Source organism: Salmo salar, chromosome ssa26 (genome assembly GCF_905237065.1).
Source record: "Salmo salar chromosome ssa26, Ssal_v3.1, whole genome shotgun sequence".
Taxonomy (NCBI): domain Eukaryota; kingdom Metazoa; phylum Chordata; class Actinopteri; order Salmoniformes; family Salmonidae; genus Salmo; species Salmo salar.
The window spans coordinates 54122738-54381486 of NC_059467.1; the positions used below are offsets into that span (position 1 = coordinate 54122738).

At 38.8% G+C, this 258749-nt stretch overlaps 5 protein-coding genes across 14 annotated transcripts in view; 2 read left to right on the forward strand and 3 right to left on the reverse strand.

The window, feature by feature from the left end:
- Positions 1-9393: 9393 nt before the first annotated feature.
- On the reverse strand, positions 9394-12270 carry LOC123730782 (uncharacterized). Its single transcript, XM_045708727.1, has 2 exons — positions 12153-12270; positions 9394-10645 (listed from the first exon to the last, which is right to left on the reverse strand). Exon 2 carries the CDS (start codon positions 10620-10622, stop codon positions 9735-9737), a length of 888 nt encoding a protein of 295 aa, XP_045564683.1. The 5' UTR covers positions 10623-10645; positions 12153-12270; the 3' UTR covers positions 9394-9734.
- A 42654-nt stretch (positions 12271-54924) lies between these two features.
- Positions 54925-61264, forward strand: LOC106588119 (transmembrane emp24 domain-containing protein 3). The gene is made up of 3 exons (XM_045708426.1): positions 54925-55224; positions 55558-55803; positions 60423-61264. Exons 1-3 carry the CDS (start codon positions 55081-55083, stop codon positions 60654-60656), a joined length of 624 nt encoding a protein of 207 aa, XP_045564382.1. The 5' UTR covers positions 54925-55080; the 3' UTR covers positions 60657-61264.
- A 3866-nt stretch (positions 61265-65130) lies between these two features.
- LOC106598629 (isocitrate dehydrogenase [NADP], mitochondrial) lies at positions 65131-210727 on the forward strand. Its single transcript, XM_045708425.1, has 11 exons — positions 65131-65446; positions 80170-80261; positions 92100-92265; positions 94508-94668; positions 94776-94919; positions 96411-96547; positions 185430-185581; positions 189455-189567; positions 197194-197291; positions 207645-207737; positions 210449-210727. The coding sequence occupies exons 1-11, from the start codon at positions 65329-65331 to the stop codon at positions 210531-210533; spliced, it is 1359 nt and encodes a 452-aa protein (XP_045564381.1). The 5' UTR covers positions 65131-65328; the 3' UTR covers positions 210534-210727.
- Positions 210728-228010: 17283 nt separating this feature from the next.
- On the reverse strand, positions 228011-230591 carry LOC123730832 (uncharacterized). Of its 8 annotated transcripts, none has more exons than XM_045709092.1 (3): positions 230530-230591; positions 228693-230409; positions 228011-228481 (listed from the first exon to the last, which is right to left on the reverse strand). In XM_045709092.1, the coding sequence occupies exons 1-3, from the start codon at positions 230589-230591 to the stop codon at positions 228110-228112; spliced, it is 2151 nt and encodes a 716-aa protein (XP_045565048.1). In that variant the 3' UTR covers positions 228011-228109. The 8 variants fall into 8 exon arrangements, 7 of the variants coding, with proteins under 7 accessions (XP_045565048.1, XP_045565049.1, XP_045565047.1 ...); XM_045709093.1 differs by having other exon boundaries at positions 228693-230115; positions 230470-230591; XM_045709091.1 differs by having other exon boundaries at positions 228693-229962; positions 230056-230591.
- Positions 230592-231485: 894 nt separating this feature from the next.
- Positions 231486-258749, reverse strand: part of LOC106593375 (zinc finger protein 710) — a 73535-nt gene continuing 46271 nt past the window's right edge. For all 3 annotated transcript variants that reach the window (XM_045709097.1, XM_045709096.1, XM_045709095.1), the window contains 4 exons: positions 254818-256368; positions 252562-252753; positions 236699-236870; positions 231486-231769 (listed from right to left, as the gene is read on the reverse strand). In XM_045709097.1, coding sequence (XP_045565053.1) covers positions 231579-231769; positions 236699-236870; positions 252562-252753; positions 254818-256326 — 2064 coding nt within the window. In that variant the 5' untranslated portion in view covers positions 256327-256368 and the 3' untranslated portion in view covers positions 231486-231578. The remainder of the gene's footprint in view (positions 231770-236698; positions 236871-252561; positions 252754-254817; positions 256369-258749) is intronic.

Sequence of the window (258749 nt, forward strand, 5' to 3'; positions counted from 1 at the left end):
GTACTGTGTATGGGATGGGATGTATAGACATTATTTACATTTACATTTTTACATTTTAGTCATTTAGCAGGCGCTCTTATCCAAAGCGACTTACAGTAGTGATGAACAGAATGTGGATAGTGTATATATAGTATATCTGTAGAATACGCTCTGTGTGTGTATATGTGTGTGTATATGTATATGTGTGTATATATGTATATGTATATATATGTGTGTATATATGTAACAGTGTAGGTTCCGTCCCTCTCTTCGCCCCAACCTGGGCTCCAACCAGGGACCCTCTGCACACATCAACAACTGACACCCCACGAAGCATCGTTACCCATCGCGCCACAAAAGCCGCGGCCCTTTGCAACGCAAGGGGAAACCCTACTTCAAGTCTTAGAGCGAGTGACGTCACTGATTGAAACGCTATTAGCGCGCACCACCGCTAACTAACCAGCCATTTCACATCGGTTACATATATGTATATGTATATATGTGTGTATATGTATATGTGTAAATCTATGTGTGTATGTATGTATATGTATATATATGTGTGTATATGTGTGTATATATATATATATATATATATATATATATATATATATATATATATATATATATGTGTGTGTATGTATATGTATATATATGTATGTATGTATATATGTGTGTATATACTGTATATTTACATTAAGTATATACTGTATATTTACATTAAATATTTAATATGTGGGATTGGAAATGATGCAGACAATTATATTGTAGCCTCCATCAATCTATCTGCAATATTACAGCTGATCTACCCCCCTAACAAAGTAAATAATAATAATAATAAAATGCTTGTTGGGTGTTATCTTTCCAGGCCACTGCTATGTCGGTGGACTGCCTGGGTGGACATGCTGTCCTGTCTGGGTGTGTACCAGTCCTTTTACCACACATTACAGCACCACCACCAGACAGTGAAAACACTCCTCCTCACATTGCCTTGGGGATGTTATAAATCCCTTACCAGCCGAGGCTGTTGATTCACCGTAGCTCTGCCTCAGTCGCTGTAGCTCTGCCTCAGTCACTGTAGCTCTGCCTCAGTCACTGTAGCTCTGCCTCAGTCGCCGTAGCTCTGCCTCAGTCGCCGTAGCTCTGCCTCAGTCGCCGTAGCTCTGCCTCAGTCACTGTAGCTCTGCCTCAGTCACTGTAGCTCTGCCTCAGTCATTAATCAGATTAATCAGATCAGATTGATCTCCTCTCCTTCAGACGGAGGTTTCTGTATGTGGTGAACCTGGAGACTCCGTCTGAAGCCCCCAGGAAGATTGGCAGACCGAGCCAATGGGACGAGGGGACGGTTCAGACCGAGCCAATGGGACGTGGGGACGGTTCAGACCGAGCCAATGGGACGTGGGGACGGTTCAGACCGAGCCAATGGGACGGGGGGACGGTTCAGACCGAGCCAATGGGACGAGGGGACGGTTCAGACCGAGCCAATGGGACGTGGGGACGGTTCAGACCGAGCCAATGGGACGAGGGGACGGTTCAGTGGACCCCTCACAAGGCGGAGTCCCACGTCTTCGCTGCCTCTGTGAGTACTCTGTTAAAAGATCAACAAAAACGTTAACAATTCATCATTCAATTGCGTAAAAGATTTTTCTATTGATTTACATTTACTTTTTATATTTATAAATTAGGCTCTTATCCGGAGAGTCGTTGAGCAGGCTCAAGTCTTATCCGGAGAGTCGTTGAGCAGGCTCAAGTCTTATCCGGAGAGTCGTTGAGCAGGCTCAAGTCTTATCCGGAGAGTCGTTGAGCAGGCTCAAGTCTTATCCGGAGAGTCATTGAGCAGGCTCAAGTCTTATCCGGAGAGTCATTGAGCTGGCTCAAGTCTTATCCGGAGATTCATTGAGCAGGCTCAAGTCTTATCCGGAGAGTCATTGAGCAGGCTCAAGTCTTATCCGGAGAGTCATTGAGCAGGCTCAAGTCTTATCCGGAGAGTCGTTGACAGGCTCAAGTCTTATCCGGAGAGTCGTTGAGCAGGCTCAAGTCTTATCCGGAGAGTCATTGAGCAGGCTCAAGTCTTATCCGGAGAGTCATTGAGCAGGCTCAAGTCTTATCCGGAGAGTCATTGAGCAGGCTCAAGTCTTATCCGGAGAGTCATTGAGCAGGCTCAAGTCTTATCCGGAGAGTCATTGAGCAGGCTCAAGTCTTATCCGGAGAGTCATTGAGCAGGCTCAAGTCTTATCCGGAGAGTCATTGAGCAGGCTCAAGTCTTATCCGGAGAGTCGTTGACAGGCTCAAGTCTTATCCGGAGAGTCATTGAGCAGGCTCAAGTCTTATCCGGAGAGTCATTGAGCAGGCTCAAGTCTTATCCGGAGAGTCATTGAGCAGGCTCAAGTCTTATCCGGAGAGTCATTGAGCAGGCTCAAGTCTTATCCGGAGAGTCATTGAGCAGGCTCAAGTCTTATCCGGAGATTCATTGAGCAGGCTCAAGTCTTATCCGGAGAGTCATTGAGCAGGCTCAAGTCTTATCCGGAGAGTCGTTGAGCAGGCTCAAGTCTTATCCGGAGAGTCGTTGACAGGCTCAAGTCTTATCCGGAGAGTCATTGAGCAGGCTCAAGTCTTATCCGGAGAGACGTTGAGCAGGCTCAAGTCTTATCCGGAGCGACTTAGTCAGTTTCTGATTGGATCCAGACCTTTGTTCAGGTCAAACTGCGTCCTGTGAGAGTTGTGGTCATCACTTCCCACATGGTGGTACCATAACATCCTGGTTACTGAACAGACCCAGTCTCTGCTCTGTGATCTGTCTGACTAGAGGTTTATGTTTCCAGAGTAACCAGCGTGTTGACCTGTACACGTGGCGTGATGGTGGCGGGGAGGTCCACGCATCCCTGCAAGGACACACACGGGTCATCAGGTAACACAGAGGAGATGCTCCCGTACGTCTGGGTCCCCAAATGGCTCCCTATTCCCTACGGGTCAAAAAAAATAGTGCCCTATACAGGGGATATGGTGCGATTTGGGACAAAGCCTGATCTGTGTGGATATGTACTGTAGGTATGTCTATGTCGCCAGGTCCTACAGTGACTTGGACTGGTCCTGGTTTGAACCGGAGTATCTAGTCACGAGCTCTGTAGACACCTACATCTGTATCTGGGACACCAGGTAGGATTTACCTCTATACTATCAATAACCAGGTAGGATTTACCTCTATACTATCAATAACCAGGTAGGATTACCACTATACTATCAATAACCAGGTAGGATTACCACTATACTATCAATAACCAGGTAGGATATCCCTCTATACTATCAATAACCAGGTAGGATTACCACTATACTATCAATAACCAGGTAGGATTTACCTCTATACTATCAATAACCAGGTAGGATTACCACTATACTATCAATAACCAGGTAGGATTACCACTATACTATCAATAACCAGGTAGGATATCCCTCTATACTATCAATAACCAGGTAGGATATACCTCTATACTATCAATAACCAGGTAGGATTTACCTCTGTACTATCAATAACCAGGTAGGATTTACCTCTATACTATCAATAAACAGGTAGGATTTACCTCTATACTATCAATAACCAGGTAGGATTTACCTCTATACTATCAATAAACAGGTAGGATATCCCTCTATACTATCAATAACCAGGTAGTATATACCTCTATACTATCAATAACCAGGTAGGATGTACCACTATACTAACTATTACCAGGTAGGATTTACCTCTATACTATCAATAACCAGGTAGGATTTACCTCTATACTATCAATAACCAGGTAGGATATATCTCTATACTATCAATAACCAGGTAGGATTACCACTATACTATCAATAACCAGGTAGGATTTACCTCTATACTATCAATAACCAGGTAGGATAGGCCACTATACTATCAATAACCAGGTAGTATATACCTCTATACTATCAATAACCAGGTAGGATTACCACTATACTATCAATAACCAGGTAGATTTACCACTATACTATCAATAACCAGGTAGGATTCCCTCTATACTATCAATAACCAGGTAGGATATACCTCTATACTATCAATAACCAGGTAGGATTTACCTCTGTACTATCAATAACCAGGTAGGATTTACCTCTATACTATCAATAACCAGGTAGGATTTACCTCTATACTATCAATAACCAGGTAGGATATTCCTCTATACTATCAATAACCAGGTAGGATAGACCTCTATACTATCAATAACCAGGTAGGATTTACCTCTATACTATCAATAACCAGGTAGGATATCCCACTATACTATCAACAACCAGGTAGGATATCCCACTATACTATCAATAACCAGGTAGGATATCCCTCTATACTATCAATAACCAGGTAGGATATACCTCTATACTATCAATAACCAGGTAGGATAGACCTCTATACTATCAACAACCAGCTAGGATATACCTCTATCAATAACCAGGTAGGATTTACCTCTATACTATCAATAACCAGGTAGGATTTACCTCTATACTATCAATAACCAGGTAGGATTACCACTATACTATCAATAACCAGGTAGGATATCCCTCTATACTATCATAACCAGGTAGTATATACCACTATACTATCAATAACCAGGTAGGATTTACCTCTATACTATCAATAACCAGGTAGGTTTACCACTATACTATCAATAACCAGGTAGGATTTACCTCTATACTATCAATAACCAGGTAGGATTTACCTCTATACTATCAATAACCAGGTAGGATAGACCTCTATACTATCAATAACCAGGTAGGATATCCCACTATACTATCAATAACCAGGTAGGATATACCTCTATACTATCAACAACCAGGTAGGATTTACCTCTATAATATCAATAACCAGGTAGGATTTACCTCTATACTATCAATAACCAGGTAGGATTTACCTCTATACTATCATTAACCAGGTAGGATGGCCCACTATACTATCAACAACCAGGTAGGATTTACCTCTATACTATCAATAACCAGGTAGGATGCCCTTCTATACTATCAATAACCAGGTAGGATATCCCTCTATACTATCAATAACCAGGTAGGATATACCTCTATCCATAACCAGGTAGGATTTACCTCTGTACTATCAATAACCAGGTAGGATTACCACTATACTATCAATAACCAGGTAGGATTTACCTCTATACTATCAATAACCAGGTAGGATTTACCTCTATACTATCAATAACCAGGTAGGATTTACCTCTATACTATCAATAACCAGGTAGGATATCCCACTATACTATCAATAACCAGGTAGGATATCCCTCTATACTATCAATAACCAGGTAGGATATCCCACTATACTATCAATAACCAGGTAGGATATCCCTCTATACTATCAATAACCAGGTAGGATGCCCTTCTATACTATCAATAACCAGGTAGAATATACCTCTATCAATAACCAGGTAGGATTTACCTCTGTACTATCAATAACCAGGTAGGATTACCACTATACTATCAATAACCAGGTAGGATTTACCTCTATAATATCAACAACCAGGTAGGATTTACCTCTATACTATCAATAACCAGGTAGGATATCCCTCTATACTATCAATAACCAGGTAGGATTACCACTATACTATCAATAACCAGGTAGGATATCCCTCTATACTATCAATAACCAGGTAGGATGGCCCACTATACTATCAACAACCAGGTAGGATTTACCTCTATACTATCAATAACCAGGTAAGATAGACCTCTATACTATCAATAACCAGGTAGGATGCCCTTCTATACTATCAATAACCAGGTAGGATATCCCTCTATACTATCAATAACCAGGTAGGATATACCTCTATCAATAACCAGGTAGGATATAATACGCCTCTCTCTTTCCATACTTTAATCTGTTTTCTCTCTCCATGTAGAGGATGTTTTTGGTTCAGGTCTTAATGTATGTCTGGGAAACCAGCCCTGAGATGAAATGATTGATGTTCTGCCTGAACAACACTGTAAACAACACTGTAAACAACACTGTAAACAACACTGTAAAAAACACCTACAGGAATCCTACAGTGGCGTTGTCTGCAGTGGGTGAGTAGGCACTTCAGTCTTTAGATAATCACAGTTTGACCTCTCTAGGTCATCTGTCTTGGATTCACCATCTCTCTCTCTCTCTCTCTCTCTGTCACTCTCTGTCTCTCTCTCTCTCTCTCTCTCTCTCTCTCTCTCTCTCTCTCTCTCTCTCTCTCTCTCTCTCTGCTGGATCCAGCCAACACCATGCAGTTTGATGACTTTAAGAAGTGTTACGGAGAGATCCTCCATCGCTGGGGTCTGAAGGAAAAAAGAGCCGAAGTCCTCAAGTTTACATCCTGTCCTCCTGAACCTCACAAAGGCATCGGTGAGTCTCAAAGATGGATGGTATACCAGGGTTGGGTCAATTCAGGAAGTAAACAGAGGCATTTCTATTCCAATTCTCCTCAACGCTTCCCTATGAGAAAACATTCAACCCCAACTCTGTAATATACCCCTCAGATAGAGAGGAAGGACTCTGACTCTGTAATATACCTCTCAGATAGAGAGGAAGGGCTCCAACTCTGTAATATACCTCTCAGATAGAGAGGAAGGGCTCCCTTCAACCCCAACTCTGTAATATATTCGAAAACATTGGTAAAATATAATATTGTCATTCAAAGAATTATAGATTAACATCTCGTGAATGCAACCGCATTGCCAGATTTAAAAATAACTTTACTGGGAAATCACACTTTGCAATAAACGAGGTGCTATGCTCAGAAAAATAGGCTAGGCAATACAGGTTAGCGCCATCTTGGAGTCATCTAAAATCAAATATACTATTGTAAATATTCACTTACCTTTGATTATCTTCATCAGAAGGCACTTCCAGGAATCCCAGGTCCACAACAAATGTAGTTTTGTTCGAAAAAGTTAATAATTTATGTCCCAATAGCTCCTTCTTGTTAGCGCGTTCCGAAGGCTACTCATAATGTACTGAAGCGCGCGGGACTTGACGTCACGAATGTGCATTTTTTATTTATTTACGTTCGTTCAAACATGTCAAACATTGTATAACATAAATCTTTAGGGCCTTTTTCAATCAGAACTTCAATAATATTCAAGGCGGACGATTGCATTGTCTTACTAAACGTTTCGGAACGAAAGAGTACCAACGGGCACGCGCATCATAGTAGTAGTCCCTCTATGACAAACTTTCCAGGCCTCTCGTTCGGTCAGTTTTTACAGGAGAACACTCAAACCACTTTGTAAAGACTGTTGACATCTAGTGGAAGCCTTAGGGAGTGCTAAATGAATCCTAACTCACGGTGTGTTGAAAGTGGCAAAGTGTTGAAAGTGATTCCACAAATCAGATTTCCACTTCCTGTTAGGATTTGTCTCAGGATTTTGACTGCCATATGAGTTCTGTTATACTCACAGACACCATTCAAACAGTTTTAGAAACTTCAGAGTGTTTTCTATCCAAATCTACTTATTATATGCATATTCTCGTTCCTGGGTAAGAGTACTAACCAGTTTAAATCGGGTAAGTTTTTTTATCCGGCCGTGAAAATACTGCCCCCTATCCCCAACAAGTTAAAGATAAACTTCTCATTAATCTAACCACATTGTCCGATTTCAAAAAGGCTTTACAGCGAAAGCAAAACATTAGATTATGTTAGGAGAGTACATAGACAAAAATAATCACATAGCCATTTTCCAAGCAAGGACATGTGTCAATAAAACCCAAAACACAGCGAAATGAAGCACTAACCTTTGACGATCTTCATCAGATGAAACTCCTAGGACATTATGTTACACAATACATGCATTCTTTTGTTCGATAAAGTTCATATTTATATCCAAAAACAGCATTTTACATTGGCGCGTGATATTCAGAAAATGTATTCCCACCAAAACGTCCGGTGAATGTGCACATCAATTTCCAAAATACTCATCATAAACGTTGACAAAATACATAAATTATTTAAAGAATTATAGATAGACTACTCCTTTATGCAACCGCTGTGTCAGATTTTAAAATAGCTTTACGGAGAAAGCAAATTTTTCAATATTCTGAGTTCATAGCTCAGCCATCACGGCGAGCTATTCAGACAACATTCAAACAGTTTTAGAAACTTCAGAGTGTTTTCTATCCAAATCTACTAATAATATGCATATTCTAGTTTCTGGGCCAGAGTAGTAACCTGTTTAAATTGGGTACGTTTTTCATCCGGCCGTGAAAATACTGTCCCCTAGCCCAGACAGGCTAAGGCACTGCATCGCAGTGATAGCTGTGCCACTAGAGATTCTGGGCGGCAGGGATGTACTTGTCGCATCGCGCACTAGTGTCTCCAGTGGCAGGCCGGGTACAGTGCACGCTGACGCGGTCGCCAGGTGTACGGTGTTTCCTCCGACAACATTGGTGCAGCTGGCTTCCGGGTTAAGTGGACATTGTGTCAAGAAGCAGTGCGGCCTCTCCCGAGTCCGTACGGGAGTTGCAGCAACGAGACAAGACTGTAACTACCAATTGGATACAAGGAAATTGAGGAGAAAAAGGAGTAAAATAAAAAGAAAAAGAGAGAGAATACTGTTATGTTGAAAGAACGAGACCAGCTAAATTCTTTATAAACTGCTGGGGTGTTTATTAGGTACAGCTCTCCTCACATTCATAACAGGAAGCAGATACGGTGGCTCCCATAGGACAGATAATGTGAGTCAAGAGGAACACGCAACAATAATACACAAGGGCTACATAGTGAACATAACAAATGCAACTGTTTATTATTGATTCTCATGACAATACAAATGTTGCTTTACTTTTGTTTGTAAACATTGTAATTGTAAACAAACACTGTACGACCTCAAAACGTGGTTAAAACTAATGTTGATATCATGGATGGTCAGTCCTTACATCCAGAGGTCTATCTATGCATTTGAGTGGTTACATTTCTCCAGCCCCATCCCTCAGCTTTTTACCAAATCAGTGGCAGGATGGCTGCTTCTTTTTCTAACTACGGATTTAACGCACATCGTTAAAAAACATTTGAAATTAAATCACGCTGACAAGATTTTAATGAGATTGTATTTACATTTTTCTTATAATCTGTGCTGTTTTGCTCCACGGAAATATTGCATTGAGAGCCAAAACTAATCATATAGATAGCTAGAAGACTGGATGATCAAGTCCAAGACAAAATATCCTAAAATCTGCAAGGCACCCAAACTTTGTCAAATGTGAGTTCTCAGTGAAACAAAGCTTTAGGTATGTTATTTATCAGATTGTTGCATTATCAACCTTAGTGTGCATTAGTGAGCTTTGTACTCTCCCATTCCTGGTCATTATAATATAAACCGTAATGTACAATATTTGCTATCAGGCCTTTGTGCTAAAGTCAAGCATTTGATGAATTAAAAGGTACAATGTTCTCATTTGCTATGCTTTCTTTATTGATTAACAGAATGCTCAGTGTTACACAGGAATCATTTAAATGGTATTACTTTACTCAGGTTTTTCAAAATAATATCTGACTAACACAACGCAATATAATACCTGTTGCTAAAATATAATTTCTATAATTCAATTGTTAATTGATTGAATACAACATTAAAGAAAACTTTCTAAATGATCTCTGACAGTGACTTTATGACATAAAAGCTAACATTGAGTGTCAGAACAATATAAAAAAAATTAAACACAGATAAATTGCCATGCAAAAGCTAATATCTGGCACAATTTTGGGCTGATTCTGCCTCTCCAACTCAGGTTTTTATTTGCCATACCAGAGGAAGAGGGGCATACCATTGTTGCCAGCATTTAGATTTTTATCGATGAGGATCAAGCCGGCCTCCATATAAGGGCCAGTTACATCAGGGTTGGATGTAACAGTCAAGGCCTTGATTGGGAGAGATCCATCTTTCTTGAACCAGACCATCACTGACTGACCGCTTCTTCCCGCATTGAGGTTAACATTCACCACGGTGAAACCACTCATCTCTAGGCTGGAATCCTGATCATGGTTGACGGATGCATTCATCTCGGTGAGCCCGCCGCCCGTTGCGGTGGATTGACGGTACCAGAGGAAGATAGGGTTTCCTCCAGAATCTCTATTGAGATCTTCATCCAGCCGGATGTAGCCCCCCTTGAAAAGGTTGATGTGTTCTTGGAATGAGGTGGTGGCAGCAACGTCACAGATGTAGGTCTCACTCTTTCGCTTCAACCAGAGGGTGATGAAATCTCCTGAGTTACCGCGGTTCAGATTGCATGGTAGCCTTTCCCAGCCGAGTTTGAACTGATTGGCCTCTTCCTTCTCATTAGTGGTGAGGAAGAGATCTACAATGGGAATGTTATACTTAGGGCTTGCACCACTAGAGTACCACAGATGGATGACGTCTCCGTCTGTTCCAGAGTTGAGGTTTTCTGGGAGCTCAGTGAACCTTGCTTTTTTCAGGTCATCTTTCATTGCATCAGTGAATGAAAACTGGACTCTGGTGATGGGTTTACCATCGCCCTTTTTGTACCACATGAAAACTCTGGTGGCGGATGAAGTGCCTTTACTGAGGATAACATTTATCTTGTCATAGTCTTGGTCATGAAGCTGTTGCTCCCTTTCAGGGCTAGTGGAGATTGCAATTTCTGTGATGTATTTAGAAGCCATCTTGTGTCGTTGGAGACAAGTGTCTGTAAAGTGAGAATAAATAGTGACATTGGTCAACACCTCATGTGTAGCAAGAAACAACACACTAACTACACAAAAGACCAGGACATTTGATAAGTATAAAATATGAAGGAATTAGCGGCCAGCTTTACTAAGTATTTTCTCCAGGTGTTCTAAAGGAGATACATGGCTTGTGAAAATGATGACTTCAAGGATGCACCAAAACACCCTAAACAGATACTAAAACAGACAGTTGGGCTCGGCTGAGTCAAATGATTTATTATAATAATATATCAATGAATTGGTTTACTGAAAAAACAACACTAAAACACATAATCACACATCAGGAGTGGTAACAACGCCCCCTAGAGGACAGCATTAGTCATGTATTTGTTTTCCTCTTACATCAATTATGATCCAAATTGAAGACTCTGATTCTTTGATCATCTGAATCAGGTGTTATGGTGCCAGTGGAACAAGTGAAACCCATGTATCCCACCACCACCCTGCCCTTTATAGTAACACAGACATACTCATATACACATCAGCATGTCTGGCAGACATATCAGTGTGGATGACGGATCACCACCTCAAGCTGAACCTCGGCAAGACGGACCTGCTCTTCCTCCCGGGGAAGGACTGCCCGTTCCATGATCTCGCCATCACGGTTGACAACTCCCTTGTGTCCTCCTCCCAGAGTGCTAAGAGCCTTGGCGTGACCCTGGACAACACCCTGTCGTTCTCCACCAACATCAAGGCGGTGACCCGATCCTGTAGGTTCATGCTCTACAACATTCGCAGAGTACGACCCTGCCTCACACAGGAAGCGGCGCAGGTCCTAATCCAGGCACTTGTCATCTCCCGTCTGGATTATTGCAACTCGCTGTTGGCTGGGCTCCCTGCCTGTGCCATTAAACCCCTACAACTCATCCAGAACGCCGCAGCCCGTCTGGTGTTCAACCTTCCCAAGTTCTCTCACGTCACCCCGCTCCTCCGCTCTCTCCACTGGCTTCCAGTCGAAGCTCGCATCCGCTACAAGACCATGGTGCTGGCCTACGGAGCTGTGAGGGGAACGGCACCTCCATACCTTCAGGCTCTGATCAGGCCCTACACCCAAACAAGGGCACTCCGTTCATCCACCTCTGGCCTGCTCGCCTCCCTACCTCTGAGGAAGCACAGTTCCCGCTCAGCCCAGTCAAAACTGTTCGCTGCTCTGGCACCCCAATGGTGGAACAAGCTCCCTCACGACGCCAGGACAGCGGAGTCAATCACCACCTTCCGGAGACACCTGAAACCCCACCTCTTCAAGGAATACCTGGGATAGGATAAAGTAATCCTTCTAACCCCCCCCTTAAAAGATTTAGATGCACTATTGTAAAGTGGTTGTTCCACTGGATATTATAGGTGAATGCACCAATTTGTAAGTCGCTCTGGATAAGAGCGTCTGCTAAATGACTAAAATGCCCTTTATAGTAACACAGACATACTCATATACACATCAGAACCCTTCATTGGAAGTCATTTCTTTACCAGCGATGTTGTGTTCTTCCTCTGTTTTGGAGTGTCTTCTCTGGGAGAAAGTGTCTTCTCTGGGAGAAAGTGTCTTCTCTGGGAGAAAGTGGGAGAAAGTGTTTTCACATCGAAGAGCTGAGTGTCTCTTTTATACATTTTCTCCAGTTAAGTTGGCAAATGACTCACCATTCAGAGTTCTACACAATACATATTCCTAGGAACTTTATCTTTCCTCCTCCTCAGACTACACCCCTCCTGTCATGTCCTGACCCTGGTATGAGGACATTTTTCCCTAGTAGATTGGTCCGGGTGTGACAGAGGGGGTTTTTCGTCTATGTGTTTTCGGTTTTCTGTTTTCTCGGTGGGTTGTCTAGAGTTTCATTCTATGTTGTCGTTTTCTATGTTGTGGCCAGGTATGGTTTCCAATCGGAGGCAGCTGTCATTCATTGTCTCTGATTGGAAGCCATACTTAGGCAGCCTGTTTTTCATGGGGTTTTGTGGGTGGCTGTTTTCTGTTTAGTGTATTCACCTGACGGAACTGTTGTCGGTCGTTTTCTTGTTAAAGTGTATTCATTAAAAAAGTAAATATGAGCACTATACACGCTGCGCCTTGGTCTCCATTCGACGACCCTTGTGACAGAACCCCCCACCGGGAAAGGACCAAGCAGCGTGAGAGGAGGTACCTGGAGTCGTGGACGTGGGAAGAAATCCTGGATGGGAGGGGACCCTGGAGCCAGGCTGGGGAGTATTGTCGTATTTTGAGGCGCTGTATTCTCCAATAAGGGAGGCTTAGAGACAGCCCCTCCCAAAACAATCTGGGGGGCATACGGGGAGTTTGGCGAGGTCAGGGGGAGCCCTGATCTAACTTCCTGGGCATTTCCGAGAGAGCCATGGAGTAAACTGGAGCCAGTCGGGGAGTCAAGCGCGGAGCACGACGCTAGATTCTGGAGAGAGGTACTGGCGGAAAGGGCACGGCGGAGCAGGCACACAGAGGGGCGAGCAATGCAGTATGGAGTTATGCACACTAGGTCACCCATACGCACTCACAGTCCGGTGCAGTCGATATAAGCTCCTCAACGTTGCCGTGCGTGAGTTGGCCGGCAGCCAGGAAAAAGTGCGCCGGCTCAACGTATCTGGCCTCCAGTGCGGCTCTTCGGCCCAGGATACCCTACGCCTGCTCCACGCACGGTACCCCTCATTCCCCAGCACAGCCCAGTTCGTCCTGTGCCAGCGCTCCGCCCTTTCCGGGCTCGAGTCAGCATCGAGCCAGGACGGGTTGTGCTAGCCGCAAGCGCCAGACCTCCAGTAAATCTCCATGGCCCAGCACGTCCGGTGCCTGCTATGCGCACTCTCCCTCTGGTGCGCACACATAACCCGGTACGGCCGATGCCTGCTGTGAGCACTCAGCCTTTAGTGTGTCTCCCCAGTCCGATGAGACCGACTCCTGCTCCACGTAAAAGGCCTCCAGTGATAATCGATGGTCCGATGCCTGTAACGATTATCCAGGGCACTAAGCCTCTAGTGATGATCCATGGCCAGGAGCCTGTAGGGACATTCTATGGCACGAAGCCTGAAGAGGTAATCCATGGCCCGGAACCTGAGGAAAGAATCCTTGGCAAGAAGCCTGGAGGGATTCTAAATGGTCCGGAGCTTGTAAGGATAAACCATGGCACGATGCCTGTCGGAATAATCCATGGCCCGGCACCTGTAGTGAGAATCCAAGGTAAGAAGCCTCCTGTGATGATCCTTGGTGCGGAACCTATAGAAATGATCCATGGCATGGAGTCAGCAGCAACGGTCATTAGTCTGGAACCGAGTATGACGCCTCCTAGTCCGGAGCCTCCGACGACGCTGTTCCGTCCGGAGCCTTCAGCAACGCTCCCCAGCCCGGGGCCTCCAGCGACGCCTCCCAGTCTGGGGCCGCCAGCGACGCTTTCCAGTCCAAGGCCAAGGCCTTGTGTTTTCTGTTTTCTAAGTGGGTTGTCTAGAGTTTCATTCTATGTTGTCATTTTCTATGTTGTGGCCAGGTATGGTTTCCAATCAGAGGCAGCTGTCATTCATTGTCTCTGATTGGAAGCCATACTTAGGCAGCCTGTTTTTCATGGGGTTTTGTGGGTTCTGTTTTTTGTATTCACCTGACGGAACTGTTGTCGGTCGTTTTCTTGTTTTGTTCTTAAAGTGTATTCATTAAAATGTCTCCCGATGACTTACACTGTACTCTCTGGTATAACAAACACCCAGATCCAGATCCAGTCTATGAGGAAGCATTACTTAAGGCCCCAGAGAGAACTATAGGGTTAAAGTGGTTTCACTATGACAACACTCATGTTGTTGTGGAAGTGGAGCTACTTCCACAGAACCAGACACTGTTCAGAGAAAGGTGGTGTCCCCATGTATGTCAAGTCCTGACCAGTAAAGGGGTCATTTTGTAGTTGGTCAGGACGTGGCAGAGGTGTGTTTGTTTTGTGTGTTTCGGGGTTTTGGTTTATGTTCTGTTTTCTATTTCTATGTGGGTTTTCTAGTTGTTCTATTTCTATGTTCAGGCTTTTGGTTTGGCCTTCAATTGGAGGCAGCTGTTCCTCGTTGCTTCTATTTGGAGGCCATATTTAAGTAGGGTTTTTCAGCTTGTGTTTTGTGGGTGGTTGTCTCCGTGTATTGTCAGTGTACCTTACAGGACTGTTTTCGTCGTTCTTTTGTTCAGTGTTCATTTTCTTTCAACAAAACAAGAAGATGTTTAACTTCTCTAGGGCCAGTGGGACGAAGTCGTCCCACCTACGTAACAGCCAGTGGAATCCTGTGGCGCGTTATTCAAATACCTTAGAAATGCTATTACTTCAATTTCTCAAACATATGACTATTGTACACCATTTTAAAGACAAGACTCTCGTTAATCTAACCACTAGCATACCCCCCGCAAACTTCCGGTGAATTTACTAAATTACTCACGATAAACGTTCACAAAAAAAATAACAATTATTTTAAGAATTATAGATACAGAACTCCTCTATGCACTCGCTATGTCCGATTTTAAAATAGCTCTTCGGTGAAAGCACATTTTGCAATATTCTAAGTAGATAGCCCGGCATCACAGGGCTAGCTATTTAGACACCCACCAAGTTTAGCCCTGACCAAAGTCAGATTTACTATAAGAAAAATGTTATTACCTTTGCTGTTCTTCATCAGAATGCACTCCCAGGACTTCTACTTCAATAACAAATGTTGGTTTTTGCCTGCCATATGAGTTCTGTTATACTCACAGACACCATTCAAACAGTTTTAGAAACTTTAGGGTGTTTTCTATCCAAAGCCAATAATTATATGCATATTCTAGTTTCTGGGCAGTAGTAATAACCCTAACAGTTTAACCTCTATGGGCTCGGTGGGACGCATATGACTATTTTACACCATTTTAAAGACAAGACTCTCGTTAATCTAACCACACTGTCCGATTTCAAAAAGGCTTTACAACGAAAGCAAAACATTAGATTATGTCAGCAGAGTACCCAGCCAGAAATAATCAGACACCCATTTTTCAAGCTAGCATATAATGTCACATAAACCCAAACAACAGCTAAATGTAGCACTAACCTTTGATGATCTTCATCAGATGACAACCCTAGGACATTATGTTATACAATACATGCATGTTTTGTTCAATCAAGTTCATATTGATATCAAAAACCAGCTTTTTACATTAGCATGTGACTAGCATGTGACTAGCATTCCCACCGAACACTGCCGGTGAATTTACTAAATTACTCACGATAAACGTTCACAAAAAGCATAACAATTATTTTAAGAATTATAGATACAGAACTGCACTATGCACTCGATATGTCCGATTTTAAAATAGCTTTTCGGTGAAAGCACATTTTGCAATATTCTCAGTAGCTATTTAGACACCCAGCAAGTTTAGCACTCACCAAAGTCAGATTTACTATAAGAAAAATGTTATTACCTTTGCTGTCTTCGTCAGAATGCACTCCCAGGACTTCTACTTCAATAACAAATGTTGGTTTGGTTCAAAATAATCCATAGTTATATCCAAACAGCGGCGTTTTGTTCGTGCGTTCAAGACACTATCCGAAAGGGTAAATAAGGGTGACGAGCATAGCGCAATTCGTGACCAAAAAATTCTAAATATTCCATTACCGTACTTCGAAGCATGTCAACCGCTGTTTAAAATCAATTTTTATGCCATTTTTCTCAATAAAAAGCGATAATATTCCGACCGGGAATCTGCGTTTAGGTAAACAGACGAAAGAAAATAAAGCACGGGGTCGACTCGGGCACGCGCCTAAGCCCATAGTACTCTGATCGGCCACATGCCAAACGCGATAAAGTGTTTCAGCCAGAGGCTGCCTCGATATCGTTCAGCTTTTTCCCGGGCTCTGAGAGCCTATGGGAGCCGTAGGAAGTGTCACGTTATAGAAAAGATCCTCAGTCTTCAATAAAAAGAGCCAAGATGAAACACAACTTGTCAGACAGGCCACTTCCTGCATGGAATCTTCTCAGGTTTTGGCCTGCCATATGAGTTCTGTTATACTCACAGACACCATTCAAACAGTTTTAGAAACTTTAGGGTGTTTTTTATCCAAAGCCAATAATTATATGCATATTCTAGTTACTGGGCAGGAGTAGTAACCAGATTAAATCGGTACGTTTTTTATCCGGCCGTGTCAATACTGCCCCCTAGCCCTAACAGGTTAAAGGGGTAGTTCCAATACAAGTAGTACCTAAATCCAATCTTAGGCCATATCAGAAGCAATATCCCATGAAACCAGAGGCAATAAAAGGTATTACTCCAATCGTTGAGCAACTAAGGAAAGGAGGGGTAATCATCCCAAGGCGATGAAGCATTTTGTAACTCTCCCCTGTTCCCAGTTAAAAATAGCAGCTCCAAGTACAGATTGGAGGATGGTCATGGATCTACAAGGGGTTAATAAAAGTATCATTCCACGGGCTCCATGTGTACCAGATCCACATACATTGTTGAACCAATTGAAACTCGAAAATGCCTACTTCACAGTGATAGATTTGGCAAATGCTTTCTTTAGCGTTCCAGTACACCCCGATAATCAAGGGTGGTTTGGGTTCACCTTTTTGGGGAGCAAATGGGGAGCAAATGGACGTACTCGAGGACTCCCCAGGGATTTTTTCGGAAAGTCTGATGATTTACAACGAGGCTATTACCTGAAATCTAGGCCAGTTTGACCCTCCACAAGGGAGCCAAATGTTGATATATGTAGATGACATTTTGGTAGCGAAGCCCTCTCAGGGGGGCTGTAAAGCTGACCCTCTAGCTCTGTTAATGTTTTTGGCTGAACAGGGCCATAAGGTCAGCAGGAAAAAGTTGCAGCTGTGGAGGGGGGAGGTTATCTATCTCGGACACACCATAACACAGGAAGGGAGAACACTTAACTTGACTAGAAAAACAGCCATCTTAGAAGCACCTAAACTACTCAATAAGAAACAGATGATGAGTTTTTCTTGGAATGATTAATATGGGCTATGTGGGACCCACCCCTGGTACACCCTATCAACAACAGGTGAAATATCAAGAGCGCCAAATTTGAAAACAATTAAATGCCATAATTCAAATTTCTCAAACATACAACTATCTTACACCCTTTGAAAGATAAACATCTCCTTAATCTAACCACGTTGTCCGATTTCAAAAAGGCTTTACGGCGAAGCATAAAGTTAGATTATGTTAGGACAGTACATTGAAAATAGCTGTGTGTAATATTTTGTCAATGCAAAGACACGCGTCACCAAAAGCAGAAAACTAGCTAAAATTATGCACTAACCTTTGACAATCTCCATCAGATGACACTCCTAGGACATTATGTTAGACAATACATGCATTTTTCGTTCTATCAAGTTCATATTTATATCCAAAAACAGCGTTTTACTATGGCGTTGATGTTGAGGAAATCTTTTCCCTCCAATACCGCCAGTCAAATCAGCACAACAAATTAAATAATTACTATTCGAAAACATTGGTAAAATATTATATTGTCATTCAAAGAATTATAGATTTACATCTCTTGAACGCAACCGGATTGCCAGATTTAAAAATAACCTTACTGTGAAATCACACTTTGCAATAATCTGAGCACTGCGCCCAGAAAAATACGCTTTGCGATACAGACTAACCGCCATGTTGGAGAGATCTAAAATCGAAAATACTATGTAAATAATCCATTACCTTTGATTCTCTTCATCAGATGTCACTTCCAGGAATCCCAGGTCCATAACAAATGTAGTTTGTTCAAAAAAGCTCATAATTTATGTCCAAAAAGCTCCGTGTTGTTAGCACATGATCTATGCCCGCCGGACTTGTCTTCATGAACGAGGGGAAAAAAAATATTTACGTTCGTTCAAACATGTCAAACGTTGTATAGCATAAATCATTAGTGCCTTTTTCAACTAGAACATGAATAATATTCAAGGCGGACGATTGCATTCTCTTTTAAAACGTATTGGAACGAGAGTACCCAACATGAACTCGCGCACCAGAGTCTAATCGGCCACCACCGTTCCAAGGCTCTTGTTCATTCAGTTCTCACAGTAGAAGACTCAAACCACTTTCTAAAGACTGGTGACATCTAGTGGAAGCCATAGGAAGTGCTCAAAGATTAACAAGCCCCTGTGTGTTTCAATGGCATAGGCTTAAATGTAATTCAACACATCAGGTATCCATTTCCTGTCAGAATTTGTCTCAGGGTTTTGACTGCCATATGAGTTCTGTTATACTTACAGACACCATTCAAACAGTTTTAGAAACTTCAGAGTGTTTTCTATCCAAACCTGAACAATAATATGCATATTCTAGCTTCTGAGTTGGTGTAGGACGCAGTTAAAAATGGGCACATATTTTTTTCAAAATTCTCAATACTGCCCCCTAGCCCTTAACTATTGCTGTGCGTGGATACCCCACTTTGCATTACATACTGGAAAGCTCAGTGAGCTAATATATGCTAAAGCTATGGCAGCCAGAGAGAAGATAGCATGGACTATAGAAGCAGAAGGACAGTTTTTAAGCATCTAGCATCTAGACTTCAACTAGTTTGTTGGTCGTTGGTCATATTAGTTTGTTGGTCATATTAGTTTGTTGGTCATATTAGTTTGTAGGTCATATTAGTTTGTAGGTCATATTAGTTTGTTGGTCATATTAGTTTGTTGGTCTTATTAGTTTGTAGGTCATATTAGTTTGTAGGTCATATTAGTTTGTAGGTCGTTGGTCATATTAGTTTGTTGGTCATATTAGTTTGTTTACCAAACCGTTCGGGCACTACAGACGTTTTCATGAGAAGACAGATTTTCAGGACAAACAGCACTCTAGCTCTGCCACTTTTCACTGAAGATTCGCAAGAATTGCGACATAGGCTGATGTGGTGGATTGACACATCCAATGTACCCGATATCTCTAGCCTAAACAGACAGATTTTATGGGGATTATTTGATTATGTTAATTAGATTTCCAAAACATTTTAGGGATAAAAAACAAAATTGGTTAAAGAAAATTGTGATAAGGAAAATATACCACGTTGCAAAATAGTTGGGAGATTTCCAATGTATCAATTCCTTAGCACATGATTTACTGATTCATAAAATTACCCCGGATTCAAAACTTAGAGTATTTAATTTTTAATTATTATACAACATTCTCTCAACCAATAGAATGTTATATATATGGGGGATACAACCATCCCAGCTCTGCAGGTGTTGCTGAGAAGAGTCAGAATCATTAGATCACTTATTTTGGTACTGCCCAGGTTGTTTTTGGTCACAGGTTCAGGAATTGCTGAAGAATTGCTATTTGCAAATAGCACTGCTGGGTGATTTAAAAAGTCATAGTCAATCGATCAATATTATTTTCATACTCTTAGCAAAATGTTTATCTTTAATTTAAAATCTGTAGAAACAATGAGAATAGAAAGTTTCAGAACTTTTGTGAAACATCACAGCAGAGTTGAAAAATATATCGCAAATAAATAACAATCCTAACTGGATGTTCTTTAGAGATAGATGGGAGGAGTTGAGGGGAGCTGAATGGTGGGACAAAATAAAGATAACTAATGTAAAATATACTGTGTCTGTAAAATGTATATAGTATGTATAAGCTGAAAGTAGAAGCTTAATTGATGTCCATTAGTTTACTCTAATTAGGGGAGGGGTGGTAGGGTCAGGAGCAAAATAATACATAAAGAAAATATAATAAAAATATAGGGTGAAAAGGAGACATGAACTGGGTAATAGATACACAGATTGAGACATGACTAGAGGAGGTGTCACAAGGGTCGTTGAATGGAGACCAAGGCGTAGCGTGTATAGTGCTCATATTTACTTTTTTAACTTCTATGGGAAAGGTGGGACGTGAGTGTCCCACTCTATTCAACAGCCAGTGGTAGAGCGTGGCGCGAAATTCAAAACCTCAGAAATTATATAATTTCAATATTTCAAACATACGACTATTTTTACACAATTTAAAAGATAACACTCTCGTTAATCTAACCACATTGTCCGATTTCAAAAAGGCTTTACAGCGAAAGCAAAACATTAGATTATGTTAGGAGAGTACATAGCCAGAAATAACCACACAGCCATTTTTCAAGCAAGTATATATCTCACAAAAACCAAAAACACACCTAAATGCAGCACTAACCTTTGATGATCTTCATCAGATGACACTCCTAGGACATTATGTTATACAATGCATGCATGTTTTGTTCAATCAAGTTCATATTTATATCAAAAAACAACTTTTTACATTAGCATGTGATGTTCAGAACTAGCATACCCACCGAAAACTTCCGGTGAATTTACTAAATTACTCATGATAAACGTTCACAAGATACAAAAATTGTTATGTAAGAATTATAGATACAGAACTCCTTTATGTAATCGCGGTGTCAGATTTTATAATTGCTTTTCGGCGAAAGCACATTTTGTAATATTCTGAGTACATAGCTTGGCCATCAAGGCTAGCTATTCAGACACCCGCCAACGTCGGTGCTCAGTAAACTCAGAATTACTATTAGAAAAATTGGATTACCTTTGCTGTTCTTCGTCAGAATGCACTCCCAGGACTTCTACTTCAACAACAAATGTTGTTTTGGTTCCAAATAATCCATAGTTATATCCAAATACCTCCGTTATGTTCGTGCATTTAGGTCACTATCCAAAGGGTAACGTGCGAGCGCATTTCGTGACAAAAAAATTCAAAATGTTCCTTTACCGTACTTAGAAGCATGTCAAACGCTGTTTAAAATCAATCTTTAAAAGAGCGATAATATTCCAACTGGACAACGTTGTATTCATTCAAAGAGAGAAAGAAAAAAAATTGTGATCTCTCGTGAAGCGCATTTCCATTCCCTTTGTCCTCAGGCAGTCCATTAACAAACAGTGCTCCTATACTTTGCCCAGAGACAGGTGACCCCCCAATCTACTTTCTGGTGGCTTTAGAGAGCCAATGGAAGCCTTAGAAAGAGCAACATAACCCCACGGATACTGTAGTTTCGATAGACAAGCAAAAGCAAAACTACAAAATCGCAGACAGGGCACTTCCTGCTTGAAATCTTCTCAGGTTCTCATCTGCCTGCCATATGAGTTCTGTTATACTCACAGACACCAACAGTTTTAGAAAATTTAGAGTATTTTCCATCCAAATCTACTATATTATGCATATTCCCGTTTCTGGGCAAGAGTAGTAACCAGTTTAAATCGTGTACGTTTTTTTATCCGGCTGTGAAAATACTGCCCTCTAGCCCCAACAGGTTAATGAATACACTTTAACCTGTTAAGGCTAGGGGGCAGTATTTGCACGGCTGGATAAAAAAATGTACCCGATTTAATATGGTTACTAATCCTACCCAGTAACTAGAATATGCATATACTTATTATATATGGATAGAAAACACCCTAAAGTTTCTAAAACTGTTTGAATGGTGTCTGTGAGTATAACAGAACTCATTTGGCAGGCAAAACCCTGAGACATTTTCTGACAGGAAGTGGATACCTGATGTGTTGTATTACCTTTAAACCTATGCCATTGAAAAACACAGGGGCTGAGGAATATTTTGGCACTTCCTATTGCTTCCACTAGATGTCACCAGCCTTTACAAAGTGTTTTGAGTCTTCTGGAGGGAGATCTGACCGAACAAGAGCCATGGAACGATGATGGCCCATTAGACACCTGGCACGCGAGTTCATGTTGGGTACCCTCGTTCCAATACGTTATAAAAGAGAATGCATTCGTCCACCTTGAATATTATTCATGTTCTGGTTAAAAAAGGCCCTAATGATTTATGCTATACAACGTTTGACATGTTTGAACGAACGTAAATATATTTTTTCCCCTCGTTCATGAAGTGAAGTCCGGCGGGCTTAGATCATGTGCTAACAAGACGGAGATTTTTGGACATAAATGATGAGCTTTTTTGAACAAAACTACATTCGTTATGGACCTGTGATACCTGGAAGTGACATCTGATGAAGAGAATCAAAGGTAATGGATTATTTACATAGTATTTTCGATTTTAGATCTCCCCAACATGGCGGCTAGTCTGTATCGCAACGCGTATTTTTCTGGGCGCAGTGCTCAGATTATTGCAAAGTGTGATTTCCCAGTAAGGTTATTTTTAAATCTGGCAAGTTGATTGCGTTCAAGAGATGTAAATCTATAATTCTTTAAATGACAATATAATATTTTACCAATGTTTTCTAATTTTAATTATTTAATTTGTGACGCTGACTTGAATGCCGGTTATTGGAGGGAAACGATTTCCTGAACATCAACGCCACAGTAAAACGCTGTTTTTGGATATAAATATGAACTTGATAGAACTAAAAATGCATGCATTGTCTAACATAATGTCCTAGGAGTGTCATCTGTTAGAGATTGTAAAAGGTTAGTGCATAATTTTAGCTGATTTTATGGTTTTGGTGACGCCTGTCTTTGAATTGGCACAACATTACACACAACTCTTGTAAATGTACTGTCCTAACATACTCTAAATTTATGCTTTCGCCGTAAAACCTTTTTGAAATCGTAAAACGTGGTTAGATTAAGGAGATGTTTATCTTTCAAAGGGTGTAAAATAGTTGTATGTTTGAAAAATTTGAATTTTGACATTTATTTGGATTCAAATTTGCCGCTCTTGAAATGCACCTGCTGTTGATGGAGTGCACCACGGGTGGGACGCTTGCGTCTCACCTAGCCCATAGAGGTTAACAACAAAACAAGAAAACGACCGACAACAGTTCCGTCAGGTGAATACACTAAACAGAAAACAACCACCCACAAAACCCCATGAAAAACAGGCTGCCTAAGTATGGCTTCCAATCAGAGACAATGAATGACAGCTGCCTCCGATTGGAAACCATACCTGGCCACAACATAGAAAATGACAACATAGAATGAAACTAGACAACCCACCTAGAAAACAGAAAACCCAAAACACATAGACGAAACACCCCCTCTGTCACGCCCTGACCAATCTACTAGGGAAAAATGTCCTCATACCAGGGTCAGGACATGACAGGAGGGGTGTAGTCTGAGGAGGAGGAAAGATAAAGTTCCTAGGAATATGTATTGTGTAGAGCTCTGAATGGTGAGTCATTTGCCAATTTAACTGGAGAAAATGTATAAAAGAGACACTCAGCTCTTCGATGTGAAAACACTTTCTACAACTTTCTCCCAGAGAAGACACATTCTCCCAGAGAAGACACTTTCTCCCAGAGAAGACACTTTCTCCCAGAGAAGACACTCCAAAACAGAGGAAGAACACAACATCGCTGGTAAAGAAATGACTTCCAATGAAGGGTTCTGATGTGTACATGAGTATGTCTGTGTTACTATAAAGGGCAGGGTGGTGGTGGGATACATGGGTTTCACTTGTTCCACTGGCACCATAACACCTGATTCAGATGATCAAAGAATCAGAGTCTTCAATTAGGATCATAATTGATGTAAGAGGAAAACAAATACATGACTAATGCTGTCCTCTAGGGGGCGTTGTTACCACTCCTGATGTGTGATTATGTGTTTTAGTGTTGTTTTTTCAGTAAACCAATTCATTGATATATTATTATAATAAATCATTTGACTCAGCCGAGCCCAACTGTCTGTTTTAGTATCTGTTTAGGGTGTTTTGGTGCATCCTTGAAGTCATCATTTTCACAAGCCATGTATCCCCTTTAGAACACCTGGAGAAAATACTTAGTAAAGCTGGCCGCTAATTCCTTCATATTTTATACTTATACTTATATTTTATACTTTATACTTATGTCCTGGTCTTTGGTGTTGTTAGTGTGTTTACATGTGGTTCAGAAAGGGCAATGGTAAACCCATCACCAGAGTCCAGTTTTCATTCACTGATGCAATGAAAGATGGCCTGAAAAAAGCAAGGTTCACTGAGCTCCCAGAAAACCTCAACTCTGGAATATACGGAGACGTCATCCAGCTGTGGTACTCTAGTGGTGCAAGCCCTAAGTATGACATTCCCATTGAAGATCTCTTCCTCAACACTAATGAGAAGGAAGAGGCCAATCAGTTCAAACTCGGCTGGGAAAGGCTACCATGCAATCTGAACCGCGGTAACTCAGGAGATTTCATCACCCTCTGGTTGAAGAGAAGGAGTGAGACCTACATCTGTGACGTTGCTGCCACCACCTCATTCCCTGAACACATCAACCTTTTCAACGAGGGCTACATCCGGCTGGATGAAGATCTCAATAGAGATTCTGGAGGAAACCCTATCTTCCTCTGGTACCGTCAATCCACCGCAACGGGCGGCGGGCTCACCGAGATGAATGCATCCGTCAACCATGATCAGGATTCCAGCCTAGAGATGAGTGGTTTCACCGTGGTGAATGTTAACCTCAATGCGGGAAGAAGCGGTGAGTCAGTGATGGTCTGGTTCAAGAAAGATGGATCTCTCCCAATCAAGGCCTTGACCGTTACATCCAACCCTGATGTAACTGGCCCTTATATGGAGGCCGGCTTGATCCTCATCGATAAAAATCTGAATGCTGGCAACAATGGTATGCCCCTCTTCCTCTGGTATGGCAAATAAAAACCTGAGTTGGAGAGGCAGAATCAGCACAGAATTGTGCCAGATATTAGCTTTTGCATGGCAATTTATCTGTGTTTAATTTTTTTATGTTGTTCTGACACTCAATGTTAGCTTTTATGTCATAAAGTCACTGTCAGAGATAATTTAGAAAGTTTTCTTTAATGTTGTATTCAATCAATGAACAATTGAATTATAGAAATTATATTTTAGCAGCAGGTAGCAGCAGGTATTATATTGTGTTGTGTTAGTCAGAAATTCTTTTGAAAAACCTGAGTAAAGTAATACAAATACCATTTAAATGATTCCTGTGTAACCCTGAGCATTCTGTTAATCAATAAAGAAAGCATAGCAAATGAGAACATTGTACCTTTTAATTAATCAAATGCTTGACTTTAGCACAAAGGCCTGCTAGCAAATATTGCACATTACGATTTATATTATAATGACCAGGAATGGGAGAGTACAAAGCTCACAAATGCACACTAAGGTTGATAATGCAGCAATCTGATAAATAACACACCTAAAGCTTTGTTTCACTGATAACTCACATTTGACAAAGTTTGGGTGCCTTGCAGATTTTAGGATATTTTGTCTTGGCCTTGATCATCCATTCTTCTAGCTATCTATATGATTAGTTTTGTCTCTCAATGCAATATTTCTGTGGTGCAAAACAGCACAGATTATATGTCTCGCTTTATGTCTCTCTCTAATGTCAATATGCCTTGTACACTGTTGTTTAGGGTAGTTGTCATTGTTTTATTGTACTGCGGAGCCCCTAGTCCCACTCAACATGCCTCAGATACCCCCTTTGTCCCACCTCCCACACATGCGGTGACCTCACCCAGCATAACCAGCACGTCCAGAGATGCAACCTCTCTCATCATCACTCAGTGCCTGGGCTTACCTCCACTGTACCTGCACCCTACCATACCCCTGTCTGCACATTATGCCCTGAATCTATTCTACCACGCCCAGAAATCTGCTCCTTTTATTCTCTGTTCCCAACGCACTAGACAACAAGTTCTGATAGCCTTTAGCCGTACCCTTATCCTACTCCTCCTCTGTTCCTCTGGTGATTTAGAGGCCCCTTGTGTCCCCAGGCGCTCTCATTTGTTGACTTCTGTAACCGTAAAAGCCTTGGTTTCATGCATGTTAGCATCAGAAGCCTCCTCCCTAAGTTTGTTTTACTCACTGCTTTAGCACACTCCGCCAACCCTGATGTCCTTGCCGTGTCTGAATCCTGGCTGAGGAAGGCCACCAAAAATTCTGAGATCTCCATCCTCAACTACAACATTTTCCGTCAAGATAGAACGGCCAAAGGGGGATGAGTTGCAATCTACTGCAGAGACAGCCTGCAAAGTGCTGTCATACTTTCCAGGTCTATGCCCAAACAGTTCGAGCTTCTAATTTTTAAAATTAATCTCTCCAGAAATAAGTCTCTCACTGTTGCTGCCTGTTATAGACCCCCCTCAGCTCCCAGCTGTGCCCTGGACACCATTATGTGAATTGAATGACCCCCATCTGTCTTTGAGTTTGTTCTGCTAGGTGACCTAAACTGGGATATGATTAACACCCAGACCGTCCTACAATCTAAGCTAGATGCCCTTAAACAAATCCCTAGGAAAGCAAATAACTTTACAGGGATTGGGTTAGCCAGATTGAAGTACTCAGCCAACCCACCTTGGTTCACTTAAATTCCTGATGAGTACCAGTGTTATAGATACAAGAATGGCACCGAGAACTTAGATGATTTTAATGGCTGAAAGGTAATTGTTAATAACAAACTTGTATGCCATCTGTAAATACAAAAAACAAATGTATTACGAGGCTAGTTGGTTCATCCATGGAAAAAGTCAGCAACCTTCCCGCTATGCAGGATTGGCTGAAATAATGAGTGGGCTGGACATGCTGAGAGATGAGTTCGGATTGGTCCCCATGTAGCACGCCTCTGTCTATAATATGAGCAGGTCCGTATGTGTCAGTAATAATTTCTAACGCTGCTTTTTTGAAAAGACATCATGTAGTAGAGGTGTATAAGTGTTGCTCTCCATTTTCTGGAGAACCGAGTTTTGAAATCAATGGAATTAGAGTATGATAACTGAATCAAAAAGAGAACACACATAAAGCTCCAGATTACATCTTCAAACCATGGCATCCGTGACAGAGAGGGAGAAGAGGGAGAAGCATCCATCCATGTTTACGGGTAAGAGAGTCTAGCTAGCTACATTTTCAGATATTACACGTTTCAAATTTTGTCTGAAGTTGTTTTCATATCAAGTTAAAGTGTACTGTTAGCTAGCTAGATAACGTTAGCTGGCTGGCTAGCTTTCTAACATTACATGTATGATATGTGTAGTATCTCAGAGCCATTTGCATTGCTAGTTTTAACCTCTCTAGGGTAGGGGGCAGTATTTGCACGGCCGGATAAAAAAACGCACCCGATTTAATCTGGTTATTACTACTGCCCATAAACTAGAATATGCATATAATTGTTTGATTTGGATAGAAAACACCCTAAAGTTTCTAAAACTGTTTGAATGGTGCCTGTGAGTATAACACAACTCATATGGCAGGCAAAAACCTGAGAAGATTCCTTACAGGAAGTGCCCTCTCTGACCATTCCTTGGCCTTCTACACTCTCTTTATTGAAAACTGAGGATCTCTGCTGTAACGTGACACTTCCTACAGCTCCCATAGGCTCTCAGAAGGCGGCAGAACATTGAGAGATGACTTTGCAGGCCATGGCTGAAAAACAGTAGCGCATTTCGATAGTGGTCGATCTGAGAACAATGAGACTGGGGGCGCGTGCACGAGACGACTCCATGTTTTTATTTTTTCGTCTTTCAACGAAAACAGGGTTTCCCGGTCGGAATATTATCGCTTTTTTACGAGAAAAATAGCATAAAAATTGATTTTAAACAGCGGTTGACATGCTTCGAAGTACGGTAATGGAATATTTAGATTTTTTTTGTCACGATATGCGCCGGGCGCGTCACCCTTCGTCACCCTTCGGATAGTGTCTTGAACGCACGAACAAAACAGAGGATATTTGAACATAACTATGGATTATTTTGAACCAAACCAACATTTGTTATTGAAGTAGAAGTCCTGGGAGTGCATTCTGACGAAGAACAGCAAAGGTAATACAATTTTTCTTATAGTAAATCTGAATTTGGTGAGTGCCAAACGTGGTGGGTGTCAAAATAGCTAGCCCTGTGATGGCGAGCTATCTACTCAGAATATTGCAAAATGTGCTTTTGCCGAAAAGCTATTTTAAAATCGGACATAGCGATTGCATAAAGGAGTTCTGTATCTATAATTCTTAAAATAATTGTTATGTTTTTTGTGAACGTTTATCGTGAGTAATTTAGTAAATTCACCGGAAGTTTGCGGTGGGTATGCTAGTTCTGAACGTCACATGCTAATGTAAAAAGCTGGTTTTTTATATAAATATGAACTTGATTGAACAAAACATGCATGTATTGTATAACATAATGTCCTAGGAGTGTCATCTGATGAAGATCATCAAAGGTTAGTGCTGCATTTAGCTGTGGTTTGGGTTTATGTGACATTATATGCTAGCTTGAAAAATGGGTGTCTGATTATTTCTGGCTGGGTACTCTGCTGACATAATCTAATGTTTTGCTTTCGTTGTAAAGCCTTTTTGAAATCGGACAGTGTGGTTAGATTAACGAGAGTCTTGTCTTTAAAATGGTGTAAAATAGTCATATGTTTGAGAAATTGAAGTAATAGCATTTCTAAGGTATTTGAATATCGCACCACGGGATTCCACTGGCTGTTGAGTAGGTGGGACGATTTCGTCCCACATACCCTAGAGAGGTTAAACCACCGCCTTTGCCATTAGAAAAGCTGAGAAAGTCACTTGGGTCCACGTTATCCACTGCAAGAAGGTATGTACACATATAAGCACTGCTGTTCACACACAGAGTTAGGAGAAGAACTGAGTACCAACAGGGTCCGGGGGTTACCTCCTTAACGAAGATTTCCTATCCCGATCGTTCATCACTCATCGCTCCTAGAGGTGTGAGTATGGGGTGGTACCTAGCAGATCGACTAAGGGCAGGAGAGAGTTGGCGGTTTTTGGGAAGAGCAGGGACTCTGAGCTGCATTATAGTCTTGGTAATCTTTCTGATACATTCAGATCCACCACCTTCCGGTACTAATCATACAACGCAGATGTCATAGATTAGAAGTAAAAGATAAACGATATAATACACTGATGTGTAATGTACAGAATAACGAATAAAGAAAGATCAAGATGTAGAATTTAAGGTAAACATTAACCTCTCTGGGCTAGGGGGGATGCTTGCGTCCCACCCTCTCAACAGCCAGTTGAATAAGGTGGCGGGTTATTCAAATACCTTAGAAATGCTATTACTTCAATTTCTCAAACATATGACTATTTTACAGCATTTTAAAGACAAGACTCTCGTTAATCTAACCACACTGTCCGATTTCAAAAAGGCTTTGCGTTGAAAACATAGATTATAATAATCTGAGGACAACGTCCCGCAAACAAGCATTAGTAGCATTTTCCAACCAAGCATTAGCGTCACTAAAGTCAGAAATAGCAATAAAATAATCAATTACCTTTGAAGATCTTCTTCTTTTGGTGATACAAAAGGCCCAATCTTCACAATAAATGGTCATTTGTTCTATCAAATCCATTTTTATAGCATAACACGAAACATTTCCTAACCGGCTAGTGTCATGAATTCTGACTCCTTCAACTTTCGACGAAGCATTCGATGTAATTACTCCCGCTAAACACATGTTTATCCAGTCATGGTTGGCTTTGTTGCAATCTCCTGTTTGCTAGTAACACAACCATACTTGATTGTTCTTTTTGCGGGACGTATTGACCGAAAATACCTGATTCGAACACACCTAACAATGACCTCATTGCGCGCCAATGATATGACCAGTGCTTCGTTGATTGACTGTTTTTCGGACCAATCACCACTGATCGTCTTGAAATCTAGCTTGGCAGATAGCCAATGAGCTAAGGTAAACGCAATATGTAATGGTAATACCCGGAATGACCAGCTCTTGAACGAAAGCCGAGCGTAACGTAGCCATTCGCCATTGAAACTTCTACCCGCAGGAGCCACATTTGTTTGCGCGCAGCAGTTTTGAGTCGAGATAATTTCCAGCTATTTTATCGATAAAATTATGGCTAGTAAATCTGTAAAATCAAAGGCTAAGTCCAGGTATACAGATGTACATGACATAATTGATGAAATAGATAGAGATAGTGAGACCGAGTTACTTGAAGAGGAGTCGGATTGTGAGTCAAGTTTGGACTCCGAGTTTGAGGAAATGTTTTTGCATGGAAAGGACGCTGTTTTGGACGGGTGAGTACCTCTCATGCCGTTGTTTGAAATTAATAATATCAAATATTATTCATTTGAGTTGTTTGGAGATATATATATATATTATTTTGTATTTATTTATTTGACATATATATGTAATGAACTGTGTGAAGTACACATGGCTAAACATTATGAGTGCGTGTCTGTGTCTGTATATATTAGATACATGTAAAAAAAATATCTATATGTTTTACATGTATTTTATCTAGACATAGGGTTCCCAACTCTGTATATAATCTGTCTGTATATCTAAAATATTTTTTACATGTATTTTATCTAGACATGGGGTTCCCAACTGTGTATATAATCTGTCTGTATATCTAAAATATTTTTTACATGTATTTTATCTAGACATGGGGTTCCCAACTGTGTATATAATCTGTCTGTATATCTAAAATATTTTTTACATGTATTTTATCTAGACATTGGTTTCACAACTCTATATATAATCTGTGTGTCTGTGTCTTCACAGTCCTTCTGATTCTGACTGGGAGCCCCCACTGCCAAGGTGCCCATCCCCCACAGGAGCTGAATCAACTAGCCGGACCCCTGCTGTCTCCGGCTCCACACCTACCCCCACCCGGCCAGGTGTGAAGTCTGTGACAAAGAAACGGAGATGGGGCAAAGCTAAACCAGCAATCAGAGAGGAGGAGGGTCGTTGGCACTCTGTGACGGTGGAGGATGTGGGCCCACCACCTCCAATATTCAGGCCACCAGGACCTCAGCTGGACATGACCTCCAACTACAGCCCCATGCAACTTTTTCAACTGTTTTTTACATCTTCAGTGATTGATTCCCTTGTCTTGAACACTAATAAATATCCTCTATGGGCTAGGCGGGACGAATTCGTCCCACCTACGTAACAGCCACTTGCAGCCTGTGGCGCGATTTTCAAAACCTTAAAAATCCTATTACTTCAATTTCTCAAACATATGACTATTTTACAGCTATTTAAAGACAAGACTCTCGTTAATCTAACCACACTGTCCGATTTCAAAAAGGCTTTACAACGAAAGCAAAACATTAGATTATGTCAGCAGAGTACCAAGCCAGAAATAATCAGACACCCATTTTTCAAGCTAGCATATAATGTCACCAAAACCCAGAAGACAGCTAAATGCAGCACTCACCTTTGATGATCTTCATCAGATGACAACCCTAGGACATTATGTTATACAATACATGCATGTTTTGTTCAATCAAGTTCATATTTATATCAAAAACCAGCTTTTTACATTAGCATGTGACGTTCAGAACTAGCATACCCCCGCAAACTTCCGGGGAATTCGCTAACATTTTACTAAATTACTCACGATAAACGTTCACAAAAAGCATAACAATTATTTTAAGAATTATAGATACAGAACTCCTCTATGCACTCGATATGTCCGATTTTAAAATAGCTTTTTGGTGAAAGCACATTTTGCAATATTCTAAGTACATAGCCCAGGCATCACGGGCTAGCTATTTAGACACCCGGCAAGTTTAGCACTCACCAATATCAGCTTTACTATTATAAAAGTTTGATTACCTTTTGTTGTCTTCGTCAGAATGCACTCCCAGGACTGCTACTTCAATAACAAATGTTGGTTTGGTCCAAAATAATCCATCGTTATATCCGAATAGCGGCGTTTTGTTCGTGCGTCCCAGACACTATCTGAAATGGTAAATCAGGGTCGCGCGCATGGCGCAATTCGTGACAAAAAAAATCTAAATATTCCATTACCGTACTTCGAAGCATGTCAACCGCTGTTTAAAATCCATTTTTATGCCATTTTTCTCGTAGAAAAGCGATAATATTCCGACCGGGAATGTCCATTTAGCTAAACTGAGGAAAGTAAACAAAGCTTTCGGTCGACGCGGGCACGCGCCTGAGTCTCACAGTACTGTAACCAGCCACTACCCAAACGCGCTACTTTGTTTCAGCCAGAGCCTGCAAAGCCACGATTCAGCTTTTTGCCGCCTTCTGAGACCCTATGGCAGCCGTAGGAAGTGTCACGGGACAGCTAAGATCCTCACTCTTCAATAAACAGAGACAAGAAGAACGACACCTTGTCAGACAGGCCACTTCCTGCCTGAAACCTTGTCAGGTTTTTGCCTGCCAAATGAGTTCTGTTATACTCACAGACACCATTCAAACAGTTTTAGAAACTTTAGGGTGTTTTCTATCCATGTGTAATAAGTATATGCATATTCTAGTTACTGGGTAGGAGTGGTAACCAGATTAAATCGGGTACGTTTTTTATCCAGCCGTGTCAATACTGCCCCCTATCCTAAACAGGATATGGTGCTAAGAAGCAGGCAGGCAAAAAAGAGACATGGAAGCCTATTTCCATGTCAGATATTTTTTGTTATTTATCTATGGTCATATACATGGGTCTAGTGAAGCTGAAAACCCTGAAACAGTATTGGAAAACTGCACCCCTCTATCAACTGCCTTTCCCCTCCACTGTCATGTCGTGCAAAAGGTTTCTGACAATCTCACGGGCGCTTCATATCAGTGACCCAGAAGTTGACGGGGACAACGACAAGAAGCGAGGCACAGCAGGGTATGACAGGCTCTGCAAAATTAAACCTCTCTACCACAGTGTGGTTGAGGCCTGCAAGACCTATTTTCAGCCCGCCCAGAACCTTTCCATTGATGAGAGGATGGTAGCCTCAAAGGCCAGATTCAGCCTCAAACAGTACATGCGTAACAAGCCGACCAAGTGGGGTTACAAACTGTTTGTTTTGGCTGATTCTGCGTGTGCATACACCTGTAATTTTTTTGTTTATGAGGGGAAGAGCAGTTTTGCGACCGGTAAGGGACTCAGCTATGATTCTGTCATGGCATTATTGGATTTTCAACTGCTGGGGAAGGGCTACAAACTGTTTGTGGACAATTTCTACACAAGCCCTACCCTGTTCACAGACCTGAAGAAGCTGGATATGTGGGCTTGTGGCACCATTCGGCCCAACAGAGTGGGCTTTCCAAAAACCAAGGAGAACGACATGCCTAAGCGGGCTGAGCGGGGTACCATGCGGTGGATCCGTGAAGATGGCCTTCTCTTTGTGAAGTGGATGGATACCAGGGAGGTGGTCATGTGCTCCAGTATCCACAAGTCCTTCAGTGGAGATCACGTCGTCAGGCGTGTGAAGGGCGCTACTGGGGCATGGACAGCCAAAAATGTCCCCATTCCTGCAGCTATCAAGGACTATAACAAGAGCATGGGGGGTGTAGACCTGTCAGATGCACTGATAGGCTACTATAATGTGCTCCACAAGACCATGAAATGGCACAATACTTTTTTTTATCATTTCATCGACATTGCTGTTGTGAATTCATTTATCATACAGAAGGAAATGGCCAAGAGCTGTGGAAAGCCCCCCATCTCACAGCTAGCCTTCCGAGAGCTGCTCATCCAGGAGCTTGCTGGCTACAGCAAGTCCCCTCCTACCTTCTGTCCCCTCCTACCTTCTGTCCCCTCCTACCTTCTGTCCCCTCCTACCTTCTGTCCCCTCCTACCTTCTGTCCCCTCCTACCTTCTGTCCCCTCCTACCTTCTGTCCCCTCCTACCTTCTGTCCCCTCCTACCTTCTGTCCCCTCCTACCTTCTGTCCCCTCCTACCTTCTGTCCCCTCTACCTCTGTCCCCTCTACCTCTGTCCCCTCTACCTCTGTCCCCTCTACCTCTGTCCCCTCTACCTCTGTCCCCTCTACCTCTGTCCCCTCTACCTCTGTCCCCTCTACCTCTGTCCCCTCTACCTCTTCTGCTCCTTCAACCAGTGGTGTTCACCTGCCTAAATTCATCTCTGCAGGCATGAATGTGCCTCAGGGCAAAAAGGGCACAGTGGGGAGGCGACGCTGTGCCCTTTGTCACAGGAAATGCCCCATCACCTGCACCACCTGTTCAGTAACCCTCTGCTTTACAGCAGAAAGAGACTGCTATGGGCCATGGCACAAGCAGCACAATTTTGTGTAGAGGACTGAGGGTCCTCACAATACTGTACATTGAATGTATGTAAATAAATTACCCTTGTTATTAAAAATTTTCAACATTTTATATTTGTATTTTTTTTTTACTTTTTTTGAGGGGTGTGTTAGACTATAATTTTTGTATTTTGTATATAGTTTTTACATCAAAATGTATCACTGTACCAATTTGGCCACTTGGGTACATTTGGGTACATTTGTGTGGGACACCTGGGTGACTTCATGCTCAATGTCATGTAGTTCACTCATTCCTGAAGATATGTTTCTGAAACTTTTCTCAGATACTGTTGCCCTCTTACATTCTGCATAGAAATTATCCCCAGCATCCTATCTGAATGTTTGGCTGTTCCTGTTCAGTTGAAAGATGGTGCAACAACAATAGAAACCAGAAAACGTATGTTTGTTTCCTTGTATTTTCTTCTACCAGATCTATTGTGTTATATTCTCCTACATTCAATTCACATTTCCACAAACTTCAGTGTTTCCTTCGATTTGGGTATGTCTTTAGGCGGAAATTAAGAGAAGTGGGGGGGGGTAGCCCTAACAGGTAGAATTTTAGAATAATTATTCATATGGATCCTGACATATTGTTTATATCTCACACGTATACGACCATAAGTTATACTTATTTACCTGTCGTGTCTCGCGACTGTTGACTGATCAATATATCTATCTCACACGCAAATAATGATCTTCTTATTCTATGTGTGTGCTTTTAAATCTCCAATTTAATTTAAAACTTCTATTTGTATCACCATCGCAATAGTAACGTGTGTGTTTTTGTCGTAGGCATGCTCTCAGCCATTTACCTTGATCTTCATAGTGCTGGAGACCAGGGCTGTGATCTCTTTCTGCCTGTGGTCACCGAGACCAGGGAACATGGTGGTACCAGATAGGACATTGTTGGCGTACAGGTCCTTATGGATGTCAATGTCACTTCATGTGGTCTCATGGATGCCAGCGGACACCATACCTGGGAGGGGGAGGGACAGCATCTTTATTTCAATGCCTAACACCACCACCTGTGTGTGTGGTCAAAGAGCTAAATGTTCATGTCTTCTGACCAAAGCACCAGTTCCAATCCAAGTGCCAAAGCTGTTTAGCAAACTCCAGGTGGTTCCCTTTCTTGGATGACAGGAAATTGAGGTCTTTGGCCAGCCACACCAGTATTGAAATAGAGGTCTTTGGCCAGCCACACCAGTATTGAAATAGAGGTCTTTGGCCAGCCACACCAGTATTGAAATAGATGTCTTTGGCCAGCCACACCAGTATTGAAATAGAGGTCTTTGGCCAGCCACACCAGTATTGAAATAGAGGTCTTTGGCCAGCCACACCAGTATTGAAATAGAGGTCTTTGGCCAGCCACACCAGTATTGAAATAGAGGTCTTTGGCCAGCCACACCAGTATTGAAATAGAGGTCTTTGACCAGCCACACCAGTGGTAGGTTTGGTGTTGAAATACAAATGTATAAGCAGAAAACAACCCCATACCTGCTGTAAAGAAAACAACCCCATACCTGCTGTAAAGAAAACAACCCTATACCTACTGTAAAGAAAACAACCCGATACCTACTGTAAAGAAAACAACCCCATACCTACTGTAAAGAAAACAACCCCATACCTGCTGTAAAGAAAACAACCCCATACCTACTGTAAAGAAAACAACCCCATACCTGCTGTAAAGAAAACAACCCCATACCTGCTGTAAAGAAAACAACCCCATACCTACTGTAAAGAAAACAACCCCATACCTGCTGTAAAGAAAACAACCCCATACCTACTGTAAAGAAAACAACCCCATACCTGCTGTAAAGAAAACAACCCCATACCTACTGTAAAGAAAACAACCCCATACCTACTGTAAAGAAAACAACCCCATACCTACTGTAAAGAAAACAACCCCATACCTACTGTAAAGAAAACAACCTCATTACTACTGTAAAGAAAACAACCCCATACCTACTGTAAAGAAAACAACCCCATACCTGCTGTAAAGAAAACAACCCCATACCTACTGTAAAGAAAACAACCCCATACCTACTGTAAAGAAAAGAACCCCATACCTGCTGTAAAGAAAACAACCCCATACCTGCTGTAAAGAAAACAACCCTATACCTACTGTAAAGAAAACAACCCCATACCTACTGTAAAGAAAACAACCTCATTACTACTGTAAATAAAACAACCCCATACCTACTGTAAAGAAAACAACCCCATACCTACTGTAAAGAAAACAACCCCATACCTACTGTAAAGAAAACAACCCCATACCTACTGTAAAGAAAACAACCCCATACCTACTGTAAAGAAAACAACCCCATACCTACTGTAAAGAAAACAACCCCATACCTACTGTAAAGAAAACAACCCCATACCTACTGTAAAGAAAACAACCCCATACCTGCTGTAAAGAAAACAACCCCATACCTACTGTAAAGAAAACAACCCCATACCTGCTGTAAAGAAAACAACCCCATACCTACTGTAAAGAAAACAACCCCATACCTACTGTAAAGAAAACAACCCCATACCTACTGTAAAGAAAACAACCCCATACCTACTGTAAAGAAAACAACCTCATTACTACTGTAAAGAAAAGAACCCCATCAGAAAACTGATGTTAAGGTTTGATTTAGCTTCTACTGGTCCTGGGGCCGTTAAGGTCAATAGCATCATGAACTTCACCCAGTACCAGGACATTTTAGCCCAAAACCTGGTTGCCTCTGCCAGGAGACTGAAACATGGCCGCAATTGGATTTTCCAGCAAGTCAATAAACCCAAGCACACATCAACATCTACAAGCAGGAGCGATGACTTCAGCTCAGTTGGCTAACTACCCTAAATATCATTAAACTACTCCATATTTCCTAGCCTGGTCGCAAATCGGTAAAAAAAAAAGTTTTACATTCATCATTATGACACACCCCTCTCTATTGTCATTGGTTGCACTAATTGCACTGTTTGTCTTCATAACCTGGTTCAAGTATTCATGACATCATCCTGAAGAAGGCACAGTGATGCTGAAACATTGGTAAATACCCAATAAATGACTGGGAGTTTATATATACGGAGTGTGAGACTCTCTTTACTTTGATAGTTTATAGTTAATTCACCGTTAGTCAGCACTTCCACACAAACACATTATTCTGGGTGTGCTTCAGCTCATGGTTTTAATTCAGACTCTAAAGTAACCCATAAGTGGATCAAAAGTACATTTTTAAAAGACACAGATATTTCAAACACAGTTTTTATTTTGATTTCTTTCTTTCTTTTATTGTGTGAGTTTGGTCCCAGTGTGCTTGTGGACATTTTCCCTTGTTGTCACCCATTTGATTATATGTGTAATTCTGGTGGAAGAGAGACAATGTTCACCCAGAAAACTGATCCAATAAAGATAAAACCTTTTGAATTTGAAAACCAACAAAAAACAAAGCATCAGCTGTTTCTTCTCGTTTAGGTGGATATCAAACCCTGTGTGGTTGTTTTGGTAACACCTGGCCTACCCTCTCTTCCAGGTGGTTCTCCCAGAGTATGTAGAGGCCTTCCCTCATCCTGGCTACCCTCTCTTCCAGGTGGTTCTCCCAGAGTATGTAGAGGCCTTCCCTCATCCTGGCTACCCTCAAGGAATCTCCCCCAGACTCCCCTACACTACGCCAGGCCATGGAGCCACCCCCCACCCCGACCACAGCCACATCCTAGATAAACCTACCCGATGTTGGGGAAGCCCAGAGACAGAGTCCCCCTCAACAGTCTCTGGTCCTCCCTGGTCCAGGCCAACCACCAGATGGCAAAGCTGGCCAAGAAGCAGACAGACATGTTTGAGTCCCAGGAGAAATCCCTCCCTCTAGTGGCCTGAAGGTGGAATAGCAGCACTCTCTTTTCTGAACTGTTGTAGCACCAGAGATTAAATTCAGTTGTTTTTATATTTGTATATTAAGATATAAAAGCCTCTCTCTTTCTATTTCTCTCTCTATCTCCCATTGTGGGAAAATAGCCCATCGCTCTGATGTGTTTCACCACCTTTACATTGTACATATGTCATTCCCACATCTGAAGACCTGTAATAATGAAAAATAAGTGTTGGTCTGTCCAGGACAGTAACCTTAGCAACCCAAAGAGGAGTATGTGAGTACAGTGAGTTGAGATCTGCCACCATGTTTAACCTCTCTAGGGTATGTGGGACAAAATCGTCCCACCTACTCAACAGCCAGTGGAATCCCGTGGCGCGATATTCAAATACCTTAGAAATGCTATTACTTCAATTTCTTTTTTACACCATTTTAAAGACAAGACTCTCGTTAATGTAACCACACTGTCCGATTTCAAAAAGGCTTTACAACGAAAGCAAAACATTAGATTATGTCAGCAGAGTACCCAGCCAGAATAATCAGACACCCATTTTTCAAGCCAGCATATAATGTCACATAAACCCAAACCACAGCTAAATGCAGCACTAACCTTTGATGATCTTCATCAGATGACACTCCTAGGACATTATGTTATACAATACATGCATGTTTTGTTCAATCAAATTCATATTTATATCAAAAAACAGCTTTTTACATTAGCATGTGACATTCAGAACTAGCATTCCCACCGAACACTTCCAGTGAATTTACTAAATTACTCACGATAAACGTTCATAAAAAACATAACAATTATTTTAAGAATTATAGATACAGAACTCCTTTATGCAATCGCGGTGTCAGATTTTAAAATAGCTTTTCGGTGAAAGCACATTTTGCAATATTCTGAGTAGATAGCCCGGCCATCATGGCTAGCTATTTTGACACCCACCAAGTTTGGTACTCACCAAACTCAGATTTACTATAAAAAAAATTGGATTACCTTTGCTGTTCTTCGTCAAATAATCCATAGTTATATCCAAATAGCGGCGTTTTGTTCGTGCGTTCAAGACACTATCCGAAGGGTAAAGAAGGGTGATGCGCCCGGCGCGTTTCGTGACAAAAAATGTCAAAATATTCCATTACCGTACTTCGAAGCATGTCAAACGCTGTTTAAAATCAATTTTTATGCTATTTTTCTCGTAAAAAAGCGATAATATTCCGACCGGGAAACCCTGTTTTCGTTCAAAGACGAAAAAATAAAAACATGGAGTCGTCTCGTGCACGCGCCCCCAGTCTCATTGTTCTCTGATCGACCACTATCCAAATGCGCTACTGTTTTTCAGCCATGGCCTGCAAAGTCATCATTCAATGTTTTTCTGCCTTCTGAGAGCCTATGGGAGCCGTAGGAAGTGTCACGTTACAGCAGAGATCCTCAATTTTCAATAAAGAGAGTGTAGAAGGCCAAGAAATGGTCAGAGAGGGCACTTCCTGTAAGGAATCTTCTCAGGTTTTTGCCTGCCATATGGGTTCTGTTATACTCACAGACACCAATCAAACAGTTTTAGAAACTTTAGGGTGTTTTCTATCCAAATCAAACAATTATATGCATATTCTAGTTTCTGGGCAGTAGTAATAACCAGATTAAATCGGGTACGTTTTTTATCCGGCCGTGCAAATACTGCCCCCTACCCTAGAGAGGTTAAAGACACACATAGCCTGCAATGGTATTACCATTATCTCTAGGCTGTACCGAGTTCAGCGAGATGCCCCGCTTGACCGTAGCTCGCTCAGTCTAAGCGCAGCGACGTGAGAAAAAGTAGGCCCAAAATGAAGCCTGGCCCTAAATTTCAAGTGCTTTTGGATGACAGCGAGAGAACCGTTAGGGTTAGAAGCACAATTCGACATCAGGAACGTTCCTGAGGTCCTCCCGATCTGTGCAAGCCTAACCTTGACCTTGTGGCATTAACCCTTAACCTGTTGGGGCTAGGGGGCAGATTTTTGGATATAAATATGAACTTGATAGAACTAAAAATGCATGCATTGTCTAACATAATGTCCTAGGAGTGTCATCTGATGGAGATTGTAAAAGGTTAGTGCATCATTTTAGCTGGTTTTATGGTTTTGGTGACCCTGTCTTTGACTTGACAAAACATTACACACAACTCTTGTAAATGTACTGTCCTAACATACTCTAAATTTATGCTTTCGCCGTAAAACCTTTTTGAAATCGTAAAACGTGGTTAGATTAAGGAGATGTTTATCTTTCAAAGGGTGTGAGATAGTTGTATGTTTGAAAAATTTGAATTTTGACATTTATTTGGTTTCAAATTTGCCGCTCTTGAAATGCACCTGCTGTTGATAGGGTGCACCACGGGTGGCACGCTAGCGTCCCACATAGCCCCAAGAAGTTAACAGTTAACCTCTATGGGCTAGGTGGGACGCTAGCGTGCCACCCGTGGTGCACTCCATCAACAGCAGGTGCATTTCAAGAGCGGCAAATTTGAATCCAAATAAATGTCAAAATTCAAATTTTTCAAAAATACAACTATTTTACACCATTTGAAAGATAAACATCTCCTTAATCTAACCACGTTTTACGATTTCAAAAAGGTTTTACGGCGAAAGCATAAATTTAGAGTATGTTAGGACAGTACATTTACAAGAGTTGTGTGTAATGTTTTGTCAAGTCAAAGACAGGGTCACCAAAACCATAAAACCAGCTAAAATGATGCACTAACCTTTTACAATCTCCATCAGATGACACTCCTAGGACATTATGTTAGACAATGCATGCATTTTTAGTTCTATCAAGTTCATATTTATATCCAAAAACAGCGTTTTACTATGGCATTGATGTTGAGGAAATCGTTTCCCTCCAATAACCGGCAGTCAAGTCAGCGTCACAAATTAAATAATTAAAATTAGAAAACATTGGTAAAATATTATATTGTCATTTAAAGAATTATAGATTTACATCTCTTGAACGCAATCAACTTGCCAGATTTAAAAATAACCTTACTGGGAAATCACACTTTGCAATAATCTGAGCACTGCGCCCAGAAAAATACGCGTTGCGATACAGACTAGACGTCATGTTGGGGAGATCTAAAATCGAAAATACTATGTAAATAATCCATTACCTTTGATTCTCTTCATCAGATGTCACTTCCAGGTATCACAGGTCCATAACGAATGTAGTTTTGTTCAAAAAAGCTCATCATTTATGTCCAAAAATCTCCGTCTTGTTAGCACATGATCTAAGCCCGCCGGACTTCACTTCATGAACGAGGGGAAAAAATATATTTACGTTCGTTCAAACATGTCAAACGTTGTATAGCATAAATCATTAGGGCCTTTTTAACCAGAACATGAATAATATTCAAGGTGGACGAATGCATTCTCTTTTATAACGTATTGGAACGAGGGTACCCAACATGAACTCGCGCGCCAGGTGTCTAATGGGACATCATCGTTCCATTGCTCTTGTTCGGTCAGATCTCCCTCCAGAAGACTCAAAACACTTTGTAAAGGCTGGTGACATCTAGTGGAAGCAATAGGAAGTGCCAAAATATTCCTCAGCCCCTGTGTTTTTCAATGGCATAGGTTTAAAGGTAATACAACACATCAGATATCCACTTCCTGTCAGAATCTGTCTCAGGGTTTTGCCTGCCAAATGAGTTCTGTTATACTCACAGACACCATTCAAACAGTTTTAGAAACTTTAGGGTGTTTTCTATCCATATATAATAAGTATATGCATATTCTAGTTACTGGGTAGGATTAGTAACCAGATTAAATCGGGTACATTTTTTTATCCAGCCGTGCAAATACTGCCCCCTAGCCCTAACAGGTTAAGTGCATGGACAGACTTGAAATGTCGGTCTATCCGCACGATATTCAGCTTGGAACAAAGCCCACAATCACGTCTTAGTCTGCTGTTCATAGCTTCTCTCTCTTCCTGCGTGCGTGTATGTCTCTTTGTTTGCTCCACCAAACAACAACCTAACCCTAACCCTTAACCCTAACCCTAACCCCTAACCCCAACCCCAACCCTAACCCTAACCCAACCCCAACCCTAACCCTACCCTAACCCTAACCCTACCCTAACCCCAACCCCAACCCCAACCTAACCATAACCCTAACCCTTAACCTTTACCATTACCCTAACCAGGGTTCTAAGCCTAACCTCACCCCTAACCTTAACATCTCCCTAAACCCCACGCCTAACCTTAACCTCCCCCCAAACCCCACGCCTAACCTTAACCTCTCCCCAAACCCCACGCCTAACCTTAACCTCTCCCCAAACCCCACGCCTAACCTTAACCTCTCCCCAAACCCCACGCCTAACCTTAATGTTCACCATTACCCTAACCAGGGTTCTCATCCTAACTTAACCCCTATCTCACTCCCTCACCCTAATCCTGACTCCCCTCTGGGGAGTGATCTGCACCAATCACTAAACCGCAACACTTCCTCTGTCTCTTCTCCTTTGTCATCAATACCCAATCAACAGACAATTATCATCCCCCTAGTAACCACATTTTCACATAGAATCAGATCCCTACATCAATCAATCAAACACAATTTCTCTACAGTTCAGCACACTTACATACCACTTAAACCATACAGAATAATTTCAGCATTCAGAAAGAATAAAAATGTAAAGGACCTGCTCACCACAGCTAGATTCAGTAGTAAGCCACCACAAGACCCCAAATCTCACAATTCCCATTTTCGACAGATAAAGTTCATTACAAACACACACAGACATACATCAGCACCAGTACAACAATCTTATTCACTGAACACACATAACGCTATTTATATCATTACATGCACACTCTGCAATAAACAATACATTGGAGAAACCAAACATACCATAGAAACCAGACTCAAACAACACCTGTATAACATCAAAAGGGCACACTTACAAACGACACTAATAACCCACTTCCAGGATCACCCCATCACTCACCTCACCATATCAGGGTTACAGTCATATATAGGCTGGACCTGTGGGCAGCGAAAGAGGGCAGAACGGGAGTGGATCCAGCACCTACAGACAATAACGCCAAATGGCCTGAACGAGAGGTTTTAGAAAATGGGTTTTAACAGACAGGAAAATGGATGCAGAAGAACATGGTTTTATTTATATTCTATATATTTATGTTTTGTTTGGTATCTTCCTTTGTTTAAGGTTTTTCCATTCTTTTAACAGAATAAAACAATAAAACCAATTAAATGCACAATATTGCTTTTATGTTCATATTTAACAACACTGGTTGAATGAATCTCTCACCACATCGGCTCCTGTACTGTCACCCAGAAAAAGGCATTTTAGAACTCATTTTAGTCTATTTATGATCTTAGGAGGACATCTACAGGCAATTTTAAGTACTACACCTAAATATAATAACATCATCAGAAGGAGAGGGATGAACAGGAGATAGGCCTGTGCACCGTAAAACAAGCTAGCTGATATGAAACACAATTATATTCAAAACCTAACCGTAACCCTAAACCCAACCCCAACCCCAACCCTACCCTAACCCTAACCCCTAACCCCTAACCCTACCCCTAACCTCAACCGACTCAAAACTAGAAACCTAACCCTAACCCCTAACCTAACCCTAACCCCTAACCCTAACCCTAACCCTAACCTAACCCTAACCCTAACCCCAACCCTAACTCTACCCTAACCCTAACACCTAACCCCAACCCCAACCATAACTCTACCCTAACCCTAACCCCAACCCCTAACCCTAACCCCAACCCCAACCCCAACCCACCCCTAACCCCTAACCCTAACCCCTAACCCCAACCCCTAACCCTAAACCCTAACCCTACCCCTAACCCCTACCCCTAACCCAACCCCAACCCTAACCCTAACCCCTAACCCTAACCTCTCCCCAAACCCCACTCCTAACCTGAACCTGAACCTCTCCCCAAACCCCACTCCTAACCTATCTCCAAACCCTACTCCTAACCTTAACGTCTCCCCAAACCCCACTCCTAACCTTAACCTCTCTTAACCGTTTAGACATATTGGGTTGTTACGGTTGATACTGCAATAGGTAAAATGTCTCCCCTATTTTCCCCCAATGCTGAACAAGGGTGAGTAGCCAAAAGTATGTGTTCTTTATGGACACATGTATGGTCACGTTAATAACATATACATTAGCTAATGATTAATGACACATTGACAATGGGGTGACAGAAGGGCATATCAAGGGGAGGATTCATGATATGCAAGCATTGCCTATATAGTTTTCACTTGTAATTAACCAATGTGTATAAGCAACAAAATAGGTGCCCTTTTTATTTTCGATTCCAACAGGTCTTGTTTGCGACTGTGTTACGCATTTTCATATATGAGCAAGGGGCCCCTCCTGCGGACAGGCTCATCCCCTCAAGCTCCAGAGGCAAGAGACAGTCCTCTGACATGGGAGTTCAAATTGCAAAGTATTTTCCCCACTTTGGTTTACTTTTTTAACGTTCTTGTTTTTTTAGTTCATTTTTAGGCTCATGTTAAGCAGGCAGTTATGGTGCACAGTTTTTTAAAAAATTTATATCGATGCATCATGGGGAATTTAAGGTCATAAGTCTCAATCTAAACGGACTGGGGAGTGCCATCAAGAGAAGTAAGGTAATAGCAAAGACAAAACTGGAGAGAGTTGACATACTATTCTGGCAGGAAACTCACTTATCCACACCTGAATACAAGAAACTCAAGAAAATGGGATATAGGAATACCTTTTTTTCTTCTTATAAAATAGGTAGAAGGGGAGTTACAATCTTGATCCCAAATTCAGTTCATTTTGAGTTTATATCAGAAATTAAAGACAAGGAGGGTAGATTTATACTTGTTAAATGTAAACTGGATAACAAGGAAGTTACATTATTTAATGTATACGCACCACCAGGGAGTGACATGGTCTTCTACAGGAAGGTGTTTGATTGAATTGCCACAGAAACCTCTGGCATTCTTATCTGTGGAGGGGATTTTAACACGATTTTAAACTCAAAGTCGGACAGCACAAATCAAAATAGGAAAATTAGTCTAGTTGCAAAAAAAGATCACCATGATATTGCAGGATCTAGGATTGCTTGATGTATGGCGTGACATCCACACGACAGATAAGAAATATACTTTTTACTCAGCCCGCCACACTGAATACTCCAGGTTAGATGACATTTTCATGTACAATAGACAGACAGACACAGGCTTAAGGATTGTAGGATCAGGCAGAGCGACTTATCAGATCATAATGGAGTTTACCTTACTCTACACCTTGATAGCAAACCAAGAAATAATCTATGGAGGTTTAATACAAGCATGCTGAATGATCCAGCATTCAAGGAATCAATAAAGACAGAATTGAACGTCTCTATCTGGAGAATAACGATAACGGGGAAGTATCCCCTGCTACATTGTGGGATGCAACTAAGGCGGTTATTAGAGGAAAGATCATAGCCACATCATCTCTCAAGAAAAAGATTAAAGCACAGAAACTGCTGAAATTACAGGAAACACTAAGAAACTTTGAACGATCTCATAGTCATTACAAAGATCCTCTTATATTACAAGAGATTCAAAAGGTAAAACAGGAAATTGACCAGATTTATAGTGAAGAAGTAAAGAAAAAGCTCAGGTTCCTGAAACAACGATATTATAAAGCAGGCTCAAAGGCAAACAAATTACTAGCATGGAGACTTAGGAAACAACAAGCACAGAATACAATTTTCAAAATAAAAGACCCCAAAAAACAAAGAAGATTACATGCAAATTGGATGAAATACAGAATGCATTTTAATCACATTACACAAATCTGTACAAGCAACCAGAGAAGGCAGATGCACAGACAATAGAGCATTCACTTGATCTCCCTTCAGTTGGGATAGAGCAACATGATAGACTTACTTCAGAAATTACCACCGAAGAAATTAAAAATTCAATATCTAATCTAAAAGTAAACAAATCTCCAGACACTGATGGCTTCCCCTTCAGAATAGGTCAAAGCCTTCAGAGAACAACTAACACCTCTACTTAAGGCCTGTTTTAACTGAACTCTGTGGGAGGGGGGGTCTCCCACCATCATGGAGGGAGACGATCATATCTGTAATCCCAAAAGAGGGTAAAGATATGAAGGAATGCAGTTCCTATAGATCTATTGCAGTTCTTAACACGGATTTTGAACTATATGCATCAATAATAGCCAAAAGAACTGAAGACATAATCCCAGAATTGATTGACGGGGATCAAACTGGTTTCATACGAAGTAGGCAGACACAGGAGAACACTACATGTCATGGACCACATTACTCAGAATAAGACAAGTGCAATATTAATCAGTCTAGATGCAGAAAAAGCATTTGATTCAGTGGGTTTGGGATTATCTATTCCAAATTATGGAAAGATTTGGTTTCAACAAAGAAGTGTTAAAGTGCATCAAAACACTGTATTCGTGTCCGACTGTATAATATATAAAGATAAATGGACATCTGTCACAAACGATACAATTAGAGCGAGGGGAAAGACAAGGCTGTAATCTTTCACCCGCGCTCTTTTTATTTACGTTATTTTTATTTTCACCTTTATTTAACCAGGTGGGCTAGTTGAGAACAAGTTCGCATTTACAACTGTGACCTGGCCAAGATAAAGCAAAGCAGTGCAACACAAACAACAACACAGAGTTACACATGGAGTAAACAAAACATGCAGTCAATAATACAATAGAAAAGGTCCATATACAATGTGTGCAAATGAGGTAGGATAAGGGAGGTAAGGCAATAAATAGGCAACAGTGGCGAAATAATTACAATATACCAATTAAACACTGGAGTGATAGATGTGCAGAAGATGAGTGTGCAAGTAGAGATACTGGGGTCCAAAGGAGCAAATATAAATAGCAGCGAACGATTGAAAAGCATGCATTTAGTTTTACTTGCATTTAAGAGCAGTTGGAGGCCGTGGAAGGAGAGTTGTATGGTATTGAAGCTTGTCTGGAGGGTTGTTAACACAGTGTCCAAAGAAGGGCCAGAAGTATACAAAATGGTGTCGTCTGCGTAGAGGTGGATCAGAGAATCACCAGCAGCAAGAGCGACATCATTGATGTATACAGAGAAAAGAGTCGGCCCGAGAATTGAACCCTGTGGCACCCCCATAGAGACTGCCAGAGGTCCGGACAACAGGCCCTCCGATTTGACACACTGAACTCTATCAGAGAAGTAGTTGGTGAACCAGGCGAGGCAGTCATTTGAGAAACCAAGGCTGTTGAGTCTGCCGATAAGAATGCGGTGATTGACAGAGTCGAAAGCCTTGGCCAGGTCGATGAATACAGCTGCACAGTATTGTCCCTTATCGATGGCGGTTATGATATCGTTTAGGACCTTGAGCGTGGCTGAGGTGCACCCATGAGCAACTCGGAAACCAGATTGCATAGTTGAGAAGGTACGGTGGGATTCGAAATGGTCAGTGATCTGTTTTCTTAACTTGGCTTTCGAAGACCTTATAGAAAGACAGGGTAGGATGGATATAGGTCTGTAGCAGTTTGGGTCTAGAGTGTCTCCCCCTTTGAAGAGGGGGATGACCACGGCATCTTTCCAATCTTTGGGGCTCTCAGATGACACGAAAGAGAGGTTGAACAGGCTAGTAACAGGGCTTGCAACAATTATGGCGGATAATTTTAGAAAGAGAGGGTCCAGATTGTCTAGCCCGGCTGATTTGTAGAGGTCCAGATTTTGCAGCTCTTTCAGAACATCAGCTGAATGGATTTGGGAGAAGGAGAAATGGGCGAGGCTTGGGCAAGTTGCTGAGGGGGGGTGCAGGTATGTTGACCGGGGTAGGGGTAGCCAGGTGGAAAGCATGGCCAGATGTAGTAAAATGCTTATTGAAATTCTCAATTACCATGGATTTATCGGTGGTGACAGTGTTTCCTAGCCTCAGTGCAGTGGGCAGCTGGGAGGAGGTGCTCTTATTCTCCATGGACTTTACAGTGTCCCAGAACTTTTTGGAGTTTGTGCTACAGGATGCAAATTTCTGTTTGAAAAAGCTAGCCTTTGCTTTCCTAACTGCCTGTGTATACTGGTTCCTGACTTCCCTGAAAAGTTGCATATCGCGGGGGCTGGTCAATGCTAATGCAGTACGCCACAGGATGTTTTTGTGCTGATCAAGGGCAGTCAGGTCTGGAGTGAACCAAGGGCTATATCTGTTCCTGGTTCTAAATTTTTTGAATGGGGCATGCGTATTTAAGATGGTGAGGAAAGCACTTTTAAAGAATAACCAGGAATCCTCTACTGATGGGATGAGGTCAATATCCTTCCAGGATACCCCAACCAGGTCGATTAGAAAGGCCTGCTCGCTGAAGTGTTTTAGGGAGCGTTTGACAGTGATGAGGGGTGGTCGCTTGACCGCAAACCCATTACGGACGCAGGCAATGAGGCAGTGATCGCTGAGATCCTGGTTGAAGACAGCAGAGGTGTATTTGGGGGGCAGGTTAGTTAGGATGATATCTATAAGGGTGTTTACGGGTTTGGGGTTGTACCTGGTAGGTTCATTGATAATTTGTGTGAGATTGAGGTTATCAAACTTAGATTGTAGGATGGCCTTAAGCATGTCCCAGTTTAGGTCACGTAACAGCACGAGCTCTGAAGATAGATGGGGGGCAATCAATTCACATATGGTGTCCAGGGCACAGCTGGGGCAGAAGGTGGTCTATAGCAAGCAGCAACGGTGAGAGACTTGTTTCTGGAAAGGTGGATTTTTAAAAGTAGAAGCTCAAATTGTTTGGTTACAGACCTGGATAGTAAGACAGAACTCTGCAGACTATCTCTGCAGTAGATTGCAACTCCGCCCCCTTTGGCAGATCTATCTTGTTGGAAAATGTTATAGTTAGGGATGGAAATTTCAGGGGTTTTGGTGGTCTTCCTAAGCCAGGATTCAGACATGGCTAGGACATCCGGGTTGGCAGAGTGTGCTAAAGCAGTGAATAAAACAAACTTAGGGAGGAGGCTTCTAATGTTAACATGCATGAAACCAAGGCTTTTATGGTTACAGAAGTCAACAAATGAGAGCGCCTAGGGAATGGGAGTGGAGCTAGGCACTGCAGGGCCTGGATTAACCTCTACATCACCAGAGGAACAGAGGAGGAGTAGGATAAGGGTACGGCTAAAGGCTATAAGAACTGGTCGTCTAGTATGTTCGGAATAGAGAGTAAAAGGAGCAGGTTTCTGGGCACGGTGAAATAGATTCAAGGCATAACGTACAGACAAAGGTATGGTAGGATGTGAATACAGTGGAGGTAAACCTACGCATTGAGTGACGATGAGAGAGATATTGTCTCGAGAAACATAATTTAAACCAGGTGAGGTCACTGCATGTGTAGGAGGTGGAATTAAAGGGTTAGCTAAGGCGTATTGAGCAGGGCTAGAGGCTCTACAATGAAATAAGCCAATAATTACTAACCAAAACAGCAATAGACAAGGCATATTGACATTAGGGAGAGGCATGCATAGCCGAGTAATAATTGGGTCCAGTGAGTAGCTGGGCAAGCTGGAGACACGGCAATTCAGACAGCTAGCGGGCCGGGGCTAGCAGGCTAACAGAAGGGCCTTAGAGGGACGTTGCAACGGAAGAAGTCTATTGTAGCCCAATCGTGCGGTTACGTCAGCAGACCAGTCGTGATGGATCAGCAGGGGTCCGTGTAGTAAAAGGGTCCGGGCCAATTGGCAAAATATGTATAGTAGCCCAAAAAAAATTGTCTGGACTTCTTCAGCTAACAGTCCGGTGTGCTCTAGACAGCTAGCGGGACATGGCTAGCAGGCTAGCAGATGGGCATTCAGGGGACGTCGCGACGGGGGAGCCAGTTGAAAAACCCCCTCGGGTGGATTACGTCGGTAGTCCAGTTGTGAAGGATCGGCGGGGCTCAGTATCGGCAATAAAAGGGGTCCAGGCCAATTGGCAAAATAGGTATTGTAGCCCAAGGAGTGGCTGATGGACCTCTTCGGCTAGCCGGGAGGTGGGCCTAGCATAGGCTAGCTCCAGGCTAATTGGTGCTTGCTTCGGGACAGAGACATTAGCCAGGAGAAGTCAATCGGATAGCAGCTAGCAAGCTGCGATGATCCAGGTGAAGCGATTCAGAGGTTGCGGTAGGAATCCGGGGATATGGAGAATAAGAAGTCCAGTACGCTCTGGGTTGAATCGCGTTGTGCAGACTGTGCAGGAGTTGTCCGGGATAAAGGTTATAGCGGATGACCGCTAGCAGTGGCTAGCTGACTTCTAGCTAGTAGCTTGTAGGCTGGCTAGCTGACTACTAGCTAGTTAGCTGGCTGGCTAGCTGACTACTAGCTAGTTAGCTGGCTGGCTAGCTGACTACTAGCTAGTTAGCTGGCTGGCTAGCTTCTGTCGGGGGTTCCGGTTCTAAAGTATAGAAAATAGCAGATCCATACCACATTGGGTGAGGCGGGTTGCAGGAGAGTATGTTGAAGTTGGGGCTAAGAAAAATATTAAAAAATATATGCGAAGAAAAAATATGTAAAAAGATATATACACGGGACACGACAAGACGAAGACAAAAGACGCCTGACTGCTACGCCATCTTGGAAACAGATTTGTGTACATCGAGCCATTAGCACAGGCAATAAGACAGGACCCAACTTTAAAGGGAATAACAATAAGAGGCAGTGAACATAAGATATGCATGTATGCTGATGATGTTCTGTTATTCCTTAAAGACCCAGGCTCAAGTGTACCAAGATTGATGGATGTTTTACCCTGAATATGTTACAAATGTTTGTGTGTGCTTAACGTAGTGGTTAGGATTCAGTGCTCTCTCCGCCATAGCCCGGGTTCAATTCCCGGTCAGGCAACACACTTTTGGGCTCCTGAGGGGCGCAGCGGTCTAAGGCACTGCATCTCAGTGCAAGAGGCGTCACTACAGACACCCTGGTTTGAATCCAGGCTGTATCACAACCGGCCGTGATTGGGCGTCCCATAGGGCGGCGCACAAATTGGCCCAGCGTCTTCTGGGTTTGGCCGGTGTAGGCCGTCATTGTAAATAAGAATTTGTTCTTAACTGACTTGCCTAGTTAAATAAAGGAACAATTTAAATATATATATATATATATATATATATATAAAAAAACATACACAAGACCCAAGCCCTAGTATATAATTATACCCCACAGGAAGAGCTGAAGAGTAGGTATAACTTCTACTGGACCTCTTCATCCATTAAATATCTTGGAGTATATCTACCAAAAGATACACCCAAACTTTATGACATGAATTACGATCACATCAACAAGAAAATATATGATGACCTGGACAGGTGGAATTCACTTCCCTTGGATCGCGTTCATCCACCTCTGGCCGGCTCGCCTCCCTACCTCTGAGGAAGCACAGTTCCCGCTCAGCCCAGTCAAAACTGTTCGCTGCTCTGGCACCCCAATGGTGGAACAAGCTCCCTCACGACGCCAGGACAGCGGAGTCAATCACCACCTTCCGGAGACACCTGAAACCCCACCTCTTTAAGGAATACCTGGGATAGGATAAAGTAATCCTTCTAACCCCCCCTTAAAAGATTTAGATGCACTATTGTAAGTGGTTGTTCCACTGGATATTATAAGGTGAATGCACCAATTTGTAAGTCGCTCTGGATAAGAGCGTCCGCTAAATGACTTAAATGTAAATGTAAATCTTAGTAGTAGAATTGAAACATTCAAAATTAACATCCTGCCCGAGGTTACTGTATTTGTTCCAATCACTGCCCATAGAAATCCCGTCTAAACAGTTTGGGAAATGGGATAAACGGATATCAAGGTTTTTCTGGAACAGTAAGAGACCAAGAATTAGATATACAACATTACAATTACCAAAAAACTGTGGGGGTATGGCCTTACCAAACCTAAAAGATTATTATGTGTCAGCCCAATTGAGACCTCTGGTGTGTTGGTGCAATTCAGAATATTAATCCAAATGGAAAGACATTGAGACTACTTGAGACAGAGATACCCATACAGTCAGTTCTGGGAAATAAGGACATGAAATATACAAAAGACAAAATGAGTGGATTAATTTCTCTCTAAAGACATGGTTTAGGGTAGTTAAGCAAAATCATTTAGACAGAGAGATCAAACTGCTGAGATGGTCCGCATACGACCACAGCTTCATCCCTGCAACTCAGGATAGCAGATTTAAACAATGGACGCAGAAAGGCATCACATCATTCAGCACAATTATAAGGAATGGGGACCTAGAGAACTTCCAGGACCTAAGTAAAAAAAACATGGCTTGGATAAACAAGATTTTTTACAGATACCTACAAGTTCGACACTATTTCTTAAGGGAGATAAAAGTGATTGACCCTCGAGCACCTCAAAAATTAATCCAAGTATTCACTAACGCATACAACTTGGGGAGTAACATAAAAACTATTTCAAATCTTTACTTGGGTATTCAACCCTCAAAGAAACAATTTACAAACTATACTAAACAGAAATGGGAGGAGGAAATGAACATGTAAATAACTGATGAAACATGGTTGAACATATAAGAGACTCAACAAAGCTCCACCAACTCAAGGACATGGAGAGAATTCTGTTGGATGAATTTGATACGTTTCTTCATAACACCTAAACTGAAATCAAAACAGACTGGCTCCCTACATCCTTGTTGGAGAGAATGTGGCCTATCGAGGGTGGATCACTCTCATATCTTTTGGTCCTGCCCACAATCAAAACTTACTGGGGAGAAATAAGATCTAACATTGGAAAAATAATGGGATTTCACATACAACAAACATTCATTTTTTTTGTACTCGGGTGAAATACCTGATAACTTACACAATAGAGAAAAGTACTTCTTGAAGGTCCTACTGGCTGCCAGTAAAAAGACTATCACTAGGAAATGGCTACAAAAAGACCCTCCCACAGTGACACAATGGATAGATATTATTAAAGAAATACACCATATTGAGCATATGACCTTTGCATTAAGAACTCAAGAGGAGAGAGGTCAGGAATACTGGGGGAAAATGATTTCGTACTGCCAGATCTTTTTTTGTTGTTATTTTACTTTTATTTGTACTTCTTTGTGTTCCTCAATAAAAACAAAGTAAAAAATATAAAAAAAACGTGGAGGCATCTGTGGCAGCAACAGGGTCACATTACTGATTCAAATAAATAAATACAAAAAATACAAACAATTATTTAACCTTTATTTAACTAGGCAAGTCAGTTAAGAACAAATTATTATTTACAATGACGGCCTACCCCGGCAATTGTGTGCCGCCCTATGGGACTCCCAATCACGGCCGGATGTGATACAGCCTGGATTCAAACCAGGGACTGTAGTGACACCTCTTGCACTGAGATGCAGTGCCTTAGATCGCTGCACCACTCGGGAGCAAATGACAGTAGAATGTGTTTTTCCTCCGAGTAATTTAACATAAAAAGCCTGTAGCCACTGAAATGTCCTAAAGTCGCGTAGACAGTGTTGACAGTGACGTAACATTCTGGCAGATTCAGGTTCCCGGTATCGGTGTTGTTTACCTGGAAGAACTGCCACTACAATGAGTGGATTCCATTAACCTGGCCCTTGCGCCCAAATAGGCGTGTTTTGCCCTGGGTGAAAGTTGATTGCATTCGTTTTGGGAAAGCGGGTTATCTTCCGGGCGTGAGCGAGGTGCCCGGTAAAGCCCACATAGAAGTCGCCTCAAAACAAAAGAGAAGTAATTAAGCACGAGGGGTAATGAGTAGAATTCTGTTTTCACACGTACAAGTGAATGCTTATCTGCCTTCCCAATGAAAACTAGTTATAAAATTCAAACATATGGAAAATAGATGTTGTATCTTTCTGGACGATTCACCATGCTGCCTGTTACATTTCGATTTGAAAACGGTGCTCCTCCCTCACCGTTTTTGCCCGTTCACGTCACGGGCCATAATCCGGTGCCCCGCGGCTCAGCATAATCGACTCCACCCAGTGATACAACGTAATCATCACGTTTAAAAATGTTGCATTACTATAACTAAAATCCGTATAACGGAAAACAAGTGATTTCAAGCTCAACAGTTTCCAAATCGCTGAACATGGTCCAAATTGTATAAAATAAAATAAAATAGTTTGTAAGAAATAATCGTAACCCGGAAGTGTTTCCGTTTGATGCCACGTCGGTTATGGTGGGAGCATAGAGAATGATAGAGGCCTCTAGTAGCCAAAATGTCATTTTGACATAGACAGCGCCATTGATGGCTTCCACCATTTTAACCTAATCTACACACAATACCCCATCATGACAAAGAAAAAGCAGTTTTTTAGAATTTTTTGCAACTTTATTGTCTGATCCCTCCTGATGACCTTATCATGTCCAATAGCGTCATTAGGAGGGATTGGCCAATCTCGAAGAAAAAAATATGCTATTTCAAATTGAGATCGCCTCAATGGTGCTTTCTGTGCCTCTCAGACGCCAAAATAAGAACAATATAGGGATGCTTTCTCTATCATTCTCTATGGGTGGGAGCTTCCCAAACTTTTTTTAATATCACCCTGTCATCACAGAAACATTGATGAAGAAGTGACTGGCTGCGACTTCAACGGTTTGTTGGTGTAGCTTTCATTTATAACCACATTTTCACAGCAATTAGCCTACAGAATGCGTTCCCTTGGACTGTGTAGTTTGATGTTGCATGTGATCGTTGTTTGTTCCACGGAGTTGACGTTTGAATTACCTGATAACGACAAGCAATGTTTCTATGAAGAGCTCCAGAATGGAGTGAAGTTTGACATAGACTTTCAAGTAAGTGATTCAATATGTGGAGTTATGATGCCATTTCCCCATATGGTTGAGTTAGTTAGTGCATTGAACTACTCTTTATCTGATCCCATGCTCTAATTGTCCCTTCACCCTCACTGGAAGAATGCAAAAAAAAAGATTGCAGTTTTGAAACCTCAGTAAAAGTGCAGTAACTGCAGTTACACAGCAAAATTACTGCAGTAAAAAAAAAACGTATTTTGGACGCAGTATTTGCAGCGCACTGCACTCTGACTGCAATCGTTTTTCGTAAGGGCTGAATTACTCTAAATGTGTTTCCATACCATCATCCTAATCCCTCCATGTTGTGTATACCAGGTGATTGCAGGAGGGAACTATGATGTGGACTGCTTTGTAACAGATCCAGTGAACAACGTCCTGTATCAGGAGAGGAAGAAGCAGTATGATAGCTTCTCTCACACCACCACTATGAAAGGAACCTACAAGGTCTGCTTTAGCAACGAGTTCTCTACCTTCTCACACAAGACCGTCTACCTGGACTTCAGGGCCGGAGAGGAGAGACCCCTACTGCCTGACATGAACAGAGACACTGCCCTGACACAGGTAAAACAATGTTATATTACACTTTTTAATTAGATTACATTTGACTGACACAGGTAAAATCAACCCTAACACATGTAAGATCAAAATATAATACTATATACAGTGTATTCTGAAAGTATTCAGACCCCTTGACTTGTTCCACATTTTGTTACAGCCTTATTCTAAAACTGACTAGTTTTTCCCCCCTCAATCTACACACAATACCCCCATCATGACAAAGAAAAAGCTGTTTTTAGAATTTTTTGCAAATTTATTCGAAATAAGAAAAACTATCACTTCTGACCCGATTCAGGAACGAGGCGAGTCACGACTTAACAGGAGGCTGTTAGAAAGTAAAAAATAATTTATCAAAATGTCTATTTTTTTTTTTGTGGCAGAAATGCCTTCTCGAACATGTGAACTTTAATGTGCCTTAATATCAAACTTGTATGTAAATACAAATACAATTGTTAAATTATGAGCCTAGTTGGTTTAGCTCAGAAAAAGTGAGAAACCTTCCCGCTTGCCTTGATTGGCTGAGATAATGAGTGGGCTGGACATGCCGAGAGATGAGTTTTGGATTGGTCTGCCATATAGCACGCGTCTGTCTATTGGAGCTGGTTAGTATGTCTAGGTAATCGTGTCAAACGCAGCTTCATCTTTTTTTGTTAGCTACCTGCAGATTCATGCAGGGTGGTAACATCATGAGTTGTGTTTATGGTCCATTGTCCAGCTAGCCACATGTCTTAACAAAAGACTCCACTCGAATTTTGACAAAGTATTTACATTTCAAGCTATTGTACTGTTAGCTAGGTAACGTTAGCTGGCAGGCATGCTAACTAACATTACGTCATGCGTTGGGATTCATTGTTTACCTAGCTAGCTAGCTAGCCACATTCCTTAACAAAAGACTCTCGTCTTAGTGTGCCACAGCGCAGAATAACTGATGCATTTTTAAACGCTCAACCCCCGTTGAATATGTCCGTTGTCAGTAAACGTCGGCAAAAAAACGTAATTCAATTGTTGCCAGCTGCGCAGTTAGTCACCCAACGCTCTGGATAACACAAACTGCCTAACCAGCTCTGCTAGGGGGAGTAATGTTAAGTGAGATGTTCTCTCTCTCTCTCTTAGATGTCTGGAAGTAGCTTGCAAATTAGTACAGAACGCTCGGATCAACCCTTAAAAGAGATGGGTTGGGCAAGGCTTAAGAGGGTGTGAACAATGCTGAATGGGTGTAGAGAAAGAAGGGCTCTCCAATACTAAGAGCTCTTCACCAGATACCAAAACATTGAAAGATGGTTTTCTCAAAAGGGATGTTACAAGTTGATCGACTTTCAAAGCAGAATTACTTTCCCATTGTTTCCTCTAATGCAGTGTATGATATACCATTTTGTAGCTCTGAGTCTCTACTTCTATCCAATGTAAAAAAAACAGAAATTCAAATGTTGCTACATAAGACGGAATCCATGTGGTGAGTCACATTTACATAAGTATTCAGACCCTTTACTCAGTACTTTGTCGAAGCACCTTTGGCAGCGATTACTGCCTTGAGTCTTCTTGGGTATGATGCTACAAGCTTGGCACACCTGTATTTTGGGAAGTCTCTCCCATTCTTCTCTGAAGATCCTCTCAAGCTCTTGTCAGGTTGGATGGGGAGCATCGCTGCACAGCTATTTTCAGGTCTCGCCAGAGATGTTCGATTGGGTTCAAGTCCGGGTTCTGGCTGGGCCACTCAAGGACATTCAGGGACTTGTCCCAAAGCCACTCCTGTGTTGTCTTGGCTGTGTGCTTAGGGCTGTTGTCCTGTTGGCAGGTGAACCTTCGCCCCAGCCTGAGTTCCTGAGTGCTCTGGAGCAGGTTTTCATCAAGGATCTCTCTGTACTTTGCTCCGTTCATCTTTCCCTCGATCCTGACTAGTCTTCCCAGTCCCTGCCGCTGAAAAACATCCCCACAGCATGATGCTACCACCACCATGTGTCACCGTAGGAATGGTTCCAGGACATGATGCTGCCACCACCATGCTTCGCCATAGGGATGGAGCCAGGTTTCCTCCAGACATGATGCTGCCACCACCATGCTTCGCCATAGGGATGGAGCCAGGTTTCCTCCAGACATGATGCTGCCACCACCATGTGTCACCGTAGGAATGGTTCCAGGACATGACGCTTGGCATTCAGGCCAAAGAGTTGAATCTTGGTTTCATCATACCAGATAATTTTGTTTCTCATGGTCAGTCCTTTAGGTGCCTTTCGGCAAACTCCAAGTGGGCTGTCATGTGCTTTTTACTAAGGAGTGGCTTCCGTCTGGCCACTCTACCATAAAAGCCTGATTGGTGGAGTACTGCAGAGATGGTTGTCCTTCTGGAAGGTTCTCCCATCTCCACAGAGGAACTCTGGCGCTCTGTCAGAGTGACCATTTGGGTTCTTGGTCACCACCCTGACCAAGGCCCTTCTCCCCCGATTGCTCAGTTTGGCCGGGCGGCCAGCTCTAGGAAGAGTCTTGGTGGTTCCAAACTTCTTCCATTAAAGAATGATGGAGGCCACTGTTTGCTTGGGGACCTTCAATGTTGCAGACATTTTTTTATACCCTTCCATGCACCATCAACTGTGGGACCTTAAACAGACAGGTGTTTGCCTTTCCAAATAATGTCCAAAATCAAATGTCCAAATCAATACAATCAATTGTATTTACCACAGGTGGACCAATCAAGTTGTAGTAACCTCTCAAGGATGATCAATGGAAACAGGATGCACCTGAGCTCCATTCTGAGTCTCATAGCAAAGGGTCCAAATACTTATGTAAATAAGGTATTTCTGTTTTATTTTTAATACATTTGAAAAAAAAATGTAACCTGTTTTTGCTTTGTCATTTTGGGGTATTGTGTGTAGATTGATGAGGAAAAAATGTAATTTTAGCGATTTTTAGAATAAGGTTGTAACATCGCAAAATGTGGAAAAGGGGAAGGGGTCTGAATACTTTCCGAATGCACTGTATATAAAAACACAATATAAACGCAACAAGTTAAGTGTTGGTCCCATGTTTCATGAGCAGTATATAAATCCCAGAAATGTTCCGTACGCACAAAGCTTATTTTGCTCAAATTTTGTGTGCACGTGTGTTTAGATCTCTGTTAGTGAGCATTTCTCCTTTGCCAAGATAATCCAACCACCTGACAGGTGTGGCATATCAAGAAGCTGATTAAACAGCGTGATTATTACACAGGTGCACCTTCTGCTTGGAACAATAAAAGGCCACTTTAAAATGTGCAGTTTGGTCACACAACACCATGCCACAGATGTCTCAAGTTATGAGGGAGTGTGCAATTGGCATGCTGACTGCAGGAATGTCCACCAGAGCAGTTGCCAGAGAATTGAGTGGTAATTTCGCTACCATAAGCTGCCTCCAACGTCGTTTAGAGAGAATTTGTCAGCACGTCCAAGCGGCCTCAACCACAGACCGCGCGTAACCATGCCAACCCAGACCCTCCTCATCCGGCTTCTTCACCTGCAGGATCATCTGAGGGGGAGGGGGGGGGGGTCCTGAGGTGTATTTCTGTCTGTAATAAAAAACCCTTTGTGGGGAAGAACTCATTTGGATTGACTGGGCCTGGTTCCCCAGTTGGTGGGCATGGCTGCCAAGTGGGTGGGCCTATGCCCAATCATGTGAAATCCATAGATTAAGGCCTAATGAATTTCAATTGACTTAATTTTTTATTTTAATAAAAAAAAAAAAAATTTACGTTTATGAACTGTAACTCAGTACAACTTTTGAAATGATTGGATTTATATTTTTGTTCACCATGTGTATCTAATCTAATCTAGATATCTATGCCATTTTTATATAACTAATAAAGGTAAAATCACTGACACAGGTACAGTAGATCACAGAAGACCTAGCTGGAAAGGTACTTAGAGGTTAGCCGCTGTTAGCGACGCGGGTCTATTGACATACACTAGCGCTGCGTTCAATTGGAATGGGTTGCACCAACGGTCCACGGGACTGTATGATAAAAGCCACTCACAAGTTATTCTATTTTCTTTCTTCCACATATTGCGCAGGACTTTTATTTTGACATGAGGTAAGCCGAGAGGAAGTGGGTCTAAAAAAAAAAAAGATCCACGTTTGGAACGTCTTTTTTTTTAAAAATACGATCCTTTAGATATTTGGTCTCAAATACCGCCGTCATAATGACCAACCTTCCTGCCCACAGGCACAGTAAGTTGAAATAGAATTGTTTTTAAACTTCCGGGCTTCCCAGCTAATTGTTTTTGTGCAACCCAATCCTATTGAAAGCAGCGCTAGTGTATGTCACTAGATCTGTGTTGCTAAGCGCAGCTAACCTCTAGGTACCTTTTGCAGCTAGGCCCATCCAGAAACCATCCCCTTACTCCTAGAGCTATATATGACTAGCTAACCCCACTCCCTAGGATGGGGGAGAATTGCATGGGTATAAGCAACATGGTAGTAGATCTCTGTAGGCTGATGCATACCCAATCCTTTGAAATCTCCACCAGGGCCTTTTTAGAGGTTGTTTCTAGATAGCGTTGGGGCCCTATGTTGTTTCAACTGCAGATTGCCCCCTCTAAGGATGTATTATTATTATTAATAATAATCTAATATTAATCTTGTCTCTTCTCCAGATGGAGTCGGCCTGTCTGTCCATCCATGAGATCCTGAAGGTAGTGTCTGACTCTCAGACCTGGTATCGGTTACGGGAGGCTCACGACCGCATCAGAGCCGAGGACCTCCATGAGCGCGTGTCCTATTGGTCCATAGGAGAAACCATGATCCTATTCACTGTCAGCATCGGACAGGTTCTCATTCTCAGGAGCTTCTTCAGCGACAAGAAGGGCAGTGTTGCAGCCAACACATAGGTCCTACTATATATATATATATATTGATACATTCCATAATACTGGGTTACTGTTTTAGCCAACACAAGATATTGTATTACATGTCATCTGCCACTAGACTGGAACCTACCTTAATACCCCACAACAAACTGTAGTCCTATACAGTTCTATTAAAGGACTTGAGGACCTATTACATCTGTCTGGTATTAAGACTTTAGCTTGTGGATTCTAGCCTCTGAAAATGAAATACTGTGGTTGCAACAGCCGTTTAGTGATTTCAGTCTAAATAGGTTAGCAACCTAACACACCTGTGGTACACCAAGCCTTAATCTGTTTTTGTCTCAAAGTGTACATTAATTTGTGCTATGACATTAATTTATTGTGTGTGTAAAATGTTTTGTATGTCTGTCTCGCCCTCTCTCGTGTACACAGTCACACACACACACACACACCATAACCCCACAATTTGATTTCCATTTGAAATCCTATTTTTCCTTTCCTTAACCTTTGTCCCCACGAGGGAGAATTTTCCTTGTTTTACTATCCTTGTGAGGACTTTTGGCAATTCCTGGACCACTTGAGGATAGGGGCGTGTCTTGACTATCATTAAAGTGAAGAATGTTATATGATCAATTCTCTGTGTAATTATTACGTGATTAAACTAATCATGTAAACTTTAACTAGGGAGTTGGGGCACCACGGGAAAATGTTTAAAGAGTTACTATTTCCCGGATTTAACTCTTCAGATATTTTCATATCTTATCGATTTACAGTCACATTAATGTATTATTACCTGAATGTTTGAAAATCCTTGGATAGCTGCATGAACCATAGCATAAATGATGAATCCGCTATAAGCCAATTTGTATATTTATTTAGTAACTAAATAATCACACAGAATTACATAAACATAAACAATAGTTATTGGTTACTAACACAATGCACTGAAAAGTCCCTAGTGGACTAAGCCCGATATGGCGGCTTGGTAGACAATGGAAAGGGGTGGGGACAGGGAAAGACAGAATGGACCCACTACACACAGTTGATAACTACGCTCATGTAAATGCTAATACTTTGCACATGAACAGCCGCTCATTCGGAAGGAATTGCAATTTATATATTTACGCCTGTATGTGTCTGAAATCGCCGGTCCGTCTGCTGAAGTCAGTCGACAGAAAGTCTCTGGTTTGTCCACCAGAGATCAGTCTTTTGTAGTTGTAGGTCTGTTTATAATGGGTACATCAGGTATACCAATGGTCGTTCGATAGGCAAATGTTCTCCAGAATGGATCTTTCAGAGTACCACCCGGTGGTCGTGTTTACCAGAATAAAGTATTTAAACAGCTGCAGACTGAATGTTCCTGTGTAGTATTCGGTTTTGTAGATTTCTTAACCATTTCAACATGTAGCTACAGTACAGCTCTCTGGTCTATAGAGTAGTAACCATTTCAACATGTAGCTACAGCTCTCTGGTCTATAGAGTAGTAACCATTTCAACATGTAGCTACAGCTCTCTGGTCTATAGAGTAGTAACCATTTCAACATGTAGCTACAGTACAGCTCTCTGGTCTATAGAGTAGTAACCATTTCAACATGTAGCTACAGTACAGCTCTCTGGTCTATAGAGTAGTAACCATTTCAACATGTAGCTACAGCTCTCTGGTCTATAGAGTAGTAACCATTTCAACATGTAGCTACAGTACAGCTCTCTGGTCTATAGAGTAGTAACCATTTCAACATGTAGCTACAGCTCTCTGGTCTATAGAGTAGTAACCATTTGAACATGTAGCTACAGCTCTCTGGTCTATAGAGTAGTAACCATTTCAACATGTAGCTACAGTACAGCTCTCTGGTCTATAGAGTAGTAACCATTTCAACATGTAGCTACAGTACAGCTCTCTGGTCTATAGAGTAGTAACCATTTCAACATGTAGCTACAGCTCTCTGGTCTATAGAGTAGTAACCATTTCAACATGTAGCTACAGAATTATGTTGTCAGTGTAAATAACAGTAAAGGTGAAGAGCTGGTGAGGGGATGGATTGTACAACTCAGAATCCCTTTGTCAGTGTAAATAATCAGTGTATTGAACATCACCTGGGGAAAATGTTTTGATACATTGATTTAGCTTGGAGTTTGCACTTTTGGGACTGTTCCATTGGATCCATTGTTTTAGACACAGCTCATGTACAGTTGAAGTCAGAAGTTTACATACACCTCAGCCAAACACATTTAAACTCAGTTTTTCACAATTCCTGACATTTAATCCTGGTAAAAATTCCCTGTCTCAGGTCAGTTAGGATCACCACTTTATTTTAAGAATGTGAAATGTCAGAATAATAGTAGAGAGAATGATTTATTTCAGCTTTTCTTTCTTTCATCACATTCCCAGTGGGTCAGAAGTTACATACACTCAATTAGTATTTGGTAGTATTTCCTTTAAATTGTTTAATTTGGGTCAAACTTTTTGGGTAGCCTTCCACAAGCTTCCCACAATAAATTGGGTGAATTTTGGCCCATTCCTACTGACAGCTGGTGTAACTGAGTCAGGTTTGTAGGCCTCCTTGCTCGCACACACTTTTTCAGTTCTGCCAACAAATTATCTATAGAATTCAGGTCAGGGCTTTGTGATGGCCACTCCAATACCTTGACTTTGTTGTCCTTAAGCCATTTTGCCACAACTTTGGAAGTATGCTTGGGGTCATTGTCCAGTTGGAAGACCCATTTGCGACCAAGCTTTAACTTCCTGACTGATGTCTTGATGTTGCTTCAATATATCCAAATCATTTTCCACCCTCATGATGCCATCTATTTTGTGAAGTGCACCAGTCCCTCCTGCAGAAAAGCACCCCCACAACATGATGCCTCCACCCCCGTGCTTCACGGTTGGGATGGTGTTCTTCGGCTTGCAAGCATCCCCCTTTTTGCCTTTCAGGTTATGTCGATATAGGACTCGTTTTACTGTGGATATCGATACTTTTGTACCTGTTTCCTCCAGCATCTTCACAAGGTCCTTTGCTGCTGTTCTGGGATTGATTTGCACTTTTCGCACCAAAGTACGTTCATCTCTAGGAGACAGAACGTGCCTACTTCCTGAGCGGTATGGCGGCTGCGTGGTCCCATGATGTTTATACTTGTGTACTATTGTTTGTAGAGATGGACGTGGTACCTTCAGGTGTTTGGAAATTGCTCCTAAGGATGAACCAGACTTGTGGAGGTCTACAATTATTTTTCTGAGTTCTTGGCTGATTTCTTTTGATTTTCCCATGATGTCAAGCAAAGAGGCACAGAGTTTGAAATACATCCACAGGTACACCTCCAATTGACTAAAATTATGTAAATTAGCCTATCAGAAGCTTCTAAAGCCATGACATAATTTTTGGGAATTTTCCAAGCTGTTTAAAGGCACAGTCAACTTAGTGTATGTAAATTTATGACCCACTGGATTTGTGATAGTGAATTATAAGTTAAATAATCTGTCTGTAAACAATTGTTGGAAAAATGACTTGTGTCATGCACAAAGTAGATGTCCTAACCGACTTGCCAACACTGTAGTTTGTTGATAAGAAATTTGTGGAGTAGTTGAAAAACTAGTTTTAATGACTCCAACCTAAGTGTATGTAAACTTCTGACTTCAACTTTGTTAATCCTCAGTGTAGTTTCATTATCTCGGCAGCAGATGGCAGTACCTGCATGGTGGACTCCAAGAATCTACAGTGCTACAGTATAGTCTACACTACAGTACCTCCTTCTGGTATTCTGGTGGTGTCCTTTGCCCCAAATGAGAGCTGTGCTCAGTTTAGGAGGAATACACTCTATATTGTATTCTAGTTGCCAAGTAGACCTATGCATTTAATTTAAACTTAGCTAATATAATTTAACTGTAAATGGAGATAGAGTAAGTAGGCTGCAGTAGTAACCTCGGTATCATAGATGCTAAGAGGTTAGATAAATATAAAAAAGTTTAGGTACCGAATGAAAAATACAAGTTAAATTGGTTTTCCATCTCATTTTTAACTGTACTGATTGTTTTGTAACACCAACTGTTGCGTTATAAAGCAAATGTTCCCACTCTGGTCTTGGCACATGAGCTCTAGTCAACAGCTCGCAGATATAGTGCGGGTAGGCTACCTACATGATGAGATTATTATGGATAAGAGCGATATTATTTGTATTTGTCAATCGGCAGCCAAGCATCGCTCATCATGTCACCAGAATAAGACCCTCGATATTTATTGGAAAGCTGCATCAAGCTCATTAAGTTGATAATGTATTTTATCTGTAGCCTAATAAACTGCATGCTTTCCAGAGTCCTAGTGGTAGGACCACATAACATATCATCGTGTGACTCCAAGTTTATTATATCAATATTTGCGTATCCACCTCCATTTCTCGCATAATACATTTTACCGACACAAAAAGATCCCACCATGTCGAATGGACAAATTGTCAGCATTTAACAAAATAAATACCGGCATTTCATGTTTACATCAGCCCTGTCATGACTTTCTTCATAGGTCAGGTCATTCATCTGCATGACATGTTTGGATGGAAACGTGATTGGTGACGCTTCAGTGTGTTGAATATAACCGGACGGACGCCCATCAAATACACGTAGCCTGCTTCATTTACCGGCTGTCGGGTATTCATTCCTATAAGGCCTGTCGTCGTGGTCATAACGTCTCTCCGGTGAACCATGACGGGATACCTGAGGGTTCTGTCCTCCATCTCGAGGTATGCAGCGACGCTTACCGAAAAGCCTGCTATGCTTGCGCCTGCAGCCGCCGTGGGCCAGAGTCTGCGACACACAAACTGTGAGTCTTTAAACTAAACCAAAACTCCACTAGCTGCTAACGTAGCCTGGTTTCACTGCACAGTCATCCTCACATGGAATACATTCATCTGGTCCATATTATACATTACCAATGTCTTTTGTGTTCGAAGATGTGGCTTTGCTACAAAGTAGTGGATGTGCAGGAGTGACCTTTGATTTGTTACGTTGTATTGTTTGTGTCACAGCAATGCGATGTCGTGGCATCAGAACATAGCAGGATGGTGGGAACTGGGAAATTATGGGCATTTGGAATATTGTAACAGTTGACAAACTGTGTTGAATGTAGAATGTAAAAAAAAAACCCAGAAGTAACATTGTCACATCACACATTGTAGGCTACCTCAATACCTCAAATTACAATTCAACAACGGTATAATGTACTGGTATACTTTATGCCTGTCTGCCAGGTGCCAAAGTCCGTACAGTATGAGTGCTGTTGGATACATTTAAAGGCTGAGTGGTCGGGACTCACAACTGTCAGTGTCACAGATGCACCTGTAGCCTATAGGGAATGATCCTAAAACAGACATTAGGGTTAGGGTTAGGCTACTGTAGCCTATAGGGAATGATCCTAAAACAGACATTAGGGTTAGGCTACTGTAGCCTATAGGGAATGATCCTAAAACAGACATTAGGGTTAGGCTTCTGTAGCCTATAGGGAATGATCCTAAAACAGACATTAGGGTTAGGGTTAGGCTACTGTAGCCTATAGAGAATGATCCTAAAACAGACATTAGGGTTAGGCTACTGTAGCCTATAGGGAATGATCCTAAAACAGACATTAGGGTTAGGGTTAGGCTACTGTAGCCTATAGGGAATGATCCTAAAACAGACATTAGGGTTAGGAGCTACTGTAGCCTATAGGGAATGATCCTAAAACAGACATTAGGGTTAGGGTTAGGCTACTGTAGCCTATAGGGAATGATCCTAAAACAGACATTAGGGTTAGGGTTAGGCTACTGTAGCCTATAGGGAATGATCCTAAAACAGACATTAGGGTTAGGGTTAGGCTACTGTAGCCTATAGGGAATGATCCTAAAACAGACATTAGGGTTAGGGTTAGGCTACTGTAGCCTATAGGGAATGATCCTAAAACAGACACTAGGGTTAGGGTTAGGCTACTGTAGCCTATAGGGAATGATCCTAAAACAGACATTAGGGTTAGGGTTAGGCTACTGTAGCCTATAGGGAATGATCCTAAAACAGACATTAGGGTTAGGGTTAGGCTACTGTAGCCTATAGGGAATGATCCTAAAACAGACATTAGGGTTAGGGTTAGGCTACTGTAGCCTATAGGGAATGATCCTAAAACAGACATTAGGGTTAGGGTTAGGCTACTGTAGCCTATAGGGAATGATCCTAAAACAGACACTAGGGTTAGGGTTAGGCTACTGTAGCCTATAGGGAATGATCCTAAAACAGACATTAGGGTTAGGGTTAGGCTACTGTAGCCTATAGGGAATGATCCTAAAACAGACATTAGGGTTAGGGTTAGGCTACTGTAGCCTATAGGGAATGATCCTAAAACAGACATTAGGGTTAGGGTTAGGCTACTGTAGCCTATAGGGAATGATCCTAAAACAGACATTAGGGTTAGGGTTAGGCTACTGTAGCCTATAGGGAATGATCCTAAAACAGACATTAGGGTTAGGGTTAGGCTACTGTAGCCTATAGGGAATGATCCTAAAACAGACATTAGGGTTAGGGTTAGGCTACTGTAGCCTATAGGGAATGATCCTAAACAGACACTAGGGTTAGGCTACTGTAGCCTATAGGGAATGATCCTAAAACAGACACTAGGGTTAGGGTCTACTGTAGCCTATAGGGAATGATCCTAAAACAGACACTAGGGTTAGGGTTAGGCTACTGTAGCCTATAGGGAATGATCCTAAAACAGACATTAGGGTTAGGGTTAGGCTACTGTAGCCTATAGGGAATGATCCTAAAACAGACATTAGGGTTAGGGTTAGGGTTAGGCTACTGTAGCCTATAGGGAATGATCCTAAACAGACACTAGGGTTAGGGTTAGGCTACTGTAGCCTATAGGGAATGATCCTAAACAGACACTAGGGTTAGGGTTAGGCTACTGTAGCCTATAGGGAATTATCCTAAACAGACACTAGGGTTAGGCTACTGTAGCCTATAGGGAATGATCCTAAACAGACACTAGGGTTAGGGTTAGGCTACTGTAGCCTATAGGGAATGATCCTAAAACAGACACTAGGGTTAGGCTACTGTAGCCTATAGGGAATGATCTTAAAACAGACACTAGGGTTAGGGTTAGGCTACTGTAGACTATAGGGAATGATCTTAAAACAGACACTAGGGTTAGGGTTAGGCTACTGTAGCCTATAGGGAATGATCCTAAACAGACATTAGGGTTAGGGTTAGGCTACTGTAGCCTATAGAGAAGGATCTTAAAACAGACACTAGGGTTAGGGTTAGGCTACTGTAGCCTATAGGGAATGATCCTAAACAGACATTAGGGTTAGGGTTAGGCTACTGTAGCCTATAGGGAATGATCCTAAAACAGACATTAGGGTTAGGGTTAGGCTACTGTAGCCTATAGGGAATGATCCTAAAACAGACATTAGGGTTAGGGTTAGGCTACTGTAGCCTATTGGGAATGATCCTAAAACAGACATTAGGGTTAGGCTACTGTAGCCTATAGGGAATGATCCTAAACAGACATTAGGGTTAGGGTTAGGCTACTGTAGCCTATAGGGAATGATCCTAAAACAGACACTAGGGTTAGGGTTAGGCTACTGTAGCCTATAGGGAATGATCCTAAACAGACATTAGGGTTAGGCTACTGTAGCCTATAGGGAATGATCCTAAAACAGACATTAGGGTTAGGGTTAGGCTACTGTAGCCTATAGGGAATGATCCTAAAACAGACATTAGGGTTAGGGTTAGGCTACTGTAGCCTATAGGGAATGATCCTAAAACAGACATTAGGGTTAGGGTTAGGCTACTGTAGCCTATAGGGAATGATCCTAAACAGACATTAGGGTTAGGGTTAGGCTACTGTAGCCTATGGGGAATGATCCTAAACAGACACTAGGGTTAGGGTTAGGCTACTGTAGCCTATAGGGAATGATCCTAAAACAGACATTAGGGTTAGGGTTAGGCTACTGTAGCCTATAGGGAATGATCCTAAAACAGACACTAGGGTTAGGGTTAGGCTACTGTAGCCTATAGGGAATGATCCTAAACAGACACTAGGGTTAGGCTACTGTAGCCTATAGGGAATGATCCTAAAACAGACATTAGGGTTAGGGTTAGGCTACTGTAGCCTATAGGGAATGGTCCTAAAACAGACATTAGGGTTAGGGTTAGGCTACTGTAGCCTATAGGGAATGATCCTAAAACAGACATTAGGGTTAGGGTTAGGCTACTGTAGCCTATAGGGAATGATCCTAAAACAGACACTAGGGTTAGGGTTAGGCTACTGTAGCCTATAGAGAATGATCCTAAAACAGACACTAGGGTTCGGGTTAGGCTACTGTAGCCTATAGGGAATGATCCTAAAACAGACATTAGGGTTAGGCTACTGTAGCCTATAGGGAATGATCCTAAAACAGACATTAGGGTTAGGCTACTGTAGCCTATAGGGAATGATCCTAAAACAGAAGTTAGGGTTAGGCTACTGTAGCCTATAGGAAATGATCCTAAAACAGACATTAGGGTTAGGGTTAGGCTACTGTAGCCTATAGGGAATGATCCTAAACAGACATTAGGGTTAGGGTTAGGCTACTGTAGCCTATAGAGAAGGATCTTAAAACAGACACTAGGGTTAGGGTTAGGCTACTGTAGCCTATAGGGAATGATCCTAAACAGACATTAGGGTTAGGGTTAGGCTACTGTAGCCTATAGGGAATGATCCTAAAACAGACATTAGGGTTAGGGTTAGGCTACTGTAGCCTATAGGGAATGATCCTAAAACAGACGTTAGGGTTAGGCTACTGTAGCCTATAGGGAATGATCCTAAAACAGACATTAGGGTTAGGGTTAGGCTACTGTAGCCTATAGGGAATGATCCTAAAACAGACACTAGGGTTAGGGTTAGGCTACTGTAGCCTATAGGGAATGATCTTAAAACAGACACTAGGGTTAGGGTTAGGCTACTGTAGCCTATGGGGAATGATCCTAAAACAGACATTAGGGTTAGGGTTAGGCTACTGTAGCCTATAGGGAATGATCCTAAACAGACATTAGGGTTAGGGTTAGGCTACTGTAGCCTATAGGGAATGATCCTAAAACAGACATTAGGGTTAGGGTTAGGCTACTGTAGCCTATAGGGAATGATCCTAAAACAGACATTAGGGTTAGGGTTAGGCTACTGTAGCCTATAGGGAATGATCCTAAAACAGACATTAGGGTTAGGGTTAGGCTACTGTAGCCTATAGGGAATGATCCTAAAACAGACATTAGGGTTAGGGTTAGGCTACTGTAGCCTATAGGGAATGATCCTAAAACAGACATTAGGGTTAGGGTTAGGCTACTGTAGCCTATAGGGAATGATCCTAAAACAGACATTAGGGTTAGGGTTAGGCTACTGTAGCCTATAGGGAATGATCCTAAAACAGACATTAGGGTTAGTGTTAGGCTACTGTAGCCTATAGGGAATGATCCTAAACAGACACTAGGGTTAGGCTACTGTAGCCTATAGGGAATGATCCTAAAACAGACATTAGGGTTAGGGTTAGGCTACTGTAGCCTATAGGGAATGATCCTAAAACAGACATTAGGGTTAGGGTTAGGCTACTGTAGCCTATAGGGAATGATCCTAAAACAGACATTAGGGTTAGGGTTAGGCTACTGTAGCCTATAGGGAATGATCCTAAAACAGACATTAGGGTTAGGGTTAGGCTACTGTAGCCTATAGGGAATGATCCTAAAACAGACATTAGGGTTAGGCTACTGTAGCCTATAGGGAATGATCCTAAAACAGACATTAGGGTTAGGGTTAGGCTACTGTAGCCTATAGGGAATGATCCTAAAACAGACATTAGGGTTAGGGTTAGGCTACTGTAGCCTATAGGGAATGATCCTAAAACAGACACTAGGGTTAGGGTTAGGCTACTGTAGCCTATAGGGAATGATCCTAAAACAGACATTAGGGTTAGGGTTAGGCTACTGTAGCCTATAGGGAATGATCCTAAAACAGACATTAGGGTTAGGGTTAGGCTACTGTAGCCTATAGGGAATGATCCTAAAACAGACACTAGGGTTAGGGTTAGGCTACTGTAGCCTATAGGGAATGATCCTAAAACAGACACTAGGGTTAGGGTTAGGCTACTGTAGCCTATAGGGAATGATCCTAAACAGACACTAGGGTTAGGGTTAGGCTACTGTAGCCTATAGGGAATGATCCTAAAACAGACACTAGGGTTAGGGTTAGGCTACTGTAGCCTATAGGGAATGATCCTAAACAGACACTAGGGTTAGGGTTAGGCTACTGTAGCCTATAGGGAATGATCCTAAAACAGACACTAGGGTTAGGTTAGGCTACTGTAGCCTATAGGGAATGATCCTAAAACAGACACTAGGGTTAGGGTTAGGCTACTGTAGCCTATAGGGAATGATCCTAAAACAGACACTAGGGTTAGGGTTAGGCTACTGTAGCCTATAGGGAATGATCCTAAACAGACATTAGGGTTAGGGTTAGGCTACTGTAGCCTATAGGGAATGATCCTAAAACAGACACTAGGGTTAGGGTTAGGCTACTGTAGCCTATAGGGAATGATCCTAAACAGACATTAGGGTTAGGGCTACTGTAGCCTATAGGGAATGATCCTAAAACAGACATTAGGGTTAGGGTTAGGCTACTGTAGCCTATAGGGAATGATCCTAAAACAGACATTAGGGTTAGGGTTAGGCTACTGTAGCCTATAGGGAATGATCCTAAAACAGACATTAGGGTTAGGGTTAGGCTACTGTAGCCTATAGGGAATGATCCTAAAACAGACATTAGGGTTAGGGTTAGGCTACTGTAGCCTATAGGGAATGATCCTAAAACAGACATTAGGGTTAGGCTACTGTAGCCTATAGGGAATGATCCTAAAACAGACATTAGGGTTAGGGTTAGGCTACTGTAGCCTATAGGGAATGATCCTAAAACAGACATTAGGGTTAGGGTTAGGCTACTGTAGCCTATAGGGAATGATCCTAAACAGACACTAGGGTTAGGCTACTGTAGCCTATAGGGAATGATCCTAAAACAGACATTAGGGTTAGGGTTAGGCTACTGTAGCCTATAGGGAATGATCCTAAAACAGACATTAGGGTTAGGGTTAGGCTACTGTAGCCTATAGGGAATGATCCTAAAACAGACATTAGGGTTAGGGTTAGGCTACTGTAGCCTATAGGGAATGATCCTAAAACAGACACTAGGGTTAGGGTTAGGCTACTGTAGCCTATAGGGAATGATCCTAAAACAGACATTAGGGTTAGGGTTAGGCTACTGTAGCCTATAGGGAATGATCCTAAAACAGACATTAGGGTTAGGTTAGGCTACTGTAGCCTATAGGGAATGATCCTAAAACAGACATTAGGGTTAGGGTTAGGCTACTGTAGCCTATAGGGAATGATCCTAAAACAGACACTAGGGTTAGGGTTAGGCTACTGTAGCCTATAGGGAATGATCCTAAACAGACATTAGGGTTCGGGTTAGGCTACTGTAGCCTATAGGGAATGATCCTAAAACAGACACTAGGGTTAGGCTTAGGCTACTGTAGCCTATAGGGAATGATCCTAAAACAGACATTAGGGTTAGGGTTAGGCTACTGTAGCCTATAGGGAATGATCCTAAAACAGACATTAGGGTTAGGGTTAGGCTACTGTAGCCTATAGGGAATGATCCTAAAACAGACATTAGGGTTAGGGTTAGGCTACTGTAGCCTATAGGGAATGATCCTAAAACAGACACTAGGGTTAGGGTTAGGCTACTGTAGCCTATAGGGAATGATCCTAAACAGACATTAGGGTTCGGGTTAGGCTACTGTAGCCTATAGGGAATGATCCTAAAACAGACATTAGGGTTAGGCTACTGTAGCCTATAGGGAATGATCCTAAAACAGACATTAGGGTTAGGGTTAGGCTACTGTAGCCTATAGGGAATGATCCTAAAACAGACATTAGGGTTAGGGTTAGGCTACTGTAGCCTATAGGGAATGATCCTAAAACAGACATTAGGGTTAGGGTTAGGCTACTGTAGCCTATAGGGAATGATCCTAAAACAGACACTAGGGTTAGGGTTAGGCTACTGTAGCCTATAGGGAATGATCCTAAAACAGACATTAGGGTTAGGTTGGCTACTGTAGCCTATAGGGAATGATCCTAAAACAGACATTAGGGTTAGGGTAGCTACTGTAGCCTATAGGGAATGATCCTAAAACAGACATTAGGGTTAGGGTTAGGCTACTGTAGCCTATAGGGAATGATCCTAAAACAGACATTAGGGTTAGGGTTAGGCTACTGTAGCCTATAGGGAATGATCCTAAAACAGACACTAGGGTTAGGGTTAGGCTACTGTAGCCTATAGGGAATGATCCTAAAACAGACATTAGGGTTAGGGTTAGGCTACTGTAGCCTATAGGGAATGATCCTAAAACAGACATTAGGGTTAGGGTTAGGCTACTGTAGCCTATAGGGAATGATCCTAAAACAGACATTAGGGTTAGGGTTAGGCTACTGTAGCCTATAGGGAATGATCCTAAAACAGACATTAGGGTTAGGGTTAGGCTACTGTAGCCTATAGGGAATGATCCTAAAACAGACATTAGGGTTAGGTTAGGCTACTGTAGCCTATAGGGAATGATCCTAAAACAGACATTAGGGTTAGGGTTAGGCTACTGTAGCCTATAGGGAATGATCCTAAAACAGACACTAGGGTTAGGGTTAGGCTACTGTAGCCTATAGGGAATGATCCTAAAACAGACACTAGGGTTAGGGTTAGGCTACTGTAGCCTATAGGGAATGATCCTAAAACAGACACTAGGGTTAGGGTTAGGCTACTGTAGCCTATAGGGAATGATCCTAAAACAGACACTAGGGTTAGGCTACTGTAGCCTATAGGGAATGATCCTAAAACAGACACTAGGGTTAGGTTAGGCTACTGTAGCCTATAGGGAATGATCCTAAAACAGACACTAGGGTTAGGGTTAGGCTACTGTAGCCTATAGGGAATGATCCTAAAACAGACACTAGGGTTAGGGTTAGGCTACTGTAGCCTATAGGGAATGATCCTAAACAGACATTAGGGTTAGGGTTAGGCTACTGTAGCCTATAGAGAATGATCCTAAAACAGACACTAGGGTTAGGGTTAGGCTACTGTAGCCTATAGGGAATGATCCTAAACAGACACTAGGGTTAGGGTTAGGCTACTGTAGCCTATAGGGAATGATCCTAAAACAGACATTAGGGTTAGGGTTAGGCTACTGTAGCCTATAGAGAATGATCCTAAAACAGACATTAGGGTTAGGGTTAGGCTACTGTAGCCTATAGGGAATGATCCTAAAACAGACATTAGGGTTAGGCTACTGTAGCCTATAGGGAATGATCCTAAACAGACACTAGGGTTAGGGTTAGGCTACTGTAGCCTATAGGGAATGATCCTAAAACAGACACTAGGGTTAGGGTTAGGCTACTGTAGCCTATAGGGAATGATCCTAAACAGACATTAGGGTTAGGGTTAGGCTACTGTAGCCTATAGGGAATGATCCTAAAACAGACATTAGGGTTAGGCTACTGTAGCCTATAGGGAATGATCCTAAAACAGACATTAGGGTTAGGGTTAGGCTACTGTAGCCTATAGGGAATGATCCTAAAACAGACACTAGGGTTAGGGTTAGGCTACTGTAGCCTATAGGGAATGATCCTAAAACAGACATTAGGGTTAGGTTAGGCTACTGTAGCCTATAGGGAATGGTCCTAAAACAGACATTAGGGTTAGGGTTAGGCTACTGTAGCCTATAGGGAATGATCCTAAAACAGACATTAGGGTTAGGGTTAGGCTACTGTAGCCTATAGGGAATGATCCTAAACAGACATTAGGGTTAGGGTTAGGCTACTGTAGCCTATAGGGAATGATCCTAAAACAGACACTAGGGTTAGGGTTAGGCTACTGTAGCCTATAGGGAATGATCCTAAAACAGACATTAGGGTTAGGGTTAGGCTACTGTAGCCTATAGGGAATGATCCTAAAACAGACATTAGGGTTAGGGTTAGGCTACTGTAGCCTATAGGGAATGATCCTAAAACAGACATTAGGGTTAGGGTTAGGCTACTGTAGCCTATAGGGAATGATCCTAAAACAGACATTAGGGTTAGGCTACTGTAGCCTATAGGGAATGATCCTAAACAGACATTAGGGTTAGGGTTAGGCTACTGTAGCCTATAGGGAATGATCCTAAAACAGACACTAGGGTTAGGGTTAGGCTACTGTAGCCTATAGGGAATGATCCTAAACAGACATTAGGGTTAGGTTAGGCTACTGTAGCCTATAGGGAATGATCCTAAAACAGACATTAGGGTTAGGGTTAGGCTACTGTAGCCTATAGGGAATGATCCTAAAACAGACATTAGGGTTAGGGTTAGGCTACTGTAGCCTATAGGGAATGATCCTAAAACAGACATTAGGGTTAGGGTTAGGCTACTGTAGCCTATAGGGAATGATCCTAAAACAGACATTAGGGTTAGGGTTAGGCTACTGTAGCCTATAGGGAATGATCCTAAAACAGACATTAGGGTTAGGGTTAGGCTACTGTAGCCTATAGGGAATGATCCTAAAACAGACATTAGGGTTAGGGTTAGGCTACTGTAGCCTATAGGGAATGATCCTAAAACAGACATTAGGGTTAGGGTTAGGCTACTGTAGCCTATAGGGAATGATCCTAAAACAGACATTAGGGTTAGGGTTAGGCTACTGTAGCCTATAGGGAATGATCCTAAAACAGACATTAGGGTTAGGGTTAGGCTACTGTAGCCTATAGGGAATGATCCTAAAACAGACATTAGGGTTAGGGTTAGGCTACTGTAGCCTATAGGGAATGATCCTAAAACAGACATTAGGGTTAGGGTTAGGCTACTGTAGCCTATAGGGAATGATCCTAAAACAGACATTAGGGTTAGGAGGCTACTGTAGCCTATAGGGAATGATCCTAAAACAGACATTAGGGTTAGGGTTAGGCTACTGTAGCCTATAGGGAATGATCCTAAAACAGACACTAGGGTTAGGGTTAGGCTACTGTAGCCTATAGGGAATGGTCCTAAAACAGACATTAGGGTTAGGGTTAGGCTACTGTAGCCTATAGGGAATGATCCTAAAACAGACATTAGGGTTAGGGTTAGGCTACTGTAGCCTATAGGGAATGATCCTAAAACAGACATTAGGGTTAGGGTTAGGCTACTGTAGCCTATAGGGAATGATCCTAAACAGACATTAGGGTTAGGGTTAGGCTACTGTAGCCTATAGGGAATGATCCTAAAACAGACATTAGGGTTAGGGTTAGGCTACTGTAGCCTATAGGGAATGATCCTAAAACAGACACTAGGGTTAGGGTTAGGCTACTGTAGCCTATAGGGAATGATCCTAAACAGACATTAGGGTTAGGGTTAGGCTACTGTAGCCTATAGGGAATGATCCTAAAACAGACATTAGGGTTAGGGTTAGGCTACTGTAGCCTATAGGGAATGATCCTAAAACAGACATTAGGGTTAGGGTTAGGCTACTGTAGCCTATAGGGAATGATCCTAAAACAGACATTAGGGTTAGGGTTAGGCTACTGTAGCCTATAGGGAATGATCCTAAAACAGACATTAGGGTTAGGGTTAGGCTACTGTAGCCTATAGGGAATGATCCTAAAACAGACATTAGGGTTCGGGTTAGGCTACTGTAGCCTATAGGGAATGATCCTAAAACAGACATTAGGGTTAGGCTACTGTAGCCTATAGGGAATGATCCTAAAACAGACATTAGGGTTAGGGTTAGGCTACTGTAGCCTATAGGGAATGATCCTAAAACAGACATTAGGGTTAGGGTTAGGCTACTGTAGCCTATAGGGAATGATCCTAAAACAGACATTAGGGTTAGGGTTAGGCTACTGTAGCCTATAGGGAATGATCCTAAAACAGACATTAGGGTTAGGGTTAGGCTACTGTAGCCTATAGGGAATGATCCTAAAACAGACATTAGGGTTAGGGTTAGGCTACTGTAGCCTATAGGGAATGATCCTAAAACAGACATTAGGGTTAGGGTTAGGCTACTGTAGCCTATAGGGAATGATCCTAAAACAGACATTAGGGTTAGGTTAGGCTACTGTAGCCTATAGGGAATGATCCTAAAACAGACACTAGGGTTAGGGTTAGGCTACTGTAGCCTATAGGGAATGATCCTAAAACAGACACTAGGGTTAGGGTTAGGCTACTGTAGCCTATAGGGAATGATCCTAAACAGACACTAGGGTTAGGGTTAGGCTACTGTAGCCTATAGGGAATGATCCTAAACAGACACTAGGGTTAGGGTTAGGCTACTGTAGCCTATGGGGAATGATCCTAAAACAGACACTAGGGTTAGGGTTAGTCTACTGTAGCCTATAGGGAATGATCCTAAAACAGACATTAGGGTTAGGCTACTGTAGCCTATGGGGAATGATCCTAAAACAGACATTAGGGTTAGGGTTAGGCTACTGTAGCCTATAGGGAATGATCCTAAAACAGACATTAGGGTTAGGGTTAGGCTACTGTAGCCTATAGGGAATGATCCTAAAACAGACATTAGGGTTAGGGTTAGGCTTCTGTAGCCTATGGGGAATGATCCTAAAACAGACATTAGGGTTAGGGTTAGGCTACTGTAGCCTATAGGGAATGATCCTAAAACAGACATTAGGGTTAGGGTTAGGCTACTGTAGCCTATGGGGAATGATCCTAAAACAGACATTAGGGTTAGGGTTAGGCTTCTGTAGCCTATAGGGAATGATCCTAAAACAGACATTAGGGTTAGGGTTAGGCTACTGTAGCCTATAGGGAATGATCCTAAAACAGACATTAGGGTTAGGGTTAGGCTTCTGTAGCCTATAGGGAATGATCCTAAAACAGACATTAGGGTTAGGGTTAGGCTACTGTAGCCTATAGGGAATGATCCTAAAACAGACATTAGGGTTAGGGTTAGGCTACTGTAGCCTATAGGGAATGATCCTAAAACAGACATTAGGGTTAGGGTTAGGGTTAGGCTTCTGTAGCCTATAGGGAATGATCCTAAAACAGACATTAGGGTTAGGGTTAGGCTACTGTAGCCTATAGGGAATGATCCTAAAACAGACATTAGGGTTAGGGTTAGGCTACTGTAGCCTATAGGGAATGATCCTAAAACAGACATTAGGGTTAAGGTTAGGCTACTGTAGCCTATAGGGAATGATCCTAAACAGACATTAGGGTTAGGGTTAGGCTACTGTAGCCTATGGGGAATGATCCTAAACAGACACTAGGGTTAGGGTTAGGCTACTGTAGCCTATAGGGAATGATCCTAAACAGACATTAGGGTTAGGGTTAGGCTACTGTAGCCTATAGGGAATGATCCTAAACAGACACTAGGGTTAGGCTACTGTAGCCTATAGGGAATGATCCTAAAACAGACATTATGGTTAGGGTTAGGCTACTGTAGCCTATAGGGAATGATCCTAAACAGACACTAGGGTTAGGGTTAGGCTACTGTAGCCTATAGGGAATGATCCTAAAACAGACATTAGGGTTAGGGTTAGGCTACTGTAGCCTATAGGGAATGATCCTAAACAGACACTAGGGTTAGGCTACTGTAGCCTATAGGGAATGATCCTAAAACAGACATTAGGGTTAGGGTTAGGCTACTGTAGCCTATAGGGAATGATCCTAAAACAGACATTAGGGTTAGGGTTAGGCTACTGTAGCCTATGGGGAATGATCCTAAACAGACATTAGGGTTAGGGTTAGGGTTAGGCTACTGTAGCCTATAGAGAATGATCCTAAAACAGACATTAGGGTTAGGGTTAGGCTACTGTAGCCTATAGGGAATGATCCTAAAACAGACATTAGGGTTAGGGTTAGGCTACTGTAGCCTATAGGGAATGATCCTAAAACAGACATTAGGGTTAGGGTTAGGCTACTGTAGCCTATAGGGAATGATCCTAAAACAGACATTAGGGTTAGGGTTAGGCTACTGTAGCCTATAGGGAATGATCCTAAAACAGACATTAGGGCTAGGCTACTGTAGCCTATAGGGAATGATCCTAAAACAGACATTAGGGTTAGGGTTAGGCTGCTGTAGCCTATGGGGAATGATCCTAAACAGACATTAGGGTTAGGGTTAGGGTTAGGCTACTGTAGCCTATAGGGAATGATCCTAAAACAGACATTAGGGTTAGGCTACTGTAGCCTATAGGGAATGATCCTAAAACAGACATTAGGGTTAGGGTTAGGCTACTGTAGCCTATAGGGAATGATCCTAAAACAGACATTTGTGTTAACATGTTTCTGATTGTCTGTTTGTTCTTAATCTGACATGGTGTCATGTGTTACTATACTGTAGTAATAATTTATGTTTTTAATGTTTAATATGACCTGGTGTTTCCAGATGCAGCTAAACACATCAAGGTGGACCAGACGGTGTGTTACTGTAATAACATGTTACTGTAATAATGTGTTACATGTTTAATGGTTTCAGATGTTACTTTAATAACATGTTACTGTAATAATGTTTTTAATGGTTTCAGATGTGTTACTGTAATAACATGTTACTGTAATAATGTTTTTAATGGTTTCAGATGTGTTACTGTAATAACATGTTACTGTAATAATGTGTTTAATGGTTTCAGATGTGTTACTGTAATAACATGTTACTGTAATAATGTGTTTAATGGTTTCAGATGTGTTACTGTAATAAGATGTTACTGTAATAATGTGTTTAATGGTTTCAGATGTGTTACTGTAATAACATGTTACTGTAATAATGTGTTTAATGGTTTCAGATGTTACTGTAATAATGTTTAATTGGATGGTTTCAGATATTACTGTAATGTGTTTAATGGTTTCAGATGTTACTGTAATATGTTTATGGTTTCAGATGTTGCTGTAATAATGTGTTACATGTTTAATGGTTTCAGATGTGTAACTGTAATAACATGTTACTGTAATAATGTGTTTAATGGTTTCAGATGTTACTGTAATAACATGTTACTGTAATAATGTGTTTAATGGTTTTAGATGTGTTACTGTAATAACATGTTTCTGTAAAAATGTGTTAAATGGTTTGATACTTTTCATGATGTTTTACTGTAATAATATTATTTGTTACTGTAATAATGTGTAATGTTTGAATGGTTTCAGATATTACTGTAATAACATGTTACTGTAATAATGTGTTTGTTTAATGATTTTCAGATGTGTTACTGTAATAATGTGTTTAATGATTTCAGATGTTACTGTAATCATGTGTTTAATGTTTAATGGTTTCAGATGTTACTGTAATGTGTTAAATAATTTCAGACCTTACTGTAATATGTTTAAAGTTGAATGGTTTCAGATGTTACTGTAATAATGTGTTGAATGTTTAATGGTTTCAGATGTTACTGTAATGTGTTAAATGGTTTCAGACCTTACTGTAATATGTTTAAAGTTGAATGGTTTCAAATGTTACTGTAAAAATGGTTTAATGTTTAATGGTTTCAGATGCAGTTAAGCGTATCAAGGTGGACCAGCCGGTGGTGGAGATGGATGGAGATGAGATGACAAGGATCATCTGGGAGTTCATCAAGGAGAAGGTACTGTAGTACACCATGGACCTCTGACTCTACTGTACACCATGGACCTCTAACCTCTAACCCCTAACCCTACTGTACACCATGGACCTCTAACCCCTAACTCTACTGTACACCATGGACCTCTAACCCCTAACTCTACTGTACACCATGGACCTCTAACCCCTAACTCTACTGTACACCATGGACCTCTAACCCCTAACTCTACTGTACACCATGGACCTCTAACCCCTAACTCTACTGTACACCATGGACCTCTAACCCCTAACTCTACTGTACACCATGGACCTCTAACCCCTAACTCTACTGTACACCATGGACCTCTAACCCCTAACTCTACTGTACACCATGGACCTCTAACCCCTAACTCTACTGTACACCATGGACCTCTAACCCCTAACTCTACTGTACACCATGGACCTCTAACCCCTAACTCTACTGTACACCATGGACCTCTAACCCCTAACTCTACTGTACACCATGGACCTCTAACCCCTAACTCTACTGTACACCATGGACCTCTAACCCCTAACCCTACTGTACACCATGGACCTCTAACCCCTAACTCTACTGTACACCATGGCCCCCTAACTCTACTGTACACCATGGACCTCTAACCTCTAACCCCTAACTCTACTGTACACCATGGACCTCTAACCCCTAACTCTACTGTACACCATGGACCTCTAACCCCTAACCCTACTGTACACCATGGACCTCTAACCCCTAACTCTACTGTACACCATGGACCCCTAACCCCTAACTCTACTGTACACCATGGACCTCTAACCCCTAACTCTACTGTACACCATGGACCTCTAACCTCTAACTCTACTGTACACCATGGACCTCTAACCCCTAACTCTAATGTATACCATGGACCTCTAACCCCTAACTCTACTGTACACCATGGACCGCTAACCCCTAACTCTACTGTACACCATGGACCTCTAACCTCTAACTCTACTGTACACCATGGACCTCTAACCCCTAACTCTACTGCACACCATGGACCTCTAACCCCTAACTCTACTGTACACCATGGACCTCTAACCCCTAACTCTACTGTACACCGTGGACCTCTAACCTCTAACCCCTAACTCTACTGCACACCATGGACCTCTAACCCCTAACTGTACTGTACACCATGGACCTCTAACCCCTAACCCCTAACTCTACTGCACACCATGGACCTCTAACCCCTAACCCTACTGTACACCATGGACCGCTAACCCCTAACTCTACTGTACACCATGGACCACTAACCCCTAACTCTACTGTACACCATGGACCCCTAACCCCTAACTCTACTGTACACCATGGACCTCTAACTCTACTGTACACCATGGACCTCTAACCCCTAACTCTACTGTACACCATGGACCCCTAACCCCTAACTCTACTGTACACCATGGACCTCTAACCCCTAACTCTACTGTACACCATGGACCTCTAACCCCTAACCCTACTGTACACCATGGACCTCTAACCCCTAACCCCTAACTCTACTGCACACCATGGACCTCTAACCCCTAACCCTACTGTACACCATGGACCGCTAACCCCTAACTCTACTGAACACCATGGACCACTAACCCCTAACTATACTGCACACCATGGACCGCTAACCCCTAACTCTACTGCACACCATGGACCCCTAACCCCTAACTCTACTGTACACCATGGACCTCTAACCCCTAACTCTACTGTACACCATGGACCTCTAACCCCTAACCCTACTGTACACCATGGACCTCTAACCCCTAACCCCTAACTCTACTGCACACCATGGACCTCTAACCCCTAACCCTACTGTACACCATGGACCGCTAACCCCTAACTCTACTGAACACCATGGACCACTAACCCCTAACTCTACTGTACACCATGGACCACTAACCCCTAACTCTACTGTACACCATGGACCCCTAACCCCTAACTCTACTGTACACCATGGACCTCTAACTCTACTGTACACCATGGACCTCTAACCCCTAACTCTACTGTACACCATGGACCCCTAACCCCTAACTCTACTGTACACCATGGACCTCTAACCCCTAACTCTACTGTACACCATGGACCTCTAACCCCTAACCCTACTGTACACCATGGACCTCTAACCCCTAACCCCTAACTCTACTGCACACCATGGACCTCTAACCCCTAACCCTACTGTACACCATGGACCGCTAACCCCTAACTCTACTGAACACCATGGACCACTAACCCCTAACTCTACTGTACACCATGGACCTCTAACCCCTAACTCTACTGTACACCATGGACCTCTAACCCCTAACTCTACTGTACACCATGGACCCCTAACCCCTAACTCTACTGTACACCATGGACCTCTAACTCTACTGTACACCATGGACCTCTAACCCCTAACTCTACTGTACACCATGGACCTCTAACTCTACTGTACACCATGGACCTCTAACCCCTAACTCTACTGCACACCATGGACCTCTAACCCCTAACTCTACTGTACACCATGGACCTCTAACTCTACTGTATACCATGGACCTCTAACCCCTAACTCTACTGTACACCATGGACCCCTAACCCCTAACCCTACTGTACACCATGGACCTCTAACCCCTAACTCTACTGTACACCATGGACCTCTAACCCCTAACTCTACTGTACACCATGGACCTCTAACCCCTAACTCTACTGTACACCATGGACCTCTAACCCCTAACTCTACTGTACACCATGGACCTCTAACCCCTAACTCTACTGTACACCATGGACCTCTAACCCCTAACTCTACTGTACACCATGGACCTCTAACCCCTAACTCTACTGTACACCATGGACCTCTAACCCCTAACTCTACTGTATACCATGGACCTCTAACCCCTAACTCTACTGTACACCATGGACCACTAACCCCTAACTCTACTGTACACCATGGACCTCTAACCCCTAACTCTACTGCACACCATGGACCCCTAACCCCTAACTCTACTGTACACCATGGACCTCTAACCCTACTGTACACCATGGACCTCTAACCCCTAACTCTACTGCACACCATGGACCTCTAACCCCTAACTCTACTGCACACCATGGACCTCTTATCCCTAACCCTACTTTACACCGTGGACCTCTAACCTCTAACCCCTAACTCTACTGTACACCATGGACCTCTAACCCCTAACCCCTAACTCTACTGCACACCATGGACCTCTAACCCCTAACCCCTATCTCTACTGTACACCATGGACCTCTAACCCCTAACTCTACTGTACACCATGGACCTCTAACCCCTAACTCTACTGTACACCATGGACCTCTAACCCCTAACTCTACTGTACACCATGGACCTCTAACCCCTAACTCTACTGTACAGCATGGACCTCTAACCCCTAACTCTACTGTACACCATGGACCTCTAACCCCTAACTCTACTGTACACCATGGACCTCTAACCCCTAACTCTACTGCACACCATGGACCTCTAACCCCTAACTCTACTGTACACCATGGACCTCTAACCCCTAACTCTACTGCACACCATGGACCTCTAACCCCTAACTCTACTGTACACCATGGACCTCTAACCCCTAACTCTACTGTACACCATGGACCTCTAACCCCTAACTCTACTGTACACCATGGACCTCTAACCCCTAACTCTACTGTACACCATGGACCTCTAACCCCTAACTCTACTGTACACCATGGACCACTAACCCCTAACCCTACTGTACACCATGGACCACTAACCCCTAACTCTACTGTACACCATGGACCTCTAACCCCTAACTCTACTGTACACCATGGACCTCTAACCCCTAACTCTACTGTACACCATGGACCTCTAACCCCTAACTCTACTGTACACCATGGACCTCTAACCCCTAACTCTACTGTACACCATGGACCTCTAACCCCTAACTCTACTGTACACCATGGACCTCTAACCCCTAACTCTACTGCACACCATGGACCTCTAACCCCTAACTCTACTGTACACCATGGACCTCTAACCCCTAACTCTACTGTACACCATGGACCCCTAACACTAACTCTACTGTACACCATGGACCCCTAACCCCTAACCCTACTGTACACCATGGACCTCTAACCCCTAACTCTACTGTACACCATGGACCTCTAACCCCTAACCCTACTGTACACCATGGACCTCTAACCCCTAACTCTACTGTACACCATGGACCTCTAACCCCTAACTCTACTGTACACCATGGACCTCTAACCCCTAACTCTACTGTACACCATGTACCCCTAACCCCTAACTCTACTGTACAGCATGGACCTCTAACCCCTAACCCCTAACTCTACTGTACACCATGGACCTCTAACCCCTAACTCTACTGTACAGCATGGACCTCTAACCCCTAACTCTACTGTACACCATGGACCCCTAACCCCTAACTCTACTGTACACCATGGACCCCTAACCCCTAACTCTACTGTACACCATGGACCTCTAACCCCTAACCCCTAACTCTACTGTACACCATGGACCTCTAACCTCTAACTCTACTGTACACCATGGACCTCTAACCCCTAACTCTACTGTACACCATGGACCTCTAACCCCTAACCCTACTGTACACCATGGACCTCTAACCCCTAACTCTACTGTACACCATGGACCTCTAACCCCTAACTCTACTGTACACCATGGACCTCTAACCCCTAACTCTACTGTACACCATGGACCTCTAACCCCTAACTCTACAGTACACCATGGACCTCTAACCCTACTGTACACCATGGACCTCTAACCCCTAACTCTACTGTACACCGTGGACCTCTAACCTCTAACTCTACTGTATACCATGGACCTCTATCCCCTAACTCTACTGTACACCATGGACCCCTAACCCCTAACCCTACTGCACACCATGGACCTCTAACCCCTAACTCTACTGTACACCATGGACCTCTAACCCCTAACTCTACTGTACACCATGGACCTCTAACCCCTAACTCTACTGTACACCGTGGACCTCTAACCCCTAACCCTACTGCACACCATGGACCTCTAACCCCTAACTCTACTGTACACCATGGACCTCTAACCCCTAACTCTACTGTACACCATGGACCTCTAACCCCTAACTCTACTGTACACCATGGACCCCTAACCCCTAACTCTACTGTACACCATGGACCTCTAACCCCTAACTCTACTGCACACCATGGACCTCTAACCCCTAACTCTACTGTACACCATGGACCTCTAACCCCTAACTCTACTGTACACCATGGACCTCTAACCCCTAACTCTACTGTACACCATGGACCCCTAACCCCTAACCCTACTGTACACCATGGACCTCTAACCCCTAACTCTACTGTACACCATGGACCTCTAACCCCTAACTCTACTGTACACCATGGACCTCTAACCCCTAACTCTACTGTACACCATGGCCCCCTAACTCTACTGTACACCATGGACCCCTAGCCCCTAACTCTACTGTACACCGTGGACCTCTAACCCCTAACTCTACTGTACACCATGGACCTCTAACCCCTAACCCCTAACTCTACTGTACACCATGGACCCCTAACACTACATATCTACAATACAAAATGTATAATACCACCATACAACAATATTACAATTTACTTGTGTGTAGAGTCTGTGTGCTAGCGCTTGTATGCATGTCTGTATCTTTGTGTGTGTTTCCCTTCACAGTCCCTGCTTCTCCATAAGGTCTATTTTTACCTTTAAAAAAAATCAGAATCTACTGCTTGGATCAGTTACTTGATGTGGATTAGAGTTCCATGTAGTCATGGCTCTATGTAGTACTGTGCGTCTCCCATAGTCTGATCTGGACTTGTGAAGAGGCCTCTCGTGGCATGTCTTGTGGGGCATGCATGAATGTCCGAGCTGTGTGCTAATAGTTTAAACAGACAGCTCGGTGCATTCAGCGTGTCAACACTTCTTACAAAAACAAGTAGTGATGAAGTCAATCTCTCCTCCAGTTTGAGCCATGAGAGATTGACATGCATATTATTGTTAGCTCCCCATGTACTTTATAGGGCCAGCCGTGCTGCCCTGTTCTGAGACAACTGTAAAATCCCTCTTTGTGGCACCTGATCACATGACTGAAAAGTAGTCCAGGTGTGACAAAACTAGGGCCTGTAGGGACCTGCCTTGTTGATAGTGTTGTTGAGAAGGTAGAAACTAGGGCCTGTAGGACCTGCCTTGTTGATAGTGTTGTTGAGAAGGTAGAAACTAGGGCCTGTAGGACCTTCCTTGTTGATAGTGTTGTTAAGAAGGCAGAGCAGGGCTTTATTATAGACAGACTCCCCATCTTAGCTACTGTTGTATCAATATGTTTTGACCATGACAGTTTACAATCCAGGGTTACTCCAAGCAGTTTAGTCACCTCAACTTGCTAAATGTCCACATTATTCATTATGAGATTTAGTTGAGGTTTAGGGTTTGGTGAAATATTTGTCCAAAATACAATGCTTTTAGTTTTGGAAATATTTAGGACTAACTTATTCCCTGCCACGCATTCTGAAACTAACTGCAGCTCTTCGTTAAGTGTTGGGGCTCCCGAGTGGCGCAGCGGTGTAAGGTACTGCATCTCAGTACTAGAGGCATCACTACAGACCCTGGTTCGATCCCGGGCTGTATCTCAACCGGCCGTGATCGGGAGTCCCATAGGGCGGCGCACAATTGGCCCAGCGTCGTCCGGGTCAGGGGAGGGTTTGGCCGGGGTAAGCCGTCATTGTAAAATTAGAATGTGTTCTGACTTGCCTAGTTAAATAATATATAATAAAACGTGTTCCAGTCATTTCAGTCGCTGTAGTAGCTGACGTGTATAGTGTTGAGTCATCCGCATACATAGACACACATTTACTTAAAGCCAGTGGCATGTCATTAGTAAAGATTGAAAATGAAAGGGGCCTAAACAGCTGCCCTGGGGAATTCCCGATTCTACCTGGATTTTGTTGGCGAGGCTTCCATTAAAGAACCCCCTCTGTGTTCTATTAGACAAGTAACTCTTTATCCGTGCTTCTTTATCGTGCTTCTACACCTGCATTGCTTGCTGTTTGGGGTTTTAGGCTGGGTTTCTGTACAGCACTTTGAGATGTCAGCTGATGTAAGAAGGGCTATATAAATAAATGTGATTTGATTTATTTGCAATATAGCAGGGGGTGTAAATCCATAACACATACGTTACACATACATAGCAGCAGACTATGATCGATAATGTCAAAAGTCTAACAAAACAACCCCCACAATTTTCTCATTATAAATTTCTCTCAGTTATTTGTGTAAGTCCTGTGCTTGTTGAATGTCCTTCCCTATAAGCGTACTGAAAGTCTGTTGTCAATTTGTTTACTGTGAAATAGCATTGTATCTGGTCAAACACCATTTTTTCCAAAAGTTTACTAAGGGTTGGTGACAGGCTGATTGGTCTGCTATTTGAGCCAGTAAAAGGGGGCTTTACTGTTCTTAGGTAGTGGAATGACTTCCGCTTCCCTCCAGGCCTGAGGGCACATGCTCTCTAGTAGGCTTAAATTGAAGTTGCGGCAAATAGGAGTGGCAATATCGTCCACTATTATCCTCAGTAATTTTCCATCCAGGTTGTCAGACCCCGGTGGCTTGTCATTGTTGATAGACAACAATAATTTTTTCACCTCTTCCACACTCACTTTACGGAATTTAAAAGTACAATGGTTGTCTTTCATAATATGATCACATATACTTGGATGTGTAGTGTCAGCGTTACACAGTTTACAGTTTGAAGTTTTTTCTTGAGTGGGCAGCTTGATGAAAGCCAGTCAATATTTAAATCACCAAAGAAAATATACTTCTATGTCGATATCACATACATTATCAAGCATTTCACACACTGTTAGCAGTTGGTGGTCAAAAGCAGCTTCCCACCAGAATGGGCTTTAGGTGAGGCAGATGAACCTGTAGCCATATTACTACAACAGTATTTAACATGAGATCCTCTCTAAGTTTTACAGGAATGTGGTTCTGAATATGGACCGCAACACTGCCCCCATTGGCATTTCTGTCTTTTCGGTAGATGTTATAACCATGTATTGCTACCCCTGTATTATCAAAGGTGTTATCTAAGTGAGTTTCAGAGATAGTCAGAATATGAATGTAATCTGTTACAAGCAAGTTATTGACTTCATGAACCTTGTTTCTCAGGCTGTTTATGTTAATATGGGCTATTTTTTATCACCTTCTGGGTTGTGGATTGTTTCTAATGCTTTACTAGGAAGCTGATCAGAGGTAGACTTCCTCATGTGTTAATATCTCCAGAATGTGTTCTATATACCAAGCCTGTGGGCCTATATACCAAGCCTGTGGGTCTATATACCAAGCCTGTAGGTCTATATACCAAGCCTGTAGGTCTATAGGTCTATATACCAAGCCTGTAGGCCTATATACCAAGCCTGTAGGCCTATATACCAAGCCTGTAGGCCTATATACCAAGCCTGTAGGTCTATACACCAAGCCTGTAGGTCTATATACCAAGCCTGTAGGCTCTATATACCAAGCCTGTAGGCCTATATACCAAGCCTGTAGGTCTATATACCAAGCCTGTAGGTCTATATACCAAGCCTGTAGGCCTATATACCAAGCCTGTAGACCTATATACCAAGCCTGTAGGCCTATATACCAAGCCTGTGGGTTTATATACCAAGCCTGTAGGTCTATATACCAAGCCTGTAGGCCTATATACCAAGCCTGTAGGCCTATATACCAAGCCTGTAGGCCTATATACCAAGCCTGTAGGCCTATATACCAAGCCTGTAGGGCTATATACCAAGCCTGTAGGTCTATATACCAAGCCTGTAGGTCTATAGGTCTATATACCAAGCCTGTAGGCCTATATACCAAGCCTGTAGGCCTATATACCAAGCCTGTGGGCCTATATACCAAGCCTGTAGGTCTATATACCAAGCCTGTAGGTCTATATACCAAGCCTGTAGGTCTATATACCAAGCCTGTAGGTCTATATACCGAGCCTGTAGGCCTATATACCAAGCCTGTAGTGCTATATACCAAGCCTGTAGGCCTATATACCAAGCCTGTAGGCCTATATACCAAGCCTGTAGGCCTATATACCAAGCCTGTGGGTCTATATACCAAGCCTGTGGGTCTATATACCAAGCCTGTAGGTCTATACACCAAGCCTGTAGGTCTATACACCAAGCCTGTAGGTCTATACACCAAGCCTGTAGGCCTATACACCAAGCCTGTAGGCCTATACACCAAGCCTGTAGGCCTATACACCAAGCCTGTAGGCCTATATACCAAGCCTGTAGGCCTATATACCAAGCCTGTAGGGCTATATACCAAGCCTGTAGGTCTATATACCAAGCCTGTAGGTCTATATACCAAGCCTGTAGGTCTATATACCAAGCCTGTAGGCCTATATACCAAGCCTGTAGGCCTATATACCAAGCCTGTAGGCCTATATACCAAGCCTGTAGGCCTATATACCAAGCTTGTAGGTCTATATACCAAGCCTGTAGGTCTATACACCAAGCCTGTAGGTCTATACACCAAGCCTGTAGGCCTATATACCAAGCCTGTAGGTCTATATACCAAGCGAAGAAGAGTAGGGGTGTAGCGAAGATATTGATGCTTCTCTCTCCAGAATGTGCTCCTCTTTCCAGAATGTGTTCATATCTCCAGAATGTGCTCCTCTCTCCAGAATGTGTTCATATCTCCAGAATGTGCTCATATCTCCAGAATGTGCTCATATCTCCAGAATGTGTTCATATCTCCAGAATGTGCTCATATCTCCAGAATGTGCTCATATCTCCAGAATGTGTTCATATCTCCAGAATGTGCTCATATCTCCAGAATGTGCTCATATCTCCAGAATGTGTTCATATCTCCAGAATGTGCTCATATCTCCAGAATGTGCTCATATCTCCAGAATGTGTTCATATCTCCAGAATGTGCTCATATCTCCAGAATGTGTTCATATCTCCAGAATGTGTTCATATCTCCAGAATGTGCTCATATCTCCAGAATGTGCTCCTCTCTCCAGAATGTGCTCATATCTCCAGAATGTGTTCATATCTCCAGAATGTGCTCATATCTCCAGAATGTGCTCCTCTCTCCAGAATGCGTTGAGCTGTCTCCCCCTAATTCTTGCGCATTCATTGTTTTATTGTGTTAATTGTTTGCCCTTGATTGTTTATTTTGATCAATTCCCCATTACATATGTCACCAGTAGTAAATTTACCATTAATCTCTGTAATTTGATTACATACATTTCTTTTAATGCATGAATTAATTAGACCTACAGTCATTTACTGTGATGTTTACCGTGAAGTCGGAGTGGAAACGTTGTTTGCAGAGTTCACAACCTGCTACACTTGTGAGAAACAAGTTTTGGTTTATTTCATACCATAATTTAGGAGTGTGGTCAATTTGTTCCTTGTTTTTTGTTAGGAGCACTCCATGTGAACAATGAGCATGTGTCAGGTTTCTCTGCTCTGTTGAGAGAGCACGCGCATTAGCATGCATAGGCTAACTGGATGTCTGCTTTTTGATTGTCCTTACTCACCACCACTAACATGCTGAGGTTCTCAGCCATTTTTCATTTACCTCACAAAGTCAATGAAGTCTGTTTATTTTTATCCATTATGAATGATAATAGTTCCTCACAGTATTTGAAAAATTGTTCCAACACTCTTCCCCTCAAATAATCACCAGGCCTCAGTGTGAAAGAGAAACATGTTTTGCTCTGAGCTTTAAAAGAAGCTGATGATCCTCTGGTGAAGTACACTATATATACAAAAGTATGTGGACACCTCTTCAAATTAGTGGGATCGGCTGTTTCAGCAACACCTGTTGCTGACAAGTGTATAAAATCGAGCACACAGTCATGCAATCTCCATAGACAAACATTGGCAGTAGAATGGCCCTTAATGAAGAGCTCAATGACTTTCAACATAACACCGTCATAGGATGCCACTTTTCCAACAAGTCAGTTCGTCAAATATCTTCCCTGCTAGAGCTGCCCCCGGTCAACTGTAAGTGCTGTTATTGTGAAGTGGAAACATCTGGGAGCAACATGGCCGAGCAGCTGCACACAAGCCTAAGATCACCATGCGCAATGCCAAGCGTCGGCTAGAGTGGTGTAAAGCTCGCTGCTTTGGACTCTTTAACAGTGGAAACGCTTTTTCTGGAGTGATGAATCACGCTTCACCATCTGGCAGCCCGACGGACGAATCTGGATTTGGCGGATGTCAGGAGAACGCTGCCTGCCCGAATGAATAGTGTCAACTGTAAAGTTTGGTGGAGGAGGAATAATGGTCTGGGGCTGTTTTTCATGGTTCGGGCTAGGCCACTTAGTTCCAGTGAAGGGAGATCTTTTTATTTTTGTATTTTACCCCCCTTTTCTATCTTGTGTCATCGCTGCTACTCCCCAACGGGCTCGGTAGAGGTGAAGGTGGAGTCATGCGTTCCGTTCAACTTGTGACTGAGGTGAGCCTGCAGGCGCCAAGCCCGCCACAAGGAGTCATTATAGCGTGATTAGCCAAGGAAAGCCCCCCTGGCCAAACCCTCCCCTAACCTGGATGACGCTAGGACAATTGTGCGCTGTCCTATGGGAAAACCTTCCCAGAAGAGTGGAGGCTGTTATAGCTGAAAAGGGGGACCAATTCCATATTACTTTTGGTCATGTAGTGTTGTTATTTTTTGTGATTTTATTTATTTCTGTATAGACAGGAGTAATTATATAATTTTGGCAAATGTATTTCAATGTACTTTGCAGGCACCCCAACCAAACACATTTACCCACTCCTCTCCTCTCCTCCATCCTCATTAAATGTGTTGTATTGTTCCAGCTGGTCCTGTCTAACGTGGACGTGGAGCTGAAGTATTATGACCTTGGTCTGCCATGCCGTGACCAGACAGACGACCAGGTCACCATTGACTCGGCAATCGCCACCATGAAGTACAACGTGGCTGTCAAGTGTGCCACCATCACCCCGGATGAAGCCAGAGTCGATGGTATCTACTTTAATCACATAGACATACATTCTCTGGTTAGAAATAAATAAGGAGAGTTCCTCTGTCCAGTGTCTGTGTTCTTTGGCCCATCTTAATATTTTCTTTTTATTGACCACTCTAAGATATAGCTTTTTCTTTGCAACTCTGCCTAGAAGGCCAGCATCCCGGAGTCACCTCTTCACTGTTGACGTTGAGACTGGTGTTTTGCGGGAACTATTTAATGAAGCTGCCAGTTGAGGACTTGTGAGGCTTCTGTTTCTCAAACTAGACACTCTAATGTACTTGTCATCTTGCTCAGTTGTGCACCGGGGCCTCCCACTCCTCTTTCTATTCTGGTTAGAGCCAGTTTGCGCTGTTCTTTAAAGGGAGTAGTACACAGCGTTGTACGAGATCTTCAGTTTCTTGGCAATTTATCACATGGAATAGCCTTCATTTCTCAGAAGTGTATAGTTGTAGTGTATAGTTACCTGGGCTAGATGTAGTAAGGTCAGGGTTAGATAGATAGTTACCTAGATAGATAGTTACCTAGATAGATTTAGTTAGTTAGTTAGTTAGTTAGTTAGTTAGTCAGTTAGTTAGTTACCTGGGCTAGGTGTAGTTGGGTTAGATAGCTAGTTAGTTAGTTAGTTACCTGGGCTAGATGTAGTTGGGTTAGATAGATAGTTAGTTAGTTAGTTAGTTAGTTAGTTGGGTTAGGTTATATATAGTTACCTGGGCTAGATGTAGTAAGGTTAGAGTTAGGGTTCGGTCTAATAGGTTAACCTGTTGAGGGTAGGGGGCAGTATTGACACGGCTGGATAAAAAACATACCTGATTTAATCTGGTTACTACTCCTGCCCAGTAACTAGAATATAAATATAATTATTGGCTTTGGATAGAAAACATTCCAAAGTTTCTAAAACTGTTTGAATGGTGTCTGTGAGTATAACAGAACTCAAATGGCAGGTCAAAACCTGAGAGATTCCTTTACAGGAAGTGGCCTGTCTGACCATTTATTGTCTTTCTTTGACATCTCTTTCAAAAACTTAGGATCTCTGCGGTAACGTGACACTTCCCACGGCTCCAATAGGCTCTCAGAGCCCGGGAAAAACCTGAATGTCGTCATTCCAGCCCCAGGCTGAAACACATTATCGCCTTTCTCAAGTGGCCGATCAAGGGACTGTGGGCTTAGGCGCGTGCACTGGCCGCCCCCGTCTTTGTGTTTTTTCCTCTGTTTGCAAAAAGGAGATTCCCGGTCGGAATATTATCGCTTTTTTACGAGATAAATTGCATAAAAATTGATTTTAAACAGCGGTTGACATGCTTCGAAGTACGGTAATGGAATATTTAGAATTTTTTTGGTCACGAATTGCGCCATGCGCACGAACCTGATTTACCATTTCGGATAGTTTCTGGAACGCACGAACAAAACGCCGCTATTTGGATATAACGATGGATTATTTGGGACCAAACCAACATTTGTTATTGAAGTAGAAGTCCTGGGAGTGCATTCTGACGAAGACAACAAAGGTAATAACATTTTTGTTATAGTAAATCTGATTTTGGTGAAGGCTAAACTTGCCGGGTGTCTAAATAGCTAGCCCGTGATGGCTGGGCTATGTACTTAGAATATTGCAAAATGTGCTTTCACCAAAAAGCTATTTTAAAATCGGACATATCGAGTGCATAGAGGAGTTCTGTATCTATAATTCTTAAAATAATTGTTATGCTTTTTGTGAACGTTTATCGTGAGTAATTTAGTAAATTCCCCAGAAGTTTGCGGGGGGTATGCTAGTTCTGAACGTCACATGCTAATGTAAAAAGCTGTTTTTTGATATAAATATGAACTTGATTGAACAAAACATGCATGTATTGTATAACATAATGTCCTAGGGTTGTCATCTGATGAAGATCATCAAAGGTTAGTGCTGCATTTAGCTGTCTTCTGGGTTTTTGTGACATTATATGCTAGCTTGAAAAATGGGTGTCTGATTATTTCTGGCTGGGTACTCTGCTGACATAATCTAATGTTTTGCTTTCGTTGTAAAGCCTTTTTGAAATCGGACAGTGTGGTTAGATTAACGAGAGTCTTGTCTTTAAATAGCTGTAAAATAGTCATATGTTTGAGAAATTGAAGTAATAGGATTTTTAAGGTATTTGAAAATCGCGCCACTGGATTACACTGGCTGTTGCGTAGGTGGGACGAATTCGTCCCGCCTAGCCCAGAGAGGTTAACTCAGGCTTCCATCTCTAACCCTAACAGAGTTCAAGCTGAAGAAGATGTGGAAGAGTCCCAACGGAAGCATCAGGAACATTCTGGGCGGAACCGTCTTCCGAGAGCCAATCATCTGCAAGAACATTCCCCGCCTGGTCCCTGGTTGGACGCAGCCAATAACGATCGGCAGACATGCCTTTGGTGACCAGGTAGATAAGTAACCTACAATACGTGTTTTTAGATTAGATTTGTATTGAATCACAGAGCATGTGAGGAATGTTCTGTTGTTGATGTTTGTTGTTGTGTTGTTCCACAGTACAGAGCCACAGACTTTGTGATCACCAAGCCGGGGAAGTTTAAGATGGTGTTCACCCCGGCTGATGGCAGCAAGGGGAATGAGTGGGAGGTCTTTGACTTCCTCTCTGGAGGCTGTGGGTTGGGCATGTACAATACTGATGAGGTGAGCAGGCTGGGGCAGGTTTTTATTTTGAAGTTACACACTTTATTTCCCAGCCAAGGAATGAAATTTGCCTTTGGCATTAAATAATATAAACTGAGCGAAAATATAAACGCAACATGTAAAGTGTTGGTCCCATGTTTTATGAGCTGAAATAAAAAGATCCCAGAAATGTTCCATAGGCACAAAAAGTGTATTTCTCTAAAATTTGGTGGACAAATGTGTTTACATCCCTGTTAGTGAGCATTTCTCCTTTGCCAAGATAATCCATCCACCTGACAGGTGTAGAAAATAAAGAAGCTGATTAAACAGCATAATCATTACACAGGTGCACCTTGTGCTGGAGACAATAAAAGGCCACTTTAAAATGTGCACTTTTGTCACACAACACAATGCCACAGAGCGTGCAATTGGCATGCTGACTGCAGGAATGTTGCCAGTGAATTTAATGTTAATTTCTCTACCATAAGCCTCCTCCAACATCGTTTTAGAGAATTTGGCAGTACATCCAACCGGCCTCATAACCGCAGACCACATGTAACCACGGCAGCCCAGGACAACATCCGGCTTCTTCACCAGCTGGATCGTCTGAGACCAGCCAGCCGGACGGCTGATGAAACTGTTGGTTTGCATCACCGAAGAATTTCTGCACAAACAGTTAGAAACCGTCTCAGGGAAGCCCATCTGTGCTCGTCGTCCTCGCCAGGGTCTTGACTTGACTGCAGTTCGGCGTCGTAACCGACTTCAGTGGGAAAATGCTCACCTTTGATGGCCACTGGCACGCTGGAGAACTGTGCTCTTCACGGATGATTCCCGGTTTGAACTGTATCGGGCAACTGGTAGTGTTGTGTGGGCCAGTGGTTTGCTGATGTCAACGTTGTGAACAGAATGCCCCATGGTGGCGGTGGGGTTATGGTATGGGCAGGCATAAGCTACGGACAATGAACACAATTGCATTTTATCGATGGCAATTTGAATGCACAGAGATACCGTGATGAGATCCTGAGGCCCATTGTCGTGTTATTCATCCGCCACCATCACTTCATGTTTCAGTATGATAATGTACAGCCTGTTTGTCCTGTCCATCACCTAGTGTTTCAGTATGATAATGCACAGCCTGTTTGTCCTGTCCAGTCCATCACCTCGTGTTTCAGTATGATAATGCACAGCCTGTTTGTCCTGTCCAGTCCATCACCTCATGTTTCAGTATGATAATGCACAGCCTGTTTGTCCTGTCCAGTCCATCACCTCGTGTTTCAGTATGATAATGCACAGCCTGTTTGTCCTGTCCAGTCCATCACCTCATGTTTCAGTATGATAATGCACAGCCTGTTTGTCCTGTCCAGTCCATCACCTCGTGTTTCAGTATGATAATGCACAGCCTGTTTGTCCTGTCCTGTCCATCACCTCATGTTTCAGTATGATAATGCACAGCCTGTTTGTCCTGTCCAGTCCATCACAGGGTTCTAATAGTGTTCTGTCTGTCCTGTCCAGTCCATCACAGGGTTTGCCCACAGCTGTTTCCAGTATGCCATCAATAAGAGGTGGCCTCTATACATGAGCACTAAGAACACCATCCTTAAGTACTACGACGGACGCTTCAAGGATATCTTCCAGGAGATCTTTGAGGAGTAAGACATGCAACTGACAGCCTACAGTATAGAGTTGCACTGCATTCCACATTTATACTATTCTAGATATAGACTATACCTAACTACTGTAGATATAGTCTATTCACCATATTTATAACTAGATATAGTCTATTCACCATATTAATAACTAACTAGATATAGTCTATTCACCATATTTATAACTAGATATAGTCTATTCACCATATTTCTACCTAGATATAGTCTATTCACCATATTTATAACTAGATATAGTCTATTCACCATATTATACCTAACTATATCTAGTCTATTCACCATATTTATACCTAGATATAGTCTATTCACCATATTTATAACTAGATATAGTCTATTCACCATATTTATTACTAGATATAGTCTATTCACCATATTTATTACTAGATATAGTCTATTCACCATATTTATAACTAGATATAGTCTATTCACCATATTATACCTAACTATATATAGTCTATTCACCATATTTATACCTAGATATAGTCTATTCACCATATTTATAACTAGATATAGTCTATTCACCATATTTATAACTAGATATAGTCTATTCACCTTATTTATAATAAACTAGATATAGTCTATTCACCATATTTATTACTAGATATAGTCTATTCACCATATTTATAACTAGATATAGTCTATTCACCATATTATACCTAACTAGATATAGTCTATTCACCATATTTATAACTAGATATAGTCTATTCACCATATTTATAACTAGATATAGTCTATTCACCATATTTATACCTAGATATAGTCTATTCACCATATTTATAACTAGATATAGTCTATTCACCATATTTATAACTAGATATAGTCTATTCACCATATTATACCTAACTAGAAATAGTCTATTCACCATATTTATATCTAGATATAGTCTATTCACCATATTTATAACTAGATATAGTCTATTCACCATATTATACCTAACTAGATATAGTCTATTCACCATATTTATATCTAGATATAGTCTATTCACCATATTTATAACTAGATATAGTCTATTCACCATATTAATAACTAACTAGATATAGTCTATTCACCATATTTATATCTAGATATAGTATATTCACCATATTTATAACTAGATATAGTCTATTCACCATATTTATAACTAACTAGATATAGTCTATTCACCATATTTATAACTAACTAGATATAGTCTATTCACCATATTTATAACTAGATATAGTCTATTCACCATATTTATACCTAGATATAGTCTATTCACCATATTTATAACTAGATATAGTCTATTCACCATATTATACCTAACTAGATATAGTCTATTCACCATATTTATAACTAGATATTGTCTATTCACCATATTTATAACTAGATATAGTCTATTCACCATATTTATAACTAGATATAGTCTATTCACCATATTTATAACTAACTAGATATAGTCTATTCACCATATTATACCTAACTAGATATAGTCTATTCACCATATTTATTACTATATATAGTCTATTCACCATATTTATATCTAGATATAGTCTATTCACCATATTTATAACTAGATATAGTCTATTCACCATATTTATAACTAGATATAGTCTATTCACCATATTTATAACTAGATATAGTCTATTCACCATATTTATAACTTGATATAGTCTATTCACCATATTATACCTAACTAGATATAGTCCATTCACCATATTTATAACTAAATATAGTCTATTCACCATATTTATAACTAGATATAGTCTATTCACCATATTTATAACTAGATATAGTCTATTCACCATATTTATAACTAGATATAGTCTATTCACCATATTTATAACTAACTAGATATAGTCTATTCACCATACTTCTACCTAGATATAGTCTATTCACCATATTTATAACTAGATATAGTCTATTCACCATATTTATAACTAACTAGATATACTCTATTCACCATATTTCTACTTAGATATAGTCGATTCACCATATTTATAACTAGATATAGTCTATTCACCATATTTATAACTAGATATAGTCTATTCACCATATTTATAACTAGATATAGTCTATTCACCATATTTATAACTAACTAGATATAGTCTATTCACCATATTTATAACTAGATATAGTCTATTCACCATATTAATAACTAGCTAGATATAGTCTATTCACCATATTTATAACTAGATATAGTCTATTCACCATATTTATAACTAGATATAGTCTATTCACCATATTAATAACTAACTAGATATAGTCTATTCACCATATTTATAACTAGATATAGTCTATTCACCATATTTATAACTAGATATAGTCTATTCACCATATTTATAACTAGATATAGTCTATTCACCATATTTATATCTAGATATAGTCTATTCAACGTATTTATACCTAGATATAGTCTAGTCACCATATTTATACCTAGATATAGTCTATTCACCATATTTATAACTAGATATAGTCTATTCACCATATTTATAACTAGATATAGTCTATTCACCATATTTATAACTAGATATAGTCTATTCACCATATTTATAACTAGATATAGTCTATTCACCATATTTATAACTAGATATAGTCTATTCACCATATTTATATCTAGATATAGTCTATTCAACGTATTTATACCTAGATATAGTCTAGTCACCATATTTATACCTAGATATAGTCTATTCACCATATTTATAACTAGATATAGTCTATTCACCATATTATACCTAACTAGATATAGTCTATTCACCATATTTATATCTAGATATAGTCTATTCACCATATTTATACCTAGATATAGTCTATTCACCATATTATACCTAACTAGATATAGTCTATTCACCATATTTATAACTAGATATAGTCTATTCACCATATTTATAACTAGATATAGTCTATTCACCATATTTATAACTAGATATAGTCTATTCACCATATTAATAACTAACTAGATATAGTCTATTCACCATATTTATATCTAGATATAGTCTATTCACCATATTTATAACTAGATATTGTCTATTCACCATATTTATAACTAGATATAGTCTATTCACCATATTTATACCTAGATATAGTCTATTCACCATATTTATAACTAGATATAGTCTATTCACCATATTATACCTAACTAGATATAGTCTATTCACCATATTTATAACTAGATATTGTCTATTCACCATATTTATAACTAGATATAGTCTATTCACCATATTTATAACTAGATATAGTCTATTCACCATATTTATAACTAACTAGATATAGTCTATTCACCATATTATACCTAACTAGATATAGTCTATTCACCATATTTATTACTATATATAGTCTATTCACCATATTTATATCTAGATATAGTCTATTCACCATATTTATAACTAGATATAGTCTATTCACCATATTTATAACTAGATATAGTCTATTCACCATATTTATAACTAGATATAGTCTATTCACCATATTTATAACTTGATATAGTCTATTCACCATATTATACCTAACTAGATATAGTCTATTCACCATATTTATAACTAAATATAGTCTATTCACCATATTTATAACTAGATATAGTCTATTCACCATATTTATAACTAACTAGATATAGTCTATTCACCATACTTCTACCTAGATATAGTCTATTCACCATATTTATAACTAGATATAGTCTATTCACCATATTTATAACTAACTAGATATACTCTATTCACCATATTTCTACTTAGATATAGTCGATTCACCATATTTATAACTAGATATAGTCTATTCACCATATTTATAACTAGATATAGTCTATTCACCATATTTATAACTAGATATAGTCTATTCACCATATTTATAACTAACTAGATATAGTCTATTCACCATATTTATAACTAGATATAGTCTATTCACCATATTAATAACTAACTAGATATAGTCTATTCACCATATTTATAACTAGATATAGTCTATTCACCATATTTATAACTAGATATAGTCTATTCACCATATTAATAACTAACTAGATATAGTCTATTCACCATATTTATAACTAGATATAGTCTATTCACCATATTTATAACTAGATATAGTCTATTCACCATATTTATAACTAGATATAGTCTATTCACCATATTTATATCTAGATATAGTCTATTCAACGTATTTATACCTAGATATAGTCTAGTCACCATATTTATACCTAGATATAGTCTATTCACCATATTTATAACTAGATATAGTCTATTCACCATATTTATAACTAGATATAGTCTATTCACCATATTAATAACTAACTAGATATAGTCTATTCACCATATTTATAACTAGATATAGTCTATTCACCATATTTATAACTAGATATAGTCTATTCACCATATTTATAACTAGATATAGTCTATTCACCATATTTATATCTAGATATAGTCTATTCAACGTATTTATACCTAGATATAGTCTAGTCACCATATTTATACCTAGATATAGTCTATTCACCATATTTATAACTAGATATAGTCTATTCACCATATTATACCTAACTAGATATAGTCTATTCACCATATTTATATCTAGATATAGTCTATTCACCATATTTATACCTAGATATAGTCTATTCACCATATTATACCTAACTAGATATAGTCTATTCACCATATTTATAACTAGATATAGTCTATTCACCATATTTATAACTAGATATAGTCTATTCACCATATTTATAACTAGATATAGTCTATTCACCATATTAATAACTAACTAGATATAGTCTATTCACCATATTTATAACTAACTAGATATAGTCTATTCACCATATTATACCTAACTAGATATAGTCTATTCACCATATTTATTACTATATATAGTCTATTCACCATATTTATATCTAGATATAGTCTATTCACCATATTTATAACTAGATATAGTCTATTCACCATATTTATAACTAGATATAGTCTATTCACCATATTTATAACTAGATATAGTCTATTCACCATATTTATAACTTGATATAGTCTATTCACCATATTATACCTAACTAGATATAGTCTATTCACCATATTTATAACTAAATATAGTCTATTCACCATATTTATAACTAGATATAGTCTATTCACCATATTTATAACTAGATATAGTCTATTCACCATATTTATAACTAGATATAGTCTATTCACCATATTTATAACTAACTAGATATAGTCTATTCACCATACTTCTACCTAGATATAGTCTATTCACCATATTTATAACTAGATATAGTCTATTCACCATATTTATAACTAACTAGATATACTCTATTCACCATATTTCTACTTAGATATAGTCTATTCACCATATTTATAACTAGATATAGTCTATTCACCATATTTATAACTAGATATAGTCTATTCACCATATTTATAACTAGATATAGTCTATTCACCATATTTATAACTAACTAGATATAGTCTATTCACCATATTTATAACTAGATATAGTCTATTCACCATATTAATAACTAACTAGATATAGTCTATTCACCATATTTATAACTAGATATAGTCTATTCACCATATTTATAACTAGATATAGTCTATTCACCATATTAATAACTAACTAGATATAGTCTATTCACCATATTTATAACTAGATATAGTCTATTCACCATATTTATAACTAGATATAGTCTATTCACCATATTTATAACTAGATATAGTCTATTCACCATATTTATATCTAGATATAGTCTATTCAACGTATTTATACCTAGATATAGTCTAGTCACCATATTTATACCTAGATATAGTCTATTCACCATATTTATAACTAGATATAGTCTATTCACCATATTTATAACTAGATATAGTCTATTCACCATATTAATAACTAACTAGATATAGTCTATTCACCATATTTATAACTAGATATAGTCTATTCACCATATTTATAACTAGATATAGTCTATTCACCATATTTATAACTAGATATAGTCTATTCACCATATTTATATCTAGATATAGTCTATTCAACGTATTTATACCTAGATATAGTCTAGTCACCATATTTATACCTAGATATAGTCTATTCACCATATTTATAACTAGATATAGTCTATTCACCATATTATACCTAACTAGATATAGTCTATTCACCATATTTATATCTAGATATAGTCTATTCACCATATTTATACCTAGATATAGTCTATTCACCATATTATACCTAACTAGATATAGTCTATTCACCATATTTATAACTAGATATAGTCTATTCACCATATTTATAACTAGATATAGTCTATTCACCATATTTATAACTAGATATAGTCTATTCACCATATTAATAACTAACTAGATATAGTCTATTCACCATATTTATATCTAGATATAGTCTATTCACCATATTTATAACTAGATATTGTCTATTCACCATATTTATACCTAGATATAGTCTATTCACCATATTTATATCTAGATATAGTCTATTCACCATATTTATAACTAGATATAGTCTATTCACCATATTTATAACTAGATATAGTCTATTCACCATATTTATAACTAGATATTGTCTATTCACCATATTTATATCTAGATATAGTCTATTCACCATATTTATAACTAGATATAGTCTATTCACCATATTTATAACTAACTAGATATAGTCTATTCACCATATTTATAACTAGATATAGTCTATTCACCATATTTATAACTTACTAGATATAGTCTATTCACCATATTATACCTAACTAGATATAGTCTATTCACCATATTATACCTAGATATAGTCTATTCACCATATTTATAACTAGATATAGTCTATTCACCATATTTATAACTAGATATAGTCTATTCACCATATTTATACCTAGATATAGTCTATTCACCATATTTATAACTAGATATAGTCTATTCACCATATTTATAACTAGATATAGTCTATTCACCATATTTATACCTCTATATAGTCTATTCACCATATTATACCTAACTAGATATAGTCTATTCACCATATTTATAACTAGATATAGTCTATTCACCATATTTATAACTAGATATAGTCTATTCACCATATTAATAACTAACTAGATATAGTCTATTCACCATATTTATATCTAGATATAGTCTATTCACCATATTTATACCTAGATATAGTCTATTCACCATATTATACCTAACTAGATATAGTCTATTCACCATATTTATATCTAGATATAGTCTATTCAACATATTTATAACTAGATATAGTCTATTCACCATATTTATAACTAGATATAGTCTATTCACCATATTTATAACTAACTAGATATAGTCTATTCACCATATTTATAACTAGATATAGTCTATTCACCATATTTATAACTTACTAGATATAGTCTATTCACCATATTATACCTAACTAGATATAGTCTATTCACCATATTATACCTAGATATAGTCTATTCACCATATTTATAACTAGATATAGTCTATTCACCATATTTATAACTAGATATAGTCTATTCACCATATTTATACCTAGATATAGTCTATTCACCATATTTATAACTAGATATAGTCTATTCACCATATTTATAACTAGATATAGTCTATTCACCATATTTATACCTCTATATAGTCTATTCACCATATTATACCTAACTAGATATAGTCTATTCACCATATTTATAACTAGATATAGTCTATTCACCATATTTATAACTAGATATAGTCTATTCACCATATTAATAACTAACTAGATATAGTCTATTCACCATATTTATATCTAGATATAGTCTATTCACCATATTTATACCTAGATATAGTCTATTCACCATATTATACCTAACTAGATATAGTCTATTCACCATATTTATATCTAGATATAGTCTATTCAACATATTTATAACTAGATATAGTCTATTCACCATATTTATAACTAGATATAGTCTATTCACCATATTTATACCTAGATATAGTCTATTCACCATATTTATATCTAGATATAGTCTATTCACCATATTTATAACTAGATATAGTCTATTCACCATATTTATAACTAGATATAGTCTATTCACCATATTTATAATTCACCATATTATACCTAACTAGATATAGTCTATTCACCATATTTATAACTAGATATAGTCTATTCACCATATTTATAACTAGATATAGTCTATTCACCATATTTATAACTAGATATAGTCTATTCACCATATTTATAACTAGATATAGTCTATTCACCATATTTATAACTAACTAGATATAGTCTATTCACCATATTTATAACTAGATATAGTCTATTCACCATATTTATAACTAGATATAGTCTATTCACCATATTTATAACTAGATATAGTCTATTCAACATATTTATAATTCACCATATTATACCTAACTAGATATAGTCTATTCACCATATTTATAACTAGATATAGTCTATTCACCATATTTATAACTAGATATAGTCTATTCACCATATTTATAACTAGATTTACATTTACATTTTTACATTTTAGTCATTTAGCAGACGCTCTTATCCAGAGCGACTTACAATTTGGTGCATTCACCTATAATATCCAGTGGAACAACCACTTTACAATAGTGCATCTAAATCTTTTAAGGGGGGGGTTAGAAGGATTACTTTATCCTATCCCAGGTATTCCTTGAAGAGGTGGGGTTTCAGGTGTCTCCGGAAGGTGGTGATTGACTCCGCTGTCCTGGCGTCGTGAGGGAGCTTGTTCCACCATTGGGGTGCCAGAGCAGCGAACAGTTTTGACTGGGCTGAGCGGGAACTGTGCTTCCTCAGAGGTAGGGAGGCGAGCAGGCCAGAGGTGGATGAACGGAGTGCCCTTGTTTGGGTGTAGGGCCTGATCAGAGCCTGAAGGTACGGAGGTGCCGTTCCCCTCACAGCTCCGTAGGCAAGCACCATGGTCTTGTAGCGGATGCGAGCTTCGACTGGAAGCCAGTGGAGAGAGCGGAGGAGCGGGGTGACGTGAGAGAACTTGGGAAGGTTGAACACCAGACGGGCTGCGGCGTTCTGGATGAGTTGTAGGGGTTTAATGGCACAGGCAGGGAGCCCAGCCAACAGCGAGTTGCAGTAATCCAGACGGGAGATGACAAGTGCCTGGATTAGGACCTGCGCCGCTTCCTGTGTGAGGCAGGGTCGTACTCTGCGAATGTTGTAGAGCATGAACCTACAGGATCGGGTCACCGCCTTGATGTTGGTGGAGAACGACAGGGTGTTGTCCAGGGTCACGCCAAGGCTCTTAGCACTCTGGGAGGAGGACACAAGGGAGTTGTCAACCGTGATGGCGAGATCATGGAACGGGCAGTCCTTCCCCGGTAGGAAGAGCAGCTCCGTCTTGCCGAGGTTCAGCTTGAGGTGGTGATCCGTCATCCACACTGATATGTCTGCCAGACATGCAGAGATGCGATTCGCCACCTGGTTGTCAGAAGGGGGAAAGGAGAAGATTAATTGTGTGTCGTCTGCATAGCAATGATATGAGAGACCATGTGAGGATATGACAGAGCCAAGTGACTTGGTGTATAGCGAGAATAGGAGTGGGCCAAGAACAGAGCCCTGGGGGACACCAGTGGTGAGAGCACGTGGTGCGGAGACAGATTCTCGCCACGCCACCTGGTAGGAGCGACCTGTCAGGTAGGACGCAATCCAAGCGTGCGCGGTGCCGGAGATGCCCAGCTCGGAGAGGGTGGAGAGGAGGATCTGATGGTTCACGGTATCAAAGGCAGCAGATAGGTCTAGAAGGATGAGAGCAGAGGAGAGAGAGTTAGCTTTAGCAGTGCGGAGAGCCTCCGTGACACAGAGAAGAGCAGTCTCAGTTGAATGCCCAGTCTTGAAACCTGACTGATTAGGATCAAGAAGGTCATTCTGAGAGAGATAGCAAGAGAGCTGGCCAAGCACGGCGCGTTCAAGAGTTTTGGAGAGAAAGGAAAGAAGGGATACTGGCCTGTAGTTGTTGACATCGGAGGGATCGAGTGTAGGTTTTTTCAGAAGGGGGTGCAACTCTCGCTCTCTTGAAGACGGAAGGGACGTAGCCAGCGGTCAAGGATGCGTTGATGAGCGAGGTGAGGTAGGGGAGAAGGTCTCCGGAAATGGTCTGGAGAAGAGAGGAGGGGATAGGGTCAAGTGGGCAGGTTGTTGGGCGGCCGGCCGTCACAAGACGCGAGAGTTCATCTGGAGAGAGAGGGGAGAAAGAGGTCAAAGCACAGGGTAGGGCAGTGTGAGCAGGACCAGCAGTGTCGTTTGACTTAGCAACGAGGATCGGATGTCGTCAACCTTCTTTTCAAAATGGTTGACGAAGTCATCCGCAGAGAGGGAGGAGGGGGGAGGGGGAGGAGGATTAAGGAGGGAGGAGAAGGTAGCAAAGAGCTTCCTAGGGTTAGAGGCAGATGCTTGGAGTTTAGAGTGGTAGAAAGTGGCTTTAGCAGCAGAGACAGAAGAGGAAAATGTAGAGAGGAGGGAGTGAAAGGATGCCAGGTCCGCAGGGAGGCGAGTTTTCCTCCATTTCCGCTCGGCTGCCCGGAGCCCTGTTCTGTGAACTCGCAGTGAGTCGTCGAGCCACGGAGCAGGAGGGGAGGACCGAGCCGGCCTGGAGGATAGGGGACAGAGGAAATCAAAGGATGCAGAGAGGGAGGAGAGGAGGGTTGAGGAAGCAGAATCAGGAGATAGGTTGGAGAAGGTTTGAGCAGAGGGAAGAGATGATAGGATGGAAGAGGAGAGAGTAGCGGAGAGAGAGAGCGAAGGTTGGGACGGCGCAATACCATCCGAGTAGGGGGAGAGTGAGAAGTGTTGGATGAGAGCGAGAGGGAAAAGGATACAAGGTAGTGGTCGGAGACTTGGAGGGGAGTTGCAATGAGATTAGTGGAAGAACAGCATCTAGTAAAGATGAGGTCAAGCGTATTGCCTGCCTTGTGAGTAGGGGGGGAAGGTGAGAGGGTGAGGTCGAAAGAGGAGAGGAGTGGAAAGAAGGAGGCAGAGAGGAATGAGTCAAAGGTAGACGTGGGGAGGTTAAAGTCACCCAGAACTGTGAGAGGTGAGCCATCCTCAGGAAAGGAACTTATCAAGGCGTCAAGCTCATTGATGAACTCTCCAAGGGAACCTGGAGGGCGATAAATGATAAGGATGTTAAGCTTGAAAGGGCTGGTAACTGTGACAGCATGGAATTCAAATGAGGAGATAGACAGATGGGTCAGGGGAGAAAGAGAGAATGTCCACTTGGGAGAGATGAGGATTCCAGTGCCACCACCCCGCTGGCTCGATGCTCTAGGGGTATGCGAGAACACGTAGTCAGACGAGGAGAGAGCAGTAGGAGTAGCAGTGTTATCTGTGGTGATCCATGTTTCCGTCAGCGCCAGGAAGTCTAGGGACTGGAGGGTAGCATAGGCTGAGATGAACTCAGCCTTGTTGGCGCAGACCGGCAGTTCCAGAGGCTGCCGGAGACCTGGAACTCCACGTGGGTCGTGCGCGCTGGGACCACCAGGTTAGAGCGGCAGCGGCCACGCGGTGTGGAGCGTTTGTATGGCCTGTGCAGAGGAGAGAGAACAGGGATAGGCGGACACATAGTAGACAAGCTACAGAAGAGGCTACGCTAATGCAAATGAGATTGGAGTGACAAGTGGACTACACGTCTCGAATGTTCAGGAAGTTAAGCTTACGTTGCAAAAATGTTATTGACTAAAATGATACAGTACTGCTGGCTGGTGGAGTAGGCTAGCTAGCAGTGGCTGCGTTGTTGACTTTGAACGTGTAGCTGGCTAGGTAACCTCGGTAGTTTCAGTACTACACCTTGTCATGATACAAAGCAACTTTGTAGCTAGCTAGCTAACATAACACTAATCAAGACGTTCCTTGTAGTGTATTTAGTTTCAACAATGCTGCTCGTCGGTAATAGTTGGCTAGGTTAGGAAAAATGGCGTCGCGGGGGACGGAAATAGCTGGCTAGCTAACCTCGATGGCTGGCTAGCTAACAATTATCAATTAACAATTATCAAGCTATGACAAAGACAACTAGGTAGCTCGCTAGGTAACACTGCACTAGTCAAATCGTTCCGTTGTGAAGTATTAGTAACTACAGCGCTGCTAGTCGGTAACGGATGGCTATCTGGCAGTGGGTTAATGATGACTAGGTGTGTTGAGTAAGTCTGGCGCCGCGTCGCGGCTGGCTAGCACACCTCGATAATACTCAAACTCAAGCTACACAATTATCTTAGATACAGAGACAGCACAGACAACTATGTAGCTGGCTAACTAACACTAACACCACACTAATCAAGTCGTTGCGTTGTAATGTAATAGTTTCTGCGGTGCTGTTAGTCGGTAGAAGTTGGCTAGCTAACAGTGATGACTAGCTAGCTAGCAGCTAGCAGTGTTGACTACGTTAGGAGGACGAAGATAGCTAGCCTCGATAATTACTCAGTTACTCTAAACTACACAATTATCTTTGATACAAAGACGGCTATGTAGCTAGCTAAGAAGAATTGCTCAGATCAAACAAATCAAGCCTTTGTAATGTAGCGAAGTGGAATATTACCTATAGAATATTACCTATAGTCTATTCACCATATTTATAACTAGATATAGTCTATTCAACATATTTATAATTCACCATATTTACCTAACTAGATATAGTCTATTCACCATATTTATAACTAACTAGATATAGTCTATTCACCATATTTATAACTAGATATAGTCTATTCACCTTATTTATAATGAACTAGATATAGTCTATTCACCATATTTATAACTAGATATAGTCTATTCACCATATTTATAACTAGATATAGTCTATTCACCATATTTATAACTAGATATAGTCTATTCACCATATTATACCTAACTAGATATAGTCTATTCACCATATTTATAACTAGATATAGTCTATTCACCATATTTATTACTAGATATAGTCTATTCACCATATTTATAACTATGATATAGTCTATTCACCATATTATACCTAACTAGATATAGTCTATTCACCATATTTATAACTAGATATAGTCTATTCACCATATTTATAATAAACTAGATATAGTCTATTCCCCATATTTATACCTAGATATATTCTATTCACCATATTTATAACTAGATATAGTCTATTCACCATATTTATTACTAGATATAGTCTATTCACCATATTTATAACTAGATATAGTCTATTCACCATATTTATAACTAGATATAGTCTATTCACCATATTTATACCTAGATATAGTCTATTCACCATATTTATAACTAGATATAGTCTATTCACCATATTATACCTAACTAGATATAGTCTATTCACCATATTTATAACTAGATATAGTCTATTCACCATATTTATACCTAGATATAGTCTATTCACCATATTTATAACTATAGATATAGTCTATTCACCATATTTATAACTAGATATAGTCTATTCACCTTATTTATAATAAACTAGATATAGGTTATTCACCATATTTATAACTAGATATAGTCTATTCACCATATTATACCTAACTAGATATTGTCTATTCACCATATTTATAACTAGATATAGTCTATTCACCATATTTATTACTAGATATAGTCTATTCACCATATTTATTACTAGATATAGTCTATTCACCATATTTATAACTAGATATAGTCTATTCACCATATTTATAACTAGATATAGTCTATTCACCATATTTATAACTAGATATAGTCTATTCACCATATTTATAACTAGATATAGTCTATTCACCATATTAATAACTAACTAGATATAGTCTATTCACCATATTTATAACTAGATATAGTCTATTCACCATATTTATAACTAACTAGATATAGTCTATTCACCATATTTATAACTAGATATAGTCTATTCACCATATTTATAATAAACTAGATATAGTCTATTCACCATATTTATAACTAGATATAGTCTATTCACCATATTTATAACTTACTAGATATAGTCTATTCACCATATTTATAACTAGATATAGTCTATTCACCATATTTATAACTAACTAGATATAGTCTATTCACCATATTTATAATCTAGATATAGTCTATTCACCATATTTATAACTAGATATAGTCTATTCACCATATTTATAACTTACTAGATATAGTCTATTCACCATATTTATAACTAGATATAGTCTATTCACCATATTTATAACTTGATATAGTCTATTCACCATATTATACCTAACTAGATATAGTCTATTCACCATATTTATAACTAGATATAGTCTATTCACCATATTTATTACTAGATATAGTCTATTCACCATATTTATTACTAGATATAGTCTATTCACCATATTTATAACTAGATATAGTCTATTCACCATATTTATAACTAACTAGATATAGTCTATTCACCTTATTTATAATAAACTAGATATAGTCTATTCACCATATTTATAACTAGATATAGTCTATTCACCATATTTATAACTAGATATAGTCTATTCACCATATTTATAACTTGATATAGTCTATTCACCATATTATACCTAACTAGATATAGTCTATTCACCATATTTATAACTAGATATAGTCTATTCACCATATTTATTACTAGATATAGTCTATTCACCATATTTATTACTAGATATAGTCTATTCACCATATTTATAACTAGATATAGTCTATTCACCATATTTATAACTAGATATAGTCTATTCACCATATAACTAGATATAGTCTATTCACCATATTTATAACTAGATATAGTCTATTCACCATATTTATAATAAACTAGATATAGTCTATTCCCCATATTTATACCTAGTTATAGTCTATTCACCATATTATACCTAGATATAGTCTATTCACCATATTTATAACTAGATATAGTCTATTCACCATATTTATTACTAGATATAGTCTATTCACCATATTTATAACTAGATATAGTCTATTCACCATATTTATAACTAACTAGATATAGTCTATTCACCTTATTTATAATAAACTAGATATAGTCTATTCACCATATTTATAATAAACTAGATATAGTCTATTCACCATATTTATAACTAGATATAGTCTATTCACCATATTTATAACTTGATATAGTCTATTCACCATATTATACCTAACTAGATATAGTCTATTCACCATATTTATAACTAGATATAGTCTATTCACCATATTTATTACTAGATATAGTCTATTCACCATATTTATTACTAGATATAGTCTATTCACCATATTTATAACTAGATATAGTCTATTCACCATATTTATAACTAGATATAGTCTATTCACCATATAACTAGATATAGTCTATTCACCATATTTATAACTAGATATAGTCTATTCACCATATTTATAATAAACTAGATATAGTCTATTCACCATATTTATACCTAGATATAGTCTATTCACCATATTTATACCTAGATATAGTCTATTCACCATATTTATAACTAGATATAGTCTATTCACCATATTTATTACTAGATATAGTCTATTCACCATATTTATAACTAGATATAGTCTATTCACCATATTTATAACTAACTAGATATAGTCTATTCACCATATTTATAACTAGATATAGTCTATTCACCATATTTATAATCTAGATATAGTCTATTCACCATATTTATAACTAGATATAGTCTATTCACCATATTTATAACTTGATATAGTCTATTCACCATATTATACCTAACTAGATATAGTCTATTCACCATATTTATAACTAGATATAGTCTATTCACCATATTTATTACTAGATATAGTCTATTCACCATATTTATTACTAGATATAGTCTATTCACCATATTTATAACTAGATATAGTCTATTCACCATATTTATAACTAGATATAGTCTATTCACCATATAACTAGATATAGTCTATTCACCATATTTATAACTAGATATAGTCTATTCACCATATTTATAATAAACTAGATATAGTCTATTCCCCATATTTATACCTAGTTATAGTCTATTCACCATATTATACCTAGATATAGTCTATTCACCATATTTATAACTAGATATAGTCTATTCACCATATTTATTACTAGATATAGTCTATTCACCATATTTATAACTAGATATAGTCTATTCACCATATTTATAACTAACTAGATATAGTCTATTCACCATATTTATAATAAACTAGATATAGTCTATTCACCATATTTATAACTAGATATAGTCTATTCACCATATTTATAACTTGATATAGTCTATTCACCATATTATACCTAACTAGATATAGTCTATTCACCATATTTATAACTAGATATAGTCTATTCACCATATTTATTACTAGATATAGTCTATTCACCATATTTATTACTAGATATAGTCTATTCACCATATTTATAACTAGATATAGTCTATTCACCATATTTATAACTAGATATAGTCTATTCACCATATTTAAACTAGATATAGTCTATTCACCATATTTATAATAACTAGATATAGTCTATTCCCCATATTTATACCTAGTTATAGTCTATTCACCATATTATACCTAGATATAGTCTATTCACCATATTTATATCTAGATATAGTCTATTCACCATATTTATAACTAGATATAGTCTATTCACCATATTTATAACTAGATATAGTCTATTCACCATATTTATAACTAACTAGATATAGTCTATTCACCATATTTATAACTAACTAGATATAGTCTATTCACCATATTTATACCTAGATATAGTCTATTCACCATATTATACCTAACTAGATATAGTCTATTCACCATATTTATAACTAGATATAGTCTATTCACCATATTTATACCTAGATATAGTCTATTCACCATATTAATAACTAGATATAGTCTATTCACCATATTTATAACTAGATAGTCTATTCACCATATTTATAACTAACTAGATATAGTCTATTCACCATATTTATAACTAGATATAGTCTATTCACCATATTATACCTAGATATAGTCTATTCACCATATTTATAACTAGATATAGTCTATTCACCATATTTATAACTAACTAGATATAGTCTATTCACCATATTTATAACTAGATATAGTCTATTCACCATATTTATAACTAGATATAGTCTATTCACCATATTTATAACTATTAGATATAGTCTATTCACCATATTTATAACTAGATATAGTCTATTCACCATATTTATAACTAGATATAGTCTATTCACCATATTTATAACTAGATATAGTCTATTCACCATATTTATACCTAGATATAGTCTATTCACCATATTTATAACTAGATATAGTCTATTCACCATATTTATAACTAGATATAGTCTATTCACCATATTTATAACTACTAGATATAGTCTATTCACCATATTTATAACTAACTAGATATAGTCTATTTACCATATTTATAAATAGATATAGTCTATTCACCATATTTATTACTAGATATAGTCTATTCACCATATTTATAACTAGATATAGTCTATTCACCATATTTATTACTAGATATAGTCTATTCACCATATTTATAACTAGATATAGTCTATTCACCATATTTAAACTAGATATAGTCTATTCACCATATTTATAACTAGATATAGTCTATTCACCATATTTATAATAACTAGATATAGTCTATTCCCCATATTTATACCTAGTTATAGTCTATTCACCATATTATACCTAGATATAGTCAATTCACCATATTTATAACTAGATATAGTCTATTCACCATATTTATTACTAGATATAGTCTATTCACCATATTTATAACTAGATATAGTCTATTCACCATATTTATAACTAGATATAGTCTATTCACCATATTTATACCTAGATATAGTCTATTCACCATATTTATAACTAGATATAGTCTATTCACCATATTTATAACTAGATATAGTCTATTCACCATATTTATACCTAGATATAGTCTATTCACCATATTTATAACTAGATATAGTCTATTCACCATATTATACCTAACTAGATATAGTCTATTCACCATATTTATATCTAGATATAGTCTATTCACCATATTTATACCTAGATATAGTCTATTCACCATATTATACCTAACTAGATATAGTCTATTCACCATATTTATAACTAGATATAGTCTATTCACCATATTTATAACTAGATATAGTCTATTCACCATATTAATAACTAACTAGATATAGTCTATTCACCATATTTATATCTAGATATAGTCTATTCACCATATTTATAACTAGATATAGTCTATTCACAATATTTATAACTAGATATAGTCTATTCACCATATTTATAACTAGATAGTCTATTCACATTATTTATAATGAACTAGATATAGTCTTTTCACCATATTTATAACTAGATATAGTCTATTCACCATATTTATAACTAGATATAGTCTATTCACCATATTTATAACTAGATATAGTCTATTCACCATATTATACCTAACTAGATATAGTCTATTCACCATATTTATAACTAGATATAGTCTATTCACCATATTTATTACTAGATATAGTCTATTCACCATATTTATAACTTGATATAGTCTATTCACCATATTATACCTAACTAGATATAGTCTATTCACCATATTTATAACTAGATATAGTCTATTCACCATATTTATTACTAGATATAGTCTATTCACCATATTTATAACTAGATATAGTCTATTCACCATATTTATAACTAGATATAGTCTATTCACCATATTTATTACTAGATATAGTCTATTCACCATATTTATAACTAGATATAGTCTATTCACCATATTTATAACTAGATATAGTCTATTCACCATATTTATACCTAGATATAGTCTATTCACCATATTTATAACTAGATATAGTCTATTCACCATATTATACCTAACTAGATATAGTCTATTCACCATATTTATATCTAGATATAGTCTATTCACCATATTTATACCTAGATATAGTCTATTCACCATATTTATAACTAACTAGATATAGTCTATTCACCATATTTATAACTAGATATAGTCTATTCACCTTATTTATAATAAACTAGATATAGGTTATTCACCATATTTATAACTAGATATAGTCTATTCACCATATTATACCTAACTAGATATTGTCTATTCACCATATTTATAACTAGATATAGTCTATTCACCATATTTATTACTAGATATAGTCTATTCACCATTTTTATTACTAGATATAGTCTATTCACCATATTTATAACTAGATATAGTCTATTCACCATATTTATTACTAGATATAGTCTATTCACCATATTTATAACTAGATATAGTCTATTCACCATATTTATAACTAGATATAGTCTATTCACCATATTTATAACTAGATATAGTCTATTCACCATATTTATAACTAACTAGATATAGTCTATTCACCATATTTATAACTAGATATAGTCTATTCACCATATTTATAACTAACTAGATATAGTCTATTCACCATATTTATAACTAGATATAGTCTATTCACCTTATTTATAATAAACTAGATATAGTCTATTCACCATATTTATAACTAGATATAGTCTATTCACCATATTTATAACTAACTAGATATAGTCTATTCACCATATTTATAACTAGATATAGTCTATTCACCTTATTTATAATAAACTAGATATAGTCTATTCACCATATTTATAACTTACTAGATATAGTCTATTCACCATATTTATAACTAGATATAGTCTATTCACCATATTTATAACTTACTAGATATAGTCTATTCACCATATTTATAACTAGATATAGTCTATTCACCATATTTATAACTTGATATAGTCTATTCACCATATTATACCTAACTAGATATAGTCTATTCACCATATTTATAACTAGATATAGTCTATTCACCATATTTATTACTAGATATAGTCTATTCACCATATTTATTACTAGATATAGTCTATTCACCATATTTATAACTAGATATAGTCTATTCACCATATTTATAACTAGATATAGTCTATTCACCATATTTATACCTAGATATAGTCTATTCACCATATTTATAACTAGATATAGTCTATTCACCATATTATACCTAACTAGATATAGTCTATTCACCATATTTATATCTAGATATAGTCTATTCACCATATTTATACCTAGATATAGTCTATTCACCATATTTATAACTAACTAGATATAGTCTATTCACCATATTTATAACTAGATATAGTCTATTCACCATATTTATTACTAGATATAGTCTATTCACCATTTTTATTACTAGATATAGTCTATTCACCATATTTATAACTAGATATAGTCTATTCACCATATTTATTACTAGATATAGTCTATTCACCATATTTATAACTAGATATAGTCTATTCACCATATTTATAACTAGATATAGTCTATTCACCATATTAATAACTAACTAGATATAGTCTATTCACCATATTTATAACTAGATATAGTCTATTCACCATATTTATAACTAACTAGATATAGTCTATTCACCATATTTATAACTAGATATAGTCTATTCACCTTATTTATAATAAACTAGATATAGTCTATTCACCATATTTATAACTAGATATAGTCTATTCACCATATTTATAACTAACTAGATATAGTCTATTCACCATATTTATAACTAGATATAGTCTATTCACCTTATTTATAATAAACTAGATATAGTCTATTCACCATATTTATAACTTACTAGATATAGTCTATTCACCATATTTATAACTAGATATAGTCTATTCACCATATTTATAACTTGATATAGTCTATTCACCATATTATACCTAACTAGATATAGTCTATTCACCATATTTATAACTAGATATAGTCTATTCACCATATTTATTACTAGATATAGTCTATTCACCATATTTATTACTAGATATAGTCTATTCACCATATTTATAACTAGATATAGTCTATTCACCATATTTATAACTAGATATAGTCTATTCACCATATAACTAGATATAGTCTATTCACCATATTTATAACTAGATATAGTCTATTCACCATATTTATACCTAGTTATAGTCTATTCACCATATTATACCTAGATATAGTCTATTCACCATATTTATAACTAGATATAGTCTATTCACCATATTTATAACTAGATATAGTCTATTCACCATATTTATAACTAGATATAGTCTATTCACCATATTTATAACTAACTAGATATAGTCTATTCACCATATTTATAACTAGATATAGTCTATTCACCATATTTATAACTAGATATAGTCTATTCACCATATTTATAACTAACTAGATATAGTCTATTCACCATATTTATAACTCTAGATATAGTCTATTCACCATATTTATACCTAGATATAGTCTATTCACCATATTATACCTAACTAGATATAGTCTATTCACCATATTTATAACTAGATATAGTCTATTCACCATATTTATACCTAGATATAGTCTATTCACCATATTAATAACTAGATATAGTCTATTCACCATATTTATAACTAGATATTGTCTATTCACCATATTTATAACTACTAGATATAGTCTATTCACCATATTTATAACTAGATATAGTCTATTCACCATATTATACCTAGATATAGTCTATTCACCATATTTATTACTAGATATAGTCTATTCACCATATTTATAACTAGATATAGTCTATTCACCATATTTATAACTAGATATAGTCTATTCACCATATTTATAACTAGATATAGTCTATTCACCATATTTATAATAACTAGATATAGTCTATTCACCATATTTATAACTAGATATAGTCTATTCACCATATTATACCTAGATATAGTCTATTCACCATATTTATAACTAGATATAGTCTATTCACCATATTTATAACTAACTAGATATAGTCTATTCACCATATTTATAACTAGATATAGTCTATTCACCTTATTTATAATAAACTAGATATAGTCTATTCACCATATTTATAACTTACTAGATATAGTCTATTCACCATATTTATAACTAGATATAGTCTATTCACCATATTTATAACTTGATATAGTCTATTCACCATATTATACCTAACTAGATATAGTCTATTCACCATATTTATAACTAGATATAGTCTATTCACCATATTTATTACTAGATATAGTCTATTCACCATATTTATTACTAGATATAGTCTATTCACCATATTTATAACTAGATATAGTCTATTCACCATATTTATAACTAGATATAGTCTATTCACCATATAACTAGATATAGTCTATTCACCATATTTATAATAAACTAGATATAGTCTATTCCCCATATTTATACCTAGTTATAGTCTATTCACCATATTATACCTAGATATAGTCTATTCACCATATTTATAACTAGATATAGTCTATTCACCATATTTATAACTAGATATAGTCTATTCACCATATTTATAACTAGATATAGTCTATTCACCATATTTATAACTAACTAGATATAGTCTATTCACCATATTTATAACTAGATATAGTCTATTCACCATATTTATAACTAGATATAGTCTATTCACCATATTTATAACTAACTAGATATAGTCTATTCACCATATTTATAACTAGATATAGTCTATTCACCATATTTATAACTAGATATAGTCTATTCACCATATTTATAACTAGATATAGTCTATTCACCATATTTATAACTAGATATAGTCTATTCACCATATTTATAACTAGATATAGTCTATTCACCATATTTATAACTAGATATAGTCTATTCACCATATTTATAACTATAGATATAGTCTATTCACCATATTTATAACTACTAGATATAGTCTATTCACCATATTTATAACTAGATATAGTCTATTCACCATATTATACTAACTAGATATAGTCTATTCACCATATTTATAACTAGATATAGTCTATTCACCATATTTATAACTAGATATAGTCTATTCACCATATTTATAACTAGATATAGTCTATTCACCATATTTATAACTAGATATAGTCTATTCACCATATTTATAACTAACTAGATATAGTCTATTCACCATATTTATAACTAGATATAGTCTATTCACCATATTTATACCTAGATATAGTCTATTCACCATATTTATAACTAGATAGTCTTTTCACCATATTTATAACTAACTAGATATAGTCTATTCACCATATTTATAACTAACTAGATATAGTCTATTCACCATATTTATAACTAGATATAGTCTATTCACCATATTTATAACTAGATATAGTCTATTCACCATATTTATAACTAACTAGATATAGTCTATTCACCATATTTATAACTAGATATAGTCTATTCACCATATTTATAACTAGATATAGTCTATTCACCATATTTATAACTAGATATAGTCTATTCACCATATTTATAACTAGATATAGTCTATTCACCATATTTATAACTAGATATAGTCTATTCACCATATTTATAACTAACTAGATATAGTCTATTCACCATATTTATAACTAGATATAGTCTATTCACCATATTTATAACTAACTAGATATAGTCTATTCACCATATTTATAACTAGATATAGTCTATTCACCATATTTATAATAAACTAGATATAGTCTATTCACCATATTTATAACTAGATATAGTCTATTCACCATATTTATAACTAACTAGATATAGTCTATTCACCATATTTATAACTAGATATAGTCTATTCACCTTATTTATAATAAACTAGATATAGTCTATTCACCATATTTATAACTAGATATAGTCTATTCACCATATTTATAACTAGATATAGTCTATTCACCATATTTATAACTTGATATAGTCTATTCACCATATTATACCTAACTAGATATAGTCTATTCACCATATTTATAACTAGATATAGTCTATTCACCATATTTATTACTAGATATAGTCTATTCACCATATTTATTACTAGATATAGTCTATTCACCATATTTATAACTAGATATAGTCTATTCACCATATTTATTACTAGATATAGTCTATTCACCATATTTATAACTAGATATAGTCTATTCACCATATTTATAATAAACTAGATATAGTCTATTCCCCATATTTATACCTAGATATAGTCTATTCACCATATTTATAACTAGATATAGTCTATTCACCATATTTATAACTAGATATAGTCTATTCACCATATTTATAACTAGATATAGTCTATTCACCATATTTATAACTAGATATAGTCTATTCACCATATTTATAACTAACTAGATATAGTCTATTCACCATATTTATAACTAGATATAGTCTATTCACCATATTTATAACTAGATATAGTCTATTCACCATATTTATAACTAGATATAGTCTATTCACCATATTTATAACTAACTAGATATAGTCTATTCACCATATTTATAACTAACTAGATATAGTCTATTCACCATATTTATACCTAGATATAGTCTATTCACCATATTATACCTAACTAGATATAGTCTATTCACCATATTTATAACTAGATATAGTCTATTCACCATATTTATACCTAGATATAGTCTATTCACCATATTTATAACTAGATATAGTCTATTCACCATATTTATAACTAGATATAGTCTATTCACCATATTTATAACTTACTAGATATAGTCTATTCACCATATTTATAACTAGATATAGTCTATTCACCATATTTATAACTAACTAGATATAGTCTATTCACCATATTTATAACTAGATATAGTCTATTCACCATATTTATAACTTTAGATATAGTCTATTCACCATATTTATAACTAGATATAGTCTATTCACCATATTTATAACTAACTAGATATAGTCTATTCACCATATTTATAACTAGATATAGTCTATTCACCATATTTATAACTAGATATAGTCTATTCACCATATTTATAACTAGATATAGTCTATTCACCATATTTATACCTAGATATAGTCTATTCACCATATTTATAACTAGATATAGTCTATTCACCATATTTATAACTAGATATAGTCTATTCACCATATTTATAACTAGATATAGTCTATTCACCATATTTATAACTAGATATAGTCTATTCACCATATTTATAACTAGATATAGTCTATTCACCATATTATACCTAACTAGATATAGTCTATTCACCATATTTATAACTAGATATAGTCTATTCACCATATTTATAACTAGATATAGTCTATTCACCATATTTATTACTAGATATAGTCTATTCACCATATTTATAACTAGATATAGTCTATTCACCATATTTATTACTAGATATAGTCTATTCACCATATTTATAACTAGATATAGTCTATTCACCATATAACTAGATATAGTCTATTCACCATATTTATAACTAGATATAGTCTATTCACCATATTTATAATAAACTAGATATAGTCTATTCCCCATATTTATACCTAGATATAGTCTATTCACCATATTTATAACTAGATATAGTCTATTCACCATATTTATAACTAGATATAGTCTATTCACCATATTTATTACTAGATATAGTCTATTCACCATATTTATAACTAGATATAGTCTATTCACCATATTTATAACTAGATATAGTCTATTCACCATATTTATACCTAGATATAGTCTATTCACCATATTTATAACTAGATATAGTCTATTCACCATATTTATAACTAGATATAGTCTATTCACCATATTTATACCTAGATATAGTCTATTCACCATATTTATAACTAGATATAGTCTATTCACCATATTATACCTAACTAGATATAGTCTATTCACCATATTTATATCTAGATATAGTCTATTCACCATATTTATACCTAGATATAGTCTATTCACCATATTATACCTAACTAGATATAGTCTATTCACCATATTTATAACTAGATATAGTCTATTCACCATATTTATAACTAGATATAGTCTATTCACCATATTTATAACTAACTAGATATAGTCTATTCACCATATTTATAACTAGATATAGTCTATTCACCATATTTATAACTAACTAGATATAGTCTATTCACCATATTTATAACTAGATATAGTCTATTCACCATATTTATAACTAACTAGATATAGTCTATTCACCATATTTATAACTAGATATAGTCTATTCACCTTATTTATAATAAACTAGATATAGTCTATTCACCATATTTATAACTAGATATAGTCTATTCACCATATTTATAACTAGATATAGTCTATTCACCATATTTATAACTAGATATAGTCTATTCACCATATTATACCTAACTAGATATAGTCTATTCACCATATTTATAACTAGATATAGTCTATTCACCATATTTATTACTAGATATAGTCTATTCACCATATTTATAACTTGATATAGTCTATTCACCATATTATACCTAACTAGATATAGTCTATTCACCATATTTATAACTAGATATAGTCTATTCACCATATTTATTACTAGATATAGTCTATTCACCATATTTATTACTAGATATAGTCTATTCACCATATTTATAACTAGATATAGTCTATTCACCATATTTATAACTAGATATAGTCTATTCACCATATTTATAACTAGATATAGTCTATTCACCATATTTATACCTAGATATAGTCTATTCACCATATTTATAACTAGATATAGTCTATTCACCATATTATACCTAACTAGATATAGTCTATTCACCATATTTATACCTAGATATAGTCTATTCACCATATTATACCTAACTAGATATAGTCTATTCACCATATTTATAACTAGATATAGTCTATTCACCATATTTATAACTAGATATAGTCTATTCACCATATTTATAACTAGATATAGTCTATTCACCATATTTATAACTAACTAGATATAGTCTATTCACCATATTTATAACTAGATATAGTCTATTCACCATATTTATAACTAGATATAGTCTATTCACCATATTTATAACTAGATATAGTCTATTCACCATATTTATAACTAGATATAGTCTATTCACCATATTATACTAACTAGATATAGTCTATTCACCATATTTATAACTAGATATAGTCTATTCACCATATTATTCATGTTCTGGTTAAAAAGGCCCTAATGATTTATGCTATACAACGTTTGACATGTTTGAACGAACGGAAATATATTTTTTCCCCTCGTTCATGACGAGAAGTCCGGCTGGCTTACATCATGTGCTAACGAGACGGAGATTTTTGGACATAAATGATGAGCTTTTTTGAACAAAACTACATTCGTTATGGACCTGTGATACCTGGAAGTGACATCTGATGAAGAGAATCAAAGGTAATGGATTATTTACATAGTATTTTCGATTTTAGATCTCCCCAACATGACGTCTAGTCTGTATCGCAACGCGTATTTTTCTGGGCACAGTGCTCAGATTATTGCAAAGTGTGATTTCCCAGTAAGGTTATTTTTAAATCTGGCAAGTTGATTGCGTTCAAAAGATGTAAATCTATAATTCTTTAAATGACAATATAATATTTTACCAATGTTTTCTAATTTTAATTATTTAATTTCTGACGCTGACTTGACTGCCGGTTATTGGAGGGAAACGATTTCCTCAACATCAATGCCATAGTAAAACGCTGTTTTTGTATATAAATATGAACTTGATAGAACTAAAAATGCATGCATTGTCTAACATAATGTCCTAGGAGTGTCATCTGATGGAGATTGTAAAAGGTTAGTGTATCATTTTAGCTGGTTTTATGGTTTTGGTGACCCTGTCTTTGACTTGACAAAACATTACACACAACTCTTGTAAATGTACTGTCCTAACATACTCTAAATTTATGCTTTCGCCGTAAAACCTTTTTGAAATCGTAAAACGTGGTTAGATTAAGGAGATGTTTATCTTTCAAATGGTGTAACATAGTTGTATTTTTGAAAAATTTGAATTTTGACATTTATTTGGATTCAAATTTGCCGCTCTTGAAATGCACCTGCTGTTGATGGAGTGCACCATATTTGTACCTAGAGTCTTTCACCAGCCACCATATTAATAACTAACTAGATATAGTCTATTCACCATATTTATATCTAGATATAGTCTATTCACCATATTTATAACTAGATATAGTCTATTCACCATATTTATAACTAGATATAGTCTATTCACCTTATTTATAATAAACTAGATATAGTCTATTCACCATATTTATAACTAGATATAGTCTATTCACCATATTTATAACTAGATATAGTCTATTCACCATATTTATAACTAGCTAGATATAGTCTATTCACCATATTTATAACTAGATATAGTCTATTCACCTTATTTATAATAAACTAGATATAGTCTATTCACCATATTTATAACTAGATATAGTCTATTCACCATATTTATAACTTGATATAGTCTATTCACCATATTATACCTAACTAGATATAGTCTATTCACCATATTTATAACTAGATATAGTCTATTCACCATATAACTAGATATAGTCTATTCACCATATTTATAACTAGATATAGTCTATTCACCATATTTATAACTAGATATAGTCTATTCACCATATTTATAACTATTGATATAGTCTATTCACCATATTTATAACTAGATATAGTCTATTCACCATATTTATAACTAGATATAGTCTATTCACCATATTTATACCTAGATATAGTCTATTCACCATATTAATAACTAGATATAGTCTATTCACCATATTTATAACTAGATATAGTCTATTCACCATATTTATAACTAACTAGATATAGTCTATTCACCATATTTATACCTAGATATAGTCTATTCACCATATTTTACCTAACTAGATATAGTCTATTCACCATATTTATAACTAGATATAGTCTATTCACCATATTAATAACTAACTAGATATAGTCTATTCACCATATTTATAACTAGATATAGTCTATTCACCATATTTATAACTAGATATAGTCTATTCACCATATTTATAACTAGATATAGTCTATTCACCATATTTATAACTAGATATAGTCTATTCACCATATTTATAACTAGATATAGTCTATTCACCATATTTATAACTAGATATAGTCTATTCACCATATTTATAACTTGATATAGTCTATTCACCATATTATACCTAACTAGATATAGTCTATTCACCATATTTATAACTAGATATAGTCTATTCACCATATAACTAGATATAGTCTATTCACCATATTTATAACTAGATATAGTCTATTCACCATATTTATAACTAGATATAGTCTATTCACCATATTTATAACTAACTTGATATAGTCTATTCACCATATTTATAACTAGTTATAGTCTATTCACCATATTTATAACTAGATATAGTCTATTCACCATATTTATACCTAGATATAGTCTATTCACCATATTAATAACTAGATATAGTCTATTCACCATATTTATAACTAGATAGTCTATTCACCATATTTATAACTAACTAGATATAGTCTATTCACCATATTTATACCTAGATATAGTCTATTCACCATATTTTACCTAACTAGATATAGTCTATTCACCATATTTATAACTAGATATAGTCTATTCACCATATTAATAACTAACTAGATATAGTCTATTCACCATATTTATATCTAGATATAGTCTATTCACCATATTTATAACTAGATATAGTCTATTCACCATATTTATAACTAGATATAGTCTATTCACCATATTTATAACTAGATATAGTCTATTCACCATATTTATAACTAGATATAGTCTATTCACCATATTTATAACTAGATATAGTCTATTCACCATATTTATAACTAGATATAGTCTATTCACCATATTTATACCTAGATATAGTCTATTCACCATATTTATAACTAGATATAGTCTATTCACCTTATTTATAACTAGATATAGTCTATTCACCATATTTATAACTAGATATAGTCTATTCACCATATTATACCTAACTAGATATAGTCTATTCACCATATTTATAACTAGATATAGTCTATTCACCATATTTATTACTAGATATAGTCTATTCACCATATTTATAACTAGATATAGTCTATTCACCATATTTATAACTAGATATAGTCTATTCACCATATTAATAACTAACTAGATATAGTCTATTCACCATATTTATATCTAGATATAGTCTATTCACCATATTTATAACTAGATATAGTCTATTCACCATATTTATAACTAACTAGATATAGTCTATTCACCATATTTATAACTAGATATAGTCTATTCACCTTATTTATAATAAACTAGATATAGTCTATTCACCATATTTATTACTATATATAGTCTATTCACCATATTTATAACTAGATATAGTCTATTCACCATATTTATAACTTGATATAGTCTATTCACCATATTATAACTAACTAGATATAGTCTATTCACCATATTTATAACTAGATATAGTCTATTCACCATATTTATTACTAGATATAGTCTATTCACCATATTTATTACTAGATATAGTCTATTCACCATATTTATAACTAGATATAGTCTATTCACCATATTTATTACTAGATATAGTCTATTCACCATATTTATAACTAGATATAGTCTATTCACCATATTTATAACTAGATATAGTCTATTCACCATATTTATACCTAGATATAGTCTATTCACCATATTTATAACTAGATATAGTCTATTCACCATATTATACCTAACTAGATATAGTCTATTCACCATATTTATATCTAGATATAGTCTATTCACCATATTTATTCCTAGATATAGTCTATTCACCATATTATACCTAACTAGATAGTCTATTCACCATATTTATAACTAGATATAGTCTATTCACCATATTTATAACTAGATATAGTCTATTCACCATATTTATAACTAGATATAGTCTATTCACCATATTTATAACTAGATATAGTCTATTCACCATATTTATACCTAGATATAGTCTATTCACCATATTTATAACTAGATATAGTCTATTCACCATATTATACCTAACTAGATATAGTCTATTCACCATATTTATAACTAGATATAGTCTATTCACCATATTTATAACTAGATATAGTCTATTCACCATATTTATAACTAGATATAGTCTATTCACCATATTTATAACTAGATATAGTCTATTCACCATATTTATAACTAACTAGATATAGTCTATTCACCATATTTATAACTAGATATAGTCTATTCACCTTATTTATAATAAACTAGATATAGTCTATTCACCATATTTATAACTAGATATAGTCTATTCACCATATTTATAACTTGATATAGTCTATTCACCATATTATACCTAACTAGATATAGTCTTTTCACCATATTTATAACTAGATATAGTCTATTCACCTTATTTATAATAAACTAGATATAGTCTATTCACCATATTTATAACTAGATATAGTCTATTCACCATATTTATAACTTACTAGATATAGTCTATTCACCATATTTATAACTAGATATAGTCTATTCACCATATTTATAACTAGATATAGTCTATTCACCATATTTATAACTAGATATAGTCTATTCACCATATTTATAACTAGATATAGTCTATTCACCATATTATACCTAACTAGATATAGTCTATTCACCATATTTATAACTAGATATAGTCTATTCACCATATTTATAACTAGATATAGTCTATTCACCATATTTATAACTAGATATAGTCTATTCACCATATTTATAACTAGATATAGTCTATTCACCATATTTATAACTAGATATAGTCTATTCACCATATTTATAACTAACTAGATATAGTCTATTCACCATATTTATAACTAGTTATAGTCTATTCACCATATTTATAACTAGATATAGTCTATTCACCATATTTATACCTAGATATAGTCTATTCACCATATTAATAACTAGATATAGTCTATTCACCATATTTATAACTAGATAGTCTATTCACCATATTTATAACTAACTAGATATAGTCTATTCACCATATTTATACCTAGATATAGTCTATTCACCATATTTATAACTAGATATAGTCTATTCACCATATTTATAACTAGATATAGTCTATTCACCATATTAATAACTAACTAGATATAGTCTATTCACCATATTTATAACTAGATATAGTCTATTCACCATATTTATAACTAGATATAGTCTATTCACCATATTTATAACTAGATATAGTCTATTCACCATATTTATAACTAGATATAGTCTATTCACCATATTTATACCTAGATATAGTCTATTCACCATATTTATAACTAGATATAGTCTATTCACCTTATTTATAACTAGATATAGTCTATTCACCATATTTATAACTAGATATAGTCTATTCACCATATTATACCTAACTAGATATAGTCTATTCACCATATTTATAACTAGATATAGTCTATTCACCATATTTATTACTAGATATAGTCTATTCACCATATTTATAACTAGATATAGTCTATTCACCATATTTATAACTAGATATAGTCTATTCACCATATTAATAACTAACTAGATATAGTCTATTCACCATATTTATATCTAGATATAGTCTATTCACCATATTTATAACTAGATATAGTCTATTCACCATATTTATAACTAACTAGATATAGTCTATTCACCATATTTATAACTAGATATAGTCTATTCACCTTATTTATAATAAACTAGATATAGTCTATTCACCATATTTATTACTAGATATAGTCTATTCACCATATTTATAACTAGATATAGTCTATTCACCATATTCATAACTAGATATAGTCTATTCACCATATTAATAACTAACTAGATATAGTCTATTCACCATATTTATATCTAGATATAGTCTATTCACCATATTTATAACTAGATATAGTCTATTCACCATATTTATAACTAGATATAGTCTATTCACCATATTTATAACTAGATATAGTCTATTCACCATATTTATACCTAGATATAGTCTATTCACCATATTTATAACTAACTAGATATAGTCTATTCACCATATTTATAACTAGATATAGTCTATTCACCATATTTATAACTAGATATAGTCTATTCACCATATTTATAACTAGATATAGTCTATTCACCATATTTATAACTAGATATAGTCTATTCACCATATTTATAACTAGATATAGTCTATTCACCATATTTATAACTAGATATAGTCTATTCACCTTATTTATAACTAGATATAGTCTATTCACCATATTTATAACTAGATATAGTCTATTCACCATATTATACCTAACTAGATATAGTCTATTCACCATATTTATAACTAGATATAGTCTATTCACCATATTTATTACTAGATATAGTCTATTCACCATATTTATAACTAGATATAGTCTATTCACCATATTTATAACTAGATATAGTCTATTCACCATATTAATAACTAACTAGATATAGTCTATTCACCATATTTATATCTAGATATAGTCTATTCTCCATATTTATAACTAGATATAGTCTATTCACCATATTTATAACTAACTAGATATAGTCTATTCACCTTATTTATAATAAACTAGATATAGTCTATTCACCATATTTATTACTAGATATAGTCTATTCACCATATTTATAACTAGATATAGTCTATTCACCATATTTATAACTAGATATAGTCTATTCACCATATTAATAACTAACTAGATATAGTCTATTCACCATATTTATATCTAGATATAGTCTATTCACCATATTTATAACTAGATATAGTCTATTCACCATATTTATTACTAGATATAGTCTATTCACCATATTTATATCTAGATATAGTCTATTCACCATATTTATAACTAGATATAGTCTATTCACCATATTTATAACTAGATATAGTCTATTCACCATATTTATAACTAACTAGATATAGTCTATTCACCATATTTATAACTAGATATAGTCTATTCACCTTATTTATAATAAACTAGATATAGTCTATTCACCATATTTATTACTAGATATAGTCTATTCACCATATTTATAACTAGATATAGTCTATTCACCATATTTATAACTAGATATAGTCTATTCACCATATTAATAACTAACTAGATATAGTCTATTCACCATATTTATATCTAGATATAGTCTATTCACCATATTTATAACTAGATATAGTCTATTCACCATATTTATAACTAGATATAGTCTATTCACCATATTTATAACTAGATATAGTCTATTCACCATATTTATACCTAGATATAGTCTATTCACCATATTTATAATAAACTAGATATAGTCTATTCACCATATTTATAACTAGATATAGTCTATTCACCATATTTATAACTTGATATAGTCTATTCACCATATTATACCTAACTAGATATAGTCTTTTCACCATATTTATAACTAGATATAGTCTATTCACCTTATTTATAATAAACTAGATATAGTCTATTCACCATATTTATAACTAGATATAGTCTATTCACCATATTTATAACTAGATATAGTCTATTCACCATATTTATAACTAACTAGATATAGTCTATTCACCATATTTATAACTAGATATAGTCTATTCACCATATTTATAACTTGATATAGTCTATTCACCATATTATACCTAACTAGATATAGTCTATTCACCATATTTATAACTAGATATAGTCTATTCACCATATTTATAACTAGATATAGTCTATTCACCATATTTATAACTAGATATAGTCTATTCACCATATTTATAACTAGATATAGTCTATTCACCATATTTATACCTAGATATAGTCTATTCACCATATTAATAACTAGATATAGTCTATTCACCATATTTATAACTAGATAGTCTATTCACCATATTTATAACTAACTAGATATAGTCTATTCACCATATTTATACCTAGATATAGTCTATTCACCATATTATACCTAACTAGATATAGTCTATTCACCATATTTATAACTAGATATAGTCTATTCACCATATTTATAACTAGATATAGTCTATTCACCATATTTATAACTAACTAGATATAGTCTATTCACCATATTTATATACTAGATATAGTCTATTCACCATATTTATAACTAGATATAGTCTATTCACCATATTTATAACTAGATATAGTCTATTCACCATATTTATAACTAGATATAGTCTATTCACCATATTTATAACTAGATATAGTCTATTCACCATATTTATAACTAGATATAGTCTATTCACCATATTTATACCTAGATATAGTCTATTCACCATATTTATAACTAGATATAGTCTATTCACCATATTTATAACTAGATATAGTCTATTCACCATATTTATAACTAGATATAGTCTATTCACCATATTATACCTAACTAGATATAGTCTATTCACCATATTTATAACTAGATATAGTCTATTCACCATATTTATTACTAGATATAGTCTATTCACCATATTTATAACTAGATATAGTCTATTCACCATATTTATAACTAGATATAGTCTATTCACCATATTTATAACTAGATATAGTCTATTCACCATATTTATAACTAGATATAGTCTATTCACCATATTTATAACTAGATATAGTCTATTCACCATATTTATAACTAACTAGATATAGTCTATTCACCATATTTATAACTAGATATAGTCTATTCACCATATTTATAACTAACTAGATATAGTCTATTCACCATATTTATTACTAGATATAGTCTATTCACCATATTTATAACTAGATATAGTCTATTCACCATATTCATAACTAGATATAGTCTATTCACCATATTAATAACTAACTAGATATAGTCTATTCACCATATTTATATCTAGATATAGTCTATTCACCATATTTATAACTAGATATAGTCTATTCACCATATTTATAACTAGATATAGTCTATTCACCATATTTATAACTAGATATAGTCTATTCACCATATTTATACCTAGATATAGTCTATTCACCATATTTATAATAAACTAGATATAGTCTATTCACCATATTTATAACTAGATATAGTCTATTCACCATATTTATAACTTGATATAGTCTATTCACCATATTATATAACTAGATATAGTCTTTTCACCATATTTATAACTAGATATAGTCTATTCACCTTATTTATAATAAACTAGATATAGTCTATTCACCATATTTATAACTAGATATAGTCTATTCACCATATTTATAACTAGATATAGTCTATTCACCATATTTATAACTAACTAGATATAGTCTATTCACCATATTTATAACTAGATATAGTCTATTCACCATATTTATAACTTGATATAGTCTATTCACCATATTATACCTAACTAGATATAGTCTATTCACCATATTTATAACTAGATATAGTCTATTCACCATATAACTAGATATAGTCTATTCACCATATTTATAACTAGATATAGTCTATTCACCATATTTATAACTAGATATAGTCTATTCACCATATTTATACCTAGATATAGTCTATTCACCATATTAATAACTAGATATAGTCTATTCACCATATTTATAACTAGATAGTCTATTCACCATATTTATAACTAACTAGATATAGTCTATTCACCATATTTATACCTAGATATAGTCTATTCACCATATTTTACCTAACTAGATATAGTCTATTCACCATATTTATAACTAGATATAGTCTATTCACCATATTTATAACTAGATATAGTCTATTCACCATATTTATAACTAACTAGATATAGTCTATTCACCATATTTATATCTAGATATAGTCTATTCACCATATTTATAACTAGATATAGTCTATTCACCATATTTATAACTAGATATAGTCTATTCACCATATTTATAACTAGATATAGTCTATTCACCATATTTATAACTAGATATAGTCTATTCACCATATTTATAACTAGATATAGTCTATTCACCATATTTATACCTAGATATAGTCTATTCACCATATTTATAACTAGATATAGTCTATTCACCATATTTATAACTAGATATAGTCTATTCACCATATTTATAACTAGATATAGTCTATTCACCATATTATACCTAACTAGATATAGTCTATTCACCATATTTATAACTAGATATAGTCTATTCACCATATTTATTACTAGATATAGTCTATTCACCATATTTATAACTAGATATAGTCTATTCACCATATTTATAACTAGATATAGTCTATTCACCATATTATAACTAACTAGATATAGTCTATTCACCATATTTATAACTAGATATAGTCTATTCACCATATTTATAACTAGATATAGTCTATTCACCATATTTATAACTAACTAGATATAGTCTATTCACCATATTTATAACTAGATATAGTCTATTCACCTTATTTATAATAAACTAGATATAGTCTATTCACCATATTTATTACTAGATATAGTCTATTCACCATATTTATAACTAGATATAGTCTATTCACCATATTTATAACTAGATATAGTCTATTCACCATATTAATAACTAACTAGATATAGTCTATTCACCATATTTATAACTAGATATAGTCTATTCACCATATTTATAACTAGATATAGTCTATTCACCATATTTATAACTAGATATAGTCTATTCACCATATTTATAACTAGATATAGTCTATTCACCATATTTATACCTAGATATAGTCTATTCACCATATTTATAACTAGATATAGTCTATTCACCTTATTTATAATAAACTAGATATAGTCTATTCACCATATTTATAACTTACTAGATATAGTCTATTCACCATATTTATAACTAGATATAGTCTATTCACCATATTTATAACTAGATATAGTCTATTCACCATATTATACCTAACTAGATATAGTCTATTCACCATATTTATAACTAGATATAGTCTATTCACCATATTTATTACTAGATATAGTCTATTCACCATATTTATAACTAGATATAGTCTATTCACCATATTTATAACTAGATATAGTCTATTCACCATATTTATAACTAGATATAGTCTATTCACCATATTTATAACTAGATATAGTCTATTCACCATATTTATAACTAGATATAGTCTATTCACCATATTTATAACTACTAGATATAGTCTATTCACCATATTTATAACTAGATATAGTCTATTCACCATATTTATAATAAACTAGATATAGTCTATTCCCCATATTTATACCTAGATATAGTCTATTCACCATATTTATAACTAGATATAGTCTATTCACCATATTTATTACTAGATATAGTCTATTCACCATATTTATAACTAGATATAGTCTATTCACCATATTTATAACTAGATATAGTCTATTCACCATATTTATAACTAGATATAGTCTATTCACCATATTTATAACTATAGATATAGTCTATTCACCATATTTATAACTAGATATAGTCTATTCACCATATTTATAACTAGATATAGTCTATTCACCATATTTATAACTAGATATAGTCTATTCACCATATTTATAACTAGATATAGTCTATTCACCATATTTATAACTAGATATAGTCTATTCACCATATTTATAACTAGATATAGTCTATTCACCATATTTATAACTAACTAGATATAGTCTATTCACCATATTTATAACTAGATATAGTCTATTCACCATATTTATAACTAGATATAGTCTATTCACCATATTTATAACTAGATATAGTCTATTCACCATATTTATAACTAGATATAGTCTATTCACCATATTTATAACTAGATATAGTCTATTCACCATATTTATAACTAACTAGATATAGTCTATTCACCATATTTATAACTAGATATAGTCTATTCACCATATTTACCTAACTAGATATAGTCTATTCACCATATTTATAACTAGATATAGTCTATTCACCATATTTATAACTAACTAGATATAGTCTATTCACCATATTTATAACTAGATATAGTCTATTCACCATATTTATAACTAGATATAGTCTATTCACCATATTTATAACTAGATATAGTCTATTCACCATATTTATAACTAGATATAGTCTATTCACCATATTTATAACTAGATATAGTCTATTCACCATATTTATACCTAGATATAGTCTATTCACCATATTTATAACTAGATATAGTCTATTCACCATATTTATAACTAGATATAGTCTATTCACCATATTTATAACTAGATATAGTCTATTCACCATATTATACCTAACTAGATATAGTCTATTCACCATATTTATAACTAGATATAGTCTATTCACCATATTTATTACTAGATATAGTCTATTCACCATATTTATAACTAGATATAGTCTATTCACCATATTTATAACTAGATATAGTCTATTCACCATATTATAACTAACTAGATATAGTCTATTCACCATATTTATATCTAGATATAGTCTATTCACCATATTTATAACTAGATATAGTCTATTCACCATATTTATAACTACTAGATATAGTCTATTCACCATATTTATAACTAGATATAGTCTATTCACCATATTTATAATAAACTAGATATAGTCTATTCACCATATTTATTACTAGATATAGTCTATTCACCATATTTATAACTAGATATAGTCTATTCACCATATTTATAACTAGATATAGTCTATTCACCATATTTATAACTAACTAGATATAGTCTATTCACCATATTTATAACTAGATATAGTCTATTCACCATATTTATAACTAGATATAGTCTATTCACCATATTTATAACTAGATATAGTCTATTCACCATATTTATAACTAGATATAGTCTATTCACCATATTTATAACTAGATATAGTCTATTCACCATATTTATACCTAGATATAGTCTATTCACCATATTTATAACTAACTGATATAGTCTATTCACCATATTTATAACTAGATATAGTCTATTCACCATATTTATAACTAACTAGATATAGTCTATTCACCATATTTATAACTTACTAGATATAGTCTATTCACCATATTTATAACTTGATATAGTCTATTCACCATATTATACCTAACTAGATATAGTCTATTCACCATATTTATAACTAGATATAGTCTATTCACCATATTTATTACTAGATATAGTCTATTCACCATATTTATTACTAGATATAGTCTATTCACCATATTTATAACTAGATATAGTCTATTCACCATATTTATTACTAGATATAGTCTATTCACCATATTTATAACTAGATATAGTCTATTCACCATATTTATAACTAGATATAGTCTATTCACCATATTTATAACTAGATATAGTCTATTCACCATATTTATAAAACTAGATATAGTCTATTCCCCATATTTATACCTAGTTATAGTCTATTCACCATATTATACCTAGATTTTGTCTATTCACCATATTTATATCTAGATATAGTCTATTCACCATATTTATAACTAGATATAGTCTATTCACCATATTTATAACTAGATATAGTCTATTCACCATATTTATAACTAGATATAGTCTATTCACCATATTTATAACTAACTAGATATAGTCTATTCACCATATTTATAACTAGTTATAGTCTATTCACCATATTTATAACTAGATATAGTCTATTCACCATATTTATACCTAGATATAGTCTATTCACCATATTAATAACTAGATATAGTCTATTCACCATATTTATTACTAGATATAGTCTATTCACCATATTATACCTAACTAGATATAGTCTATTCACCATATTTATAACTAGATATAGTCTATTCACCATATTTATTACTAGATATAGTCTATTCACCATATTTATTACTAGATATAGTCTATTCACCATATTTATAACTAGATATAGTCTATTCACCATATTTATTACTAGATATAGTCTATTCACCATATTTATAACTAGATATAGTCTATTCACCATATAACTAGATATAGTCTATTCACCATATTTATAATAAACTAGATATAGTCTATTCACCATATTTATAACTAGATATAGTCTATTCACCATATTTATACCTAGATATAGTCTATTCACCATATTAATAACTAGATATAGTCTATTCACCATATTTATTACTAGATATAGTCTATTCACCATATTTATACCTAGATATAGTCTATTCACCATATTTATAACTAGATATAGTCTATTTACCATATTAATAACTAACTAGATGTAGTCTATTCACCAAATTTATAACTAGATATAGTCTATTCACCATATTTATAACTAGATATAGTCTATTCACCATATTTATAACTAGATATAGTCTATTCACCATATTATACTAACTAGATATAGTCTATTCACCATATTTATAACTAGATATAGTCTATTCACCATATTTATAACTAACTAGATATAGTCTATTCACCATATTTATAACTAGATATAGTCTATTCACCATATTTATAATAACTAGATATAGTCTATTCACCATATTTATAACTAGATATAGTCTATTCACCATATTATACCTAACTAGATATAGTCTATTCACCATATTTATAACTAGATATAGTCTATTCACCATATTTATAACTAACTAGATATAGTCTATTCACCATATTTATAACTAGATATAGTCTATTCACCATATTTATACCTAGATATAGTCTATTCACCATATTTATAACTAGATATAGTCTATTCACCATATTTATAACTAGATATAGTCTATTCACCATATTTATAACTAGATATAGTCTATTCACCATATTATACCTAACTAGATATAGTCTATTCACCATATTTATAACTAGATATAGTCTATTCACCATATTTATAACTAGATATAGTCTATTCACCATATTTATAACTAGATATAGTCTATTCACCATATTTATAACTAGATATAGTCTATTCACCATATTTATAACTACTAGATATAGTCTATTCACCATATTTATAACTAGATATAGTCTATTCACCATATTTATAACTAGATATAGTCTATTCACCATATTTATAACTAACTAGATATAGTCTATTCACCATATTTATAACTAGATATAGTCTATTCACCTTATTTATAAAACTAGATATAGTCTATTCACCATATTTATAACTAGATATAGTCTATTCACCATATTATACCTAACTAGATATAGTCTATTCACCATATTTATAACTAGATATAGTCTATTCACCATATTTATAACTAACTAGATATAGTCTATTCACCATATTTATAACTAGATATAGTCTATTCACCATATTTATAACTAGATATAGTCTATTCACCATATTTATAACTAGATATAGTCTATTCACCATATTTATAACTAACTAGATATAGTCTATTCACCATATTTATAACTAGATATAGTCTATTCACCATATTTATAACTAACTAGATATAGTCTATTCACCATATTTATAACTAGATATAGTCTATTCACCATATTTATTACTAGATATAGTCTATTCACCATATTTATAACTAGATATAGTCTATTCACCATATTATACCTAACTAGATATAGTCTATTCACCATATTTATAACTAGATATAGTCTATTCACCATATTTATAACTAGATATAGTCTATTCACCATATTTATAACTAACTAGATATAGTCTATTCACCATATTTATAACTAGATATAGTCTATTCACCATATTTATAACTAGATATAGTCTATTCACCATATTTATAACTAGATATAGTCTATTCACCATATTTATAACTAGATATAGTCTATTCACCATATTTATAACTAGATATAGTCTATTCACCATATTTATACCTAGATATAGTCTATTCACCATATTTATAACTAGATATAGTCTATTCACCATATTTATAACTAGATATAGTCTATTCACCATATTTATAACTAGATATAGTCTATTCACCATATTATACCTAACTAGATATAGTCTATTCACCATATTTATAACTAGATATAGTCTATTCACCATATTTATTACTAGATATAGTCTATTCACCATATTTATAACTAGATATAGTCTATTCACCATATTTATAACTAGATATAGTCTATTCACCATATTTATAACTAACTAGATATAGTCTATTCACCATATTTATAACTAGATATAGTCTATTCACCATATTTATAACTAGATATAGTCTATTCACCATATTTATAACTAACTAGATATAGTCTATTCACCATATTTATACCTAGATATAGTCTATTCACCATATTTATAACTAGATATAGTCTATTCACCATATTTATAACTAGATATAGTCTATTCACCATATTTATACCTAGATATAGTCTATTCACCATATTTATAACTAGATATAGTCTATTCACCATATTTATAACTAACTAGATATAGTCTATTCACCATATTTATAACTAGATATAGTCTATTCACCATATTTATAACTAGATATAGTCTATTCACCATATTTATAACTAGATATAGTCTATTCACCATATTATAACTAACTAGATATAGTCTATTCACCATATTTATAACTAGATATAGTCTATTCACCATATTTATAACTAACTAGATATAGTCTATTCACCATATTTATAACTAGATATAGTCTATTCACCATATTTATAAAACTAGATATAGTCTATTCACCATATTTATAACTAGATATAGTCTATTCACCATATTATACCTAACTAGATATAGTCTATTCACCATATTTATAACTAGATATAGTCTATTCACCATATTTATACTAACTAGATATAGTCTATTCACCATATTTATAACTAGATATAGTCTATTCACCATATTTATAACTAGATATAGTCTATTCACCATATTTATAACTAGATATAGTCTATTCACCATATTTATAACTAACTAGATATAGTCTATTCACCATATTTATAACTAGATATAGTCTATTCACCATATTTATAACTAACTAGATATAGTCTATTCACCATATTTATAACTAGATATAGTCTATTCACCTTATTTATAATACTAGATATAGTCTATTCACCATATTTATAACTACTAGATATAGTCTATTCACCATATTTATAACTAGATATAGTCTATTCACCATATTTATAACTAGATATAGTCTATTCACCATATTATACCTAACTAGATATAGTCTATTCACCATATTTATAACTAGATATAGTCTATTCACCATATTTATAAACTAGATATAGTCTATTCACCATATTTATAACTAGATATAGTCTATTCACCATATTTATACCTAGATATAGTCTATTCACCATATTTATAACTAGATATAGTCTATTCACCATATTTATAACTAGATATAGTCTATTCACCATATTTATAACTAACTAGATATAGTCTATTCACCATATTTATAACTAGATATAGTCTATTCACCATATTTATACCTAGATATAGTCTATTCACCATATTTATAACTAGATATAGTCTATTCACCATATTTATAACTACTAGATATAGTCTATTCACCATATTTATAACTAGATATAGTCTATTCACCATATTTATAACTAGATATAGTCTATTCACCATATTTATAACTAACTAGATATAGTCTATTCACCATATTTATAACTAGATATAGTCTATTCACCATATTTATAACTAGATATAGTCTATTCACCATATTTATAACTAGATATAGTCTATTCACCATATTTAATAACTAGATATAGTCTATTCACCATATTTATAACTAGATATAGTCTATTCACCATATTTATAACTAACTAGATATAGTCTATTCACCATATTTATAACTAGATATAGTCTATTCACCATATTTATAACTAGATATAGTCTATTCACCATATTTATAACTAGATATAGTCTATTCACCATATTATACCTAACTAGATATAGTCTATTCACCATATTTATAACTAGATATAGTCTATTCACCATATTTATAACTAACTAGATATAGTCTATTCACCATATTTATAACTAGATATAGTCTATTCACCATATTTATAACTAGATATAGTCTATTCACCATATTTATAACTAGATATAGTCTATTCACCATATTAATAACTAACTAGATATAGTCTATTCACCATATTTATAACTAGATATAGTCTATTCACCATATTTATAACTATAGATATAGTCTATTCACCATATTTATAACTAGATATAGTCTATTCACCTTATTTATAATAAACTAGATATAGTCTATTCACCATATTTATAACTTACTAGATATAATCTATTCACCATATTTATAACTAGGTATAGTCTATTCACCATATTTATAACTTGATATAGTCTATTCACCATATTATACCTAACTAGATATAGTCTATTCACCATATTTATAACTAGATATAGTCTATTCACCATATTTATAATAAACTAGATATAGTCTATTCACCATATTTATAACTAGATATAGTCTATTCACCATATTTATACCTAGATATAGTCTATTCACCATATTAATAACTAGATATAGTCTATTCACCATATTTATAACTAGATAGTCTATTCACCATATTTATAACTAACTGATATAGTCTATTCACCATATTTATAACTAGATATAGTCTATTCACCATATTATACCTAGATATAGTCTATTCACCATATTTATAACTAGATATAGTCTATTCACCATATTTATAACTAACTAGATATAGTCTATTCACCATATTTATAAATAGATATAGTCTATTCACCATATTTATAACTAGATATAGTCTATTCACCATATTTATAACTAACTAGATATAGTCTATTCACCATATTTATAACTAGATATAGTCTATTCACCATATTTATAACTAGATATAGTCTATTCACCATATTTATAACTAGATATAGTCTATTCACCATATTTATAACTAGATATAGTCTATTCACCATATTTATAACTAGATATAGTCTATTCACCATATTTATAACTAACTAGATATAGTCTATTCACCATATTTATAACTAGATATAGTCTATTCACCATATTTATAACTAGATATAGTCTATTCACCATATTTATAACTAGATATAGTCTATTCACCATATTTATAACTAGATATAGTCTATTCACCATATTTATAACTAGATATAGTCTATTCACCATATTTATAACTAGATATAGTCTATTCACCATATTTATAACTAGATATAGTCTATTCACCATATTTATAACTAACTAGATATAGTCTATTCACCATATTTATAACTAGATATAGTCTATTCACCATATTATACCTAACTAGATATAGTCTATTCACCATATTTATAACTAGATATAGTCTATTCACCATATTTATTACTAGATATAGTCTATTCACCATATTTATTACTAGATATAGTCTATTCACCATATTTATTACTAGATATAGTCTATTCACCATATTTATAACTAGATATAGTCTATTCACCATATTTATAACTAGATATAGTCTATTCACCATATTTATAACTAGATATAGTCTATTCACCATATTTATAACTACTAGATATAGTCTATTCACCATATTTATAAACTAGATATAGTCTATTCACCATATTTATAACTAGATATAGTCTATTCACCATATTTATACCTAGATATAGTCTATTCACCATATTTATAACTAGATATAGTCTATTCACCATATTTATAACTAGATATAGTCTATTCACCATATTTATAACTAGATATAGTCTATTCACCATATTTATAACTAGATATAGTCTATTCACCATATTTATAACTAACTAGATATAGTCTATTCACCATATTTATAACTAGATATAGTCTATTCACCATATTTATAACTAGATATAGTCTATTCACCATATTTATAACTAGATATAGTCTATTCACCATATTTATAACTAGATATAGTCTATTCACCATATTTATAACTAGATATAGTCTATTCACCATATTTATAACTAGATATAGTCTATTCACCATATTTATAACTAACTAGATATAGTCTATTCACCATATTTATAACTAGTTATAGTCTATTCACCATATTTATAACTAGATATAGTCTATTCACCATATTTATACCTAGATATAGTCTATTCACCATATTTATAACTAGATATAGTCTATTCACCATATTTATAACTAGATATAGTCTATTCACCATATTTATAACTAACTAGATATAGTCTATTCACCATATTTATACCTAGATATAGTCTATTCACCATATTTTACCTAACTAGATATAGTCTATTCACCATATTTATAACTAGATATAGTCTATTCACCATATTTATAACTAGATATAGTCTATTCACCATATTTATAACTAACTAGATATAGTCTATTCACCATATTTATAACTAGATATAGTCTATTCACCATATTTATAACTAGATATAGTCTATTCACCATATTTATAACTAGATATAGTCTATTCACCATATTTATAACTAGATATAGTCTATTCACCATATTTATAACTAGATATAGTCTATTCACCATATTTATAACTAGATATAGTCTATTCACCATATTTATACCTAGATATAGTCTATTCACCATATTTATAACTAGATATAGTCTATTCACCTTATTTATAACTAGATATAGTCTATTCACCATATTTATAACTAGATATAGTCTATTCACCATATTATACCTAACTAGATATAGTCTATTCACCATATTTATAACTAGATATAGTCTATTCACCATATTTATTACTAGATATAGTCTATTCACCATATTTATAACTAGATATAGTCTATTCACCATATTTTACCTAACTAGATATAGTCTATTCACCATATTTATAACTAGATATAGTCTATTCACCATATTTATAACTAGATATAGTCTATTCACCATATTAAACTAACTAGATATAGTCTATTCACCATATTTATATCTAGATATAGTCTATTCACCATATTTATAACTAGATATAGTCTATTCACCATATTTATAACTAGATATAGTCTATTCACCATATTTATAACTAGATATAGTCTATTCACCATATTTATAACTAGATATAGTCTATTCACCATATTTATACCTAGATATAGTCTATTCACCATATTTATAACTAGATATAGTCTATTCACCATATTTATAACTAGATATAGTCTATTCACCATATTTATAACTAGATATAGTCTATTCACCATATTATACCTAACTAGATATAGTCTATTCACCATATTTATAACTAGATATAGTCTATTCACCATATTTATTACTAGATATAGTCTATTCACCATATTTATAACTAGATATAGTCTATTCACCATATTTATAACTAGATATAGTCTATTCACCATATTTATAACACTAGATATAGTCTATTCACCATATTTATAACTAGATATAGTCTATTCACCATATTTATAACTAGATATAGTCTATTCACCATATTTATAACTAACTAGATATAGTCTATTCACCATATTTATAACTAGATATAGTCTATTCACCTTATTTATAATAAACTAGATATAGTCTATTCACCATATTTATAACTAGATATAGTCTATTCACCATATTTATAACTAGATATAGTCTATTCACCATATTTATAACTAGATATAGTCTATTCACCATATTTATAACTAACTAGATATAGTCTATTCACCATATTTATAACTAGATATAGTCTATTCACCATATTTATAACTAGATATAGTCTATTCACCATATTTATAACTAGATATAGTCTATTCACCATATTTATAACTAGATATAGTCTATTCACCATATTTATACCTAGATATAGTCTATTCACCATATTTATACCTAGATATAGTCTATTCACCATATTTATAACTAACTAGATATAGTCTATTCACCATATTTATAACTAGATATAGTCTATTCACCTTATTTATAATTAACTAGATATAGTCTATTCACCATATTTATAACTTACTAGATATAGTCTATTCACCATATTTATAACTAGATATAGTCTATTCACCATATTATACCTAACTAGATATAGTCTATTCACCATATTTATAACTAGATATAGTCTATTCACCATATTTATTACTAGATATAGTCTATTCACCATATTTATTACTAGATATAGTCTATTCACCATATTTATAACTAGATATAGTCTATTCACCATATTTATTACTAGATATAGTCTATTCACCATATTTATAACTAGATATAGTCTATTCACCATATAACTAGATATAGTCTATTCACCATATTTATAACTAGATATAGTCTATTCACCATATTTATAATAAACTAGATATAGTCTATTCCCCATATTTATACCTAGATATAGTCTATTCACCATATTATACCTAGATATAGTCTATTCACCATATTTATATCTAGATATAGTCTATTCACCATATTTATAACTAGATATAGTCTATTCACCATATTTATAACTAGATATAGTCTATTCACCATATTTATAACTAGATATAGTCTATTCACCATATTTATAACTAACTAGATATAGTCTATTCACCATATTTATAACTAGATATAGTCTATTCACCATATTTATAACTAGATATAGTCTATTCACCATATTTATAACTAGATATAGTCTATTCACCATATTTATAACTAGATATAGTCTATTCACCATATTTATAACTAGATATAGTCTATTCACCATATTATACCTAACTAGATATAGTCTATTCACCATATTTATAACTAGATATAGTCTATTCACCATATTTATTACTAGATATAGTCTATTCACCATATTTATTACTAGATATAGTCTATTCACCATATTTATAACTAGATATAGTCTATTCACCATATTTATTACTAGATATAGTCTATTCACCATATTTATAACTAGATATAGTCTATTCACCATATTTATAACTAGATATAGTCTATTCACCATATTTATAATAAACTAGATATAGTCTATTCACCATATTTATAACTAGATATAGTCTATTCACCATATTTATACCTAGATATAGTCTATTCACCATATTTATAACTAGATATAGTCTATTCACCATATTTATAACTAGATATAGTCTATTCACCATATTTATACCTAGATATAGTCTATTCACCATATTTATAACTAGATATAGTCTATTCACCATATTATAACTAACTAGATATAGTCTATTCACCATATTTATAACTAGATATAGTCTATTCACCATATTTATAACTAGATATAGTCTATTCACCATATTTATAACTAGATATAGTCTATTCACCATATTATAATAACTAGATATAGTCTATTCACCATATTTATAACTAGATATAGTCTATTCACCATATTTATAACTAACTAGATATAGTCTATTCACCATATTTATAACTAGATATAGTCTATTCACCATATTTATAAACTAGATATAGTCTATTCACCATATTTATAACTAGATATAGTCTATTCACCATATTATACTAACTAGATATAGTCTATTCACCATATTTATATCTAGATATAGTCTATTCACCATATTAATAACTAACTAGATATAGTCTATTCACCATATTTATAACTAGATATAGTCTATTCACCATATTTATAACTAGATATAGTCTATTCACCATATTTATAACTAGATATAGTCTATTCACCATATTTATAACTAACTAGATGTAGTCTATTCACCATATTTATAACTAGATATAGTCTATTCACCATATTTATAACTAACTAGATATAGTCTATTCACCATATTTATAACTAGATATAGTCTATTCACCATATTTATAATAACTAGATATAGTCTATTCACCATATTTATAACTCAGATATAGTCTATTCACCATATTTATAACTAGATATAGTCTATTCAAAATATTTATAACTTGATATAGTCTATTCACCATATTATACCTAACTAGATATAGTCTATTCACCAAATTTATAACTAGATATAGTCTATTCACCATATTTATAAAAACTAGATATAGTCTATTCACCATATTTATAACTAGATATAGTCTATTCACCATATTTATACCTAGATATAGTCTATTCACCATATTTATAACTAGATATAGTCTATTCACCATATTTATAACTAGATATAGTCTATTCACCATATTTATAACTAAAGATATAGTCTATTCACCATATTTATAACTAGATATAGTCTATTCACCATATTTATACCTAGATATAGTCTATTCACCATATTTATAACTAGATATAGTCTATTCACCATATTTATAACTAACTAGATATAGTCTATTCACCATATTTATAAATAGATATAGTCTATTCACCATATTTATAACTAGATATAGTCTATTCACCATATTTATAACTAACTAGATATAGTCTATTCACCATATTTATAACTAGATATAGTCTAATCACCATATTTATAACTAGATATGCTCTATTCACCATATTTATAACTAGATATAGTCTATTCACCATATTAATAAGTAACTAGATATAGTCTATTCACCATATTTATAACTAGATATAGTCTATTCACCATATTTATAACTAACTAGATGTAGTCTATTCACCATGTTTATAACTAGATATAGTCTATTCACCTTATTTATAATAACTAGATATAGTCTATTCACCATATTTATAACTTGATATAGTCTATTCACCATATTATACCTAACTAGATATAGTCTATTCACCATATTTATAACTAGATATAGTCTATTCACCATATTAATAACTAACTAGATATAGTCTATTCACCATATTTATAACTAGATATAGTCTATTCACCATATTTATAACTAGATATAGTCTATTCACCATATTTATAACTAGATATAGTCTATTCACCATATTTATAACTAACTAGATATAGTCTATTCACCATATTTATAACTAGATATAGTCTATTCACCATATTTATAACTAACTAGATATAGTCTATTCACCATATTTATAACTAGATATAGTCTATTCACCTTATTTATAATAACTAGATATAGTCTATTCACCATATTTATAACTACTAGATATAGTCTATTCACCATATTTATAACTAGATATAGTCTATTCACCATATTTATAACTAGATATAGTCTATTCACCATATTATACCTAACTAGATATAGTCTATTCACCATATTTATAACTAGATATAGTCTATTCACCATATTTATAATTACTAGATATAGTCTATTCACCATATTTATAACTAGATATAGTCTATTCACCATATTTATACCTAGATATAGTCTATTCACCATATTTATAACTAGATATAGTCTATTCACCATATTTATAACTAGATATAGTCTATTCACCATATTTATAACTAACTAGATATAGTCTATTCACCATATTTATAACTAGATATAGTCTATTCACCATATTTATACCTAGATATAGTCTATTCACCATATTTATAACTAGATATAGTCTATTCACCATATTTATAACTAACTAGATATAGTCTATTCACCATATTTATAACTAGATATAGTCTATTCACCATATTTATAACTAGATATAGTCTATTCACCATATTTATAACTAACTAGATATAGTCTATTCACCATATTTATAACTAGATATAGTCTATTCACCATATTTATAACTAGATATAGTCTATTCACCATATTTATAACTAGATATAGTCTATTCACCATATTTATACCTAGATATAGTCTATTCACCATATTTATAACTAGATATAGTCTATTCACCATATTTATAACTAACTAGATATAGTCTATTCACCATATTTATAACTAGATATAGTCTATTCACCATATTTATAACTAGATATAGTCTATTCACCATATTTATAACTAGATATAGTCTATTCACCATATTTATAACTAGATATAGTCTATTCACCATATTTATACCTAGATATAGTCTATTCACCATATTTATAACTAGATATAGTCTATTCACCATATTTATAAACTAGATATAGTCTATTCACCATATTTATAACTTACTAGATATAGTCTATTCACCATATTTATAACTTGATATAGTCTATTCACCATATTATACCTAACTAGATATAGTCTATTCACCATATTTATAACTAGATATAGTCTATTCACCATATTTATTACTAGATATAGTCTATTCATCATATTTATTACTAGATATAGTCTATTCACCATATTTATTACTAGATATAGTCTATTCACCATATTTATAACTAGATATAGTCTATTCACCATATAACTAGATATAGTCTATTCACCATATTTATAACTAGATGTAGTCTATTCACCATATTTATAACTAACTAGATATAGTCTATTCACCATATTTATAATAAACTAGATATAGTCTATTCACCATATTTATAATAAACTAGATATAGTCTATTCACCATATTATACCTAGATTTTGTCTATTCACCATATTTATATCTAGATATAGTCTATTCACCATATTTATAACTAGATATAGTCTATTCACCATATTTATAACTAGATATAGTCTATTCACCATATTTATAACTAGATATAGTCTATTCACCATATTTATAACTAACTAGATATAGTCTATTCACCATATTTATAACTAGTTATAGTCTATTCACCATATTTATAACTAGATATAGTCTATTCACCATATAACTAGATATAGTCTATTCACCATATTTATAACTAGATATAGTCTATTCACCATATTTATAACTAGATATAGTCTATTCACCATATTTATAACTAGATATAGTCTATTCACCATATTTATAACTAACTTGATATAGTCTATTCACCATATTTATAACTAGATATAGTCTATTCACCATATTTATAACTAGATATAGTCTATTCACCATATTTATACCTAGATATAGTCTATTCACCATATTTACTAACTAGATATAGTCTATTCACCATATTTATAACTGGATATAGTCTATTCACCATATTATACCTAACTAGATATAGTCTATTCACCATATTTATACCTAGATATAGTCTATTCACCATATTATACCTAACTAGATATAGTCTATTCACCATATTTATAACTAGATATAGTCTATTCACCATATTTATAACTAGATATAGTCTATTCACCATATTTATAACTAACTAGATATAGTCTATTCACCATATTTATAACTAGATATAGTCTATTCACCATATTTATTACTAGATATAGTCTATTCACCATATTTATAACTAGATATAGTCTATTCACCATATTTATAACTAGATATAGTCTATTCACCATATTTATAACTAGATATAGTCTATTCACCATATTTATACCTAGATATAGTCTATTCACCATATTTATAACTAGATATAGTCTATTCACCTTATTTATAACTAGATATAGTCTATTCACCATATTTATAACTAGATATAGTCTATTCACCATATTATACCTAACTAGATATAGTCTATTCACCATATTTATAACTAGATATAGTCTATTCACCATATTTATTACTAGATATAGTCTATTCACCATATTTATAACTAGATATAGTCTATTCACCATATTTATAACTAGATATAGTCTATTCACCATATTTATAACTTGATATAGTCTATTCACCATATTATACCTAACTAGATATAGTCTATTCACCATATTTATAACTAGATATAGTCTATTCACCATATTTATAACTAACTAGATATAGTCTATTCACCATATTTATAACTAGATATAGTCTATTCACCATATTTATAACTAGATATAGTCTATTCACCATATTTATAACTAGATATAGTCTATTCACCATATTTATAACTACTAGATATAGTCTATTCACCATATTTATAACTAGATATAGTCTATTCACCATATTTATAACTAGATATAGTCTATTCACCATATTTATACCTAGATATAGTCTATTCACCATATTTATAACTAGATATAGTCTATTCACCATATTTATTACTAGATATAGTCTATTCACCATATTTATACCTAGATATAGTCTATTCACCATATTTATAACTAGATATAGTCTATTCACCATATTAATAACTAACTAGATATAGTCTATTCACCATATTTATATCTAGATATAGTCTATTCACCATATTTATAACTAGATATAGTCTATTCACCATATTTATAACTAGATATAGTCTATTCACCATATTAATAACTAACTAGATATAGTCTATTCACCATATTTATAACTAGATATAGTCTATTCACCATATTTATAACTAACTAGATATAGTCTATTCACCATATTTATAACTAGATATAGTCTATTCACCTTATTTATAATAAACTAGATATAGTCTATTCACCATATTTATAACTAGATATAGTCTATTCACCATATTATACCTAACTAGATATAGTCTATTCACCATATTTATAACTAGATATAGTCTATTCACCATATTTATAACTAACTAGATATAGTCTATTCACCATATTTATAACTAGATATAGTCTATTCACCATATTTATAACTAGATATAGTCTATTCACCATATTTATAACTAGATATAGTCTATTCACCATATTTATAACTAACTAGATATAGTCTATTCACCATATTTATAACTAGATATAGTCTATTCACCTTATTTATAATAAACTAGATATAGTCTATTCACCATATTTATAACTACTAGATATAGTCTATTCACCATATTTATAACTAGATATAGTCTATTCACCATATTTATAACTTGATATAGTCTATTCACCATATTATACCTAACTAGATATAGTCTATTCACCATATTTATAACTAGATATAGTCTATTCACCATATTTATTACTAGATATAGTCTATTCACCATATTTATAACTAGATATAGTCTATTCACCATATTTATAACTAGATATAGTCTATTCACCATATTTATAACTAGATATAGTCTATTCACCATATTTATAACTAGATATAGTCTATTCACCATATTTATAACTAGATATAGTCTATTCACCATATTTATAACTAGATATAGTCTATTCACCATATTTATAACTAACTAGATATAGTCTATTCACCATATTTATAACTAGATATATTCTATTCACCATATTTATACCTAGATATAGTCTATTCACCATATTTATAACTAGATATAGTCTATTCAACATATTTATAACTAACTAGATATAGTCTATTCACCATATTTATAAATAGATATAGTCTATTCACCATATTTATAACTAGATATAGTCTATTCACCATATTTATAACTAACTAGATATAGTCTATTCACCATATTTATAACTAGATATAGTCTATTCACCATATTTATAACTAGATATAGTCTATTCACCATATTTATAACTAGATATAGTCTATTCACCATATTTATAACTAACTAGATATAGTCTATTCACCATATTTATAACTAGATATAGTCTATTCACCATATTTATAACTAACTAGATATAGTCTATTCACCATATTTATAACTAGATATAGTCTATTCACCTTATTTATAATAACTAGATATAGTCTATTCACCATATTTATAACTTGATATAGTCTATTCACCATATTTATACCTAACTAGATATAGTCTATTCACCATATTTATAACTAGATATAGTCTATTCACCATATTTATAACTAACTAGATATAGTCTATTCACCATATTTATAACTAGATATAGTCTATTCACCATATTTATAACTAGATATAGTCTATTCACCATATTTATAACTAGATATAGTCTATTCACCATATTAATAACTAACTAGATATAGTCTATTCACCATATTTATAACTAGATATAGTCTATTCACCATATTTATAACTACTAGATATAGTCTATTCACCATATTTATAACTAGATATAGTCTATTCACCTTATTTATAATACTAGATATAGTCTATTCACCATATTTATAACTTCTAGATATAATCTATTCACCATATTTATAACTAGATATAGTCTATTCACCATATTTATAACTTGATATAGTCTATTCACCATATTATACCTAACTAGATATAGTCTATTCACCATATTTATAACTAGATATAGTCTATTCACCATATTTATAATCTAGATATAGTCTATTCACCATATTTATAACTAGATATAGTCTATTCACCATATTTATACCTAGATATAGTCTATTCACCATATTTATAACTAGATATAGTCTATTCACCATATTTATAACTAGATATAGTCTATTCACCATATTTATAACTAACTAGATATAGTCTATTCACCATATTTATAACTAGATATAGTCTATTCACCATATTTATACCTAGATATAGTCTATTCACCATATTTATAACTAGATATAGTCTATTCACCATATTTATAACTACTAGATATAGTCTATTCACCATATTTATAACTAGATATAGTCTATTCACCATATTTATAACTAGATATAGTCTATTCACCATATTTATAACTAACTAGATATAGTCTATTCACCATATTTATAACTAGATATAGTCTATTCACCATATTTATAACTAGATATAGTCTATTCACCATATTTATAACTAGATATAGTCTATTCACCATATTTATACCTAGATATAGTCTATTCACCATATTTATAACTAGATATAGTCTATTCACCATATTTATAACTAACTAGATATAGTCTATTCACCATATTTATAACTAGATATAGTCTATTCACCATATTTATAACTAGATATAGTCTATTCACCATATTTATAACTAGATATAGTCTATTCACCATATTTATAACTAGATATAGTCTATTCACCATATTTATACCTAGATATAGTCTATTCACCATATTTATAACTAGATATAGTCTATTCACCATTATTTATAACTAGATATAGTCTATTCACCATATTTATAACTACTAGATATAGTCTATTCACCATATTTATAACTTGATATAGTCTATTCACCATATTATACCTAACTAGATATAGTCTATTCACCATATTTATAACTAGATATAGTCTATTCACCATATTTATTACTAGATATAGTCTATTCACCATATTTATTACTAGATATAGTCTATTCACCATATTTATAACTAGATATAGTCTATTCACCATATTTATAACTAGATATAGTCTATTCACCATATTTATAACTAGATATAGTCTATTCACCATATTTATAACTAGATATAGTCTATTCACCATATTTATAACTAACTAGATATAGTCTATTCACCATATTTATAAAACTAGATATAGTCTATTCACCATATTTATAAACTAGATATAGTCTATTCACCATATTTATACCTAGATATAGTCTATTCACCATATTTATAACTAGATATAGTCTATTCACCATATTTATAACTAGATATAGTCTATTCACCATATTTATAACTAGATATAGTCTATTCACCATATTTATAACTAGATATAGTCTATTCACCATATTTATAACTAACTAGATATAGTCTATTCACCATATTTATAACTAGATATAGTCTATTCACCATATTTATAACTAGATATAGTCTATTCACCATATTTATAACTAGATATAGTCTATTCACCATATTTATAACTAGATATAGTCTATTCACCATATTTATAACTAGATATAGTCTATTCACCATATTTATAACTAGATATAGTCTATTCACCATATTTATAACTAATAGATATAGTCTATTCACCATATTTATAACTAGTTATAGTCTATTCACCATATTTATAACTAGATATAGTCTATTCACCATATTTATACCTAGTTATAGTCTATTCACCATATTTATAACTAGATATAGTCTATTCACCATATTTATAACTAGATATAGTCTATTCACCATATTTATAACTAACTAGATATAGTCTATTCACCATATTTATAACTAGATATAGTCTATTCACCATATTTTACCTAACTAGATATAGTCTATTCACCATATTTATAACTAGATATAGTCTATTCACCATATTTATAACTAGATATAGTCTATTCACCATATTTATAACTAACTAGATATAGTCTATTCACCATATTTATAACTAGATATAGTCTATTCACCATATTTATAACTAGATATAGTCTATTCACCATATTTATAACTAGATATAGTCTATTCACCATATTTATAACTAGATATAGTCTATTCACCATATTTATAACTAGATATAGTCTATTCACCATATTTATACCTAGATATAGTCTATTCACCATATTTATAACTAGATATAGTCTATTCACCATATTTATAACTAGATATAGTCTATTCACCATATTTATAACTAGATATAGTCTATTCACCATATTATACCTAACTAGATATAGTCTATTCACCATATTTATAACTAGATATAGTCTATTCACCATATTTATTACTAGATATAGTCTATTCACCATATTTATAACTAGATATAGTCTATTCACCATATTTATAACTAGATATAGTCTATTCACCATATTTATAACTAGATATAGTCTATTCACCATATTATACTAACTAGATATAGTCTATTCACCATATTTATAACTAGATATAGTCTATTCACCATATTTATAACTAACTAGATATAGTCTATTCACCATATTTATAACTAGATATAGTCTATTCACCATATTTATAACTAGATATAGTCTATTCACCATATTTATAACTAGATATAGTCTATTCACCATATTAATAACTAACTAGATATAGTCTATTCACCATATTTATAACTAGTTATAGTCTATTCACCATATTTATAACTAGATATAGTCTATTCACCATATTTATACCTAGATATAGTCTATTCACCATATTAATAACTAGATATAGTCTATTCACCATATTTATTACTAGATATAGTCTATTCACCATATTTATACCTAGATATAGTCTATTCACCATATTTATAACTAGATATAGTCTATTCACCATATTTATAACTAACTAGATATAGTCTATTCACCATATTTATATCTAGATATAGTCTATTCACCATATTTATAACTAGATATAGTCTATTCACCATATTTATAACTAGATATAGTCTATTCACCATATTTATAACTAACTAGATATAGTCTATTCACCATATTTATAACTAGATATAGTCTATTCACCATATTTATAACTAACTAGATATAGTCTATTCACCATATTTATAACTAGATATAGTCTATTCACCTTATTTATAATAAACTAGATATAGTCTATTCACCATATTTATAACTTGATATAGTCTATTCACCATATTATACCTAACTAGATATAGTCTATTCACCATATTTATAACTAGATATAGTCTATTCACCATATTTATAACTAACTAGATATAGTCTATTCACCATATTTATAACTAGATATAGTCTATTCACCATATTTATAACTAGATATAGTCTATTCACCATATTTATAACTAGATATAGTCTATTCACCATATTTATAACTAACTAGATATAGTCTATTCACCATATTTATAACTAGATATAGTCTATTCACCTTATTTATAATAAACTAGATATAGTCTATTCACCATATTTATAACTTACTAGATATAATCTATTCACCATATTTATAACTAGATATAGTCTATTCACCATATTTATAACTAGATATAGTCTATTCACCATATTATACCTAACTAGATATAGTCTATTCACCATATTTATAACTAGATATAGTCTATTCACCATATTTATTACTAGATATAGTCTATTCACCATATTTATTACTAGATATAGTCTATTCACCATATTTATAAACTAGATATAGTCTATTCACCATATTTATAACTAGATATAGTCTATTCACCATATTTATACCTAGATATAGTCTATTCACCATATTAATAACTAGATATAGTCTATTCACCATATTTATAACTAGATATAGTCTATTCACCATATTTATAACTAACTAGATATAGTCTATTCACCATATTTATAACTAGATATAGTCTATTCACCATATTTATACCTAGATATAGTCTATTCACCATATTTATAACTAGATATAGTCTATTCACCATATTTATAACTAACTAGATATAGTCTATTCACCATATTTATAACTAGATATAGTCTATTCACCATATTTATAACTAACTAGATATAGTCTATTCACCATATTTATAACTAGATATAGTCTATTCACCATATTTATAACTAGATATAGTCTATTCACCATATTTATACCTAGATATAGTCTATTCACCATATTTATAACTAGATATAGTCTATTCACCATATTTATAACTAGATATAGTCTATTCACCATATTTATAACTAACTAGATATAGTCTATTCACCATATTTATAACTAGATATAGTCTATTCACCATATTTATACCTAGATATAGTCTATTCACCATATTTATAACTAGATATAGTCTATTCACCATATTTATAACTAACTAGATATAGTCTATTCACCATATTTATAACTAGATATAGTCTATTCACCATATTTATAACTAACTAGATATAGTCTATTCACCATATTTATAACTAGATATAGTCTATTCACCTTATTTATAATAAACTAGATATAGTCTATTCACCATATTTATAACTAGATATAGTCTATTCACCATATTTATAACTAGATATAGTCTATTCACCATATTTATAACTTGATATAGTCTATTCACCATATTATACCTAACTAGATATAGTCTATTCACCATATTTATAACTAGATATAGTCTATTCACCATATTTATAACTAGATATAGTCTATTCACCATATTTATAACTAGATATAGTCTATTCACCATATTTATACCTAGATATAGTCTATTCACCATATTAATAACTAGATATAGTCTATTCACCATATTTATAACTAGATAGTCTATTCACCATATTTATAACTAACTAGATATAGTCTATTCACCATATTTATAACTAGATATAGTCTATTCACCATATTATACCTAGATATAGTCTATTCACCATATTTATAACTAGATATAGTCTATTCACCATATTTATAACTAACTAGATATAGTCTATTCACCATATTTATAAATAGATATAGTCTATTCACCATATTTATAACTAGATATAGTCTATTCACCATATTTATAACTAACTAGATATAGTCTATTCACCATATTTATAACTAGATATAGTCTATTCACCATATTTATAACTAGATATGCTCTATTCACCATATTTATAACTAGATATAGTCTATTCACCATATTATACCTAGATATAGTCTATTCACCATATTTATAACTAGATATAGTCTATTCACCATATTAATAACTAACTAGATATAGTCTATTCACCATATTTATATCTAGATATAGTCTATTCACCATATTTATAACTAGATATAGTCTATTCACCATATTTATAACTAGATATAGTCTATTCACCATATTTATAACTAGATATAGTCTATTCACCATATTTATACCTAGATATAGTCTATTCACCATATTTATAACTAGATATAGTGTATTCGCCTTATTTATAATAAACTAGATATAGTCTATTCACCATATTTATAACTTACTAGATATAGTCTATTCACCATATTTATAACTTGATATAGTCTATTCACCATATTATACCTAACTAGATATAGTCTATTCACCATATTTATAACTAGATATAGTCTATTCACCATATTTATTACTAGATATAGTCTATTCATCATATTTATTACTAGATATAGTCTATTCACCATATTTATTACTAGATATAGTCTATTCACCATATTTATAACTAGATATAGTCTATTCACCATATAACTAGATATAGTCTATTCACCATATTTATAACTAGATGTAGTCTATTCACCATATTTATAACTAACTAGATATAGTCTATTCACCATATTTATAATAAACTAGATATAGTCTATTCACCATATTTATAATAAACTAGATATAGTCTATTCCCCATATTTATACCTAGTTATAGTCTATTCACCATATTTATACCTAGATATAGTCTATTCACCATATTTATAACTAGATATAGTCTATTCACCATATTTATAACTAGATATAGTCTATTCACCATATTTATAACTAGATATAGTCTATTCACCATATTTATAACTAACTAGATATAGTCTATTCACCATATTTATAACTAGTTATAGTCTATTCACCATATTTATAACTAGATATAGTCTATTCACCATATAACTAGATATAGTCTATTCACCATATTTATAACTAGATATAGTCTATTCACCATATTTATAACTAGATATAGTCTATTCACCATATTTATAACTAGATATAGTCTATTCACCATATTTATAACTAACTAGATATAGTCTATTCACCATATTTATAACTAGTTATAGTCTATTCACCATATTTATAACTAGATATAGTCTATTCACCATATTTATACCTAGATATAGTCTATTCACCATATTAATAACTAGATATAGTCTATTCACCATATTTATAACTAGATAGTCTATTCACCATATTTATAACTAACTAGATATAGTCTATTCACCATATTTATACCTAGATATAGTCTATTCACCATATTATACCTAACTAGATATAGTCTATTCACCATATTTATAACTAGATATAGTCTATTCACCATATTTATAACTAGATATAGTCTATTCACCATATTTATAACTAACTAGATATAGTCTATTCACCATATTTATATCTAGATATAGTCTATTCACCATATTTATAACTAGATATAGTCTATTCACCATATTTATAACTAGATATAGTCTATTCACCATATTTATAACTAGATATAGTCTATTCACCATATTTATAACTAGATATAGTCTATTCACCATATTTATAACTAGATATAGTCTATTCACCATATTTATACCTAGATATAGTCTATTCACCATATTTATAACTAGATATAGTCTATTCACCTTATTTATAACTAGATATAGTCTATTCACCATATTTATAACTAGATATAGTCTATTCACCATATTATACCTAACTAGATATAGTCTATTCACCATATTTATAACTAGATATAGTCTATTCACCATATTTATTACTAGATATAGTCTATTCACCATATTTATAACTAGATATAGTCTATTCACCATATTTATAACTAGATATAGTCTATTCACCATATTTATAACTTGATATAGTCTATTCACCATATTATACCTAACTAGATATAGTCTATTCACCATATTTATAACTAGATATAGTCTATTCACCATATTTATAACTAACTAGATATAGTCTATTCACCATATTTATAACTAGATATAGTCTATTCACCATATTTATAACTAGATATAGTCTATTCACCATATTTATAACTAGATATAGTCTATTCACCATATTTATAACTAACTAGATATAGTCTATTCACCATATTTATACCTAGATATAGTCTATTCACCATATTAATAACTAGATATAGTCTATTCACCATATTTATTACTAGATATAGTCTATTCACCATATTTATACCTAGATATAGTCTATTCACCATATTTATAACTAGATATAGTCTATTCACCATATTTATAACTAACTAGATATAGTCTATTCACCATATTTATATCTAGATATAGTCTATTCACCATATTTATAACTAGATATAGTCTATTCACCATATTTATAACTAGATATAGTCTATTCACCATATTAATAACTAACTAGATATAGTCTATTCACCATATTTATAACTAGATATAGTCTATTCACCATATTTATAACTAACTAGATGTAGTCTATTCACCATATTTATAACTAGATATAGTCTATTCACCTTATTTATAATAAACTAGATATAGTCTATTCACCATATTTATAACTTGATATAGTCTATTCACCATATTATACCTAACTAGATATAGTCTATTCACCATATTTATAACTAGATATAGTCTATTCACCATATTAATAACTAACTAGATATAGTCTATTCACCATATTTATATCTAGATATAGTCTATTCACCATATTTATAACTAGATATAGTCTATTCACCATATTTATAACTAGATATAGTCTATTCACCATATTAATAACTAACTAGATATAGTCTATTCACCATATTTATAACTAGATATAGTCTATTCACCATATTTATAACTAACTAGATATAGTCTATTCACCATATTTATAACTAGATATAGTCTATTCACCTTATTTATAATAACTAGATATAGTCTATTCACCATATTTATAACTTACTAGATATAATCTATTCACCATATTTATAACTAGATATAGTCTATTCACCATATTTATAACTAGATATAGTCTATTCACCATATTTATAACTAGATATAGTCTATTCACCATATTTATAACTAACTTGATATAGTCTATTCACCATATTTATAACTAGTTATAGTCTATTCACCATATTTATAACTAGATATAGTCTATTCACCATATTTATACCTAGATATAGTCTATTCACCATATTAATAACTAGATATAGTCTATTCACCATATTTATAACTAGATAGTCTATTCACCATATTTATAACTAACTAGATATAGTCTATTCACCATATTTATACCTAGATATAGTCTATTCACCATATTTTACCTAACTAGATATAGTCTATTCACCATATTTATAACTAGATATAGTCTATTCACCATATTTATAACTAGATATAGTCTATTCACCATATTTATAACTAACTAGATATAGTCTATTCACCATATTTATAACTAGATATAGTCTATTCACCATATTTATAACTAGATATAGTCTATTCACCATATTTATAACTAGATATAGTCTATTCACCATATTTATAACTAGATATAGTCTATTCACCATATTTATAACTAGATATAGTCTATTCACCATATTTATACCTAGATATAGTCTATTCACCATATTTATAACTAGATATAGTCTATTCACCTTATTTATAACTAGATATAGTCTATTCACCATATTTATAACTAGATATAGTCTATTCACCATATTATACCTAACTAGATATAGTCTATTCACCATATTTATAACTAGATATAGTCTATTCACCATATTTATTACTAGATATAGTCTATTCACCATATTTATAACTAGATATAGTCTATTCACCATATTTATAACTAGATATAGTCTATTCACCATATTTATAACTTGATATAGTCTATTCACCATATTATACCTAACTAGATATAGTCTATTCACCATATTTATAACTAGATATAGTCTATTCACCATATTTATTACTAGATATAGTCTATTCACCATATTTATAACTAGATATAGTCTATTCACCATATTTATAACTAGATATAGTCTATTCACCATATTTATAACTTGATATAGTCTATTCACCATATTATACCTAACTAGATATAGTCTATTCACCATATTTATAACTAGATATAGTCTATTCACCATATTTATAACTAACTAGATATAGTCTATTCACCATATTTATAACTAGATATAGTCTATTCACCATATTTATAACTAGATATAGTCTATTCACCATATTTATAACTAGATATAGTCTATTCACCATATTAATAACTAACTAGATATAGTCTATTCACCATATTTATAACTAGTTATAGTCTATTCACCATATTTATAACTAGATATAGTCTATTCACCATATTTATACCTAGATATAGTCTATTCACCATATTAATAACTAGATATAGTCTATTCACCATATTTATTACTAGATATAGTCTATTCACCATATTTATACCTAGATATAGTCTATTCACCATATTTATAACTAGATATAGTCTATTTACCATATTAATAACTAACTAGATATAGTCTATTCACCATATTTATATCTAGATATAGTCTATTCACCATATTTATAACTAGATATAGTCTATTCACCATATTTATAACTAGATATAGTCTATTCACCATATTAATAACTAACTAGATATAGTCTATTCACCATATTTATAACTAGATATAGTCTATTCACCATATTTATAACTAACTAGATGTAGTCTATTCACCATATTTATAACTAGATATAGTCTATTCACCTTATTTATAATAAACTAGATATAGTCTATTCACCATATTTATAACTTGATATAGTCTATTCACCATATTATACCTAACTAGATATAGTCTATTCACCATATTTATAACTAGATATAGTCTATTCACCATATTTATAACTAACTAGATATAGTCTATTCACCATATTTATAACTAGATATAGTCTATTCACCATATTTATAACTAGATATAGTCTATTCACCATATTTATAACTAGATATAGTCTATTCACCATATTTATAACTAACTAGATATAGTCTATTCACCATATTTATAACTAGATATAGTCTATTCACCATATTTATAACTACTAGATATAGTCTATTCACCATATTTATAACTAGATATAGTCTATTCACCTTATTTATAATGAACTAGATATAGTCTATTCACCATATTTATAACTTACTAGATATAATCTATTCACCATATTTATAACTAGATATAGTCTATTCACCATATTTATAACTAGATATAGTCTATTCACCATATTTATAACTAGATATAGTCTATTCACCATATTTATAACTAACTAGATATAGTCTATTCACCATATTTATAACTAGTTATAGTCTATTCACCATATTTATAACTAGATATAGTCTATTCACCATATTTATACCTAGATATAGTCTATTCACCATATTAATAACTAGATATAGTCTATTCACCATATTTATAACTAGATAGTCTATTCACCATATTTATAACTAACTAGATATAGTCTATTCACCATATTTATACCTAGATATAGTCTATTCACCATATTTTACCTAACTAGATATAGTCTATTCACCATATTTATAACTAGATATAGTCTATTCACCATATTTATAACTAGATATAGTCTATTCACCATATTTATAACTAACTAGATATAGTCTATTCACCATATTTATAACTAGATATAGTCTATTCACCATATTTATAACTAGATATAGTCTATTCACCATATTTATAACTAGATATAGTCTATTCACCATATTTATAACTAGATATAGTCTATTCACCATATTTATAACTAGATATAGTCTATTCACCATATTTATAACTAGATATAGTCTATTCACCATATTTATACCTAGATATAGTCTATTCACCATATTTATAACTAGATATAGTCTATTCACCTTATTTATAACTAGATATAGTCTATTCACCATATTTATAACTAGATATAGTCTATTCACCATATTATACCTAACTAGATATAGTCTATTCACCATATTTATAACTAGATATAGTCTATTCACCATATTTATTACTAGATATAGTCTATTCACCATATTTATAACTAGATATAGTCTATTCACCATATTTATAACTAGATATAGTCTATTCACCATATTTATAACTTGATATAGTCTATTCACCATATTATACCTAACTAGATATAGTCTATTCACCATATTTATAACTAGATATAGTCTATTCACCATATTAATAACTAACTAGATATAGTCTATTCACCATATTTATAACTAGATATAGTCTATTCACCATATTTATAACTAGATATAGTCTATTCACCATATTTATAACTAGATATAGTCTATTCACCATATTTATAACTAACTAGATATAGTCTATTCACCATATTTATAACTAGTTATAGTCTATTCACCATATTTATAACTAGATATAGTCTATTCACCATATTTATACCTAGATATAGTCTATTCACCATATTAATAACTAGATATAGTCTATTCACCATATTTATTACTAGATATAGTCTATTCACCATATTTATACCTAGATATAGTCTATTCACCATATTTATAACTAGATATAGTCTATTCACCATATTAATAACTAACTAGATATAGTCTATTCACCATATTTATATCTAGATATAGTCTATTCACCATATTTATAACTAGATATAGTCTATTCACCATATTTATAACTAGATATAGTCTATTCACCATATTAATAACTAACTAGATATAGTCTATTCACCATATTTATAACTAGATATAGTCTATTCACCATATTTATAACTAACTAGATATAGTCTATTCACCATATTTATAACTAGATATAGTCTATTCACCTTATTTATAATAAACTAGATATAGTCTATTCACCATATTTATAACTTGATATAGTCTATTCACCATATTATACCTAACTAGATATAGTCTATTCACCATATTTATAACTAGATATAGTCTATTCACCATATTTATAACTAACTAGATATAGTCTATTCACCATATTTATAACTAGATATAGTCTATTCACCATATTTATAACTAGATATAGTCTATTCACCATATTTATAACTAGATATAGTCTATTCACCATATTTATAACTAACTAGATATAGTCTATTCACCATATTTATAACTAGATATAGTCTATTCACCTTATTTATAATAAACTAGATATAGTCTATTCACCATATTTATAACTTACTAGATATAATCTATTCACCATATTTATAACTAGATATAGTCTATTCACCATATTTATAACTTGATATAGTCTATTCACCATATTATACCTAACTAGATATAGTCTATTCACCATATTTATAACTAGATATAGTCTATTCACCATATTTATTACTAGATATAGTCTATTCACCATATTTATTACTAGATATAGTCTATTCACCATATTTATAATAAACTAGATATAGTCTATTCACCATATTTATAACTAGATATAGTCTATTCACCATATTTATACCTAGATATAGTCTATTCACCATATTAATAACTAGATATAGTCTATTCACCATATTTATAACTAGATAGTCTATTCACCATATTTATAACTAACTAGATATAGTCTATTCACCATATTTATAACTAGATATAGTCTATTCACCATATTATACCTAGATATAGTCTATTCACCATATTTATAACTAGATATAGTCTAGTCACCATATTTATAACTAACTAGATATAGTCTATTCACCATATTTATAAATAGATATAGTCTATTCACCATATTTATAACTAACTAGATATAGTCTATTCACCATATTTATAACTAGATATAGTCTATTCACCATATTTATAACTAGATATAGTCTATTCACCATATTTATACCTAGATATAGTCTATTCACCATATTAATAACTAGATATAGTCTATTCACCATATTTATAACTAGATAGTCTATTCACCATATTTATAACTAACTAGATATAGTCTATTCACCATATTTATAACTAGATATAGTCTATTCACCATATTATACCTAGATATAGTCTATTCACCATATTTATAACTAGATATAGTCTATTCACCATATTTATAACTAACTAGATATAGTCTATTCACCATATTTATAACTAGATATAGTCTATTCACCATATTTATAACTAACTAGATATAGTCTATTCACCATATTTATAACTAGATATAGTCTATTCACCATATTTATAACTAGATATAGTCTATTCACCATATTTATAACTAGATATAGTCTATTCACCATATTTATAACTAGATATAGTCTATTCACCATATTTATAACTAGATATAGTCTATTCACCATATTTATAACTAGATATAGTCTATTCACCATATTTATAACTAACTAGATATAGTCTATTCACCATATTTATAACTAACTAGATATAGTCTATTCACCATATTTATAACTAGATATAGTCTATTCACCATATTTATAACTAGATATAGTCTATTCACCATATTATACCTAACTAGATATAGTCTATTCACCATATTTATAACTAGATATAGTCTATTCACCATATTTATAACTAGATATTGTCTATTCACCATATTTATACCTAGATATAGTCTATTCACCATATTTATAACTAGATATAGTCTATTCACCATATTTATAACTAGATATAGTCTATTCACCATATTTATAACTAGATATAGTCTATTCACCATATTTATAACTAACTAGATATAGTCTATTCACCATATTTATAACTAACTAGATATAGTCTATTCACCATATTTATAACTAGATATAGTCTATTCACCATATTTATACCTAGATATAGTCTATTCAGCATATTTAGTAACTAGATATAGTCTATTCACCATATTATACTAACTAGATATAGTCTATTCACCATATTTATAACTACTAGATATAGTCTATTCACCATATTTATAACTTGATATAGTCTATTCACCATATTATACCTAACTAGATATAGTCTATTCACCATATTTATAACTAGATATAGTCTATTCACCATATTAATAACTAACTAGATATAGTCTATTCACCATATTTATAACTAGATATAGTCTATTCACCATATTTATAACTAGATATAGTCTATTCACCATATTTATAACTAGATATAGTCTATTCACCATATTTATAACTAACTAGATATAGTCTATTCACCATATTTATAACTAGATATAGTCTATTCACCATATTTATAACTAGATATAGTCTATTCACCATATTTATACCTAGATATAGTCTATTCACCATATTAATAACTAGATATAGTCTATTCACCATATTTATTACTAGATATAGTCTATTCACCATATTTATACCTAGATATAGTCTATTCACCATATTTATAACTAGATATAGTCTATTCACCATATTAATAACTAACTAGATATAGTCTATTCACCATATTTATAACTAGATATAGTCTATTCACCATATTTATAACTAGATATAGTCTATTCACCATATTTATAACTAGATATAGTCTATTCACCATATTAATAACTAACTAGATATAGTCTATTCACCATATTTATAACTAGATATAGTCTATTCACCATATTTATAACTAACTAGATATAGTCTATTCACCATATTTATAACTAGATATAGTCTATTCACCATATTTATAACTAACTAGATATAGTCTATTCACCATATTTATAACTAGATATAGTCTATTCACCATATTATACCTAACTAGATATAGTCTATTCACCATATTTATAACTAGATATAGTCTATTCACCATATTAATAACTAACTAGATATAGTCTATTCACCATATTTATATCTAGATATAGTCTATTCACCATATTTATAACTAGATATAGTCTATTCACCATATTTATAACTAGATATAGTCTATTCACCATATTTATAACTAACTAGATATAGTCTATTCACCATATTTATAACTAGATATAGTCTATTCACCTTATTTATAATAAACTAGATATAGTCTATTCACCATATTTATAACTTACTAGATATAATCTATTCACCATATTTATAACTAGATATAGTCTATTCACCATATTTATAACTTGATATAGTCTATTCACCATATTATACCTAACTAGATATAGTCTATTCACCATATTTATAACTAGATATAGTCTATTCACCATATTTATTACTAGATATAGTCTATTCACCATATTTATTACTAGATATAGTCTATTCACCATATTTATAATAAACTAGATATAGTCTATTCACCATATTTATAACTAGATATAGTCTATTCACCATATTTATACCTAGATATAGTCTATTCACCATATTAATAACTAGATATAGTCTATTCACCATATTTATAACTAGATAGTCTATTCACCATATTTATAACTAACTAGATATAGTCTATTCACCATATTTATAACTAGATATAGTCTATTCACCATATTATACCTAGATATAGTCTATTCACCATATTTATAACTAGATATAGTCTATTCACCATATTTATAACTAACTAGATATAGTCTATTCACCATATTTATAAATAGATATAGTCTATTCACCATATTTATAACTAACTAGATATAGTCTATTCACCATATTTATAACTAGATATAGTCTATTCACCATATTTATAACTAGATATAGTCTATTCACCATATTTATACCTAGATATAGTCTATTCACCATATTTATAACTAGATATAGTCTATTCACCATATTTATAACTAGATAGTCTATTCACCATATTTATAACTAACTAGATATAGTCTATTCACCATATTTATAACTAGATATAGTCTATTCACCATATTATACCTAGATATAGTCTATTCACCATATTTATAACTAGATATAGTCTATTCACCATATTTATAACTAACTAGATATAGTCTATTCACCATATTTATAAATAGATATAGTCTATTCACCATATTTATAACTAACTAGATATAGTCTATTCACCATATTTATAACTAGATATAGTCTATTCACCATATTTATAACTAGATATGCTCTATTCACCATATTTATAACTAGATATAGTCTATTCACCATATTATACCTAGATATAGTCTATTCACCATATTTATAACTAGATATAGTCTATTCACCATATTTATAACTAGATATAGTCTATTCACCATATTTATAACTAACTAGATATAGTCTATTCACCATATTTATAACTAACTAGATATAGTCTATTCACCATATTTATAAATAGATATAGTCTATTCACCATATTTATAACTAGATATAGTCTATTCACCATATTATACCTAACTAGATATTGTCTATTCACCAAATTTATAACTAGATATAGTTTATTCACCATATTTATAACTAGATATTGTCTATTCACCATATTTCTACCTAGATATAGTCTATTCACCATATTAATAACTAGATATCGTCTATTCACCATATTTATAACTAGATATAGTCTATTCACCATAGTTATAACTAGATATAGTCTATTCACCATATTTATAACTAACTAGATATAGTCTATTCACCATATTTATAACTAACTAGATATAGTCTATTCACCATATTAATAACTAGATATAGTCTATTCACCATATTTATACCTAGATATAGTCTATTCACCATATTATAGATAACTAGATATAGTCTATTCACCATATTATACCTAACTAGATATAGTCTATTCACCATATTTATAACTAACTAGATATAGTCTATTCACCATATTTATAACTAGATATAGTCTATTCACCATATTAATAACTAGATATAGTCTATTCACCATATTTATACCTAGATATAGTCTATTCACCATATTATAGATAACTAGATATAGTCTATTCACCATATTATACCTAACTAGATATAGTCTATTCACCATATTATACCTAACTAGATATAGTCTATTCACCATATTTATAACTAACTAGATATAGTCTATTCACCATATTTATACCTATATATAGTCTATTCACCATATTATACCTAACTTGATATACAACTCTATTCAGTCTGTATCGCCTGATAGAGCACAGGAAATGTAAAGGCCATTTCCTATTGAGACGCAATCTGCAGCGTTTACCGTGAATGCAATCTCCACTAACGCGGGAACATTACCTTTAAATTTCAATCAAAATCATCAAATAAATTGTATTAGTCGCATGCGCCGAATACGACAGGTGTAGACCTTACCGTGAAATGCTGAATACGACAGGTGTAGACCTTACCGTGAAATGCTGAATAGAAACAGGTGTAGACCTTACCGTGAAATGCTGAATACGACAGGTGTAGACCTTACCGTGAAATGCTTACTTACAAGCCCTTTTAACCAACAATGCAGTTAAGAAAATATTTACTAAGTAAATTAAAGTAACAAACTATATAAATGAAAACACAATAAAATAACAATAATGAGGTTATATACAGGGTATACTGGTACTGAGTCAATGTGCAGGGGTACAGGTTAGTCAAGTTAATTTGTACATGTACCGTCATTTCCGGACTATAAGCCGCTACTTTATTCCCACGCTTTGAACCTCGCGGCTTAAACAATGACGCGGCTAATATATGGATTTTTCCCGCTTTCAATTTTTTATATATTTTTTTAAAACACATTCTGTGACGTGCTCAGTTTTTTGGCGGCATGAAGCTTTCATTAGACCAATGAAATTGCCGAATGGGTTAAGGTCAAACAACTTTTTTGTTTACTGTTTAGATTAAATCGAGCGCGCTCAAACTTCCCATCATTCTGATTACGGTAGTCATTTTGTCACCCTCATCATGGCAAAGACACAGAGAAATGCATATGATGCAGCTTTCAAGTTGAAGGCGATTGATCTGGCTGTTGGAAAAGGAAATAGAGCTGCTGCACGGGAGCTTGGTCTGGAGCAATGACTTTCTTGGTTAGGCTACTGTTTACTGCTAATTTTTAAATTTTTGTTACAAGTCGTGTTTTGTTAAAGCCTATTTATTTTTGTTACAAGCCGTGTTTCGTTAAAGCCTGTGTAAAGTTCATTTGTTTCAATGTACCGGTAGGCACCTGCGGCTTATAGACATGTGCGGCTTATTTATGTTCAAAATATTATTTATTTTCTTATTCAGTGGGTGCGGCTTATATTCAGGTGTGCTTAATAGTCCGGAAATTACGGTAGGTAGGGGTGAAGTGACTATGCATAGATAATAAACAGCAAGTAGCAGCAATGTAAAAACAAAGAAGGGGGTGTCAATGCAAATAGTCCTGGTGGCCATTTGATTAATTGTTCAGCAGTCTTATGGCTTGGGGGTAGAATCTGTTAAGGAGCCTTTTGGACATAGCCTTGGCGCTCCTGTACCGCTTGCCGTGCGTGTGATGTGAAAAGGTTGGACCCAGGTGTAGAGAAGAGACCAGATGAGCAATCAGTGGTTCAGGATAAACATAATACTTTACTGAGAAACAGTAGCCGCAGAATCACAGTATACTTGACAAAACAACAAACACTAAGTCTCAAACTCACTCAGGAAACAAACGTACACGGTAAACAATTCAAATCAAATGTATTTATATAGCCCTTCTTACATCAGCTGATATATCAAAGTGCTGTACAGAAACCCAGCCTAAAACTCCAAACAGCAAGCAATGCAGGTGTAGAAGCACAGTGGCTAGGAAAAACTCCATAGAAAGGCCAAAACCTAGGAAGAAACCTAGAGAGGGACCAGGCTATGAGGGATGGCCAGTCCTCTTCTGGCTGTGCCGGGTGGAGATTATAACAGAACATGGCCAAGATGTTCAAATGTTCAGAAATGACCAGCATGGTCAAATAATAGTAATCACAGTGAACAGGTCAGGATTCCATAGCCGCAGGCAGAACAGTTGAAACTGGAGCAGCAGCACGGCAGCACGGCCAGCAGCACGGCCATATTCAACCACCAACTTACCATCCTGAGACAAGGCCGAGTATAGCCCACAAAGATCTCCGCCACGGCACAACCCAAGGGGGGGGGGGGGGGCGCCAACCCAGACAGGAAGACCACGTCAGTGACTCAACCCACTCAAGTGATGCACCCTCCTAGGGACGGCATGGAAGAACACCAATAAACCAGTGACTCAATCTTAACCTTACGGTTAACTAGTCCAACGCTCTAACCACCTGCTTTACATTGCAATCCACGAGGAGCCTGCCTGTTACGCGAATGCAGTAAGAAGCCAAGGTAAGTTGCTAGCTAGCATTAAACTTATCTTATAAAAACAATCAATCAATCAATCATAATCACTAGTTAACTACACATGGTTGATGATATTACTAGTTTATCTTGCCTGTCCTGCATTGCATATAATCGATGCGGTGTGCATTCGCGAAAAAGGACTGTCATTGCTCCAACATGTACCTAACCATAATCATCAATGTCTTTCTTAAAATCAATACACAAGTATATATTTTTAAACTTGCATATGTAGCTAAAAGTAATCCAGTTTAGCAGGCAATATTAACCAGGTGAAATTGTGGCACTTCTCTTGCGTTCATTGCACGCAGAGTCAGGGTATATGCAACAGTTTGGGCCGCCTGGCTCATTGCGAATTAATTTGCCAGAATTTTACGTAATTATGACATAACATTGAAGGTTGTGCAATGTAACAGGAATATTTAGACTTAGGGATGCCACCCGTTAGATAAAATACGGAACGGTTCCGTATTTCACTGAAAGAAAAAACGTTTTGTTTTTGAGATGATAGTTTCCGGATTCTACCATATTAATGACCTAAGGCTCGTTTTTCTGTGTGTTTATTATATTATAATTAAGTCTATGATTTGATAGAGCAGTCTGACTGAGCGGTGGTAGGCACCAGCAGGCTCGTAAGCATTCATTCAAACAGCACTTTCGTGCGTTTTGCCAGCAGCTCTTCGCAATGCTTCAAGCATTGCGCTGTTTAAGCCTATCAACTCCCAAGATTAGGCTAGTGTAACCGATGTGAAATGGCTAGCTAGTTAGCGGGGTGCGCACTAATAGCGTTTCAAACGTCACTCGCTCTGAGACTTGGAGTAGTTGTTCCCCTTGCTCTGCATGGGTAACGCTGCTTCGAGGGTGGCTGTTGTCGATGTGTTCCTGGTTCGAGCCCAGGTAGGAGCGAGGAGAGGGACGGAAGCTATACTGTTACACTGGCAATACTAAAGTGCCTAAAAGAGCATCCAATAGTCAAAGGTATATGAAATTAAAATCGTATAGAGAGAAATAGTCCTATAATTCCTATAATAACTACAACCTAAAACTTCTTACCTGGGAATACTGAAGACTCGTTAAAAGGAACCACCAGCTTTCATATTACATTTTACATTTTAGTCATTTAGCAGATGCTCTTATCCAGAGCGACTTACAGTAGTGAATGCATACATTTACATTTTAGTCATTTTCATACATTATTATTATTTATTTTTTATTATTATTTTTTTAAATGTTTTTTATGTTCTCATATTCTGAGCAAGGCACTTAAACGTTAGCTTTCTTACATGGCACATATTGCAATATTACTTTCTTCTCCAACACTTTGTTTTTGCATTATTTAAACCAAATTAAACATGTTTCATTATTTATTTGAGGCTAAATTGATTTGATTGATGTATTATATTAAGTTAAAATAAGTGTTCATTTAGAATTGTTGTAATTGTCATTATTACAAATAAAAAGAAAAAAAAAAAATCTGCCGATTAATCGGTATCGGCTTTTTTTGGTCCTCCAATAATCGGTATCGGCATCGGCGCCGAAAAATCATAATCGGTCGACCTCTAGTGTCTACACTCCTCAAGGGCCCACTTAACTGCTAAGTGTTCCCGGTTGCCTACATCGTAGTTGCGTTCCGCTGGCGAGAACCGTTTGGAGAGAAAGGCGCATGGGTGCAGTTTCTTGTCCTCCTCCCTTCTTTACTTTACTGACTTCATTGTCCCAATTGGGGACATTTTGTTGCAGTGTCATGTACACGTTTAAAGTGGCATTTAAATACAAAACAAATTGACAATACAACTTTTATAACAGTTACATACCAATAAAAAGAGACTAGCCTGCTGGCCTTACTGGGTCGATAGAAACATTAGCCCGAGCTATTTTGGAGGGATATCACACCTAGCACAAATGATTGTCTAGTTCTGTTTTTCCTGCCGAGGGGTGCCCTATACCTGCGCCCAGAGGGGAGTAGTTCAAAGTCCGAGTACAGGGGGTGGCTTGGGTCTAAATTGATTTTATGATCCTTGTGGAGGGCCCTGACCTTAAAGATCTCATCCAGGCCTGTCTGTTTGACTCCAAGTACCTTGCTTGCTGTGGTGATAATCCTTCTCAGCATATTTCTCTGGCTGACAGTGGCATTGCCAAACCAACAAACAATACAAAACGTTTAAATACTCTCAATGAAAGATTTTTAAAACCGAGTCAGTACAATTAACATTAAAATATCCCAGCTTTTTGAGAAAGTACAGTCTCTGTTGACTCTTTTTGTAGATCAGGTCTGTACCTTTTCTCCACTGAAGCTTATTGTTCAAGAGGACACCCAGATATAGGAAAATGTCTGTAAAAACACAATTGTTCAGCACAGTTCTTTAACACATGTCCACTTATTTTGTCTGGGCCTGTGCTTTTGTGTGTGTTACATCCCCTGAATAACTTTAAAACATCAGCCTGATTAACAACAACCCTCTCAAACATTTGTAATGATGCTTCCATGAAAGGACCGCCCCTGCTCTGGTGTCTGAGGCATCCACCTCTACCGCAAAGGGACGAGTAGGATCAGGATGAAAGAGGATGGGTCCAGAGGTGAAACATCACGTGAAACATCACTTGAGCTCCATTAATGCCATGTCAGCCTCGGGAGTCCAGTAAAAACGGATCTGGGACTTGCGGGTTAGGATCGTGAGAGGCGCTGCCACCGCACCAAAGTTGTGTATAAAACGCCTGTAACAATTTGCAAACCCAAGGGACCGCTGGACCTGCTTGAGTGAGGTGGGACAGGGCCAGTCGGTGACCGCCTCAACCTTTACGGTGTAAAATTTGGATGCCTGTGGTAGAGATAATGTGACCAAGGAAGGAAACTTAGAGAAGTGTGAGTTCCACATAACCCATCTTGACATATAGTTGGCTCTGCAGGAGGTATCTCAGGACTTGGTGGACGTGCAGTATGTGTTCCAGAAGGGTTTTGGAGAAGATCAGGATGTCGTCGAGGTAAACAAAGATGAACCGATTCAACATATCCCTAAGAGTGTCATTGACCAATGCTTGAAAGACTGCCGGTGAGTTCGATAATCCGAAGGGCATGACTAAATACTCATAGTGACCACTAGGGGTGTCAAAAGGCAGTTTTCCACTCATCTCCCTCCCTGATTCTCACCAGATTGTAAACATTGCGGAGGTCCAGTTTGGTGAAGAATTGGGCCCCTTGGGCCAACTCCAAGGCGGTGGACATCAGGGGTAGGGGTACAGCCGGCACCGGGGAGGTGTGGAGCTGGGTAGGAGTTCTACGGCACAGTCGTATGGACGATGGGGGGGAAGTATTCGGGAAGGAGAGTGGAGAAGTCGTGGTCTTCAATGGCTGCAGAAAGACACAGCGAGGCTCTTGGTGGGGGTCTTAGACATATCGTCTGGCAGTCCTTACCCCAGTCTAGTAGGTGTCCCGTGGACCAGGAGAATAGTGGGTTATGTAGCGCTAGCCAGGGATACCCTAGGATAAGGGGGTTCCACCCGACTGGAGCCAATGGGCCGTCCATCGAGGGCTTGAATCTGCAGGAAGGATGGGACACTTCACGCAGGGGATTTGTAATTCAGTGGCAAAGTCCTGATCAATTAAATGATCTAATGCTGACGGTTATCCCAGTGGAGGGTTGCAGATAGTGACAGACGGTGACTGGGTAGCCGGGAGGTAACTACACAGCTCGTCAGGGTCTCCCCTTGTCCTGGCGAGCCCTGGCATTTCCCGTCAGCTCTGGGCATGTAGCACAGAGATGGCCGACACCTCCGCAGTAGAGGCAGAAGCCTTCGCACATGCACCTGTTACGCACCTGTGGGCTCAGACATGTGCGTCCCAGCGGCATGGGCTCCTCATTGCTGGGTTTGGGGGGGTTTGCGGTGCTCAAGAAACCGGGATAATGGGGTGGTGTCAAAAAGGCGCTGTTTCACGTGTTCTCGGAGGCGGTTGTTGATTCTGATTGCCAGCATTATCAGGGACTCAAGGTCCTCTTCCAGTTCCCGAGAGGCCAGTTCATCCTTGATGGAGTTAGACAAACCCTGGTGGAAAGCGATGACCTGGGCCTCCGCATTCCACCCGCTCTTGGCAGCGAGGGTGTGGAACTCAATGCCGAAATCAGCCACTGTTCTGGCCCTTTTGTGGATGTTGAACAGTCGGCTGGCTGCTTCTTGTCCACTGAATGGGTGGTTGAAGACTCGTTGCAGCTCGGCAATGAAGGCTAATATGGAGCTGCAGGATGGTGGCTGTGTAACGTGTACGCTAATAATCGGGAAGCAAGTACAGGGAGTGAATTTAATAAATAACGGAACATGGAACAAAACAAGAAACAGGAGTAGCGTACAGACAAACACAGGAACAGAAACAATAACACCTGGTGAAAGAACCAAAGGGAGTGACCGATATCGGGGAGGTAATCAGGAAGGTGATGGAGTCCAGGTGAGTCATGAGGCGCAGGTGAGCATAATGATGGTGGCAGGTGTGCATAATAATGAATAAACTGGTGACGTCGAGCGCTGGAGAGGGGGAGCGGGAGTAGACATGACAGGCTGCTGTTCCCACACCACCGTTGCCCATGCCAGGGCCTTGCCCGAGAGTAGAGAGATGATGTAAGCGATCATGGCCCGATCGGTGTGGAATGAGGAGGACTTTAGCTCGAACACCAGAGAACACTGAGTGAGGAACCCCTTGGATCCTCCTGGGTGGGAGAGTTGTTCTTGCTGCCGCCCCAGCAGTACTCCTTGGTGGGTAACAACATTCTTGATCTGGGTGATCTCTGCTGGGTCCATGTTTTGGCAGAAGCTTGCTGTGATGTGAAAAGGTTGGAGACAGGTGCAGAGAAGAGACCAGACGAGGAATCAGTGGTTCAGAATAAACATAATACTTTACTGAGAAACGGTAACCACAGGATCACTGTATACTTAAAAAAACAACAAGTCTCAAAAACTCAAGGAAACAAACGTACATGGTAAACAATTCAAGCTTCTGTAAAGGACAACAGAAAACACACTACTTTTAACAGGGAAATCATAATGAGTAAATTGGACACACCTGAGTGTCGTTAATGTCTCTAGGACGGTCTCTAACGCCCTCTGGTGACAGGTGGACCATGACAGTGCGGTAGCAGAGAGAACAGTCTATGACTTGGGTTACTTTAGTCTTTGACACATTTTTGGGCCTTCCTCTGACACTGCCTAATACGGAGGTCCTGGATAGCACGAAGCATGGCCCCAGTGATGTACTGGGCCGGACGCACTACCCTCTGTAGCACCTTATGGTCGGATGCCGAGCAGTTGCCATACCAGGTAGTGATGCAACTGGTCAGGATGGTGCAGCCGAACTTTTGAAGATCTTGGGACCCATGCCAAATCTTTGTCTCCTGAGGGGGAAAAGGCATTGTCATGCCCTCTTCAGGACTTTCTTGGTGTGTTTGGACCATGATAGTTTGTTGGTGAAGTGGACAACAAGGACCTTGAAAGTCTCGACCCGCTCCACTACAGCCCCGTCGATGTGAATGGGGGCGTGCTTGGTCGTCTTTTTCCCTGTAGTCCACGATCATCTCCTTTGTCTTGATCACGTTGAGGGAGAGGTTTTTGTCTTGGCACCACACAGCCAGGTCTCTGACCTCCTCCCTATAGGCCGTCTCATTGTTGTCGGTGATCAGGCCACCGTTGTGTCATCAGCAAACTTAATGATGGTGTTGGAGTTGTGCCACACAGTCGTGGGTGAACAGGGGACTAAGGAGGGGACTAAGCACGTAACCCTGAGGGGCCCCTGTGTTGAGGATCAATGTGGCAGATGTGTTGTTGCCTACCCTTACCACCTGGGGGCGGCCCATCAGGAAGTCCAGGATCCAGTTGCAGAGGGAGGTGTTTAGTCCCAGGGTCCTTAGCTTATTGATGAGCTTTGTGGGCGCTATGGTGTTGAACGTTGAGCTTTAGTCAATGAACAGTGTTCTCACATAGGTGTTCCTTTTGTCCAGGTGGGAAAGGGCAGTGTTGAGTGCGATTGAGATTGCATCATCTGTGGATCTGTTGGGGCGATATGCGAATTGAAGTGGGTCTAGCGTTTCTGGGATGATCAAATCAAATCAAATGTATTTATATAGCCCTTCTTACATCAGCTGATATCTCAAAGCGCTGTACAGAAACCCAGCCTAAAACCACAAACAGCAAGCAATGCAGGTGTAGAAGCACGGTGGCTAGGAAAAACTAAGAAGAAACCTAGAGAGGAACCAGGCTATGAGGGGTGGCCAGTCCTCTTCTGGCTGTGCCGGGTGGAGATTATAACAGCACATGGCCAAGATGTTCAAATGTTCATAAATGACCAGCATGGTCAAATAATAATAATTATAGTAGTTGTCGAGGGTGCAACAAGTCAGTAACACAAGAGTAAGTGTCAGTTGGCTTTTTCATAGCCGATCTTTGAGAGTATCTCTACCGCTCCTGCTGTCTCTAGAGAGTTGAAAACAGCAGGTCTGGGACAGGTAGCAGGTCCGGTGAACAGGTCAGGGTCCCAGCAGGTCTGGGACAGCAGGTCTGGGACAGGTAGCACGTCCGGTGAACAGGTCAGGGTTCCATAGCTGCAGGCAGAACAGTTGGAACTGGAGCAGCAGCACGGCCAGGTGAACTGGGGACAGCAAGGCGTCATCAAGCCAGGTAGTCCTGAGGCATGGTCCTAGGGCTCAGGTCCTCCGAGAGAGAGAAAGAAAGAAAGAAAGAAAGAAAGAAAGAAAGAAAGAAAGAAAGAAAGAAAGAAAGAAAGAAAGAAAGAGAGAAAGAAAGAGAGAATTAGAGAGAGCATATTTAAATTCACACAGGACACCGGAAAAGACAAGAGAAATACCCCAGATGTGACAGATTGACCCTAGCCCCCCGACACATAAACTACTGCAGCATAAATACTGGAGGCTGAGACAGGAGGGGTCAGGAGACACTGTGGCCCCATCCGATGAAACCCCCGGACAGGGCAAAACAGGTAGGATATAACCCCACCCACTTTGCCAAAGCACAGCCCCCACACCACTGGAGGTGATGTTAGCCAGGACCAGCCTTTCAAAGTAATTCATGGCTACCGACATGAGTGCTACGGAGCAGTAGTAATTTAAGCAGGTTACCTTTGCTTTCTTGGGCACAGGGACTATGGTGGTCTGCTTGAAACATGTAGGTATTACAGACTTGGTCAGGGAGAGGTTGAAAATGTCAGTGAAGACACTTGCCAGTTAGTCGGCGCATGCTCTGAGTACACGTCCTGGTAATCCGTCTGACCCTGCTGCCTTGTGAATATTGACCTGTTTAAAGGTTTTGCACACTTCGGCTACGGAGAGCGTGATCACACAGTCGTCCGGAACAGCTGATGCTCTCATGCATGCTTCAGTGTTGCTTGCCTCGAAGCGAGCATGAAAGGCATTTAGCCCATCTGGAAGGCGTCACTTGGCAGCTCGCGGCTGGGTTTCCCTTTGTAGTCTGTAATAGCTTGCAAGCCCTGCCACAACCGACGAGCGTCAGAGCCGGTGTAGTATGATTCAATCTTAGTCCTCTATTGAAGCTTTTCCTGTTTGATGGTTCGTCTGAGGGAAGAGCGGGATTTCTTATAAGCATCCGGATTAGTGTCCCAGTCCTTGAGCGCAGCTGCTCTAGCCTTTAGCTCGGTGCGGATGTTGCCTCTAATCCATGGCTTCTGGTTGGGATATGTACGCATGACGTCGTCGATGCACTTGTTGATGAAGCCGGTGACTGATGTGGTAAACTCCTCAATGCCATTGGATGAATCCCAGAACATATTCCAGTCTGTGCTGCAAAACAGTCCCTTAACGTAGCATCCCCTTCACCTGAGCACTTCCGTATTGAGCGAGTCACTGGTACTTCCTGCTTTAGCTTTTGCTTATAAGCAGGAATCAGGGGGATAGAATTATGGTCAGATTTGCCAAATAGAGGGTGAGGGAGAGCTTTGTACGTGTCTCTGTGTCACGTCCTGGCCAGTATAAGGGTTAATGGTTATTGTAGTTTGGTCAGGACGTGGCAGAGGTTATTTGTTTTATGTTTTATGTGGTTCGGGGTGGTGTGTTTGTTGAAGGGCGTTTGATTTATTATTTCCGGGTTTTGGTTTATGTTCTATGTTTAGGTATTTCTATGTCTAGTCGAGTGAGTGTATTTCTATGTTAGGTTAATGGGGGGGTTGGGACTCTCAATTGGAGGCAGGTGCTTCCTCGTTGCCTCTGATTGAGAGTCCTATATATGGGTAATTGTTTGGTGTAGGTTTTGTGGGAGATTGTTCTGTGTTTAGCCGTGTGCCTTGCCAGACTGTTATTTTGTCGTAGTGTTTCAGTGTACGTGTTTGTTGTTTTCAGTTTTCCTTCTTTATTTAATAAAGAGGATGAGTACACTTGTTTCTGCTGCATTTTGGTCCTCCTTTCCCAACGACAACCGTGACACTCTGTGTGTGGAGTAAAGGTGATGTAGAGTTTTTTTCCCTCTGGTTAAACATTTGCCTGCATTAAAGTCACCGGCCACTTGGAGCGCGGCTTCTGGATGAGTATTTTCTTGTTTGCTTATGGCCTTATACAGCTCGTTGAGTGCGGTCTTAGTGCCATCATCGGTTTGTGGTGGTAAATAGACGACTGCGAAAAATATAGTTGAAAACTCTCTTGCTAGATACGGTGGTTTACAGCTTATCATTAGGTACTCTACCTCAGGCGAGAAATACCTCGAGACGACCTTAATGTTAGACATCGCGCACCAGCTGTTATTGACAAATAGACACACACCCACCTCTTGTCTTACCTGTCATAGCTGTTCTGCACCCATGTTATTTCCTTCTTTTCTTCATGTGAATGACAGGGATTTGGGCCTTGTCTGGGAGCAACATCATATCCTTCACGTCAGACTCATTAACTTCTTTGGGATAGGTAGCAGTATTTTCACGGCCGGATAAAAAATGTACCCGATTTAATCTGGTTACTACTCCTGCCCAGAAACTAGAATATGCATATAATTAGTAGATTTGGATAGTTTCTAAAACTGTTTGAATGGTGTCTGTGAGTATAACAGAACTCATTTGGCAGGCCAAAACCTGAGAAGATTCCATACAGGAAGTGCCCTGTCTGACAATTTTTTGTCCTTCTGTTGCATCTCTATTGAAAATACAGCATCTGTGCTGTAACATGACACTTTCTAAGGCTTCTATTGGCTCTCTAAAGCCGGCAGAAAGTGGAATGGGGTGTCTGCTGTCTCTGGGCAAAGAACAGCAGGAGAATTTGTAAGTGGTCACCCTGGGGACAGTGACACTGGAGATACACGGTCACGAGACTACTCCATTTTTTTCTTTCAGCCTTTGAATAAATACAACGTTGCCCGGTTGGAATATTATCGCTATTTTACGAGAAAAATAGCATCGAAATTGATTTTAAACAGCGTTTGACAAGCTTTGTCATGACGTTGCTCTCTCTCTGGGAACAGGGAGCACAGTTGACCCCCTCCCCCCTTGCACCATCCCCCTACCTACCTCTCCCGACCCAGGCCCTGTGAAGGCGGTCGTAAAATTCTAAAGGAGAATGTCCTGCCGCATGGCCCAGTTGAGACAGAGAGGGGTTTCATAGAGAGACAAAGGAAATTCTTCCAACTCACAGAATTGGGGTACCGAACGACATTTATGTTCTGGAGAAGGTATAAAAGATCGGTGAAGAATCCAGCTACGAACAATGATACCCATTGGAGACAATAGTACCATATTACCATACTAAGGTTTATATAATAGCCTCAGCTATGGGACTAGCATCTAAATGGTTGTATACAATGATTTAATAAGATTCAAGCTATTTGGAATATGTTGAGAGGCTATGTACTGATGTTAATGTGATAGAATTGTATTTCTGTTCAAAGCTTAACCTCTATGGGCTAGGTGGGACGCTAGCGTGCCACCCGTGGTGCACTCCATCAACAGCAGGTGCATTTCAAGAGCGGCAAATTTTAATCCAAATAAATGTCAAAATTCAAATTTTTCAAACATACAACTATTTTACACCCTTTGAAAGATAAACATCTCCTTAATCTAACCACGTTTTACGATTTCAAAAAGGTTTTACGGCGAAAGCATAAATTTAGAGTATGTTAGGACAGTACATTTACAAGAGTTGTGTGTAATGTTTTGTCAATTCAAAGACAGGGTCACCAAAACCATAAAACCAGCTAAAATGATGCACTAACCTTTTACAATCTCCATCAGATGACACTCCTAGGACATTATGTTAGACAATGCATGCATTTTTAGTTCTATCAAGTTCATATTTATATCCAAAAACAGCGTTTTACTATGGCATTGATGTTGAGGAAATCGTTTCCCTCCAATAACCGGCAGTCAAGTCAGCACCACTAATTAAATAATTAAAATTAGAAAACATTGGTAAAATATTACATTGTCATTTAAAGAATTATAGATTTACATCTCTTGAACGCAATCAACTTGCCAGATTTAAAAATAACCTTACTGGGAAATCACACTTTGCAATAATCTGAGCACTGCGCCCAGAAAAATACGCGTTGCGATACAGACTAGACGTCATGTTGGGGAGATCTAAAATCGAAAATACTATGTAAATAATCCATTACCTTTGATTCTCTTCATCAGATGTCACTTCCAGGTATCACAGGTCCATAACGAATGTAGTTTTGTTCAAAAAAGCTCATCATTTATGTCCAAAAATCTCCGTCTTGTTAGCACATGATCTAAGCCAGCCGGACTTCTCGTCATGAACGAGGGGAAAAATTATATTTACGTTCGTTCAAACATGTCAAACGTTGTATAGCATAAATCATTAGGGCCTTTTTTAACCAGAACATGAATAATATTCAAGGTGGACGAATGCATACTCTTTTATAACATATTGGAACGAGGGTACCCAACATGAACTCGCGCGCCAGGTGTCTAATGGGCCATCATCGTTCCATGGCTCTTGTTCGGTCAGATCTCCCTCCAGAAGACTCAAAACACTTTGTAAAGGCTGTTGACATCTAGTGGAAGCAATAGGAAGTGCCAAAATATTCCTCAGCCCCTGTATTTTTCAATGGGATAGGTTTAAAGGTAATACAACACATCAGGTATCCACTTCCTGTCAGAAAATGTCTCCGGGTTTTGCCTGCCAAATGAGTTCTGTTATACTCACAGACACCATTCAAACAGTTTTAGAAAATTTAGGGTGTTTTCTATCCATATGTAATAAGTATATGCATATTCTAGTTACTGGGTAGGAGTGGTAACCAGATTAAATCGGGTATGTTTTTTTATCCAGCCGTGTCAATACTGCCCCCTAGCCCTAACAGGTTAAGCTGAGACAGCCTTTTTCTGTCATTCGACAAAAAAAACCCCACCCAGGGTTACTTTCTTCAGACCAGGCCTCCACTCCATTACGAGTTGGCCAATAGGTTTGACCCTGCATCCCTCTACTTAAAAAGCTGCCATGCCGGTTTAGCCCACTAGGGCACATTCCTCTACCATTTCTTTGTAACGATAACTACTGTTTGTATACTTTCTGTGAATTACTTTGTTTAGTAAATACATGATTTTAAGACAGTTGATGTATGGATGATGACTTAGTAAAGGCTGGGTTCGTGCAGATACAACAATTTACGACGTTTGGAATGAGACTGGACGCGAGGTAAAATACACCATTTAAACCAGAAGATAATCGGCCTATACTATAATATAATATAATATATAATGTTATAATATAATATAGGAAAGTTATATTAGGAAAATTATAACTTTGTAATCTGAATATTTTCCTTGGTGCCCTGATCTCCTAGTTAATTACAGTTAAACGATTAATCAGTTTAATCACGTGATAATAATTACAGGGAGCTATTTTGATAAACATGTCTTCAGTTAATGGTGCCCAAAGACACGACAGCTTCTAAGTACGGTAATGGAATATTTTGAATTTTTTTGTCACGAAATGCGCTCGCGCGTCACCCTTCGGATAGTGACCTGAACGCACAAACAAAACAAAGCAATTTGAATATAACTATGGATTATTTGGAACCAAAACAACATTTATTGTTGAAGTTGAAGTACTGGGAGTGCATTTTGACGAAGAACAGAAAAGTTAATCCAATTTTTCAAATACTAATTCTGAATTTAGGTTGTCCCAAACTTGGTGGGTGTCAAAATAGCTAGCCTGTGATGGCCGAGCTATGTACTCAGAATATTGCAAAATGTGCTTTCACCGAAAAGCTATTTTAAAATCTGACACCGCGATTGCATAAAGGAGTTCTGTATCAATAATTCTTAAAATAATTGTTATGTATTTTGTGAACGTTTATCATGAGTAATTTAGTAAATTCACTGGAAGTTTTCGGTCGGTATGCTAGTTCTGAACATCACATGCTAATGTAAAAAGCTGGTTTTTGATATAAATATGAACTTGATTGAACAAAACATGCATGTATTGTATAACATAATGTCCTAGGAGTGTCATCTGATGAAGATCATCAAAGGTTAGTGCTGTATTTAGCTGTGGTTTGGGTTTATGTGACATATATGCTTGCTTGGAAAATGGCTGTGTGATTATTTGTGTCTATGCACTCTCCTAACATAATCTAATGTTTTGCTTTCGCTGTAAAGCCTTTTTGAAATTGGACAATGTGGTTAGATTAACGAGAGTCTTATCTTTAAAATGGTGTAAAATAGTTGATTGTTTGAGAAAATTGAATTGTGGTATTTTAGTTTGTTTTGTATTTCGCGCCGTGCGATGCCATTGGCTGTTGGCTAGGGGTTCCGCTAGCGGAACGTCTGTCCTCAACAGGTTAAAGAAAAAATCTTCATCCAGTTTGAGGTGAGTAATCATTGTTCTGATATCCAGAAGCTCTTTTCGGTCATAAGAGACGGTAGCATCAGCATTATGTACAAAATAAGTTACAAACAATGCAAAAAAACCACACAAAATAGCACAATTGGTTAGGAGCCTGTAAAACGGCAGCCATCCCCTCTGGCGCCATTTTCTACCACGCTGAAATTCCGTGATACGGATTGAATAGAGGCCACAGTCTATTCACCATAAAAAAGACCACATAAAAACCATATAAAGTTATTGACATGCCAAAGTGGCTTGCCAAGGTAGACAGTACCGTTCCTTGCAGATTCTTCCCCAGTGTTAACAGTTAATCTAAGCCTGCTTTAAAAGCTCCCCTGTGTTCTCTACAGGGACTACAAGCCAGAGTTTGACAGGCTGAAGATCTGGTACGAGCACCGCCTCATTGATGACATGGTGGCACAAGTCCTAAAGTCCTCCGGAGGCTTCGTCTGGGCCTGCAAGAACTACGACGGAGACGTTCATTCGGACATATTGGCTCAAGGTGAGACCAACTGGTACTGTATATACAGTATATAATATACTGTATATACTGTACCAGTCAAAGGTTCGGACACCTACTCATTCAAGGGTTTTTCTTGATTTTGACGATTTTCTACATTGTAAAATAATAGTGAAGACATCAAAACTATAAACTAACACATATGAAATCATGTAGTAACCAAAAAAGTGTTAAACAAATCTAAATATATTTTATATTTGAGATTCTTCAAAATAGCCAACCTTTGTCTTGACGACAGCTTTGCACACTCTTGGCATTCTCAAAATCATCCCAGCGCTATGATGAAACTGGCTCTCATGAGGACCGCCACAGGAATGGAAGACCCAAAGTTACCTCGGCTGCAGAGGACATGTTCATAAATGCTTCACAGAGTTCAAGTAACAGACACATCTCAGCATCAACTGTTCAGAGGAGACTGCATGAATCAGGCCTTCATGGTCGAATTGCTGCAGTTAAACCACTACTAATAATAAGAGACTTGCTTGGGCCAAGAAACACGAGCAATGGACATTAGACAGATTTGGACATTAGACCGGTGGAAATCTGTCCTTTGGTCTGATGAGTCTAAATTAGAGATTTTTGATTCCATTAACCGTGTCTTTGTGAGACGCAGAGTAGGTGAACGGATGATCTCCACATGTATGGTTCCCACCGTGAAGCATGGAGGAAGAGGTGTGATGGTGTGATGGTGCTTTGCTGGTGACACTGTCAGTGATTTATTTAGAATTCAAGGCACACCTAACCAGCATCGCTACCACAGCATTCTGCAGCATTACGCTATCCTGGTTTGCGCTTAGTGGGACTATCATTTGTTTTTCAACAGGACAATCACCCAACACACCTCCAGGCTGTGTAAGGGTTATTTGACCAAGGAGAGTATTGGAGTGCTGCATCAGATGACCTGGCCTCCACGATCATCCGACCTCAACCCAATTGAGATGGTTTGGGATGAGTTTGACCGCAGAGTGATGGAAAAGCAGCCAACAAGTGCTCAGCATATGTGGGAACTCCTTGGAAAAGCATTCCTCATGATGCTGGTTCAGACAATGCCAAGAGTGTGCAAAGCTGTCATCGAGGCAAAGGGTGGCTACTTTGAAGAATGTAAAATGTAAAATATATTTTGATCTGTTTAACATTATTTTGGTTACTACATGATTCCGTATGTGTTATTTCATAGTTTTAATGTCTTCATTAATATTTTACAATGTAAAAAAAAAAATGTAAATAAAGAAAAACCCTTGAATGAGTAGGTGTGTCCAAACTTTTGACTGGTACTGTACATACAGTAATAATATATAATGTACTGTATATACATACAGTAATATAATAAAACCATAATGGAATTGTTCAGTCTGACATACTGTCCCAAGGTGACACCAACACTAATATATAATATACTGTATATACATACAGTAATATAGTTATTATTATTATGAAAATGTTCAGTCTGACATACTGGCTCAAGGTGAAACCACAGTCTAACTGTACATACATATGTTCCATTCATCGTCCAATATAATCTCATATTTTCTCTTAACTTCAAAGGGTTTCATGTTTTTATTGCTGAGAAAGGCCCACCTTGTAGCTAGCAGGAGTCCTCTTAAAGTATAATCACATCAGAAAGTCTGGATGTACAGTTCCTTCAAAAAGTATTCACACCCCTTGACTTTTTCCACATTTTGTAGAGTTACAGCCTGAATTTAAAATGAATACAATTTGTATTTTGTATCACTGGCCTACACACAATACCCCCATATTGTCAAAGTGGATTTTTTTTTTTTTGAGATATAAAAAAAGTAATTAAAAATGAAAATTTGAAATGTGACTGACCAGCTCAAATCGGTCTTATGTAGCAAAATTTGAAATGTATATATTTTTTTACATTGGATAAAAGTAGAGACTCAGAGCTAGAAAATGGTATTTCATACACTTCATCTGCTTTGAATGTTGATTAACTTGTAAACACACTTTTGAGAAAAGGACCTTTGAAAGTTTTGGTGCCTACTGGAGAGCTCTCCTTTGTCTCCACCCACTCAGCTGTTCACAGTGAGTAGTAAAGATGAAGACTAAAAGTGGTAGTGGCCTACATCAAGGAACATTCCAGTTAAACAGAAAGTGTCCAGATAAAAATATTTTATAAATATTAGATGACACATACACACTTGTCTAAATTGATGGGTCATGTGAAAGAAACGCTATAACCCCCAGCCACATCCAGTGGTGGAAAAACAACAAAATTGTCATACTTGAGTAAAAGTATAAATCACTTCACATTCCTTATATTAAACCAGACTGCACAATTGTAGTTTATTTTTTATTGACGGATAGCCAGGGGCACAATGTACTTAAGTATCAAAGTAAAAATATAAACTATTTCAAATTCCTTATATTAAGCAAACCAGACGGCACAATTTAAATTTTTTGTATTTTTATTGACGGATTGCCAGGGGCACACTCCAACACTCAGACATGATTTACAAACGAAGCATTTGTATTTAGTGAGTCTGCCAGATCAGAGGCAGAAAGGATGACAGGGAATGTTCTCTTGATAAGTGTGTGAATTCGACAATTTTCCTGTCAAAATGTAACGAGTACTTTTGGGTGTCAAGGAAAATGTATGGAGTAAAAAGTACATTATTTTCTTTACGAATGTAGTGAAGTAAATGTTGCCAAAAATATAAATACTAAAGTAATGTACAGATACCACAAAAAACTACTTAAGTCGTACTTTAAAGTATTTTTACACCACTCGTCAAAGGGTAGCCTTTCAAAGCATTTCATGGCTACAGACGTGAGTGCTACTGGTCGGTAGTCATTTAGGCAGGTTACCTTAGTGTTCTTGGGCTCAGGGATTATGGTGTTCTGTTTAAAACATGTTGGTATTACAGACTCAGACAGGGACAGGTTGAAAATATCAGTGAAGACACTTGCCAGTTGGTCAGCGCATGCTCGGAGTACACGTCCTGGTAATCCGTCTGGCCCTAATGGTGGCTGCATCATGTTATGGGTATGCTTGTAATCATTAAGGACTGGGAGGCTTTTCCAGATAAAAAAATACATGGAAGGGAGCAAAGCACAGGCAAAATCCTATAGGAAAACATGGTTTGAGTCTGCTTTCCACCAGACACTGGGAGATGAATTCACCTTTCAACAGGACAATGACCTAAAACACAAGGCCAAATATACACTGGAGTTCCTTACCAAGACGCAACACCTGAAAATGGTTGTCTAGCAATGATCAACAAACAATTTTACTTTTGAAAAGAGTATTGGGAAAATGTTGCACAATCCAGGTGTGGAAAGCTCAGAGACTTACCCAGAAAACGCACAGCTGTAATTGCCGCCAAAGGTGCTTCTACAAAGTATTGACTCGGGTGTAAGATTCTGTATTTAATTTTCAATACATTTGCAAAAATGTCTAAAAACATGTTTTCACGTCGTCATTATGGGGTATTGTGTGTAGATGGGTGAGAAAAATAAATTGAATCCATTTTGAATTCAGGCTGTAACAACAAAATGTGGAATAAGTCGAGGGGTATGAATACTTTCTGAAGACATTGTACCTGGCTGAACTCCTAAGACACAGTGGAGGGTGATTGGATATCCTCTGCCATGCTATTGATGACAAAATCAAATCAAATTTATTTATAAAGCCCTTTTTACATCAGCTGATATCTCAAAGTGCTGTACAGAAACCCAGCCTAAAACCCCAAAGAGCAAGCAATGCAGGTGTAGAAGCACGGTGGCAAGGAAAAACTCCCCAGAAAGGCCAGAACCTAGGAAGAAACCTAGAGAGGAACCAGGCTATGAGGGGTGGCCAGTCCTCATAGACACCCTCTTGTTGTTGTTGCATAGGTTTTGGCTCCCTGGGTCTAATGACGTCAGTGTTGGTGTGTCCTGATGGGAAGACCATTGAGGCGGAGGCAGCCCACGGCACTGTGACACGGCACTACCGCCAACACCAGAGGGTAAGGAACCTCTAACCCTGACCCTAACCCTGACCCTAACCCTAACCCTAGCCCACAGCACTACCGCCAACACCAGAGGGTAAGGAACCTCTAACCCTATCCCTAACCCTAACCCTAACCCTAGCCCACGGCACTACCGCCAACACCAGAGGGTAAGGAACCTCTAACCCTAACCCTAACCCTAACCCTGCTTCATCCCTAACCCTAGCCCACAGCACTACCGCCAACACCAGAGGGTAAGGAACCTCTAACCCTGACCCTAACCCTAACCCTGCTTCATCCCTAACCCTAGCCCACAGCACTACCGCCAACACCAGAGGGTAAGGAACCTCTAACCCTGACCCTAACCCTAACCCTAGCCCACGGCACTGTGACACGGCACTACTGCCAACACCAGAGGGTAAGGAACCTCTAACCCTAACCCTGACCCTAACCCTAACCCACGGCACTACCGCCAACACCAGAGGGTAAGGAACCTCTAACCCTAACCCTATCCCTAACCCAACACCAGAGGGTAAGGAACCTCTAACCCTGATTCTATCCCTGACTCACGCCACGGTAACCAGCAACTGAGCATTAGGACCTTTCCACGCTGGTGGGAAATTCAGTCTAATTGCTAATGATGCTGCTGCTGTATAGCCAGTAACTGTTAGAAAAATCCTCTCTCCTCTTGTAGGGTAGACCACCATGTCACTGTTAAAATATCCCCTGTCCTCCTGTATGGTAGAGCTACCAGAACCATTACACTAGGCATGTTTATACCTGGTTCTAACATGAATTCTTTGTCCTGATCTTGTCCTCATTCTGATTGTTCCCACATTTTTAGATGATAAAAGAATATATACAGTACCAGTCAAAAGTTTGGACACACCTACTCATTCAAGGGTTTTTCTTTATTTTTATTATTTTCTACATTGTAGAATAATAGTGAAGACATCAAAACTATGAAATAACACATATGGAATCATGTAGTAACCAAAAAAGTGTTAAAGAAATCAAAATATATTTCATATTTGAGATTCTTCAAAGTAGCCACACTTTGCCTTGATGACAGTTTTGCACACTCTTGGCATTCTCTCAACCAGCTGGAATGCTTTTCCAGCAGTCTTGAAAGAGTTTCTGACCGTTTCAGAAAACTAGGCATATGTCACGGGTCACTATTTCACAGGAGAGCCGTTTGAACATAAACCTTTTTCTTTTTTTCATCAAAATGCGTTTTATTTTGGCAGAAATGCCTTCTCGAACATGTGAACTTTCATGTGCCTTAATAACAAACTTGTATGCCATCTGTAAATACTAATAAAATTGTTAAATTACAAGCCTAGTTGGTTTAGCTCAGAAAAAGTCAGCAACCTTCCCGCTAGCCATGATTGGCTGAGATAATGAGTGGGCTGGACATGCCGAGAGATGAGTTTGGATTGGTCTGCCATATAGCACGCTTCTGTCTATTTGAGCTGGTCAGTATGTCCAGGTAATCCTGTTTAACACTGCCTTTAAAAAAAAATGTGTGTAGTAAAACTACAAAAAAATGTAATGTCAAGTTAAAGTGTACTGTTAGTTAGCTAACGTTAGCTGGCTGGCTCACTAGCTAGCGTTATGTGTATGATCTTATTCTTTGTATCTCAGACACATTTGCTTGACTAGTTATAGCCTAATGTTAGCTAGCTAACATTCAACCTGGTTGTTTAGTTACCTGCAGATTCATGCAGGGTAGTAATGTCATGAGTTGGGATTATGGTTCATTGTTTAGCTAGCTAGCTACATGTCTTAACAAAATACTCCACTATGCAAGTAACCATTTCATTAGAATGTCACTGTAACAACTGTTGATAGACGTAGTAGCTAGTAAATTTGCTCTATCTACTCCGAATTAAGACCACAGGTAAGATAGTTGGGCTCGCTACATTTTTAGATATTACACCTTTTTAATTTAAACAAAGTATTTTCATTTAAAGTTAAAGTGTACTGTTAGCTAGCTAGCTAATGTTAGCTGTCTGGCTCACTAACTAACATTACGTGTATGATCTTATAATTTGTATCTCAGAGCCACTAGTAATAGCCTAATGTTAGGTTAGCTATTGAACATGGTTGGTTAGCTACCTGCAGATTCATGAAGGGTAGTAATGTCATGAGTTTGGATTATGGTTCATTGTTTAGCTAGCTAGCTAGCTACATGTCTTAACAAAGGATTCTCGTTTTAGTGGTGCCAGAGTGCAGAATAACTGATGAATTTACGAACTCTAAACACCTGTTGAATATGGCTGGTGTCAGTAAACGTTGGCCAAAAAAAGCGTCATTAACCTCTATGGGCTAGGTGGGACGCTTGCGTCCCACCTACTCAACAGCCAGTTGAATCCTGTGGCGCGTTATTCAAATCCTTAGATATGCTATTACTTAAATTTTTCAAAAATATGACTATTTTACACCATTTTAAAGATAAGACTCTCGTTAATCTAACCACACTGTCCGATTTCAAAAAGGCTTTACAACGAAAGCAAAACATTAGATTATGTCAGCAGAATACCCAGCCAGAAATAATCAGACACCCATTTTTCAAGCTAGCATATAATGTCACATAAACCCAAACCACAGCTAAATGTAGCACTAACCTTTGATGATCTTCATCAGGTGACAACCCTAGGACATTATGTTATACAATACATGCATGTTTTGTTCAATCAAGTTCATATTTATATCAAAAACCAGCTCTTTACATTAGCATGTGACTAGCATGTGACTAGCATTCCCACCAAACACTGCTGGTGAATTTACTAAATTACTCACGATAAACGTTCACAAAAAGCATAACAATTATTTTAAGAATTATAGATACAGAACTCCTCTATGCACTCGATATGTCCGATTTTAAAATAGCTTTTCGGTGAAAGCACATTTTGCAATATTCTCAGTAGATAGCCCGGCATCACAGGGCTAGCTATTTAGACACCCAGCAGGTTTAGCACTCATCAAAGTCAGATTTACTATAAGAAAAATGTTCTTACCTTTGTTGTCTTCGTCAGAATGCACTCCCAGGACTTCTACTTCAATAACAAATGTTGGTTTGGTCCAAAATAATCCATCGTTATATCCAAACAGCGGCGTTTTGTTCGTGCGTTCTAGACACTATCCGAAAGGCTAAATAAGGGTGACGAGCATGGCGCAATTCGTGACAAAATAATTCTAAATATTCCATTACCGTACTTCGAAGCATGTCAACCGCTGTTTAAAATCAATTTTTATGCCATTTTTCTCCTAAAAAAGCGATAATATTCCGACCGGGAATCTGCGTTTAGATAAACAGACAAAGGAAAACAAAGCATTCGGTCGAAGCGGGCACGCGCCTAAGCCCATAGTACTCTGAGTGGCCACTTGCCAAAAGCGATAAAGTGTTTCAGCCAGAGGCTGCCTCGATATCGTTCAACTTTTTCCCGGGCTCTGAGACCCTATGGAAGACGTAGGAAGTGTCACGTTATTGCACAGATCCTGAGTCTTCAATAAAAAGAGCCAAGATGAAACACTACTTCTCAGACAGGCCACTTCCTGCTTGAAATCTTCTCAGGTATTGGCCTGCCATAGGAGTTCTGTTATACTCACAGACACCATTCAAACAGTTTTAGAAACTTTAGGGTGTTTTCTATCCAAAGCCAATAATTATATGCATATTCTAGTTACTGGGCAGGAGTAGTAACCAGATTAAATCGGGTACGTTTTTTATCCAGCCGTGTCAATACTGCCCCCTAGCCCTAACAGGTTAAATTGTTGCCAGCAGCACAGTTACAGTCCCCAACGCTCTGAAAACAGCCTAACCAGCTCTACTAGGGTGAGTAAAATGGTCAGAGTGGGGTGCTCTCTCATTGTGTGTCTGGAAGTAGCTAGCAAACTAGCCAATGTTAGCTTGGATGCTTGACTACCGTTGTGAGGTCAGAACGTTTGGATCAACCCTACTCATCCGCTCAGAGCGTCCAGTGTGCGCTCTGAGCGCGAAACACTCTGAATTTATGAATGGACAATCTGACAGCACAGTTGCAGTCACCAATGCTCTGGATAACATACTGTAACAGCCTAACCAGCTCTGCTAGGGCGAGTAATGTTCAGTGAGCTTTTCTCTCTCTCTTAGATGTCTGGAAGTAGCTAGCAAGTTAGCTTGGGTGCTTGACTGCTGTTGTTAGTACAGAACGCTCAGATCAACCCTTGGAGATGGGTGGGGCTAAAGCTCAAGAGGGTGTGAACGATGTTTAATGGGTGTAGACAAAGAAGGGCTCTCCAATAGTACTACCAAAACATTCAAAGGCCATTTTCTCAAAAGTGAGTTTACAAGTTGATCAACTTTTAAAGCAAAATTACTTTCCCATTTTTCCTCAACTGTAGTGTATGATATACTATTTTGTAGCTCTGAGTCTGTACTTTTATCCAATGTAAAAAAACACAATTTCAAATTTTGCTACAGAAGACCGATTTGAGCCGGTGTTTACATATGCTGAGCAGTTGTTGGATGCTTTTCCTTCACTCTGCGGTCTAACTCATCCCAAACCATCTCAATTGAGTTGAGGTCGGAGGATTGTGGAGGCCAGGTCATCTGATGCAGCACTCCATCACTCTACTTCTTGGTCAAATAGTTCTTACACAGCCTGGAGGTGTGTTGGGTCATTGTCCTGTTGAAAAACAAATAATAGTCCCACTAAGCGCAAGCCAGCTGGGATGGCGTGGTAGCGATGCTGGCTAGGTGTGCCTTGAATTCTAAATAAATCCCTGACAGTGTCACCAGCAAAGCACCATCACACCTCCTCCTCCATGCTTCACGGTGGGAACCATACATGTGGAGATCATACGTTCACCTACTCTGCGTCTCACAAAGACACGGTTAATGGAATCAAAAATCTCAAATTTAGACTCATCAGAACAAAGGACAGATTTCCACCAGTCTAATGTCCAAATCTGTCCAATGTACATTGCTCATGTTTCTTGGCCAAGCGAGTCTCTTCTTGTTATTGGTGTCCTTTAGTAGTGCTTTTGTTGCAGCAATTCGACCTTGAAGGCCTGATTCACGCAGTCTCCTCTGAACAGTTGATGTTGTAATGTGTCTGTTACTTGAACTCTTGTGAAGCATTTATTTGGGCTGCAATCTGAGGCTAGTAACTCTAATGAATTTATCCTCTGCAGCAGAGGTAACTTTGGGTCTTCCTTTCCTGTGTTGGTCCTCATGAGAGCCAGCTTAATCATAACGCTTGATGGTTTTTGCGACTGCACTTGAACTTTCAAAGTTCTTGAAATGTTCCGGATTGACTGATCTTCATGTCTTAAAGTAATGATGGACTGTTGTTTTTCTTTGCTTATTTGAGCTGTTCTTGCCATAATATGGACTTGGTCTTTTACCAAATAGGGCTATCTTCTGTATACCACCCCTACCTTGTCACAACACAACTGATTGGCTCAAACGCATTAAGAAGGAAAGATATTCCACAAATGAACTTTTAAGGCACACCTGTTAATTGAAATGCATTCCAGGTAACTACCTCATGAAGCTGGTTGAGAGTGCCAAGAGTGTGCAAAGCTGTCGTCAAGGCACAGGTTGGCTACTTTGAAGAATCTCAAATATAAAATATATTTTGATTTGTTTAACACTTTTTTGGTTACTACATGATTCCATATGTGTTATTTCATAGTTGATGTCTTCACTATTATTCTACAATGTAGAAAAAAAATTAAAATAAAGAAAAACCCTGGAATGGGTAGGTGACCAAACCTTTGACTGGTACTGTATCTATTTTGATCAGATGTTATAAGTGTAAAATGGGCAGGATCAGGATTGTCGTGACTTTACTTTCATTAATCTGTTGACTGTTATTTATCTAATCAACTAACTATGTTTAATTGTTACCCAAAATAAATTAAACATGTAACAATTAACTCATTAGGAATTTGGGGCACCACGAGAGCGGTTGTTTAAAGAGTTCAAATCTAAAGGTTTACCCATCATAAAATAATCAACATATTAGTCATAACTTCGTATCATATCATCATTCTGAACAGTCGTAACCTGCATCTGCAAAAAAAACCCAGCCTTACTTATGATTCAGTACTACACAAATTGGTTTAATAATGTATTTACTAGCTAACTAAATGATAACACAGGATAAACATACACACTTAATACATTAGGAACAGGTCCCTAGCGGACTGACACAACACATGGCGGCTTGTTACAAAGGAGATGGAGAGAGAGAGAGAAAGAGACACTTATCGTTGATACATTGGAGGAACTACTCTCACAGTAATCATATACTTTGCACGTGAACCGCCGCCCATTTGGAGTAAGAAAGCATGAATGTTTTTCCGTGTAAATTCCTTAGTTTGCCGTGGATCTCTGTCGGAACCAGGTCCTTCATAGGAAGGTTGTTGAGCCGCGGCACGCTCGTGTCACGACTTCTACTGAAGTTGATGCCCCTCCTTGTTCGGCGATCGACGTCACCGGCCTTCTAGCCACCATTGATCAGTTTTTCATTTTCCATTGGTTTTGTCTGGTCTCTTTACACACCTGTTTCATATCCCAGTAATTATATGTTGTGTATTTAACCCTCTGCTTCCTCTCATTTCTCTGTCGGTGATTGTTTGTTTGTTATGTACGTGTTGTTTCTGTATCGGTGTGCGATGGATTATTGTTTTACCCGGATTCTTTTTCTACGTTGGTTTTGGAAATAAATATTCAATTTTTAAACCACTCTGTTTTCTCCTGCGCCTGACTTCCCTGCCACCTACATACACGGACTATGACAGCTCGTAAGGCTCTGATTGTCCAAGAGGGGTCGTTCACCCGTCTCTTCCACTGTTGCTCTTCTCTGTGTCGTGTCGTCCTGAACAGAACTACAGAGTTTATTCTACTTTCCATTCGCTCTTGAAGCTGCTTATTTGAAGATAGGCTAGCCAGCCGTGTTGATGGTTCGCAAAGGGTGATGAGAGTAGTAGAATACGACAGTTTGAAGAGTAGTAGAATGGTCCCACTTAAATTAGCTTTTCTAGATACTTTACTTAGGACAGCTAATCAGCCGTTTATGTACTTCCTGGTCAAAAAGGGATGGTTCCGTCAGGCTGACACACTCTCTGACGTCACTCGGGGTGTGGCTACTTACTGTGCAAAGTTTATAGGAGACAAATTATCTCTTGTGGCTCCTAAAATCACATTCATATCTTAACATAAATACTTTCATCATTTTTCACAATGTAAAAGATGGAGATTTCGTACATGAAGTGTATATCCTTTTCAAGTTACAGTATTTTTTTTATGACATCACAAAATAACAACCCAAATGACATTGGTCAGAGGCGAGCTATAGAAAACTATTCTCCACATTCTCTGTTAAAGTTTCAGTGGGAAAAGTCTCTGTGTAGAACATTCCTGTGTGAATTTGGTGAGGGATGTTTTCTGGATCTCCTCTCCTTTTAATTTACAATTGGGCGTGAGATGTCAACCCCCCAGCAGCTCCCCTGTGTGTGTGAGAGGGTCTGATTACTGTCATCCATTGCCAAGCTGATCTGATCCAGTCGGATCCTCACAGGACAGTCATGACAGGATGAAGGATGCAGGTAAAAACAGGGCTTCTGTTAACACTGGCCTCTCTCCTCCTGTAGGGCCGACCCACCAGCACCAACCCCATCGCCAGTATCTTTGCCTGGACCAGAGGGCTGGAACACCGAGGGAAACTGGATGGAAACCCAGACCTCATCAAGTAATAACTACTAAAACCCTGTAATATCTCAATAACTACTAAAACCCTGACCTGTAATATCTCAATAACTACTAAAACCCTGTAATATCTCAATAACTACTAAAACCTGTAATATATCAATAACTACTAAAAACCTGTAATATCTCAATAACTACTAAAACCCTGACCTGTAATATCTCAATAACTACTAAAACCCTGTAATATCTCAATAACTACTAAAATCCTGTAAAATCTCAATAACTACTAAAACCCTGTAATATATCAATAACTACTAAAACCCTGTAATATCTCAATAACTACTAAAATCCTGTAAAATCTCAATAACTACTAAAACCCTGTAATATATCAATAACTACTAAAACCCTGTAATATCTCAATAACTACTAAACCCTGACCTGTAATATCTCAATAACTACTAAAACCCTGTAATATCTCAATAACTACTAAAACCCTGTAATATCTCAATAACTACTAAAACCCTGTAATATCTCAATAACTACTAAAACCCTGTAATATCTCAATAACTACTAAAACCCTGTAATATCTCAATAACTACTAAAACCCTGTAATATCTCAATAACTACTAAAACCCTGTAATATATCAATAACTACTAAAACCCTGTAATATCTCAATAACTACTAAAACCCTGTAATATCTCAATAACTACTAAAACCCTGTAATATCTCAATAACTACTAAAACCCTGTAATATATCAATAACTACTAAAACCCTGTAATATCTCAATAACTACTAAAACCCTGAAATATCTCAATAACTACTAAAACCCTGTAATATCTCAATAACTACTAAAACCCTGTAATATCTCAATAACTACTAAAACCCTGTAATATCTCAATAACTACTAAAACCCTGTAATATCTCAATAACTACTAAAACCCTGTAATATCTCAATAACTACTAAAACCCTGTAATATCTCAATAACTACTAAAACCCTGTAATATCTCTAACTACTAAAAACCCTGACCTGTAATATCTCAGTAACTACTAAAACCCTGTAATATATCAATAACTACTAAAACCCTGTAATATATCAATAACTACTAAAACCCTGTAATATCTCAATAACTACTAAAACCCTGTAATATCTCAATAACTACTAAAACCCTGACCTGTAATATCTCAATAACTACTAAAACCTGTAATATATCAATAACTACTAAAACCCTGTAATATATCAATAACTACTAAAACCCTGACCTGTAATATCTCAATAACTACTAAAACCCTGTAATATCTCAATAACTACTAAAACCCTGTAATAAATCAATAACTACTAAAACCCTGTAATATCTCAATAACTACTTAAACCCTGTAATATCTCAATAACTACTAAAACCCTGTAATATCTCAATAACTACTAAAACCCTGTAATATCTCAATTACTACTTAAACCCTGACCTGTAATATCTCAATAACTACTAAAACCCTGTAATATCTCAATAACTACTAAAACCCTGTAATATCTCAATAACTACTAAAACCCTGTAAAATCTCAATAACTACTAAAACCCTGTAATATCTCAATAACTACTAAAACCCTGTAATATCTCAATAACTACTAAAACCCTGTAATATCTCAATAACTACTAAAACCCTGTAATATCTCAATAACTACTAAAACCCTGTAATATCTCAATAACTACTAAAACCCTGTAATATCTCAATAACTACTAAAACCCTGTAATATCTCAATAACTACTAAAACCCTGTAATATCTCAATAACTACTAAAACCCTGTAATATCTCAATAACTACTAAAACCCTGTAAAATCTCAATAACTACTAAAACCCTGTAATATATCAATAACTACTAAAACCCTGTAATATCTCAATAACTACTAAAACCCTGTAATATATCAATAACTACTAAAACCCTGTAATATCTCAATAACTACTAAAACCCTGTAATATCTCTAACTACTAAAAACCCTGACCTGTAATATCTCAGTAACTACTAAAACCCTGTAATATCTCAATAACTACTAAAACCCTGTAATATCTCAATAACTACTAAAACCCTGTAATATCTCTAACTACTAAAACCCTGACCTGTAATATATTATTATATTAGTTATTGATGTTCGTGGAAAAAGTGACGCCGGAGGAGATGGGTGCCGTTTTACAGCCTCCTAACTAATTGTGCTATTGTGTTTTTTTCCGCGTTATTTGTAAGTTATTTTGGACACAATGTTTCTGCCACTGTCTGGATAGCAGGACATCGATTACTCACCTCGTACTGGACAAAGTTTTTTCTTTAATGAGTCGGACGCGAAGGATTTAATTCAGACACCCGACAAGGCCCAAATCCACGTCATTCGCATGAGAAAGCGACAGAGATATTGGGGTGCCTTGTAACGAACCGACGGCGAGTGGGTAATCTGCAGAAACCCTAGACCCACTTTAATTTTCATACCGCCCCAACAGATCCACAGATGACAATGATGAGACAGCCTATTGGGAGGTCAGAGACCTGACTGTGTGGTGCCAGGATAACAACCTCTCCCTCACGTGATCAAGGCAAAGGAGATGATTGTGGACTACAGGAAAAGGAGGACCGAGCACGCCCCCATTCTCATCGACGGGGCTGCAGTGGAGCAGGTTGAGAGCTTCAAGTTCATTGGTGTCCACATCACCAATGAACTATCATGGTCCAAACACACCAAAACAGTCGTGAAGCGGGCACAACAAAAACCCTATTCTCCCTCAGGAGACTAAAAAGATTTGGCATGGGTCCCCAGATCCTCAAAAAGGTTCTACAGCTGCACCATCGAGAGTATCCTGACTGGTTGCATCACTGCCTGGTATGGCAACTGCTCGGCTTCCGGCCGCAAAGCACTACAGTGGTTAGTGTGTACATCACTGGGGCCAAGCTTCCTGCCATCCAGGACCTCTATACCAGGCGGTATCAGAGGAAGGCCCTAACAATTGTCAAAGCCACACTAGTCAAAGACTGTTCTCTCTGCTACTGCACGGCAAGCGGTACCGGAGCACCAAGTCTAGGTCCAAGATACTTCTAAACAGCTTCTACCCCCAAGCCATAACACTCCTGAACAGCTAATCACATGGCTACCCAGACTATTTGCATTGTCCCCCCCACCCCCTGTTTCACGCTGCTCGACTAACCGGTGCCTCCGCACATTGACTCTGTACCAGTACCCCCTGTATATAGCCTCCACATTGACTCTGTACCGGTACCCCCTGTATATAGCCTCCACATTGACTCTGTACCGGTACCCCCCTGTATATAGCCTCCACATTGACTCTGTACTGGTACCCCCTGTATATAGCCTCCACATTGACTCTGTACCGGTACCCCCTGTATATAGCCTCCACATTGACTCTGTACCGGTACCCCTTGTATATAGCCTCCACATTGACTCTGTACCGGTACCCCCTGTATATAGCCTCCACATTGACTCTGTACCGTAATACCCTGTATATAGCCTCCACATTGACTCTGTACCGGTACCCCCTGTATATAGCCTCCACATTGACTCTGTACCGGTACCCCCTGTATATAGCCTCCACATTGACTCTGTACCGGTACCCCCTGTATATAGCCTCCACATTGACTCTGTACCGGTACCCCCTGTATATAGCCTCCACATTGACTCTGTACCGGTACCCCCTGTATATAGCCTCCACATTGACTCTGTACCGGTACCCCCTGTATATAGCCTCCACATTGACTCTGTACCGGCACCCCCTGTATATAGCCTCCACATTGACTCTGTACCGGCACCCCCTGTATATAGCCTCCACATTGACTCTGTACCGGTACCCCCCTGTATATAGCCTCCACATTGACTCTGTACCGGTACCCCCTGTATATAGCCTCCACATTGACTCTGTACCGGTACCCCCTGTATATAGCCTCCACATTGACTCTGTACCGGTACCCCCTGTATATAGCCTCCACATTGACTCTGTACCGGTACCCCCTGTATATAGCCTCCACATTGACTCTGTACCGGTACCCCCTGTATATAGCCTCCACATTGACTCTGTACCGGCACCCCCTGTATATAGCCTCCACATTGACTCTGTACCGGTACCCCCTGTATATAGCCTCCACATTGACTCTGTACCGGTACCCCCCTGTATATAGCCTCCACATTGACTCTGTACCGGTACCCCCTGTATATAGCCTCCACATTGACTCTGTACCGGTACCCCCCTGTATATAGCCTCCACATTGACTCTGTACCGGTACCCCCTGTATATAGCCTCCACATTGACTCTGTACCGGTACCCCCTGTATATAGCCTCCACATTGACTCTGTACCGGTACCCCCTGTATATAGCCTCCACATTGACTCTGTACCGGTACCCCCTGTATATAGCCTCCACATTGACTCTGTACCGGTACCCCCTGTATATAGCCTCCACATTGACTCTGTACCGGTACCCCCTGTATATAGCCTCCACATTGACTCTGTACCGGTACCCCCTGTATATAGCCTCCACATTGACTCTGTACCGGTACCCCCTGTATATAGCCTCCACATTGACTCTGTACCGGTACCCCCTGTATATAGCCTCCACATTGACTCTGTACCGGTACCCCCTGTATATAGCCTCCACATTGACTCTGTACCGGTACCCCCTGTATATAGCCTCCACATTGACTCTGTACCGGTACCCCCTGTATATAGCCTCCACATTGACTCTGTACCGGTACCCCCTGTATATAGCCTCCACATTGACTCTGTACCGGTACCCCCCTGTATATAGCCTCCACATTGACTCTGTACCGGTACCCCCTGTATATAGCCTCCACATTGACTCTGTACCGGTACCCCCTGTATATAGCCTCCACATTGACTCTGTACCGTAACACCCTGTATATAGCCTCCACATTGACTCTGTACCGTAACACCCTGTATATAGCCTCCACATTGACTCTGTACCGTAACACCCTGTATATAGCCTCCACATTGACTCTGTACCGTAACACCCTGTATATAGCCTCCACATCGACTCTGTACCGTAATACCCTGTATATAGCCTCCACATTGACTCTGTACCGGTACCCCCTGTATATAGCCTCCACATTGACTCTGTACCGGTACCCCCTGTATATAGCCTCCACATTGACTCTGTACCGGTACCCCCCTGTATATAGCCTCCACATTGACTCTGTACCGGTACCCCCTGTATATAGCCTCCACATTGACTCTGTACCGGTACCCCCTGTATATAGCCTCCACATTGACTCTGTACCGGTACCCCCTGTATATAGCCTCCACATTGACTCTGTACCGGTACCCCCTGTATATAGCCTCCACATTGACTCTGTACCGTAACACCCTGTATATAGCCTCCACATTGACTCTGTACCGTAACACCCTGTATATAGCCTGCACATTGACTCTGTACCGGTACCCCCTGTATATAGCCTCCACATTGACTCTGTACCGTAACACCCTGTATATAGTCTCGCTACTGTTATTTTACTGCTGCTCTTTAAGAATTTGTTCTTTTTTTTAATCTATTTTTTACTTAACACTTATTTTTTCTTAAAACTGCATTATTGGTTAAGGGCTTATAAGTAAGCATTTCACCTGTTGTATTCGGCGCATGTGACAAATAACATTTGATTTTATCAATAACTATTAAAACCCTTACCTGTAATACATCAATAACTACGAAAACCTGTAATATAAAACATGCAAAAAAAGAAACGTCCTCTCACTGTCAACTGCGTTTATTTTCATCAAACTGAACATGCTGTTGTCTCATTGACCCCTGTTGACCTGTAGGGAACTAACCCTAACCCTGTTGACCTGTAGGTAACTAACCCTAACCCTGTTGACCTGTAGGGAACTAACCCTAACCCTGTTGACCTGTACGTAACTAACCCTAACCCTTGTTGACCTGTAGGTAACTAACCCTGTTGACCTGTAGGTAACTAACCCTGTTGACCTGTAGGTAACTAACCCTGTTGACCTGTAGGGAACTAACCCTAACCCTGTTGACCTGTAGGTAACTAACCCCGGTTGACCTGTAGGTAACTAACCCTAACCCTGTTGACCTGTAGGTAACTAACCCTAACCCTGTTGACCTGTAGGGAACTAACCCTAACCCTGTTGACCTGTAGGTAACTAACCCTGTTGACCTGTAGGTAACTAACCCTAACCCTGTTGACCTGTAGGTAACTAACCCTGTTGACCTGTAGGTAACTAACCCTAACCCTGTTGACCTGTAGGTAACTAACCCTAACCCTGTTGACCTGTAGGTAACTAACCCTGTTGACCTGTAGGTAACTAAACCTAACCCTTGTTGACCTGTAGGTAACTAACCCTGTTGACCTGTAGGTAACTAACCCTAACCCTGTTGACCTGTAGGTAACTAACCCTGTTGACCTGTAGGTAACTAACCCTAACCCTGTTGACCTGTAGGTAACTAACCCTGTTGACATGTAGGTAACTAACCCTAACCCTGTTGACCTGTAGGTAACTAACCCTAACCCCTGTTGACCTGTAGGTAACTAACCCTGTTGACCTGTAGGTAACTAACCCCTGTTGACCTGTAGGTAACTAACCCCTGTTGACCTGTAGGTAACTAACCCTGTTGACCTGTAGGGAACTAACCCTAACCCTGTTGACCTGTAGGGAACTAACCCTAACCCTGTTGACCTGTAGGTAACTAACCCTAACCCTGTTGACCTGTAGGTAACTAACCCTGTTGACCTGTAGGTAACTAACCCTGTTGACCTGTAGGTAACTAACCTTAACCCTGTTGACCTGTAGGTAACTAACCCTGTTGACCTGTAGGTAACTAACCCTGTTGACCTGTAGGTCACTAACCCTGTTGACCTGTATGTAACTAACCCTGTTGACCTGTAGGTAACTAACCCTGTTGACCTGTAGGTAACTAACCCTAACCCCTGTTGACCTGTAGGTAACTAACCCTAACCCCTGTTGACCTGTAGGTAACTAACCCTAACCCTGTTAACCTGTAGGTAACTAACCCTGTTGACCTGTAGGTAACTAACCCTGTTGACCTGTAGGTAACTAACCCTGTTGACCTGTAGGTAACTAACCCTGTTGACCTGTAGGTAACTAACCCTGTTGACCTGTAGGTAACTAACCCTGTTGACCTGTAGGTAACTAACCCTAACCCTGTTGACCTGTAAGTAACTAACCCTAACCCTGTTGACCTGTAGGTAACTAACCCTAACCCTGTTGACCTGTAGGTAACTAACCCTAACCCTGTTGACCTGTAGGTAACTAACCCTGTTGACCTGTAGGTCACTAACCCTGTTGACCTGTAGATAACTAACCCTAACCCTGTTGACCTGTAGGTAACTAACCCTAACCCTGTTGACCTGTAGGTAACTAACCCTGTTGACCTGTAGGTAACTAACCCTAACCCTGTTGACCTGTAGGTAACTAACCCTAACCCCTGTTGACCTGTAGGTAACTAACCCTGTTGACCTGTAGGTAACTAACCCTAACCCTGTTGACCTGTAGGTAACTAACCCTAACCCCTGTTGACCTGTAGGTAACTAACCCTGTTGACCTGTAGGTAACTAACCCCTGTTGACCTGTAGGTAACTAACCCCTGTTGACCTGTAGGTAACTAACCCCTGTTGACCTGTAGGTAACTAACCCTAACCCTGTTGACCTGTAGGTAACTAACCCTAACCCCTGTTGACCTGTAGGTAACTAACCCTAACCCTGTTGACCTGTAGGTAACTAACCCTTGTTGACCTGTAGGTAACTAACCCTAACCCTGTTGACCTGTAGGTAACTAACCCTGTTGACCTGTAGGTAACTAACCCTAACCCTGTTGACCTGTAGGTAACTAACCCTGTTGACCTGTAGGTAACTAACCCTGTTGACCTGTAGGTAACTAACCCTAACCCTGTTGACCTGTAGATAACTAACCCTGTTGACCTGTAGGTAACTAACCCTAACCCTGTTGACCTGTAGGTAACTAACCCTGTTGACCTGTAGGTAACGAACCCTAACCCTGTTGACCTGTAGGTAACTAACCCTGTTGACCTGTAGGTAACTAACCCTAACCCCTGTTGACCTGTAGGTAACTAACCCTGTTGACCTGTAGGTAACTAACCCTAACCCTGTTGACCTGTAGGTAACTAACCCTGTTGACCTGTAGGTAACTAACCCTAACCCTATTGACCTGTAGGTAACTAACCCTAACCCTGTTGACCTGTAGGTAACTAACCCTTGTTGACCTGTAGGTAACTAACCCTAACCCTGTTGACCTGTAGGTAACTAACCCTGTTGACCTGTAGGTAACTAAACCTAACCCTTGTTGACCTGTAGGTAACTAACCCTGTTGACCTGTAGGTAACTAACCCTAACCCTGTTGACCTGTAGGTAACTAACCCTGTTGACCTGTAGGTAACTAACCCTAACCCTGTTGACCTGTAGGTAACTAACCCTGTTGACCTGTAGGTAACTAACCCTAACCCTGTTGACCTGTAGGTAACTAACCCTAACCCCTGTTGACCTGTAGGTAACTAACCCTGTTGACCTGTAGGTAACTAACCCCTGTTGACCTGTAGGTAACTAACCCCTGTTGACCTGTAGGTAACTAACCCTGTTGACCTGTAGGGAACTAACCCTAACCCTGTTGACCTGTAGGGAACTAACCCTAACCCTGTTGACCTGTAGGTAACTAACCCTAACCCTGTTGACCTGTAGGTAACTAACCCTAACCCTGTTGACCTGTAGGTAACTAACCCTGTTGACCTGTAGGTAACTAACCCTGTTGACCTGTAGGTAACTAACCCTAACCCTGTTGACCTGTAGGTAACTAACCCTGTTGACCTGTAGGTAACTAACCCTGTTGACCTGTAGGTCACTAACCCTGTTGACCTGTAGGTAACTAACCCTGTTGACCTGTAGGTAACTAACCCTGTTGACCTGTAGGTAACTAACCCTAACCCCTGTTGACCTGTAGGTAACTAACCCTAACCCCTGTTGACCTGTAGGTAACTAACCCTAACCCTGTTAACCTGTAGGTAACTAACCCTGTTGACCTGTAGGTAACTAACCCTGTTGACCTGTAGGTAACTAACCCTGTTGACCTGTAGGTAACTAACCCTAACCCTGTTGACCTGTAGGTAACTAACCCTGTTGACCTGTAGGTAACTAACCCTGTTGACCTGTAGGTAACTAACCCTAACCCTGTAGGTAACTAACCCTAACCCTGTTGACCTGTAAGTAACTAACCCTAACCCTGTTGACCTGTAGGTAACTAACCCTAACCCTGTTGACCTGTATGTAACTAACCCTAACCCTGTTGACCTGTAGGTAACTAACCCTGTTGACCTGTAGGTAACTAACCCTGTTGACCTGTAGATAACTAACCCTAACCCTGTTGACCTGTAGGTAACTAACCCTAACCCTGTTGACCTGTAGGTAACTAACCCTGTTGACCTGTAGGTAACTAACCCTAACCCTGTTGACCTGTAGGTAACTAACCCTAACCCCTGTTGACCTGTAGGTAACTAACCCTGTTGACCTGTAGGTAACTAACCCTACCCTGTTGACCTGTAGGTAACTAACCCTAACCCCTGTTGACCTGTAGGTAACTAACCCTGTTGACCTGTAGGTAACTAACCCACTGTTGACCTGTAGGTAACTAACCCCTGTTGACCTGTAGGTAACTAACCCCTGTTGACCTGTAGGTAACTAACCCTAACCCTGTTGACCTGTAGGTAACTAACCCTAACCCCTGTTGACCTGTAGGTAACTAACCCTAACCCTGTTGACCTGTAGGTAACTAACCCTTGTTGACCTGTAGGTAACTAACCCTAACCCTGTTGACCTGTAGGTAACTAACCCTGTTGACCTGTAGGTAACTAACCCTAACCCTGTTGACCTGTAGGTAACTAACCCTGTTGACCTGTAGGTAACTAACCCTGTTGACCTGTAGGTAACTAACCCTAACCCTGTTGACCTGTAGATAACTAACCCTGTTGACCTGTAGGTAACTAACCCTAACCCTGTTGACCTGTAGGTAACTAACCCTGTTGACCTGTAGGTAACGAACCCTAACCCTGTTGACCTGTAGGTAACTAACCCTGTTGACCTGTAGGTAACTAACCCTAACCCCTGTTGACCTGTAGGTAACCAACCCTGTTGACCTGTAGGTAACTAACCCTAACCCTGTTGACCTGTAGGTAACTAACCCTGTTGACCTGTAGGTAACTAACCCTAACCCTATTGACCTGTAGGTAACTAACCCTAACCCTGTTGACCTGTAGGTAACTAACCCTTGTTGACCTGTAGGTAACTAACCCTAACCCTTGTTGACCTGTAGGTAACTAACCCTAACCCTTGTTGACCTGTAGGTTCTCCCAGACTCTGGAGAGGGTGTGTGTGGAGATCGTGGAGAGTGGTGTGATGACCAAGGACCTGGCCGGCTGCATCCACGGCCTGGCCAAGTGACTATATATACTACACTATACACTACAATACAGGACAGTCATGTCCGCAGTATAACCCTGGCCAAGTGACTACACAGTCATGTCCACAGTATAACCCTGGCCAAGTGACTACACACTACAATATAATACAGTACAGTCCTGTCCACAGTATAACCCTGGCCAAGTGACTACACTATACAGTACAATACAATACAGTACAGTCCTGTCCACAGTATAACCCTGGCCAACTGAAACCTATGATTCAATCAGATTGCGGGTTATAAGCATTGCCAGTTTTAAAGCTGGAATCCGTAATGGTGAAACTTTATTTCTGTTTGCGATATTACAACAGCAAAGAAGTTACTTCAAACAACCAATACGTTTTTTTTCCCCCTCGGGGCTCTCCTCTCCTCCGTTTCATCATCATTACCACAATGCTGGACTCTCCTCTCCTCCGTTTCATCATCATTACCACAATGCTGGACTCTCCTCTCCTCTCTGTTTCATCATCATTACCACAATGCTGGACTCTCCTCTCCTCTCCGTTTCATCATCATTAACCACAATGCTGGTCTCTCCTCTCCTCTCTGTTTCATCATCATTACCACAATGCTGGACTCTCCTCTCCTCTCCGTTTCATCATCATTACCACAATGCTGGACTCTCCTCTCCTCTCGTTTCATCATCATTACCACAATGCTGGACTCTCCTCTCCTCCGCTTCATCATCATTACCACAATGCTGGTCTCTCCTCTCCTCTCTGTTTCATCATCATTACCACAATGCTGGACTCTCCTCTGTTTCATCATCATTAACCACAATGCTGGTCTCTCCTCTCCTCTCTGTTTCATCATCATTACCACAATGCTGGACTCTCCTCTCCGTTTCATCATCATTACCACAATGCTGGACTCTCCTCTCCTCCGTTTCATCATCATTACCACAATGCTGGACTCTCCTCTCCTCTCCGTTTCATCATCATTACCACAATGCTGGACTCTCCTCTCCTCCGTTTCATCATCATTACCACAATGCTGGACTCTCCTCTCCTCTCTGTTTCATCATCATTACCACAATGCTGGACTCTCCTCTCCTCTCCGTTTCATCATCATTACCACAATGCTGGACTCTCCTCTCCTCTCCGTTTCATCATCATTACCACAATGCTGGACTCTCCTCTCCTCTCTGTTTCATCATCATTACCACAATGCTGGACTCTCCTCTCCTCTCCGTTTCATCATCATTACCACAATGCTGGACTCTCCTCTCCTCCGCTTCATCATCATTACCACAATGCTGGTCTCTCCTCTCCTCTCTGTTTCATCATCATTACCACAATGCTGGACTCTCCTCTCCTCTCTGTTTCATCATCATTAACCACAATGCTGGTCTCTCCTCTCCTCTCTGTTTCATCATCATTACCACAATGCTGGTCTCTCCTCTCCTCCGCTTCATCATCATTACCACAATGCTGGACTCTCCTCTCCTCTCCGTTTCATCATCATTACCACAATGCTGGACTCTCCTCTGTTTCATCATCATTACCACAATGCTGGTCTCTCCTCTCTGTTTCATCATCATTACCACAATGCTGGTCTCTCCTCTCCTCTCTGTTTCATCATCATTACCACAATGCTGGACTCTCCTCTCCTCTCTGTTTCATCATCATTACCACAATGCTGGACTCTCCTCTCCTCCGTTTCATCATCATTACCACAATGCTGGTCTCTCCTCTCCTCTCCGTTTCATCATCATTACCACAATGCTGGTCTCTCCGCTCCTCCGTTTCATCATCATTACCACAATGCTGGACTCTCCTCTCCTCTCCGTTTCATCATCATTACCACAATGCTGGACTCTCCTCTCCTCTCTGTTTCATCATCATTACCACAATGCTGGACTCTCCTCTCCTCCATTTCATCATCATTACCACAATGCTGGACTCTCCTCTCCTCCGTTTCATCATCATTACCACAATGCTGGACTCTCCTCTCCTCCATTTCATCATCATTACCACAATGCTGGACTCTCCTCTCCTCTCTGTTTCATCGTCATTACCACAATGCTGGACTCTCCTCCGTTTCATCATCATTACCACAATGCTGGACTCTCCTCTCCTCCATTTCATCATCATTACCACAATGCTGGACTCTCCTCTCCTCTCCGTTTCATCATCATTACCACAATGCTGGACTCTCCTCTCCGTTTCATCATCATTACCACAATGCTGGACTCTCCTCTCCTCCGTTTCATCATCATTACCACAATGCTGGTCTCTCCTCTGTTTCATCATCATTACCACAATGCTGGACTCTCCTCTCCTCTCTGTTTCATCATCATTACCACAATGCTGGACTCTCCTCTCCTCTCCGTTTCATCATCATTACCACAATGCTGGTCTCTCCTCCGTTTCATCTACTAAACAAAAACAATAACTGTGTGCTGGGGCTAACAGTGGCACAGCTTTAAAGGCAATGTTCCCAGGTTTGCCAAAACCCATTCATGGTAAACACTGTGTATGTTGGCTCAATTGGAAATTGCCTTGAAAAGCCGCAATGCCTATAACCCGCAATCGGATTGAATAGAGCCCTTACTGTTGCCGTACCCACCTGCCTAGTTCATCAGTGTTTCATCCAATCGGATTGAATAGAGCCCTTATTGTTGTCGTGCCCACCTGCCTAGTTCATCACAGTGTTTAATCTAATCCAACCTGTCATGTGATTTTGCAGCTGCAAGCTGAATGAACATTACGTCAACACATCCGACTTTCTGGACGCCATCAGAACCAACCTGGACAAGGCTCTGGGCAAGTGAAGAGGAGGACAACACCACCACCACAAAACAAACTAACTTAGATCTGTGTTGCTGCCATGTTGTGTTGTCTCTCTTTATGTAGTGTTGTGGTGTCTCTCTATATGTAGTGTTGTGGTGTCTCTATGTTTAGTGTTGTGGTGTCTCTCTATATGTAGTGTTGTGGTGTCTCTTTGTGGTGTCCTTCTATATGTAGTGTTGTGGTGTCTCTCTATATTTAGTGTTGTGGTGTCTCTCTATAGTGTTGTGGTGTCTCTCTCTATATATTTAGTGTTGTGGTGTCTCTATATTTAGTGTTGTGGTGTCTATATATTTAGTGTTGTGGTCTTTCTATATTTAGTGTTGTGGTGTCTCTATGTTTAGTGTTGTGGTGTCTCTATATATTTAGTGTTGTGGTGTCTCTCTTCATGTAGTGTTGTGGTGTCTCTCTCTATATTTAGTGTTGTGGTGTCTCTCTATATTTAGTGTTGTGGTGTCTCTCTATATTTAGTGTTGTGGTGTCTCTCTATAATGTTGTGGTGTCTCTCTATATTTAGTGTTGTGGTGTCTCTATGTAGTGTTGTGGTGTCTCTATATATTTAGTGTTGTGGTGTCTCTCTTCATGTAGTGTTGTGGTGTCTCTCTATATGTAGTGTTGTGGTGTCTCTCTATATGTAGTGTTGTGGTGTCTCTCTATATGTAGTGTTGTGGTGTCTCTCTATATATTTAGTGGTGTCTCTCTATATTTAGTGTTGTGGTGTCTCTATGTAGTGTTGTGGTGTCTCTCTATATATTTAGTGTTGTGGTGTCTCTCTATATGTAGTGTTGTGGTGTCTCTCTATATTTAGTGTTGTGGTGTCTATATATTTAGTGTTGTGGTGTCTCTATATTTAGTGTTGTGGTGTCTCTATATTTAGTGTTGTGGTGTCTCTATATATTTAGTGTTGTGGTGTCTCTCTATATTTAGTGTAGTGGTGTCTATATATTTAGTGTTGTGGTGTCTCTATATTCAGTGTTGTGGTGTCTCTCTATATTTAGTGTTGTGGTGTCTCTATATTTAGTGTTGTGGTGTCTCTATAGTGTTGTGGTGTCTCTCTATATGTAGTGTTGTGGTGTCTCTATATTTAGTGTTGTGGTGTCTCTCTATATTTAGTGTTGTGGTGTCTCTCTATATTTAGTGTTGTGGTGTCTCTATATTTAGTGTTGTGGTGTCTCTATAGTGTTGTGGTGTCTCTCTATATTTAGTGTTGTGGTGTCTCTCTATATTTAGTGTTGTGGTGTCTCTCTATATTTAGTGTTGTGGTGTCTCTATATTTAGTGTTGTGGTGTCTCTATAGTGTTGTGGTGTCTCTCTATATTTAGTGTTGTGGTGTCTCTATATTTAGTGTTGTGGTGTCTCTATAGTGTTGTGGTGTCTCTCTATATGTAGTGTTGTGGTGTCTCTCTATATTTAGTGTTGTGGTCTCTCTATATATTTAGTGTTGTGGTGTCTCTCTATATTTAGTGTTGTGGTGTCTCTCTATATTTAGTGTTGTGGTGTCTCTCTATATTTAGTGTTGTGGTGTCTCTCTATATTTAGTGTTGTGGTGTCTCAATATATTTAGTGTTGTGGTGTCTCTATATTTAGTGTTGTGGTGTCTCTATATTTAGTGTTGTGGTGTCTCTCTCTATATTTAGTGTTGTGGTGTCTCTCTATATTTAGTGTTGTCGTGTCTATATATTTAGTGTTGTGGTGTCTCTCTATATTTAGTGTTGTGGTGTCTATATATTTAGTGTTGTGGTGTCTCTATGTAGTGTTGTGGTGTCTCTCTATATTTAGTGTTGTGGTGTCCCTCTATATTTAGTGTTGTGGTGTCTCTATAGTGTTGTGGTGTCTCTATATGTAGTGTTGTGGTGTCTCTCTATATGTAGTGTTGTGGTGTCTCTATATGTAGTGTTGTGGTGTCTCTATATTTAGTGTTGTGGTGTCTCTCTATATTTAGTGTTGTGGTGTCTCTCTATATGTAGTGTTGTGGTGTCTCTATATATTTAGTGTTGTGGTGTCTCTATAGTGTTGTGGTGTCTCTCTATATTTAGTGTTGTGGTGTCTCTCTATATTTAGTGTTGTGGTGTCTCTCTATATGTAGTGTTGTGGTGTCTATATATTTAGTGTTGTGGTGTCTCTCTATATGTAGTGTTGTGGTGTCCCTCTATATTTAGTGTTGTGGTGTCTCTATATTTAGTGTTGTGGTGTCTCTATATATTTAGTGTTGTGGTGTCTCTCTATATTTAGTGTTGTGGTGTCTCTATATTTAGTGTTGTGGTGTCTCTATATATTTAGTGTTGTGGTGTCTCTCTATATTTAGTGTTGTGGTGTCTCTCTATATTTAGTGTTGTGGTGTCTCTCTATATGTAGTGTTGTGGTGTCTCTCTATATGTAGTGTTGTGGTGTCTCTCTATATTTAGTGTTGTGGTGTCTCTATGTAGTGTTGTGGTGTCTCTATATATTTAGTGTTGTGGTGTCTCTATATATTTAGTGTTGTGCTGTCTCTCTATATGTAGTGTTGTGGTGTCTCTATATTTAGTGTTGTGGTGTCTCTCTATATGTAGTGTTGTGGTGTCTCTCTATATGTAGTGTTGTGGTGTCTCTCTATATATTTAGTGTTGTGGTGTCTATATATTTAGTGTTGTGGTGTCTCTCTATATTTAGTGTTGTGGTGTCTCTTTGTGGTGTCCTTCTATATGTAGTGTTGTGGTGTCTCTCTATATTTAGTGTTGTGGTGTCTCTCTCTCTATATTTAGTGTTGTGGTGTCTCTCTATAGTGTTGTGGTGTCTCTCTCTCTATATTTAGTGTTGTGGTGTCTCTATATTTAGTGTTGTGGTGTCTCTATATATTTAGTGTTGTGGTGTCTCTCTATATTTAGTGTTGTGGTGTCTCTCTATATTTAGTGTTGTGGTGTCTCTCTATAGTGTTGTGGTGTCTCTCTCTCTATATTTAGTGTTGTGGTGTCTCTATATTTAGTGTTGTGGTGTCTCTATATATTTAGTGTTGTGGTGTCTCTCTCTATTTAGTGTTGTGGTGTCTCTCTATATGTAGTGTTGTGGTGTCTCTCTATATATTTAGTGTTGTGGTGTCTCTCTATAATGTTGTGGTGTCTCTCTATATTTAGCGTTGTGGTGTCTCTATGTAGTGTTGTGGTGTCTCTATATATTTAGTGTTGTGGTGTCTCTCTTCATGTAGTGTTGTGGTGTCTCTCTATATATTTAGTGTTGTGGTGTCTCTCTATATTTAGTGTTGTGGTGTCTATATATGTAGTGTTGTGGTGTCTCTCTATATTTAGTGTTGTGGTGTCTCTCTATATGTAGTGTTGTGGTGTCCCTCTATATTTAGTGTTGTGGTGTCTCTCTATATGTAGTGTTGTGGTGTCTCTATATTTAGTGTTGTGGTGTCTCTATATTTAGTGTTGTGGTGTCTCTCTATATTTAGTGTTGTGGTGTCTCTCTATATTTAGTGTTGTGGTGTCTCTATATTTAGTGTTGTGGTGTCTCTCTCTATATTTAGTGTTGTCGTGTCTCTCTCTATATTTAGTGTTGTGGTGTCTATATATTTAGTGTTGTGGTGTCTCTATATTTAGTGTTGTGGTGTCTCTATGTAGGGTTGTGGTGTCTCTCTATATTTAGTGTTGTGGTGTCTCTCTATATTTAGTGTTGTGGTGTCTCTCTATATTTAGTGTTGTGGTGTCTCTCTATATATTTAGTGTTGTGGTGTCTCTCTATATTTAGTGTTGTGGTGTCTATATATTTAGTGTTGTGGTGTCTCTCTATATTTAGTGTTGTGGTGTCTCTCTATATTTAGTGTTGTGGTGTCTCTCTCTATATTTAGTGTTGTGGTGTCTCTCTCTATATTTAGTGTTGTGGTGTCTCTTTTTAGTGTGGTTCCTCTATATTTAGTGTTGTGGTGTCTATATATTTAGTGTTGTGGTGTCTCTCTATATTTAGTGTTGTGGTGTCTATATATTTAGTGTTGTGGTGTCTCTCTATATTTAGTGTTGTGGTGTCTCTCTATATTTAGTGTTGTGGTGTCTATATATTTAGTGTTGTGGTGTCTCTCTATATGTAGTGTTGTGGTGTCTCTCTATATTTAGTGTTGTGGTGTCTCTCTATATATGTAGTGTTGTGGTGTCTCTATACATGTAGTGTTGTGGTGTCTCTCTATATATGTAGTGTTGTGGTGTCTCTCTATATATGTAGTGTTGTGGTGTCTCTATATATTTAGTGTTGTGGTGTCTCTCTATATATTTAGTGTTGTGGTGTCTCTCTATATATTTAGTGTTGTGGTGTCTCTCTATATTTAGTGTTGTGGTGTCTCTCTATATTTAGTGTTGAGGTGTCTCTCTCTATATGTAGTGTTGTTGTGTCTCTCTCATATTTAGTGTTGTGGTGTCTCTCTATATGTAGTGTTGTGGTGTCTCTCTATATTTAGTGTTGTGGTGTCTCTATATTTAGTGTTGTGGTGTCCCTCTATATTTAGTGTTGTGGTGTCTCTATATTTAGTGTTGTGGTGTCTCTCTATATTTAGTGTTGTGGTGTCTCTCTATATTTAGTGTTGTGGTGTCTCTCTATATTTAGTGTTGTGGTGTCTATATATTTAGTGTTGTGGTGTCTCTCTATATTTAGTGTTGTGGTGTGTTCTGTCCTACATTTTATTTTTAATCCCAGCCCCAGCAGGAGGCCTTTAGCCTCTTGGTAGGCCGTCATTGTAAATAAGAGTTTGTTCTTAATTGACTTTCCTTTAAAAGGTTAAAAAGAAAATACCTTAACCCTAACACAAAACAGACAAACTTTGAAATAATCTTAACATTGCATCCGTACAAGTTTTTGCCCTTGTTTATGTAGCGTTAACCCTAACCTAACTTGTTGTGACCCCAATATTTCCATTAGCTTGTGTATCCTGTTTGAAGGGCACGTTTGATATTTTCCTGACACTTTGTGCTATGGACTATTTGTACAGAGCCAATCAGATGTGTTACTATTAGTGTGCTTCTCTGCCTTCCCGTTAACAGGGGTTAGGGTTAGGGTTAAGGTTAGGGAGACTATGATTAATAACCTATTATTCATATAATGAGATCAATACCAGGGATCAATTTAAAACAACCATTTCAATTAAGCGTAGATTACTCTTGAATGTTGGACTTGTATGAAAAATTCAAAAGAATTCTCAATAAATGCAGTATGTACAGTCATCAGTTTCCATATAAAGACTTCTACACTGTAGGCTCCCGACGTCTCTATGTCTCTCCACGCTGTACCGACGTCTCTACGCTGTACCGACGTCTCTACGCTGTACCGACGTCTCCACGCTGTACCGACGTCTCCACGCTGTACCGACGTCTCCACGCTGTACCGACGTCTCTCTACGCTGTACCGACGTCTCTCTACGCTGTACCGACGTCTCTCGCTGTACCGACGTCTCTACGCTGTACCGACGTCTCTCCACGCTGTACCGACGTCTCTCCACGCTGTACCGACGTCTCTCCACGCTGTACCGACGTCTCTCCACGCTGTACCGACGTCTCTCACGCTGTACCGACGTCTCTCCACGCTGTACCGACGTCTCTCTACGCTGTACCGACGTCTCTACGCTGTACCGACGTCTCTACGCCGTACCGACGTCTCTCTACGCCGTACCGACGTCTCCACGCCGTACCGACGTCTCCACGCCGTACCGACGTCTCTCCACGCCGTACCGACGTCTCGCCGTACCGACGTCTCTCCACGCCGTACCGACGTCTCTCCACGCCGTACCGACGTCTCCACGCCGTACCGGCGTCTCTCTACGCTGTACCGACGTCTCTACGCGCTGTACCTGCGTCTCTACGCTGTACCGACGTCTCTCCACGCTGTACCGACGTCTCTCCACGCTGTACCGGCGTCTCTCCACGCCGTACCGCCGTCTCTCCACGCCGTACCGACGTCTCCACGCCGTACCGGCGTCTCTCTACGCTGTACCGACGTCTCTACGCGCTGTACCTGCGTCTCTACGCTGTACCTGCGTCTCTACGCTGTACCGACGTCTCTCCACGCTGTACCGACGTCTCTCCACGCTGTACCTGCGTCTCTACGCCGTACCGCCGTCTCCACGCTGTACCGACGTCTCCACGCTGTACCGACGTCTCCACGATGTACCGACGTCTCCACGCTGTACCGACGTCTCTCCACGCTGTACTGACGTCTCAAATCAAATTGTATGCGCCGAATACAACAGGTGTAGACCTTAGTGAAATGCTTACTTACAAGCCCTTAACCAACGATGCAGTTTAAAAAATATGAATAACAATAAGAAATAACAGAAACCAGTAATTAAAGAGCATCAGTAAAATAACAATAGCGAGAATATATACAGGTGGTACCGGTCAAGAGTCAATGTGCGGGGGCACCGTTTAGTCAATGTAATTGAGGTAATATGTACATGTAGGTAGAGTTATTAAAGTGACTATGCATAGATAATAACAGAGTAGCAGCAGCGTGGGGGGGGGGCAATGCAAATAGTCTGGGTAGCCATTTGATTAGATGTTCAGGAGTCTTATGGCTTGGGGTCGGAGGCAGAGCAGTTGCCGTACCAGGCAGTGATGCAACCAGTCAGGATGCTCTCGATTTTGCAGCTGTAGAACCTTTTGAGGATCAGAGGACCCATGACAAATCTTTTCAGTCTCCCGAGGGGGAATAGATTTTGTTGTGCCCTCTTCACAACTGCCTTGGTGTGCTGTCATGTTAGTTTGTTGGTGATGTGGACACCAAGGAACTTGAAGCTCTCAACCTGCTTCACTACAGCCCCGTCGATGAGAATGGGGGTGTGCTCGGTCCTCCTTCTCCCTTGTCTTGATCATGTTGAGGGAGAGGTTGTTGTCCTGGCACCACACGGCCAGGTCTCTGACCTCCTCCCTTAAGGCTCTCTCATTGTTGTCGGTGATCAGGCCTACCACTGTTGTGTCATCGGCAAACTTAATGATGGTGTTGGAGTCATGCCTGGCCGTGCAGTTATGAGTGAACAGGGAGTACAGGAGGGGACTGAGTACGCACCCATGAGGCGCCCCTGTGTTGAGGATCAGCGTGGCAGATGTGTTGTTACCTACCCTTACCACCTGGGGGCGGCCCGTCAGGAAGTCCAGGATCCAGTTGCAGAGGGAGGTGTTTAGTCCCAGGGTCCTTAGCTTATTGATGAGCTTCGAGGGGCACTATGTTGTTGAACGCTGAGCTGTAGTCAGTGAACAGCATTCTCACATAGGTGTTGCTTTTGTCCAGGTGGGAAAGGGCAGTGTGGAGTGCAATAGAGATTGCATCATCTGTGGATCTGTTATGGCGGTATGCAAATTGGAGTGGGTCGAGGGTTTTTGGGATAATGGTGTTGACGTGATAATGGTGTTGACCAGCCTTTAAAAGCACTTCATGGCTACAGACATGAGTGCTACGGGTCGGTAGTCATTTAGGCAGGTTACCTTAGTGTTCTTGGGCACAGGGATTATGGTGTTCAGTTTAAAACATGTTGGTATTACAGACTCGGACAGGGCGAGGTTGAAAATGTCAGTGAAGACACTTGCCAGTTGGTCAGCGCATGCTCGCAGTACGCGTCCTGACAATCCATCTGGCCCTGCGGCCTTGTGAAAGTTGACCTGTTTAAAGGTTTTACTCACATCAGCTACGGAGAGAGTGATCACACAGTCGTCTGGAACAGCTGGTGCTCTCATGCCGTGTTTGTGTTCTTTTTTACAGGCCAGTTGAGAACAAGTTCTCATTTACAACTGCTACCTGGCCAAGATAAAGCAAAGCAGTGCGACACAAACAACAACACAGAGTTACACATAAACAAACGTACAGTCAATAACACAATAGAAAAATCTATTTACAGTGTGTGCAAATGTAGAAGAGTAGGGAGGTAAGGCAATAAATAGGCCATAGAGGCAAAATAAAAACAATTTAGCATTAACACTGGAGTGATAGATGTGCAGATGATGATGTGCAAGTAGGGATACTGGGGTGCAAAAGAGCAAGAGGATAAATAACAATATGGGGATGAGGTAGTTGTGTGGGCTATTTACAGATTGGCTGTGTACAGGTACAGTGATCGGCAAGCTGCTCTGACAGCTGATGCTTAAAGTTAGAGAGAGGGAGATATAAGACTCCAGCTTCAGTGATTTTTGCAATTCGCTCCAGTCATTGGCAGCAGAGAACTGGAAGGAAAGGCGGCCAAAGGAAGTGTTGGCTTTGGGGATGACCAGTGAAATATACCTGCTGGAGCGCATGCTACAGGTGGGTGTGGCTATGGTGACCAGTGAGCTGAGGTAAGGCGGGGCTTTACCTAGCATAGACTTATAGATGACCTGGAGCCAGTGGGTTTGGCGCCGAATATGTAGTGAGGGCCAGCCAACGAGAGCATACAGGTCGCAGTGGTGGGTAGTATATGGGGCTTTGGTGACAAAACGGATGGCACTGATAGACTACATCCAGTTTGCTGAGTAGAGTGTTGAAGGCTATTTTGTAAATGACATCGCCGAAGTCGAGGATCGGTAGTCAGTTTCACGAGGGTATGTTTGGCAGCATGAGTGAAGGAGACTTTGTTGCGAAATAGGAAGCCGATTCTAGATTTAATTTTGGATTGGAGATGCTTAATGTGAGTCTGGAAGGAGAGTTTACAGTCTAACCAGACACCTAGGTATTTATAGTTGTCCACATATTCTAAGTCAGAACCGTCCGGAGTAGTGATGCTAATCGGGCGGGAGGGTGCGGGCAGCAATCGGTTGAAGAGCATGCATTTAGTTTTACTTGCACTTAAAAGCAGTTGTAGGCCTCGGAAGGAGTGTTGTATGGCATTGAAGCTCATTTGGAGGTTTGTTAGCACAGTGTCCAAAGAAGGGTCAGATGTATACAGAATGGTGTCATCTCACCAGCAGCAAGAGCGACATCATTGATATATACAGAGAAAAGAGTCAGCCCGAGAACTGAACCTTGTGGCACCCCCATAGAGACTACCAGAGGTCCGGGCAACAGGCCCTCCGATTTGACACACTGAACTCTATCTGAGAAGTAGTTGGGGAACCAGGCGAGGCAGTCATTTGAGAAACCAAGGCTATTGAGTCTGGCTATTGAGACGTCTGCACTGTAATGTCTTTTATCGTTGGTGATAATGATGTCGTTTAGGACCTTGAGCGTGGCTGAGGTGCACCCGTGACCAGCTCGGAAACCAGATTGCATAGTGGAGAAGGTACGGTGATCTGTTAACTTGGCTTCGAAGATTTTAGAAATATTTGATTTGCCTCGAAGCGAGCATAGAAGTAGTTTAGCTCGTCTGGTAGGCTCGTGTCACTGGGCAGCTCTCGGCTGTGCTTCCCTTTGTAGTCTGTAATGGTTTGCAAGCCCTGCCACATCCGACAAGCATCAGAGCCGGTGTAGTACGGTTCGATCTTAGTCCTGGATTTACGCTTTCCCTGTTTGATTGTTCGTCAGGGATTTCGGAATTTCTTATAAACTTCCGGCTTAGAGTCCTGCTACTTGAAAGCGGTAGCTATAGCCTTTAGCTCAGTGCGGATGTTGCCTGTAATCCATGGCTTCTGGTTGGGGTATGTACGTATGGTCACTGTGTCTCTATGCTGTACTGACGTTCCTACGCTGTAGGACGCTGACGTGTCTACGCTGTAGGCTGCTGACGTGTCTACGCTGTAGGCTGCTGACGTGTCTACGCTGTAGGACGCTGACGTGTCTACGCTGTAGGACGCTGACGTGTCTACGCTGTAGAATACTGACGTGTCTACGCTGTAGGCTGCTGACGTGTCTACGCTGTAGGCTGCTGACGTGTCTACTCTGTAGGCTGCTGACGTGTCTACGCTGTAGGACGCTGACGTGTCTACGCTGTTGGCTGCTGACGTCCCTACGCTGTAGGCTGCTGACGTCCCTACGCTGTAGGCTGCTGACGTCCCTACGCTGTAGGCCGCTGACGTCCCTACGCTGTAGGCCGCTGACGTCCCTACGCTGTAGGCCGCTGACGTCCCTACGCTGTAGGCCGCTGACGTGTCTACGCTGTAGGCCGCTGACGTGTCTACGCTGTAGGACGCTGACGTGTCTACGCTGTAGGCTGCTGACGTGTCTACGCTGTAGGACGCTGACGTGTCTACGCTGTAGGACGCTGACGTGTCTACGCTGTAGGCTGCTGACATCCCTACGCTGTAGAATACTGACAGCAATGAGCATCTCAGGGAGGGATGGCAGCGCTCCTTAACACCTTTGGACTTCACACTGTGGTGTTCACACTACACCAAGTTCTATTTTAATATTTCTTGGTGGCTATTCAAGTTTTTTATTTAACTATTTATCAAATGGACCGAGGTGGCTGATCTTCCAGCCAGCCCAGGGAAGGTAAAGATGGGTGAAATTCCTCTGACGTCCGGGAGTCACTGTACCACTAATGGAGGGCCACAGATTCTTTCACAGGCAAGATTCAGAAAGCTGTTCCTACTGTGTTGTCTGTACAGCAGGTGGCGACATGGAGGCACAAGTAGATTCCAACTGAAACGTGACATCACAGGCTGGGCTAAACAATTCCAGGGTTAGGGTTAGGGTTAGGTTAGAAAGACATGATCAGACTACACAAGCAGTTGGACTCTTTGACTGTATGATATGGGAGCACAATAGGGTTATATACTATACTAACTTACAAGGCTGAAACATACCATCTAGTCATTACAACAAAAGTTCAGTTTGAGGAATTACAGAATGCAGATTAAAACAACACTGAAAAACAGAAACCAAAGAACCTTTATTAAATAGTAATGTGAAGTTTCAGTTGGATTTTCTTCATTCCAAAAACAACTAGTATACCATGTTTTTAGTTTGAGTGTGAATCGAGGCTGCCCTGCATAGTAGGATGGGGGGGCAGGTGTTCCTCAAAGCAGAACCAGAGAGAGGGTGAATTAGGTTTAACTCGCCCAGTGCTCCGGGACACTTTAGGACCAATGGAATGGTCTAAAAAATGTGCCCTGGCCCAGTTAAAACACAAGCACCCAGAGACAGAGAGGGGCAACTGAAACAACCACACTGCTCATTCTCAAGTCAGTCAGTGAAGTCACAGCCTCGCTTGTATTGACCACTGTGTGATGTTACAGAGTCCTGCTTGTATTGACCACTGTGTGTAGTTAAAAGTCTTGCTTGTACCATCTTAGGTAGCCCGGTCCAGATCTGGTCGTACCGTCTCAGGTAGCCCGGTCCAGATCTGGTTGTACCGTCTCAGGTAGCCCGGTCCAGATCTGGTCGTACCGTTTCAGGTAGCCCGGTCCAGATCTGGTCGTACCGTCTCAGGTAGCCCGGTCCAGATCTGGTCGTACCGTCTCAGGTAGCCCGGTCCAGATCTGGTTGTACCGTCTCAGGTAGCCCCGTCCATATCTGGTCGTACCGTCTCAGGTAGCCCCGTCCAGATCTGGTCGTACCGTCTCAGGTAGCCCCGTCCAGATCTGGTCGTACCGTCTCAGGTAGCCCGGTCCAGATCTGGTCGTACCGTCTCAGGTAGCCCGGTCCATATCTGGTCGTACCGTCTCAGGTAGCCCGGTCCAGATCTGGTCGTACCGTCTCAGGTAGCCCGGTCCAGATCTGGTCGTACCGTCTCAGGTAGCCCCGTCCAATGGCGTACCTCAGGTAGCCCGGTCCAGATCTGGTCGTACCGTCTCAGGTAGCCCGGTCCAGATCTGGTCGTACCGTCTCAGGTAGCCCGGTCCAGATCTGGTCGTACCGTCTCAGGTAGCCCCGTCCAGATCTGGTCGTACCGTCTCAGGTAGCCCCGTCCAGATCTGGTCGTCCGCTCAGGTAGCCCGGTCCAGATCTGGTCGTACCGTCTCAGGTAGCCCGGTCCAGATCTGGTCGTCGTCTCAGGTAGCCCGGTCCAGATCTGGTCGTACCGTCTCAGGTAGCCCGGTCCAGATCTGGTCGTACCGTCTCAGGTAGCCCCGTCCAGATCTGGTCGTACCGTCTCAGGTAGCCCCGTCCAGATCTGGTCGTACTGTCTTGCCAAGTCATTGTCACACCAGGCAGAGCCAGGTCATAGTCATCATTAAAAAAACAGCAGTATCTTCACTACAGGAGATGAATGTTAAGCTAAACCAAGTGAAACAAGGTGGGGGAAAAAGGTTTGTTTGCAGAGTAAGAGACAGTACTGTAAGTGGTTACACCTCAGCAACATGTTGTAGTATCAGCCAGCAGAAACAGCAGACAGCAGTCACTTTGGGAAGTATAGACCTCACTCCAGATCAGCTCATAGAAGACTGTTCCTGTGCTCCTCCATGCTGCAGAACAGGCATGTTGTGAAGATCATTCAAACCTATTCTTTAACATGTTGTTATCATATGTATCAATGTCTAATAGAGTGCCTTCAGAAAATACCCCTCAACTTTTTCCAGATTTTATTGTTTTACAAAGTGGGATTAAAATGGATTTAATTGTCATTTTTTTTGTCAACGATCTACACAAAATACTCCGTCACAGTGGAAGAAAAATTCTAACATTTGTAAAAAAGAAAACACATATAAATGTGATTATAAACACATATATTGTGATTAGATAAGTATTCAACCCCCTGAGTCAATACATGTTAGAATCACACCTGTGTCTTTCTGGGTAAGTCTCTAAGAATCAGCATGATCATTACACAGGTGCCCCTTGTGCTGGGGACAATAAAAGGCCACAAAAATGTGCAGTTTTGTCACACAGCACAATGCCACAGATGTTTTAAGGGAGCGTGCGATTGGCATGCTGACGGCAAGAATGTCCGCCAGAGCTGTAATTTAATGTTAATTTCTACCATAAGCCGCCTCTGACGTCGTTTTAGAGAATTTGGCAGTACGTCCAACCGGCCTCAGAACCACAGACTACGTGTAACCACTCCAGCCCAGGACCTCCATTAACCAGCTTCTTCACCCGCGGGATCGTCTGAGACCAGCCAGCCGGACGGACAGCTGATGAAACTGTGGGTTTGCACAACCGAAGATTTTCTGCACAAACCGTCTCAGGGAAGCTCATCTGCGTGTTCCAGTCACACCAGATACTGACTGGTTTTCTGATCCACGACCCTACCTTTTTGTTAAGGTATCTGTGGCCAACAGATGCATGTCTGTATTCCCAGTCATGTGAAATCCATATATTAGGGTCTAATGAATTCATTTACACTGATTTCCTTATGAACTTTAACTCAGTAGCGTATTTGAAATAGTTGCATGTTGTTTATATTTTTGTTCTGTGAATATTTGGCCTTGTATTTTATGTGTTTGTCCTGCTGAAAGGTGAATTCATCTCCCAGTGTCTGTCGGAAAGCAGACTGAACCAGGTCTTCCTCTAGGATTTTGTCTGTGCTTAGCTCCATTCGGTTCTTTTTTATCCTGAAAACCTCCCCAGTCCTTAATGATGACAAGGATACCCATAACATGATGCAGTCACCACCATGCTTGAAAATATGGAGAGTGGTACTCAAATCAAATCAAATTTATTTTTATATAGCCCTTCGTACATCAGCTGATATTCTCAAAGTGCTGTACAGAAACCCAGCCTAAAACCCCAAACAGCAAGCAAAGCATGTGAAAGAAGCACGGTGGCTAGGAAAAACTCCCTAGGAAAAACTCCCTAGAAAGGCCAAAAACCTAGGAAGAAACCTAGAGAGGAACCAGGCTATGAGGGCTGGCCAGTCCTCTTCTGGCTGTGCAGGGTGGATATTATAACAGAACATGGTCAAAATGTTAAAATGTTAAAATGTTCATAAATGACCAGCATGGTCAAATAATAATAATCATAGTAGTTGTCGAGGGTGCAACAAGTCAGTAACACAAGAGTAAGTGTCAGTTGGCTTTTTCATAGCCGATCTTTGAGAGTATCTCTACCGCTCCTGCTGTCTCTAGAGAGTTGAAAACAGCAGGTCTGGGACAGGTAGCAGGTCCGGTGAACAGGTCAGGGTCCCAGCAGGTCTGGGAGAGCAGGTCTGGGACAGGTAGCACGTCCGGTGAACAGGTCAGGGTTCCATAGCCGCAGGCAGAACAGTTGAAACTGGAGCAGCAGCACGGCCAGGTGGACTGGGGACAGCAAGGAGTCATCATACCAGGTAGTCCTGAGGCATGGTCCTAGGGCTCAGGTCCTCCGAGAGAAAGACAGAAAGGGAGAAAGAGAGAATTAGAGAGAGCATATTTAAATACACACAGGACACCGGATAAGACAAGAGAAATACTCCAGATGTAACAGACTGACCCTAGCCCCCCGACACATAAACTACTGCAGCATAAATACTGGAGGCTGAGACAGGAGGGATCAGAAGACACTGTGGCCCCATCCGATGATACCCCGGACAGGGCCAAACAGGCAGGATATAACCCCACCCACTTTGCCAAAGCACAGCCCCCACACCACTAGAGGGATGTCTCCAACCACCAACTTACCGTCCTAAGACAAGGCCGAGTATAGCCCACAACGATCTCCGCCATGGCACAACCCAAGGGGGGGCGCCAACCCAGACAGGAAGACCACGTCAGTGACTCAACCCACTCAAGTGACGCACCCCTCCCATGGACGGCATGGAAGAACACCAGTAGGCCAGTGACTCAGCCCCTGTAAAAGGGTTAGAGGCAGAGAATCCCAGTGGAAAGAGGGGAACCGGCAAGGCAGAGACAGCAAGGGCGGTTCGTTGCTCCAGCCTTTCCGTTCACCTTCACACTCCTGGGCCAGACTATACTTAATCATAGGACCTACTGAAGAGATAAGTCTTCAGTAAAGACTTAAAGGTTGAGACTGAGTCTGCGTCTCTCACATTGGTAGGCAGACCATTCCATAAAAATGGAGCTCTATAGGAGAAAGCCCTACCTCCAGCCGTTTGCTTAGAAATTCTAGGGACAATTAGGAGGCCTGCGTCTTGTGACCGTAGCGTACGTGTAGGTATGTACGGCAGGACCAAATCGGAAAGATAGGTAGGAGCAAGCCCATGTAATGCTTTGTAGGTTAGCAGTAAAACCTTGAAATCAGCCCTTGCCTTAACAGGAAGCCAGTGTAGGGAGGCTAGCACTGGAGTAATATGATCACATTTTTGGGTTCTAGTCAGGATTCTAGCAGCCGTATTTAGCACTAACTGAAGTTTATTTAGTGCTTTATCCGGGTAGCCGGAAAGTAGAGCATTGCAGTAGTCCAGCCTAGAAGTAACAAAAGCATGGATTAATTTTTCTGCGTCATTTTTGGACAGAAAATTTCTGATTTTTGCAATGTTACGTAGATGGAAAAAAGCTGTCCTTGAAACAGTCTTGATATGTTCTTCAAAAGAGAGATCAGGGTCCAGAGTAACGCCGAGGTCCTTCACAGTTTTATTTGAGACGACTGTACAACCATCCAGATTAATTGTCAGATTCAACAGAAGATCTCTTTGTTTCTTGGGACCTAGAACAAGCATCTCTGTTTTGTCCGAGTTTAAAAGTAGAAAGTTTGCAGCCATCCACTTCTTTATGTCTGAAACACAGGCTTCTAGCGAGGGCAATTTTGGGGCTTCACCATGTTTCATTGAAATGTACAGCTGTGTGTCGTCCGCATAGCAGTGAAATTTAACATTATGTTTTCGAATGACATCCCCAAGAGGTAAAATATATAGTGAAAACAATAGTGGTCCTAAAACGGAACCTTGAGGAACACCGAAATTTACAATTGATTTGTCAGAGGACAAACCATTCACAGAGACAAACTGATATCTTTCTGACAGATAAGATCTAAACCAGGCCAGAACTTGTCCATGTAGACCAATTTGGGTTTCCAATCTCTCCAAAAGAATGTGGTGATCGATGGTATCAAAAGCGGCACTAAGATCTAGGAGCACGAGGACAGATGCAGAGCCTCGGTCTGACGTCATTAAAAAACAGTGATGTGTTGTATTGGATGTGCCCCAAACATAACCTTATGTCCTGAATACAAAGTGTTAATATCTTTGACACATTGTAGTATTACTTTAGTGCCTTATTGCAAACAGGATGCATGTTTTAGAATATTTGTATTCTGTAGAGGCTTCCTTCTTTTCACTACGTCATTTAGGTTAGTATTGTGGAGTAACTACAATGTTGTTGATCCATCCTCAGTTTTCTCCTATCACAGCCATTAAACTCTGTGTTTTAAAGTCACCATTGGCCTCATGGTGAAATCCCTAAGCGGTTTCCTTCCTCTCCGGCAACTGAGTTAGGAATGACTCCTGCATCTTTGTAGTGACTGGGTGTATTGATACACCATCCAAAGTGTTATTAATGACTTCACCATGCTTAAAGGGATGTTCAATGTCTGCTTTTTTATTTTACCCATCTACCAATAGGTGTCCTTCTTTGCGAGCCATTGGAAAACCTCCCTGGTCTTTGTGGTTGAATCTGTGTTTGAAATTCACTGCTCGACTGAGGGACCTTACAGATAATTGTATGTGTGCGGGTACAGAGATAAGGTAGTCATTCAAGAAACATGTTAAACAGTATTATTGCACACAGACTGAGTCCATGCAACTTGTTAAGTACATTTTTATTCCTGAACTTATTTAGGCTTGCCATAATAAAGGGTTTGAATACTTATTGACTCAAGACATTTCAGCTTTTCATAAAAAAATTCTACAAACATAAATTCACCTTGAAATTATAGGGTATTATTGTGTGTAGGCCAGTGACAACAAATCTCAATTTAATCCATTTTAAATTCAGGCTGTAACACATGTGTATAAAGTCAAGGGGTGTGAAGACTTTCTGAAGGCGCTGTATACAATGTGTCTAGTTGGATCTAAGATCAGAGTTATACTGCATCTGGCACGGTCTTCTGACCAAAACATACTTATTGGTGAATGATTCCATGGTAGATGTCTCTGTGTAAAACTGATTTCTGAGTGCTGATACAGATCCATCCCACAACTTATCAGAGTTTAGATCTGCCACTATAGTCTTTAGTCATGTCTGCTAGAATATCCCAGAGGACTTCTAGACCAATCATGTCTGCTAGAATATCCCAGAGGACTTCTGGACCCAATTGTCAGTCTCAGAGTCACTTCTATCAGAGACGGGTGGAGCGGATTGGCTGTTGAAGTGCATGTCCTGCCCCTCCATCAGGACAGGTCAGTTCTGGTTCTTAAAGGGTCCATGAACCCACTCCCTGTGTCTCACTGCCACAGCACGCCCTAACCCAGTCTCTGCCACAGCCACAGCACGCCCTAACCCAGTCACTGCCACAGCACGCCCTAACCCAGTCTCTGTTACTGCCACAGCACGCCCTAACCCAGTCTCTGCCACAGCACGCCCTAACCCAGTCTCTGCCACAGCCACAGCACGCCCTAACCCAGTCACTGCCACAGCACGCCCTAACCCAGTCTCTGTTACTGCCACAGCACGCCCTAACCCAGTCTCTGCCACAGCACGCCCTAACCCAGTCTCTGCCACAGCACGCCCTAACCCAGTCTCTGCCACAGCACGCCCCTAACCCAGTCTCTGCCACAGCACGCACTAACCCAGTCTCTGTTACTGCCACAGCACGCCCTAACCCAGTCTCTGCCACAGCACGCCCTAACCCAGTCTCTGCCACAGCACGCCCTAACCCAGTCTCTGCCTCAGCACGCCCTAACCCAGTCACTGCCACAGCACGCCCTAACCCAGTCTCTGCCACAGCACGCCCTAACCCAGTCTCTGCCACAGCACGCCCTAACCCAGTCTCTGTCACTGCCACAGCACGCCCTAACCCAGTCTCTGCCACAGCACGCCCTAACCCAGTCTCTGCCACAGCACGCCCCTAACCCAGTCTCTGCCACAGCACGCCCTAACCCAGTCTCTGCCACAGCACGCCCTAACCCAGTCACTGTCTCTGCCACAGCACGCCCTAACCCAGTCACTGTCTCTGCCACAGCACGCCCTAACCCAGTCTCTGCCACAGCACGCCCTAACCCAGTCTCTGCCACAGCACGCCCTAACCCAGTCTCTGTTACCTGCCACAGCACGCCCCTAACCCAGTCTCTGCCACAGCACGCCCTAACCCAGTCTCTGTTACTGCCACAGCACGCCCTAACCCAGTCACTGCCACAGCACGCCCTAACCCAGTCACTGCCACAGCACGCCTTAACCCAGTCTCTGTTACTGCCACAGCACGCCCTAACCCAGTCTCTGTTACTGCCACAGCACGCCCTAACCCAGTCTTACTGCCACAGCACGCCCTAACCCAGTCACTGCCACAGCACGCCCTAACCCAGTCTCTGTTACTGCCACAGCACGCCCTAACCCAGTCTCTGTTACTGCCACAGCACGCCCTAACCCAGTCTCTGCCACAGCACGCCCTAACCCAGTCTCTGCCACTGCCACAGCACGCCCTAACCCAGTCTCTGCCACAGCACGCCCTAACCCAGTCTCTGCCACAGCACACCCTAACCCAGTCTCTGCCACAGCACGCCCTAACCCAGTCTCTGTCACAGCCACAGCACGCCCTAACCCAGTCTCTGCCACAGCACGCCCTAACCCAGTCTCTGCCACAGCACGCCCTAACCCAGTCACTGTCTCTGCCACAGCACGCCCTAACCCAGTCACTGCCACAGCACGCCCTAACCCAGTCTCTGCCACAGCCACAGCACGCCCTAACCCAGTCTCTGCCACAGCACACCCTAACCCAGTCTCTGTCTCTGCCACAGCACGCCCTAACCCAGTCTCTGCCACAGCACGCCCTAACCCAGTCTCTGCCACTGCCACAGCACGCCCTAACCCAGTCTCTGCCACAGCACGCCCTAACCCAGTCACTGCCACAGCACGCCCTAACCCAGTCTCTGTTACTGCCACAGCACGCCCTAACCCAGTTTCTGCCACAGCACGCCCTAACCCAGTCTCTGCCACTGCCACAGCACGCCCTAACCCAGTCTCAGCCACAGCACGCCCTAACCCAGTCTCTGTTACTGCCACAGCACGCCCTAACCCAGTCTCTGCCACAGCCACAGCACGCCCTAACCCAGTCTCTGCCACAACAGTCTCTGCCACAGCACGCCCTAACCCAGTCTCTGCCACAGCACGCCCTAACCCAGTCTCTGCCACAGCACGCCCTAACCCAGTCTCTGCCACAGCACGCCCTAACCCAGTCTCTGTTACTGCCACAGCACGCCCTAACCCAGTCTCTGCCACAGCCACAGCACGCCCTAACCCAGTCTCTGCCACAGCACGCCCTAACCCAGTCTCTGCCACAGCATGCCCTAACCCAGTCACTGCCACAGCACGCCCTAACCCAGTCTCTGTCTCTGCCACAGCACGCCCTAACCCAGTCTCTGCCACAGCACGCCCTAACCCAGTCTCTGCCACAGCCACAGCACGCCCTAACCCAGTCTCTGCCACAGCCACAGCACGCCCTAACCCAGTCTCTGCCACAGCACGCCCTAACCCAGTCTCTGCCACAGCACGCCCTAACCCAGTCTCTGCCACAGCACGCCCTAACCCAGTCTCTGCCACAGCACGCCCTAACCCAGTCTCTGCCACAGCCACAGCACGCCCTAACCCAGTCTCTGCCACAGCCACAGCACGCCCTAACCCAGTCTCTGTTACTGCCACAGCACGCCCTAACCCAGTCTCTGCCACAGCACGCCCTAACCCAGTCACTGCCACAGCACGCCCTAACCCAGTCTCTGCCACAGCACGCCCTAACCCAGTCTCTGCCACAGCACGCCCTAACCCAGTCTCTGTTACTGCCACAGCACGCCCTAACCCAGTCTCTGCCACAGCACGCCCTAACCCAGTCTCTGTTACTGCCACAGCACGCCCTAACCCAGTCTCTGCCACAGCACGCCCTAACCCAGTCTCTGTCACTGCCACAGCACGCCCTAACCCAGTCTCTGCCACAGCCACAGCACGCCCTAACCCAGTCTCTGCCACAGCACGCCCTAACCCAGTCTCTGTTACTGCCACAGCACGCCCTAACCCAGTCTCTGCCACAGCACGCCCTAACCCAGTCTCTGCCACAGCCACAGCACGCCCTAACCCAGTCTCTGCCACAGCACGCCCTAACCCAGTCTCTGCCACAGCACGGCAGCCATGTTGTCTGTTCCCCACCCATGGTCTCCTCTCCATTAACAAAAGCTGAAGAACATAAGCACATCTAGGTACTTTCTGCAGGTGCTGGAGTTGTAGACCAACTCCTGGAAAACAGAGAGTACAACGCCACACTGCTGCCTCCTGCTCCCAGATGATATTTATTCACCACAACGTTTCCACCATCAGGTCCTGGATACCTGATGAAGACCGAAGGGTGGAAACGTTACAAATAAATATCAGCTAGGAGCACGAGCAGCAGTGTGGCGTTTTCCCTCTCTATTAACCCATGGTCTGTAGTTAGTCCACCAATAACCCATGGTCTGTAGACCATTAACCCATGGTCTGTAGTTAGTCCACCAATAACCCATGGTCTGTAGACCATTAACCCATGGTCTGTAGACCATTAACCCATGGTCTGTAGTTAGTGCATCAATAGCCCATGGTCTGTAGTTAGTCCACCAATAACCCATGGTCTGTAGACCATTAACCCATGGTCTGTAGTTAGTCCACCAATAACCCATGGTCTGTAGTTAGTCCACCAATAACCCATGGTCTGTAGACCATTAACCCATGGTCTGTAGTTAGTCCATCAATAGCCCATGGTCTGTAGTTAGTCCACCAATAACCCATGGTCTGTAGTTAGTCCACCAATAACCCATGGTCTGTAGTTAGTCCACCAATAACCCATGGTCTGTAGTTAGTCCACCAATAACCCATGGTCTGTAGACCATTAACCCATGGTCTGTAGTTAGTCCACCAATAACCCATGGTCTGTAGACCATTAACCCATGGTCTGTAGTTAGTCCACCAATAACCCATGGTCTGTAGTTAGTCCACCAATAACCCATGGTCTGTAGTTAGTCCACCAATAACCCATGGTCTCTTCTCCAGTAACCCATGGTATGTATTTAGTCCACCATTAACCCATGGTCTGTAGTTAGTCCACCATTAACCCATGGTCTCTTCTCCAGTAACCCATGGTGTCTAATGGTCTGTAGTCCATTAACACTATTCTCCTACTGCTCAAGACGTGTTGTAGTTCGCTGTATCCTTCCCAAAGTTGTAATAGTTGTCCATGTCGTCCATGTTTGCCGTGGTGAGCTTGGTGAGGTTCTGGGAGCCTCCATTATCCATGTTGTTGTTGGCCCCTGAGGTCCCAAAGTCAAAGTTGTCCTCCTCATAGTGGCCCTGGCCCTCCATCTCAGGAAGAGCATCTGGGAACACACAGAGAAACAGGGCTGTTAGGGGGAGTGCAGTGGTAGAACCAACCCTAACCCAGAACCCGGTGGTAGAACCAACCCTAACCCAGAACCGGTGGTAGAACCAACCCTAACCCAGAACCCAGTGGTGCCCCCCAGCGAAACAGTGGTAGAACCAACCCTAACCCAGAACACAGTGGTAGAACCAACCCTAACCCAGAACCCGGTGGTAGAACCAACCCTAACCCAGAACCCAGTGGTAGAACCAACCCTAACCCAGAACACAGTGGTAGAACCAACCCTAACCCAGAACACAGTGGTTCAACCAACCCTAACCCAGAACCCGGTGGTAGAACCAACCCTAACCCAGAACACAGTGGTAGAACCAACCCTAACCCAGAACCCGGTGGTAGAACCAACCCTAACCCAGAACACAGTGGTAGAACCAACCCTAACCCAGAACACAGTGGTTCAACCAACCCTAACCCAGAACCCGGTGGTAGAACCAACCCTAACCCAGAACCCGGTGGTAGAACCAACCCTAACCCAGAACACAGTGGTAGAACCAACCCTAACCCAACAGAACCCGGTGGTAGAACCAACCCTAACCCAGAACACAGTGGTAGAACCAACCCTAACCCAGAACACAGTGGTTCAACCAACCCTAACCCAGAACCCAGTGGTAGAACCAACCCTAACCCAGAACCCGGTGGTAGAACCAACCCTAACCCAGAACACAGTGGTAGAACCAACCCTAACCCCAACCCAGAACCCAGTGGTAGAACCAACCCTAACCCAGAACACAGTGGTAGAACCAACCCTAACCCCAACCCAGAACACAGTGGTAGAACCAACCCTAACCCCAACCCAGAACAGTGGTAGAACCAACCCTAACCCAGAACACAGTGGTAGAACCAACCCTAACCTAGAACAGTGGTAGAACCAACCCTAACCCCAACCCAGAACACAGTGGTAGAACCAACCCTAACCCAGAACACAGTGGTTGAACCAACCCTAACCTAGAACAGTGGTAGAACCAACCCTAACCCCAACCCAGAACACAGTGGTAGAACCAACCCTAACCCCAACCCAGAACAGTGGTAGAACCAACCCTAACCCAGAACACAGTGGTAGAACCAACCCTAACCTAGAACAGTGGTAGAACCAACCCTAACCTAGAACACAGTGGTAGAACCAACCCTAACCCCAACCAGAACACAGTGGTAGAACCAACCCTAACCCAGAACAGTGGTAGAACCAACCCTAACCCCAGAACACAGTGGTAGAACCAACCCTAACCCAGAACAGTGGTAGAACCAACCCTAACCCCAGCCCAGAACACAGTGGTAGAACCAACCCTAACCCCAACCCAGAACAGTGGTAGAACCAACCCCAACCCAGAACACAGTGGTAGAACCAACCCTAACCCCAACCCAGAACACAGTGATAGAACCAACCCTAACCCCAACCCAGAACACAGTGGTAGAACCAACCCTAACCCAGAACACAGTGGTAGAACCAACCCTAACCCAGAACACAGTGGTAGAACCAACCCTAACCCAGAACACAGTGGTAGAACCAACCCTAACCCAGAACAGTGGTAGAACCAACCCTAACCCCAACCCAGTGGTAGAACCAACCCTAACCCAGAACACAGTGGTAGAACCAACCCTAACCCCAACCCAGTGGTAGAACCAACCCTAACCCCAACCCAGTGGTTGAACCAACCCCAACCAGAACAGTGGTAGAACCAACCCTAACCCCAACCCAGAACACAGTGGTAGAACCAACCCTAACCCATAACACAGTGGTTGAACCAACCCTAACCCAGAACACAGTGGTAGAACACCCTAACCCTAACCCAGAAAAGTGGTTAAACCAACCCTAACCCCAACCCAGAACACAGTGGTAGAACCAACCCTAACCCCAACCCAGAACACAGTGGTAGAACCAACCCTAACCCCAACCCAGAACACAGTGGTAGAACTAACCCTAACCCAGAACACAGTGGTAGAACCAACAGGACCAACCCAACCCAGAACACAGTGGTAGAACCAACCGAACCCAACACAGTGGTAGAACCAACAGGACCTAACCCAGTGGTAGAACCAACCCTAACCCCAACCCAGAACACAGTGGTAGAACCAACACAGTGGTAGAACCAACAGGACCAACCCAGTGGTAGAACCAACAGGACCAACCCAGTGGTAGAACCAACAGGACCAACCCAGTGGTAGAACCAACAGGACCAACCCAGTGGTAGAACCAACAGGACCAACCAACAGAACCAACCCAGTGGTAGAACCAACAGGACCAACCCAGTGGTAGAACCAGCAGAACCAACCCAGTGGTAGAACCAACAGAACCAACCCAGTGGTAGAACCAACAGGACCAACCCAGTGGTAGAACCAACCCAGTGGTAGAACCAACAGAACCAACCCAGTGGTAGAACCAACAGGACCAACCCAGTGGTATAACCAACCCAGTGGTAGAACCAACAGAACCAACCCAGTGGTAGAACCAACAGGACCAACCCAGTGGTAGAACCAACAGGACCAACCCAGTGGTAGAACCAACCCAGTGGTAGAACCAACAGGACCAACCAACAGGACCAACCCAGTGGTATAACCAACCCAGTGGTAGAACCAACAGGACCAACCCAGTGGTAGAACCAACAGGACCAACCCAGTGGTATAACCAACCCAGTGGTAGAACCAACAGGACCAACCCAGTGGTAGAACCAACAGGACCAACCCAGTGGTAGAACCAACAGGACCAACCCAGTGGTAGAACCAACCCAGTGGTAGAACCAACAGGACCAACCCAGTGGTAGAACCAACAGGACCAACCCAGTGGTAGAACCAACAGGACCAACCCAGTGGTAGAACCAACCCAGTGGTAGAACCAACAGGACCAACCCAGTGGTAGAACCAACAGGACCAACCCAGTGGTAGAACCAACAGGACCAACCCAGTGGTAGAACCAACAGGACCAACCCAGTGGTAGAACCAACAGGACCAACCCAGTGGTAGAACCAACAGGACCAACCCAGTGGTAGAACCAACAGAACCAACCCAGTGGTAGAACCAACATGACCAACCCAGTGGTAGAACCAACCCAGTGGTAGAACCAACAGGACCAACCCAGTGGTAGAACCAACAGGACCAACCCAGTGGTAGAACCAACAGGACCAACCCAGTGGTAGAACCAACAGGACCAACCCAGTGGTAGAACCAACAGGACCAACCAACAGAACCAACCCAGTGGTAGAACCAACAGGACCAACCCAGTGGTAGAACCAGCAGAACCAACCCAGTGGTAGAACCAACAGGACCAACCCAGTGGTAGAACCAACAGGACCAACCCAGTGGTAGAACCAACGGACCCAGTGGTAGAACCAACAGGACCAACCCAGTGGTAGAACCAACAGGACCAACCCAGTGGTATAACCAACATGACCAACCCAGTGGTAGAACCAACAGAACCAACCCAGTGGTAGAACCAACAGGACCAACCCAGTGGTAGAACCAACAGGACCAACCCAGTGGTAGAACCAACCCAGTGGTAGAACCAACAGGACCAACCAACAGGACCAACCCAGTGGTAGAACCAACACACCCAGTGGTAGAACCAACAGGACCAACCCAGTGGTAGAACCAACAGGACCAACCCAGTGGTATAACCAACCCAGTGGTAGAACCAACAGGACCAACCCAGTGGTAGAACCAACAGGACCAACCCAGTGGTAGAACCAACAGGACCAACCCAGTGGTAGAACCAACAGGACCAACCCAGTGGTAGAACCAACCCAGTGGTAGAACCAACAGGACCAACCCAGTGGTAGAACCAACAGGACCAACCCAGTGGTAGAACCAACCCAGTGGTATAACCAACCCAGTGGTAGAACCAACCCAGTGGTATAACCAACCCAGTGGTAGAACCAACAGGACCAACCCAGTGGTATAACCAACCCAGTGGTAGAACCAACCCAGTGGTAGAACCAACAGGACCAACCCAGTGGTAGAACCAACAGGACCAACCCAGTGGTAGAACCAACAGGACCAACCCAGTGGTATAACCAACCCAGTGGTAGAACCAACCCAGTGGTATAACCAACCCAGTGGTATAACCAACCCAGTGGTAGAACCAACAGGACCAACCCAGTGGTAGAACCAACCCAGTGGTAGAACCAACAGGACCAACCCAGTGGTAGAACCAACCCAGTGGTAGAACCAACAGGACCAACCCAGTGGTAGAACCAACCCAGTGGTAGAACCAACCCAGTGGTAGAACCAACAGGATATACAACCACCAAGTCAGGTTGCTCACTCAGCCTACAATAACAAGGCTACAGGAATGGTAGTTAGGTGGCTGAATAAATAAGTGATGGATCGTGAGATGAGAGGAAGGAAGGGAAGGAGAGTAAAGCCCTGCCTTGTCTGTCAGGGGAGATGTCCATGCTGGGTTAGGGTAAAGGGTTAGGGGTAAAGCCCTGCCTTGTCCGTCTGGGGAGATGTCCATGCTGGGTTAGGGTAAAGGGTGAAGGCTTAGGGGTAAAGCCCTGCCTTGTCCGTCTGGGGAGATGTCCATGCTGGGTTAGGGTAAAGGGTTAGGGGTAAAGCCCTGCCTTGTCCGTCTGGGGAGATGTCCATGCTGGGTTAGGGTAAAGGGTTAGGGGTAAAGCCCTGCCTTGTCCGTCTGGGGAGATGTCCATGCTGGGTTAGGGTTAAGGGTAAAGGCTTAGGGGTAAAGCCCTGCCTTGTCTGTCAGGGGAGATATCCATGCTGGGTTAGGGTAAAGGGTTAGGGGTCAAACCCTACCGTGTCCATCAGGTGAGATGTCCATGCTGGGTTAGGGTAAAGGCTTAGGGGTAAAGCCTCGCCTTGTCCGTCTGGGGAGATGTCCATGCTGGGTTAGGGTAAAGGGTTAGGGGTAAAGCCTCACCTTGTCCGTCAGGTGAGATGTCCATGCCGTGTTTGACCTTCATGTGTCGGCTGAGGTTCCCCTTCAGGTTAAACTTGGAGGAGCAGTAAGGACACTTGAAGGGTTTGGAGCCGGCGTGGAGGTGCATGTGACCCAGCAGGTTGTACATTCTGTTGAACGACTTCCCGCACACCTGGAGAAGACAAAGCATGAGTTACAGTATATGTTCATAATCGTCGCTACAAGAGGGAGTAACCAAACCCCCAAGACCTAACTGTAGTCCCTGCTACCAGTCCCTATTAACCAGCCCCCAAGACCTAACTGTAGTCCCTGCTACCAGTCCCTATTAACCAGCCCCCAAGACCTAACTGTAGTCCCTGCTACCAGTCCCTATTAACCAGCCCCCAAGACCTAACTGTAGTCCCTGGCTGCTACCAGTCCCTATTAACCAAACCCCCAAGACCTAACTGTAGTCCCTGCTACCAGTCCCTATTAACCAGCCCCCAAGACCTAACTGTAGTCCCTGGCTGCTACCAGTCCCTATTAACCAGCCCCCCAAGACCTAACTGTAGTCCCTGCTACCAGTCCCTATTAACCAGCCCCCAAGACCTAACTGTAGTCCCTGGCTGCTACCAGTCCCTATTAACCAGCCCCCAAGACCTAACTGTAGTCCCTGCTACCAGTCCCTATTAACCAGCCCCCAAGACCTAACTGTAGTCCCTGCTACCAGTCCCTATTAACCAGCCCCCAAGACCTAACTGTAGTCCCTGCTACCAGTCCCTATTAACCAGCCCCCAAGACCTAACTGTAGTCCCTGGCTGCTACCAGTCCCTATTAACCAACCCCCAAGACCTAACTGTAGTCCCTGGCTGCTACCAGTCCCTATTAACCAGCCCCCAAGACCTAACTGTAGTCCCTGCTACCAGTCCCTATTAACCAGCCCCCAAGACCTAACTGTAGTCCCTGGCTGCTACCAGTCCCTATTAACCAGCCCCCAAGACCTAACTGTAGTCCCTGGCTGCTACCAGTCCCTATTAACCAGCCCCCAAGACCTAACTGTAGTCCCTGGCTGCTACCAGTCCCTATTAACCAAACCCCCAAGACCTAACTGTAGTCCCTGCTACCAGTCCCTATTAACCAGCCCCCAAGACCTAACTGTAGTCCCTGGCTGCTACCAGTCCCTATTAACCAGCCCCCAAGACCTAACTGTAGTCCCTGCTACCAGTCCCTATTAACCAGCCCCCAAGACCTAACTGTAGTCCCTGGCTGCTACCAGTCCCTATTAACCAGCCCCCAAGACCTAACTGTAGTCCCTGCTACCAGTCCCTATTAACCAGCCCCCAAGACCTAACTGTAGTCCCTGGCTGCTACCAGTCCCTATTAACCAGCCCCCAAGACCTAACTGTAGTCCCTGGCTGCTACCAGTCCCTATTAACCAGCCCCCAAGACCTAACTGTAGTCCCTGGCTGCTACCAGTCCCTATTAACCAGCCCCCAAGACCTAACTGTAGTCCCTGCTACCAGTCCCTATTAACCAGCGCCCAAGACCTAACTGTAGTCCCTGCTACCAGTCCCTATTAACCAGCCCCAAGACCTAACTGTAGTCCCTGGCTGCTACCAGTCCCTATTAACCAGCCCCCAATACCTAACTGTAGTCCCTGCTACCAGTCCCTATTAACCAACCCCCAAGACCTAACTGTAGTCCCTGCTACCAGTCCCTATTAACCAGCCCCCAAGACCTAACTGTAGTCCCTGGCTGCTACCAGTCCCTATTAACCAGCCCCCAAGACCTAACTGTAGTCCCTGGCTGCTACCAGTCCCTATTAACCAGCCCCCAAGACCTAACTGTAGTCCCTGGCTGCTACCAGTCCCTATTAACCAGCCCCCAAGACCTAACTGTAGTCCCTGCTACCAGTCCCTATTAACCAGCCCCCAAGACCTAACTGTAGTCCCTGCTACCAGTCCCTATTAACCAGCCCCCAAGACCTAACTGTAGTCCCTGCTACCAGTCCCTATTAACCAACCCCCAAGACCTAACTGTAGTCCCTGGCTGCTACCAGTCCCTATTAACCAACCCCCAAGACCTAACTGTAGTCCCTGCTACCAGTCCCTATTAACCAAACCCCCAAGACCTAACTGTAGTCCCTGCTACCAGTCCCTATTAACCAGCCCCCAAGACCTAACTGTAGTCCCTGGCTGCTACCAGTCCCTATTAACCAGCCCCCAAGACCTAACTGTAGTCCCTGGCTGCTACCAGTCCCTATTAACCAAACCCCCAAGACCTAACTGTAGTCCCTGCTACCAGTCCCTATTAACCAGCCCCCAAGACCTAACTGTAGTCCCTGCTACCAGTCCCTATTAACCAGCCCCCAAGACCTAACTGTAGTCCCTGCTACCAGTCCCTATTAACCAGCCCCCAAGACCTAACTGTAGTCCCTGGCTGCTACCAGTCCCTATTAACCAACCCCCCAAGACCTAACTGTAGTCCCTGGCTGCTACCAGTCCCTATTAACCAGCCCCCAAGACCTAACTGTAGTCCCTGCTACCAGTCCCTATTAACCAACCCCCAAGACCTAACTGTAGTCCCTGGCTGCTACCAGTCCCTATTAACCAACCCCCAAGACCTAACTGTAGTCCCTGGCTGCTACCAGTCCCTATTAACCAGCCCCCAAGACCTAACTGTAGTCCCTGCTACCAGTCCCTATTAACCAGCCCCCACGACCTAACTGTAGTCCCTGGCTGCTACCAGTCCCTATTAACCAGCCCCCAAGACCTAACTGTAGTCCCTGCTACCAGTCCCTATTAACCAGCCCCCAAGACCTAACTGTAGTCCCTGGCTGCTACCAGTCCCTATTAACCAGCCCCCAAGACCTAACTGTAGTCCCTGCTACCAGTCCCTATTAACCAGCCCCCAAGACCTAACTGTAGTCCCTGGCTGCTACCAGTCCCTATTAACCAGCCCCCAAGACCTAACTGTAGTCCCTGGCCTACCAGTCCCTATTAACCAGCCCCCAAGACCTAACTGTAGTCCCTGGCTGCTACCAGTCCCTATTAACCAGCCCCCAAGACCTAACTGTAGTCCCTGGCTGCTACCAGTCCCTATTAACCAGCCCCCAAGACCTAACTGTAGTCCCTGGCTGCTACCAGTCCCTATTAACCAGCCCCCAAGACCTAACTGTAGTCCCTGCTACCAGTCCCTATTAACCAGCCCCCAAGACCTAACTGTAGTCCCTGGCTGCTACCAGTCCCTATTAACCAGCCCCCAAGACCTAACTGTAGTCCCTGCTACCAGTCCCTATTAACCAGCCCCCAAGACCTAACTGTAGTCCCTGGCTGCTACCAGTCCCTATTAACCAGCCCCCAAGACCTAACTGTAGTCCCTGCTACCAGTCCCTATTAACCAGCCCCCAAGACCTAACTGTAGTCCCTGGCTGCTACCAGTCCCTATTAACCAGCCCCCAAGACCTAACTGTAGTCCCTGGCTGCTACCAGTCCCTATTAACCAGCCCCCGAAGACCTAACTGTAGTCCCTGCTACCAGTCCCTATTAACCAACCCCCAAGACCTAACTGTAGTCCCTGCTACCAGTCCCTATTAACCAGCCCCCAAGACCTAACTGTAGTCCCTGCTACCAGTCCCTATTAACCAGCCCCCAAGACCTAACTGTAGTCCCTGCTACCAGTCCCTATTAACCAACCCCCAAGACCTAACTGTAGTCCCTGGCTGCTACCATTCCCTATTAACCAGCCCCCAAGACCTAACTGTAGTCCCTGCTACCGGTCCCTATTAACCAGCCCCCAAGACCTAACTGTAGTCCCTGCTACCAGTCCCTATTAACCAGCCCCCAAGACCTAACTGTAGTCCCTGGCTGCTACCAGTCCCTATTAACCAGCCCCCAAGACCTAACTGTAGTCCCTGCTACCAGTCCCTATTAACCAACCCCCAAGACCTAACTGTAGTCCCTGGCTGCTACCAGTCCCTATTAACCAGCCCCCAAGACCTAACTGTAGTCCCTGCTACCAGTCCCTATTAACCAGCCCCCAAGACCTAACTGTAGTCCCTGCTACCAGTCCCTATTAACCAGCCCCCAAGACCTAACTGTAGTCCCTGCTACCAGTCCCTATTAACCAAACCCCCAAGACCTAACTGTAGTCCCTGCTACCAGTCCCTATTAACCAGCCCCCAAGACCTAACTGTAGTCCCTGGCTGCTACCAGTCCCTATTAACCAACCCCCAAGACCTAACTGTAGTCCCTGCTGCTACCAGTCCCTATTAACCAGCCCCCCCAGACCTAACTGTAGTCCCTGCTACCAGTCCCTATTAACCAGCCCCCAAGACATAACTGTAGTCCCTGGCTGCTACCAGTCCCTATTAACCAGCCCCCAAGACCTAACTGTAGTCCCTGCTACCAGTCCCTATTAACCAGCCCCCAAGACCTAACTGTAGTCCCTGGCTGCTACCAGTCCCTATTAACCAGCCCCCAAGACCTAACTGTAGTCCCTGGCTGCTACCAGTCCCTATTAACCAGCCCCCAAGACCTAACTGTAGTCCCTGGCTGCTACCAGTCCCTATTAACCAGCCCCCAAGACCTAACTGTAGTCCCTGGCTGCTACCAGTCCCTATTAACCAGCCCCCAAGACCTAACTGTAGTCCCTGCTACCAGTCCCTATTAACCAGCCCCCAAGACCTAACTGTAGTCCCTGCTACCAGTCCCTATTAACCAGCCCCCAAGACCTAACTGTAGTCCCTGGCTGCTACCATTCCCTATTAACCAGCCCCCAAGACCTAACTGTAGTCCCTGCTACCAGTCCCTATTAACCAGCCCCCAAGACCTAACTGTAGTCCCTGGCTACCAGTCCCTATTAACCAGCCCCCAAGACCTAACTGTAGTCCTGCTGCTACCAGTCCCTATTAACCAGCCCCCAAGACCTAACTGTAGTCCCTGGCTGCTACCAGTCCCTATTAACCAACCCCCAAGACCTAACTGTAGTCCCTGCTACCAGTCCCTATTAACCAGCCCCCAAGACCTAACTGTAGTCCCTGCTACCAGTCCCTAATAACCAGCCCCCAAGACCTAACTGTAGTCCCTGCTGCACCAGTCCCTATTAACCAGCCCCCAAGACCTAACTGTAGTCCCTGGCTGCTACCAGTCCCTATTAACCAGCCCCCAAGACCTAACTGTAGTCCCTGCTACCAGTCCCTATTAACCAGCCCCCAAGACCTAACTGTAGTCCCTGGCTGCTACCAGTCCCTATTAACCAGCCCCCAAGACCTAACTGTAGTCCCTGCTACCAGTCCCTATTAACCAGCCCCCAAGACCTAACTGTAGTCCCTGCTACCAGTCCCTATTAACCAGCCCCCAAGACCTAACTGTAGTCCCTGCTACCAGTCCCTATTAACCAACCCCCAAGACCTAACTGTAGTCCCTGCTACCAGTCCCTATTAACCAGCCCCCAAGACCTAACTGTAGTCCCTGGCTGCTACCAGTCCCTATTAACCAACCCCCAAGACCTAACTGTAGTCCCTGCTACCAGTCCCTATTAACCAACCCCCAAGACCTAACTGTAGTCCCTGGCTGCTACCAGTCCCTATTAACCAGCCCCCAAGACCTAACTGTAGTCCCTGGCTGCTACCAGTCCCTATTAACCAACCCCCAAGACCTAACTGTAGTCCCTGGCTGCTACCAGTCCCTATTAACCAGCCCCCAAGACCTAACTGTAGTCCCTGCTACCAGTCCCTATTAACCAGCCCCCAAGACCTAACTGTAGTCCCTGCTACCAGTCCCTATTAACCAGCCCCCAAGACCTAACTGTAGTCCCTGCTACCAGTCCCTATTAACCAGCCCCCAAGACCTAACTGTAGTCCCTGCTACCAGTCCCTATTAACCAGCCCCCAAGACCTAACTGTAGTCCCTGCTACCAGTCCCTATTAACCAGCCCCCAAGACCTAACTGTAGTCCCTGCTACCAGTCCCTATTAACCAGCCCCCAAGACATAACTGTAGTCCCTGGCTGCTACCAGTCCCTATTAACCAGCCCCCAAGACCTAACTGTAGTCCCTGCTACCAGTCCCTATTAACCAGCCCCCAAGACCTAACTGTAGTCCCTGGCTGCTACCAGTCCCTATTAACCAGCCCCCAAGACCTAACTGTAGTCCCTGGCTGCTACCAGTCCCTATTAACCAGCCCCCAAGACCTAACTGTAGTCCCTGGCTGCTACCAGTCCCTATTAACCAGCCCCCAAGACCTAACTGTAGTCCCTGGCTGCTACCAGTCCCTATTAACCAGCCCCCAAGACCTAACTGTAGTCCCTGGCTGCTACCAGTCCCTATTAACCAGCCCCCAAGACCTAACTGTAGTCCCTGCTACCAGTCCCTATTAACCAGACCCCCAAGACCTAACTGTAGTCCCTGGCTGCTACCAGTCCCTATTAACCAGCCCCCAAGACCTAACTGTAGTCCCTGGCTGCTACCAGTCCCTATTAACCAGCCCCCAAGACCTAACTGTAGTCCCTGCTACCAGTCCCTATTAACCAGCCCCCAAGACCTAACTGTAGTCCCTGGCTGCTACCAGTCCCTATTAACCAGCCCCCAAGACCTAACTGTAGTCCCTGGCTGCTACCAGTCCCTATTAACCAGCCCCCAAGACCTAACTGTAGTCCCTGGCTGCTACCAGTCCCTATTAACCAGCCCCCAAGACCTAACTGTAGTCCCTGCTACCAGTCCCTATTAACCAGCCCCCAAGACCTAACTGTAGTCCCTGGCTGCTACCAGTCCCTATTAACCAGCCCCCAAGACCTAACTGTAGTCCCTGCTACCAGTCCCTATTAACCAGCCCCCAAGACCTAACTGTAGTCCCTGCTACCAGTCCCTATTAACCAGCCCCCAAGACCTAACTGTAGTCCCTGCTACCAGTCCCTATTAACCAGCCCCCAAGACCTAACTGTAGTCCCTGGCTGCTACCAGTCCCTATTAACCAGCCCCCAAGACCTAACTGTAGTCCCTGGCTGCTACCATTCCCTATTAACCAGCCCCCAAGACCTAACTGTAGTCCCTGGCTGCTACCAGTCCCTATTAACCAGCCCCCAAGACCTAACTGTAGTCCCTGGCTGCTACCAGTCCCTATTAACCAGCCCCCAAGACCTAACTGTAGTCCCTGCTACCAGTCCCTATTAACCAGCCCCCAAGACCTAACTGTAGTCCCTGGCTGCTACCAGTCCCTATTAACCAACCCCCAAGACCTAACTGTAGTCCCTGCTACCAGTCCCTATTAACCAACCCCCAAGACCTAACTGTAGTCCCTGCTACCAGTCCCTATTAACCAGCCCCCAAGACCTAACTGTAGTCCCTGGCTGCTACCAGTCCCTATTAACCAGCCCCCAAGACCTAACTGTAGTCCCTGGCTGCTACCAGTCCCTATTAACCAACCCCCAAGACCTAACTGTAGTCCCTGCTACCAGTCCCTATTAACCAGCCCCCAAGACCTAACTGTAGTCCCTGCTACCAGTCCCTATTAACCAGCCCCCAAGACCTAACTGTAGTCCCTGCTACCAGTCCCTATTAACCAGCCCCCAAGACCTAACTGTAGTCCCTGCTACCAGTCCCTATTAACCAGCCCCCAAGACCTAACTGTAGTCCCTGGCTGCTACCAGTCCCTATTAACCAGCCCCCAAGACCTAACTGTAGTCCCTGCTGCTACCAGTCCCTATTAACCAGCCCCGAAGACCTAACTGTAGTCCCTGGCTGCTACCAGTCCCTATTAACCAGCCCCCAAGACCTAACTGTAGTCCCTGCTACCAGTCCCTATTAACCAGCCCCCAAGACCTAACTGTAGTCCCTGGCTGCTACCAGTCCCTATTAACCAGCCCCCAAGACCTAACTGTAGTCCCTGCTGCTACCAGTCCCTATTAACCAGCCCCCAAGACCTAACTGTAGTCCCTGGCTGCTACCAGTCCCTATTAACCAGCCCCCAAGACCTAACTGTAGTCCCTGGCTGCTACCAGTCCCTATTAACCAGCCCCCAAGACCTAACTGTAGTCCCTGGCTGCTACCAGTCCCTATTAACCAGCCCCCAAGACCTAACTGTAGTCCCTGGCTGCTACCAGTCCCTATTAACCAGCCCCCAAGACCTAACTGTAGTCCCTGCTGCTACCAGTCCCTATTAACCAACCCCCAAGACCTAACTGTAGTCCCTGGCTGCTACCAGTCCCTATTAACCAGCCCCCAAGACCTAACTGTAGTCCCTGGCTGCTACCAGTCCCTATTAACCAGCCCCCAAGACCTAACTGTAGTCCCTGCTACCAGTCCCTATTAACCAGCCCCCAAGACCTAACTGTAGTCCCTGCTACCAGTCCCTATTAACCAGCCCCCAAGACCTAACTGTAGTCCCTGCTACCAGTCCCTATTAACCAGCCCCCAAGACCTAACTGTAGTCCCTGGCTGCTACCAGTCCCTATTAACCAGCCCCCAAGACCTAACTGTAGTCCCTGCTACCAGTCCCTATTAACCAGCCCCCCAAGACCTAACTGTAGTCCCTGGCTGCTACCAGTCCCTATTAACCAGCCCCCAAGACCTAACTGTAGTCCCTGCTACCAGTCCCTATTTGAGGCAATAACCAACCTCCAACACGAAAGACTCATATATATATATATATATATATATAACTCAACAGGTCATATATAATATAATATATTAACTCACCAGGTCATATATAATATATTAACTCACCAGGTCATATATAATATAATATATTAACTCACCAGGTCATATATAATATAATATATTAACTCACCAGGTCATATATAATCTCACCAGGTCATATATAATATAATATATTAACTCACCAGGTCATATATAATATAATATATTAACTCACCAGGTCATATATAATATAAATATATAAACTCACCAGTTCATATATAACATAAATATATAATCTCACCAGGTAATATAAATATATAAACTCACCAGACAATAAAAATACAATGTGTGTTTTATTAGTTTAAGCAGACTGTGTTTGTCTATTGTTGTGACTTAGATGAAGATCAGATAAAATTTTATGACCAATTGATGCAGAAGTCCAGTTAATTTCAAAGGGTTCACATACTTTTTCTTGCCAATGTATAATATAAACTCACCAGGTCATATATACAATATAAATATATCAACTCACCAGGTAATATATATAATATAATTATATAAACTCACCAGGTAATATATATAATATAAATATATAATATAAACTCACCAGGTAATATATATAATATATAATTATATTAACTCACCAGGTCATATATAATATATTAACTCACCAGGTCATATATAATATATTAACTCACCAGGTCATATATAATATATTAACTCACCAGGTCATATATAATATAATATATTAACTCACCAGGTCATATATAATATATCAACTCACCAGGTCATATATAATATATTAACTCACCAGGTCATATATAACATATTAACTCACCAGGTAATATATATAATATAATATAATATATAATATAATACAGTGCCTTCCGAATGTTATGTTACAGCTTTATTCTAAAATTAATTAAATCGTTTTTTTCCCCTTTATCAAACTACACACAATACCCCATAATAACAAAGCAAAAACAGGTTTTTAGAAATGTTTGTTAATTTATTAAAAATAAAAAACTGAAATATCATATTTACATAAGTATTCATACACTTTACTCAGTACTTTGTTGAAACACCTTTGGCAGAGACTACAGCCTTGAGTCTTCTTGGTTATGACGCTATAAGCTTAGCACAATTATATTTGGGGAGTTTCTCCCCTTCTTCTCTGCAGATTCTCTCAAGCTCTGTCAGGTTGGATGGGGAGCATCGCTGCACAGCTATTTTCAGGTCTCTCCAGAAATGTTCGATTGGGTTCAAGTCCGGGTTCTGGCTGGGCCACTCAAGGACATTCAGAGACTTGTCCCGCAGCCACTCCTGTGTTGTTTTGACTGTGTGCTTAGGGTCGTTGTCCTGTTGGAAGGTGAACCTTGGCCCCAGTCTGAGGTCCTGAGCGCTCTGGAGCAGGTTTTCATCAAGGATCTCTGTTCTTTGCTCCGTTCATTTTCCCCTCTATCCTGAATAGTCTCCCAGTCCCTGCCGCTGAAAAACATTCCCCACCATGCTTCACCGTAGGGATGGTACCAGGTTTCCTACAGACGTAACTCTTGGCATTCAGGCCATCATCTATCACTCCAGTGTTAACGCTATATTGTTATTTATTTTGCCTCTAAGGCCTATTTAATGCCTTACCTCCCTAATCTTCTACATTTGCACACACTGTACATAGATTGTTCTATTGTGTTATTGACTGTACGTTTGTTTATGTGTAACTCTGTGTTGTTGTATGTGTAACAGTGTAGGTTCCGTCCCTCTCTTCGCCCCAACCCGGGCTCGAACCAGGGACCCTCTGCACACATCAACAACTGACACCCCACGAAGCATCGTTACCCATCGCGCCACAAAAGCCGCGGCCCCTTGCAACGCAAGGGGAAACCCTACTTCAAGTCTCAGAGCGAGTGACGTCACCGATTGAAACGCTATTAGCGCGCACCACCGCTAACTAACTAGCCATTTCACATCGGTTACACTCACCCCCCCTTTGACCTTATCCTTTTCCGCAGCAACCAATGATCTGGATCACGGCACCAATGTAACAGTGTAGGTTCAGTCCCTCTCTTCGCCCCAACCTGGGCTCGAACCAGGGACCCTTGCACACATCAACAACTGACACCCCACGAGCATCGTTACCCATCGCGCCACAAAAGCCGCGGCCCTTGCAGCGCAAGGGGAAACCCTACTTCAAGTCTCAGAGCGAGTGACGTCACCGATTGAAACGCTGTTAGCGCGCACCACCGCTAACTAACTAGCCATTTCACATCGGTTACATATGTGTCGAACTGCTTTGCTTTATCTTGGCCAGGTCACAGTTGTAAATGAGAACTTGTTCTCAACTGGCCTACCTGGTTAAATAAAGGTGAAATAAAAATAAAAGAAAAAAATCTTTGTTTCATCAGACCAGAGAATCTAGTTTCTCATGGTCTGAGAGTCTTCAGGTGCCTTTTGGCAAACTCCAAGCGTGCTGTCAGGTGCCTTTTAATGAGGAGTGGCTTCCGTCTGGCCACTCTACCATAAAGGCCTGATTGGTGGAGTGCTGCAGAGATGGTTGTCCTTCTGGAAGATTCTCCCATCTCCACAGAGGAACTCTAGAGCTCTGTCAGTGACTATCAGGTTCTTGGTCGCCTCCCTAACCAAGGCCCTTCTCCCTTGATTGCTCAGTTTGGCCAGGCGGACGGCTCTAGGTAGAGTCTTGGTGGTTCCAAACTTCTTCCATTTAAGAATGATCGAGGCTACTGTGTTCTTGGGAACCTTCAATGCCGCATAAATGTTTTGGTACCCTTCCCCAGATCTGTGCCTCGATACAATTCTGTCTCGGAGCTCTACGGACAATTCCTTTGACCTAATGGCTTGGTTTCTGCTCTGACATGGACTGTCAACTGTGAGACCTTATATAGACAGGTGTGTGCCTTTCCAAATCATGTCCGATCAATTGAATTTACCTCAGGTGGACTCAAATCAATATTAACTCACCAGGTCATATATAATATATTAACTCACCAGGTCATATATAATGTGTCTAGGAGCAACAACGGCTCAGCCGCGAAGTGGTAGGCCACACAAGCTCACAGTACGGGAACGCCGAGTGCTGAAGCGCGTAACAATTGTCTGTCCTCGGATGCAACACTCACTACCAAGTTCCAAACTGCCTCTGGAAGCAACGTCAGCACAAGAACTGTTTGGAGCTTCATAAAATTGGTTTCCATGGCCGAGCAGCCGCACACAAGCCTAAGATCACCATGTGCAATGCCAAGCGTCGTCTGGAGTCGTGTAAAGCTCGCTGCCATTGGACTCTGGAGCAGTGGAAATGGCAGTCAGACGGACTAATCTGGGTTTGGCAGATGCCAGGTAACGCTACCTGCCTGAATACATAGTGCCAACTGTAAAGTTTAGTGGAGGAGGAATGTCTGGGGCTGTTTTTCATGGTTCGGGCCCCTTAGTTCCAGTGAAGGGAAATCTTAACGCTGCAGCATACAACGACATTCTAGACGATTCTGTGCTTCCAACTTTGTTGCAACAGTTTGGGGAAGGCCCTTTCCAGTTTCAGCATGACAATGGCCCTGTGCACAAAGTGAGGTCTATACAGAAATGGTTTGTCGAGATCGGTATGGAAGAACTTGACTGGCCTGCACAGAGCCCTGATCTCAACCCCATCGAACACCTTTGGGATGAATTAGAAAGCCGACTGCGAGCCAGACCTAATTGCCCAACATTAGTGCTCGACCTCACTAATGCTCTTGTGGCTGAATGGAAGCAAGTCCCTGCAGCAATGTTCCAACAACTAGTGGAAAGCCTTCCCAGAAGAGTGGAGGCTGTTATAGCAGCAAAGGGGGGACCAACTCCATATTAATGTCCATCATTTTGGAATGAGATGTTTGACGTGCAGATGTCCACATACTTTTGGTAATGTAGTGTAAAGCCAACATGAAATGTGATACCAGGCCTATACAGTGAGGAAAAAAAGTATTTGATCCCCTGCTGATTTTCTATGTTTGCCCACTGACAAAGAAATGACCCGTCTAAAATTTTAATGGTAGGTTTATTTGAACAGTGAGAGACAGAATAACAACAAAAATATCCAGAAAACGCATGTCAAAAATGTTATAAATTGATTTGCATTTTATTGAGGGAAATAAGTATTTGACCCCCTCTCAATCAGAAAGATTTCTCCCAAGTGTATACAGATAACGAGCTGAGATTAGGAGCACACTCTTAAAGGGAGTGCTCCTAATCTCAGCTTGTTACCTGTATAAAAGACACCTGTCCACAGAAGCAATCAATCAGATTCCAAACTCTCCACCATGGCCAAGACCAAAGAGCTCTCCAAGGATGTCAGGGACAAGATTGTAGACCTACACAAGGCTGGAATGGGCTACAAGACCATCGCCAAGCAGCTTGGTGAGAAGGTGACAACAGCTGGTACGATTATTCGCAAATTGAAGAAACACAAAAGAACTGTCAATCTCCCTCGGCCTGGGGCTCCATGCAAGATCTCACCTCGTGGAGTTGCAATGATCATGAGAACGGTGAGGAATCAGCCCAGAACTACACAGGAGGATCTTGTCAATGATCTCAAGGCGGCTGGGACCATAGTCACCAAGAAAACAATTGGTAACACACCACGCCGTGAAGGACCGAAATCCTGCAGCGCCCGCAAGGTCCCCCTGCTCAAGAAAGCACATATACATGCCCGTCTGAAGTTTGCCAATGAACATCTGAATGATTCAGAGGACAACTGGGTGAGGTGTGGTCAGATGAGACCAAAATGGAGCTCTTTGGCATCAACTCAACTGGCCGTGGTTGGAGGAGGAGGATTGCTGCCTATGACCCCAAGAACACCATCCCCACCGTCAAACATGGAGGTGGAAACATTATGCTTTGGGGGTGTATTTCTGCTAAGGGGACAGGACAACTTCACCGCATCAAAGGGACGATGGACGGGGCCATGTACCGTCAAATCTTGGGTGAGAACCTCCTTCCCTCAGCTAGGGCATTGAAAATGGGTCGTGGATGGGTATTCCAGCATGACAATGACCCAAAACACACGGCCAAGGCAACAAAGGAGTGGCTCAAGAAGAAGGACATTAACCTGTTGGGGCTAGGGGGCAGTATTTGCACGGCCGGATAAAAAACATACCCGATTTAAACTGGTTACTACTCTTGCCCAGAAACGAGAATATGCATATAATTAGTAGATTTGGATAGAAAACACTCTAAAGTTTCTAAAACTGTTTGAATGGTGTCTGTGAGTATAACAGAACTCATATGGCAGGCCAAAACGTGAGAAGATTCCATACAGGAAGTGCCCTGTCTGACAATTTGACGTCTCTGCAGTCTCTGGGCGAAAAACAGCAGGAGATTTTGTGAGTGGTCAGGCTGAGAACAGTGACACTGGAGATGCGCGTTCATGAGAATTCTATTTTTTTTTTCAGCCTTTGAATGAATACAACGTCGCCCGGTTGGAATATTATCGCTCTTTTACGAGAAAAAGAGCATAAAAATTGATTTTAAACAGCGTTTGACATGCTTCGAAGTACGGTAATGGAATATTTTGAATTTTTTTGTCATGAAATGCGCTCGCGCGTCACCCTTTGGATACTGACCTGAACGCACGAACAAAACGGAGGTATTTGAATATAACTATGGATTATTTGGAACCAAAACAACATTTGTTGTTGAAGTAGAAGTCCTGGGAGTGCATTCTGACGAAGAACAGCAAAGGTAATCCAATTTTTCTTATAGTAAATCTGAGTTTGGTGAGTGCCAAACTTGGTGGGTGTCAAATTAGCTAGCCGTGATGGCCGGGCTATGTACTCAGAATATTGCAAAATGTGATTTCGTCGAAAATCTGACACCGCGATTGCATAAAGGAGTTCTGTATCTATAATTCTTAAAATAATTGTTATGTATTTTGTGAACGTTAATCGTGAGTAATTTAGTAAATACACCGGAAGTTTGCGGTGGGTATGCTAGTTCTGAACATCTCATGCTAATGTAAAAAGCTGGTTTTTGATATGAATATGAACTTGATTGAACAAAACATGCATGTATTGTATAACATAATGTCCTAGGATTGTCATCTGATGAAGATCATCAAAGGTTAGTGCTGCATTTAGCTGTGGTTTGGGTTTATGTGACGTATATGCTTGCTTTGAAAATGGATATGTGATTATTTTTGGCAGGGTACTCTCCTGACATAATCTAATGTTTTGCTTTCGCTGTAAAGCCTTTTTGAAATCGGACAATGTGGTTAGATTAATGAGAGTCTTGTCTTTAAAATGGTGTAAAATAGTCATATGTTTGCGAAATTGAAGTTATAGCATTTTTGAGGTATTTGTAATTTCGCGCCACGCGATTCCACTGGCTGTTGACTAGGTGGGATGCAAACGTCCCACCTTGCCCAGGGAGGTTAAGGTCCTGGAGTGGCCTAGCCAGTCTCCAGACCTTAATCCCATAGAAAATCTGTGGAGGGAGCTGAAGGTTCGAGTTGACAAACGTCAGCCTTGAAACCTTAATGACTTGGAGAAGATCTGCAAAGAGGACTGGGACAAAATCCCTCCTGAGATGTGTGCAAACCTGGTGGCCAACTACAAGAAACGTCTGACCTCTGTGATTGCCAACAAGGGTTTTGCCACCAAGTACTAAATCATGTTTTGCAGAGGGGTCAAATAATTATTTCCCTCATTAAAATGCACATCATTTTATAACATTTTTGACATGCGTTTTTCTGGATTTATTTGTTGTTATTCTGTAACTCACTGTTCAAATAAACCTACCATTAAAATTATAGACTGATCATTTCTTTGTCAGTGAGCAAACGTTCAAAATCAGCAGGGGATCAAATACTTTTTTCCCCTCAATGTAGTGTCTGAAAAAAGTGAATCCATTCTTCTCTAGCTAATAAAAACCCGTCTCCCTATCTTCTGAATCAAGCTTGTACTCAGTACAGTTGCCTATGCTTCGGAGGGGGGAGGGGCAGGTAGTCTAAACACAGACAGGTAAAGATTTTCAGCGGGCAGGCAGACAGAATACGTTTTTTGAGTGACAGCGTGAGGGCTTTGTATAGGCGTTTTGTTTGTGGGACTAGAAACAAATACCTGGAACATAGAATAACGTTATTAACCGGTTCCCATGCTTTTTAAAAATAACAGTTCTGTTCCGGAACAGTATGAATCACTTTCCTTCCAGGTTCCCTCCCTTATTTTCCGGTTCTCTGAACTTGTTCCAACCCTGGATATAAAACTCACCTTGCATTTGAAGGGTTTGACGGGCAGGTGGACGATCATGTGTGTTTTGAGCGTCTGTTTCTGGATGAAGCTCTTGAAGCAGATGTGACACTGGAAGGGTCTGATGCTGTTGTGGATCAACATGTGTCTCTTCAGGTTGGCTGACAAGGTGAACTCACGGGAACACACCTCACACTTATGACCCTTCATTCCCTGACCAATAAGAACACAGGACGACAGTTAGATGGAGGACCACTGACCAATAAGAACACAGGAGGAGAAGTTAGATGAGGACCACTGACCAATAAGAACACAGGAGGAGCAGTTAGATGGAGGACCACTGACCAATAAGAACACAGGAGGAGAAGTTAGATGAGGACCACTGACCAATAAGAACACAGGAGGAGAAGTTAGATGAGGACCATTGCAGCAGAATGAACATGAAGTTAGTTAAAATTCTGTAAAGAAGGTGAAGGAAAAGCATGACTATATTGGGATCAGACCTAGCTTGGTCAAATACTTCTAAAGGCTTGGTGGTGCTCTTCACTTAACTTGGTTGGCCTGTTTGGTGATTATTCCATTCCATTGCACACTAAATCAAGCACAGCTCTAGTAGTGATATGATTCATATGCATCTGAGCCAGGTCTGATTGGGATACATGAAAGATCATGTACTCTTTGTTCAGACAGACAGACACAGGTAGCCTAGCGGTTAAGAGCTGTGGCCCAGTAACCGAAAGGTCGCTAGTTCGAATCCCCGAGTCGGCAAGGTTGAAAAGTCTGCTGTTCTACCCTTGAGCAGTTACCCCCAACAACTGCTCCCCGGGCGCCGTGGATTAAGGCAGCCCCCTGCACCTCTCTGATTCAACTTTGAAAGTCACTGAGCTCTTCAGTAAGGAAATTCCATTTAAAATGTGTGTCTATGGAGATTGCATGGCTGTGCGCTCAATTTTATACAACTGGTGTGGCTGAAATAGCTGATTCCGATAATTTGAAAGGGTGTCCACATACTTTTGGCCATGTAGTGTACCTCTTGGCCTTGTAGTGTGTGAGGGCGTGCTGGCGGAGGGTTATGGTTAGGGTACCTTGTGTGTGACCTGACCCCTCCTGTCTCAGCCTCCAGTATTTATGCTGCAGTAGTTTATGTGTCGGGGGGCTAGGGTCAGTCTGTTATATCTGGAGTATTTCTCCAGTGTCCTGTGTGAATTTAAGTATGCTCTCTCTAATTCTCTCTTTCTCTCTCTCGGGGGACCTGAGCCCTAGGACCATGCCTCAGGACTACCTGGCATGATACCCCTTGCTGTCCCCAGTCCACCTGGCCGTGCTGCTGCTCCAGTTTCAACTGTTCTGCCTGCGGCTATTGAACCCTGACCTGTTCACCGGACGTGCTACCTGTCCCAGACCTGCTGTTTTTAACTCTCTAGAGACAGCAGGAGCGGTAGAGATACTCTGAATGATCGGCTATGAAAAGCCAACTGACATTTACTCCTGAGGTGCTGACTTGTTGCACCCTCGACAACCACTGTGATTATTATTATTTGACCCTGCTGGTCATTTATGAACATTTGAACATCTTGGCCATGTTCTGTTATAATCTCCACCCAGCACAGCCAGAAGAGGACTGGCCACCCCTCATAGCCTGGTTCCTCTCTAGGTTTCTTCCTGGGTTCTGGCCATTCTAGGGAGTTTTTCCAAGCCACCCCTCATAGCCTGGTTCCTCTCTAGGTTTCTTCCTAGGGTTCTGGCCATTCTAGGGAGTTTTTCCAAGCCACCCCTCATAGCCTGGTTCCTCTCTAGGTTTCTTCCTAGGTTCTGGCCTTTCTAGGGAGTTTTTCCTAGCCACCGTGCTTCTACACCTGCATTGCTTGCTGTTTGGGGGGTTTTAGGCTGGGTTTCTGTACAGCACTTTGTGACATCAGCTGATGTAAGAAGGGCTATATAAATACATTTGATTTGTGAGGGCGTGTTGGAGGAGGGTTATGGTTAGGAGTCAAGGGTCAGAGTTAGGTACCTTGTGTGTGAGGGCGTGCTGGCGGAGGGTTATGGTTAGGGGTCAAGGGTCAAGGGTCAGAGTTAGGTACCTTGTGTGTGAGGGCGTGTTGGTGGAGGGTTATGGTCAGGGGTCAAGGGTCAGAGTTAGGTACCTTGTGTGTGAGGGCGTGTTGGCGGAGGGTTATGGTTAGGGGTCAGGGGTCAAGGGTCAGAGTTAGGTACCTTGTGTGTGAGGGCGTGCTGGTGGAGGGTTATGGCTAGGGGTCAAGGGTCAGAGTTAGGTACCTTGTGTGTGAGGGCGTGCTGGCGGAGGTGGTGCAGCTGGACAAACTCCAGCCCGCAGTGGGAACAGGAGTACGGCCGAGGACTCTGGTGTTTCAGCAGATGATTCTGCAGCTGGCTGCGGTAGGTGAAGGACTTGTTGCACTCTGTACACTGGTAACTAGTCGGTCCCTGGTGGCTGGTCTGGTGGCGCTTCAGATGGGCGTAGGTGGGGAACTCCATGCCACACTGGGAACACACGTGGCAGCGCCCGCGCTCGTGTTTGGTCTCGTGGGCGCGGAGCTCGCTGGGGTAGGCGAAGCCGCGGCGACAGAAGCGGCAGCTGTAAGGTTTGACGTCGGTGTGCTGCAGCATGTGTCTCTTCAGGTGGGACGTCTGGGTGAAACCCTTCTTACACACGGTGCATTTATGAGGCCTAGTTCCCTGGTGGGTGAGCAGGTGGGTCTGCAGGTGGCTGGGCTGTTTAAACAGCTTGCCACAGTGGGGGCAGGCGTGAGGCTTGATGCCCTGGTGACCCAGGATGTGAGTTACCAGGTTGTACTTGGAGGTGTAAGATTTTTCACACATACGACACTTCCATCTCTTCAGGCCCTCCCCCATGTCCACGCAGTACGACTCATCTATCTGGATGTTGATGTCTAGACGGTCAACCCTCCGGCCGTGGTGACGATGGGTCCCTCCTCTTCCTGCTCCTCCTCTTCCTCCCACCCCCTGCTCTGGCTGGTTGCCCCACATCATACCCTGGCTGTTCTCATGGTAGACCTCCCCCCCATCGTACCCCCCCACCTCGCTGGACTGGAAGTAGCTGCTGATAGTCTCCTCCTGTCCTCCTTTCATCAGGCTGTTTCCCTGCTCTCCCTCCTCTTCCTCCTCCTCCTCCCCCCTTGCTCTCTCCTGATTCCCTAGCCCCCTCTGCCCCTGCAGGCCTCGATGCCCCGGATCCCCTTTATGGCTGTGGCCGGCCTGGGAGTGTGTGTGAGTGTGTGTGTTAGCCTGCTGGCTGGACATGTCTCTGTCACACTCGGCACAGCCTTTCTGGGCGGCGGCCCGGAGAGAGGCGGGGTCGACCTGGACCAATCCACCTCTAGTAGTAGCCAGGTTGTTCAGCATGTGAACACAGGACGTCAGGCCAGTGATAACCCCTTCTCCTTTCACTTGGGATGACCCGTCCACAGGCACTCCAGCATGGCGCTCGGGCCCTACCATCTTCCCCTCGGGGGGAGGTCCGTGCCTCCACCTCTGGCTACAGCTGGGCTGCATGTTTCCGTCTTCAGGCAGGTTGTCTCCCAGGTAATCTCCGTTAGCTCCTATCAGCTGATCAGCGTATTCGTAATCCACCCCCTCTACAGGCAAGGCGGGAGACTCTTTAGGTTCTCCTGTGTAGAAGCCATTAGGAGCGATGGTAGCACCAAACACCTCGTTCTGAGAGATGAGCCCCAGAACAGCAGCCTGGGCTAGAGACAGAACCACCACTGGATCAGTCTGAGTGCCAGAATCAACCTGTCTGGCCATAGCCCTGGGCTCACATCTAACCAGGCGCCTGCTGGCTTCCTCCTAAGACACAAACAGGGAGAGAGACAAGGTTAGTACTGCAGTCAACACATCTTTACAATCTACGATGTTGATCACAGAGATAGCAGCAGAGTCAGTGAGGAGAGAATTCATCAATAATATCACCTCTCAGCCCCTGGTCAACCATCATCAATAATATTACCTATCATCAATAATATCACCCACCATCAATAATATCACCCATCATCAATAATATCACCCACCATCAATAATATCACCCATCATCAATAATATCACCCATCAGCCCCTGGTCACCCATCATCAATAATATCACCCATCATCAATAATACCACCCATCATCAATAATACCACCCACCATCAATAATATCACCCACCATCAATAATATCACCCATCATCAATAATATCACCCATCATCAATAATATCACCCATCATCAATAATATCACCCATCATCAATAATACCACCCACCATCAATAATATCACCCACCATCAATAATATCACCCATCATCAATAATATCACCCATCATCAATAATACCACCCACCATCAATAATATCACCCATCATCAATAATACCACCCACCATCAATAATATCACCCATCATCAATAATACCACCCACCATCAATAATATCACCCATCATCAATAATATCACCCATCATCAATAATACCACCCACCATCAATAATACCACCCACCATCAATAATATCACCCATCATCAATAATATCACCCATCATCAATAATATCACCCATCAGTCCCTGGTCAACCATCATCAATAATATTACCCATCAGCCCCTGGTCACCCATCATCAATAATATCACCCACCATCAATAATATCACCCATCATCAATAATATCACCCATCATCAATAATATCACCCATCAGCCCCTGGTCACCCACCATCAATAATATCACCCATCATCAATAATATCACCCATCAGCCCCTGGTCAACCATCATCAATAATATTACCCATCATCAATAATATCACCCATCTGCCCCTGGTCACCCATCATCAATAATATCACCCATCAGCCCCTGGTCAACCATCATCAATAATATCACTCATCAATAATATTACCCATCAGCCCCTGGTCAACCATCATCAATAATATCACCCATCATCAATAATATCACCCATCATCAATAATACCACCCATCATCAATAATACCACCCATCATCAATAATATCACCCATCATCAATAATATCACCCACCATCAATAATATCACCCATCATCAATAATATCACCCATCATCAATAATACCACCCATCATCAATAATATCACCCATCTGCCCCTGGTCAACCACCATCAATAATATCACCCATCATCAATAATACCACCCATCATCAATAATATCACCCACCATCAATAATATCACCCATCATCAATAATATCACCCATCTGCCCCTGGTCACCCACCATTAATAATATCACCCACCATCAATAATATCACCCATCATCAATAATACCACCCACCATCAATAATATCACCCATCATCAATAATACCACCCATCATCAATAATATCACCCATCTGCCCCTGGTCAACCACCATCAATAATATCACCCATCATCAATAATACCACCCATCATCAATAATATCACCCATCGTCAATAATATCACCCATCTGCCCCTGGTCAACCACCATCAATAATATCACCCATCATCAATAATATCACCCATCATCAATAATATCACCCATCTGCCCCTGGTCAACCACCATCAATAATATCACCCATCATCAATAATATCACCCATCATCAATAATATCACCCATCTGCCCCTGGTCAACCACCATCAATAATATCACCCACCATCAATAATATCACCCATCAGCCCCTGGTCAACCATCATCAATAATATTACCCATCATCAATAATATCACCCATCTGCCCCTGGTCAACCACCATCAATAATATCACCCACCATCAATAATATCACCCATCAGCCCCTGGTCACCCATCATCAATAATATCACCCATCATCAATAATATCACCCATCATCAATAATACCACCCATCATCAATAATATCACCCATCAGCCCCTGGTCACCCATCATCAATAATACCAATAACAGCAACTCAACTGAGGTAGCCTATTAAGAGCGTTGGCCAGAAACTGAAAGGTCGTTGGTTCGAATCCCAGAGGCGACTAGGTGAAGAATCTGTCGACGTGCCCTTGAGCAATGCACTTAACCCTAATTGCTCCTGTAATTCATTCTGGATAAGAGCGTCTGCTAAATGACTAACATGTAAAATGACAGAGAGGCGTATTAGGAATCTTGATAGAGGAGTTAGCGAGCGAACGTTGGTCAACTGAGTTGAACTCGGGATAACAGGTGACATGAAAGAGGCTCACCTTTTAGTCAGCCAATTTCTATGGCAAAGAAACCTT

Bases quoted from the DNA above. Each gene is read 5' to 3' on its own strand.
- LOC123730782 (XM_045708727.1), bottom strand. From the start codon at position 10,622: ATGGCTTCTAAATACATCACAGAAATTGCAATCTCCACTAGCCCTGAA.
- LOC106588119 (XM_045708426.1), top strand. From the start codon at position 55,081: ATGCGTTCCCTTGGACTGTGTAGTTTGATGTTGCATGTGATCGTTGTT. The intron at 55,225-55,557 runs GTAAGTGATTCA...TGTGTATACCAG, and splicing joins AGTTTGACATAGACTTTCAA to GTGATTGCAGGAGGGAACTA. The intron at 55,804-60,422 runs GTAAAACAATGT...TCTCTTCTCCAG, and splicing joins GAGACACTGCCCTGACACAG to ATGGAGTCGGCCTGTCTGTC.
- LOC106598629 (XM_045708425.1), top strand. From the start codon at position 65,329: ATGACGGGATACCTGAGGGTTCTGTCCTCCATCTCGAGGTATGCAGCG. The intron at 80,262-92,099 runs GTACTGTAGTAC...GTATTGTTCCAG, and splicing joins GGGAGTTCATCAAGGAGAAG to CTGGTCCTGTCTAACGTGGA. The intron at 92,266-94,507 runs GTATCTACTTTA...TAACCCTAACAG, and splicing joins GGATGAAGCCAGAGTCGATG to AGTTCAAGCTGAAGAAGATG.
- LOC123730832 (XM_045709087.1), bottom strand. From the start codon at position 230,591: ATGGAGAGGAGACCATGGGTGGGGAACAGACAACATGGCTGCCGTGCT. The intron at 228,482-228,692 runs GTAAGACTGGGT...GTGCTGTGGCAG, and splicing joins GGTTAGGGCGTGCTGTGGCA to GTAACAGAGACTGGGTTAGG.